Source organism: Homo sapiens, chromosome 2 (assembly GCF_000001405.40).
Source record: "Homo sapiens chromosome 2, GRCh38.p14 Primary Assembly".
Classification (NCBI taxonomy): Eukaryota; Metazoa; Chordata; class Mammalia; order Primates; family Hominidae; genus Homo; species Homo sapiens.
The window spans coordinates 233,246,751-233,474,712 of NC_000002.12; the positions used below are offsets into that span (position 1 = coordinate 233,246,751).

Below are 227,962 nucleotides of genomic sequence, written 5' to 3' on the forward strand. Positions count from 1 at the left end.
GTAATCCCGGCTACTCGGGAGGCTGAGGCATGAGAATTGCTTGAACCCAGGAGACGAAGGTTGCAGTGAGCCAAGATGATGCCACTGCACTCCAGCCTGGGTGACAGAGTGAGACCTTATCTCAAAAAATAAAAATAAATAAATAAATAAATAAATAAGGTTTGGAAGGCTCAGTGGTGTGTCTGGAAACCTGTGTTAGTTGGTTTCTTGACTATCCTTTGGTTTACTCTAGCAGCTATCGGGTTTATACAGCAGTTAACACAGTAACACAGTTAACTTAGTTTATTTTCACTTTGAGTAATATAATTTTGGGAAGAGCTGAAAAGGAGTGGAAATAAAGAAAGACTAAGATAATTTTTTAAAAGAATAATAGGAAATGAGATTTTAAGAATAAAAGCTAGAGAAAAACCAACAGAAGATAATTGAATCCCTTTGGTACTGCCATCAGGCCGGCTCTTTGTACTTTATGTTCCTTGCACCCATAACTGATACGTGTTCCAATCTCCCTTCCTAGAGTGAATTCTTTGAAGTCAGGATGCCCATCCCTATGCCCAACCCACACTGGAATTGCACTGTTTTTTTAACCTGCTGAGTGGAAGGTAAAGGAAATCAGGAAGACCCAAAGGGCAGAGAAAAGAGTAAATAGGACAATAGTTTGAAGGTTGGCCCTTGAATTCCTCTGAATTGGAGCATAACTAGAGGATCTCACAGATGAGATGTGTAGGCATCAATGATGGAGGTGAGAATCTCTTGGAAGTTTTTAGCAGTGGAAATGCTGCCACAGAGGTGCTGTTATGTTAAAGCTGGTGGAACTTTGGTTCAGTGAAACTAGACTTTCCACAAAAAAAGTCCTTTGATAAGTGACGCCTTTTCTACTTCCTGTGAGCAAATTCGTGAGGCTTAACATATTGCTACAAGAATCTTGGGATATTTTACATTTATCTTACATCCATTATAGGCAGTCAGACTCCATTTCACAGATGCTGCTTCCCAGCAAAGCATGCTGAATCCTTTAGACAATCACTATTTACCAGAACAAATATAAAAACTCTCAAGATCTGTTATTTGTCACCAGAGTATTCAGACAACCTATTTCCTCCTCCTTCCTATTACTCATCCCCTGTATTACTCACCCTCCAGCCAGTCATTCCCCTCAGGGCCTGTGAACACACCTGAAGCCTCCCCATCACTGACTTTGCTCTTCACCAGGTTGCCCTCCCTATTGGCTAATTTAGGAGTGAGTCACATATTACTTAAAAATTATTCTGTTTCATGTATTCTAGTCCAGTCATACTGCAGTGACAGCCAGAACAGAGACTGGATGATGGAGTGCAGTGGTTAAAGGCACAGATGCTAGAATTAAATTGCCTGTATTTGAACCCAGGTCTTGCCACTTTACTAGCCAGGTATCCTCATGCAAGTTACTTAACCTCCCTGTGCCTCAGATTCCTCGTCTGTAAATAAGGATGAAGATGCTACTGAGCAGGATTATTGTGAGGAGGAAATGAGTTATAATATGTGAAATACTACTCAGAAGAATGCACAGCCCGTAGCACTGTAGAAGTGTTCCTGCTTATTTGTGATCTCCCAGAGTCTACCATGCTTTGACATAAGTGGTTTCATCAATAAATATGTGTTTATTTCTATAACTTTTTTTTTTTTTTGAGACAGAGTCTCACTCTGTCGCCCAGGCTGGAGTACAATGGCACAATCTCGGCTCACTGCAACCTCCACCTCCCGGGTTCAAGCGATTCTCCTGCCTCAGCCTCCCAAGTAGCTGAGATTACAGGCGCCTGACACCACGTCCAGCTAATTTTTTGTATTTTTAGTAGAGATGGGGTTTTGCCATGTTAGACAGGCCGGTCATGAACTCCTGACCTCAGGTGATCCACCTGCCTCAGCCTCCCAAAGTGCTGGGATTACAGGTGTGAGCCACCGCGCCCGGCCCAACTTTTTCATGCATATGTAGTATATATATATATAATGTCTACCTATTAGAAAATGCATATAAAATACACATATAAGAAAAAAACCCAGCAACACCACTGCCTACAGATAATACTATTATCAGTATTTTCACATATTCCATTCATTAATTAAATAACATTTACTGAGCACCTAATACATAAAGGGCTTCATGCTCTTGCTGGAGATATAATGATGTGCAAAAACAGACACAGCTCTTGTCTCATGGAGTTTACAGTCTACTGGGGGAGACAGACCTTTATCAAGTAATGATACAAATACATGTGAACCTATAACTGGGATCAATGCTATAAAGGAGAGGTACACGCGTAACAGGGAGATAAGATCTGTAACAGGTTGTGAAGGTCTCTCATCCTACTGTTGCGAGGAAGTGACTACTGAAATGAGAACGAACACACAGAAATTAATTTGGAGAAGTCAGAAGGGAAGATGTGCCCAACACAGTAAATCCAAAGGCCCTGCAACGAGAGGGAGCACGGTAAGCAGAAGGAAGTAAGAGGCTTCAGCGTGGCTGTGGTTGTGTGCTAGATAAAGCTGGTGAGTTAGGAGGAGGGCAGGACTAGCAGAGCTTCATATTCTTTCTTTAGAAATTATTCTTCATGTGTTCAACAAATATTTGTCTATGATGAGCTAGGGACATACTCATTTTACATAAATTATGACATATACTGCTGTTACTATCAACAATTTCCAGCAATAAATGTACAGTAATTTAACCAATCTCTTATTGTTGGAAATGTAGATTTTTTTCTCCAACTTCTCATCATTATTATAAACCGCAATTACTTTTACACCAACCTAAAAACAATTCTGCAACAAAGATTTTTGTATGTGGACATGTGTCCAAATATTTCTTGGCATAAATTCCTGCAAGTGGAATTGCTGGTTAGGCAAACTGCAAATTTGTAAACATATTTTTATATATATAGAGAGAGAGTCAGGGTCTTGCTCTGTTGACCAGGCTGCTGGAACACAGTGGTGCTATCACAGCTCACTGCAGCCTTGACCTCCTAGGCTCGAGCGATGCTCCCACCTCAGCCCCATCCCAGTAGCTAGGATTACAGGCACACGCCACCACACTCAACTAATTTTTTGTATTGTTGTAGAGACAGGTTGTGTCATGTTGCCCAGGCTGGTTGGTCTCAAATTCCTGAGCTCAAGTGATCCTCTCACCTTGGCCTCCCAAAGTGTTGGGATTACAGGTGTGAGCCACCATGCCCAACCTTGGAAACATATTTTAATCATAAATGTGGGAAATTAACATGCTCAACTGTCAAGATTTGGTGTAATGGTCTTTTAAGGGTGGTGCCACTGCTGCATTTGAAGGCATTCTCGGTCACTTTCAGAACTTTTTCATTTTCTTCAGCGTGTGAGGAAGTCACTTCTATTTCTGATCCCATTGGATCCTTCCAACGACTTCAGGTCCACTCAATACTGACTACCAGTGAACCATCTTCAACTACAGTGCTAGAAGCCTGACTGTCCTCCTCTCCTCAGCCTAAGTTCTTCTTATCTGTCTCTGAAGGACCTTCCTCTGGACTTGAGACACACTGGAAGAGAAGGTAGTTTCTGATATTCCTTTCCTCTTTTGGCCAACTACTTTGTCTGGCTCCATTTTCATGCAGTAAATTCACTAATTGTTAAAGGCAGATGGAGCTCCAGCAACTCTATTACAGAACTGGGTTTTCCATTCTACTGAGCTTGTTCACAGACACAACTTTCTCAGGAGCCAGTGTGTCTTCATCTCCCCCTTTCAACATCTACAGCCTCAGATTACCTTCTAAGGCTCCATTTATTGTCAGGCCACAATTTCTAGGATTCTAACAATGAAGACAAACTCTGATACACAATTCACATCTTTCTTAGCTCCCGTTTCCAGTTCTCTTCTCCATTGCAAACAAAAACAAAAACCCCAAACAAACCACAAAACCTGTTTCCAAGTTCAGTGGGACACTCTTCCCAACGCACCCTGACTTCAGGTATGTAAGAGTTAAGAAACAAGAAAGAAACACGAAAAGCAGCTTAACAATCAAAGACAGGTTTATTTTGGAGAATAAACCTGAGAGGGGCTTCTTGTCGATTTTGGTCAGGAGCGTTTTCTCTTACACACTAAGGGTGTTTAAGGGTTTACGAAGCGGTGAGCTTATTGCAGGTTCGTAATGTTTCTGTATGAGGGAAAGTTTATTGCAGGGTTGGAAAGTCTCTGGCCGGAGGGGAGGCTATCTCTGGGTTGGCATGTTTCTGGTTGGAAGTGGGTTTATCTTAGGGTTGGAATGTTTCTGGTTATGCTGACATTAGCCATTAGGCTGATGTTTTTGGGTTGGATTTAGGCAGTTTCTTAATCAAGGGGAACTTAAAATGGTGGCAGTTGTCCAAGATGGCAATGCTCCTGCTGTCAGGGTAGGCCTTGGGAAGACACCAGGTGTCTTTGTAAACTTAGGTTTCCCCTGTACCAAGCACAGTGCTGACTGCATTACATGGGTTTTTCTTTTTACTATTCGTGACAACCTTCTGAGGTAGGTATCATTACTGTCCCCATTTACAGATGAGACAACTGAGGCTTAGGTAGGCTGTCACTCATCCACAGCCACAGAGCTACTATGGAGGGAACCCCATTTGTTCCTAAACTGCGATTAAAAATAAAAGTGGGGGGAGACAGGCCAAGAAAAAAAACACGAAAAGGGTTGAAAAGCAGCAAAAGAAAAGTAAGCAGTCAGGCGGAAACGGCCCCTTTCCTGCCTCCTTCCCGCCCGGCGCTGGGCCTTGCGCAGGGCCCGGACGCCCCCAAGCGGCCACCTCTCTGCAGCTGACGCTTCCGGCTACAGGCTGGCGTCACTAGCGAGCGCCCTGCGTAGGCACCGGCTCCTGAGCCCGTGCTTCGGGTGAGGGGGCGGGTCTTCCGGCCCTCTCGAAAATCATTTCCGGCATGAGCCGGAAGACCGTCCCGGATGGCCTCGGGGACTGCCAGTGTGTGGAGGTGAGCTCCGGGATTGCCGGCATTCCCGCTTCTGCTGGTTGCTTCATGCTGCAGGCTGCGGCCGTCAGCCCTCGCTCGCATTGGTGGCGCTGAGGTGCCGGGGCAGCAAGTGACATGTCGTCGGGCCTCCGCGCCGCTGACTTCCCCCGCTGGAAGCGCCACATCTCGGAGCAACTGAGGCGCCGGGACCGGCTGCAGAGACAGGCGTTCGAGGAGATCATCCTGCAGTGTGAGCGGCGCCGGTGCGGGCTGGGAGTGGGGCGGGCGGGCCCCGCGGAGGCATGCGGGGCGTCAGCGGGAACCTGAGGCCGAGTCCCTGGCGCCGCCCGCACGCATGGCGGCCGCCCCGGGTAACCCGCGCTTGGGACGCCGCACGCCTTTTAAATGTTTTTTCTAACCTGCGTTTTATCTTTGGAGGATTTTCCCTATTAAATTGTACGATCTTTGTGGGGAGGCACAGTTCGTGTTTGTATTTGTAAATCCCAGTAGCTCATACAATGCTTATGCACTTAAATAGGTCCCAGAAACATCCCATCTATGGGGTCATGTTAATGAAACGGTCGTTGACTTTCAGTCGCAGAATTAACATTGCCTTCTCAATGCACTGGAACGGGTGGCCTTTGATTCCTCAAACTTACTTCCCTTACTCCACCTTGGTGGTTTTTTTTGCGGGGAAACGGGATAGGGGATCAGGGTCTTGCTGTGTCGCCGAGCCTGGAGTGCAGTGGCGGAGATCACGGCTCACTGCAGTCTCAAACTCCCAGGATCAAGTGATCCTCCCACCTAAGCCTCCCGAGTAGCTGGGATTACAGACGCGCTTCACCACGGTCGGCTAATTTTTTTAAAAAAAAATTTTTTGGAACGAGGTCTCACTGTGTTTCCCAGGCTGGTCTCCAACTCCTGCGCTCAAACGATCTTCCCACCTCGGCCTCCCAAAGTGCTGGGATTATAGGCGTGAGCCACCGAGCCCGGCCCCACCTTGGTGTTAATATCGTAATATCTTTTAGGCGGGACAGAACCTTTACTGTTACTGAAATCTTCAGTATGAAAGAGGTGGTTTTCTTTCCCCTTACTGCTTGCAGCTTAAGGGTACAAAAATGTTTGTACCTTTACCTAAATTATAATGGTCCTAAGGTGGTTCCATCTGCGTCTGAAAGTAAACCTGACGACTTTCTCAAGTTATGCTGTTGATGATATTCAGAATAATAATTGCTACCTTATATTGCATTCTGATTGTGCAAAATCAGTAGTTCTCAAACTTAGCTCCACATTAGAATCACCTATGGATCTTTAAAAAATTACAAATCCCAAGCCACACCCCAGACCAACTAAATCACAAGTATCACAGTACACAAGTATCAGTGTGTGTGTGTTTGTGTTTGTGTGAGATTAAGCCTAGAACTGCATGCCAAGTTATCAGTGTTTTTTGATGCTTCCCAAATGACTACTGTGCAGACAAATTTTAGTACTGTGGTAAGTATTTGCATGTGTTATTTTATCTTTCCCAAAATTCTGTGTATGAAGCAGGAACTGTTATTGCCATTTTCACACATGGAACTGAGGCCAAGAGAGATTAGGTAACTTCTGAGGTTGCACAGCAGGTTAATGGTGAGACTGGGTTTTTTTGTTTTTTTTTTTTTTTTTTTTTGGAGACAGAGTCTTGCTCTGTCACCTAGGCTGGAGTGCAAGTGGCGTGATCTCAGCTCACTGCAACCTCCACCTCCCAGGTTCAAGAGATCCTCCTGCCTCAGCCTCCCTAGTAGCTGGAACTATAGGCAAGCACCGCCACGCCCAGCTAATTTTTGTATTTTTAGTAGAGACAGGGTTTCACCATGTTGGCCAGGCGGATCTTGAACTTCTGACCTCAGGTGATGTACCTGCCTCAGCCACCCAAAGTGCTAGGATTACAGGCATGAGCCACAGTGACCAGCCGGGACTGGAATTTGAACTTAGGCTTGATGACTAACTTTTGCATTTGCTTTTCTCACTGGCTCCCCCAGCAAATGGTTCTTTGCTTTCACTGCACCCATTGTTTTAACAAAACTAAGAAGAAAGAGGATGCTTTGCTGTTCTAGGAGGCCCTGAAGAACAGTGCTGTTTCAGAAAGCCAGAAGCACAAGAAGTCCCTCTTCCTCAAAACATGATTCCCTGACAGATGACATAAATCAGTTCATTAGGTGCTTATTAGGTGCTTATGCTTTAAAAGCTAATATCCTTTGAAAGTCAAATTGGGTGGGAGGCTTGACTCACCCCTCACTGAACATTTTCACTTACTTTCTGAGTCTGTTTTGCCTCATCTATAAAATGGGGATGAAGCTTGCCCTGCCCACTTCATAAAAACAGTGCTGTGCATATAAGTGCTTTCAAAGCCATCTGTATAATAGCTTGTAATTGTAAAGCGTTATCTCTTTGACACAAATGGAATGTTTTCCTGCACTTTGAAAATGGCATCTTGATGGGGCAGGAGCATGTAGAACAGTCAGAATAAGAGGTCACTTGTGGAGAGCAGATAGCTTTAAAGGGTGCTAGAGTAGCGAGTAATACCTGCCTGAGGGACCAGGACAGGAGACCGGGATGAGAAGCTAACAAGAGGCAGGAGAGTGAGACAGGCTTTGCATGTTAAGATCTTCTGTTTAGGCAGAGGGATTGACATTTAGGGAGATCATTTCTATTATAGTTTGTGAAACACCTTCATTCCACTCATTCCAGCCTTCCCAGGCCAGTCAAGCTCTGACCCTCCATCAGCCTGGAGTCTATTCTCTGTTCAGTCCGTGCCTTTGAGTCTGAAGAGAAAGGTGGAAAGAAGCCGTAGGGGGAGGGAAAGGCTTCCCTCCATCTCCAGCCTTCTCTTCAGGGAGGAACCTTTGGGAAGGACTCCTTTTGAACGCCTGTGTTTTTTGAAAGAACCTAAAATTATCACAGGGCACTAAGCTTTGGTTTAACATCTGAAGGTCTTACTAGAGCCCTTTGACACTGGTGGATTTTAAACCATAATTTCCCAGGTTGAAACCAATGTCCAGTTTGGCTAATTCGTTTGACCAATAGATGAGAGTGTTTCTACCCAGGAGTTCTCTTTTCAGGTATCAAAAAGTGGGACTCAAAACTCTTTAAAAGGAGAAACAAGCTCTTTTAACAGGAATAGTCACTAGCATAAACCCTGTCTTGTTCTGCTTGGTACCTGCAGAACAGGTACCCACATCTGATCTTACTGGTGCCTGTGTACCTATTACTCTTATTTTTTATTTCATTTCATTTGTTTATTTATTTATTTATTTATTTAGAGACAGTCTCACTCTGTCGCCCAGGCTGGAGTGCAGTGGCGCGATCTCAGCTCACTGCAACCTCTGCCTCCCGAGTTCAAGCGATTCTTGTGCCTCAGTCTCCCTAGTAGCTGGGACTGTGGGCAAGTGCCACCGTGCCTGGCTAATTTTTGTATTTTTAGTAGTTTCGCCGTGTTGGCCAGGCTGTTCTCGAACTCCTGACCTCAGGTAGTTTGCCTTCCTTGGCCTTCCAAAGTGCTGCGATTACAGGCGTGAGCCACAGTAATAGGCCTGTGTGCCTATTACACTTAACTACGTGTTCTTTCTAATCTTGTGTTTTGAATTTCTGTACTCTGTCTCCTGTCAAATTTATTATGTTTGGAAAGAGAACTCATTTCCTCTCTAAGCTCTCCCCTCTTGTGTTCTCTCACACGTTAGCATCCTCCGCCCAGTTGCTTGAGCGAGGAGCCTCAGAATAATCCTTGACTTTTTACCAATACAGATCTGTTAGCGTAACGGCCTGCTTTTATAATCTTTTATTTAATCATTGCCAGTAAGAAGTCTAAATTTCTGATCCTGCTTTTTCCTGTGTTGGCTCCAACCTTTATTTCCAGCCACTTACCAAAAGACTCTGTTATTCCTTCTGCATGGCCCATCATCTTCTTTTAAGACTTAACTCATATATCACCTCCTGTGACACCATTCATAAAAATGAGTACAGAGTGTATTCTCTGTACCTTTTTATACTTGACTGAATTAAATGTTAACTCCATGTTGGAGACTGTCATTTGTATTTCTAGTTCCCTGACCTAAAAAGTAATTAGATATGTCAACTTATGGTAAAGTTCTCCTGTCTTACTTAAAGGTACATAGCATTTCACTTTGCCATTGTGTTTAGTGTGTTTTTCTTTTTTCCTCCCAAGGTAGAAACAAATAACTTCTGGGGTAGAAAGCATTTTCAGCTCCCTTTAATAGGGAAGACATTCTTGCAGGTGATTCTGTAGGTTACTGTGGCTGAGGAATGTATGTTCCTGTATTGCATCCTTCAATACATGACAAGGTAGGTACCTAGCAAGTGTACATACGTTGTAATAAATAACTTAGTTTCTGACTTTTTTATTTTAATAGATAACAAATTGCTGGAAAAGTCAGATCTTCATTCAGTGTTGGCCCAGAAACTACAGGCTGAAAAGCATGACGTACCAAACAGGCACGAGATAAGGTATTTTGAAACTAACTTGTATTATTTATGTCTCCTCTAAGGAAATTTATCTCAGTTCAGTTGTCACTTCTCTAATTTAAAAGCAAATCAAGTACTATTTCTGTGTTCCAGTTTTTGTCAGCTCCTTTCAAATAAGAACTAAAACCATGTAATTACAATTGTTTTTTAGAAGGTATGTCATACCTAGAAAGGTTATTATCAGTACAGTGCTCTGAGCTTGAGAAATTTCTTAAGGCAGGTTCACGTGGTAACCCTAGGTCAGTTTCTCATCTAACCTGCCAGGATTCATGTTTTTTTGTTTCTTTGTTTTTAAATAATCACAGACAAGTATTTCTGAGCGGGTTTGTGTAGATCCTGTTAATGTAGGATTGATTGGCACATACGTAAAAATTGCTTTCCTGCAGTATGGGTCTATTTGATCCTTTTTAGGTTGGTGTTTTTTTCAACATACAAATGGTCCCCAACTTGCAGTGGTTCGACTTATAATTTTTCTTTTTCTTTTTTTTTTTTTTCTTTTTTGAGACAGTCTCACTCTGTCACCCAGGCCGGAGTACAGTGGCACGATCTCAGCTCACTGCAACCTGCAACCTCTACCTCCTGGGTTCAAGCAATTCTCCTGCCTCAGCCTCCCAAATAGCTGGGTCTACAGGAACCCACCACCACACCTGGCTAGTTTTTGTATTTTTAGTAGAGGCAGGGTTTCACCATGTTGGCCAGGCTGGTCTCGAACTCTTGACCTCAAATGATCCACCTACCTCAGCTTCCGAAAGTGTTGGGATTACAGGCGTGAGCCACCGCACTGGCCAGCTTACAATTTTTTTTGTTTTGTTTTGTTTTGTTTTGTTTTGTTTTGAGATGGGGTCTCGCTCTGTCGCCCAGGCTAGAGTGCAGTGGCGCGTTCTGGGCTCAGTGCAAGCTCCGCCTCCTGGGTTCAAGCCATTCTCCTGCCTCAGCCTCCCGAGTAGCTGGGACCACAGGCACCCGCCACCACGCTTGGCTAATTTTTTGTATTTCTGGTAGAGACGGGGTTTCACCGTGTTAGCCAGGATGGTCTTGATATCCTGACCTCGTGATCCGCCCGCCTCGGCCTCCCAGAGAGGTGGGATTACAGGCTTGAGCCACCGCGCCCAGCCCAGCTTACAATTTTTAACCTTTATAATGGTGCAGAAGCGATACACTTTCAGTAGGACTGTGCTTTGAGTATCCATCCAACCAGTCTGTTTTTCCCCTTCAGTTTAGTATTCAATAAATTGCATGAGATATTCAACAACTTATTATAAAATAGGCTTTGTGTTAGATGATTTTGCCCAACTGTAGGCTAATGTAAGTGTAACCTATGATACTCAGTAGGTGAGATGTATTGAATGTATTTTCAACCTACTATATATTTTCAACTTCTGATGGGTTTAAAGAGACATAGCCTCAGTAAGTAGAGGAACATCAGTATTAGTAGATTGTGAAATCAAATTAGCAGATTGCAGTAAGCTCTTATTTTTCTTTAAGAACTAGATTAGAAAAATATCAGTGTGTGCTGGGCTTGGTGGCTCACACCTGTAATCCCAGCACTTTGGGAGGCCAAGGCGGGTGGATCACAGGGTCAGGAGTTCAAGACCAGCCTGGCCCTGATGGTGAAACCCCATCTCTACTAAAAATACAAAAATTAGCCGGGCATGGTGGCGGGCGCCTGTAATCCCAGCTACCCGGGAGGTTGAGACAGAATTGCTTGAACCTGGGAGGCGGAAGTTGCAGTGAGCCAAGATTACACCACTGCACTCCAGCCTGGGTGACAGAGCGAGACTCCGTCTCAAAAAAAAAAAAAAAATATCTATATATCTATATATCTATATATCTATATCTATCTCTTGGTGTGTATTGATAGAATATTTCATGAAATACATATTTGTTCATGGCGGGGTATTTGTGTTTACTGGGTCACTGGTGTGCATTTATGTATATTTGAAGTCTTATTATCCTCTTCTGTAATATTCATTGTGTTTGCATGTTAAATTTGGTATGGGGACAGTAGCCATTATTGCTCTGAAATCTCCACACATTTAGCAATTGTAAAAACAAGGTTGGTGATTTATGGTGTCTAGAAATGGTAGCTGTAGCCTGATGTATTTACTCCTAGAGCTGTAGCTGCTCTCATGTCTCCTCATCTGGCACGATGGTCTCCTGATAGAGGACAGAGTGGGAAAGATACCAGAGAACAGATGGCTTGGCAGGGCCTAGCTTCCATCCTTGCTTTGTAACAGTTCAGGAGATCCTGCCTGGCTGTGGCCCTGGGAGGCCTTCTGTAGTACTTAAGATATTAGTTTTAGTATTTTGGTTAATTTTAGGTGTAGATAATGCTGTTTCACCATTTTCGTCTAAATTCATCCAATTGAAAACTAAAAACATTTCTATCTGATTAAACCCTTGATGACTATATTCTTGTATTCTTTATCTGTTAGCCAAACTCATGTGCTTGGAATATGCAGCCGTTCTTTTGGCTAAATTTCACTGGGATAGACTTTTTTGAGGCAGGGTCTCTCTCTGTTGCCCAGGCTGGAGTGCAGTGGCATGATCATGGCTTACTGCGGCCTCAACTTCCAGGGCTCAAGCAATCCTCCTGCCTTAGCCTTCTGAGTAGCTGGGAGACTATAGGTGTGCACCACCATGCCAGTCTAATTTTTTAATTTTTTGTAGAGATAGGGGTCTCACTGTGTTACCCAGGCTGGTCTTTACTCCTGGGCTTAAGTGATCCTCCCTCCTCAACCTTCCATTAGTGTTGGGTTTACAGGCATGAGCCACCACACCCAGGGGGATGGTCATTTAGTTGGAGGTCTTGTTATAAACCAGGTTCATTCAGCCCACACACAGCAAGTTAATCACTGAGATGATGGGTTTTGTGAGAGTTTATTCATAACGTGGCCAAGCAAGGAGGCAGGAGAACAGGTCTCAAATCCACCTCCTTGAAAACAGGGATTGGGGGTACTTAGGCAGTAGAAAGCAGGGTGGTCTAAAGTGTGGGAAGAGGTGATTGGTGGGTAGGAAAGATGAGGTAATTGGGGCTTCCACGCAAGCATAATCTAGCTTTGTGGTTCCTCATAGGACACATGCAGAAAATGGTGGCGTCAGCACCATCTGAGGGAGGAGTGTTTTGGCCCTCTGATGTCAAAAGATCACCTCTTGGGCATTCACACAGGCCCAGTTGAAGGGTTGGGGGTCTCAACCAGCTTTAATGAGCAAGAGCTGCCTCCTAGTTCCTGGAGAAAAACTTTAAGCACCAGTTATTGTAGTGAGCCACAGTCAGTTATTATTTATAAGGAAGCTATTGGGAGTTTAGTTATGTGTTGTTTGGCAACTCGACTTGCTAGTGGGAGTTTGGAACTAGAAAAAAGTGATGAAAAGCAGGCAAGGCAGGTTGAACGGTGGGCTTCATCAGGTTACCCCTTGTTCAGTCTTTCCATTTCCACAAACATTATCCATAATAAGCCTGCCCTCCTGACTTCTTTGTTTCCATTCACAGTATCGTTGTTTTCCACTAGTCATCTATGGTTCCTTCTTCCCTCTAGATCTTCCCATCTCCATATTCCTTTATTCCTCATATTCCCCATATTCACCAAGCCCATTGGTTCTCCACCCCCTAGCCTCTTGCATCCTTTGGTTTGCATTTATTTTGCCACCTCCTTTGTTTATTTATCTTCTTATTCCCAGACTGTGGTGAGAGCCTCATTCACTCAAAAGACTCCTGTGACCGTAGTGTGGGCTGGGCATTAGGGCTGTAGAGATGAGTAAGCCAGAGTCCCTGCTCTGAGGAGGAATAGAGTCTAGTGGGGGAGACCAACTCAAAGGGACATTTGCTAGAGAATGTAAGGGTGTTCACAGAAGCTGGGCACTTTGTTGGTTTCCTTTCCCCTCCTTCCTGTCTCTCCAAAGTTCCTGCCTGTCTCATCCTAATTAACCGTAAAACACTGCACACTGTGCTTAAATAGTGATCTGCATCAGTTATCAGACTTTCTCTTAAGTATTTTCATCACTTTGCCTACAGTTTAAAATCAAACTCTTCAGCCTCGAAATTGTTTATTCTAAGCACGGTTCCTGGACTAGTGACATCTTCTGGGAAACTGTTAGAAACGAAGATTCTTGGGCCCCACCTCAGACCTACTCTATTAGAAACTCTGGGGGTGGGGCCTGGTAATCTGTGTTTTCAGAAATGCTTTAGCTGATTGTAGTGACCTCTGAAGTTTGAGCACTACCACCTTTACTGCTACTCAGACTTCCTGGAACCAGCAACATTCCCATCACCAGAGCGCAGAAAGTCAGAAATGCAGATGGCTGGGCCTTGCCAGGAAAGCAGGTCACCTGTTAGTGGGCTCCAGGAATCTGTGCTTGAAACATGCCCTCGGAGTGATTGTTTTTTCTACTTGCCGAAGCACTTTAGGGGGCTGATATTCATTGTAAGTAAAATAAGAAGTCCTTGGAGGCTTTGGGTCATGGAAAGAGCTGTATCCTGCTTGCCTTAGTCTCTCCTAGCATTTCTGTTGTGTTCTGTGTCTTGGTAGACTTTGAAGTTTAAGCATCTAATCCTGAGGCTCCTCTGCCTGATGATCTTGCCTCCATTTTGCCCTTCCTAGGAGATTCCTACTTTAGTTCCTCTTTGGAAACCCCTCCCAAAATGAAACCATCCTTGTCTGGGGAAATCTTTGCCTCTGAACATGATTAACACTTTCCATCGTCACTCTTTGATACACTTTTGTTTTTCTTTGTGTTGTTAGTTTTTGTTTTGTTTTGCTTTGTTTTTTTGTTGCTCTGTCGCCCAGGCTGGAGGGCAGTGGCGCAGTCTCAGCTCACTGCAACCTCCGCCTTCCGGGTTCATGCCATTCTCCTGCCTCAGCCTCCCGAATAGCTGGGACTACAGGTGCCCGCCACCACGCCCAGCTAATTTTTTGTATTTTTAGTAGAGACGGGATTTCACCGTGTTAGCCAGGATGATCTCGATCTCCTGACCTCGTGATCCGCCCGCCTCGGCCTCCCAAAGTGCTGGGGTTACAGGCTTGAGCCACCGCTCCCGGCCTGTTGTTAGTTTTTATTTCATGAATCTGTTCTATAGCTAGCCAGCTCCTTGGAAGGTGGGTCCACATCTTACATGCTTGAGTCCAGGAGTTCGAGGCCAGCCAGGGCAACATAGTGAGATACCATCTCAATAATTTTTTAAAAGGTGGGGGAGATTTGATAATTATTCTGCCTGATTTAGGATGGTTTCATGTAAAGTGTGTTCCACTGTCTAATCTCTTGGCATTACTTCTTGGGTTAAGATTGGGGAAGTGCCAGGTTGCCTCAAGATAAGGTATTAGTTTGTGCTTAGCTATGTAATAACAATACATATAGAGATGGAAGGACTGCTATACTACCACCTTTATCCCCCTCTTTTTATTTTATTCTGGGTCATATGGAGGGGGCAGTTCTTTCCGCTCTCATCGGATGTTGGATGAGAGGAACAAGTGTCCAGCCTTGTTCCTTTTCTCCATCTACAAGCTTTCCCTAGACAGTGGTTTCAGCTGCTCACTATAGTCTGATAATTCTCACCTGTGACACCAGCTTTCTCTCGAACTATAAATCCACAGTTCTAGTTGTCTTCTGCTGTATCTGAGATATTATGCAAACACTTGGCAAAGATTCCAAAACTGCATTGACTCTGGAGGTGATCTGAACTCACTCCTGTGGCTTTAGGCACATCTGTTTGCTGACAGTGTCTACATGTTAGCCTCCAGCTTGGACTTCTTCTTGAGGTTCAGACTCTTAATACTCAGTTTCCATTTGACAGTACTCAGTTTTCACTTGAATGGCCACAAACGAACTCTTTAGGTCTCCTCCAAAACCTGCTCCTCCCACAGTCTTGCCCATTTCAGTGGGTGACACCTACCTTCTACCAGTTGCTCAGGCCAAAAGCCTTGATTCATCCTTGACTCCTATCTGTCTTCATGCCCCATAGCCAATTCAAAGTCAAGTCCTGTTAGCGCTGTCTTTGGAATGGATCTAGAATCAGACCGTATCTCACCTCACTGCTCCCACCCTGGTCTGAGCCGCACTGTCCCATGTTTGCACTTCACAGTAGCCTGCTGGCTGGTCTTCCTGTTTCGGCCCTTACCCCACTGCAATCTGCTCTCCTTTTAAAACCTAAGTCATTCAGCTGCTCAGAGCCCTCCAGCAGCTTCCCTTCACGCCTAGTAAACCTCACAGCCCTCGGAGGTGCCCACAAGGCTCTGCATCATTTCCCCACCTCGTCCTTGACCGCACCTCCTCTGTCCCCCTGTGCCTGGGCTTCAGTCACCCTTCCTCCAAATACACCACCTGCTGTACACCTCTCCAGGCTCTGCTGCTGCTGCTCCTTCTGCCCAGAGGGCCCTTCCCTCAAGGGTCCACATGGCTTATTCCTCACTTCCTTACAGTCTCTAGTCATGTGTCACGTAGGAGAAACCCTCCTCAATTACGTTAAAATAGGACCCCCTCCCTCTGTTCCCCTTCTTGTGCTTGAGTTTTCTGCAAGCACATGTGACTGCTGACCTCACACGTGCTCTCAGTTGACTGTCAGCTGTGTGGAAGCAGAGCCCTGCACTCACTGCTGCGTCATCGGCACTCAGGTCCTTGCTGAGCCAGTGGGCCCTGTTGGTGCCTGTTACTGGGACTTCATTCAGGAACTTTCCACCCTTTATTCCTGATGTGCCTGATGGTCACAGTTGCTTTGCTTTTTTCCATGTGTTTCATGTCTCCTCCTTTCCACTCATAGTGCCTGTAACCGCAGCTGCTGGAGACACCCGAATGGTTTATTGGCTTTGTGAACATGTTTCTGGAGTTATGGTTTCATTGCCTAATTGGAAAGGTTTGGAGTCTCATTTTTCCCCCTCCGTTTTTTGCACATTCTCTTCATCTGCCTGGTTTGCCAATTTAGTCCCGGACATGATGGCACATGGAATGACAATCAGCTACAAGAAATGGCCCAACTGAGGATTAAGCACCAAGAGGAACTGACTGAATTACACAAGAAACGTGGGGAGGTAAAGCTAGCCCTTTTCCTCATCTGTCTTCTGCCCTCTATGAGAGTCCTGTGGGGAGCGGGGGAGCTCAGTCACTTCTCACCAGAATTGGCAGCAGCCTTAGCCATATGTGGCATCAAAAGTCCCCTCCATAGGAATAAAAGGGTGAGGAAAACAGAATGAAAAGACCAGGCAGATTGAGGCCCATCACCAGAAGGGCAATCCTGTGAGAGCGCTGCCAGTTACCATGCTCCAAAATCAGCATGAGAGGCAAGAGTGGAGAGGCTTTAAAGAACAAAAAAGCCTGCTACCTGGTGCGCTGAAGGCCTCACTGATGGTTTCATAAAGCTTTTCAGTACAAACCCTGAAATTTCAGAGACATTCGTGAGAAAGAATCAAGTCCTAGGCTGTGTTCGCCTGGATGGTGGTCTTACGGCAAAGCTCCAGTTGGGAAAATACAGTTCACCATCAGTACAGCTGAATTGATTATCTTTTCAGCAGAAATGAGTCTCCAAAAAGGTAGCTGAAGTTGAGGAGTAGACAGCTGTCCTCAGCAAGCCCCTGGCAGTCACCTGGAACACTTCTCATTCCAGCCAAGCTGTCCTTCAACAGGGAGTGGCAGGGATAGTTCCCCTTTGTGTCCCCATAGGCGCCTCGGCTCCTTGCTGTCACCCAGCTCATTTATTCTTTCTTAAAAATAAATCGCCACCCACTGTGTAGTTTCCAAATGAGGTCCTAAAATTTTTATTTATGAAAGTATTCTTCTTTATCTCCCAGTTAGCTCAACTGGTGATTGACCTGAATAACCAAATGCAGCGGAAGGACAGGGAGATGCAGATGAATGAAGCAAAGTGAGTAGAGACCCCGCCTCCTTGGAGCCTGGTCATTGGGTCCCATGTCCTTTGTTCTGCTGACCTCTTGTGAGCAGGGCCAGTGGCAGTGAGTGGCCACAGTGCACTTAGCGAGAGTTTGATTTTCAGTGCATACACACTCTGGGATCCTTTTCTACCAGCTCTGAGAAGGAAAAAGCAAGGACAGTGCCCACAGGCTTCTAGCATCCTCCTAGGGATGTCACCTTGGCTCTTGCAAGTGGCCCAGAGACACTAGCAGCTCTCCTGTGGCCGCTGTGTGTGGGAGCTGGTATGTTCCTGTGGTGGAGGTGGTAGGGCCAGGATAGCTGAGCGCATGGCCCTTGGGAAAAGGGAAATGAGTTTGTGAGCAAAACTGTTGCTGACCAGGGAGAAGCCTGGCAGACAAGATAAATGGGGACTCTGAATCCTGAGACCTTGGAGCTGGGGTAGCGTGTGCTTGGGTTTCCTTAATATGTGGAAAGGGGTCTAGAGGCTTGGAAAGGCAGGGCGCTTGCTCAGGCTTTTGCTCAGGAAATGTCAGAGCTGGTGAAATATATACGGTTTCCAGCCTCCTTTTAAATCCCCTTTACCAATCTAAGCATCGAAAGTTTCTCTTCCTTCACATCGTGTTTTTCCTAGTCATTAATAGGATGAATTTCACCTTAGGTGTTTCCTCTCCTAATGGATTATCCTGTAAACCATGGGGATGGGCCTGGCTAAAAGATGTTGTAACAGACACAAAGTGTTAAGCACTCAGCCAGGTCCGTCTGGCTCTGGCACAGGGCTCTGGCGAGGTACTATTCGTCCTCTGATGTCATGCTTCCAGAATTGCAGAATGTTTGCAGACTATCTCTGACCTGGAGACGGAGTGCCTAGACCTGCGCACTAAGCTTTGTGACCTTGAAAGAGCCAACCAGACCCTGAAGGATGAATATGATGCCCTGCAGATCACTTTTACTGCCTTGGAGGGAAAACTGAGGAAAACTACGGAAGAGAACCAGGAGCTGGTCACCAGATGGATGGCTGAGAAAGCCCAGGAAGCCAATCGGCTTAATGCAGAGAATGAAAAAGACTCCAGGTGGGCTATCAATCCACAGTTAGTGGTTTCCATCCTTAGTAGAGTAGAACCTAGGTCTTTGAAAAGAAAGAGATAAACCTGGCAGTTACTACAGGAGGTTTACCAGGGAATTCTTTCAGTGTTTCAAGGAGAAAAGCTAATTCTGAACAATATAAATTAAACCAGAGTTAGAAAAAGGAAATACACCACAATTAGAATTCTTCCCCATAATTTTGTGAAGCTTTTTGTATCCATATAAAAATTCTGATCTTGCTAATGCACAAGAAGACTATAATCCAACCTTATATGAATATAGATGTGAAATTCCTAAATCAGACTCATTGATAGATTTTTATTTATTTTTTGAGACAGAGTCTCGCTCTGTTGCCCAGGCTGGAGTGCAGTGGCATGATGTTGGCTCACTGCAACCTCCACCTCCCGGGGTCAAGTGATTCTCCTGCCTCAGCCTCCTAAGTAGCTGGGATTACAGGCATACACCACCACGCCTGGCTAATTTTTGTATTTTTAGTAGAGGTGGAGTTTCACCATGTTGGCCAGGCTGATCTCAAACTCCTGACCTCAGGATCCACCCGCCTCGGCCTCCCAAAGTGCTGGGATTAGAGGTGTGAGCCCCACCGCCTGGCCATTGATAGATTTTTTAAGAATTCCCTGCAATCCTGCTAAGTCTATTTATTTAAGATAAATCTGAAACCTACTGAGACATGGGAATTAAAAGATGGATTATCAAGAAATCAATTACGTTAGGAATTTGAATCTCTGTTGTGGAAAATGTGCGTGTTTAAAAGCTGCCCCAGAGAGCCCAGTCATCCCCTGGTCAAGGTCCACTGATCAACCGTCTATATACACTCTTACTAAAACCTGCAAGAGAACAAGGAGAGGTTCACTCTCACAACTCACAGAGAACACCGATCTGGATGTTCTGGCCAACCAACCATTGAAAAGAAGGAGTGATCACCCACCTAGAAACCTAAGAAAATGAGCTGAAAAGCTGTTAACACAAGTTCAGCAGATGCCAGGTGCAGTAAGTAGCTCATGCCTGTAATCCCAGCACTTTGGGAGGCGGAGGCGGAGGCGGAGGCGGAGGCGGGAGGATCGCTTGAAACCAGGAGTTTCAAGAGCAGCCTGAGCAACATAGTGAGACTCCATCTGTACAAAAAACAAAAACAAAAGCTGAGCATGGTGGTATGTGCTTGTGGCCTCAGCTACTCAGGAGGCTGCTGCGGGAGAGTTGCTTGAGCCCAGTAGGTTAAAGCAACAGTGAGCCAAAGTTGTGCCACTGCATTCCAGCCTGAGTGACAGAGCGAGACCCCATCCAGAAACAAACAAAAAAGCTCTACAGATTAGAACATACATATTTTTAAATCCCCATATCAGTAGTTTCGAGTTTGAAGAGATTATTCCAGTTAATTTAAAAGTGAATAAATGACAATAGGAAAGAGTCTTTTAAAGGGAATAAATGACGATAGGAAAGAGTCTTTTAAAGGGTGATGATGGAAAAACAAGTTAGCATATCAAAGAGATAATCTGCACTACCATCATGTTTGTGGCAGCACCATTCACAATAGCCAAGATACGGATCAATCTACATATTCATCATTGGCTTAATGGATAAAGAAAATGTGCTGTACACACACACAATGGAATATTATTCGCTATAAAAATGAATTAAATCATGTTATTTACAACCACTTGGATGGAACTGGAGGACAGTATATTAAGTGAAATAAGCCAGGCACAGGAAGGCAGATACTGCGTGCTTCTACATGTGGGGCTAAAAGAAAAATGTTCTCCTAGAGATACAGAGTATAACTGTGGTTACTAGAGCATGGGAAGAGTAGTGGGGAAGGAGGTTAAAGAGAGATTACTTAATGGATACAAAAATACTGTAAATGGATATAAAAATACTGTTAGAAGGTGTAAGATTGGCCTGGTGTGGTGGCGCACACTGTAATCCTAGCACTTTGGGAGGCCAAGGAAGGTGAATCACTTGAGGTTAGGAATTCGAGACCAGCCTGGCCAACATGGTGAAACCCCGTCTCTAATAAAAATACGAAAATTAGCCGGGTGTGGTAGCGGATGCCTGTAATCCCAGCTACTCAGGAGGCTGAGGCAGGAGAATCGCTTGAACCCGGGAGGTGGAAGTTGCAGTGAGCCAATATCATGCCACTAGGCTCTAGCCTGGGCAGCAGAGCAAGACTCTGCCTCAAAAGCAAAACGAAAAGAATACTTAGTGCTGTGGAAAATGCCTAAAATTAATATAACCGAAAATAGGACACAAAATGTTTTCATACAGATGATCCCAATTTTGTATACTTTTTTAAAAAAATGACTGGAAGGAATTATATGTACTGTTACTGGTGTTTATTTTTGGGGGTGGTGAGATTATGGTTTTTGATTTCTCATTTTATACTTACCTGTATTTTCTAATTTTCCGGTTTCTATTAAGAAAAAATAAGCTGTCCTTTTTGTATTGTTTCTGTCTCACATTTACTTTAAGCAGAATTGTTTGGCTTATGCCATGGAGCTTGACAGCAGTGTGAGGGTGTTGGGGGCCCCAGGTGAGCTGGATGCTGCTAGGTTGCATGTTCACGTCAGCTGAGAGGCTGCTGGAGGGAGAAGTTGGGGAGATGTGTGGTGATGCCAAGGAAGAGCCCCTGAGCAGTGCAGTGGACGGGGGGTAATGCACATTTCCTAGTGAAAATGCTGTCCTCATTCCCTAGCCCACCCTTTGAAGCATCTTCCTAGGGCTGTGCACTTGGAGGTATCATGTGATTGCAGATGTGGGACCTGAGGAGTCTTCATTACTTTGCTTAGGTAGCCTCTCCTCCTAGAAGCCTTCCTGCGTCATTACCCACTTCCTGCCTCCCCAGCTTAGATGTCCCTCATCTTCCTGCTTCAGGCAGCTGTGGTTTACCTGGGCCATATGTAGCACACTGTTTTGAGATAGCTCTTCACACTCTGCCTCCTTCCCTTATGCTGCCACGTGTCCCTGTGGTCAGGCACAGTGGCTGCTTCATAAGATGCACTCAGGGCTGGGCACGGTGGCTGCTGCCTGTAATCCCAGCACTTTGGGAGGCCAAGGCAGGTGGATCACCTGAGGTCAGGAGTTCAAGATCAGCCTGGCCAACATGGCAAAACCCTGTCTCTACTACTAAAAACACAAAAATTAGCTGGATGTAGTGGCAGGTGGCTGTAATCCCGGCTACTCAGGAGGCTGAGACAGGAGAATCGCTTGAACACAGGAAGCGGAGATTGCAGTGAGCCGAGATGATGTCACTGCCCTCCAGCCTGGGTGACAGAGAGAGACTCTGTTTGAGCTATTAAAGACCTTTCCTTTCAGCTATAGTGATGAATCCCTGATAACAGGTGGTGTTTTCCTCTCCCTGTGACCCTAAGTCAAGTTTTTATCTCCACCTTGCAGAACTGGGACCTGAAGTTATAGAAAGTAGATTTCAGACAGTCAACAAGTGCTTTAATCATAGAGTAGTGGTACTCACACACCTTATACCGAGATTCTGGTTTTTCCTCAAAGAGAGTTAGTTCACAGTTGTCTCTACCAGCTAAGACAATTTGGATAAATTGTATTTTTGGTAATTTGCCCTGTAAAACTTATTTTTCATCTTCCAGGTATAAAATCAAGAGTGTAATGCACTTTTTAAGCTATACCCACATCCCTTCCCAAGATTCTGCTATACTGCCTAGAGGACTTTCCTTCATTTTGAGAATTACCACCGTGGTAAAAACTTACGAGAAATTTCAGCAGAATTCTTGATTGCAGCTCAGTAGCATTGCTAGAGTTCTACATTAGGGGTCCTCCACCTAGCAGGCATAGCCATAGTTAGAAGTGAAATTTATCAAAGAAGAGAGAGTAAGGTCAGGGTTAGGAGTTAGGGAGTTTCTGAATTTAGGACTTGAATGAGAGACAAAAATGATTCTGAGAAGGGGAGTTAGTGGATGAGACTTTGACCATGTTAAAAATTTGTCACAGCCAAGACTTCTATGTCAAGCTTTAGTAAATTAAAGTTACTAATGTTATGTAAACTTTGACATTTCAAGAATCTCACTATACCTCAGTTTCCTCATTTATAAATGGCAATAATGATATTTACCTCAAAAGGTTGTTATAAGGCTTAAATGAGTTAAAGTCTGTAAAGTAATTAACAATGTCAGGTAAGGGGAAGTCCTAAGTAAATCTTCACTGTTAGTAATCAGGCTGTGGGTGTGTTAATGCAGGTTGAGCATCCCATATCCCAAACTCCACAATGCTCCAGAATCTGAAACTTCTTGAGTGCCAACATGACACTCAAAGGAAGTACTCATTGGAGCACTTCAGATTTCCGATTTACCATTAATTTCAACTGAATTTCATATTTAGACCTGGATCCTGTCCTCAAGATTTATATCATGTTTATGCAAAACTTCAAAATCTGAGAAAATTCGAAATCTGAAACACTGGTAGTCCCAAACATTTCGAGTAATGGATGCTCAACCCGTGTAAGACTATTTGCTGCAGAAAACTTAAGTCACAACCATGACTAACCCTCAGTGAGCCTGAGGCATGTGTCTATCCTAAGATACCCTTGGTCCCAGAAGGCAGGCCTCCTCCTTTGCCAGTTCACTGCTTTCTCTAATAATGTGGCCTATCTCTCTTCTAGGCTTTACTCTGAAACCCTTTAAAAGGGGAGCCTTACTGATGTTATGAGTTTGGGCTTGTGACTTTTGAGTATTTTGCTCAGGGTAGTTGTTATTTTACATGCACTGAATGTGTTATTAGAACTGGTGGCTTCTAGAGAGCCCAAACCCCGTGCTTTCTTAAGCAGACATAAATGGTGGGCTTTTTTTTTTTTTTTCCCAACAGGAGGCGGCAAGCCCGGCTGCAGAAAGAGCTTGCAGAAGCAGCAAAGGAACCTCTACCAGTCGAACAGTAAGTAAAGATAAATGAATCAAAACTGTGTTTCTGAAAATTTGGCTCTCTTAAAAGTTTTGTTTTTATTTTTTTTTTTGTTTGGTTTTTTTTGAGACAGGGTCTTGCTCTGTTGCCCAGGCTGGAGTGCAGTGGTGTGATCATAGCTTCTAATGTTTTTATTTCTGTAAAATCATCTTACAGATTTTAGAAAGAAAAATGTTAAAGGAAGAAAATGAAAACATACAGTTCTTCCACCACTCAGAACTAACATCCATATATCATTTTAATTGTATTTTGCTGGCTTCTAATTTCTCACAAATCATGTACTGATACGGCCTTTGACCCTATTTCTGATTACTTACTTGAGATAGATTATTGAAAATAAAATTTGATGGGTCAAAGCTTTTGGAACATCACCAAATAACCTTCCAAAAAGTTTGTGTTCATCAGCTGTGAATGTGAATTCTAACTTCCTGCACTCAGTACCCGTTACTGCCTCACTGTTTCCTGTTGACACTTTGAACGATCAGTTTTCTGCCTCTTAATTGTGCCTGCCATGTAATGCGGTGGGGTTTTTGTTGTTGTTGTTTTGTTTGTTTTTTCCCTCCTTGCTCCCTTTGGTTTGTAACTTAAAGTGGAAACTTAAGCGAAAACTAAGATCTCTTGGAACAAAAGGAATCAAACTAGTTCTGGAGCTTTTCCTAATCTGCCTACAAGTTAAGGTGGGGTATCTTCTCTGAGATTTGAAGCTTTCATAGTGGTAGAAAAGAGTTTCCTTCGCTCTAGGATGTTTCTTTTCTATTGAAATGTGTTTTGGAATATAGTTTTAGAGTTTTGATCCACTATTTTTTAAAATGTTGGTTGCTTCCCTGTAAGTGGAGGGGTTTAAATTCAACTAGGAGTCATTCACCAACTAACGTCTTAATTTACAAAGAAACAAAGGTTCCCATATCATGCCTTTGCTTTAGATATGTAGGGTACGTGTGTGTCTGCACTCTCAGATGTGGAAGATTAATCTCAGTTGTATTTTCCCAAGCCACAAAGTAAATAAATAGTTGACCTGGAAATGAGATTTGGTTTCTTCAGAATAACAGCTTATAAAAGTGTCATTTGCATAACCGGGTTGACTGGGATAATTTAGACAGGTTGAGCATCCTGCCCAAGATCATACAGGAAGGGGCCGAGGTAGGATGCAAACACAGGGCTGTAAAAGCCTGTTATTTTATTTTGTATTTTATTTTATTTTGAGATGGAGTTTCACTCTTGTGGCCCAGGCTGGAGTGCAATGGTGCAATCTCAGCTCACTGCAACCTCCGCCTCCCAGGTTTAAGCGACTCTCCTGCCTCAGCCTCCCAAGTAGCTGGGATTACAGGCATGCGCCACCACGCCCAGCTAATTTTGTATTTTTAGTAGAGATGGGGTTTCTCCATGTTGGTCAGGCTGGTCTCGAACTCCTGACTTCAGGTGATCTGCCCGCCTTGGCCTCCCAAAGTGCTGAAATTACAGGCATGAGCCACCGAGCCCGGCCTAAGGCCTCTCCTTAATCTCTATGCTTCCCTAAGGAGTTTCTGGGTCAGAGGACATACATCTTTGAAAGGTTTTGATAACTTAGCAAATGCTAGTGTTTTCTTGTGGTCCCGGGCCTAAGCACAGTTGCAAGTACTTAAAACCATAAAATTCTATTTTCAACAGGACATTGTCAAAGGCTCAGCTCATATTTGCAGTTCCTGTCTTTGCAGTTCTCCTCTCTTCCTTGTATGGGCACAGGTGACTCTCGCAAACCTAGATCCCTGGGAAAGCCAATCAAGAAAATAAAGCACAGCCTTGTCCTTTTTCTTTCGACCTGCCTTTTATTCCCTTCTACATCCTGGCCAAGAATGTGGTGCAATAATTACACATAGTCCTGGAATAAATAGCTAAGGAAAATAAATTTACTTTGACCAGGTTTAACTTGCTTAGTAACAGGTTCTTAAGTATATATTTACCTAATCCAGATAATTATTTATTGAAAAGGAAAAATCTTTCTGTCAAGTTCTTATGAATCCAAACAGTAGGTGATGAAATCTTGGGTTATTACATTTAATTATCTTCTCCATGAAGGTTGCATCTCAGTAGGAGGTCATTAAGACCAAAATAATTACTTGCCCTCCTCCAAGTAGGAAAGACGTGGCCCAGAAAAATGAGGAAGGGGGATTCCAGAGGTACTTTGCATCCGCTGGGATAAACAGCAACAAAGGGAGCATGTCCTATGACTTGATTATGTCATTTGAAGTGTGATGGGCTCTCCTAATGTCAGAGACACTATGTATTTAAGCATAAAATGCGCAGAGTCAAAAATGCATAGTGTTTAAATTTTGCTTTTCTATTTTTTAAAGTAATATTTGAAACTGGGTTAAGTTGGCTGTTGATTTCATGGCCCATTTAGCCATCCCTTCTTTCCCTGAATTCTCCCTACACTGTTGTTTTATATTCCATAGCTGCTGCCCCTAACTACCCTAGGTACCCCTCAGCCCTTGTGTCATGGGAACTGTGCTTGGTGAGTACTGCAGCCCTTCAACAGTGATGCTGACTGTTGATGGAATGCCCTACTTTGGCACTGGTTATGTGGTTATAGACTCAACAGATCATATTTTATTGCTTCAAGTGGGAACTGTGTTTATACCTAAAAGGATCAAAAGCTCACTTTTAAATTTATTCTCAGTTGAAATTCTGGATTTGATTTGAACAGGTTAAATGTTTATTGTAGTGTTGTTCAGAACATGGCAGCTCTTCCTTTTTCTCCAAAGAATCTTTAACGCATTGCTGTCATAGCCAAGTGGTTTAGGATCTAACTAGAAAATGACATTAGCATTTGCGGAACCGATTAATCACAGAACTGTTCAGGAGAATCAAAGAATGTCTTGCCTTTCTTTCCAGGGATGATGACATTGAGGTCATTGTGGATGAAACTTCTGATCACACAGAAGAGACCTCTCCTGTGCGAGCCATCAGCAGAGCAGCCACGTAAGTAGGCAGGTTTGGGCCAGGGAAAAGACAGCTTGAGGAGCAATATGAAGGCACATCTGTGGACATGACAAAGAATGCAGTCAGATGCACCCAACCCCTTACCCCTTTTCTGGGACACCCAGCGTCGAACACACCACAGAGGTGTCCAGTCTTTCTCAGTTCACCTCTGCTTAATGGGAGGGAAGCAGAACACGGGTGGCTTCAAATGCTTCTAAATACAAAAAAATGTAGTGGCTTACTCAAATATGGACAGTGAAACCTTATTAAGCAGAATGATTGTTTAGGTTTGATCATCCTGTTTCATTCTTACTAGGGCTTCCCCCCGCCCGCACCGCCCTTCAAGAGTGGGGATTGGTTACTAACAGTCAGAAATTGTGAAGTTAGTTAGCCAGGAATTGTGAGGTTAGTTGTCTAATGCTTTATTTCCAGGGAAATTAATTTAATACTAGGGAACCTTGTTTCTTTTGAAACTTCTAGGCTGGGTTTTCCCTTTCCCTTCCCACTGTTTTCTGGCAGTTTGGTACTGTGTTGGGTTTCTCTTGGCTGGGGTTTGGGAACTAAGTGGGAAACATATTCCCAGTTACCTGTTTTTGTGGGCTGTTTATTGATTGATTATTTGGGCAAAATGTTTCTAAGGTTTAAACCTATCCTCCCCTCCTCTTTAGTAAGCGACTCTCGCAGCCTGCTGGAGGCCTTCTGGATTCTATCACTAATATCTTTGGGTAGGTTAGAAGACCTTTCCTTTTTAAATGTGTATAAGTATACCTAAGTATATGTACATGACTTATTTTTATTCTTTAAATGTACACCAGGTGTCAGTGATGCAGAGTATACATATGCCTTAATATCAGCTTTTCATTTAGCTTCTTCCTTTTTTCCTCAACTTCCTTTCCTCTTAATCTCGCTGCGTGCTGATCTCTGGCCTTTCCCTTTAGTCTGTCCGAGTCTCCCCTTTTGGGACATCATTCTTCTTCTGATGCTGCCAGGTGAAACTATTATCCTCTCTTAGTCCAGCATGTGAGTGTGGGTCCTTAACAATTATGCCAATCACCGCTTCACTGCCCTCAGTCATCAGATGTTCACGTGCTAACGAGGATGCTTTGCATGTTCCTAGGAATGCCGGGAGCCCTCAGAGCAGGGCTGCCAGGTTGAACACTTTGTACAGTACTCATGCTCTTGTTGCTTTCTTTTGGCATGCGTTAGACTCCACATTGATCACAAGTGATGAGGTTGATTCTAACTAGGCATAGAAATAAAATAGTTTTGCAAAAAAGACCAAAGAGCTACCTCTGAGCTAGCTGTTACATTAAGTTGAGAAAGTTTCCCAGCAGCTTATTGACTGGGTAAGCAGTTGTTCAGGATTGCTTTTCATTGTTGGGTTTTGGAGTCCACAGGTTAGTGTGCAGGAGAGTAAGGCATGTGCTGGCTCTCTTTCTCATTTGAGTGAGGGTGCTTTTGATTTTTTTGTGAATTGTTCTGTAGTTTGAAGAATCTAGAAGGACAGGCTATCAACAGAGGCAGTCTGCTTAAGCAAGGTCGTCTTGGAGTCCTTTCTAACAATTTGATGAGCAGTAAACCTCTGCAATCCTGTCTAATATTTGTCTTTATGTTATTTCTTAGGAGACGCTCTGTCTCTTCCTTCCCAGTCCCCCAGGACAATGTGGATACTCATCCTGGTTCTGGTAAAGAAGTGAGGGTACCAGCTACTGCCTTGTGTGTCTTCGTAAGTATGCTTCAGCCCCGAACCCTACCACGCTTGATATGGTGACAGAGCCTGGCAATTAAAGGGTCCTTTCTAGGCCTGCAGCTAAGCATTCCATTGTTTTACTTATATCAAGCCTTTCCACCTTTTGGCTCTGTCAGCTGTGAGAAATTGATATATTTTGCTTAGTTTCAGAGGACAAAATTTGTTACAACCATCCTCTGTAATGGCAGAGCTGACTGAGAAAGGATTGCTAGCATGAGGGATGGGGCAAAGGAAAAGTAATTAGGGATTGTGAAAAATGGGAGAGGGATTTATATAATTATTGTCACCAATTGGCTCCAGTTTAGAGTGAGTTGCCAGTCAGTGGTGTATTATGGAAGTTCAGTAGGACAGCTGTTGGTTTCATGAATTATATCCCTATCTGTATGACTCCCAGCCATTAGGGGTCTATGACTGGAAGCAGTCCTGGGCAGAAGCCACGGTGATGGATACCAGGGCTGTCACCCGGAGTTCAGAGCTGGGTCCTAGTACTAGCAGGTAGTTTGCATCCCAGCTGGGGTAGTTGAGCAGAAATTGAACCAGCCTGGGGAAACATTCAGTACCTGGCTCAGAACTGTCAAAGCATGAGGAGGGTAGGAAACAGAGCACAAAGAACAGAACCTGGAGAGTTGGACTGACTCCAGTACTGGCCTAATAACTGGCAGCGGGTAAGTGAAAGGAGCCAGCTTTCAAAGCAGGGAAGATTTTGCCGTAAAAATGGGATGGAATTTATATGGTGGGAGCTTTGGGTTCCAGGTATAAGGAGGGACTTAGCTAGTTACACAGTGGACTGGCTGAGTGATGAACTGCCTTGACTGTTGTAAAGAGAGTTCCGCTTTGGAGGAGGAGTTGGGATGGGGCGCATCAACGCCCCTTCCCAGTCCCACTCCACTCCTGTGATTCCATGATGCACCGGGCACCTGCAGAGGTCGATGATGATTGGTAAAAGGTCTGATTGCACTGAATGTCACGGTCCCTTTGTTGCCCTCAACTCCCAGCAGCCCATTTTTTCCCTCCCGTCACATTTAAGTCATGTGTATGGGATCATGGAGCAGCTGATAATTTGGGATTCTGTCAGTGTGTGTTTCTGAGAGTGATCGGCTCACAGCTGACGAGTATCCAACAAAACCAGTTACACAGGAGACTGACGAGTGGCAGTCATGGGTGTGATGGTGCATGATCTCAAGTTTTCAATCTGAGACCTCCTAAGGAGAAAGAAACCATAAAAAAGAAAAGGAAATTTCATGGGGGTAAAAGGTTTGGTCACCTGTCATACTTTTCAGCAGTGGGTCACAAGAGGGAGGCAAAGTGGAAAATGAAGTTACCAAAGTGATGCCTGTTGCCCAGCCTGTTAATAGTCACTCCCTCCGTGATACTTCAAGCATTTTATTTTTTTTTAGTCCCAAGCAAATGTAAATATCACATATTCTCTTCCCCAAGTGACCTTTTAGACAAGTGATTATCTACTTAACAATCTCATATTGATAGTCTATGTTTTCTAGTCTTTCTTTTCCTTCTCTATTATAGAAATTTCCAAACATACGCAGTATCTCTTCCCCCCCACACTTATGCTGGAGCAATTTGAAGCCAATTCTAGGCATTATATTTCATCCAAAAATATTTTACTGCCCATAATCTTCTTAAGAGAGTATAGTGAATTTTTCGATTATTCCCTTTTCCCATTCTAGAATGGGATGCTGAGTCTCACTCTGTTATCCAGGCGGGAGTACAGTAGCACAATCTCAGCTCAGTGCAGTCTCAACCTTGGGCTGAAGCAATCCTCCCACCTCAGCCTCTTGAGTAGCTGGAACAATAGGTATGCGCTACCACACCTGGCTAATTTTTGTTTTTTAGTTTTTAAGAGACGAGGTTTCGCCACGTTGCCCAGGCTGGTCTTGAACTCCTGAGCTCATGCGATCTGCCCACCTCGGTCTCCCGAAGTGCTGGGATCACAGATGTGTGCCACTGCACCCAGCCAGGATGCTTTTTTACTTGGTTTTCTTTCTTATCCTGAACATAAGTACCATCTTTTGCCAGTGTTTATGCCAGTATTAGAAATTTCCCTGTGAAGAATATAAATTCTCTTAAAATAACGACTGTCATTTTTATCTAAGGCTTATGCATTAACAGGCACCATTCTGGGTTGCAAAAACCTTTCTGGAGCTGAGCAAACTGAGATTTCAGAAACTTGGCAGAGGTCACACTGCCAGTACACACTAGTCCCATAATGTTTCCAGAAAGAACTACATAGAATTCCATTATAACACAGATTGATGTTTTTGCCATCTACTTATATTAGGACTCATTGCGAAAGCTGTATTATGAGAGGCCATGTGCTATACATTATTTAAATATGTAGTATTTAATATTATTAGTAAATTAGTAATTACTAGTAGATCAATAAGTAGTATTAACTCAGTCTGGACCAAAATTAATTCTAGGTTTACTTTTAAACTATTAAGATAAATATAGGCCATTATTGTTAGAACAGATGAAATTAATGCAAGGACCAACTTTAAGCAGTCTACACAGATTTTGAGTACTTTTTGAGAAGGTTGCACTGCACTCTAATGCAACTGTAACTAGAAGAATAAAATGATAATAGAATCTTAGTTGACCTGGGCTAGGAGTCCAGTTTAGTTTATGATTGGCTCCACCTGTCTTTAAGGATGAGTGTTTCCCCATGAATTAGGCATTTGGAGTGTTCGCGCATCTTGAGCTCTTGGGATGAGAATGACTGGGTTTGACACAGGGTGCTTGTCTTGCAGGATGCACATGATGGGGAAGTCAACGCTGTGCAGTTCAGTCCAGGTTCCCGGTTACTGGCCACTGGAGGCATGGACCGCAGGGTTAAGCTTTGGGAAGTATTTGGAGGTGAGAGCCTGCTGCATGTTCTCAGACTGAAAACTTGAGATGATGCACCCTTGCACTGCAGAAAGAAGCTGTGTTGCTGGCATCTGGTTGACCTTGCTTTCAGGCACTGTGAATTGTTCATTTTCTCAAAACATACATTTTATGTAAGGGATCGTTTGACCAAAGCATCATACATCTCAGTTATTCTTTACTTCCGAGTGGATGTTTGCTCTCATTTTCTAAGTAGTGATCAGAAAATACTGTTAAGTTATGGATATGTTTATGTTAGTAAGGTTTCTGTAGTTTTTCTCAAGTATATACCAATCAGAGCATCTTGCAAAATAGTACCGTTTTTATGAGGAAAATAAGTCTTATGATCATGGATTCTACAATTAAACTATACATTAAGCTGTGGTTGATGCATTTAATGACAATTGCAATAGCCTAGGGAAAAAATGACTGGAGTCATGTCTAAGCTTGAGGAAACAGAGGCGTACTACCTAGAAAAGATGTATTTAACAGTGTATCAGACGAGGGCCCTTAGATCAAGACTCAGTCTCTTTGGACTTTTAGGATGCTCAGAGATGGATGGCATTAAAACAGAAAATGGAAGTTAATGAAACCATCTCTTAGAAGTCTGAAGCCGGGCATTTCCCAGTTTTGACGTTTTCGAGATTCAGTTAAATATGCGTGTATTTTTACTAAAGTAAGGCCGAAGAATAAGGCTTAAGGTTTTTAACGGGAACCACTTTGCCAAGTGTCTGTAGCTGCGACACACACATTATCCCTGTCGAGCAATAAATAGCTCCAAAGTGATTTTGTCTGTTAATTCCCCTGATCATCACAACAGCCCTGTGTGGTTAGAATGGTAGAGATTGCGCCATTTCACAGATAAAGGGAATAAAACTCAGATACTACGTGATTTACATGGCTAGTGAATGATTTCTGTGGTGAGGGAGTGGTGGAACTAGGACTAATGCAGGCCAGAAGACCTGAAATTCCATGCTCTTACTGTAGCCTTCTCTAGCAACTGAAAAATCTTAGGGGTACTGCTTTTAAGGTTTATCAGAGCAGGAGCAACTTATTAGAATAGGTTATTAGTAAAGCACCCCTCCTATCTGCCCCGGCCTTTGATTTTCAGGAAAGGGACTCAGCAGTTAGAGCCCATTGAAGCATACTAAAATTTACTATTTTGCCCAGAAACATTTAGCTTATGAATGATAATGGCTGAAGCAATTAGAAAACAATAATAAAAACAAATCATAAGAAATTTTCACTTTGTGAGGCTGGGGCAAGAGGATTGCTTGAGGCCAGGAGTTCAAGACCAGCCTGGGCAACAAAATGAGACCCTGCCTCTACAAAAAAAATATTAAAAAGTAGCTGGGTGTGTTGGCATGCACTTGCAGTCCCAGCTTCCTGGGAAGCTGAAGTGGGAAGATCAATTGAGCCCAGGAGTGAGAGGCTGCTGTGAGCTCTGATCGCATCACTGCACTCCAGCATGGGCAGCAGAGCAAGACCCTGTGTCTTTTAAAAAAGGAAATTTTAGGGAATTTGATTTGCAAAATCAAAGTAAACAGTCTGTTTTGAGTATGCCATTGAGATTTAAATAAAAATAACACTAGAAATATTTTCGTTTTACTCCTTGGTCAGTAAAAACACCTATAAGAAAATTAGAGGTACCAACCTTTAATTCTAGTAACCTTTTTGCGGCTGAAAAGAAACGAACATCAGTTGAAGTTAATACTGACATAATCTGTGCCAGCACATAATTTGTGTTAATAAAATCAAGTTTCTACCTAATCTACAGAAATAGCAGAATGTGTGGCGGCATTTCTTACAGTTTTGTGTAGGGCCTTTCTTCTACAAACAGCTGTTTCAGTCTACAAGATTTTTCGTCTTGGCAAATATTTATTTACTGAATCTTGGAAGAGGCCAAGTTCAAGAGACCTTTTCTGAAATAGTTTGGGGGTCCTGTTTTTTCATCCTTTTAGATTATCAGAAGAATCACACTTTCTACCCAGTGGGAACATCTGTTTTTGCTCATTTTCTCCAAAGCAGAAGTTCCACTGGGAATTATACAAATGCTGTTGACATAGCACCCCCCGCCCCCAACCCCGTATCTTGTAGATAATTAAGAGTTTTAATACGGTCTTTGTTCTTTTGAGATCAATCTCTCATATTGAATAGCATTAATTTTTTGGTCACTTCCTACATTTCGGCACTGTGTTAAGTGCCAAGCAAATAGACCAGTATTTTAAGCATAAGCCAAAGAGATATTTCTTAGAATTTGCAGTAATATTTTTATCTGTGAAGATTTCATCTAAAGGAAAATCTTAGCGAATATTAGCCTTTTTCAACCCTTTTGAAAATCTTAAGAAAGCTAGGATCCAGAAAAAGCCATTAAATATGCTGTATTTTGCAAGTGAGTTCAGAGGAGAGGTTCATCAACCAGGTTAACAGTCTGTGGCCTGAATGTACATGACAGCTTCAAACCAGTATTCGTGTCACCTTGATATCTGGCTCCAATCATTATTTTTACTACTTAGAAGTACTGAATAAGATAAAAATGTGTTGAAATGTTTTCTGTTCTGTGTTCCTCTTTTACAAATATGATTACAATGGTTCCTTAATTTCTAGCTTATCTGTGTGGATCATCCTTAAGTTACCCTTTTAAAAGGAATTTAATCAAATCATTGAGATTTTTGCTCTTCTCAGTTTGGGATTGCCCGTTACTGAAATTTCCGTGTGGGTGGCCAGGCTGTCTGGAAGCAGAGTAGATAAAGTGGACAGTGGCTCTGTTGGTGAGGGAGAGCTGTGTAGAGGGATGGGAGGTGCTGGCACTTAGTTCGCTTGCCAGGATCTTAGATTCATGGAGATAAAGTATGAGGGCAAATTCCAGAAACTCCAAACTAGCTTGACTGGTATTCTATATGAGTAGTCATTTAAATGTAACTAACACAATTTCTTTTCACACCTTAATGAAAATTACCACACCATGGGTCCAGAAATTGACTGCCAGTTTCTACAAAAGTGGTAGTTAAGTTGGCACAAATGCTGATCAACCCAAATATTTATGTATGTAAGTTTTTAAAATGTACTGAGAAATAGTGGAACTGAATAAACCCAGTCTCTAGTTTGATTGACATGGTTTATAAATTCCTACACTTTGTTTTTCTAAAGAGAATGAATAACTACATTTCTTAAAGAACAGAACACACATCCAAGATGCTGGGGTCAGTGTCCACTTAGACTTGCATTCCTCTTAGAAACTAGCAGTATCTTTTATCTCTCATGTTCTCTTTGTCCTGCTATTTTGTTTGATTCTGTAAAGGTACAGGATAGCTATTGTTTTAGCAGTGTAATTGGCTTCCATTGTATTTCAGTGCCCTGTTTTAATGTATTTATTGGCTTTATTTAACTTCCCATCATCCTAATTTTTTCTTTTTATACAGAAAAATGTGAGTTCAAGGGTTCCCTATCTGGCAGTAATGCAGGAATTACAAGCATTGAATTTGATAGTGCTGTAAGTATTGAATAGCTATGATTTTAAAGGTTTTTAGAAATAATTTAAGACATTAGGTTCTTGAAATTATAACATAACTTACCCGATTTCTCTGCCATTCTCTGTATCTTAAGCCAAATCCATGTTAAAGAAAGATGGAAATAGATTATAGGGTTAATTGCTGTATCAACTCTGATAAACCCTTGGGTTCTGCTTCATGCATTAGGCTTGTGATGTTACTCAGTACTTTGTATAATTTCACTTAATAGTTGTATTTTGAGTGTATAGATGCTGTACTCCAGGGGCCAGCGTGGTCTCTACCCTCCGAGATTCGCCATCTAAATGAGAGTGATGGGAAAGCATTAAACTGCAAAGCGTTGTGCTGAGTTATGGCTGAGATGTGTGTGGAGTAGAAAGGAAATACTGATGAGAGAGTAGCTCATTCTGGGGCAAGGGTTAGGGGCCATAGTAAGGCATTTAAAGCAGATCTAAAGATAATCAAAGGTCAGAGGCAAAAAGCCAGGGACGGACACCACAGGCAGAGGGAGCAGAGGAGGTTGGGCTGGGCGAGTGCAGGAGCTTGGGTGGAGGTGATGACTGGGTGAGGCCAAGGTAGCGTCCTCATCTACCAAGAGTCCTTATCTTGATTGTCATCTCTGGGGAGCCTTGTTCACATTCCTGGGTGGGCTGAGTGTCTATGTTCCCAGCATCTTGTGCAAACCTATTCTATGGCACGGTGGTGGTCTATATCTGTTTCTTTTACTAAGCTGAGAGCTGACTACCTGAGGACAAGTGTCTGGGCGTTAATCATCTTTGTACCCCCAGCACCTGGCACAGTGCCTATTAGGTTCTAAATAACCACTCCTTGAATTTAATTGGGGAATGATAAGGAAATAAGGTTGGAAAATGAGGGTATGTTGTATTGAAAGGTTTAGACTTTTGTAAAGCCATGTGGAGACTTGAGAGATTTTTAGAAATGGGTATGGTGTTAAGTTGTGGTGGAACTGTGACAGTGCTGAAGACTGGCTTGGAGGAAGCAGGTCTGCAGTGGCCCGTGCGTTCAGTGCTTCTGCAGAGATGCAGAAGGCCCAGGTGGGGGCTGAGGAAATAGGGGAGAAAGGAGAGGACCAGGCTCGACACATTGAAGATGAACAGTTCTCAGAGTGAGAGTTGGGAGATTAGGCAAGGAGAGAGTCAAGGGTGCCTCTGAGGTTTCTGACTTGTTAATATTTGCTGCTAGTGAAGGTTGCCAAGGGAAAAGTGAGTAGGGAAGGCTGGGTTCCATTTGGAGCTTGAGGTGTCTGCAATATTCTGATGAAATTGAGCAAGCTCAGAAAAAAAAAGGTCTGAACTCGAAGGAGACTGGCGAGTTGAAGCACACTCACGACAGTAGCTGGTATTCAGGCTGGTTGTATAGGGTGAAGCATCTAAACCTTCTTGTACTTGATTATTGGGGAATTTATATCGTGTGAACTGAATTCCTCTGATTTGGCTAAAAATTGGTTTTCCTCTTCTTTATTCCCACAGGGATCTTACCTCTTAGCAGCTTCAAATGATTTTGCAAGCCGAATCTGGACTGTGGATGATTATCGATTACGGGTAAGACCCAGTTAAGAAAGTTAGTGCAATCTCCAAACTTCATGTGGTGTTATCAAGGCACAAACTGGCAGGTGCTTAATTAGGGGACTTTGTTTTCCCAAAAATCATGCTTGATTCACCCTGCCCTTCCTTTCCTCCTTGGGGAAATCTGTGTTTCCACTTTATACTCTTTGTCCAAAACTCAGTTTCAAAATATTTGCAATGGGACCCTCACATTTGCATGAAAACCTTGGAATACTCTTCATAAGGACTAAATACTTTGGTAGATAGCAATTTTGGCTTAATGGCACAGAACTTAGCAACAGCATGTGAATTGTGATTCCTGTGGGCTCTAAAACCTAATTACCTAAAGTGGGATATAGAAGTACAAATGGATGTATCATAGGGATAAGACAATTCTGAAACAAAAACTCCAAGCTGAGAAAGAGGGGACAGGTGTCAGAGCAGGGAGAAATGATTGGATGTTGAGGAAAGCTGCATTTGAACCAAAACTTGCCAAGAATTCTCTTGGCATCTGACAGAGAGACCAAAACTTGGTTGTATCATTTTTGATTGGGGCAGGGGGCGGAGGGCGAAGCATGTAACTTAATTTGCAGACATTTTTTTTCCCCATAAGCCTGAAGGAATCATCACATAAGCTTATTAAATACAAGCTATTGAAAGATATAATGGAGGATGAATTTGGCATTAGTAGGCATTTTACTAAAAAAAAAAAAAATTTTTTTTTAAAAAGTTAACACAAGCCGTTTGTGTGTGTCAACCCACACCAAAAACAGAGGAAGTAATGTTAAGATGAATTTTTTTTCTTTTTTTTTTTCTTTTGAGATGGAGTTTTGCTCTTGTGTGGGGTACAGTAGTGTGATCTCAGCTCACTGCAACCTCCGCCTTCTGGGTTCAAGCAATTCTCCTGCCTCAGCCTCCTGAGTAGCTAGGATTACAGGCATGGCTAATTTTTATATTTTTAGTAGAGATGGGGTTTCACCATGTTGGCCAGGCTGGTCTTGAACTTCTGACCTCAAGGGATCTGCCCACCTTGGCCTCCCAAAGTGCTGGGATTACAGGCGTGAGCCACTGTGCCCAGCAAGATACATTTCTTTTTTTGTTTTTTGAAGGCAGAGTCTTGCTCTGTCATCCAGGCTAGAGTGCAATGGCGCAATCTTGGCTCACTGCAAACTCTGCCTCCTGGGTTCAAGCAATTCTCCTGCCTCAGCCTCCCGAGTAGCTGGGATTACAGGCGCCCGCCACCACGCCCAGCTAATTTTTGTATTTTTTTTTAGTAGAGATGGGGTTTCACCATCTTGGACAGGCTGGTCTTGAACTGACCTCATGATCCACCCACCTCGGCCTCCCAAAGTGCTGGGATTACAGGCGTGAGCCACCGTGCCCAGCCTAAATTTCTTTTTTCTTTTTTTTTTTTCTGAGATGGAGCCTGTTGCCCAGGCTGGAGTGCAATGACGTGATCTCGGCTCACTGCAACCTCTGCCTCCCAGGTTCAAGTGATCTCCTTCCTCAGCCTCCCAAGCAGCTGGGATTACATGCATCCTCCACCACGCCCGGCTAATTTTTGTTTCGTTTTTTAAATTTATTTATTATTTTGAGATGGAGTCTTGCTCTGTCGCCCAGGCTAGAGTGCAGTGGCATGATCTCGGTTCACTGCAAGCTCCACCTGCCAGGTTCACGCCAGTCTCCTGCCTCAGCCTCCTGAGTAGGTGGGACTACAGGCACGTGCCACCACACCTGGCTAATTTTTTTGTATTTTTAATGGAGATGGGGTTTCACCATGTTAACCAGGACGTTCTCGATCTCCTGACCTCGTGATCCACCTGCCTCAGCCTCCCAAAGTGTTGGGATTACAGGCCTGAGCCACTGCGCCTAGCCCAATTTTTGTATTTTTTTAGTAGAGACGGGGTTTCCCCATGTTGGCTAGGCTGGTCTCGAACTCCTGACCTCAAGTGATCCGTCTGCCTCGGCCTCCCAAAGTGCTGGGATTACAGGCATGCACCACCACGCCTGGCCCAGATGAATTTCTTAAATCTACAAGGGAGGTGGAGGAGCTGTAGTAGAATGGTATATTAGGTGGGTTTCTGGTGATTTTCTTGAGAGGGTTGTATAGATTATTAGTATTAGATGCTAGCCAATACCTCAGGGGTGGTCATTCTTAATTCACAATTTAAAGAAGATCCAGGTCCGAACATGCAAAATAACGAGCCCTGACGATGACAAGGACATGTTGTGAGAGCTGAGGAGCCTATGTTCTTGTCTTAATGACGGACTAGGGAAGTGCACTGCTAGAGAGCCTGCCATGGGGCACACCAATTCAGATGCTTGAATAGGGTCATTTGAAGCCCTGTAGTTCTGTACTGTACACATGGAAAAGATGGCCTAGCCGGTACTCATGGCTACGTTCTAATCCATCCTGTGGTATACTGTGATTTATCTATCCATTGATCTTTTATTCTAGACTGAGATACAGTAAAACTGACCAATTATTGAAGAGGGGCCTACAGCCTTTTTTTTATGATAGTCCCTTAGAGGAGAAGAGGAAGAAGTTGAGTCAACCAGTAGTGCAGGATATTTTTTAATTGGTAATAGAGGAGTCCTATACAGGTGGGCATCAGCCTTTGGGTCAGAAATAACAAGAAGGGGACCTAGAGCAGGGAGCTAGACTGACAGATGAAGGTCATAACATTGAGCTGGCACACAGGTCTCACTGGGGAAATGTTCTCAGTATGCTGGAGCAGGGCGCAGGCTGCTGGGCTGCTGCTTCTGATGATGCCGTGCTGGGGCAGGAGCCTCCTGTGCTGGACTAGTTGGCTTTTGAGTTTCTGGCCTGCTCATAACCTTGTCCTGTTACTTGGTAAATGTGTGAAGATTGGGAGGCCTGTTTCAGCAGATTCCCTGCACCCAGAGAAGTCTCCCGAAAACCTTACCAGGTTCCAGAAAGTAAAATAGGCTCCTTATTCTAGGGAGTGCTGGCTTTTTTTTAGACCCCAGTTAACAGATGGTACTGGAGGACAGGAATCCATTCATCTATGTTGTGAAACTCACAGACATCCATGCCCTGTTCGGTGTCTCCTTTGCTCTTACGACAAGGGAATGGTGTTGGGAGAGACTGGCAAACAAGAAGCAGCTGGTTGAGTGCTTGCTTTAACATCCTTTTTGTAAATGCACCCTAGAAACAACCTGGCATTGAAAGGAGTCCTCTGTGATGCCTCCGTTAAAAATCTAAAGTCAGTACAAAACTGCCTGGCTGCTTGGTAAGATTTGACTTGAGAAACTTGCTTGAGAACCCCCCTGCCCACTTCTCTCGTGGTGTGGTGAAGTGGCCACAGTGAGGATTGGCTATGGCTGCTAGGTGATGGTTTCTGTTTGGAATGTTCCTCTTTGAGTTCTGCATTCTTCTGGAATCGGCTGTCTTTGGTTGGTGTTATGTTAGCTGCATGATTAAGTTGTTACCTGAATGAGCAATTTTGTGTTTAGAAATAGGGGTCGGCACTCGTTATCTGCCATGAGGCACAGAGATAGTCTGTGCAGAGCCCAGTGGAGCAGAGAAATCTTGAAGCCTCCCCACTTTGAGGCCCCGGCCTTGATGACATCTAAACCCGCTGCCCCGCTATTGTTAATCCCTGTTTAAAAGTAGAAGATGAAACCTAAAAGTGTTGTTAATCATAAAAATGAATTTCAGAAACACCTAACAGATAGAAGAATTTTAAATCTGATCCATTTCAAAGGACTCTATAAATGATAGAGGTGAATGAATGCCTGTAGGAGGCCCAGCTCTATACCATTGGAAGCACCGAGACAGTGAGTCAGCCTCAGGCAGCTCCAGCTTATTCTCACTGAGAATAAGGTGAGCAGAAGCCCAAACTTTTTTTTTTTTTTTTTTTTTTGAGACAGTGTCTCGCTCAGTCACCCAGGCTGGAGTGCAGTGGCGTGATCTCTGCTCGCTGCAAGCTCTGCCTCCTGGGTTCACACCATTCTCCTGCCTCAGCCTCCCGAGTAGCTGGGACTACAGGCGCCCGCCACCACGTCCAGCTAAGTTTTTGTATTTTTAGTAGAGACGAGATTTCACCGTGTTAGCCAGGATGGTCTCGATCTCCTGACCTTGTGATCCGCTCACCTCGGCCTCCCAAAGTGCTGGGATTACAGGCATGAGCCACCGCGCCTGGCCAAGCCCAAACATTGTAAAGAGCAAGGTGACAATACGTACGAGGAGCCAAGAAACAAAACGTCCCTTTCCCTTATTCCATTAGTTCAGCAGTTTCATTCCTGGAAATAAGTCAAGAGAAGAAAGCTGTGTGCTCATAGATGTTCACTGCAACAGCATCTGTGACAGACTCTTAAAGAAAGGGAGGTGCAACAAGGAAGAGATTTGATCCCATTCATCTTGCTGAGTCCGTACTAAGATAGCACAAGGATGTTTCCTGTTCACAGATGTTACAGAGACCCAGGGTGTTCAAATCAGTGGAACCCCAAAGCCCATGAATTTTCAGCTATCACATGAAAAAATGCTTACGCTATAAGCTTAAAAGAGTAATGGATAAATTTTTAGGAAGAGTATAATTGTGTAAAGATTAACATGTTCCTGTGAAGTATGTAAAAATGAATATACAGATGGTCCCCAATGTAGGGTATTTTCATCTTACAATGTGTTTGTCAAGACTGGCCCCATCATAAGTTGAGGATCATCTGTACTTGCCATATCCCACTTATGAACAATGTCTTTTTCTACCCTGTGTTTGTGAAATGTGATTTTACTCTTAACATTAAGAAAGAAACAGATAGTGAATATAAATACAAATTTGAAATTTTGATAAAATAGTTATTCAGAATTTAATGTAAGGCCGGGCACAGTGGTTCATGCCTGTAATCTTAGCACTTTGGGAAGCCGAGGCAGGCGGATCACTTGAAGTCAGGAATTCAAGACTAGCCTGGCCAACATGGTAAAACCCCGTCTCTACTAAAAATACAAAAATTAGCTGGATGTGGTGGCACACGCCTATAGTCCCAGCTACTCAGGAGGCTGAGGCAGGAGAATCACTTAAACCTGGGAGGCGGAGGTTGCAGTGAGCTGAGATCACGCCACTGCACTCCAGCTTGGGTGACAAGAGTGAAACTCTGTCTCAAAAAAGAAAAAAAGATAGAATTTAAGAAGTAGCCTACCCAAGTTTTGTCTCTGCCCATGATTTGTGCAGAGTGGATGTTTTATATTGAATGGAATCATTATTCATGGACTGTATCTAGTGTAGGCTTTGTTACTGGAGCTTTCTTGATCTTACGGAAGGATCAGTGGGAGGTTTTCACACAACCGCAGCACAGCCGGCACCCGACTGGCAGCAGTTGTAAGATGCTGTCCCAGTTTCAGAGGTTTGAATGTGGGATAAGGCAGTCTGAGAACTCATACAAGCTTCCCTCATTGAAGCTGAGAGGGGAGTATATGTGGTCCGAAGTTTTCGCTTCTGTGCTAAAGTGGAGTTAACCCCACTGAAAATAGAGGAAGGATTGGTTTCAAAAATGTTAACACAAAAAAAATCTAACCCTGAACCATGAGGTCTCATCTTTGGGAACTAAGGTTTGGAGTGCAGTGGCATGATCTGGGCTCCTTGCAGCCTCGACCTTCTGGGCTCAAGCAGTCCTCTCACCTCAGCCTCCCCTGTAACAGCTGAGACTATAAGTACCCACCACACCCAGCTAATTCGAATTTTTTTGTAGAGATGAGGGTCTCACTAATTTCCCCAGGCTGGTCTCAAACTCCTGGGCTCAAGCAATCCTCCCACCTTGGCTTCCCAAAGTGCTAGGATTACCAGTGTGAGCCACTTTGCCAACCCTTGCATTTTCTAATTAGAAAGAAAACATCAGTGAATACCTTCTGAACCTCTGGTGTTTTACACATAGAAAAATGTTGATCATGCACTGCATAGAGGTCAATGATGAATGGTAAAAGGTCTGAGTCCTCAGATCCCCTCCCGGCATCCCAGTTATCCCCAGCTGCCTCTCCTCCATCGCACTTCAGAAGTGCTGCGATGGGCAGAAGGGCAGCTGACACTCCGTGATGTCCCTCATTCTGTGTTCCTCCGTGAGCTCAGGGAAGACACTGGTTGGCATCCAACAGCTTAGTCACAAAGGGATTTGATTGTTGGGAGTGCTGGTATCTGTGGCTATGATCTGCCTTGTTCAAGCTGAGACCTCTGATTGAAAATCCCCCAGGGGTTTTAATTGTTTACATAAGGAGTCCTGATGTTTCCTTTTGTAAATTATGCCTGTGGTGACCTTGTCTAGTCTGACTTTAAATATGGAACTGACTTTCAGCAGCATGGCGCAACATCGAGGCTTTAAAAATTCTTTAATTTGATATAATTCAGACATAGAAAAATTACAAAAACAGTACAGCAGGTATCTGTGGTAGAGCTGATTTCAAATTCAAGATTGAGGATGGGGAGCACGTGAAGCTTGGTGCTAGTGATGTTGAATTTTTGTTTTTAATGTTATTTTTAGTGGGAGTTTTATCCTTTTGGTCTTGATACCTCACCTTTGGCCAACACTCAAAGATAGGCTTCCTATGAGATACATGGCCCCTGGATAAGACTCAGTGAATGAAATTGTTGCTTCTTGTCCTGTTTGGGATGTGTGTGTGTGTGTGTGTGTGTGTGTGTGTGACAGGATCTTGCTATCACTCAGGTGGAGTACAATGGCACTATCATAGTTCACTGCAACCTCAACCTCCCAGGCTCAAGCAATCCTCTTGCCTCAGCTTCCCAAGTAGCTGGGACCCCAGGCGCATGCCACCACTCCCTGCAAATTTTTAAAAAAATTTTTTTGTAGAGATGGGGGTTTCACTGTGTTGCCCAAGCTGTTCTTGAACTCCTGGGCTCAAGCAGTCCTCACACCTTGGCCTCCCAGTGTGCTGGGATTGCAGGCGTGAGTCACTGTGCCTGACCTGTTTCTTTTTCCTTTGCTGTCTTATCGCTTTGAGTGTTCCTGGCCGGATCTCAGGGTGGTCTGACACTCTGACTCTGGAGGTAAGGATGCTGTGGATACTTTGCCAGCATAGGCAGGGCCTGGCGCCCTGAGGCTCACCCTGGCTGTGTTCTCTCTCCTAGCACACACTCACGGGACACAGTGGGAAAGTGCTGTCTGCTAAGTTCCTGCTGGACAATGCGCGGATTGTCTCAGGAAGTCACGACCGGACTCTCAAACTCTGGGATCTACGCAGCAAAGTCTGTGAGGAAATTCAGTCTCTCTGTCTGTGTATATGCTTAGATGTTAGCGTGGAGGTGTGTGTTTGCACGTCAGAGCCTGCATTTATGTAATATAGTTTGAATTTCAGATCTGGCTTCATGTTTAGAGGGGCACTGAGGATAGTGATAGTTTTTCTTGTTTAAAGCTTCATTTAAGTGAGTAACTCTGACAAGTCAGTGGTTAGAGGGTGGCAGCATTATGTAAACAGCCACGTTGGTGCCTCTGCTTGATTAATGATGTTTGCATTTCTTTCAGGCATAAAGACAGTGTTTGCAGGATCCAGTTGCAATGATATTGTCTGCACAGAGCAATGTGTAATGAGTGGACATTTTGACAAGAAAATTCGTTTCTGGGACATTCGGTATGATACCCAAGCTCCTGACTGGAGGCACATAAGAGTCTCCACAGTAATGGTTCTGTACATGGGTTGTGCTTTTAAGATCTCAGGACATGGCAGAAATGAGTTTCGGTACACGTATAGTGTTAGCTTATTAACACTTGGCTGTTCTTTCCCATGAAGTAGACTGTGGAGCTTAGCAATCATTTATTGAGCATGCAGTGAGTGCTAGGCCCTTCACCAGCTGGCAGGTAAGAAAAGGCAAACAGGATACTCTTTCTACCTTTAGGTAATTTAAACTGTAGTAGGGAAGGCAGAACGCAAAAGTCAGTGACTAGTGTGTTGAAGTGGAGGCAGCTACGTTTGTTCCAGTGTGTTAAAGAATGCCTCTCCAGATTTCTCCGGAGACGTGAGTAGGATTCACACGGCAGGAAAGCCACTCAAACTTTTGAGTGTGTGTCTGGTGGCTGATACATGGCAAGTGAGCAGGAAACAGGGCAGAAGCCAGTGAGGGGGCTATGAGGGGTTGAAATCAGGTTGCCACAGGCTTGATAAGCCATTGTCAAATCACTCGATCTTGTAAGTCGTTGGGTGTTTAGCAAGGAAATGGTTGCTTTGCAGGAGTCTAGTAGACGACTTTGGTGGCATTTTGAGAGGGCATATTAGGGAATAGGAAACCAATAGAGTTGATAAGGACCTAAGTTCAAGTCAGTAGAGGAACATGTGGAGGAGAGAATCTATTTGAAGGAGAATTTGGACAGGGCTTATTGACAGGTTGGAGGAAGGGGAAGACAGGATGGAGAGTAAATGAGGACAGCCTCCCAGCAGGGTTGTAGAGAGGGTGGGGGTACAGGGCCTGTGGTGATAGATGATGCTTTGAAACACAGCATGGCACCAGAAAGTCCTGACAATGCTCATGGTTCCTGGACACCACTTCACATTTTATTCATAATCTTTAGTTTGCTTTTAAAACCTGAAATTGGAACTTGAAAGATGGAATTTGAGAGTTAAGTTGGATGTTCGAAGTCTCTTAGTCCATCCCATAATTTGACAGGTGAAGACCCTGAGTCCCAAGGAAGTGGAGTAGCTTGCTTCAAGCTGCATATTTAGCAACAATAAGATAAATTCTTGCTTAGTTAAGGTGGGAGGTAGGAAAAGGTTTCATTGAAAGCCTACAACAAAATCATCACAGAACAGGTCAGCACCCCCTTTGGCTATGAATGTCACCAACAGGGCCCTGCCCAGGGTGGCTGTTAGCCACCCTGGACATGGGCCACAGCACAGAGAAGAAGAGGGAGGTGCGTAGGGCCGTGGCTCTGCCCTGGCTTTCCTGGCCCCATATCTGGAGGTGGAGGGCCACAGAGCCACAGTGAATAGGGCAGAAAACCTGCAAGAGGCTAGAGTTACACTTACAAGGCAGCCCAGGCCCACTAATGCAGGTTTCTTTGCCAACTTTATCCAAAAGTTGAAATCACATCACTGAAAATAATACGAATTGGGTAGTAGCCCTAGTTAGCTCATGCTGATCAGAAACCGATGGGCGATTGTTGTCATTCCAAAAATGGATGAGGAAATTCTTACCAACTTCAGAGTTCTAGTCTGGGAATGACTGTCTTAGGGTCTGTTGATGGGAAAGTAAGAAAAGCAGTCACAGGTTATTAGAAGACTGGGAACACATTGACTGCGCTGGCAGAGCGTTGCATGCTAGTTGAATTGCAGTGCCTTTTTTTTCCTCCACGGCATGATGTGAAGTAGTTCTGGCCTACGTTACATTTCTCAGATCTGTTCTCCCTCTTAGATCAGAGAGCATAGTTCGAGAGATGGAGCTGTTGGGAAAGATTACTGCCCTGGACTTAAACCCAGAAAGGACTGAGCTCCTGAGCTGCTCCCGTGATGACTTGCTAAAAGTTATTGATCTCCGAACAAATGCTATCAAGCAGACATTCAGGTAACTGAAGATGTGCTGGTTGCATGAAGACCAGAGGCCCAGCCCTGCTCTCTTAACGTGCTGCGTGGCCTGAGCTCCCTCAGTGACAGTGCCCTGTTGTTTGTTTCAGTGCACCTGGGTTCAAGTGCGGCTCTGACTGGACCAGAGTTGTCTTCAGGTTAGTAGTGACCCACCCCCCGCCAATTTGGTTCATCACAAAGAGTCCTGCATGGGCATTTTCCCACTGGGGATATAGAGCTAAATTTTGTTCAGTGCCCAACCTATGTTTCCAGGAGTGTGCCTGTAAGTTCATAATTGCAGGCCACCATTATTGTCTCTTCCTTTCCAGTGTTCCTTTTGTGATTACATGAACCTAACGTGTTGTACCAAAAAATAACAGTTGGCTGGTTGCTTTGTTGTGGGTGAGCCCATTAGGTTCACTTCTCATCACTCATTCACGCAAGAGCTGTTGGAGAGCCTTTAGAAAAGGGCAGGAGTGGCCGTGGGCCTGGGGCGGGACTGAAAAGGCTTTTTGGAGAAGGGTGTGCAGGTGGTCTGCAGTTTTCTGCTCCTTGTTCCCTTCTTCCATGTATCCTGCTTCTTCCAAATACCTTTCCAGGCTCAGTTGCTAAGATGTTTCTTTTCTTCCCTCCTCTCTTTGAGGCATGTAACAAGGCAGTCCATGGGCTGAAACCCTTAGCTATGTGGAGGTTGGCTTTGATCTCCCTATATGTTGTTTTGTTGAAGTCTGTAGATGGTTAAGGACTTGGAGCCCCAAGAAGCAATGTGATGCCACTGTTCATTAGCCGGACGGGGCTGAAATACTGGGGAAAAGCAGATTTGGCTGGAAGGGCCATGACTAGCACACATTCTGAGGTCTGGGTACACAGGAGTGGTCATCAGTGAAGAACAAACATTCCTTCTTGGGAAAAAGGCCACAGAGATGCTGAATTGGGGGTGGGGAATTGACAACCTTTCTTTTCTTACTGTCTTCTGTAGCCCTGATGGCAGTTACGTGGCGGCAGGCTCTGCTGAGGGCTCTCTGTATATCTGGAGTGTGCTCACAGGGAAAGTGGAAAAGGTTCTTTCAAAGCAGCACAGGTAAGATGAACCCTGTCTCAGCCCCCCGTTGCGTTGTGAGCAAGGCCTTTGACTTCATCTCAGGGGTCATCCGGTTTAGACCTCAGTCGGCGCTGTGAGGGCACTGTCCGCCCACCTGCTCGGCTGGCTGAGCTAGGTCAGTGGAGAGAAGCTGGGGCCACTCACACAGCACAGCAGGCCACAGTCTACAGAGTACGCCAGGTAGAGCGGTTAGAGTGGCAGCCGCTGGAGAAAGGGTTATAGAAACACATCCCTGACTCTTTGGTTATGTCCACGTCCTCTGTGTCTCCTTCCCCTTCCCTACTCTCCTTCCTTTCCGCCTCCCTGTCTCCCTTGGAAGTCCCTGTTGTCAGTGCATTTCAGTGCATTGACGTGTCCTAAACACTGATCTCCACACACCTTCTTTTATCTTCCACCTGATAGGCAGGCCCCAGACCCCCTTTTTTCCTAGCTTTGTTCTGCCCACACAAGCCCACCTGCTAGTTGGAACCCAGATACCATTTTCCTTCAGAACCTCTCTCCCTGTCCTTGGGCAGCAGCAACTGCTCCCAGACCTAACCAGTGCTGACCACCACTGCCCGGCTCTTCAGAGGCATGTGTACTGTCTTTCCAGCTCACTCAGAGCTCCTCTCTTAGGGAGAGTGTGATAAGGCCTGACTGCCAGAGGGGCCAAACTCCCTTCATCCCAGCATGACTTAATTAAGTACACCACTGGATTTTTTCTGAGGTCTTTTGCATGTTAGTGAGCTCCTGCCTTGTCGCGGGCACAGTGCCAGAGAGTAAAATGGAAGTTGGAAAAATTAGGACTCCCTGAATGCACAAGCTTCTGGTGTTTGGTTTACCAAGATCTCATCCCAAATGTTCTGAAACTTGGTGCTTTTCTGATCTCTCCTTTGAAGCTCATCCATCAATGCGGTGGCGTGGTCGCCCTCTGGCTCGCACGTTGTCAGTGTGGACAAAGGATGCAAAGCTGTGCTGTGGGCACAGTACTGACGGGGCTCTCAGGGCTGGGAGGACCCCAGTGCCCTCCTCAGAAGAAGCACATGGGCTCCTGCAGCCCTGTCCTGGCAGGTGATGTGCTGGGTATAGCATGGACCTCCCAGAGAAGCTCAAGCTATGTGGCACTGTAGCTTTGCCGTGAATGGGATTTCTGAAGATTTGACTGAGGTCTCTCTTGGCCTGGAAGAATAACACTGAAAAAACCTGACGCTGCGGTCACTTAGCAGAGGCTCAGGTTCTTGCCTTGGGAAACACTACTAGCTCTGACCTTCCATACCTCACTTGGGGGAGCACAGGGCCCCGCTGGGCCTCCTCACCAACGGCAGTGCCAAAATCAGCCCCCACATCAAGGTGGTGTTCTCTGTGCTTTCTCTCGTCCTTCCAAAGTCGGTTCTGGCCTAACGCATGTCCCAACACCTTGGGTTCATTTGCCCGGTGAACTCACTTTAAGCATTGGATTAACGGAAACTCCCGAACTACAGACCCCTCCCTGGTGGGTTGCATGAATGTGTCTCATTACTGCTGAAATGTCCTCACATCTCTTTCACTGTTCTTCAGAGCTTTCTGGCTCTCTTTCCCCCACAAAATTCGACATATTTAAAAATCTCCGTGTGGCTTTAAAAAATGGTTTTTTGTTTTTTTGTTTTTTTGAGGTGGGAGAGGATGTGTGAAAATCTTTTCCAGGGAAATGGGTTCGCTGCAGAGGTAAGGATGTGTTCCTGTATCGATCTGCAGACACCCAGAAGGTGGGTGCACACTGCATGCTTGGGGGTGCCAAGGGATTCGAGACCTCCAACATACTTGTCTGAAGGTGGTGATTCTGGCCATGGCCCCTCTGCCAAGCCTGTGTGCGATGCCCTTGGTGCTTTAGTGCAAGAAGCCTAGGCTCAGAAGCACAGCAGCGCCATCTTTCCGTTTCAGGGGTTGTGATGAAGGCCAAGGAAAAACATTTATCTTTACTATTTTACCTACGTATAAAGTTTTAGTTCATTGGGTGTGCGAAACACCCTTTTTATCACTTTTAAATTTGCACTTTATTTTTTTTCTTCCATGCTTGTTCTCTGGACATTTGGGGATGTGAGTGTTAGAGCTGGTGAGAGAGGAGTCAGGTGGCCTTCCCACCGATGGTCCTGGCCTCCACCTGCCCTCTCTTCCCTGCCTGATCACCGCTTTCCAATTTGCCCTTCAGAGAACTTAAGTCAAGGAGAGTTGAAATTCACAGGCCAGGGCACATCTTTTATTTATTTCATTATGTTGGCCAACAGAACTTGATTGTAAATAATAATAAAGAAATCTGTTATATACTTTTCAAACTCCATGCCTCTTGGTGATTATTTTATTCTCCCTTATCCTTAGAAAGGGGAAAGAAAGTGATTTCTTTGTTTACCTGGTAGTTATTTGTAAACAACGGCTAGTACTTTTTAACGGTCTTTTTTCATTCATCATGTAAGCTCCATTCCACAAAGTATCTCTCTCTGTAAACACCAGTGTTCCAGTTTCATGTCGCGCAAATCTTAACGGACATTGGAAAGATGTTTCTTCAGAACATTACCAGCTGCAGTAGAAGAGCCCAGCACGGATTGCTCTTCAGCCCTCTGCACGGAGCCTCTCTCCAGTGAACTGCCGCAGCAGAGAGGCATTCACTTGTGGTGGCTCAGATTCCTGACACACAGCCTGAGCTGTAGCAAATGATGACCACCCTTATCAGGAAACTCAGCCAGTCGTCCACTTAGCCTAGCACCTGGAGTCAAGCTGCCATCAGAGTCTGAAGTCTGAGGCAGCCAATGCTTGCACAAAGCTGGATGAAAGCGAGATGTGTTGGCTCACACCTGTAATCCCAACACTTTGGGAGGCTGAGGCAGAAGGATCACTGGAGGCCAGGAGTTGGAGGCTACAGTGAGCTATGATTGCACTCCAGCCTGGGTGATACAGTAAGACCCTGTCTCAAAAAAAAAAAAAGTTAGACGAGCCCTTTGCAATCACCTTCAAAAAGGTGATTCTCCAAATAGTCCCCAAATAAGTGTTCGAGTAGTCTCAGATCATCCTGTTTTTGCATTTGGAGGGAAGCATGGCTGTTCTCTGTGCTCAGCCTGAGCTCCATTCCAGTCCCTTAACTGCCAATGCTGAGCTAAAGGTAAGGGGGTCTCACAGCACCGGGGAATGTGACTTCCGTTTAACTCCCTGCCTAGCGCATGGACTAGGGCCTTTCCAGCTGCTAGTTTTGTTGGTCAGAGCAGGAGGCATGCATAGGGGTGTGTGTGTGTGTGTGTGTGTGTGTGTGTGTGTGTGTGTATGTATGTATGTATGTATGTATATGTATGTATGTATGTATGTATTTGAGACAGGGTCTTACTCTGCTGCCCAGGCTGGAGTACAGTGGTGTGATCACTGCTCACTGCAGCCTCGACCTCCCAGGCCCAAGTGATCTACTCCCTAAACCGGAGCACACCACCATGCCTGGTTAATTTTATTTTTAATAGAGATGGGGTCTCAATATGTTACAGGCTGGTCTCCAACGGCAGTGCCAAAAGCAGTCCTCCTGCCTCAGCCTCTCAAAGTGCCAGGAGTACAGGAGTGGAGCCACTTTTGTTTGGCCCTATTTTTTTTATTTATTTTTATTTTTTGAGACAAGGTCTCTGTCACCCAGGCTGGAGTGGAGTGGCGCAATCTTGGCTCACTGCAGCTTTCGCCTCCCAGGCACAAGTGATCCCCCCACCTCTGTCTCCCGAGTAGCTGGGACAATAGGTTCGTGCCACCACACCCAGCTAATTTTTTATATTTTGTAGAGACGGTTTCACCATGTTGCCCAAAGCCTTATTGTTCAAGCACATACTGTTCATATGCTGCCTCTTATAGATGTCCCAAAGCCCCACCTGCTTTCACAGCATGGCACAGGACGTTTTGTGTGGACACGGGTGAATGGATGAAGAAGGTGCTCTTAGGCTCCAGGAGCAAGTTGGCTGGGAAGTCCCAGGTTGCTGAGTGTACCAAATCCTGCAGAACTACCTGAGTGTCTGTAGCAGAACAGCAATTTTAATTGATTAGACCTTTTTCTTTTTCTTTTTTTTTTTTTTTTTTTTTGAGGCAGGGTCTCATTCCGGTTGCCCAAGTCGAGTGCAGTGACAGAATCTCAGTTCACTGCCACTTTGACCTGGGCTCAGGTGATCCTCCCGCCTCAGCCTCCCGAGTAGCTGGGACTGCAGCCACGTGCCACCACGCTTGGCACATTTCTTTGTATTTTTAGTAGAGATGGGGTTTTGCCATATTGGCCAGGGTTGTCTCGAACTCTGGACTCAATCCACCCACCTGCCTTCTCAAAGTGCTGGGATCATAGGCATGAGCCGCTGCACCTGGCCTGAGTAGATGTTGTAAAATGTGGACTTTCCACTCATACCTGTTTCCAGCACCAGGAGACAAGAATGACAGTGATAATACTGTCTTGTACCAAGTCTGGTTACTTTGATACAGAAACCACAAGCATTTTTGTTTTTATAAGATGGCTTGGGTAGTAATAAAATAAGTCTGTGGCTCTCAAATTCTGTAATCTGGATTGTACCCCATTTCGCAAATGGGGAAATGTTTAACAGCTCAGCAAGAAGTTATCCTCGTCCTAGAGTCCTGGGCCCATCTGCTTCAGCACTGCCTGCCACACCAGGCCCACAGGGACAGGCGTGACACTAAGGTGTGCCTTCAAAAGTGAATGGGCTGTACTCCTCCGCATGGCTTTTTCTCTCGTGTCCTGCTTTAATAAGTCCTGCTTACGTTAGAAATTCCTATTTTTCATCTAAAAAACTTTGGAAATCCCGGCACTTTGGGAGGCTGAGGCAGGCGGATCACGAGGTCAGGAGATTGAGACCATCCTGGCTAACACGGTGTAACCCCATCTCTACTAAAAATACAAACAATTAGCTGGGCATGGTGTGTGCCTGTAGTCCCAGCTAGTCAGGAGGTTGAGGCAGGAGAATCACTTGAACCTGGGAGGTGGAGGTTGCAGTGAGCCGAGATCGCGCCATTGCAGTCCAGCCTGGGCGACAGAGCAACACTCTGTCTCAAAAAAAAAAAAAAAAAAAAAAAACAACCTTTGGCAATCTTGAGTAAAATGAGGTATGCCTGTATCTGCATAGATTCTGTAAAAGTGCATGAGGTATGTGATGCCTGCCAGTGAAAGATAGGACTAATCACAAAATGATTCTTAGCTGCCTCACTTAAGCAAAATTTGACTTCTCTGGCCTCCAGGAACTCTGGCTTTCCTAACAGGTCTCAACCCTTCCTGGCCTGTTTGTTCCAGATCCTCCCTCTCTGTGCATGCTCCAACTGTTCCTGTCCTCTTAACCTTCCCCGCTCCTTAGTGAAGCTTCCCCGGCACCATGTTGCCTTCATATTCTAACCTGCAATTGGCGAGCACAGTGAGAACATCCAAACCAGGACAAATGCAGAACCCAAGAGAGTAGACAGTATTGTCTCTAATGAGTCCAGTGTTCCCACCACTTAACAGCCCTGTCAGTCTCAGTCAGCCCTCTTTGATGCTTCCCCCCAGGGTATTTTAACGCAAATTTCAAGCATGTTGTCTTACCCATAAATTACCATGCATCCCAACCCAAACCGGCAAAGGTACCTGGCTGTGATTAACCTACTGGAATTAACAGTGACAGTATCACGCACCCTCCAGTCCAATGTTCCTAATTGTTGCAGCACTGTTTCTTATGATGGGTTTGAAACAAAATCCAGTTAGCTTTTGCTGCGTAACACACTACCTCAAACTTCATGGCTTAAGACTGATTATTTACTAAGATTCTGTGAGGCAGCTGGCCTGGCCTAGTGGGAACGGATGGTGGAGGTGGCTTTGTTCACATGTCTGCTGGGGGGACTGCTGGCACAGCAAGCAAGCAAGCAAGCATCTGTGTGTAAGCAAGCCCTTGTCACTCTGCTTGGGTCACTTTTTTTTTTTGAGATAGAGTCTTGCTCTGTTGCCCAGGCTGGAGTGCAGTGGCACGATCTTGGCTCACTGCAAGTTCTGCCTCCTGGGTTCACGCCATTCTCCTGCCTCAGCCTCCCGAGCAGCAGGAACTACAGGCGCCCGCCACCACACCCGGCTAATTTTTTTGTATTTTTAGTAGAGACGGGGTTTCACCGTGTTAGCCAGGATGGTCTCGATCTCCTGACCTCATGATTCGCCCGCCTCAGCCTCCCAAAGTGCTGGGGTTACAGGCGTGAGCCACTGTGCCCGGCGTTGGGTCACCTTTTTAACGTTCCATCGTCTAACGTGGATGGCACAGGCAGCGCCACTGCAGTGAGAGCACAGCAAGGGGAACGGGGCGGCCATCTCGGCGGCTGGCTGCAGCAGGGTCTACATGCTGTTCCCCCATCACCTGAGTATTTATTCTAGAACAGTAATTCTTGCGGACCTTTTTTTGAATGCCCTACACTGGATGTGGTTGACTTCTCTGTAAGCATACACTTACGTCTCAAGTGGGGACATTAGTCTTGCACATGACTGTGGGCCCAGCCCCCACTGTGGATTGCTCTGACCCCAGGCACAGGAAGATGACGGCAGGCAAATTCTGACTTTGGGCTTCATTTTTGTCAGAGAACTAGTGAGGAGAGGATAGGTAGGCATGCTTGTGAGCCAGGCAGTAAGAGGATCAACTGTAAACAGCCTGGCTTCTAGTTAGGAAGCCATAAGTCCTGTTGCCCCCAGAAGTACACCCGGATGGTCATAAGAGACTAAAGAGATCTCAGGGCCATCATATGCTTTACATCCGATAGAGTGCTTAGCACATGGTGGGTCTATAGTAGTAGAATTAGTGGAAAACAAACCAAAACAGCCCCAAGATTGTCCCAAGATATAACTAGCTGAAAGGAAGAGAAAATCGTTTAAAAATGTAATAGTAGGCCAGGCGTGGTGGCTCTCGCCTGTAATCCCAACACTTTGGGAGGCTGAGGTGGGCGGATCACTTGAGACCAGGAGTTCGAGACATGCCTGGGCAACATCATGAAACCCTGTCTCTACTAAAAATGCAAAAATTAGCCGGGTGTGGTGGCACATCCCTGTAATCCCAGCTACTCAAGAGGCTGAGGCAGGAGGATCACCTGAGCCCCAAAGGTCAAGGCTGCAGTGAGCCGTGATGATGCCACTGCACTCCAACCTGGGCAACAGAGCAAGACCGTGTCTCAAAAGAAAAAAAAAATTTGAGATTCACATAACATAAACCATTTTAAAGTAAACAATTCAGCGGCATTTAATAAATCCACAGTGTTGTGCAACCACCCCTTCTAATTCCAACAAGAAAGAGGATCAGTGCTTTTCAGACTTTTCTGATCAGTAGCAGTGGATCTGTCTGAAGAAAACTTGCAAGCCCTCTCCCCAGAAAAAGGCATATGTACATAATTCTGCATGCAACTTAGGTTCACAGATCCCGAAGCCCATCCAGGGATCCCAGGGTAAGCCCTCGGTTTGTGGTTGGCTCTCAACTCTTCTGTAGAAGCAACCTCATCGTCATCAGAACCCCCTTTAGTGTTGGGGCCCAGGTGGCATGACCAGAGGGTGAAGAAGCACACAAGATAGACATCAGCCTCACCGCTGGAGAGGACGAGAAAATCTTGATCAGGATCCTCCTGCACAAGACTTGACCTTCTGAAGGCCATCTGCACATTCCATAAATCTTTCCACCTTGCAAGACAAGGCAGGCTGGGGGGTCCCCTCAGACAGACGGATAAAGGAAATAGGCCAGGCTACTCCCTCAAGGTCACAATGGATTCAGCAGTAGGCCAAGAACCCAGGACTCCATCTGGGGCTGTTTGTACATCATGCTCCTATTACATGGGAACCTGCAACATTAAGTACCATTTTTAGCACGATGCCTCCAGACAGACATTGGAAATCTGTCTGGGGTGGGACCTCCAGGGTGGTGAGAGGGTTTCAGTGCCTACAAGGCTAATCATGGAAGGATTCACGTGTGGAAGAGAGATTAACTTCGAGCAATGGAGAGAAGCAGAAGGGAAGCCAATTCCATCCTAACATAATTTTTCACTCTTTATACTAATAATTTGGTATTAGTAAATCATAATTTACTAATTCTAATAGTAAATAATACTAGTAAATACTAATAATAGTAAATACTAATAATTAGTAAATAATAGTTTTGTCACTCTTTATGCTATTTGAAAAAAAGATGGATATACAACAAAGTAGTGATTTCCCCATCCTTGGAAGCATTCAGTAACTTATTGGGGATGTTAACAGAGGAGATCAAAGTAAGGGATGGAATGGGAACAAAGTGATTTTTTTTAAAGGTCTCTCATTACCTTGTGCACCCACAGGATTGCGTTTATGATTTCAGATATTATTAGCCAGCCCAACCCAAAACAGCCCTCTATTGTTTAAACTGATTGACTAAGTCTAGGAGATACATGTTGGAAATAAGGTGACTTTTAAAAGCTCCGATTCCCTGGCACTCTTTATAGATACCTCAAACCTCCCAGGTGTTCTCTGCTTCAGTAAAATCAAGGCAATGAGGACACAAGATTTTCATTTTGTAGCTGATGTTTAGCAGAGTGTACCCATTTTCCTCGTGCATGTGCCCCAGTAAACCCTTAAGACGACAACCCCACCCCAAAGCCCATAAGCCTCTTAGCTGGATGTCTCCACCCCGCCCCCACCTCCCCTGCCCCGCAAGCCGGCTGCTGTGTTTAGTGTTTGGAGATGAAACACAGGGTTCATAGCATTGTCTCACTGGAAGCCAACCCCAGAGAAACAAGCATGCTATAGCCACTGGTTCCCAGACTTTGAGAATTCATAGACCAGTAATTCGCAAAAATAAATCTAGGGGAAGATTGCCAGCTTTTAATGTTTGCCAAGTAAGGACTTTTTTCTAAACTACCATATACTCTTGGTTATTATTTCATAAAAAGAAAGGACATTTTTCTCCTTATGCTTAGGAGCTGCATTTTGAAATACGGGTAAAATGTCGTGATGTCTGCATGTACGTTCAAATAGTTAAAAAGGAAAAAAACAGAGATAGACACAGAGGATTGCAGGCAGCAAAGTGTTAAGTGTCAAGTCTTGAAGTTGACTGTGTGGGTGTCTATTGTATTGTTCTTCTAACTTTTCTGTGCTTTAAAATTTCATAATAAAATTGTAGAAAATGCAGAGCTAATGACAGAAGGCAGATCTGTGATTGCCTGGGGCAGGAGCGTGAATGGAGGAGTTGATGGAAATGGGTACAGGGAACTTTGGGGAGTGGTGGAATTGATCACAGTGATGGTTACACAATGTATATGATGACCAAAACTCATCAAGCTGTACACTCAAAATGGGTGAATTTTGTTGGTTATTAAATAGATATATTTTACCTCTCTATATGTATCTGCCTGCACTCATCTATGTCTGTCACTATTTCAAAATTCACCCGTTTCATATATATATATCTCAATAAAGATAGAGGGCAAGAAGAAGAACAATGCCTTTTTTTTTTTTTTTTTTTTTGAGATAGAGTATAACTCTGTTACCCAGGCTGGAATGCAGTCTCGGCTCACCGCAACCTCCACCTCCCAGGTTCAAGTGATTCTTTGCCTCAGCCTCCCAAGTAGCTGGGATTATAGGCGCCTACCACCACACCCAGCTGATTTTTGTATTTTTCGTAGAGAAGGGGTTTCACCATGTTGGCCAGGCTGCTCTCGAACTACTTACCTCAAGTGATCTGCCCGCCTCGGCCTCCCAAAGTGCTGGGATTACAGGCGTGAGCCACCATGCCTGGCTGAAGAAGGATATTTTAATACCAAAAAATTAAAAAGCTCATAATCTCAAAAGGACAGTCCTTTATATTGAATAAGTTTGGCTCCCAGAAAAACTACAAGAGTGTCCTTATTTTTCTCATTTCTCCACCAAGAAGAGAAAAAATCATCACAGACCAAGAGTTGGGAATAACATTTCCAAAAAGAGTGAGATCTGTCATCCAGTCCACCCAAATTTCCCCACCTGCACGGCATTGGCAGAGCAGTGACTAAGATCTGCAGATCTGTGCCTTCCAGCAGCCGGGAACGATGAAGCAGCAGGAGAATGGGGGAATCTGGAAGCACTCACAGCTGCAAACTGGGCCTGGGTCCTGCAGCCTCAGCTCAGGGCAGCCCTCTGATGGGGACACTGAAAGAAGCACCCTAGTCATTTTTTCCCCTTTGTTTTTTTTTTTTTGAGTTGGAGTCTGGTTCTGTTGCCTAGGCTGGAGTGCAGTGGCACAATCTTGGCTCACTTCAACCTCCATCTCCTGGGTTCAAGTGATTCTTCTGCCTCAACCTTCCAAGTAGCTGGGATTACACACATCACCATGCCCAGCTTTTTTTTTTTTTTTTTTTTGTATTTTTAGTAGAGACAGGGTTTCACCATGTTGGCCTGGCCTCAAGCTCCTGACCTTCAGGTGATCCGCCCACCTCGGCCTCCCAGAGTGCTGGGATTACAGGTGTAAGCCACCGTGCCCGGCCACAGCAATTTTTTTTTTGCCCACGCTGGAATACAGTGACATGCTCACGGTTCACTATAACCTCAACATCCCAGGCCCAAACAATCCTCTGGCATAAGCCAAGTAGCTGGGACCACAGGCACACACCACCAGGCCTGGCTAATTTTGTTTACTTTTTATAGAGATAGGGTCTCACTATGTTGCCCAGGCTGTTCTCAAACTCCTGTGCTCAAGTGATCCACCTGCCTCTGCCTCTCAGAGTGCTCAGATTACAGGTGTGTGCCACTGTGCCTGGCCCTATTTATTGTTTTTTGTTTGTTTGTTTTTTTGTTGTTTGTTTTTGAGACAAGGACTCGCTCTGTTGCCCAGGCTGGAATACAGTGGTGTGATCATGGCTCACTCCAGCCTCAACCTCCCAGGCTCAAGCCGTCCTCCAGCCTCAGCCTTCCAGAGTGCTGGGATTACAGGCGTGAGCCACCACACCTCACTTATATAACACAGTTTTGTATTTTAACCTTTCTATTATAGGAGCAGTAAATGGTCATAGGAGAAAATGTGAAAAATTATAGACAAGAAAATTGAAACAAAGCCTACCATTTCATTACAAGGTAATGAGAGACCTTTAACTACCAATGTTAGCTTAAGGTGTATTCTTGCAAAGTATGCATAGGTATAGCATGCATATGAACCTGCATGTATGTGTGTAAATATGCTTGTGTGTATATGCATGTGTGTGTAAATGTACATATATGTATGTATACACAAATACATAGTCTCTGTGTGTTTGCAAAACGTGGACATGCTAAGCACACCATTCTGCAGTCTTGTTGGTTCTGTCACAATCTCTCACCTTTCTACTCCAGGCATTTTACCATAGTCAGATTTTCCCAATGAACCCAAAATGTCCTACACATCCTTTTTGACCAGTTGTGTATTCAGTCTGGGGCTGCACATGACATCTGGGTCTCGAGTGTCTTAGCGTCTTTTAATCTAGTAAACCCCATGTCTTTTTTCTTTTTTTTTTTTTTTTGAGACAGAGTCTCGCTCTGTCACCCAGGCTGGAGTGCAGTGGCACGATCTTGACTCACTGCAACCTCCCCTCCCGGGTTCAAGCAGTTCTTCTGCCTCAGCCTCCCGAGTAGCTGGAACTACAGGCGCCCACCACCACGCCTGGCTAATTTTTGTATTTTTAGTAGAGACGGAGTTTCACTATGTTGGCCAGGCTGGTCTCGAACTCCTGACCTTGTGATCCGTCCGCTTCGGCCTCCCAAAGTGCTGGGATTACAGGCGTGAGCCACTGCACCTGGCCTACCCATTTCTATGGCATTGTTTGTTGGATTTGTCTGGCTGCTCACTTGCGTCACGTAGCTCGTTCCTTGTATTTCCGATAAACTAGAAATGATGTCTGAAGGCTCATGGATTCAAGTTAACCCAAGGGGACACATCCCATGTGGCTGACACCACCAGCAATGCTAAGATTGACCATGGCATCTGCCGTGCACCTTGTGATGACACCATGATCCGTGTGGCATCACTTCACTCCTACAGTCATTTTCCCAGCAACTCTTCACCTAATGGTTTTAGCACCAATGAATAATCTTTGTGTTTTAAAATAGGGGGTTTGCAGTTCAGGTATGGTGAGGCCAACCATAGAGTATGCTAAGGATAGGGTGACATTGAAGTAAAGACTCAAAGCCATTGAAGGAGTGAGCCATGTGGCTGGCTGTGGGAAGACTGTTCCAGGAGAGGAAATAGCAAGTGGAAAGGCCTAGACGGAGGTTTAAAGAAAAGCAGGCCAGTGGTGGTGGCTCACGTCTGTAACCCCAACACTTTAGAAGGTTGAGGTGAGAGGATCAGTTGAGGTTGGGAGTTCGAGACCAGCCTGAGCAACATAGCAAGACCCCATCTCTACAAAAAGGTTAAAGAATTAGCTGGGTGTGGTGGCATGTGCCTGTAGTCCTAGCTACTCGGGAGGCTTAAGTGGGAGGAGCGCTTGAGCCCAGGAGTTCAAAGCTGCAGTGAGCTATGATTGCACCACTGCACTCCAGCCTGGGTGACAGAGCGAGACCCTGTCTCTAAAAGAAAAGAAAACAGGCTCAGTACTCTGGAGTGAAGTGGGCAAGGGAGAGGGTGGTGAGAAATAAAGTCAGAGGTAAAGGGGGGCCAGAGCATGCCGGACCTGGCAAGCATTGTCCAGACTTAAATGGGAAGCCATTGGAATGTTTGGGTGGATGCTGATACCCCAAACGTCAGAACAGGCTTTCTGCATATACTTGTTTCATTCCCAAGTCAGTCCCCCATGTAAGTGTGTTAGTGGTCGCAGAGTCCCCTCCATCCATTCCCTGAGTGTTCTTGGGAGCAGGCATTGTTCTGGGCACTGTGAAGACAAAAGTGAAGGAAACAAAATGGCCTAGGCCCTGCCCTCATGGAGCCTGGACTCCAGTGAGGGAAGAGAGACTGTAGAATAATTCCCAAGCAAGAGTGAAATGTGGCCAGGCACGGTAGCTCATGCCTATAATCCCAGCACTTCAGGAGGCCAGGAGTTTGACACCAACCTGGCCAACATGACGAAACCCCATCTCTATTAAAAATACAAAAATTAGCTGGGCATGCTGGTGCACAACTGTAATCCCAGCTACTCGGGAGGCTGAGACAGGAGAATCGCTTGCACCCAGGAGGTGGAGGCTGCAGTGAGCCGAGATCGCGCCACTGCACTCCAGCCCAGGCAACAGAGTGAGACTCTATCTCGAAAGCAAAAAAAAAAAAGAGTGAAATGCAAGCGTGCCTCCAATCTGGTCCTGGAGGTTGGGGATAGCTCCCCTGAGGAAGTGACTCCTGGTCAAAAATCTGAAAGGCCAAGAAGAGTCAACAAAGTGGAGAGAGGAGAGGCTTGTTCCAGGCAGAAATAATAGTGGGAAGGAGGAAGCGTGGCAGACGGCGTGGAAGGAAAGGCAGGCAGAGGTTCCAGAGGCTGCAAGCTTTTTGCCTGCATTCTAAGAGCAATGGGTGATTGTAAGCGAGGGATGACAGGGCTCAGAAGGTCTCTCTGCCTCTGTGTGGAAAAGGGCTTGGAGGGTAGAAATAAATGTGGTCGGCTGGGTGCGGTGACTCATTCCTGGAATCCCAGCACTTTGGGAGGCCGAGGCAGGTGGATCACCTGAGGTCAGGAGTTCGAGACCAGCCTGGCCAACATAGTAAAACCCTGTCTCTACTAAAAATACAAAATTAGCTCAGTGTGGTGGTAGGCGCCTGTAGTCCCAGCTACTCTGGAGGCTGAGGCAAGAGAATCACTTGAACCTGGGAGGCAGAAGTTTCAGCAAGCTGAGACTGCACCACTGCACTTCAGCCTGGGAGGCAGAAGTTTCAGCAAGCTGAGACTGCACCACTGCACTTCAGCCTGGGAGACAGAGCAAGACTCCATCTCAAAACAAAAAACAAAACAAAAAAAAGAAAAGAAATAGATGTAGTCAGACAGTGGGGAATCACTCCGGTCCTGAGAAGCAAAGGCGGTGCTGGGGATGGGAGGATGCAGACAGGTTCCAGAGACACTGAGGGGATCAACAGGACTCCTGAAGCCATCAATCAGTAGGACCGGGTGGAGGAGAGGGACAGATCCAGCTTGGCTTGCATAACACCAGGTTCATCTTGAGGTTGACATTTCTCCTTGACCTTTTTGTTTAGTCCCCACCCGCAAGGTCGCATTAGCTGCCTGCTGAGTTTAATCAAATCTCTTCCTGTCCTGGCAATGCCCGGGAATGAAGAGATAATCAGTCTATTTCCAGAATCCAAAGAGGTTTAGAAGAAAAAGTAGCTTTCATTTAGCTGTTGGCCCTCCCACCAACCTTCCCCAAGTCAGCTGGGTGACTCATACATCTGTGAGACCCTCCGTATGGAGACCGGGGCGGGGGGTGTTGCTTAATGCTTAGAACTGCTGAAACTACCAGTTCACTGTCTCAGCACTAATCCAACTCTGCTCCTTAAGTGGGATTTGGCTTTTAGACATTGAGACCTGGATGCTGGGCATCCTCGCTAGATCCCCTACAAATTCCCCACATACGTAGGCCAGGAGCCTCAGCGGTGCCCCTTCAGGCTCATCTGGCAAGACGGTACCAGCTTGCTCAGAACAGGGGCTGGCTATTCATCATCTCAGAGCATAGAGACCCTCTCCTTGCCACCCGGCCCTTCCCACCTGGTTGGTGACAAATCACAAGGTATGTGACCACCACAGGCCAAAACCTTATCAGAAACCTGGGGCAGGTGTGGGGAAGAGCAAGGATGGGCGTTTTCCTGCAGACAGTATGTCCCGCCTTCACCTTTTCTGTGTGGTTTCCATAAGACTTGGTTGCTATTTAAGGAGACTTGGAGTGAGCGGGTGCAATGGCTCATGCCTATAGTCCCAGTGACTCAGGAGGCTGAGGCTGGAGGATCACTTGAAGCCAGGAATTCGAGACCAACTTGAGCAATACAGTCAGACCCAGTCTCTACAAAAAAACAAAAATAAAAATAAATTAGCTAGGCATGGTGTCACACACCTGTAGTCCTGGCTACTCAGCTGGCTGAGGCAGGAGGATCACGAGCCCAGGAGTTCGAGGCTGCGGTGAGCTATGATTGTGGCACTGCCCTCCAGCCTGGGCAACAGAACGAGCTCCTATATCTTAAAAAAAAAAAAAACCTCAGAGTATGCTTAATTCTAGACCGCTAAGATGGCCTCTTAATTGTAAAACAGAGTGGCTATCTCTTAGTAGGAATTGCCAAATAGAACTTTTGGGATTTTAATATATTCTTTTTTTTTAAAAAAAGTGATAGGATCTTGCTATGTTGCCCAGGCCAGTCTCCAACTCCTGGTTTCAAATGATCCTCTCGCTTCAGCCTCCCAGAATGTTGAGATGACAGGTGTGAGCCACAGTGCCCGGCCATTAATATCTTCTTGAAAACAGTCTTTGCGAAGTGGTTATGTTGTGGTTTTCAGGAACTTTTCTGATTTATTCGCCATTAGACACAGTCACGATAGAACTTTAAATTCAACCTGGCTAAGTGTGATAACACCAAAGGTTAGTCAGAAAGTAAAACCTCATTGGAATCTAGCTAGACTCCCTGGCAAGGTGTACTGAGAAATGTTTGAAGCTTACCAAGAAAAATAAAATATTGAAAACACCCCAAAGCATGCTGCAGTAAAATACAAACTAAGCAAAGACTCACCGATGAAACTCGGATGTTGAAGCCGGTACAAGGGCATGGTGAGGACGCACAGGATCTCGTGAGTAGGTTTCATAACTAGGATGTTCTTGACTTGATATTTAGGATTGTCTTACCTTTCTCCAACCCTCTAACACCTGACCAACACCCCAAGGTGGTAGAAGTTGCCAGGGACAGATAACATGGCAGCCAGCGGGAAGACCAGCAAGTCCGAACCGAACCATGTTATCTTCAAGAAGATCTCCCGGGACAAATCGGTGAGTGGTGCACAAGTGAGTGATTTGATAGAAATTATTGTTTAAAAAAAATGGAGCTTTTTCAAGTACAGTGTAGTCATGATCAACATCAAAACTCTTTGAGGGCCAGGGCGCGGTGGCTCATGCCTGTAATCCCAGCACTTTGGGAGGCGGAGGCGGGATAACTTGAGGCCAGGAGTTCGAGACCAGCCTGGCCAACATGGCAAAACCCATCTCTACTAAAAATACAAAAATTAGCTGGGTATGGTGGCAGGCACCTGTAATCCCAGACTTGGGAGGCTGAGGCACAAGAATCACTTGAACCCAGGAGGTACAGGTTGCAGTGAGCCCAGATGGTGCCACTGCACTCTAGCCTGGGTAGCAGAGGGAGACTCTGTCTCAAATAAAAAACAAACAAACACTGTGAGGGCCAGGGAAGCTTTGTGTCTATTTTTGTCTCTGTCTAAGATGGATGATCACTGAGCTATAAATGAGTGAATGAACTGCAGAAATAGAGCTTCTCTTCAGTCTCATCAAGACTTTAGTCCTGTGTCCCTCAGTTTTCTCCGAATCCCTCAATCCCCACACTGTCACCCCCACCTCTGCATCTTTTCCTAGCCAGCCTTGAACCCTTGACTTACTATTTAAACACAGTTTTGTCAGTACCTGTGATGCCCTTGGCCTTTTGTCTATCTATTGTGTCACCTGCCTGGGTAAAACCCAGACAGTGATCAATGTGACTCCTTCTTCTCCGTGCACCTACCCCACCCGGGGGGTCTCAAGCCTCAGCTGGGCCCGCAGGGCCATTGGATAAGGGAAAATGCCCCAGTCTGCCCCCTTTCCACCACTCTCCAGGGGCACGTTAGATGCTCCAGGTGTGCCCATGAACTTCCTCGCATGGGAGAGGGTCCACCGTCCAGCCTCTGTGGATAGCTCCACTCGAAAGCTTCTTGTGGGCCAAAAATCTAGCTCAGCAACATCTAGTGCAAGCCACATATGTAATTTTAAATTTTCTAGTAGCCACATTTAAAAAGTAAGAAGAAACAGGTGAAATTCATTTTGATGTTATATTTTATTTCAGCCCACTATATCCAAAAAACTATCAGTTCAACTTGTAAATAATAATATAAGAATTATTGAAATCTGATGTGTATTTTATGTTTACAGAACATGTCAATTTGGAATGGCCATATTTCAGGTGTCCGGGAGCCACCTTAAGCAGTGGCTACCCTACTGGACAGGGTAGCTCGCCATCATTCTGGCTTTTTTTTTTTTTTTTTTTTTGAGACAGAGTCTCACTCTGTCACCGAGGCTGGAGTGCAGTGGCGTGATCTCAGCTCACTGCAACCTCTGCCTCCCAGGTTCAAGCAATTCTGCCTCGGCCTCCCTAGTAGCTGGGACTACAGGCATGTGCCACCGCGCCCAGCTAATTTTTGTATTTTTAGTAGAGACAGGGTTTCACCATGTTGGCCAAGCTGGTCTCGAACTCCTGACCTCAGGTGATCCGCCCATCTTGGCCTCCCCAAGTGCTGAGATTACAGGTGTGAGCCACCGCACCTGGCCCATTGTGGCTGACTTCTGAACCCGGTATGGGGTCCAAAGAACCTCCCCATCCTTACCGTGCCACCCAGGAGATCCGGCTTTGCCTGTGTGCTTTCTGCCTTCTCCTCTCCTAGTTAAGGAACTCGGTCATTTTAATCAAGTACTCTGATTCTTTCGTTCTCCAAGCCCTTTCCCAAGTTGTATCTTTCCAGTCCATTTTATCTCAACTTCTGGCTGAAGAGGAAACCACTCGTGTTGGTTTCCCACGTTGTTTTCCCCTTGCTCCTAGATTTTCCACCAAGAAATGTAGATGGTTTTTGTAGATAAGTCCTCACAGGTGGGAAAAGAGAATTCAATTCCTGTCTCATGTATTCAGATCATTTTGCCAGCGATGTCTGTGTGGCCCCAGGCATGGTGTGCCAGGGCTCTGAGCCCATTTCTCTGTGATTCTCCCGACGCTGCCCTCTTCTTTGACCTTCATCCTCCAGCAGGTGGCTAAATGACTGCCCCTGCTCCTGGCGTCTCACCCACACTTGACAACATCCAGAAGGAAGAGGCTGTGGTTTCCTGGGGTCTCTTGTAAGGGTCAGGAAATCTTTCCCAAGACTCTTCTCTCATATCTCATTGGCCAAAACTGGGTCACATGTCCACTGTAAACCAATCCCAAGCCAGAAGAATTAGATGATCGTAGTGAATCAGGCCAATCAAGAATCGTACCCTGGAGCCGGCCTCCTCTGAGCATACCGCCTGGTGGAAGATGGTGGTCCCTGAACAATAGTTGGCGGCTTTTATCCAGGAAGAAGGGGTGTGTGGCTGTTGGATGGGCCCCCGAAGGCTGGCTACAGTCTCACATCACCCACTTCTCTACCTGCCCCCATCCTGCCCCTGTCCTTCCTGTTGCAGTGGAAGGGGTAGTTTGCTCCCATCTGAGGTTCACCACCTCTTACACCCTGGGTTTCATGGTTGGCCACCTTCTCAGGGGCCTCAGTCATTGGTCTGGCTGTGTGTGCAGCCTCTCCTCTCTGCTAGTACTTTGTCTGAGCATAAAAATAAGTACCAGCCAGGCGCGGTGGTTTATGCCTGTAATCCCAGCACTTTGGGAGGCCAAGGCAGGTGGATCACCTGAGGTCAGGAGTTCGAGACCAGCCTGGCCAACATGGAGAAACCCTGTCTCTACTAAAAATACAAAAATTAGCCGGGCGTGGTGGTGCATGCCTGTAATCCCAGCTACTCGGGAGGCTGAGGCAGGAGAATCGCTTGAACCTGGGAGGTGGAGTTTGCAGTGAGCCGAGATCGCGCCATTGCACTCCAGCCTGGGCAACAAGAGCGAAACTCTGTCTCAAATAAATAAACAAATAAGTACCGACCTCATGCACCTTAAGAACAACCACCAACTACCCTCGACCCTATATCCTTTCTAGTTCTTCTTCCCTTGCAGCCAAACCTTTTGAAAGAGAAGAAACATGCCCTCTCTTCACCTGCCCTTGTCTCTCCCGTCCACTCTGCAGTCCCCCTCATCAGCTCCACAGTCAGGCTGCCTAACTGGTTCTCCCCTTGCCGATCCATTCTCCAGTTTGCTGCTGGCATGAGCTAAATCTCAGTGCTCCCTTCTATAAAATGGGCTGCATTCCTGTCTCATTGAGTTGCTGTGAGGATTAAGTGAAACCATGTGGTCAAAGTGCTTAGCTTGGCCCCTGATACATGATAAGCACTCGAAATGCTATTTAATTCTTCCAAAAGCTATTTCTCTATTTAGCTTTCCTAAATACTGTTTAATTCAAGTCTTTCATCCTGCTTAAAACGCTTCAACGTCTTCTGAGGTTCTTTAGGGCCACGTCCTATGAGACCATTTCAGCAGCAGCAGCCTGCATCCCCATTCAGTGGCATGGTGAAGCCATTGGCAGTTCCAGAAGCATTCTCGGGGCCCCGGGCTTCGTATACATTTTGCTCAGAGAGCATGCCCTCAACCGTCCCCTGTCCTCTGGCTATGCCATTTGTCCACCAGGTAGAGCCTCCTCTGAAAGCAAGAGCCTTCCCTCTCTCCTTCCCTCCTCAGTGCCCTCCCCTCAGGCTTCCTCCCCACCAGCCTTTGCCCTGGCATTTATTCCAGGGGCACAATTGCCAGTTCACTTGCTGGGCTCCCAACCAAAGAGCAGGGACCTTGGGGACCAAGGGGATGTCTTCTTCGGTTTTTATTTTCAGTAGCCAGCAGCTGCTGGGGCCTCTGTAACCGTGTGTGGGATAGATGAAAGCAGTATTTGCCTAATTGACAGGCGAAGTCTAGCAAAGGAGACAGGCTCCTGCAAGAGCACCCAGAACACAGTGTGCTGCACACTGAGGTGTGGTCGCAGGCCACATGCTCCCGGGGCACCAAAAGCCAGGGGGTGCTGGGCAAAGGGAGAGATGGGGACCGTGAGGTGTCCCCTGAAGCGTGGGTAGGATTTCCCCCAGGTGAAAGTGCAGCAGAAGGGCCTTCCTTACCGTGGAAACAATAGGAACAGAGGCACAAATCTGTGGTGTTTGGGGGAGCTGTGGCAGAGCCGCTGTGGCCAGAGCCCAGGGAAGAGTGGAGCTGTTAGAGAGGATGCTCTCAGGGTGGCCACGCACAAGGCGCTGGGGTTTATTCCACAGAGAAGGAGTGAGCAGCCAGTAGACACTGAGCAGCAGAATAGCGAGGTCATAGTTACCATTCCTGCAAGGCAGCCTCCAAATTGGTTGATTTGGGGAGAATTTTTTTTTTTTTGAGACAGGGTCTTACTCTGGAGACCAGTGAAGATCTCTTTACCCCCTTTGTGGGAGAGCAGGGTTGGAGTACAATGGTACGATCGTAGCTCACTGCAGCCTCAACCTCCTAGGCTCAAGTGATCCTCCTTCCTCAGCTTCCCAAGTAGTTGAGACTACAAGCAGGCACCACCTTGCCCGGGCTAATCTTTTTTTTTTTTTTTTTTTTTTTGAGAGATGGCAGGGGACAGAGGAGGGGGTATCACTTTGTTGCCCTGGCTTGAACTCCTGACTTCAGGTGATCCTTCCCACCTTGGTCTCTCAGTGTTGGGATTACAGGCATGAGCCACTGTACCTGGCCAGAGGAGAGTTTTTAAAAGGGGCTGTTTGCTAGGGTGTAGGCAGGTGTGAAAGAAATCACAAGAAATAGCCAGGTACAGTGGTGGCTCATGCCTGTAATCCCAGCACTCTGGAAGGCCGAGGTGGGTGGATTGCTTGAGCCCAGGAGTTTGAGACCAGCCTGGGCAACATGGCGAGACCCTGTCTCTACAAAAAAATATAAAAAATTAGCTGGGCATGGTGGCGTGCATCTGTAGTCCCAGCTACCTGGGAGGCTGAGGTGAGAGGATCACTTGATCCTGGGAAGCAGGGGTTGCAGTGAGCTGAGATAGTGCCACTGCACTCCAGCCTGGGCGACAGAATGAGACCTTGTCTCAAAAAAAAAAAAAAATTACAAGAAAGAGCTCCATGCGCCACACGGCAGTGACGAGCAGCTGGGTGCTGGCACCTCCCTGGGGTTAAGGGATGAGGGATCGCACAATTCTCAGAACCCCGAGGCCCTCAGGGCTACCTCCCAGGAACTGTGATCCCCACTAGAGGGCTGTGCCAGCCGCAGGCCCAGCCACCATGCAGGCAAGGTGGGGACAAACATCTGGCCCACCTTGCCCAGAAGCCAGAAGACCAGGGAATCTACTAGGGCAACACGCCCTGGTCAGCCCCGCAGGGTGGATCTTGAGGGCAAGGCCAAGACACCCACAGTGTTTAGGAAGCTGGGACTCGCTGCAGCAACCAGCAGGTAGCAGTGTGTGTCCCGGTCAGCCCGCTGCTCACAGGTGCCAGGCTTCCACACCACCCAGGCTAGTGAGGCCTCCCAAACATGCTTAGCGCTGGGAGTATAAGGTTTCCTACGGAATCTTCTCTGTAAACCAGGGTTCTAGTGGTATTTGCTGGAAGTCACTTCAGCATCATTCATGCGAGTAACCTAGAGGGCACAGGGCTACGCTTCGGGACATCTGATATGGGTGAAAGGGGAGCGTATAGGAGAGGACTTAATGCCAACAAAAATGATTTAGGCCGTTCCTGGAATTCAAAATATTCATTCGAAGAAGGGGGCCAGCCAAGGGGGCCACACTCAATGAAAGAGTGTACTCTCATTCATTGGTGCACTTGGCAAACACTGAATCCCTGTGTGTCCTAGACTCTGCAGTAGATGCTTAAAGATGTGCAGAGACTCCAGATTACTACCACCAAGCCACAGTCCTATGGATTAAAGTGCTGAGGGCTGGGAAACCCAACCCTGCTCTCCCATAAGTGGGTAGAGACCTTCGTTGCCAGGGGCAGGACAGGGCCAGGGCCTGTGGGCCCAGATGATGGCCATCCCCTTCCCACCCAGCTCCCTCAGTGCGTGGCTTTAGGTCTACCTGTGCAGTAGTTCACCTGGTGGGATTTCAGGGGCTTCTCCAGAACTCACACCTCTTTGCGTTGTCCAGAAGTTCTTTTTTTTTTTTTTTTTTTTTTTTTTTTTGAGACAGAGTCTTGCTCTGTCACCCAGGCTGGAGTGCAGTGGAACGATCTCTGCTCACTGCAACCTCCACCTCCTAGGCTCAAGCAACTCTCCTGCCTCAATCTCTCGAGTAGCTGGAATTACAGGCGTATACCATCATGCCCAGCTAATTTTTGTGTTTTTAGTAGAGACAGGGTTTCGTCATGTTGGCCAGGCTGGTCTCAAACTCCCGACCTCAGGTGATCCGCCCGCCTCAGCCTCCCAAAGTGCTGGGATTACAGGGGTGAGCCACCACACCCAGCCTGTCCAGAAGTTCTTGTGACAAAGAGGGGCTACCTTTCATTCCACAGCTGGAAATAAAAGATTTAACATGCAAATGGATGGCAAAAGTCTCATTTACATAATTTTCTTTCTTTCTTTTTTTTTTTTTTGAGACGGAGTCTCACTCTGTTGCCCAGGCTGGAGTGCAGTGGCGTGCTCTTGGCTCACTGCAACCTCCGCCTCCCAGGTTTAACTGATTCTCCTGCCTCAGCCTCTTGAGTAGCTGGGACTACAGGCGCGTGCCACCACGCCCAGCTAATTTTTATATTTTTTTTTAGTAGAGACAGGGTTTCACCATATTGGCCAGGCTCAAACTCCTGACCTCGTGATCCGCCCGCCTTGGCCTCCCAAAGTGCTAAGATTACAGGTGTGAGCCACCGCGCCCGGGCTGCTGCTGGTTTTTATCATGGATGCCTTAGCTTAGCATTCTTTGGCCCTTAGACCCACACCTGTTCTTCTTGCAGGTGACCATCTACCTGGGGAACAGAGACTACATAGACCATGTCAGCCAAGTCCAGCCTGTGGGTAAGTTGCTTGGAGAAAACTGTAATGCTGGTTTTCCTTTAAGTCACAGATAACCGCTCACTTTGTGTTTTTAAAAACTGGCCTTGCTAATAATCTAAATAAAGACATGCAAATTAAAACATCAGTGAGGCGCCACTGGCTGATTGGAAACAATTTTATTTATTTTTATTTTTATTTTTATTTTTATTTTTTTGAGATGGAGTTTCATTCTTGTTGGCCGGGCTGGAGTGCAGTGGCATGATCTTGGCTCACTGCAACCTCTGCCTCCTGGGTTCAAGTGATTCTTCTGCCTCAGCCTCCCAAATAGCTGGGATTACAGGAATGCATCACCACGCCCAGCTAATTTTGTATTTTTAGTAGAGATGGGGTTTCACCATGTTGGCCAGGCTGGTCTCAAACTCCTGACCTCAGGTGATCCGCCCGCCTCGGCCTCCCAAAGTGCTGGGATTACAGGCATGAGCCACTGTGTCCGGCTGGAAAGAATTTTAAAGAGTGTGAAGAGACAAAGGACTCATGTCTGGAATGTATGAAGAACGCTCAGAACTCAGCAGTACAAAAAGCAAGATCCTATGAGAAAATGGGGGAAAGACAGGAAGATACATTTCATCAAAGAAGATACATGAAGACAAGCAAGCACATGAAAACATCTTTGGTATCATTAGCCACTAGGGAAATACAGATTAAAGCTACAGTGAGAGCATATTATACACCTACCAAAATGGCTAAAATATTTTAGGTTGGTGCAAAAGTAATTGCAGTTTTTTGCCATTACTTTCAATGTAGTGGCGAGATCTTGGCTCACTGCAACCTCCACCTCCTGGGCCCAAGCGATCCTCCGACCTCAGCCTCCCAAGTAGCTGAGACTACAGGCATGTGCCACCACGCCTGGCTAATTTTTGTATTTTTTGCAGAGATGGAGTTTTGCCATGTTACCCAGGCTGGTCTTGAACTCCTGAGCTCAAGTGATCTGCCTGCCTTAGCCTCCCAAAGTGCTGAGATTACAGGCGTGAGCCACTGCACCCAGCAGCAGCTTCTTAAAACATGAAACACATACTTACCATATGACCCAACAGTTGCATCCCGGGCACTTATCTCAGAGAAATGAAAACTTGTGTCCTCACAAAAACCTATACATGATTGTTCACAGCAGCTTTATTTGTGGTAGCTCCAAACCGGAAAGAACCAAAATGTTTCTCAGAATGTCCCACGTCAGCTTCCTAGTTTTGATATTGTACTGTAATTATGGCAGATGGAACCATTGGGAGAAACTGGATGAAGGATACTAGGGACGTCTCTGTACTATCTTTGCAACTTCCTGTGAATCTATAATCATTTCAACACAAAACGTCTTTTAAAGAGTGTAGAAAAACTGGCAGTTTCAGACACTGGATATGCAAATGTGCCTTGGCAAAACACTTTCTGGAAGGTTATTTGGCAGCATGTTATCAAAAGCCAAATCCAATTCTATAATTTATTTTTAAAAAGTCATGGAGAGATATAAAGACATATGTATAAGGATGTTCATCACAATATTAATTACAATGGGAAAAATTGGAAACAACCTAGATGCCCTAACAATAGGAAGTGATTAAATAATTTATGGTACATCCATTCAATGGAGTAATACATAGCTATTAAAATGATTAGCACGTTTTCTCTATATGTGTGTGTGTGTATATATATACGTGTGTGTATAGATGTATGTATGTGAGTATGAATAGATGTTTGCAATGTATAATTGAGTGAGGAAAGCAGTTAGCTGAACAGTATGTACAATAGGATCTTTTTCTTTACTTAGTAAAAGCATTCGTATAATTAAGTTATATATGTCTGGAAAAAAATTTTTTTTGTCGGGGGTGTGGGACAGTGTCTCTATCACCCAGGCTGGAGTGCAGTGGCACAGTCACAGCTCACTGCAGCCTCAACCTCCCAGGTTTAGGAATTCCCCCTACCTCAGCCTCTCACATAGCTGGGACCACAGGCATGCACCACCGCACCTGGCCCATGCCCTGCTAACTTTTTTTCTTTTTTCTTTTTTGTATGTTTTGAGAAAAGGTCTGGCTCTATTACCCAGGCTGGAGTGCAGTGGCATGATCATGGCTCACTGCAGCCTTGACTTCCCGGGCTCAAGGGATCCTCCTGCCTCAGCCTCCTGAGTAGTTGGGACTACAGGCATGTACCACCACACCCAGCTAATTTTTTTTTTTTGTTTTTTTATAGAGACAGGCTCTCATTTTGTTACCCAGGCTGCTGGCTAATTTTTTTTAAAAACTTTTTGTAGAGACAAGGATCTCACTATGTTGCTCAGGCTGCTCTCGAACTCCTAGGCTCGAGCAGTCCTCCTGCCTTGGCCTCCCAAAGTACTGGGATTACAGGCATGGGCCACCACACCTGACCTGGAAAAATAAAATAAAAATCTGCACCAAGATCTTCACAATAGGTATTTTCAGGCAGTAGGAATTTGGATGACTTTTTTCCCTTTGCCTGACTTTTCTTTCTTTCTTATAATGAACATGGATTACATGTGTAATTAAAAACATGCGCAGTTTTTAAAGTAGGTGTCTGGTTTCTTTCATCTTCTCCACCCTCACTGCTCTCTCCCTCTTTTGCCTTAGATGGTGTCGTGTTGGTTGATCCTGATCTTGTGAAGGGAAAGAAAGGTGAGATGAAGCCCCTTGTCTCAGGCTGGTTTCTGGGCGGAGTGGACTGCTCTCTGGGCGGCTCTGGGAAGGGGCATTTACATGGAAGGAGAGACAGGAAGGCAGAGGCAGCGCTCTTGCACATGGAACCAGTGCCAGGCCCACTGACCCACACTCCTGTACCTAATTCACGTGACATAGGTCCTGTTGACACCAGAGCTCACTCGCTCAGCAAAGTCATTGTCCAGGGTGGCAGATAAGTAGATGGTAGACGGAGCCCAGGTCTGTGGCCCCCATTCCTGTTTGCTCGCCCCTGTTTCATGTACTTCTGTGCTAGGGGCAAACTCAGGAGGGTGCCTGGGGTGCCTAGGACTCAGGAGGACACAAGACCTTGAATGAATGAGGGGCGAGTGAGTGGGCAGTGTTTCTTCTGAGTCAGTGGCGAGGGGCAGTTACCGTTGGGGCTGACAGGCAAAATTCTCAACCAACACCAAAAAGGGGGAAATGATGCCTGCTGGGGGCAGGGGGAGTAAGACCCAGAATTTATTATGGTGCTTACTTCGATGGTTCTGAACCAGTGTCACGGCGCCCTTGAAGATTTCTGGCAGTTTTGATGTGTGTGGTAAGTAATTTGTTACTAATAACAGTTGCATAAACCAAATTAGAACAGATTCCAGCTATCCTTGTGATAATGTCACTGACTCAGTTCCATTCTAAATATGCCTTTTTGAGTGTTGCTACTGGCAACATCAAGGAATTGTTCAGAACCCTGGATGTGCCACTGGAATACGTCAGCTATGGGGCCATCAGCATTGAGGGGGCATGGCTGAAATGGGGCCCCAAACGGCCCCCTCTGTCCTCTCCACCTTCCTCCTGGGTGCCCTGCTCCTCTCTGGACCAGGAGGCATCTGGTTTGAGCCCCGAAAGCCCAAGTCCTTGACCAGAGAAGGGCGCCTGTTCTCAGGGAAAGCCACTGCACAGGACAGCTGTCAAACCACGTGGTCTCTGGGCACCTTCTTAGTCCTGAGCTTGAATGAGGGGCGAGTGAGTGGCCACTGTTTCTTCTGAGTCAGCAGCGAAGGGCAGTTACCTTTGGGGCTTGCAGGCAAAATTCTCAACCAACAGCTACCACGCACTTGGCGGGGCCGCCTCTCGTGCTTTATATTTGAGAAATATGTGCTTCGTGTCTTTTTTAGAAGGTGTAGTGAACTTCATACAATTCTTCTGGTCTACTGGGCGCACACTTCAGGTCTGTTCAACAAGTAGAATTTTCAGAAGTGGGGGTTTAGAGAATGCTCAGTATGTTTCAGAGCAGCGTGAAAAGGAGGCTGGAACTTGAGCCTTCTCAAGTTGGATTTCACCTCCCCATGTGGCCTGTGAGCCTTCAGGCTCCTCACTCAGCCCACGATTGACCCTGGCCCACATCTGCTTTGCTGCCCAGCGCTGTTTCCCTCTGCATCTTACCTTCTTCCTTCATTCGTCCAGACATCCTGCCCTCTAGAACCTGAGCAGCCAGCACTGTCTCAAAGCCTCTGAGGCCACAGAGCTAGGGAATGAAGGGGGCGGGCAGGATGGAGGGGACTGGGTCCTCTGTCTTCAGATTTCTACCATTCTGGCAACATGATACAATTGGGAGGAAGATGCCAGGATCTCCCTTTAGAGCGGTGAACCCTCATGAAGGGGCTGATTCTCCAGAGTGGTGTGGAGTAGCTGGGTGGCAGGGTTCTCTCCAATCCCAGCCCCTATCCCCTCCAGATGCTAAAGGTTGAAAACCCGTGTTCGCTGCCCATTCCGTCAGTGGTGGTGGGTGCCAGGCCGAGGGCCAAGTCCGACCCTGCCTTCATCTCCCTTGCAGTGTATGTCACTCTGACCTGCGCCTTCCGCTATGGCCAAGAGGACATTGACGTGATCGGCTTGACCTTCCGCAGGGACCTGTACTTCTCCCGGGTCCAGGTGTATCCTCCTGTGGGGGCCGCGAGCACCCCCACAAAACTGCAAGAGAGCCTGCTTAAAAAGCTGGGGAGCAACACGTACCCCTTTCTCCTGACGGTGGGTGACTCCTCCGGCCAGCCCTGCTTCCTTCACCCGCAGCACCTTATCATGTGGATGGGGGCAAAGGAAAGGGGATAGAGGAAGAACTTCACATCTGCAGGCCTGGAAATTGCACCCTTGAAAGAAATTCTAGATTGCATGGTCTGTGATTGTCTTTTTTTAAGTCCTTGAAAATAGCCTCTTAGCCTTTGAAGACACCCTTTCAACCTACCGTTTACATATTTCCCTTGACCCGACCCCCTAATTACATGAGCACGTGTTATTCCTTTGCTTGCTAAGCTCGAAAAAGAAAGCTCACAGAAATGCCCCTCGGCCCTGGGGAGTTCTAAGTAGGAAAGGGTTCCCTACAGGACAGGAGAGCTTAGCGAAGTAAGATGTCATCTTTTTCCTTGCCCACAGCTTGGGGGATCACAGGAGATATTTTCATCTCTCTGGGGGCCCGTCTGTCATCCATTGAGACCTGGCTACCAACGGTGCCAGCGTGCAAACTCTCTGAAGTCTTGGGCGTGAGCTCAATTGGGGGAAGCTACCATCTGCTTTACGAGCATGTTTATTTGTCTTAAGAGAATATACACTTCCAAAGTTACATGGTTCAGCCTTAAAAAGGAATGAAATTCTGTTCTGTGCTACACCATGGATGAATCCTGAATACATTATACTAAATGAAAGGACCCAGACACAAAAAGACAAATACTCTATGGTTTCACTTACAGGAGATACCTGGAGTAATCAGATTCATACAGACAGAGACAGAATAGAGCTTCCCACAGGCTGGGGGGTTGGAGGATGGGGAGTTGGGGTTTAATGGGAACAGAGCTTCAGATTGGGAAGATGAAAAATGTTCTGGTGATAGATAGTGGTGATTACTGCAGAATGGTGTGAATGTACTTCATGCCAATGAACCGTACAGTTAAAAGAGCTTAAATGGTAAATTTGATGTTATTCTATGTTTATCACAACTGTTTTACAAAATCACATTTACAAAAAAGTTATAAGGTCCTGGGTGCTCCCATGTACCTGTGCTGGGAGTTTGAAGTGACATAACCTTTTAGAGACAATATGTCAACACGTATTGAAAGCCTTAAAACGTGTGCTTCTCCGAGGTCAGGAGATTGAGACCATCTTGGCTAACATGGTGAAACCCCGTCTCTACTAAAAATACACACACACACACACACACACACACACACACACACACACACACACACACATTAGTCAGGCGTGGTGGCGGGTGCCTATAGTTCCAGCTACTTGAGAGGCTGAGGCAGGAGAATGGTGTGAACCCGGAAGGCAGAGCTTGCAGTGAGCTAGATCGCGCCACTGCACTCCAGCCTGGGTGACAGAGCGAGACTCTGTCTCAAAAAAAAAAAAAAAAAAAAAAAAGTGCTTCTCTTTCTAGCAGTTCAGCTTATGGAATTAATTGTCTAAAACTGATTTATTACAGCATTGTTTGTAATGGCAAAAAAGTAAAGACCACTTCAGTAGCCAGCAAAGGGGACTGGCTACGTTAAGTGTACATTATAGAGCCCTAAAAAGGATGATTCAGAACTGTATTTTATGATGTGGGAAAATGGTCACAATGCTTTCTGAAAAGGGCTAGAATTAATGAAGTGAGTAAACAGACTACAGAACGTGATCATCACTTTGTCCCATTTCTGTAAAACGTCTTCTCACATATACATATTTGGGCGTGGCCAGTTGCAGTGGCTCACACCTATAATCCCAGCACTTTGAGAGGCCAAGGTGGGTGGATTACTTAAGATCAGAAGTTTGACACCAGCCTGGGCAACATGGTGAAACCCCATCTCTAGCAAAAATACAAAAATTAGCTGGGCATGGTGGTGTGTGCCTGTAATCCCAGCTACTCCACTGCACTCCAGCCTGGGCGACAGAGCAAGACTCCATCTCAAAACAAAACATACATATTTATGTGTACAGGCAGGAAATTTTGGGAAGGTTATGTTAGCAATATGTATTTGGGTGTCAGGAGTATAGGTGAATGTGATTTTTCTTTTTTCTTGCTTATCATCTTTATTTTCTAATTTTTACATGATTATATATTACTTAATGGAACAGCCCCTTCTGAAATAAATGATTTTTTATTTGTTTCTTTCCACAGTTTCCTGACTACTTGCCCTGTTCAGTGATGTTGCAGCCAGCTCCACAAGATTCAGGGAAGGTTAGTTCAAGAAGAAATGCCATGGTTTTATGGATTTGTTCATTCCTTCAATAGACTTTTTTATTGTTTTTGAAACAGGGTTTTACTCTGTCACCAATGCTGGGGTGCAGTGGCGTGATCTTGGCTCACTGCAACCTGTGGTTTCTGGGCTCAAGTGATTCTCTAGCCTCAGCATCCTGAGTAGCTGGGACTACAGGTGTGTGCCACCATGCCCAGCTAATTTTTGTATTTTGTGTGGAGGCGGGGTTTCACCACACTGACCAGGCTGGTCTCAAACTCCTGACCACAGGTGATCTGCCTGCCTTGGCCTCCCAAAGTGCTGGGATTACAGGTGTGAGCCACTGCACTGGCTCCTTCAATAGACTTTTTTTTTTTTAGATGGAGTTTCACTCTTGTTGCCCAGGCTGGAGTGCAATGGCATGATCTCGGCTCACCACAACCTCTGCCTGACAGGTTCAAGCGATTCTTCTGCCTCAGCCTCCCGAGTAGCTGGGATTACAGGCGTGGGTCACCATGCCTGGCTAATTTTGTAATTTTAATAGAGATGGGTTTTCTCCACATTGGTCAGGCTGGTCTCGAACTCCCGACCTCAGGTGATCTGCCTGCTTTGGCCTCCCAAAGTCCTGGGATTACAGGCGTGAGCCACCGCGCTCGGCCCATTAGACTTTTAAAGATAGCTTTTTTTCATGGAAAATTTCAAACGTACCCAAAAGTAGAGAGACCAGTATAAAGATCCTCTATGAACCCATCACTCATCTTCAGCAGTTATTAACCATGAACATCCTTGTGAACAAAATCACAGAGTCCCAACCCCCATGAGTCTCACACATTAACCGAGAGCACCAGGTAAACCCAAATAACAAGGAACTACACGGCATGCCAGGTGGCCACAGATGCTGTGGAGAACAAGAGGCTTGTGAGAGACAAGGGGAGTATCTGGTGGGATGTGTGTTGAGGATGTTTAAAGCCAGTCTCTAATGAGGCAAAGGAGAAAGCCACACTCTCCCAGGGGAGAGCCTTCCAGGTAGAGGGCGCACCTCGCCTGGTGTGTTCCGGGGGCAGTGAGGAGGTTGCCTGCTGAGTGAGAGGAGCAAGGGATGAAAGGGGGAGGCCAAGTGCAGTGGCTCAGGCCTGTCATCCCAGCACTTTGGGAGGCTGAGGTGGGCGGATCAACCCAGGAGTTCAAGACTAGCCCGGGCAACGTGGCGAGACCCCATCTCTACAAAAAATACAAATATTAGCCAGGATTGGTGGCACATGCCTGTAGTACCAGCTACTTGGGAGGCTGAGGTAGGAGGATCACTTAAGCCCTGGAAGCAGAGGCTGCAGTGAGCTGTGATCATGCCACTGCACTGCGCTCTAGCCTGAGCGATAGAGTGAGACCCTGTCTCAAAAACAAACAACAAACAAAAAAAGTGGGAAGCTGAGGTTAGAGTGGAAGGGGAGGTGTGGCCAGATCATGAAGGGCCTTGTCGATGTTGTAGAGACTTGAGTTTTTGCCTGAATGAGATGGGAGCCATTGGCAGGCTGTGAATGACAGGCGCTGACTTTCCAAATGGTCACTATGGCCACAGAGTTGAGAACAGAGTTGAGATGGCCAAGCATGTGCTGTGGGGACTGAGGGTGTGTGAGAGAGGAGTGAGTCAGGTGGACGGGGCTCCAGCATGGAAGGAGGCGGTGGGGACAGGAGGAGAAGGAGGTGCCAGGACCCGTGGGTTCAGGCCCTCTAAGCCACTGGGTCTGGGATTCATGAGGAAGGGAGCTACACAGAGAGGCAGTTTCTGTAACTGGATTATGGGATGGGCAGTGATAGGTGATGACAAGGGCAGTGTTTTTGTCGCAGGGCATCTGCGACATCTGACCCGTTAGTGGTTCGTGAAATCAATGTAGTGGATCCAAAATGGAAGGGAACAGAATGGAATGGAATAGAATAGAACAGACAGGGTGCGGTGGCTCATGCCTGTAATCCCAGCACTTTGGGAGGCCGAGGCGGGCAGATCACCTGTGGTCACGAGTTTGAGACCAGCCTGGCCAACATGGCAAAACCCCGTCTCTACTAAAAATAGAAAAATTAGCCAGGCATGGTGGCGCGTGCCTGTAATCCCAGCCAATTGCTTGAACCTGGGAGGCGGAGATTGCAGTGAGCCGAGATTGTGCCACTGCATTCCAGCCTGGGCATTAGAGCAAGGCTCCATCTCAAAAAAAAAAAAAAAAAATTAGCTGGGCATGGTAGTGTGCTACTTGGGAGGCTGAGGTAGGAGAATCACTCAAACTTGGGAGGCGGAGGTTGCAGTGAACTGAAATTGTGCCACTACACTCCAGCCTGAGCAACAGAGCAAGACTCCATCTAAAAAAAAAAAAAAATAGAACAGAACAAAATGGAATGGATTGGAAAATCTCAGAGTATGTCACACATGGTGAAGCTGAATATGGTGTCAGGAGAGTTGTTGCACGTTTGTGTCTGTTTACTGGGCTGTGTTACAAATCCAACTTTCAGAACATCTCGAAGCTAGTGGTCCAGGACAATGGGGTGGGGTGTGCGCAGCCAAGATGGGGGAAGATGAGGTGATTACAGAAGAAGGGGGCACAGAACAATGGGGAATGGAATTGGTTGTGTTAGATCTTATAGTGCTCTATAAGAGAGACCCCAAATTCAGATTTTTAGGTGACCTTTCTTGATTTTTACAACACTGTATAGGCCCAACAAAGCACCACCTATTTTCTGTTCTAGGAGAGGAGCAGGTCTTAGCACAGCTGCAGGGCTTCAGGAAAGTGGGTGCGCCCTGAGCCCAGGGAGCTTGAGAGAAGTGCCTGAATGCCTGGGGGCCTGGGGGCTTGACAGCTGAGAAGCCCAGGTGGGCGAGCAGAACAGGCGTTGGTGTGGCTCAACAACGGCCGGCTGATGGCAGGGAAGGATGCATATTTATTTTCCACTTAGAGTTTAGGACTGCTATGATTCCCTGGTTGCAGAACCAATAAATCCGTGCCTCATATGTCACCATGGACAGAGCTGGCTTCCTGTAATTTTTGCCAGCTCTACTTTCCCCTCCAGGCAGTGGTGGAGGGCAGGCCGGTGCCCTCCTCTGGCTCCCCAACGCATGTGAACGTGCAGAGATGAGGGAGGTTACAAAGGGCTTGCACTGGGGGCCAGGGGCTTCACACACTGGGAATCGGGGGAAGGTCACTGGCAGATCCGTTCATTCAGCCCACACAATGCTTAAAAGTCTTTTTATTTAATTTAAAAACTAGGAGATTTCACTCCAAATTCCACGTGAAGTTTCTTTTTTAAAAATCAAGCTGGCTGGGCGCGATGGCTCACACCTATAATCCCAGCACTTTGGGAGGCCAAGGCAGGCGGATCATGAGGTCAAGAGTTTAAGACCAGCCTGGCCAACCTAGTGAAACCCCAACTCTACTAAAAATACAAAAATCAGCCGGGCATGGTGGTGCACACCTGTAATCCCAGCTACTCAGGAGGCTGAGGCAAGAGAATTGCTTGAACTCGGGAGGCGGAGGTTGTGGTGAGCCGAGATCATGCCACTTGCACTCCAGCCTGGGCAACAGAGCAAGACTCCATCTCCAAAAAAAAAAAAAAAAAATCGTGCTGCCCGCACTGGGTGCCTTGCTGCCTGGCCACATGAGGCTGCCGCTGAACAGCAGGTGACCATGGGGGTCAGGGTTTCCATACCCTATCAGGGCATTCCTGGACCCCAGCGCTGGCCCTGTGAGTGCCTGTACCTCTGGCCCCTGCTGTAGGCAGTGGAAGTCAGTAAGATGCATGGGATCACAGTTGGGGACACCTAAGTGTGCAAGGTGGCAGGAGGCAAGGATAGCCAGGATGTGAATGACTCTCCACGGCAGCAGGAGGGCTCATGGGGCAGGTGGATCCCCTCCCTCTGGGGGCTTTGGGCCCATGGCACACTCCTTGCGCTACTGTAATTGTTTCACTGTCAGTATGCTTCCAAATCCCTAAATGGTGCAACCCCGAATAGGACATGGCCAAGACAAAAAGAGATAGTGCCACATCATGTGCCCTGTGTGAGGTGTGGCCCTCTGGCCCGGCACCCAGGGAGGGAGTCGCTGATCGCTGCCTGTCTGCTCTCTCTCCCCAACAGTCCTGTGGGGTTGACTTTGAGGTCAAAGCATTCGCCACAGACAGCACCGATGCCGAAGAGGACAAAATCCCCAAGAAGTAAGAGTATGGTTGCGGAATAGGTGAGGGGTCTGCGGTGGGGGTGGAGAGAAGAGACGACCTCCACCTTGTCTCTGTGGGACAGACCTCTTCCCATAGGGCTGGCACGGCTGGGGTACCATCTGCATGTGGGATGGAGGTCAAAGGTTGATCATTTTTGGGGAAAAAAAAGAAAACAAGAAAATGACAGGGAAGTTAGCAACCTCCAGGGCTCACGTAAGCCCCGAAAAGCTCCCGGGTTTCCCCTTTGTTGAAGTTTTGTTGTTGTTGTTTGTTTGTTTGTTTGTTTGTTTTTTGTGGTAAAATGTACACAACATGAAGTTTGCCATTTTAACCACTTTTTTTTCTTTTTTTCTTTTATTTTTTGAAATGGAGCCTCGCTCTGTCCCCCAGGCTGGAGTGCAATGTGACCTCGGCTCACTGCAACCTCCGCCTCCCAGGTTCAAGCGATTCTCCTGCCTCAATCTCCCGAGTAGCTGGGATTACAGGCGTGCGCCACCACGCCTGGCTAATTTTTTTTTTTTTGTATTTTTAGTAGAGATGGGTTTCACCATGTTGGCCAGGCTGGTCTTGAACTCCTGACCTCAAGTGATCCGCCCGCCTTGGCCTCCCAAAGTGCTGGGATTACAGGCGTGAGCCACTGTGCCCGGCCCATTTTAACCACTTTTAAATGTACCATTCAGTGGCTTAAGTACATTCCGAATGTTGTGTAGCCTTCACCGCTGTCTATACCCAAAACTTTCCCATTGCCTGAGCAGGAACTCTACAACCATTGAGCCTACCGCTCCATCCTTCCCATTCTCCCACCCCCTGTGCTGTTTTTTTTTTACCTAAACAAGATTTCCGCCTGGCCCTTCGCACTGTCTCCTTGTGCCCCATGTACACATCTCTGGAGGCGCAGGATAGTGAGCTGCAGTAATGGAGCTCGCATGTATATGGCAGCTATTCCATGAGGCCCTTGACGCCCTCACACCTTAGCCTTGCTGACAGGAGGCAGAGCTGGGAATCCACGGAGCCTAAGGGGCTAAGCTTGGCCCTCGGGATGTTGCCTGGCCCCACAGCTTCCCCCACAGGGAAGGGACCAGGACCCAGACCCCCAGGCTCTTCCACCGTCAGGGCTGCCTCAGGCTCTGACCAGTGTCGTTGCCCTCTTCCCGTCCACCCTGTCTCCATGGGGAGCATTCCTGGAGAATCTCCATGTGACAGTGGGGAGAGAACAGAAGCCTCCCTAAAGCGGCCTGGGTGCCAATCCCTGGCTTGTCTGTGGCTGTTTCCCACAGGAGCTCCGTGCGATTACTGATCCGCAAAGTACAGCATGCCCCACTTGAGATGGGTCCCCAGCCCCGAGCTGAGGCGGCCTGGCAGTTCTTCATGTCTGACAAGCCCCTGCACCTTGCGGTCTCTCTCAACAAAGAGGTAACCACCTACCATCGCTACTACCCGCAGGGCAGCAGGCCTAGGGGCAGGCCCCACACCCCTCTCTTCACCAGCCCCAGCCCTTAACTACATGGGTGCCTTGCAAGGAAGCTTGTTTCTAGGATAAAGCACCAACATGCGTAAGTGACTGGCCTGTTTTCACAGCCTGGAGCTGGTCAGCATGGTCCTTAGAGGAGGACGGAACTGGCTTGCGTTCCACCCACTGGCTGTCCCGAGGGACTGGGGAAGGAAGGGGCGCTGCTTTTCACATACCTGCCCCCCAGCTGTCCTTGTCCTGTCCACCTCCATGGGCCTTGTTCACTCATGGAGCATCAATAGCTGTGGTATCCCAAATTCTTCACTTCCTGGGAAATTTAAGTTTTGCAGAAACCATGTGGGATGGCAGTGTCACCTGTGATGTCATCTCTTAGGGGTGTCATGGTGGGAAAAGGTGAGAGCTGCTGGCCAAGGCTGGCTCTGGTTCCTCTGGTCAGCAGTCAGCCATTTGTGCACTGTGTGTATACACGTGTGTGGGTGTGCCAGGGGCTGTGTTACACGGGCTCTGCTGGGTGGGATGCCAGCACTTGGCTTTCCCAGTGGTTTCCTTTCACTTCACTCATCCTGCCCCCATAACCTCCTGACCCCTGGCCTCCTCCGATGTGATGATCGGAACTCTGTTCCCCTCCCCAGCTTCCCACAGATGGGTGGAATGTGTTTCAGGCCCTTCCTTAGAAGAAATGTATTGCTATCACTTCATCTTCCTTAAATTCTGCCGCTTTTATTCCAGTGAAAGGGATTGAGATGAATCTAGAAAGCAGTAAGATTAAAGACACCGCCACATCTGTTCTCTTCTTCTGACCTATCTGCTGACTTTTCTAGATCTATTTCCATGGGGAGCCCATCCCTGTGACCGTGACTGTCACCAATAACACAGAGAAGACCGTGAAGAAGATTAAAGCATTCGGTAGGACCTTCTTCTCAGAAGTAGAGGGCATAGTCTTCTAGAATTTCTGATCCTGTTTCCTGAGAGGTCACTTCTCTGGTCTGATAAGGCCCTTCTGGGTCCTTGGAACTGGCTACTTGTCTCTGCTGTCATAGGCAGCAGGACTGCGGAGGGAGAAAGGCCTTACAAGTTATCTCATTCAACTTCCTGCCCACTTACGGCTGGTTTTTGTCTTGGAACAAAATTCCTGGCAAGTGATCTCTTTCCATGGTTATGCCTTCCTGGAGGGCCCCACAGTGCTCATTGTGGTTGACAGATGCAGCACATTGTTGTGGGTGAGGCCTAATTTGTGGACTCATGCTGTGGGCTCTGTGATCCCAGCTGGCATCCACAGCAGGGGCTCCTTGTCTACCTTCCCAGGCTTTGTGTGGCTTGAAGGAGGTCCCACATGGAAGCGCTTTGTAAATGGTGAAGTGTGACTGTCTCGGCTCAAATGGCCATCATGTCATGGCTGACCTTCCCATATCCTACAGGGGAGGTGCCTTCTGCCTGTTGTTCCCACACATTAACTAAGCTCAAAAAGCATCAAAGCACAGGGGGTCTTATATAATGGTCTTATTTGGCTCTTTCATGAGGAAGACATGATGGAATGACCTGTGAGGGTAACCTCTAAGTTCACTTTTTAACTCAAACATTCAATGACCAAGACAAAGTTAGACTTATGCATCTTGGGGTGACTGTCCCAGGGCCCAGGACTGAGGATGTGGAACTTCCAGTCCTAAAATGGGCTCTCCCGGGCAAGCCAGGGTGAGCAGTGGCCCTAGGTGTCATATACCACTTTTCCCTGTGAGTCATCACAGATGAGGGTCAGAAATCCTGATGCGTGCAGACTAAGGAATTCTAGACTTTTCCCTCCCTCCCTTCCTTCCTTCCTTCCTTCCTTCCTTCCTTCCTTCCTTCCTTCCTTCCTTCCTTCCTTCCTTCCTCCCTTTCTTTCACAGTCTCCCTCTGTCACCCAGGCTGGAGTGCAGTGGTGTGATCTCGGCTCACTGCAACCTCCAGCTCCTGGGTTCAAGCCATTCTCCTGCCTCAGCCTCCCAAGTAGCTGGGATTACAGGCGTGCACCAATTTTGCCTGGCTAATTTTGTATTTTCAGTAGAGATGGGGATTTCGCCATGTTGGCCAGGCTGGTTTCAAACCCCTGACCTCAGGTGATCCATCCGCCTCAGCCTCCCAAAGTGCTGGGATTACCGGTGTGAGCCACTGCACCCGGATAGCTGTTAACTTTTTAAAAACAAAATATTAATTGCTTTCTATAGGCTGGGCACTGTACTGCATGCCTTGCACAAATTGTTTCTTTATCCTCAAACTTTGGCTGAGTGCAGTGGTTCACGCCTGTAATCCCAGTACTTTGGGAGGCCAAGGTGGGAGGATCCCTTGAGCCCAGGAGTTCAAGACCAGCCTGGGCAATATAGGGAGACCCTGCCTTTATTTTTTAAAAAAATCCTCAAGCTTAATTTTAAAGGTGATTAAAAGTCATCTTTTTAATCATCACAACGTCCCTATGAGTTAGATGCAATTATTACCCCCATTTTACTGATGGGGAAACTGAGGCTTAGAATAGATAAATAATTCACCCCACAGTTAGTGGCTAAGCCAAGATTGGCACCCAAACAGCCTGGCTCCAGGCCCACCTTCCTATCCACCACGTTCCACCCACCAACCAGTCCTGTACTGCCTCTAGCTAGTCTCTTGGAGGACAGGAAGGACAATGTTCATGAAGTAAGATGGAGGATGTTAGAAAGGGCTGAGCAGGGGAAAGGAGGGGTCTCCCAGGAGCTGCAGCCTTAGGGGACATGGGTGGGAGTTGATACAGAGCAGGTTATGGGTGACCAGAAATGGCCTGGAGACAGGACTTCAAAACCCCAGCCTTGAAGCTGAGGGCTGAGAAAGCCTAGCCTTGGAAGTGGAGGGAAACCATCATCAGAGAGGAGAGACCAGCGTGTACCCTGGGAGGCCGCAGGGAAAGTGCACGTGTTGGGGGACCAGTGCTGACCACCGGACTCCCGTCTTCCCCTTGCAGTGGAACAGGTGGCCAATGTGGTTCTCTACTCGAGTGATTATTACGTCAAGCCCGTGGCTATGGAGGAAGCGCAGTGAGTAGCTGTTGGGGTTTCCGTTTCCTGGGCGTCTCAGCCTTCTGTGTCAAGTTTCTCGCCGTTTATTGCTGAAGAAGGAACTAGAATGTTCAGCTAGCTCGCCAGCCTTCCACTTCCTTCCTCTTTCTCCCTTCGAGGGCTGCACAGAAAGTTAGCATCTTAGCTCTGCATCTACCACACCCCTCTGTGCCCATCTTACAGGAGTTCTGAGGATTAATGCAAGCCAAAGAATGACGCAGAGGAGAGAAATAAAGACAGAAATGTCACCATGGGATCAGCTGGCTTTTTCTATTTATCCTTGGAATGAATTGTTAGGAATTTGGTACTATTTCCACCTCCCAGAAGATGGTCAAATGAACTGTCAGCCCAGGCTAGGATTCCCTATCTTTTGATCTCAAATTGAAATCTTATACCAGTGACAACTGGATTAGAATATATCTGTTCTTAGCCTGTTGTTGTGAATGACTTTTCCCCTTTGTTAGAATCAAAAACAAATGAGAATCCTGCCATGGTTCCTTTATGCTGGCCTGAGAGACCTGCCCAGCTTTGCTGTGTGCCACAAAGTCAAATAGATTCATTTAATACATGGCTTGGAGTGGGGGGCGATGATCTCCCACCTCCAGCCCCCCGAGAGGATAGCTCGACCAGGTCTTAACTCTTTGCCTTGCTGGCATGTTCTAAGCACCGTTGTATGTAAAAAATATTATCAGGGTTAGAGGAAGGTTAGGGTAGGGGAATGATGAAAGACAACTGATTCCTTAAGATAATATAAGGTAATAGATAGATTTTTTTGAGATGGAGTCTCACTCTGTTGCCCAGGCTGGAGTGCAGTGGTGAGATCTCAGCTCACTGCAACCTCCACCACCCAGGTTCGAGCCATTCTCCTGACTCAGTCTCCCAAGTAGCTGGAATTACAGGAGCCCGCCACCAAGCCCAGCTAATTTTGTATTTTTTTTTTTTTTTGAGACGGAGTTTTGCTCTTGTTGCCCAAGCAGGAGTGCAATGGCGCGATCTTGACTCACTGCAACCTTTGCCTCCTGGGTTCAAGTGATTCTCCTGCCTCAGCCTCCTGAGTAGCTGGGATTACAGGCACACGCCACCACCCCTGGCTAATTTTTTGTATTTTTATTAGAAATGGGGTTTCACCATGTTAGCCAGGCTGGTCTCGAACTCCTGACCTCAGGTGATCTGCCCACCTCGGCCTCCCAAAGTGCTGGGATTACAGGAGTGAGCCACCGTGCCTGGCTGATTTTGTATTTTTAGTAGAGACAGGGTTTCACCTGTTGGCCAGGCTGGTCTCAAACTCCTGACCTCAGGTGATCTGCTTGCCTCAGCCTCCCAAAGTGCTGAAATTACAGGCGTGAGCCACCGCACCTGGCCTATATGGGAATATTTAAAAGGCAACTTTAGGAGAAACTATTACTGTTATTCAAAACAGATTCAAACTGTAGGTCTACAAGGGAGGGAGACAGGAAAGAACCACCACTCACTGCCTCCTTTCTGCCAAGATTGGGCTCTGTTCTGCCTTTAGGGGATCCTCGCACATCCCTGTGCCCTGGAGGGGTCTTGGCCCTGGTTCACCTTTCCTCATGTGCTCAGCAACATGGGAGCAAAGGATCCTGGCTGAGTTTTCCCCTAATATGTATTCCATCACCTGGTCCTCTTTCAAAGTGTTGGGTGCATTTTGGGTCAAAGATTCCCAGGAAACTGGAAAGCATTCCAAAGTCCCCCAAAGGCTGGAGGAGCCTGGGAGCTGGACTGGACCATGCTGACAAGTCTGAAGCTAGAGGCCACTCAGAAAGCTGCAGAGCAGGAGCCATCGTCCCAGAGCCCTGTGGCTTCTGGGGCTTTAGTGGGCAGGCTTCCACGGAACCAGGACAGACCTGACTCCCAAGCTGCTCCCCACCATCCAAACCCACATCCTGAAGCTCTGGGGAGTGGCCCCAGAGCCTTGGCATAGTCCTTTGGCAAGCTCTGCACAAACACAAAAAGTCCATCCTCTGAGCCCAACCCCAAGGGCCCTCTTCCTATTCCAGCCATCTTTACAATGCTGTTTCTGCTTTTTTCAATGCTCAAATTACGCTCATTAAGAGAGGTTCCACCAGGACCCAGATGGTAGGATGTGGGCCACCTTGGGCTCTGGCAGATTTCTGTAAAGAGCTTCCTGTAGACACTGGAGGCAGGATAGGGGACAGCTGCTTTTACCTATCCAGGGAAACTTGATTAGGGAAAGGAAGTCCTTTCCCAGAGAGGCAGTTCAGACTTCCAGCTGTCTCAGGACAGCCTTAGAATGGTCCTGATGCTGGCCACACCCCACCTTGTTCTGGCTAGGCACAGGATGGAGGGTGTGCTTCCGGCACGAATGGGCTCTGCTGTCAGAGAGTGTGCAGCCACGTGACTGTGGGCACACTTCCCGTCTGGAAAATGGGGATCTTGGAGCACCTGCTTGGTATGGGGTTGATGAGGGTAAGGTGAGAGTTTTGAGGACAGGCCTTAGCACTTGGCCTGGCACACAGCATGCACGTGAGTGGAGGAGCCAACTCTCCAGCCGCAGAGGCTGCTTCATGATCCTGGCCATGCTGCCGTGTGTCTGCCTGGAGAAACACACATTGCTGTGTCCCCAGCTGGATCCCAGACCCGCCTGTTGGCACAGGGTCTCCGCCATCTGTCAGATGTTGAGAAATCTATACCCCGACTGATGATGAAGAAGATCCAGTAGAGAAAGAGCATGTGCTGCTTTGGACCCAAGCTATTCGGTCTGTGTGATCCACAAATTGTGGGTCCCTGCGTTGCCCCTCTAGACAACTTACCACACAGTCACACTGTGACCCCCTTATAGTGACAGTTTTTGGTGACAAGAGGCTTTCTGGCCTGGACTCGTTGCTGACACCAACCAGAAGGTTCTGCAGGCCACCGTGTGGTTCACAAAGTCTCAGGAGGAGGCTGTGGTCTCTGACTCTTGAGCCAGTTTGTCTCATTAACTCCATAGAACATTCTAGAAATTCAGCAATTCAGAATAGGCTGAGTTGCTTGAAGAAATATCCTCCTGTTGCTGCCAGCCCACCCTGAGATTTCACAAGCACTGTTCTGCTTCTCGTAAGTCAAGTTCCCAGGCTCTTGAACCCACCTTCCCAGGAGGTCCATCAGGGGATGTGGATCCTGGAAAATGCCTAATGTCAAATAGGGGCTCATGGGGTCCATGGCAGCTTTGATGGTTATAAATCTCCTCTGTTCTTCTTCCTCTAGAGAAAAAGTGCCACCAAACAGCACTTTGACCAAGACGCTGACGCTGCTGCCCTTGCTGGCTAACAATCGAGAAAGGAGAGGCATTGCCCTGGATGGGAAAATCAAGCACGAGGACACAAACCTTGCCTCCAGCACCATGTGAGTCCTCGAGGCTCAGGGAATAAGCCCTGGCAGGGCGGGCTGGTGCTGGTCTGCTTCCCTTCACATCACCCTGCTGGGCTCGCAGGCACGCACGTGCAGCATGGTGGTCTGGCGTGTGTAGTGTGGAGTGCATATCTACGGGCCCACACAAGGATCCCACTCTCACCCCTGGTGTGATGTGGGGGTTACACCCATGGGCCTTGGAGACAGCTGTGCGCTAACCCCAGCTCTGCTGCTGACCCTGGGAAAACACCTTGAGTTCTCTGAGAACCTCAGTTTTCCTGTTTGTAAAGTGGGGGCGGTAATAGTTCAAGTCTCATAGAGTGATTATAAGGATTCAGTGAGACAATCCATGTGAAGCGTGGGGCCTGACACACAGAGAGTGCTCCAGGAATGTCAGCTACTGTTTTTAGAAGTATCACTAGCTAGTGTGGTGCCCTAAGCATGTAAACTGAGTAATGCTCTTGGCTGTGTTCATTCATTCATTCATTCATTCGTCCATTTCCATCAGGAATTGTAAAGAACAGGAGGTCCTAATGACTTTAGATGTCCATTAAATTTAAATGAAACTAAGTACTGATCTGCTGACCCTGACTCAAAGGACGACTGGCTGAATTTGGGCAGCAGATCTAGCGAAGACTATACAGTGAAGTTCCCAAGTCAGCGTCCACTGTCCTTCCAAGCCACGCTTTTGCGCTTCCCTTCCCGGGAGCATGTCTGTGGGCTCAAGGCCCACTCACTGCCACCTCCCCATGTGATATGCTGGGGGTTCCCTCTGTGGCCCCAGTAGACCACCTCCGAGGTGATGCCAATGGCTGGGAGACTGGATTGTTTGACCCCATGACTCCGATGCTCAGTAGCTCACACTCTCTGAGACCAAGAGTGGGGAACAGTGAACAATTGGCAGAAAGCAGGTGGAAGTCAAAGGATTTTCTGAGGATAATTGGCCAAGTTACTGTGTTAGATTCTAAAGCACATTCGTGAAGCTCCGGGAGAGAGAATATCAGGGAAACTGAGAGCCTAGATCAATGTATTCAAGGGCGTAGGGATCGTAAGATGAACAATGATGGCTCACCACACTGTGGGAATGTTTCATGGTGTGTGGACTAGTTTCTAAACATGTACGACTCGGCCGGCCATGATGGCTCACACCTGTAATCCCAGTACTTTAGGAGGCTGAGGCGGGTGGATCACCTAAGGTCAGGAGTTGGAGGCCATCCTGGCCAACATGGTGAAACCCTGTCTCTACTGAAAATACAAAAATTAGCCAGGTGTGGTGGTGGGTGCCTGTAATCTCAGCTACTCGAGAGGCTGAGACAGGAGAATCGCTTGAACCCGGGAGGCGGAGGTTGTGGTGAGTCGAGATCGTGCCATTGCACTCCAGCCTGGTGACAGAGCAAGACTCCATCTCAGAAAAAAAAAAAAACCAACCAACAAAACAAAAAAATCATTTATGACTCTCCACACCTCCATGAGGAAGGTATATTTATATGCATTTTATGGGTAAGGAAATTGAGGTTGAGCCAGAATGAAAGACTTATCCAAGGTCACTGAATCAGTTAATAGCAGAGCAAAGTCCACTCCACAGCAAATCTCCCAGCCCAGGAAGATGCCAGGGGTTCTGACTTGCAGGGTGTTCTCAGGCACGTGGCAGAGCATGTTCAGTTCAGCAGCTGCTTGGCCCCATTCAGCGCAAGGTAGAGTTAATCTCAGCTGGGAGGAGTAGCTCACACCTGTAATCCCAGCACTTTAGAAGGCCAGAGTGGGCGAATCGCTTGAGCCCAGGAGTTTGAGACCAGCCTGGGCAACATGGCGAAAACCCATATCCACAAAAAATTAAAACATTAGCTGGGCATGGTGGCACGTGCCTGTAGTCCCAGCTATTTGAGAGGCTGAGATGACAGGATAGCTTGAGCCCAGGAGGTCGAGGCTACAGTGACCTATGATCATGCCATTGCATTCCAGCCTAGGTGATAAAATGAGACCCTGTCTCAAAAAAAAAAAAAAGTCAATCCCAGCAAAGAGGGGGATCTCAAGCTTGTACCCCTTTTTTCCCTTTGGAGGTATCCTCTCTTCACCAGGTACTTGGCCATACTCCGCAAGTCCAGATAAAGATATTCTGTCCTCTTTTAAAAATTATTTTTATTTTTTTTTGAGATAAGGTCTCAGTCTGTCACCCAGGCTGGAGTGCAGTAGCGCGTTCTTGGCTCACTGCAACCTCCACCTCCCAAGTTCAAGGGATTCTCCTGGCTCAGCCTCCTGAGTAGCTGGGATTAGAGGCTCCCACCACCACGCCTGGCTAATTTTGTACTTTCAATAGAGATGGGGTTTCGCCATGTTGTCCAGGCTGGTCTTGAATTTCCTGAACTCAAGCGATCTGCCCGCCTCCGTCTCCCAAAGTGCTGGGATTAAAGGTGTGAGCCACGACGTCTGGCTATTCTGTCCTCTTTTAAATGAGCTCCAGACGCCAGTGAGCTGAAGGAGCTCTCTGGGGAGCACTGTGGTCCTGGAAACACGTGCTTGAGACACCTCCCCTCAGAGGTTCCCGAGCTGACGTCTTCTTCCAGGCCCAGCACCTGCTGGCCGCCGCCCCAACTCTTTTTCCAGAGCTGTTCCATCCTTCCCTGCCTTCTGCCTGTAGCCTTCAGGTTTCTTGGGCTTTTTTTCTATCATTATTTACATGATTTTTGTTAGCATTTCATGATTTTTTTCATATCTTAATTCCTGTTATTGGACATCCTGGAGTACTCATGTCCTCCGCGTTGGATCCCACGCGATAAGCATCTGTGATGAAATGCCCGGCACAGTGCCTGCCAGATAGTAGAACTTCAGTACGTATTAGTGGGATCTGGAATGACATTTCTGTCAAGGAACGTCACATTGCACTGTCTTTGGGGCACATCTGAGGGTCTCGCACATCCTGCTCATTCACTTAAACATTGACAGCTCTCACTTGGTGCCAGGTCTGATGCTGGGTGCTGGGGACACACAGCTGGATATCTTGGAAGGCAGGAGAGAAGGAGGGGGCATTCTGGTGCAGGGTTGTGTTGGCAAGACTGGCGCGGGGGGCGCTGGGACACAGCTGGGGGTGAAGTAGCAAAGGCAGGCCAGGGCAGCTCACAGGCTGCTTCTGAGGCTGAACCTGCAGATGGCCACAGAGCTCAGAGAAGGGGCCTGGCACGTGGGAGATGAGTTACTGAGATAATCCAGGCAGGCAAAGCCTGCTGGAGGACTTGGGGACTTGCAGTTTTGGCAAGTGGTAGGAGGGAGTTGCTGAGGAGGATGACCGGGGGATGTGCATCTATAGAGGTCAAGCACAGAGAAGGGGGTTGCATGCTCTGCCCTCTGGGAACTTCTAGAGGAGAAGACACAGGAATTCCTCCAGTGCGTGCAAGGAGTCCCCATACCCACTCCCCAAGTACATGAACTTCTAGGACTTTGGAAGCTCAGTGAGTTCACCAGTCCCTGGAGAACCTCCATGACGGCATGCCTGCCTCGAATGGAAAGGCTGCCCATCTGCTCTTCACCCTCCTCTGCTCTCCATCATTCTCCTTTTCCCTTCTGTTTGGGCAGCATTAAGGAGGGCATAGACCGGACCGTCCTGGGAATCCTGGTGTCTTACCAGATCAAGGTGAAGCTCACAGTGTCAGGGTAAGTGTCCCGGCACCAACCCTCGGGCTGCTCTGTCCTGGTCTTAGATGGTCTGAACTTTTCCTTTCCTGAATGACTGGGAGACAGAAAGCAAGGAAAGGCCCATAGCTTCTACCAAGGATTACCAAGTAGAGCTTGGGAGAGATTCTGTTTGTCTAGTACCATGCTTCTGTCTGATAAAATGTCAGGTGGGAAAGGGTGGAGAAGCAGACTCTGAAATGTGTGCATTCTTAGCGCCACTTTGCAAAAATACGTGTGCATATGTGCATGTGGTAGAAGCTGATGTGCAAGAATGAGGATTAGTCAAATGTTATCCTTCAGAAAAGAATAACTGCTGTGAAAGAACTCTCAGTAAATCTTCATGTTTTTGCATCTTAGAAGGTATCCATCCATAAAGTGGGGACTTTCCCCTCCCCTCTCACACATGTAATCACAGGGCACAGGAGTCTTCTTTTCATACAAGAGTGCCAATATCTCAGAGTTTTAAGGGAACAGGTTTCCACTTTCATTTTCATGTGAAGCCAGTTTCTTCCATTTGTTTAATCTTACCAAAAGGGAAAAACTTGAATTCTCATTTTCGTTTCAAATTCCATTGCCAAAGGCTCTGGCCTTTTACCTGGATGAGCCTTGGGTAGTTCTGCCATCAAAGGCAAGTCTGTGCCTAGGTTTCATACTTCTAAGTAGTAAAGAATTCCCTTGAGGAAAATAAGCGTTTAAAAAGAGTTTCCCAAATTTCTAACAAAGTAGAACATGGGTCTATTTTGCATTTTTCGTTAGCATAGTGTTTTTTTTTTTTTTTTTTTCACTGTGGATAGTGCATAAAAGGATCTAAAAACAGGGTGGAGTTTCTTTTAGCAGTCAAGGAAAGCAACCAGCAGGTATTTCACAATGACCTCTTGTGACTTATCTTGAATGTTAGGGCTTGACTTTTTTTTTTTGAGATGTAATCTCTCACTCTGGAGTGCAGTGGCATGACCTCGGCTCACTGTAACCTCCACCTCCCAGGTTCAAGTGATTCTCCTGCCTCAGCTTCTGAGTAGCTGGGATTACAGGTGCCCACCACCATGCCTGGCTAATTTTTGTATTTTTAGTAGAGACGGGGTTTCACCATGTTAGCCAGGCTGGTCTCGAACTTCTGACCTCAAGTGATCTGCCCACCTCAGCCTCCCAAAGTGCTGGATTACAGGTGTGAGCCACCGTGCCCAGCCAACTTTTTTTTTTGAGACGGAGTCTTATTCTGTCACCCAGGCTGGAGTACAGTGGCATGATCTCAGCTCACTGCAACCTCCACCTCCCAGGTTCAAGCAATTCCCCTGCCTCAGCCTCCCGAGTAGCTAAGATTACAGGCGCCTGCCACCATGCCCGGCTAATTTTTGTATTTTTAGTAGAGATGGGGTTTTACCACGTTGGTCAGGCTGGTCTGGAACTCATGACCTCAAGTGATCCGCCCACCTCGGCCTCCCAAAGTGCTGGGATTACAGGCATGATCCCCCATGCCCGGCCTTTTTAAACTAATCATCTTGAGAAAGAGATGAAGTCACAGGTAATGAAGTTGAACATTAAGGGATGGGAAGACCCTGGATGTTGTGAGTTCGGGTGCAAGGGCCATGAGAGCTGGGCTGTGTCCTGCCTCTGAATCATGGGAAAGGGTCGTGTTACCACTGTGACAGTTAACGACAGGCGTTTGTTTGTGTTTTCTAGCTTTCTGGGAGAGCTCACCTCCAGGTAAGCCTGTTCACCTTCCTTGTTTGATTGTTTCTCAAGATATCAAAGGCAGCAAACTTGGGGCTCCAAAACGGTTTCTGATGAAAGCTGCTTTCTGGACAGTTGTGCTCAGAGGTGTTAGGAATGATGCTTTGCCTTCGGATGCATCACAGAACCGTGGCTCATAGGCGTTTCTTTGGGACCAGATTTCTTTGGGACCACAGCTAGACCTATGCCTGGGTAAGGACACACACATACACACCCAGAAAACTGGCACACTCCATGCAGCCAGCTTGTGTGTGTGTGTGTGTGTTTGTGTGCGGTAAAATACACATAACATAAATTTTACCATTATATTATTTATTTTATTTTTTGAGATGTAGTCTCACTCTGTGGCCCAGCCTGGAGTGCAGTGACGTGATCTCGGCTCACCGTGACCTCCACTTCCTGGGTTCAGGCAATCCTCCCGCCTCAGCCTCCTGAGTAGCTGAGATTACAAGCGTGTGCCACAACACCTGGCTAATTTTTGTATTTTTAGTAGAGACGGGGTTTCCCCATGTTGGCCAGGCTGGTCTCGAACTCCTGACCTCCAGTGATGATCCTGCCTTGGCCTCCCAAAGTGCTGGGATTATAGATATGAGCCACCACACCTGGCAAATTTTACCATTTTAACCGTTTTGTTTTATTTTATTTTATTTTATTTTGAGACAGAGTCTTGCTCTGTTGCCCAGGCTCGAGTGCAGTGGCATGATCTTGGCTCAGTGCAACCTCTGCCTCCTTGGTTCAAGCAATTCTCCTGCCTCAGCATCCTGAGTAGCTGGGATTACAGGTGCACGCCACTATGCCCGACTAAGAGCTGAGATGATGCAGTACATAACCTCAATGCCTGTCTCAAATGTTTCTTAACTTGCTGCTGCTTCGTGCATAATTTAAAAGGCAGCTGTCACTATTTGCAATACCAAAAGGTAGAAACAACCCAAATGTCCACCAACAGATGAATGGGATAAACAAAATGTGGTATATCCATGCAATGGAATATTACTGAGCCATAAAAAGGAATGGAGTACTAGTACATGCTACAACATGGATAAACCTTATACTAATAACACTACGCTAAGTGAAAGAAACCAATAACAAAAGGCCACATATTGTATGAATCCATTTACACACAATATCCAGAACAGGCAAATCTATAGAGATAGAGAACAGATTAGTGGTTATGCCAGGGACTATAGGGAGGGAAAATGAGAGTGACTGGTTAAGGGGGATGAGATTTTCTTTTTGGGTAATAAAGATGTTCTAGAACTAGATAGTGGTGATGGTTGCATAACAGCGTAAATGTATTTAATGCCACCGAATTGTGCACTTTAAAATGATGAAGCTGGGCAGGGTGGCTCATGCCTATAATCCTAGCACTTTGAGAGGCTGAGGCAGGTGGATCACTTGAGATCAGGAGTTCAAGACCAGCCTGGGCAACATGGTGAAACCCCATCTCTACTTTTTAAAAATACAAAAATTAGCCAGGCCATGGTGGCATGCATTTGTAGTCCCAGCTACTCGGGAGGCTGAGATAGGAGAATTGCATGAACCCAGGAGGTGGAGGTTGCAGTGAGCCGAGATTGCGCCACTGCACTCCAGCCTGGGCGACAGAGCGAGACTCCATCTCAAAAAAAAAAAAAAAAAGTTCCCACTGCATTGTCTTTCAGCTTGGGCCTGGGGATCTTTTGTGACTCTCCGCAGCCATAGGTCTTTGCTGTGTTACTTACAATTGTGTGTATGGGTGTTCACACCAATCTTCATTCTTTTTTTCTAGTGAAGTCGCCACTGAGGTCCCATTCCGCCTCATGCACCCTCAGCCTGAGGACCCAGGTCAGTTATGTCCTTTTTTAGCTTTCTTTAATTATTTGCTACTTGCAGATTTATTGTTGATGTATTTCTAGTCTTTCTTGACCGCATCTCAGAGCATGGGAGTGGCCAGGTGTAAGAGATTCCATGTGATCTACAAGGTGAATAGTCTGGGGGGAAGGGAGGGCCCATCTGTTCAGCGCTGAGCCGGGTAGATTATCCACCTTCAGCTGGAGTCTGCAAGATGTAGCATCCTTGCTCTTGGACAGGGACAATCTCGTGAGGTTTTATCATGAATGATTTAAGAGCAGAAGCTCTGCTGTCAACAGACCTGGATTTAGAATTAAAGATGATTTAGGTAAAAACTTAATTTTAGAGCACGAGGATTTTGCATTTCATTTGGAAACAAAAGGCCTCATGTTTCATTTGAAAGCATTAACAGACATTTAAAAGAAGATAATTTTTTTTTTTTTTTGAGACGGAGTCTCACTCTGTCACCCAGTCTGGAGTGCAGTGGTGTGATCAAGCTTACTACAGCCTCAACCTCCTGGGCTCAACCCACCCTCCTACCTCAGCTTCTGAAGTAGCTGGAACTACAGGCATACCACCACCCTTAGCTAATGTTTTTGATTTTTAGTAGAGATGAGGTCTTGCCATGTTGCTCAGGCTAGTCTTGAACTCCTGAGCTCAAGTGATCTTTCTGCCTCATCCTCCCAAAGTGCTGGGGTTACAGGCATGAGCCACTGCACCTGGCTGAAGATAACTGTTTTTTTTTGGGGTTTTTTTTTTTTTTTTTTTTTTCTGAGATGGAGTCTCTGTCACCCAGCTGGAGTGCAGTGGCACAACCTCGGCTCACTGCAACCTCTGCCTCCCGGGTTCAAGTGATTCTCGTGCCTCAGCCTCCTGAATAGCTGGGATTACAGGCGCCTGCCACCCCACCTGGCTAATTTTTGTATTTGTAGTAGAGACGGGGTTTCGCCATGTCGGCCAGGCTAGTTTTGAACTCCTGACCTCAGGTGATCCACCCGCCTCAGCGTCCCAAAGTGCTGGGATTACAGGCGTGAGTCACGGCGCCCGGCCTGAAGATAACTATTTTTGACAGTGGCAGTTATGGTAAGAATACAGAAAATACTAGAAAAGAGGGTCAGGCTGGGTTCCTGACACCTCAGCTCATTTGAATTATAAATCTACTGGCTCTTGTATGGATGCGAAATGATGCAATAGTTGTATGACTCTGAAAACATATAAAAACCACTAGACTGTCGACTGTGAAAAGGTAAATTGTATGATATATGAATTTGATCTCAATCATTCTCTTTCTAAAAAGGTAAATGAAGCAGCAAAAATAATATAGGTGAAATCTCAGAAATTCTGAAGAAACATTCTCTGCATCGAGGCAGCTTAGTTGACGGGAAAGAAAAACAGATCTGTCTAAATGAGAACTCTCCGTAGGTATAGGAATAAGGGATATTTTAAGTAAAAGTGGTATAAACAAGCAGGGTTTATTTTTCTCATACTTTACAAATAGCTTTTCTATATTGGTAGTGAAATGCCGTTTAAACATTAGAATGAGCCCCCACTATTCATTTTAGGTTTTGTCTCAACAGTACTTTGTTTCAAAATAGCTCTTCCAAATACTTTGGATTCAGATCCTCAATGAACTTTTCCAAAACTGTCCCTTGGAGAAAAATGTAGTCCAGCTATATGTTTTCAGTTCATTTATGCTTGTGTCATTAAAATGTTACTTTTTCATGGTGTGGGATTAAGATGCTTTCTGGTTCCTTTCAAGGACATTAAAAAGATAGTCACTTGAGGAGATGTCATAGTTTATGTTGGGTTGTTTTCTGGAACTTTGAGTAGACTTTATGCCTTAATTTTTTTTTTTTGAGACATAGTCTTATTCTGTCACCCAGGCTGGAGTGCAGTGGCATGATCTCGGTTCACTGCAACCTCCGCCTCCCGAGTTCAAGTGATTCTCCTGTCTCAACCTCCCAAGTAGCTGGGATTACTGGCACGCGCCAGCACGCCTGGCTAATTTTTGTATTTTTAGTAGAGATGGGTTTTCACCATGTTGGCCAGGCTGGTCTCAAACTCCTGGCCTCAGGTGATCTGCCCGCCTCAGCCCTCCAAAGTGCTGGGATTACAGGCGTGAGCCACCGTGCCCGGCCTGACTTAATTTTTTTAAATTCTTTTCCATATACAACTTTCACGTTCCAGTCATTATGGCCTTAACAGTGAACATATCACAATGTCAGGATGAAACAATGATCTTTTGTACTGTGAGATTTCTGGGAGCAAAGGTTAAGACAAATCACCCCATGGTTACAAAATTCTGATTTCTAGAGATATGAGATAGATATGAGATAGATGAGATTTCTAGAGATAAATGTCATCTCTCCTGTCTTCTCTGCCTAGTTCTCGGCTCCCTGAGTCTAGGCTGGTAGGATTCTAAGCAGAGAAAGCATAAGCTATATGTAGTTAAGCCCTGCTGGAGCCTGGGGACCAAGTAATTTGTGTGTAATAAGTGCTGTGACATGCTACCAAGTTTTTATTGTCCCCTGTCAAGGGCATCTTTACTGAATCCGAAGATGCTGATTTGATTCTTCCTTGTTGTCTACCTCTGCAAGGCTGATGGTCCCGCTTAGTGTAATTTCTTCGCTGAGCACTGTGGGCCGCAGGGTATTTCTTGCTCAGGGGATGTTTTGACAAGCTAGCCTCTCTAGGGCCCCTGTACGTAGCGACCCTCATAGACACTCCCTCCCAGTGCTGGCTTCCAGGTGGGCACCAGAGGCGAGAGTAGGGGCTCACCATCAAATCGCCGCTGTGCTCCCCAAAACTAGGTGGGCAGAAAGCTAAAAAAGTACAAAAACCATTCAAATTAATAGCAGTTAGTCTGGGGATACAACACATGTGAAAACATAACTCAACAACAACAAAATCAATATGTTAACAGAAATTGAAAACTTTGCGGCTGGGGGTTGGTCCTCAAGCTTTAATGCACACTCTAACCCTGGGGTGCTGGTGAACGTCAAGTCCCAGGTCTCAGGCCTCTGAAGCCTGACAGATGGAGGTGCCAGGGTGCACATGCTCACGGCACCCTGGCGACCCTGACCTCAATGGGGTCCCGAGGACATGGAAGGAGAAATACTTTGAAAGGCGAAGCAACTGGCTGGGCAGGGAGGCCAAGGCGGGCGGAACACTTGAGGTCAGGAGTTCGAGACCAGCCTGGCCAACACGGTGACACCCCGTCTCTACTAAAAATACAAAAATTAGCCAGGCATGGTGGTGGGTGCCTGTAATCCCAGCTACTTGGGAGGTTAAGCCAGGAGAATCACTTGAACCTGGGAGACGGAGGTTGCAGTGAGCCGAGATTGTGCCACTTCACTCCAGCCTGGGCAACAGAGCAAGATGCCATCTCAAATAAATAAATAAGAAAGGAGAAGCGACATCAGAGGGGGCAAGGCTGATCAGGGAAAGCATCCTAGAGTTGAGACTGGGGGGGTTTCATGTGAGGAGGTGAAGGCTGTGGCACATTGTAAAGGAAGCAGTGATTTAAAATGCAAGGAGAGGCCGGGCGCAGTGGCTCACGCCTGTAATCCCAGCACTTGGGAGGCTGAGGCTGGCAGATCACTTGAGGTCAGGAGTTTGAGACCAGCCTGGCCAACATAGTTGAAACCCCTTCTCTACTACAGATACAAAAATTAGCCAGGCATAATGGCGCATGCCTGTAATCCCAGCTACTTGGGAGCCTGAGACACGAGAAACTCTTGAAACCAGGAGGCAAAGGTTGCAGTGAGCAGAGATTGTGGCACTGCATTCCAGCCTGGGTGACAGAGAGAGACAGTCTCAAATAAAATAAAATAATAAAATAAAATATAAAATAAATAAAATGCAAGGAGAAAAGCTGTTCCAGTGGGAAAGGCAGGGAGGCAGGAATTACACGCAGTGATCATGAACTGCATGTATCTAGGCCTTATCTCTCAAATTGTAAAGTCACCTAAAAGGTAGACATTTTCTAGGTACAGCTATGATATAGAATTTAGACTAACAAATGTCTCTCTCTCCCTCTTCCCTGCCTCCCTTTTATTCCATGCTTACAGCTAAGGAAAGGTGAGTGAGCCTCTTGAATGTGGCCCTGATTTGTCCTATGCTCTGGGACCTTCTCCTCCAGCACAAAACCCTCTTTGAGTCTTTGCACATATCCCAAGCTCTCCTGCCGGCTCAGGAGGCACATCCGCTACTTCCCGTCTGCTCCCTAGTGCTTACGGCACGCACGCACCATTACACTGGGTGTGCTTGCTCACTCTGCGCGTGCCTTTGTTTTCTCCCATTGGTGCTAGTTAAAGGAATTTTAAACGAAGCCTTGAGGAAAATGGCGTGCCCCCATGTTCTATCATGGGGAAAACCTTGATCAGTTCCTTCGTTGCAAAAAGATCAAGGATCTTGTTTCAGTTTCAGCTTCAAAGGGCGTGCAATGATCAAAATGTTGTTTGTTTTATTTTAGTTATCAGGATGCAAATTTAGTTTTTGAGGAGTTTGCTCGCCATAATCTGAAAGATGCAGGAGAAGCTGAGGAGGGGAAGAGAGACAAGAATGACGTTGATGAGTGAAGATGTCGGCTCAGGATGCCGGAAAATGACCTGTAGTTACCAGTGCAACGAGCAAAGCCCCACAGTTTAGTCCTTTGGAGTTATGCTGCGTATGAAAGGATGAGTCTTCTTCCGAGAAATAAAGCTTGTTTGTTCTCCCCTGGGTCATGAGTTGGTTGATTTGTTGGGGAGGCTGAGTTGATGACATGACACAAGCTGCCACCATTAGGGTCCCTGGAGTGGGAGGGTTGGGGAGAGGGAGGCCAGCCTCCCACGGAAGGGCTCACCACTCCCATGAGGGAGAGAAGGCGTCTGGAAATCAATGTGCTCACCAGGTGGGGCCCTCGGTGTGTCCAGGGGCTTTCCTAGGAGTCCCAGTCTGAGCTGTTTCTCTGGAAACAGTGCCTTCCCGTCTGTCCGTCTGTCCTTCCTTCCTTCCTTCCTTTATTCCTCCCTCCCTCCCTTCCTTCCTTCGTTTCGCTCTTGTTGCCCAGGCTGGAGTGCTGTGGCGTGATCTCAGCTCACTGCAAGCTCCGCCTCCCGGGTTCACGCCATTCTCCTGCCTCGGCCTCCTGAGTAGCTGGGATTACAGGCGTGTGCCACCATGCCCGCCTAATTTTTTGTATTTTTATTAGAGACAGGGTTTCACCATGTTAGCCAGGCTGGTCTCAAACTGCTGACCTCAGGTGATCCACCCACCTTAGCCTCCCAAAGTGCTGGGATTACAGGCGTGAGCCACTGCGCCTGGCCACCAGTGTATGTTTCTAATTACCTGACCAGTCCCAACTTCCAGGCCCCTAAAGAGCCTCCTAAGTTAAATAGGGCAGAGAACATCTGTGGACAAAAATACTCTTGGTTAATGATTCAACTTTTGGGTCCAGGTGTCTGTTTGAGCTTTGGGTTGTTGGTAAAGTTCTATTCAATGCAAGAAGCAAAATCAGATTTGGTTAAATTAAGGTGGGGAGAAGGAATGTAGTGGGAGGACCCCGGTGTGATCAGAGAACTGAAGGACAAACCTGAGCTGCCACACCTGGGGTAAGCAGGAATCAGAGAAGCTTCAGGGGTCAGGGACCCACTCTCCAGGGCGGCTCTTCATGCAGCTCAGCACCATACGTTCCCAGCTCTGCGTCTCTTGGTCCCAGTGGGCAGTTATTGGGAAGGAGAATCCAACTGGCTCAGCTTTGGCTGGGAGGATCAACACCCCGTGGTCAGCGATGGCAGAGCCCAGCCCTGGAGATGGAGAGTCCCAGAAAAGGGGGTTGATTGTGAGTCACATGGGCTTACTTAGAGCGTGCTTCACTGAGACTGGGCGTGAGAGGCATAGGGGAGAGCACTCTGAGTGTCAGGGAGGAAGGTGAACTGCAGGTGGAGGAGGGATAATAGAGGTGATACCAGGGCCTTTCCTTTGTGGGGTCCCTTCCTGCCCTGAGGTACCCACCGGGCCTGCTGCTGATGGCACAGATACTGAACAGGCTCATGGCGGCCAAGGAGAGGATGGAGATGCATAGGCTCTGGTCCATCTCTGGTCCATGCTTTAAGGGAGCAGGGTAAAGGGGGGTTGGAGATTCCTCCACAGTTCAACCCACTCACAGAAGGCAGAGGGTGAGTGGGAGGGGTTCTAGATGGGGAGTACACGTGGATCAGGCTTCTGGGATGGAACATGGCGACAGAGGGCTGGCCAGGGTATGGGTTCCATACACATGAAGGTTCCCAGCATCTGGGGTTGTTCAGAAGGATTCCAGCTGTTCGGGTCCTGGAGATTGGGATTTAGATGAGGAGGCTCCACTTGGGAAGCTTGGATGGGATCCCAGACAAAGCGAGGTGTGGACCCGTGTGCTGGCTCACGCATCCTGGCATTGGGAGGAGGATTTATAATACACTAGACTACAGGTGGAAGATTGGTCCTTCAGGCTGCGAGTTAGCAGGATCAGACACAGTCCCTCGTTCTTTTTCTCTCTATGCTAAGGTAATGGTGCACGACCATTTCAACCCATGCTCCCCTCAGGGCACGCAGACAAGGGATGGCCAGGGTGGCACACTCCTCTGAGGATTCCCAAAGCTGTTCCCCATTGCACTGAGCCCTTCCCCTGTCCTCTGCCACAGCACACAGGCTGCTGTGTTTAGCTCCTGCTAGAGCTCTTGGGCTAGCCCAGGGCCTGGGATTCTGCCCTGTGGTGCCTGGTGAGAGGACCAGCCCGTTGGTTCCTGCATTGCTTGACCCCAGGACATCCTAAGTCAGGGTGGACGTTAATAAGCCCGACCTTTGGAACTACGTGGGTGAGAGAGCTGGAGGGAAGGGCTGGAAGACCAATCCCTGGAGAGCAGAGGTCAGCACAGCCCTTACCCTCCTAGTTATTTTGGTGCCAAAATGTCTCGATACGCCCTCCAGGTGCTGGCTTGTTTATGGCCTGCAGCTGGCCACGCTGGGGAGGGAGTTGGGGGAGGAAGCGAGCAGCCAGCTGCCCTGAGCAGAAAGTGGAAGCTTGGCTCAGCTCAGCCTGCACATGTGTGGGGCTGTCTACTGGCATGTAGTGTCCCTTGGTATCAGGAGGCAGGAAGTCTACGTGCAGGTTGAATGTGTGGCCCAGAGTTTTTGGGACAGATGCAGTGCAAGAAACGGGGTACAGAGCAGTTGAAGGTGCTGCATGGAGAAAGTTCTGCAACCAGCAATGAAGGGCTGGAGAAGGGGGATGGATCCCTGCTATTGATGGAGTGCCTACCTTGTGCCAAGTACTTCACATCTGACATGTAACCATTTCAGTAGTACTTATAAATCAGTAGCATCATTCATATTTCTTAGATGAGGAAATTGCGGTTCAGAAAGGTTATGTACCTTACACATAGGTCACACAGCTAGTGAGAGTCAAGGCTTGAATGCTGGTGTCCCTGAGTCTATAACTAGACCTTTGCCCACTGTATGGTGCTGAATGGAAGTAGGAGAGTTTGGTGGAGTGGGGGGAGGGAGATTAGCATTTAGGATTCAACAACAACTGCCCTTGGCCCTTGCTATTTTTTTTTTCCATTGAAATTTTCAGGCTGGGCGAGGTGGCTCATGCCTGTAATCCCAGGACTTTGGGAGGCCGAGGCGGGCGGATCATGAGGTCAGGAGTTCAAGACCAGCCTGGCCAACATGGAGAAACCCCGTTTCTACTAAAAATACAAAAAATTAGCTGGGCATAGTGACAGGTGCCTGTAATCGCAGCTACTCAGGAGGCTGAGGCAGGAGAATCGCTGGAACCCAAGAGGTGGAGGTTGTAGTGAGCCCAGACTGTGCCATTGCATTCCAGCCTGGGCAACAGAGCGAGACTCCATCTCAAAAAGAAAAAAAAAAAGAAATTTTCATTGAGAGACTTGCACATTCACATGCAGTTGTAAGGGGTAATACGGAGAGACCCCAGGAACGCTTTACCCAACTTCCTCCAGTGGCAACATCATGTAAAGCTACAGTACAATATCCCAGCGGGGTATCGACGTGGGTCCAGTCTGCTCATCTGACTGAGATCTCCACAACTGGATTTGTACTAGTGTGTGTATTCAGTTCTCTGCAATTTTGTCACATGTGTGGTTAATTCCTTTTTAGGGTGTCTGTTTTCCTACTCCTTTAACATTTAAAAAACCTTTCTTCCTTCCAGTTTCATTTCACAGGACTGAGTCGCATTTACTGATCTTTGAGGAGTAGGGCAGGTGCGGGGTGGGAGTTGGGGACATTTGGAAATGTGTATGGTGGTTTTTGGTTTTCACATGCTTGGGGACCAGAAGCTCTATGTCACATGCAGTGGAGAAATGTGCTGCTCCAAATGACAATCATGACCCTAGTTCAGGGTAAAAATTGGATGATTCCCATGTTTTCAAGTTTCCCTTTTATATTCTCCAATGTGAAGTGGTTCTTTCTGACAGGAGTTGCGCCTCTTCACTGACGTGTCACAAAGAAGAATTAGGTTGGACGTGAAGTGTGTTATTACTGCCATCTTGATATGCCCTCAAGGTGGGGTAGACTCAGGGAGCAGGCTGTCGTTAGAGATGATTCATAGTGTGACTCATTCAATAAAGAGGCACCGGAGGGAATGTGCTCTTCCAGGCCACCGCTTTGGGGGAGTTGATGTCTCAGCCCTTCCTGAGATCTCCAGGGGAACAGCGCTGTGCGCTCACCAGGAGAACAAAAAAGCTGCTTCATCATCAAAGAACATTTATGCCAGTTTTCTTTGCTTTAAGAATATAATTCTTACCAAGCCTAATCCTCTTTTTTTAAAATACACTTTTTATTTTGAGTAGTTTTAGATCTACAGAAAAGTTGCAAAGATGTTATACTGAGGTCCCCCACACCCAAAACCCCCTATTATTAACCCTTACATGAGTAGGGTACATTTGCCACACTGAGTGACTCAAATGTTGTTTCCAGTAAAATATACTTATTTCTTTCCAACTTTTATTTTAGGTCCAGGGGGTACATGTGCAGGTTTTTTACATGGGTAAATTGCATGTCATGGCGGTTTGGTGTACAGATAGATACTTTTGTCACCCAAGTAATCAGCACAATAATCCCCGATAGGTAGTTCTTCAATCCTCACCCTCCTCCTACCCGGGAATCAATATTGATGCATTATTATTAAACTAAAGCCCCATACTTAATTCTGATGTCCTCAGCTTTTACCTAATGTCCTTTTTCTGTTCTGGGATCCCATCTAGGAACCCACGTGACGTTTAGTCATCATGTCTCCTTGGCTCCTCTTGTCTGTGACAATCTCAGTACTTTCTGGTAATTGCAGATTTCCTCCTCTCCAGCCACGGTTTCTGCTTCTTAACCGTCACGTTCATGCCCTTGCCTCCTTGACTCTAAAATGATGAGTTCTGGGGCCTGGATGTCCCCTGAGCTCCTAACAGGTGTAGGCAACAGCATTTATTATTATTATTATTATTATTATTATTTTTGAGACGGAGTCTCGCTCTGTTGCCCAGGCTGGAGTGCAGTGACACAATCTCGGCTCACTGCAACCTCTGTCTCCGGGGTTCAAGTGATTCTCCTGCCTCAGCCTCCCGAGTAGCTGGAACTACAAGCGCCCGCCACCACGCCAGGCTAATTTTTTGTATTTTTAGTAGAGACGTGGTTTCACCGTGTTAGCCAGGATGGTCTCGATCTCCTGACCTCGTGATCCGCCTGCCTCAGCCTCCCAAAGTGCTGGGATTACAGGCGTGAGCCACCGCGCCCGGCCGGCAACAGCATTTTAATGGCCTCCCTATTTCTAGTCTTCTCTCCTATGGATCATTCTCTGCCCAGACACATGAGTTCCTCTGCTTTCCCAAACCCCCTTGCCAGCTCCAGTGCCCACGGGACTGAAGTCCTTGCCTCAGAGCAGGGCCGGGAGGCTACTCTGCATCCTGGCGCCGCTGCTCACCTCCCTGCCTCCCGCACCCGCCTTGCTACCGGCTTCACCAAAATCCCTCGTCACCCGCTCTGCTCACCTGGTAGGGGTAGTCTCCCCGTTTTTGCGTTTTCCTGGGAAACTCCCTTCATATCTGACCTCTCCATTCCAATCCCAAACCCTGCTCAGGTCACCCGGCTCCCCCGCGGAATGAAGGAATGAACTGTTTCTTCCCCTGTGCGTCCCCGCCCCTCCTCCGCCTTGCACACTCCTCCAGGGTTTTGCCTCTGTGTATCACTCCACATGTAGTTAATTGATAGAAAAGTCCCAACCCTGTGGGGAGGCTGGAGCCCTTTGTGCCTGCATGAGTTCCCTAGGGCTGCCAGAGCACTGCACCATAGGCCGGGCGGCTTCCACCACAGGAATTGACGCTCTCGGTTCTGGTGGCTGGAAGTGCGAGATCACGGTGTCGGCAGGGGGAGTTCCATCGGAGGCCTTTCTCCTTGGCTTGTAGATGCCATCTTCTCCCTGTGTCTTCACATGGGCTGCCCTCTGTGTGTGTCTGTGTCCTCATCTCCTCTTTTTATGAGGACGCCAGTCATACCGGATTAGGGATCACCCCTGTGACCTCATTTTAACTTCATTACCTTTTTAAAAACCTTAACTCCAAATGCAGTCACATGCTGAGGTACTGGGGGTTAGGACTTCAACATATGAATTACGGGAGGACACAGTTCAGCATGCGACTGTGCTGCAGAACTTTCTGGGGGGACGGGGGAAGTGTTTTATATTTGTGCTATCCAGCGTGGCAGCTGCTAAGCCACATGCGGCTACTGAGTCCCTGAAATGTGGCTCCTGTGGCTGAGGAACGGAATGCTGAATTCTAACTAATTGAAATTTAAGTAGCCACATGTGGCTAGTGGCTATAGTACCCTGGGGCACCATGGGGCCTTCGGCCTGTCCCGGACTGTTCCTGCCTTAGGCCTTGTCCTCCTCTGTCCTGGCCGTGAGCCCATGCCCCTGGCCGTGTCCCCATGCCAGATGCCACTCTGCAGCCCCAGGTCACTGCCCAGGGCGGCGCGGCCAGCGAATGCCTATTGGCAGGCGAGGTCTCTAGCGGCAGCCCTTTGACAGGGAGAGGGCACACCTGGGCAGTCCCTTACTGATTTGCCCCTCAGAGCAGGGCAGACAGATGGACAGCATTTCCTCTGGGTGGCACCAAGCCCTGCTCCACCTGGATGGCACCAAAAACTTAGCTGATCTCATCTCCAGCTTCGCTTCCTCCTCTTCTGCCCAGAGCAGCGCTGGACCCCACCCGCCCACCATCCAGCAGCCCCCCTGGGAAACATGGGACTCGTTCTGGTCACCTCTGTCTCCCTCCAGTCGCTGGTCACTCCCCACCTGGATCTCAGTCCACGTCTCTATCTCTCAGCCCCTCGGTAATCCAGGGCGTCCACCTGCCCTGATAACTTCAAAGCCCGGATCACAGGCCCCAGCGTGGTGACCCAGCCCCGCCCAGGGTTAAATCCCTCAAGGGCTTCCTGCTGCCTTCCATCCCCTTATCTGGTTTCCAAAGCCCGCTTCGACCTGCCCGCCCCGAGGCTCATATCTTAATGCCATTTTCCTTGCTCTAAGCACCAGCTTCCCTTTCTTCCCCCGTCTTCGCCCAACACTCGTTCTTTCTTGCCTCCAGGCCTTTGCACAAATCTGGTCTCTGCCTAGAACATGGTTCCCTCTCTAGTCACAACTCCTGCTCACATTTTCCATCTCTCCTTAAGAACCGTTTTCTCCAGGAAGCCTTCCCAGATGGAGCGGTGCATCCCAGCTCTGGCGTCCCGAGGCCCGTCCCAGTACCGGGGTCTCTTTCCAGCACGCGCGCGCGCATTCGAGCTCGCCCCAAACTCGGCCACACAAGGCTGGGCAGGACAGACACAGCCCCAGCCTGCCTGAGGTTACCTACATTCTGATGCGGAAGAGTAGAGATGTTTTAAGAAGTGAATATAGAAACAAGAACACAAACGGCGTTCCAGAAATAACACACAGAAGCCACGGCCCGGAGAGGTGGGCGGGGGGCCCGGGACGCTTCAGGTGGGGGCGGGGAGGGGCCGCGCGGCGCCGTCTGCAGCTGCGCGCATGGCCGGCAGGGGGCGCGGCGGGGAGAGGCGGGAGGCCGCCCCCACCGCCCCCGGCCCGGCCCGCCCTCGGCCCCGCCCCTCCCGCCGGCCCCGCCCCGCCCCCGCCCGCGGTGCGCGCGCTGGCCCGGCAGCATGGCGGCGGCGGCGGGCGCCCCTCCGCCGGGTCCCCCGCAACCGCCTCCGCCGCCGCCGCCCGAGGAGTCGTCCGACAGCGAGCCCGAGGCGGAGCCCGGCTCCCCACAGAAGCTCATCCGCAAGGTGTCCACGTCGGGTCAGATCCGACAGAAGGTGAGCCCGCGGCGCGGCGGCCCGGGCGCGCGCCCCTCACGCCGCGGCAGCCCCGGCCGAGGCCCGTGGCCCTGCCCGAGCGGCCGCCCAGGCCCGGCTCGGCCCGGCCCGGGGTCCCGCGGGCGTCACCGCCCCTGTCGAGCGTGCCCCGCCGCTGTAACGGGCCGGCGCCCCGGGCGGAGCGCGCGGCCCCCGACGGACGGCGGGCGGCTGTGGGGCCGGGCGGGGGGCGCGCAGGTGGGCGCCCCGGGCGCCGCGCGCTGGGCGGGGGGCGCGCGCCGAGTTGGGCCGCGAGGACCCGGAGGAAACTGAGGCCTAGATGCAGGGGACTGCGCTCGTGCCACCGAGCGGGTCCCACGCGGGGGCTCCCGGCTGCGCCCCGCGGGCGTCCGCGGTCCCCAAACCCCGGTTCTGCACGTTTCTCAGGAGCGGTCGGGTGGTGTCCCGCGAGTGCCCTGCAGACTTCCCTGTGGTGCCCTCAGAAGTCCGCTCGGACCCGGGTGCGAGGGATCACCCCTTCACCCCTTCATCCCAAAAGGGAAGGAAGGGATGCGCGTTCAGTGACCGTCTCTCTCAGCAAAGCCGGGACCGCGCACCCGCTTGGCACCCAACTCTCCACGGAGAACTCCTGACGCTAAATGTTAGATAAAGACGCACGTCCTTTTTGCAGGAGGAAAGTTGCACCGTTTGTTTTCCCATTGTGCTTCCTATTGAAAACAGCTTACGGTTTTTGCTCCAGGTGAGCCCGCCCGGTTAGAACACTGCTTCCTCAGGCAGGTGGCTGGACAGGTGGCTGCGAGCAGGCTGGGTCCCTGGGGCAGCTCTGGCAGATCCGGTTGGCACGGACTTTCTCCTCCTGCTGCAGTGCGCTTTTCCTCCGGGGCGGATTAGGTTCAGCCGTTCCCTTCACCGTGGGAGCCTTCTCTTCTGTCAGCCTTTGATACCTGCGATGGGGGAACCTGAGGTCCTAACATGTTACAAACAGGTTTGTTGTGAAGTGCTCCAGTTATTCAGCAAATAGGTACCGAACACCTGCTTTGTTCCGGGTATAACAGTAGCAGTAGTGATGATAATGATAGCAATAGCAAATAACAATTCTTTAATAAGCCTTCTATGTGCCAGGCACTTTCTTGGGTTAGCTTTACAGCACTTGACATGGTTAGTTTATTAGTACTGGTGAGAACCCAATAAGTTGGATGCTATCATCTCCGTCTTTTGGAATTGGAATAGAAATAGAATCAAGGTTAAATGACTTGCCCAGGGTGTCACAGGTCGTAAATGTGGATGTGTGTTGGAACCATGGTCAGGACCGTAAGATGGAAGGCAGTTTCTACACCTAGGGATTCTCAGTCTAGTTGGGAGATGGACGCCTGTGCACCTGACATGACAACATTGTAAGTGCCGCGGAAACTCGGGGCAGAGACCTGCCCTGGGGAGGCAGGAGTGGTTTCCTTTAAGGTGAGATCTTGAGGGATAAAGAATTCACCAGGCTAAGTGGGTAAGAAATGGCCTTCTACATATTTGAACCTTGCGTCTAGAGCTTTAGGCACAACTGCGAAATGATCAGAAGTTGGGCCAGAGGTGGATCACGTTGATTAGACTTATTAGTTGGAAGGGTTGGTTAGGGCTGAATTTCGAAGGGGTGGTCCTTTGAGGGGTTTGCTTTTTGGCCTTGGGCAAGAGGTGGCCACAGAGGATTGTTCAAAGTATGGGGGTGATGGATCAGATGTGCTTTTGGGAAGATCTCCACATAGCCCTAAATGATACTGATAGGAGTTGCTTTCTCCTGTTGCCCAGGCAAGGTACTGACCAGTGTGGGGTAGATCATGTGATTTACAAGGTTGATTAAGATCAAGATTGTGTTGAGAGAGATTTGATTCCTGGGAGATTCCAGTGTTTAGAATTTTGTTGGTTAGGAGGTGTTTTTGCTTTCCTTCTTTTTTCTCCTAAAACAATAGCTGCTATACCAGCTGTTCTGGTTGAGGAGGAGTGATGGGTAGACTGTTAAAAATACACCCCGAGGACTTAGAGTTTCTGAATACAGTCACATCTGCTGTACAGATAGCTTAAGGCTGATTTTTCTTCTGAGTTGTTAAGAGATTGTCAGAATGTGGGAATGCGAGGTTGACTGTATGTAATAGCTCCATTTTTTTTTTTTCCAGCAGATAAGCCATTCACAAAATTCCTCTGGTATCTATGGTACATAATAGAAACATCAAAAATGGTATGGGGTAGCAGTCTGAGTCTAAAAAGAAAAACAGAACTCACCTTAAGTATTTGGAACAGAAGGAATGTAATCTAGGGGAGTGGTCACACAGGTGATGTGAGAACTGAGAATGCAGGCTGCAATGAGGCAAGCCGGAGATGAGGCAACAAGCAGGAAACTGCTGCCACCCCTAAGTTGGAGGGTGAAGGAAGGAGATGGCATTTCAGACTCCAGGGACAGCTGTCACCCACCAAAAACTGGGGTCACAAGGGGTCCATCTGGCAGTGGCTGGAGCCTTGCAAGGGCACAGCTGCTGCTGCGGATGTACTGTTCCCCTCCTGCCTGGGAACCCTGGCCTTGCTGGGGTCACCTCCTCCACAACTTGGACTGGAGCAGAAGGACAAAGAATGGATCTGAGGACAAGCTGGCCCAGGACCAGAACTGTATGTATGTCAGGCTTTTAAAATATTAGTCTAGTGCAAGTCAGAGCTGTCTTAATGAAGAGAAAAACAAAAGAGAATGTCTTAGGGCAGTGCTCCTCAAATTTTAATGTGCAGACACATCTCCTAGGGATCCTGTTAAAATGATGATTATGGTTGAGTAGGTCTAGGGTGGGTGGGGCCTTAGAATGTGCATTTCTTTTTCTTTCTTTCTTTCTTTTTTTTTTTTTTTTTTGAGACAAGGTCTCACTTTGTCACCCAGGCTGGAGTGCAGTGGTGCGATCTCAGCTACGGCAACCTTTGCCTCCTGGGCTTAAGTGATTTTCCTGCCTCAGCCTCCCAAGTAGCTGGGACTACAGGCAAATGCCACCATGCTGGCTAATTTTTGTATTTTGTTGTAGAGATGGAGTTTCCCCATGTTCCCCAGGCTGGTCTCAAACTCCTGAGCTCAAGTAATACACCCACCTCAGCCTCCCAAAGTGCTGGGATTATAAGCTTGAGCCAATGCACCTGGCAGAATATGCATTTCTAACAAGCTCCCAGAAGATGCTGATGCTGCTGGTCCATGGACCAGACTTTGAAAAACAAGACCTTATGGCACACATGTAAAGAGAAGCCTCTCCAAACTTCAAATAATTCTTCAGGTTATAGATCTTTAGCATATTGAAAATTTGATGTGTGCAGATTTGTGATGGCCATTTATCAGTTTAGCATTTCATGCATGTCTGATTTTTTAATATGTTCGAGCTCTTTAGAGTTGAAGCTGTCCACAGCAAAGACATTACTTCATTTGTATTTCCTGACTACAGTACACAGTAATGACTCTGTAGAACTGCATAGCTAGAATGGAAAGAAAGAAAATGGAGCTAACACTCCGACCAGCACATTCACCAGCACATTATAAGGTATTTTGAAATTTCAGTGAAGAACCGTGTAATTCTGCAAAGCTATCAGTTAAAAGAGTTTAATTTATTTAAAAGTTTCTAGAAAGTTAACATTTTTTGGATATGAGCATGAAAGTGCTTGGATTCCTGATTTTAAATTTAAACAAAGCATTTTTTCCATTGTGAAATGAAGACTAGTAAAAATTAGGTAAAGGGTTTAAGTTGTAAAAAACTTAAAAAAATGCACCGCAGTTTTATGAGATATAATTCACATGGGATACAGTTCAGTGGTTGTTAGTATATTCGCTGTTTTGCAACCATCACCACAGTCAATTTTAGAACATTTTCATCACCCCGTTTCCTCTCAACTCCCTCAACCATAGGCAACAAGAATCTACTTTCTGTCTCTGTGTTTGCTGATTCTGGTCATTTTACATAAATGGAATCATACAATATGTGGTCTGGCTTCTTTAACTTAGCATAATATTTTTAAGGTTCATCCATGTCATGGCATGTATCGGTACTTCATTTCTTTCTGTTGCTGGGTAATATTCCATTCTACAGGCACACTGTATTTTATTTATCCATTTATCAGTTGATGGACATTTGGGTTATTTCTACTTTTTGGCTATTCTGGATAATGCTGCTGTGAACATTCATGCACATGTTTTTGTGTGGACATAGGTTTTCATTTATCTTGGCTATACACCTAGGAGTGGAAGTGCTGGGCCATATGGTAATACTACCGGACTATTTTCCAGCTAAAAAGCTGCCGTAACATTTTACATTCCCACCAGCTGTGTATGAGGAGGGTTCCAATTTTTCCACATCCTTGTCAGTAACTGTTATTATCTCTCTTTTGATACTAGCCATCCTAGTAGGGATGAAGTAATGTAAAAGGTTTTTAATGCCATTTTATTGTCGGATTTCAAAGTCTAAACTTTGGTGTCAGATGAAGTCACTTCAGACCCTGCGCTTCTAGTTATGAAGCATGCGATTGTGGACAGGGTGTCTAAACCTCCCTTAAGACGTGGTTTCCTCATCTGTAAACATGGAAAATATTAGTTCTTGGGTTGGTTGTAGTGAAAGTAAATGTTAACTCTGTGTTCCTGAGTCTCAGTTTCCATGTCTGTAAAATAGAAATAACAGTTGTTATATCCATAAAATAGGAATGGGGATGTTAACTCATAGAATTAAATGGGATAATTTGTGTAGAACACCTAACATAGTGGCTGATGTATAGTAAATGATCACTAAATGGTTGCTTTTGGTTATTTTTTGTCTTTCTGATTTTTTTTTTTTTTTATCCCAGATAGGAATCATTTCCCTGATTCCATTTTTCTCCAGCTCAGGCTGGTCTGAGTCTCCATCTCTCGGCTCCAGAAGAGCAAATACAAACAAATCTGGCTGAAAATTAACAAAGACCATTTTTTAAAGAAATCGTTAATTTATTGAGTACTAGTGGGAATACCATGGGCTAGGTATTACATTTTGTATTTCACTGGTTCAGTTTAACAGCAAATATTTGAGATCTTAACATTGTTAACTGTTGTGCGAGGCACCAGGGGTATCTTATTGAGTAACAACAAAAATTTTTAGAGATGATAGTCTAGAAGACATTAATAAAACAATCACACAGTTAATATGAAGTTGTGATGGGGACGGGTGCTGATGAGGAGAGGGCCAGAATACTTTGAGAGGACATCATAGGTGAATTTGACCTGATATCAGGGAGGTCTAGGAGGGCTTCTTGAGGCAGTGACTGGCTGGGTCTGGAAGGTGAGTAGGGAGCAGTGCCTTCTGCTTCTGGCAGTGGTGAGCTGAGTGACTGCAGCGCCACTCTTCCAAGCACAGTCTGCTAATAAGATGATGCTGAATTTCTGGACTAGGATCTGGGGTGGCTGAAGATCTGTGGAAGTGAGTGTGGTATTTGGGGCTGCTTTTGACCTTGGAATCTGTAGTGGCGTCTGTAGTGGATTTGGCATCTCTACCAAATTTGGTCCACCTAGAACTTCAGGATGCCCACATAATAAGATATTAGTTAAATATCTTTAAAAAAATTTTTTTTCTTTTTTTCTGAGACAGGGTCTTGCTCGGTCGTCCAGGCTGGAGTGCAGTGGCATACTGCAGTCTCTGGCTGGGCTCAGGCAATCCTCCTGCCTCAGCCACCTGAGTAGCTGGGACTCCAGATGCATTCCATGATGCCTGGCTAATTTAAAAACACATTTTTATGGAGACGAGGGTCTCACTATGTTGCCCATGCTTGGGGTCTCAAACTCCTGGGCTCAAGCGATCCTCCCCCTTTGGCTTCCCAAAGTGCTAGAATTACAGACATGAGCTACTGTGCCTGGCCAAAATTTTTTATTTTGAGATAGGGTCTTGCTATATTCCCCAGGCTGGTCTCAAACTCCTGGGCTCAAGTGATCCTCCTGCTTCAGGCTTCTGAGTAGCTGGGAGCGTAGGCTCAAGCCACTGTGCCTGGCTAATTAAAGATTTTGAGAGTAAATCATCGTGAACTTAGGAGAAACTCTAAATCCAGTGTTGGTTTCTTTATAAGAGGAAGGGGAGGGAGATTTGGACAGAAAGACATGTTGGGAAAAAGGTTATGGGAAAATAGAGCCGGAGATTAGAGTTCGTTGATGCAAACCAAGGAATGCCTGGGGCCACCAGAAGCTGGAAGAGATAACAGATGGAATCTCCCCTAGAGCCTTTAGAGGGAGTGCGGCCTTCTGATCCCTTGATCTCCGACTTCCAGCCCCCAGAGCAGTGAGACAGTCAAGTTTTTTTTTTTTTTTTTTTTTTCCAAGTTTTGTTTTAAGCCTTGAAGTTTTATGGCAGCCCTAGGGCAGCCCTGGGGAAAGAACACTGGGCCCTGAACAAAACATGGGAGCCAAGAGGCTGAGCCCTGTGAGACTGTCTGAGTGCCTTAGCAGGGCTGAGGTGCCAGGTTCTGCCAAAGGGCAACAGTCCTGGGTGACACCCTCCCCTCACAATTTGGATTGGGATCCAAAGAAGCCACTTCCAAGGAATGCGCAGGAGCCAGAAGTATTGGAAGGACTGCAGCCCTGCTTCAAATCACCTCAGTCCTCTGAAATTAAAGTAATCCCAGTGTACTAGTGTCTCTAGATTCCCAACAGAAGCAAACTTTAATCCTCTCTAGAGGGAGATATCTCCCTCTAATCCTCCCAGTTATCAATGGAGGCCTCTAATGACTTTCACGAGTCTGTTTGTACGTTCATGATTGTGCATACAGTAAAAAAATAGACATCAAGGGAGGCGAGGCACTTGAGCTAAAACCAGTCGAAACTACAGGCTGTAGACAGACCCACAGGGCTTCCAGACTCCAGACCCAGACTTTATAACAACTGTGCTCGTTGTGTTGGAGGAGACACGAGATCAGATGGAGAGTTTTGGCAGAGAACTAGAAACTATGGAAAAGAACCAGATGAAAATTCTAGTCCACACTGGCCAGATGGCTCACGCCTATAATCTCAGCACTTTTGGACTGAGGCAGGTGGATCATTGGAGGTCACGAGTTTGAGACCAGCCTGGCCAACATGGCAAGATCCCGCCTCTACTAAAGATACTAGACATTTTTTTTTTCTTTTAAGACGGAGTCTCACTCTTGTCACCCAGGCTGTAGTGCAGTGGCATGATCTCAGCTCACTACAACCTTTGCCTCCTGGGTTCAAGCAATTCTCCTGCCTCAGCCCCCCGAGTAGCTAGGATTACAGGTGCCCATCACCACGCCCAGCTAATTTTTTGGTATTTTTAATAGAGACGGAGTCTTACCATGTTAGCTAAGCTGGTCTCGAACTCCCAATCTCAGGTGATCTGCCCGCCTCGGCCTCCCAAAGTGCTGGGATTACATGCGTGAGCCACCTCACCCAGCCAATAAAAGAAAATTATAAAATTGAAAAAGCATAGTGATCAAAATTAACTAACCAAAAAAAGAGCAGATTAGACCCAGGCTGAAAAAATTGTGTGAACCAGAAGATAGCTCAGAAGAAAATACCCACAAGGAAGCCTGGAGACATAAAAAATGGAAAAATTTGGAGAGGGTGGGAGACAGATATAGTAAGAAGGTCTTACTTGTGTTTAATTGTCACAAGAGAGGAGAAGTGAGAGAAAATTGAGGAGACACAATATTTGAAAAGATAATGTGGCCAGGTGCAGTGACTCACGACTGTAATCCCAGCAGTTTTGGATGCTGAGGTGGGCGGATCACCTGAGGTTAGGAGTTCAAGACCAGCTTGGCCAACATGGTGAAACCCTGTGTCTACTAAAAGTACAAAAATTAGCTGGGTGTGGTGGCAGATGCCTGTAATCCCAGCTACTCGGGAGGCTGAGGCAGGAGCATCGCTTGAACCTGGGAAGTGGAAGTTGCAGTGAGCTGAGACCACACCATTACACTACAGCCTGGGCGACAAGAGCGAAACTCTGTATTAAATAGAAAAAAAAGAAAGAAAAGTAATACCTGAGAATTTTCTACAACAAATAACAGGTACCATGAACAGATTCGATAGCCGTATGAACTGAAAGAACCATATCTAATCAATTCCTGGTACACCCTTGTGCTCTGCATAATGATGTTTCCGGATGATGATCCACATGGACAAAGGTGGTCCCATAAGATTATAATGAAGCTGAAAAATTCCAATTGTCTAGTGACGTGGTAGCTGTTATAATGTTGTAGGGCAATGAATTACCTATGTGTTTGTGGTGATGCTGGTGTAAACAGACCTACTGCACTGCAAGTGGTAGAAAAGTATAGCACATACAAGTATATACAGTACATAATAGTTGATGATGATAATAAACAACTATGTTACTGGTTTATGTATTTACTATCTATACTTTTTATTATTTTAGAGTATATTCTTCCTACTTATAGAAAAAAGAAAAACAAATTGTAAAACAGCCTCAAGCAGGTCCTTCAGGAGGTATCCAGAAGAAGGCATTGTTATCATAGGAGGTGACAGCTCCATGCACGTCATTGTCCCTGAAGACCTTCCAGTGGGATAGGATGTGGAGGCGGAAGATAATGATACTGATGATCCTGACTCTGTGTAGGTCTAGGCTAATGTGTGTGTTTGTTTCTTAGTTTTTAACAAAAATATTTAAGAAGTAAAATAATTAAAAAAATTAAAAATAGAAAAAAGGTTATAGAATAAGGATATAAAGAAAATACTTTTGTACAAGTGTACAGTGTGTGTTTCAAGCTAAATGTTACTACAAAAGAGTAAAAAATTAAATTAAAAGTTTATAAAGTAAAAATATTACAGTAAGCTAAGGTTAATTTGTTATTGAAGAAAGAAAGTCTTTCAAAAAATAAATGTAGTATAGCCTAAGTGTACAGTGTTTACAAAGCATAGAGTACTGGTCAGTAGTGTCCTAGGCCATCACATTCACTCACCAGTCATTCACTCACTCATCCAGAGCAACTTCCAGCCCTGCAAGCTCCAGTTACGGTAAGTACCCTATACAGGTGTACCATTTTAAAAATCTTTTATGACATATTTTTACTGTACTGTTTCTATGTTTAGTTATATTTAGATACGCAAATACTTGCCGTTGAGTTATAGTTGCCTACAGTGTCAGCACAGTGATGTGCTCTATGGGTTTGTAGTCCAAGAGCAATAGGTCATGCCATACAGATGAGGTGTGTGCCATCTAGATTTGTGAAAGTACACTCTGTGATGTTCACATAGGATGAAATCACCTCATAACACATTTCTCAGAATATATGCTCATTGTTAAGCAACTGATAACTGTAGCACCGTTGAAAACCATAGATGAAGAGAAAGAGAGAAAGGCGGAGGTTGCAGTGAGTCGAGATCACACCACTGCACTCCAGCCTGGGCAACAGAGCGAGACTTTGCTTCTAAAAACAAAAACCAAACAAAAAAAGAATGACAGCTGTGTTCTTAACAGAAATAATGGAAACCAAAAGTCTATTGAAATTTAAGTCCTCAAAGAAAGTTACTGTGAACCCAGAATTCTGTATGCAGCAAAAATGTCCTTCAGAAAATACAGTTGAAATAAAGATACTTTCATATAAACAAAAACAATGTTTTTGCCAGCAGACCCACACTAAAGGAAACATTAAGTGTTTTTTGTTTGTTTTGGCTAAAGGAAAATGCTCAAGTTAAGCGTTAGAGTTACAGGAAGGAATAGAGACTTAAGGGTTTCTACGTGGGAAAGACCAAATGATTATTAACTATAAAAATTATGCCTTTGGGTTTAAATTATATAGAATTAAAATACATGACAACAATGTCCTGTAGGTTAGAAAGGAGGCAAATAGAGTAGAACTTTTCTAAAGTCTTTCCATTTCCAGGAAGAAGAACAAAGATCCAATTATATTAGACAAGTCAGGGATGCATGTTGTGTGTAATCTGTGTGGTGGCCACCAAAATTGTGATAGTGTGTGATAGCTAAGCTAAACAAGAAAAATAGAATCAGAGATTCTAAATCTGAAAGAAGGCAAGAAAGGAGAGAAAACACTGAACAATTGGGACAAAGAGAAAGCAAACAGTAAGTTAGTAGACTGAAATCCCAGTATGTCAGTAATCACATTAAATCTAGGTGGACTTAAATGCTCCAGTTAAAATACAGAGATTGTGAGATGGGATACAAAAGCAAATCCTGACTAGGCTATTTGAAAGAGATACGTTTAAAACATAAGGATATTAAAAGATTGAAAGTAAAAGAATAGGAAAAGATACTATGCAAACACTAACCAAAAGAAACTTGGTGTAGCTATTTTAGTATCAAAGTAGATTTTAAGGGCAAAATTATTAATAAAGATATGCTGATAAATGAGAAAAAGTTCATTTTGGATATAATAATTTAAAATTTGGAAGTAATGACTTCAAAATATATAGAAGAAAAATTAACACAATTGTAAGGGAAACAAATTCATAATCATAGTGAGATGTTTTAACACACCTGTCTTACATGCTGTATACATCAAGTAGACAAAGAAATTTGTAAAAGTGTAGAATTGAACAACACAAGAACGGAACTTTTTTTTTTTTTTGGGAGACGGAGTTTCGCTCTGTTGCCCAGACTGGAGTGTAATGGTGCAATCTCTGCTCACTGCAACCTCCACCTCCCAGGTTCAAGTGATTCTCCTGCCTCAGCCTCCAGAGTAGCTGCGACTACAGGTGTCCATCACCATGCCACCATGCTTGGCTAATTTTTGTATTTTTAATAGAGATGGAGGGGGGGTCTCACCGTCTTGGTTAGGCTGGTCTTGAACTCCTGACCTCAGGTGATCCACCTGCCTCGGCCTCCTGAAGTGCTGGGATTACAGGCGTGAGCCACTGCACCTGCCACAAGTACTAAACTTGACCTAATGGAAATGTATGGAACACTGTACCTAACAATTGTAGAATCTAAGTTTTTTTCCAATGCACAGGCACATTTGTCGAAATTCACTATATGCTGGCCATAACACAAGTCTCAACAGCTTTCAAAAGAGTTGAAATTATAGAGTATGTTCTGACAACAGAATTAAGCCAGGATCAATAAAAAGAAAATCTCAATGTATTTGGAAATTTTAGATGTCTATTTCTAAGTAATTTATGAGTCACAGAAAGCTTAAATATTTTGAGTTGAACAATAGCAAATATGTATATATAAAATGGGGTACAGCTGAAGTCATGTTTAGAGGGAAATTTATAGCTTAAAATACGTATATTAGAAAAGAAGACATGCTGAAAATCAGGTAGTTAGAAGAATAGCAACACATTAAACTCAAAGGAAATAGAGTATTTTTTTAAAGGATTTATAGAAGAATGAGGAGGAGGAGGTTGCTGATCAAAGAGGTATGCAAAGGCCCTGTGGCAAGAGGGAGCTTGGGGAAATCTTGGGGCTGAAAGAAGGCTGTGGTGGTTAGGGCTGGTAAGCATCGGGAGCCTTTGGTTGGGATCTGACACTGGAGAGGGTTGGAGGCTGTGTTAGGGAGCTCTGCCTATTTTCCCCCAGATTAGTGGGATACTATTGCTTTAAGATTTTAGGAAGGACCATGACCTAATTGGATCGTGGTTGAAAAGATGGCTCTAGCTGCGCTGCGGTTGCCTGAGTGGATGCTGGCTGACCCAATGCAGTGAAAGATGCTGGCAGCCTGGGCCTGTGCTGTGGCTGTGGCGATGGGGGAAGTAGCTGGATTTGAGAGATGCTGAGGAGGTGACATTGTGAGAACTCAGTGATGGTTTGGTGTGGGTGTTGGGGGAGAGGAGGTTTGTGATTCCTGTGATGAGCTGGATAATGGAACTCTTCTCTGATATAAGGAGCTGTGGTTGAGGACAGCTTTGGGGATTTTGCTGTTACCTGGCTCTGCTGCATGCTATCCTGGAACCTCTTATTCTCCACTACCCCAGTTTTGCCAATGAACGACATAGATTCAGCAGTTAGGTGGCTTGCTAGTGTGCCATGAAGCCATGTAGGTCTCACTGAACCCAGATAGGGCCTCCTTTGTCCCTTCCTCCCCAGCCCCCAGTCATGCAGCAGCAGTGAGGATGGTTCATCTGAGCCCGAGAGTGAGGACAGTGTGACGGGGTCAGGGCCCGATTGGATGCTGGGGCCGTTGGCTTTTAGGAGGTGGGCAGAAGAGGAAGAGGAGGACTAGTCAAAGAAGGAAGGACTGGCAGGGGAGGAGAAAGAAAGGGGGCTGCAGAGAAGCCCCAGAACCAGCACAGTTTACCTCTAAATACCTCAGTGTATGTCTCCACAACATGAGGATATTTTCTTATATAACAATACCATTATACCTGAAAAAACTTTTTAACATTTAATATCCAGATCATTTTCAAATTTCCCCAGTTGAACCAGAAATGCCATTTATGACCTTCCTTTTGGGAACCAGGTACCCATCAAGTTTTACGCATCATCTTTGGTTGTTGTTATCTCTTTAGTTTGTTAAATTAGAACAGCTTCCACTGTTCTCTCTTCCCGTTCCCTACCTGCCTATAACATCAACTTTTTCAAGAGACAAGGGCAGTTGTCTGGTATTAATGACTTTTTTTTTTTTTTGTTCAGACAGAATCTCACTCTGTCGCCCAGACTGGAGTGCAGTGGTGCGATCTCGGCTCACTGCAACCTCCGCCTCCCAGGTTCAAATGATTCTCCTGCCTCAGCTTCCCAAGCAGCTGGGACTACAGGCGCCCGCCACCATGCCCGGCTGATTTTTTTATTTTTAGTAGAGACGGGGTTTCACCATGTTGGCCAGGCTGGTCTCGAACCCATGACCTCAAGTGATCCGCCCACCTCGGCCTCCCAAAGTGTTGGGATGACAGGCATGAGCCACCGCACCCAGCTGTATTAATGACTTTTAATGGCAAAAACCTCCATTACTTTTGTACCAACCTAATAATCTTTCTGGATTTTTCTGATTGTTTTCCCATCATTCTTTTACATTGTTGTTTTATCTCCTATATTTCCTATAAAGTAGAAGTAAGCAGTTTCAAAGACTCTCACTTCTATATTTTGGTTGACATTTTGGGCATATCCCTAAATATGGAATGCTCTGTGCTCTACCGCATCCCACTTGGAGGTGGGTGTGTCCTGTCAGGCTGTCCCCCTCTGCTGTGTCATCGCTTGGTTTACAGATTTCTAGGTCTTTTCTTCCTCTTTTTTTTTTCTTTTTTTTTTTTTTTTTTTAATAGAAGTGGGATCTCCCTACGTTAAGCCAGTCTGGTCTTGAACTCCTGACCTAAAGTGATCCTCCTGCCTTGGCCTCCCAAAGTTCTGGGATTACAGGCATGAGCCACCTTGCCTGACCAGATCTTTTCATTGGAGATGTGATTTCCCCTTTACAGTTAGGAAGTAATAGGTGATTCCTGGGCACTGTGCAAATATCCTTTACCCCAAATGGTTTCCATATTCATACACAATACAGGACTTGCCTGAAGCAATTTTATTATAAGAGTTTTTAAAATGGAGATTCCTGCCACCCCCATTGTGTCATTTATTCCACATTTATCTGTTGGTGTTATTCTGTAAAGATATTTTCTTGGGGCCAGGCGCGGTGGCTCATGCCTGTAATCTCAGCACTTTGGGAGGCCAAGGCTCAGGCGATCACTTGAGGTCAGGAGTTCGAGACCAGCCTGGCCGATATGGTAAAACCCCATCTCTACTAAAAATACAAAAAAATTAGCTGGGCATCGTGGTGGACACCTGTAATCCCAGCTACTCCAGAGGCCGAGGCAGGAGAATCGCATGAACCCAGGAGGAGGAGGTTGCAGTGAGCCAAGATCACACCACTGCACTCCAGGCTGGGCGACAGAGCGAGACTCCATCAAAAAAGTGAAAATAAAAGGATATTTGCTCACTTCAACCGAGTTAAGGACCACAGTTCCTCCTAAAAAGGCAGGTCAATTGCTGGATTCTTTGTTTAATTACCAATGTTCGAGGTAAGGATTTGGTAAATAGTCATCCCCAGTAGAGGCAAATGTTTCTCTCCCCCCAACCCTAAACCCCCACACCCACCCTGAGTATCACTATATGGATTCATGGCAATTTTTATTCAGTGTTTTACAATCAGTTACAGTCATTCTTTTTGATGCTAAAATTATCCTGATTTTCCTGGAAACACACCTTCATCTGGCTCTTTGGTCTTTAAAGGCTTGCTTGCTATGTTGCGATCTGTTTTCATCTTCTGGATAGAGTCCTGGAGCTGGAGTTTCAGGTAGAAGGGACAGTGTGCGTCCTGTGGCCGAGGCTGCCAGCCCACAGCGTGCATTGCTGCCCATTTCCTGCCAGTCCTGGGACGAGAGTGCCTAGGAGTTTCAAGATTTCAGGCTGGCAGGTCTTTGTTTTCCTTTTTTGGATTGGCTTAGGTTTAGGGTTGTCTCAGCCTCATAAAGTGAGTTGGGTAGCTTTCTGTGAGGAAGGCTTTTGTCTCTGCCTCTCATATTGCATCTCCATTTATTTTATTTTTTGGGGGGAGGTTCTCATCTGTAGGTTAGACCATCTGTCTCCTTACCACTCTGTCCATCTCAGTATTTTTCCCTGTCCACTGTATCCATCAGCATTCTGGGGGCCTCAGTTTTGTCTTTTTGCCACCAGTGACATTTTCTGTAATGTACATTTTTCCCTTTGACTCCTTCCAGTTGGATTTTAATTTTTCCGTAGTGTGATTGTTTTTGTTTTCTAATCTTGGTCAGCATCTTAGCTTGTTGTCTTTTAATTTCAACCTATTCTCATTTTGGTGCTCCCTGTCTTTTAAAAACATTTTAATTTTAACTTTTTAAATAAAGGCCACGTCTTCCTGCATCTTAGGACAAGAATCACATCTTTTCTAAAATGGTCTTCCATTTTCTGCAATCATTCATTTCAGGTTTGTGCATGTACTTTATGGCATGTTTTTCCATCAGCCTCTCCCCTCCCCCTTTCTGTTCTGATGTGATGTTCCTTGAATGGCGTTTGCCAGGCTGCGGGTTTGAATTGCTGTTTCCTGGGGACTTGGCTGGGCACAATCTGGGGCTGGCCGTGGGGTGATCGGCCACGGGCCCAGGCTGTGTCTCTGCTGCTCTGGGCGGGCTCTCCCCTCACCTTGAATTCATGTGCAATGGCCCCATTTTCCGTGTCCATGTGTGTTCCTGAGTAGTGGGTGTTTGCTGATCACCTGCTGCCCACTCTGCTGGCTCTGCTCTTCTGTGTCTGAGGGTAAAGGGTGTCTGCCTCCCTTTCCCCTGCAGGAAGGGCTGGACTCTCATCCCCTGATGAATGGTGCTTTGTCCTTATAGAATGATGGAAGAGGGACACTCTTTTTCTTTTAAACCTGCTATTTTAACCATTTTAAAGTGCACAGTTAAGTGCCATTAAGTACATTAATGGTATTGTGTAACCATCACCTCTATCTAGTTTGGGAACTTCTGTATCCCCTACATGGAAATCCCTTCCCCATCGTGAGTCACTCCTCATTTCCCCCTCCTCCCAGCTGCTGACAACCACTAATCTGCTTTCCATCTCTATGGATTTGCCTATTCTGGATATTTCATTTATTATTTATTTATTTTTTAGATACAGTCTTGCTCTTTCTCTCAGGGTGGAGTGCAGTGGCTCAATCTCAGCTCACTGCAATCTCTGCCTCCCAGGTTCAAGCGATCCTCTCACCTCAGCCCCCCCAGTAGCTGGCATTACAGGTGCACTCCACCATGCCTGGCTAATTTTTGTATTTTTAGTACAGAGGGGGTTTCACCATGTTGTGGCCAGGCTGGTCTCCCAATTCCTGACCTCAAGTGATCTGACCGCCCTGGCCTCCCAAAGTCCTGGGATTACATGCGTGAGCCACCGCACCCGGCCACTGAGCACTGTGTTTTCAAGGCTTATTTACGTTGTACGTTTCAGAACTTCTTCTTTTTTTTTTTTTTTTTTTGTTTGAGTGAATAATACTCTGTTCTGTCAATGTACCACATTTTGTTTGCTCATTCATCGGTTGACAGATATTTGGGTTGCTTCTACCTTTTGACTATTGTGAATAGAACTGCTGTGAACATTCATGTACAAATTATTATTTAAATACCTATTTTCATTTATTTTGTATTTTTTTTTAAATTTTTGAGACAGGGTCTCTGTCACCCAGGCTGGAGTGCAGTGGTGCAGTCATGGCTCACTGCAGCCTCCACATCTTGGGCTCAAGCAGTCCTCCCACCTCAGCTTCCCAAGCAGCTGTGACTACAGATGTGTGCCACCATGCCTGGCTAATTTTTTAATTTTTTGTAGAGATGAGGTCTTGCTGTGTTATCCAGGTTGGTCTCGAACACTCGGGCTCAAGTGATCTTCTTGCCTTGGCCTCCCAGAGTGCTGGGATTACAGGTGTGAGCCACTGTGCCCAGCTGACCTGTTTTCATTTCTTTTGGGTACGTACATGTGAGTTAAATTGCTGGATAATTCTGTGTTTATCTTATTGAGGAGCTGCTAAACCACAAAGGCTGCACCATTGTATGTTCCCTCCAGCAGTGCATGAGAGTTCTGATGTTTCCACACTTGCCAACTCTTGTTACTTTCCACTTATTATAATATAAATGTTATAATATTTAATAATTTAAGAATATTATATTATTCAGTTCCTCAATGACTAACAATGTTGAGCATCATTTCATATGTTTATTGACCATTTGTATATATTTTTTGAAGAAATACCTATTCAGGTCCATTGCCCATTTTCCAATCGGGTTGTCTTCTTGTTGTTGAATTGTAAGAGTTTTTTATATATTTTGGGTACTAGAACTTTATCAGATACATGATTTGCAAATATTTCCTCTCATTCTGTGAGTTGTGTTTTCACTCTCTTGATAGTGTCCTTTGAGGCACAAAAGTTTTGAATTTTGATGAAGTCCAATTTTTTTCTTTTGTTGCTCGTGCTTTTGGTGTTATGCTTAAGAAACCATTGCCTAATCCAAAGACAAGATTTATACCTATGTTCTTCCACGAGTTTTGTAGTTTCAGCTATTATTAATATATTTAGTCTTTGATCCATTTTGAGTTATTTTTTGTATGTGGTGTGAGGTCAGGTTCCAACTTCATTCTTCCTGTGTGGATGTGCAGTTGCTCCAGCACCAGCTGTTGAAGAGGAGCGCTCTCCAGTTGGAGTCTGCCTCCCCAGCTGTGCAGACAGCCCTGCAGTATTGAAAAACAGCCACAGAGCTCCTCAGGAGTGCTTGGAAATCTCAATGGAGTTCATAAAGTGATTCTTAATAGAATCATTCTTATGTATGGTTATGAGACATTTACATATTTAAAGAGTTTAAAAGGAAGTATCTGCATTTCAGAATTTTTACTGCCATGGAACTCATCTACATTTTATTTTGTTTTATTTTATTTTTTTCAGACAGGATCTCACTGTCACCCAGGCTGGAGTGCAGTGGTATGATCTCCGTTCACTGCAGCCTCTACCTCCCGAGCTCAAGTGATCCTCCCAGTCAGCCTCCTGAGTAGCTGGGACCACAAGCATGCACCACCACACCTGGGTAATTTTTGTATTTTTTGTAGAGACGGGTTCTTGCTATGTTGCCTAGGCTGTCCTCGAATTCCTGGGCTCAAGCAATCCGCCCGCCTCAGTCTCCCAAAGTGGCTAGGATTACAGGCGTGAGCTACTGAGCCCAGCCTCTTCTACATTTTATGTTTGAGAATATGGACTTGATTCAGTTCTTTTTATAGTTTGGTAAACTTGAAATAACACTCATCTCATTAAATCCAGTCTCATTTGACATTCTCAGTATTTGAACTCTGATAAAAATGGACTAGTACTCAGAAGCTGGGCAGAAGGGAAGTCTGAGAAGTTGTTCTCTATCTCCTTTCTCTCTGTGGTTGCTGAACATTTTTGTGTGCTTCAAGAGGGCAAGTAGAACCAGGTTTGTCAAGAATTAAGACATAAGTCTTTTTTTTTTAATTTTTATTTTTTTTCTTACATTTAAGGGAGATCTGGCCAATGTGTATTTTTATTGTCCATTAGTCACAATTGTCTGTGTTTTTATATCTAACTAGTGTTTTGTATTATTTGCTGTTTGTAGAAACTCCTTGGTAGTTAACTGCAGCTTCTTTGTCCTCTGGCAGCAGAAATGGGTATAACCATTTGGGAAAGTGACTTAGTGAGTGTCTGAATAACTCCAAGAGACTCTTGGTCCAGAATTCTAACACTGGGACTCTATCCTGAGAAAATAATCTTAAATATAAAGCTCATGAACAACATGTTTATTGTACCATTAAATATAAAAAGTTGCAAGCCACCCCAGTGTCCAAGTCCAGCTTAGGACAAACCCCACCAGAACACTCCAGTGTAATGACTCAGTGAGTTAATGATAATAGCTGATAAAATGGGTACTGCGGGCGGGTCCCGTGCTGTGCTCTGTGCGCGTGCTGTCCCACTTCACCTTCACAACTTCATGGTGGCTGCACCAGGTCACAAAGCTGGAAAGTGGCAATGTGCATGGCTCTCAATGCCTGAAGCTGCCAGCCAGGTAATTGAGGAGGTCAGCAACAGGGACGGTACTATGTGATGTTGGAGAAATAAAGAGGCGAAGCTGTGTTTACAGAATGCGTTTCAGCAGTGTGTAAAACACTGGAAATAAGATGGAATAGGAAATAACACGGAGGAAGTTTCTTATGATATTGTGGGTCGGGTTAGGTGGTGAGATTTGTATTATTTTTATGTTTACATCTGCTTGCCTGCATTTTCTAAAATGAGCATGTATTATTTTATACCAAAGGAAACAAAAAGGCATAACATGCTTCCCGTCAATGGAAGACTCCTAATGGTAAGAGGGGCTGTGTTGTGACGTGGAGATGATTCAGATTGGAGAAGCAGCTGCCCTCAGCCTTATCTGGAATGTCCTAAAACAGCTGAAACGATACTGTTGGATCAAAACAGATTGAATTTCAGGAGTCAAATATACAAAAGGGCATGCTTGTGAAAATACAGGATTTAAGTTTCATAATATCCTAATAAATGGGTACATTATATGGAACGACTTAATTATGTTCCCCCTTGTTTGAACTTTCAACTCCTGTGTTGAAATTAAATCTACACTTACCTAAGAAGTGAGCTCAAGGTCTTGATATGAATAGGATGTATTTTAGCTTGAGATGTAAACTGTTTGATGCGTGCAATGTTATCAGTTCTTTAGATAATGTTCATAATGACATTAGCATCCCTAAACATTTGAATAAATGAAAAAGAAATAACATATAGAATAATAATACACAAAGTAAAAGCAGATCTAGTTGCAGTATATTGTTGTTTGGAAAAGCAAGTTATTGAATAATTTGTACATCATGTAACTCCCCTTTATGTCTTTTAGTTTAATTTTTTTTTTTTACACAGGGTTTTTTTTGTTTTTGTTTGTTTGTTTGTTTTTGAGATGAAGTCTCGCTCTCACCCAGGCTGGAGTGCAGTGGTGTGATCTCGGCTCACTGCAACCTCCACCTCCCGGGTTCAAGTGATTCTCCTGCCTCAGCCTCCTGAGTAGCTGGGATTACAGGTGCCTGCTACGATGCCTGGCTAGTTTTTGTATTTTCAGCAGAGACAGGGTTTCACCATGTTGGCCAGGCTGATTACGAACTCCTGACCTCAAGTGTGCCTTCTGCCTCAGACTCCCAAAGTGCTGGGATTACAGGCGTGAGCCACTGCGCCTGGCCTTGACACGGGGTCTCGCCCTGTCACCCAGGCTGGAGTGCAGTGGTGCCATCATCACTCACTGCAGCCTTGGACTCTTGGGCTCAGGTGATTTTCCTGTCTTGGCCTCCCCAGAGGCTAGGACTACAGGTATGGGCCACCATGCCCAGCTAATTTTTAGATTTTTTGTAGAGATGGCATCTCACCGTGTTGCCCAGGCTGGTCTTGAACTCCTGGGCACAAGTGATTTGCCCACCTCTTTCTCCCAAAGTGCTGAGATTACAGGTGTGAGCCATAGCACCTGACAATTTTATTTTTACATTTTTCTTTTTAGAGGCACGGTCTTGTTCTGTCATCCAGGCTGCAGTGCAGTGGTTCAGTCATAGCTCACTGGAGCCTAAATTCCTGGGTTCAAGCAACTTTTCTGCCCCAGTTTCCTTAGTAGCTAGGACTGCAGGCGTATGCCACCATACCCAGCCAATTTTAAAAGTTTTTATAGAGATAGAGTCTCTATAAAAGCAGAGGGATACTTTACTATGCTATGTTGCCCAGGCTGGTCTTGAATTCCTGGGCTCAAGTGATCTGCCTGCCTCGTCCTCCCAAAGTGCTGAGATTACAGGTGTGACATACCATGCCCAGCCCCACTTTTCTGTTTTATTTACACACTTGAAAACAGATGGAGCCGGGCGTGGTGGCTCATGCCTGTAATCCCAGCACTTTGGGCGCCCAAGTCCGGTGGATCACCCGATGTCAGGAGTTCGAGACCAGCCTGGCCAACATGGTAAAATCCTGTCTCTACTAAAAATAACAAAAATTGGCCAGGCGTGATGGCACACGCCCGTAGTCCCAGCCACTTGGGAGGCTGAGGCAGGAGAATCGTTTGAACCTGGGAGGTGGAGGTTGCAGTGAGCCGAGATCGTGCCACCGCGCTCCAGCCTGGGCGACAGAATGAGACTCTGTCTCAAAAAAGGAAAAAAAAGAAAAAAAAGAAAGAAAACAGATGGGAAGGATGTTATCTCGGCATGTGAATAGTAGGTGTTAGCGTGGCTGGGCTCTTGGTGGTCTTAAGTAAATAAAAAGTAACCTCCAGCAAACAAGTCTGCCATGAGTTGGGCCATTTAACACAGGACTTTATTCTCCAAATGTCAGAAAACAGGTGAGGAAGCAGCTGGTTGAGCACATGCCAGGGGAGAGGAGGTTGAATGCTGATAGTGGCAGCACTGCCGCATTGTTCTCAGGTGCTTTTCTGTTTGGTGCCTTGCCCTCTGAGGTGGGATCCATAGGTCAGGAAGCTGGGGAGGCTGCCTCTAGTCCAGGCAGCACCAGCTTCAGGCCTCTGGTGTGTTTCACTGACTTCCAAGTTTCCAAAGCGCCCTGTCTGCACCCCTCTTATGACACTTGAAAACAATTTATGGAAATTTCCAAGCAGACACGGAAGTAGAGACCGTTGAATTAATCACATCAGCCTGTGTCTTTCTTGTTTCATCTGTCTCCACCCCCTACCCACACCCCTACTTTTCTCCTGAGCATTTTAAAGCAAATACTTCTGGTTCTTCCTACTGTCAAGTATCCCTCTGATGGAGCAGTTTCCTGAAAGGTCAAGGGTCGAGTCCCTTTCACTGTAGTATTGCAAGCCACACTCAGCACTCAAGTGTTCAATAAACATTTATTGAAACAGAGTGATTTCATTCCACAGCTCGATAGGGAGATGGATTTTGTTCTGTAGGTTTCGCAGAAGCTGAATCTTTCCTACCTTAATGAACCACAGAGCGCATGTGTGTATTTTGGGATGTCGCACCTGCTGCTGGGGGTTAAGGTTTGTTTCGCCTTTGGTGTGTAGTGGAGATGGGTTTGTGCATAAATTCACTTTCAGAAAAAGTAGGGTGACTGGTTATGGCTATAATTTAGTCTGAACTTGTACAGACAAAAATAATGAAAAGTAAATCTTCCCCAGACATAAAAAATGTTTTTCATTTGCTGTCTAAGCATGGAGAGAGTTGAAATCAGACAGATCTGGGTCTGAAGTCCACATCTGTCACTTCACTGTAGATGTCTATGTCCTCTCTGGACCCCAATTTCTTCATTAGTAAAATGGGGCTATAACTATTGTATGGGGCAGATTAAATACAGATTCTACATAAGCTCCTGGCACATAGTAGGCACTCCATAAATACTGATTATTTCTTCTCCTTGCCCATGGTTCTGTGAAATGGGAATGTTTCCTGGGCCTCCCTTAGGAGGTCATTGTATGGATTTTTTTTTAATATATATGTTTTTTATTATACTTTAAGTTCTAGGGTCCTTTGTAGGGACATGGATGAAGCTGGAAACCATCATTCTCAGCAAACTATCACAAGGACAGAAAAACCAAACACCGCATGTTCTCACTCATAGGTGGGAATTGAACAATGAGAACACTTGGACACAGGAAGGGGAACGTTGTATGGATTAAATGAGTAATCTTTGGAAAGTGCTTACACCTGAGCCTGGAGCAAGTCAGAGCTCAGCCTCCTGGGTGCTGCTGCGGGTGCTGCCCCTGTCCTGGGAGTCCTTTTAAAATCATGTGTGTGCCTTCCCTGTCTCATCTACCCTGTTCCCTTTCCCTAGAGGTAACCACTTAACCATTTTTATTATTATTTTGGTTAATCCTTCCATTGTTTCTTTTTGGAAAAAAAAAACTAAGTTTATCTTCTTCACACACAAACAATGTCCTCCTTTTTACAAAAAGATATTAATAGCGTAGCATGTTCCTTTTTTTTTTTTTTTTTTTTGGAGACGGAGTTTCACTCTTGTCACCCAGGCAGGAGAGCAATGGCACGATCTCGGCTCACTTCAACCTCCACCTCCTGGGTTCAAACGATTCTCTTGCTTCAGCCTCCCGAGTAGCTGTGATTACAGGTGTGTGCCACCACTCCCAGCTAATTTTTTGTATTTTTAGTAGAGACGGAGTTTCACCATGTTGGCCAGGCTGGTCTTGAACTCCTAACCTCAGGTGATCCACCCGCTTCGGCCTCCCAAAGTGCTGGGATTACAGGCGTGAGCCACTGCGCCTGGCCCCTTAATAGCATGTTCTATGCATGTTCTGCACAGTTATCTTTTTACTTGCTCTGATTTGGAGAGGTTCCGTAGTGTATAAAAATATCTTCCACAATCCTTGTATAGTTATATGGTACTCCATATTTTGAATGTACCGTAATTTATTCGACCACTAGCCTGTTGGTGGGTATTTGGGTTATTTTCAGTGTTCTGCTATAATAGTTTGTAGCACATAGCCTTGTACAAACTTTTTTTTCTATTTTGCCAAAGTGTCTTTTGGGATAGATTCCTAGGAGTGGGCTTGCTAGATCAGAAGAGTAAATGCATGAATAACTGCTCTGGATTTTGCCAAATGTTTGTCTTCAGGGCCATCCCGTTTTGCAGTCGTGTTGAGTGCCTGTCTCCCCGTTGCCATAGAAGCAGAATGTGTTGCCTCTTTGGTTTTTTTGTTTGTTTGTTTGTTTTGAGATAGAGTCTTGCTCTGTCACCCAAGTTGGAGTACAGTGGTGCGATCACAGCTCACCGCAGCAGCCTCGACCTCTTGGGCTCAGGTGATCCTCCCACCTCAGCCTCTCAAGTAGCTGGAGCTATAGGTGCACTAATTTTTAAATAATTATTATTATTTTTTGTAGAGACAGGGTCTGTGTTGCTCAGGCTGGCCTTGAACTACTGGTCTCAAGTGATCCTCTCACCTCAGCCTCCCAAGTAGCTTGGACCACAGGTGTGCACCACCACGCCCAGCTATTTTTTTTTTTTTTCTAAATTTGAGGCCGGGTGTGGTGGCTCACGCCTGTAATCCTAGCACTTTGGGAGGCCAAGGCGGGTGGATTGCCTGAGCTCAGGAGGTCGAGACTAGCCTGGGCAACATGGTGAAACCCGTCTTTACTAAAATACAAAAATTAGCTGGATGTGGTGGCGGGCGCCTGTAGTCCCAGCTACTCAGGAGGCTGAGACGGGAGAATTGCTTGAACTGGGGAGGCAGAGGTTGCAGTGAGCCGAGATTGTGCCACTGCACTCCAGCCTGGGCGATAGAGTGAGACTCCATCTCAAAAAAAAAAAAAAAACTTGTAGAGATGGGGCCTCACTGTGTTGCCTAGGCTGGTCTCAAACTCCTGGGCTCAAGCTATCCTCCCGCCTCAGCCTCCCGAAGTTCTGGGATTACAGGCGTGATCCACTGTGCTCAGCCTTGTTTGTTTTTTGTCAGTCTGATGGTGCAAATAGTATTTTCACTTAGTTTTGTTTTTCTCTTCTGAGCTAGGTTGAGCATCTTTTCCTTTGTTTAAGCGCCTTTTGCATTTTTTTCTGTCAAATGTTTTCATATTTTTTGCCCCTTTTTCTACCAGATTTTTAGTCTGTTCTCAATTTTTATAATTTCTTTAAAGATTAGGGATATTAGCCCTTTGTAGTATTTTGTAAAACTTCCTGGCGAGGTGTAGTGGCTTATGCCTGCAATAAGGGAGGCCAAGGCCTGAGGATTGCCTGAGCAACATAGTGAGACCCCGCCTCTACAAAGCAAAGCAAAACAAAACAAAACAAGCGCACCTGTAGTCCTAGCTACTTGGGAGGCTGAGATGGGAGGATCTCTTGAGCCCAAGAGGTCAAGGCTGCGGTGAGCTGTGATTGAGCCACTGTAGCCCAGCCTGGTTGGCAGTGTGAGAACCTGTTTCAAAACAAAAACAAAACTTCCTGAGGCACTGGCGTGATTAAGATAAATAAACCCACTGAACCTGAGGGACTGTTGGTCTGGGGAGGGAGACAGCCTCATAATGGATGTTCATGTACTTGCAAAGCGGTGATAGCTAGTTCTGCCTGGGGGGAGGTGATAGCTAGTTCTGCCTTGGGGGAGTCTGGGAAGACTTCCCGAAGGTGGTGGTATTTGACTTGGGTCTCAAAGCTTAGTCATTTCCCAGCCAAGAGAAGAGGAGCTGAGGATTTCCAGGCGGAGGAAAGAGTATATTCAAAAAAGTGGGGAAATAAAAGGAGTTGGTTGTGTTTGGGTCAGGTGGTTCTGGGAGGGGTGAGAGAGGAGCCTCTCAGATTGGGAGGAGCCCGGTGGGCCACGTGAAGCCTTCCTAGATGACAAGGAAAGCAAGGAGAGGTTTGGGAGTGGGCCCTGGCTCTGAGACTGTATGCTTCTTCCAGTCACCTGGGAGTTTTTAACACTGTGGCTCCCTGCCCCCTCCCACACTGATGCTCATCACTGGTGGGGTGGGGCCAGTGGTCACTGTTTCTCAAAGCTTGTCAGGTAATTGTAGTGGCAGTTGGGATGAAATCCTCCCGTTGAGAGAATTGTGGCAGCAGGTTGGAGGAAGGATGGACAGAGAACAAACTTGGTGTGCTTAGGAACCACCTGGGCTCTTGGCAAAAATTCATATTTCCAAGGCTCAGGAGGTTGGGAGTGGAGCAGTAACTTGCTTTTTCTTTACTTTTTTATTTTATTTTATTTCTATATTATTATTTTAATAACCTGTATTTTGTTTTTAGAGTAGTCCAGTGAAGTAGTGAGAATGGGGTAGAGAATAGAGCAAGGAGTTCAGTCTGTAACTGATTGTGAACCATCGTTTGAGATAGCTCACTGCCTTCAGGCCAGCGGTAACCTGCATTTTTAACAAACGTTCCAGGGGTTCTGATGTGGTGGTCTGGGTCACACGTTGAGAGGCACTGAGGCAGAGACAAGAGGCAGAACAACTTAAGCCTGAGGTAGGCGGAGCTGAAGAGGAGGGGCAGAATCTTCCATTATTTTAACAAATACAATCAATGATCCTAGGTAGGCAATTAGAAATGGGGAGTGAAGGAGGAAAAGAGTTGAGCACCTGCTACTTCTTTTAGATTTGATGATGCTATTAATATTAACTAAAGAGGAAACGTGGGGGTCAGTGAACAGTGAGATGAGGTACATTTCAGTGTGGAGGCCTGGCCCCTGGGGACGCCAGCCTGCAAGACTAGGTTGGATTAGCAGTGATGCTGACAGAGCGGGAGTGAACTCAGCCAACCCATCGTTATCAGACAGGAATGCATTTGGCTGTAGGTTGATGTCATCAGGACCCACACTGGCTACCTTGTGGCCTCAGCATGGCTGCTGCAGCACTAAATGTTGTATGTTCATTTAAAGCAAAGGTGGCACTGAGACTACACGTGTTCCCATATACCAGCCAAGCACTTGCCTACCTCCCCACCCCCAACAGAACTGCTTAGGTCTCCTTGACCAGTACTGGGGCAGTGGGGATTAGCCCTATGATGAAAGGTCCCCCGCGACCACCACCCCCAGTTCAGAAACAAGGTCCTGTGAGCAGTGAGGATGTGTGTGTGTGTGTGTGGGGGGGTGTTAACACCACATACCGCAGCATACCGCAGTAAGAGAAGCGTCCTGGCTTTAGGAAAGTGGGTGTGAACTCCAAATGAGGGGCAGACCTGGAGCCGCTCTCCTGGGGGTTTGGGCATACACATCGTTGCCACTTTTTGGCTTTTTTGGGTTTGGTCCTTCCTCACATTAGTGGGGGCAGGAATGAGGTGTCTCTCCTCCTGTCGGTGGAGGCTTTGGCATAGGAGCTTTGGGACATGGTCGTTTTTAATAATCCTGGTGGCAGTGCATTGAAAACCAGGGTAGTGGCAATGGGGAAATTGGATTCTCTTGATGGGTAAGGGAAGGATGACTGTCCTTTTTCCATGAGTTGGTGTTTTGGAGTCTTCAGAAAACCTATGTTGGGTTCCTTTCTGTCAGAGTTAGCACCAGACTCAGGGCCTGGCTCTGCAGAGCTGAGCGGGATTCTGCAGTGCGGCAGTTGCCCGGTGCGCTCTCTCCTGCTGGCCGTTGGTGTCATGAAGACGCTGATGTGGCACACACTCCGTTGCCACCTTGGGCGTGCACACTCCCTCAGCTTCTGCCAGGATGCGGTAAGATCAGCTTATAGGTAGACAGGTGGTGGGTAAGTTGCAGGTAGTTCCTGAATGAGGATGAATCTGTGGGTAGTGTTTTGAGTAGATACAGGAATTTACCTTTGCTTAATTGATTTAAATCCGTTATCAGCAGACTTTTATGCTGAAGTTTTATTTTGCCAACAAGTATTATTGTCTGGGCTCTGGTGTGTCATTCATTAGCCAAGTGGCCTTGGGTGAATTACTTAATCCTCTGGCCCTCAGTTTCGTAATGTGTAAAGTGGGAATATTACCACCACTTTCAAAATTGGTGTGAAGATTAAAAGATGAAAATGGCTCCTACTTGGGTAGTGGCTGTGGTATGTGTGAAGAAGTGTTGGAGATAACCTGGAGGTCTTTGAATATGTTTTGCATGCCTTACGTTTTGTGAACAAATTATTTTCTGATTGCTTCCTATATGTGAATCATGGTGCTTGTAAACTGCAAACCACAGATGAAGCTTTAGAGATAGAATTGGAGAGGCCTGGGATTTCTTTTGTGACCTGTCATTAGTTGTTCAACCGGGCAAGTTACTCAGTCTCTCTGTTTACCAGTTTTCTTATTTGTTAACTGGAATACTAGTTTCTGTCTCATAGACCAGAAGTGTTTGTTCTGTTAAGAAGACAAGTAAATATAAAAATACTCATGAAAATTTAAAGTGATATGCAAATTGGGCCAGGTGCGGTGGCTCACGCCTGTGATCCCAGCACTTTGGGAGGCCGAGGTGGGTGGATCACCCAAAGTCAGGAGTTCGAGACCAGCCTGGCCAACATAGTGAAACCCTGTCTCTACTAAAAATACAAAAAATTAACCAGGCATGTAGTGCGCGCCTGTAATCCCAGCTACTCGGGAGGGTGAGGCAGGAGAATTGCTTGAACCTGGGAGGCGGAGGTTGCAGTGAGCCAAGATTGTGGCACTGCACTCCAGCCTGGGCGACAGAGCAAGACTCTGTCTCAGAAAACAAACAAACAAAGAGATATGCAAATTGATAGAAATAAGTTTACCAGCTTCTTTCCACTGAAACATTTGTATGTTAATTTTTTATTCCAGTATTTCCACTTTTGGGGGGCTTTGTGAATTTGGGTGATGTTGCTTAATTAACCATAGTCAGGTTTCTGTTTTACCTGCTTTTTTGTTGTTGTTGAAGGACCGGGGAAGTCTAAAGGACAGATAGGTGGCTGAAGTGGACATTTGGCTAATTTTCTTTCCTTTCTGCTACTTTTTTTTTGTTTCCCTCCCCAGTTTCCCAGCTGTCTGCCTGCAGCCCCTCTGTCCAGGTCACCTTGGGCAGGCTGTGGCTTGCTGCCCTCAGCCTCTGGACACGACTCTTGGTCAGTCCCCTCCATTTTCTTCACCCCCACGTGGCAGCTGTTTTTCATTTGTTTGTCTTTTACTGCGTAAATGTGGAAATCCTCACTCCTTACATGCTCAAGACATTAACACTAATAGTCTGAGATTTTACTTCTATCCTTATATTGATTAACTATATTTTTCCCTTTACCATTTTACATGCAGAATAATACATGGAGTATACACATAAGTTGTGAAGCACAGTCACGGACTGTGCACACGTGGACCCACCTGCGCGGCTGAGTGCCAGGGTGCTCTTCTGTGGCATCCTCCAGGGTTAAGCATCCTTTGGGGCTTAGTCTCCATTTGACTTACTCTTCTGGTAAATGCCGGTTCACACTTTTTACCTATTTTCTCTTTGGTGGTTTTTCTTTTTTATCATTCCGTGGGAGTTTCTTTTTTTCTTTCTTTCTTTCTTTTTTTTTTTTTGAGAGGGAGTTTCACTCTTGTCACCCAGGCGGGAGTGCAGTGGCATGATCTCGGCCCACTGCAACCTCCGTCTGCTGGGTTCAAGCGATTCTTATGTCCCAGCCACCGAAGTAGCTGGGATTACAGGTATCCGCCACCATGCCCAGCTAATTTTTGTATTTTTAGTAGAGACAGGGTTTCGCTGTGTTGCCCAGGCTGGTCTCGAACTCCTGACCTCAGGTGATCCACCTGCTTCGGCCTTCCAAAGTGCTGGAATTACAGGCATGAGCCACCGCGCCCAGCCCGTTCCATGGGAGTTTCTGCTATATTCTGGTTACTGGTTACTGACTGGCTGTCAGCAGTAGTGTACCTTTTTTTCCCACCTTGGCTTTTCTTTTATCTCTTTCTGAGGTGTCTTTGATGAGCAGAAATTCTCAATTGCAATATAGTTGAGTTTAGCAGTCATAGCTTATATCTAATATTTTTTTCTATTACATTTAAGAAACTCTTCCCAATTCCAAAGTCATTGGAAATTCTCTGTCGTCTGCTGGACGTTTTGAAGTTCTTCTGCCTTTTGCTGTAGCGCACCCAGAGTCTGCCAGGAGCTCACGCGTGTGGTGTCCTTGGCTAACCTGCCATCTCAGCCCCTTTGCTGAAGTCCCCCTCCCTCCCAAACCCTGGTTTGCAGTGCTGCCTGTTACACATCAAGCTTCCAAATCTGCAAGGGTCTGTTTCTGGGCTATCTTTGGTCCCCAAATTCCGCTTCTCTTAATTTGCTTTAAGGATAGTTGAGGACATAAGCAGATATTTACTTACGGGAATATCCACTGAAGTTCTGATGATAGCATTGAGGGAACGGGAAGCATTCTAAATGTTCCGGCAGTGGGAAGCAGGTGAATGATGGAGGGGAGGGTGTGTAGGTGCCGTGAGATACTCTGTAGCCGGTAAAAATGCATTTGCTGATGTGGCTATATGGTGATAATATACATGACAAAAAAATAGCAAGGTCACATAACAGTATGTACAGTATGGATTCCACGTTCATAAAAAGAAAGTTGTAAGTTGAAAAAAACCTGTTATCTTGCTTTCTCCTGTCCTGGTCACACTCAGGGTGATTTGATCTGGCTTCGACCCCATCAGGCCACCATGTCCGCTCTGGCAGGTCCTCGGTGACCCCCTGGTGGCTGCTTCCTTTATCCTCAGCTCAGTTCTCATTTATGACCTCGCTGCTGCATTGGACATCACTGATGCGATCTTCTCGACGTGCTCTCTGCTCTCCTCCGCTTCTGCCCACTTTCTTCTTGTTCTCCTTTCTGGCTTTCCTTCCTTGGTATTGGTGTCCCTGGGTTCCCATTTCCCTGGGCCTCCGTGTACTCCATGCTTTCTCCTTTGGGGCCCTTGGCAAGGCATCTCCTGTGTTAAAACTTCTACATCACAGACCTGCAGAGCTGGCCGTCGCCTTACACTGAACTCCCCTGACGTCCTCGAGGCCCGCAGAGTCAGCACATCCAGAATGAAACCCACATCCCCCCACTGAGCCACACTCTTTGGAGGCATCCAGGATTTCTGTCCTGTCTCCTCCCCTTCGCCTCGGTCGATTCTCACATCTTTCTGAACATTCCCATGCCTGTGTCCATCTCTCCCCTGCCACCCCAGACTCTTGTCATCAGCTCCCCCCTTATGCGAGTTTCTGGAGTGTTCTGCCAGCCTCCACATTTCACCCCTCTTCTTTCCCACACTGTGGCCACAGTCAGCTTTCCAGAGTGTATTTCTGAGCCACCACCGGGCTCTGTCTGTAGCCCCAGGGAGCAGCTGCCGGCCTCTGCTTGCCCAGCCCCTCCTCCCTGGCCTGCTCAGGTACCTGTTGTCTCAGGCAGCTCCCTTATGGGGCATTGCTCACTGCCCTGTGCCCCACATCCCAGAGCACTCTGGTGTGTACACATCCGCCTTCCTCTGGTCTGAGCTCCTGGCCATGCAGCCCTCAGAGCCCAGTGTAGTGACCAGCATCTGGTGATGCAGCCACGTGTCAGAGAGGGGGCAACCTCACCCTGTGCTTGGGCCTGCTAGTGCCTTTCAGACAGAGTCCATTCTGGACTTTCCCTGCCTCCTGGTTTGAAGCCCTTTTCAAGGACATTCTCAGAGCTGTCTTACTGTTAAGCAAGGACCACTGGAGACTTGCGCTTCCCCCCAAGCAGCTGCACGTGGTAGTCTTGGACCTGTGGGCTGGGCATATGTCTGTCGGGTCAGTGGGTGGCCGTGGACCACACTCCAGCTCAGGCCCAGTGCTCTCGCCAACTTCCTCTGGGGAGCCCAGCACTGGGATTGGTGTCTTGCCTGTGTTTGCTGGTGGGCGCGTGTTCACTTTCCACCTGCTGCTCTCTGACTGGAGCTTAAGAGTTTTCTCGGTGCTGTGTGTGTTGCAAATTTGTCTCTGATTGGAATAAGGGTATCTTAGATGGCTTGAACGACAGTTGGCCCTTTTGTTTGTGCATAGAACCCAACAAAGTGACTCTAAGAGCCCGGTGGCCCGGCATGGCCCGAGCGAACTGTGCAGGGGCCTGGCCCTTTCACTCCTGACTCTGCTCTAGGGGGCAAGGAGAGGCCTCGTCAGCCTAGCAGCATTTCCTGTGGGTGCCTTTCACAGCTGCCACGTGCAAAATACAGCACATTATTTTGGGGTGTTATTTTCTTGACCACTTTTGGTTCATTGCTTTTGACTAAATGTTTAAAAATATTCTGCAGCATATCTATAGTACTCACAAGCAGCGAATCAGGAGAAGAAATGCAGTTTCTGAGAAGGCTTCAAAGAAATAATGGTCTTTATCTTTTCCCCAGCCTTTTCCGCTGAAACCCACCAGTCTTTTTCTGAGCACTCTTGTTATAAATAAAGCAGCAGCTCTCCTTGGGCAGCCCAAGATCGCAGACTCTCATCCGCCCTCAGAAAGATTGTGCGTGTGCGTGTGTGTGCGTGTGTGTAAGTATGTGGTGCAGTGAGTTGTGTTTTAATTTTGCTTTTCTTTTATGTATGAGATGTGTAGCAGGAGATGCAAGAAAAAATACTCCAGCATCTGTCCTTTAAAGATAACTTATAACTTTTCTGGGTTTTGGGTTGTTGGTTTTGTCTTTTTTTTTTTTCCCATTTAGGGAAGAGATGGAAGTGATTGCTTTCCCCACAAAGGTAAGGAAGATGAATGGGGGGCCAGGAGAGACGTCTTCACAGTGAGGCCTTTGAGGTCAACAGAGAAAGGGTCTCGTGGTATATGTTTCAGGCTTCCATGGATGGCATTGTTCTGTGCAGATGTATTTGAAATGAGTTTCATCCATGTGTACTTGGATGTGAAAAGGATGTTTGGAAACAAATACCATTTCCCAGTCCTTCACACTGAAGACTGGTTTATATCCTCGCTACCAGAATCGGGGTGGGACTTTCTGTCTGCCTTGGATCACCCTTGGTCTGTTTTGGACGGGACCTCAGATGCTAACTGTATGCTGGGGATCCCCGCTGTCTCTAGGGGAGGGGGTGGGGGTGGGGAGGTCACTTCTGGCAAACAAGCGTCATCAGAATGCTTGATCGTTGGATAATGTTGGGCTCCTCTCTTTTTCCTTCCTGGCACTCTTTAATTACTGGGGAGAGGGTGGGTGCCTTCTTCAGAAGTGTGAGGTGAATGTATAAGCCAAGAATGAGTCAGTAGATTCTTCAGCAGCTCTGCCCTGCGCTGATCCTCTAGAGTTGGAAAGGGCTGCTGTTGTGCCACTGGGTCAGTGCCAAAAGCAGAGTTCACCATGATTGGCACATGCTGGTGAGCAAGAAGCTCTTGGAAGTGGTCGTGAGTGCAGCCAGTTCCCCCCAACCCAGGAAGGGCACAGTGAGGATGGCTGGTTGCGGGATAAGGAGAAGAGACCCCTAGGCAGTTTGCATTGGCCTGTGCTGTCCGGGTGTGGTCCTGGTGTCCGTCCACATGTTGATGGCGTGTCGGGCTGGGGGCTTTCTGCAGCCTTCCCTGTTCCACTGTCTCTCCTGTTGTGAATGCCGGTGGATGGAACAGGCAGCGCAGTGTTCTGCGCTTGCATTCTGGCATAGGTGGGGGACATGAGCCTCCTGTGTCTTGCTTTTGCTGGTTTTATCTTAGGGAGTTTTAAGTGTTTGTGGATACTTAAGAACTTTGTACATGCACTGTTTGAAACATTTACGTAAAGTGCAGAGCTATATGAGATTAGGTAGTTAAGCAAAAGCTTCTCTGAACCAATGTGCTTGTCTTTGAACAGAATTTTTAGGAAGCCTCCCTCCATTTCCATGCTGAGGCTCCTTGTGGACTGGGCATTTCCGTGAGGTGGGATGTAACATAGTGTGCGAACGCCGAGAGCCAGGTTCTTGTCTTCATGCTTGTCGTTTATTCTTTTTGATTGTGTTAATGGCTCCGAGTACGTCAAAACATCTCATGACCAAGTAGTTAGTTACGCATTTGATGTTTTGGTGGCATGGGCTGCGTAAGGCGGGAGAGCAGCTCCGGGAGAAGTAGAGCCCCCTTCATTCTTGGCTTTAATTGAGCCAAGATGAGTGGACCGTATAATCCATTTCTGGATTCTCGTAAGAGAACGTCTTGTGTTGGGGTGAACTCATCAGCTTTTCGGGTTGAGAGGAGTTTTAGTGTCTGTGGCCGAGGCACTTTCCTCTCATGGTGTGTGCAGATGCACACGCCAGGCCTGTGAGTGGTGGGTTGGGCTGAGGGCGCGGGCCTGGAGCTTCTGAGCCCCAGAGCCGCTGACGTAGACAGCTTTGGCAGCAGCATCCTGAGAAATGGCAGGGGGCCAGAGAACACAGAGACAGGGCCAAGAATAGCTGAAAAATACCAAATGCTGAAGTTGGAGAATGCACTGGCCCCGCGTCCCAGTGTCCTCCCAGCTGCTGTGTACTGTGGCCCTGTGAGCCTCAGTGTCCCTTCTTCATGTCTGCCAGTGCGTCCAGGGCACACCCTGGGCCTCTTGACACCCCCACCCACACAGGCACACATTGCCCCTTAGAGGACAGGATTGGTGCAACCCCCCATGCCCCCGGCAGCGTGCTGGGCCTGTGCATAGGTCAAGGTCTGTTGAGAGTGTGAGAAATATTTTCTGTTAGAGACACGAATATGTTTCAGCCGCAACAGGCTGCGTTTCAGCCGGAAGAGTGAAAGGGCACCTTGAAAACGCAAGTTTATGAATATGTTTCTGTACTTTCAGACCATCATCAAAGAGGGGATGCTGACCAAACAGAACAATTCATTCCAGCGATCAAAAAGGAGATACTTTAAGCTTCGAGGGCGAACGCTTTACTATGCCAAAACGGCAAAGGTGAGGCCCCATGCAGGAAAGCACACGCGAGGACATCACAGGAGCCGTCCCAGGGGAGGAACTGGGGGTGCTGAGTCCTTGTGTGGGAAAAGCTTCAATTCTCAGATCTGTTATTGCCAGTGAGTTTTGTAACACTCCACGCTGTCAGGTTTTACTTGTCTCAAGGCATGTTTTATTTCTTATCAAAATTAATTTCTGTTCATTTTCCTTTTCTTTAATGTCATCGGTAATGGGGAAAAGGAAAAAAGGGTCACAGAGACAGCCGCGTTACAGCTGGATATCTCTCTCTCAGAAAGGCGGAGGGAATCACGGGGCTATGAATTTCATCTTCTTATTATTAAATAATTTTTATTCTTTAAGTATATTGAAGTTCTTTTTTTTTTTTTTTTTTTTTTTGAGAGGGAGTCTTGCTTTGTCGTCCAGGCTGGAGTGCAGTGGCGAGATCTCGGCTCATTACAACCTCCGCCTCCTGGGTTCAAGCAATTCTCCTGCCTCAGCCTCCCAAGTAGCTGGGATTACAGGTGCCTGCAACCACGCCTGGCTAAAATTTTTATATTTGAGTAGAGATGGGGTTTCACTATGTAGGTCAAGCTGGTCTCGAACTCCTGACCTCAAATGATCTGCCTGCCTCTGCCTCCCAAAGTGCTGGGATTACAGGCATGAGCCACCGTGCCCGGCCTAGAGATGGGGTTTCACCACATTGCCCAGGCTGGTCTTGAACTCCTGACCTCAAGTAATCTGCCCGCCTTGGCCTCCCAAGGTGCTGGGATTACAGGCATGAGCCACTGTGCCCAGCCAAAGTAGAAGGAGCTGAGCTTCTTGATGTGTGAACAGAAATGGGAAATTCTTTATTTTTAGGCTTTCTAGCAATTAACCTTGTTTCTGTGTGCCCTATTGTAGGTAGATTTAAAGCTAGAAGCACCAGGTGGGTGCTGCTGGAGGAGGAGCAGCCAGTGAAAGTCACAGATTACTGCCATGTTTAAGCGGATGTGGTGTTAGACATTCAGACACCAGTGTGTTGGCTGGGATTCTGAATACCTGTGTTTTTTATCAGGATTGGTGTCAGTACTAATATTTTGGTATTTAAGAAATCTGGAGTCTGAATAATTTACATTTTGAGACATATCCCTAGAAAGTTACTGCATTAAAATTTGAAATGGAACAAAGCAGCTTGTTTAGAAAGGGTTCTGACCACTTCCCTCAATTAAAAAAAAAAAAAAACACGACAAAATAACCTTTTACAGTTAGTTCTGGTGGTGCGGGGAGGGGAAAGGTTACTTAAAAGATTGAGTTTCTTTTCTGAGTTATTAGTTTGATTTTCTCCAGGGTTCCTCATAGAGCCATCGTAGAATAGAGGGGATGGTATAAGGGAAACAGGAGGCAGGGGCTGTGCCGGGGGACCCTGTAGGGAGTGGAGAGGGAGACGGGGGAGGTCCCCAGGCCTGACTCCCAGCCCTGCCCTGGAGCATCTTTCTCTCCAGGACCAGGATCCTTCTGCTCTACTCCCTTGTTTCCTTTCACGGCCAGACCCTTTCCATTTGGACCTGTCTCTCTTCTCCAGAAGAATTTGTTTTAGCCAGGACCTTCCCCCTCCATGTGCTCGCTGGAGGAACAAGCCAGGAGGACACGGAATCCTCAGTCCAGACCCCGGCCTTCCCTCAGCTAAAACACTGTGTGAGAACATACTTCACATGTAAAAGTGAATACTGGTATTGACAGTAGTAAATACAGAAATACCAGCATTGGGTTGTTTGCTTTGGTTCTCTCTCTTTCTTCCTTCACTAATGCAATGACAATGTTTGTAGATTTTTTTAAAAAAATCATGGCACTATACCTGTGAGCCCGAGCTTTTGGTTAGAAGCAGGTGGGTGGGTTAATTTGGATTGGCTTATTGATTGGATGCTACAGTTTCAAGGTACTGGGGCTTCTGTGGGTGCTTGTTAGGGATCATTGGGGTGTGGTGGGCAGCGCTGGCTAGTGCTTAGGGATGTACCTGTCTTTATGTGCCTTAGTCCCTGTGTTTGTCTCTTTCTAGTCAATCATATTTGATGAGGTGGATCTGACAGATGCCAGCGTAGCTGAATCCAGTACCAAAAACGTCAACAACAGTTTTACGGTAAGATTCCTCAGTCATGCCTTTCTTGATTCTTCACTGAAGTTGGCTTTCCTTTTTGATCTGAACATGTGTCCAAGCAGTTCAAACGTTTTCATTCTTTTCTTACTGATTGGAATGATTGCTGGTAAAATTTGAATTTAATGCTGAAAGTAATACTGTGGTTGGAGAATAACCAAGAATTTGGCATGCATAAGCACAAAAGGACAATAGGGACCAAATGAAAAATTTTTATATGTGTTTTGGTTCACGTCTGTTTTGTTTTTTTTGAGACGGAGTTTGGCTCTTGTTGCCCAGGCTGGAGTGCAATGGCGTGATCTCCAGCTCACAGCAACTTCCGCCTCCCGAGTTCAAGCGATTCTCCTGCCTCAGCCTCCCGAGTAGCTGGGATTACAGGCATGTGCCACCACACCTGGCTAATTTTGTATTTTTAGTAGAGACAGGGTTTCTCCGTGTTGGTCAGGGTGGTCTCGAACTCCCAACCTCAGGTGATCCACCCTCCTTGGCCTCCCAAAATCCTGGGATTACAGGTGTGAGCCACCACGCTTTGCTGGTTCACATCTTACTACCTCTGTACAGAGTTTTGTTTTTTGTGATTAATGTAGAAAATTTGGAAAATGCAGACAAGTATGTTAAAGCAATTAAAAAGCAGCCATAACAGCCACCTCAAAAAACATTGAATGTTAATATTTTGGTGTATTTCTTTTTTTTTTCCTTTTTTATGTTTAAACTTTCTTCCTTCCAAATTTATAAAAGTTATGTAGGACTTTCTGCAAAAGTTCTAAATGCACAGAATCATGTGATCTCACCACTTGGAAGTGGCCAGCTGCTTACTCTACAGTGTTTATCTTTATTTCTGTATATTTATGTCTTTACCTACATGTACCCATGAGATCATGCTGAACCTTTTGGTTTACACCTGTGTTTTTTTCCCCCCCCAGGACAATTTATAGTAGAGAGTTGCTCATGTCAGCTGATCTAAATGTTCATGATATTATTTAATGGCTATAGTAGCATTTTCTTGTAGGATTTTATAATTTAGGCTTTACGGGCTGACTTTAGCGCCTGCCTGTGTAAGGTTTGACTCTAATAACAGCACTAGAACTTTTAAAGCTGTTTTTCTTTATGTTATTAGGCCATCCCATGTAGACAAAAAGTGTGTACCCTAATTAAAAAAATTATTCTTTTATAATTCAGTCAAGGTGAGTAATTTTCCTCAAGTTTAGGATCTGATATTTTGGGTTAGTGCTAGTTTCAGGTGCTTTCAAGTTTTGTTTTATTTTATTTATTGATGGATTCATTGTTGATGTTGCCAATACAAATGGGATTTTCCTTTCTCTGTCTAAACCTCTGCTTATTTTGTGTTGATTAACTGCTCTTATTTTACTTGGAGTATTTGTAGTTTTCTCTATTAATTTATTTTTACCAGCTGGGAAGAGACATTTTTAACCACATAAATAGATTTTTCTTTGATTCGTGGTTTTTAGAGTCTTTAATAGGAGTAGGTGTTGAATTTCTTTGGAGTGTTCTGAGCATCAGTTGATTAATTAATGAATTTTTTTGAGATGTTGTCTCCCTTTGTCACCCAGGCTGAAGTGCGGTGGTGTGATCTCGGCTCACTGCAACCTCCGTCTCCCAGGTTCAAGGGATCCTCATGCCTCAGCCTCCCTAGTAGCTGGGATTATAGTCGTGCACCGTTATGCCCAGATAATCTTCGTAATTTTAGTAGAGATGGGGTTTCACCATATTGGCCAGGCTGGTCTCAAACTCCTGGCCTGGAGTGATCTACCCGCCTGAACCTTCCAAAGTACTGGGATTACAGGCATGAGCCACTGTGCCTGGCCCTGGGCATTAATTTAGATGTTCATTTTGGTTTCAGTTATTTGCATATTTCCTAATAAAAAAATTATTCTTGGTAATGTTGAATTTTACTCCTTTATCTTGCAATTTAGAATTTTCCCACTGGTATGTATGCATTTGTTTTGGGTGAGAATGTAGCCTTATTGCAGTTTTAAACAATTGTTTTTTCTGTTTTTAATTTTAATGGATACATAATAGTTGGACATACTGTGTTTTGATTTCAGAGTTAAACCAACCCCATAAAATTCATTTAGTAACTTTCTATGAGTTTATGTTTTCTGCAACATTTTATGTAGCTTTGGGATTGGTTGTTTCTTAAGTTCGAGAGAATTTATTTTAAATTATTTGTCAAGAAGACTTTTTAGGGAGATAAGGCTGTAATAGAAATAAATCCTAAAATATTTATTTCTTGCATTTTGATCATTTTTTGAACCTTTTCACTTTTTGAGTCCACATCTGTAATTTACTTTCCCACAAATTTCACACCTTCAAAGTTAGTAGCGTGTACTGTTGTGTAGTTTAAACACCTGTGTCTCTGGTTGAATCTCCTTTGCATTTCTAATTTTATTAGTTTAGTTTGCTTTTCTTGTCAGATTTCGTAAACTCTAGCATTTTTGTTTTCTTTGTTTTTAAAGAGAACTAGTTCTTAGATTATTGAACAATTCTCCTTTTCTGTTTCCTTTTTTATTTTTTTGAGACGGAATCTTGCTCTGTTGCCCAGGCTGGAAGGCTGGAGTGCAATGACGTGATCTTGGCTCACTGCAACCTCCACCTCCTGTGTTCAAGCGATTCTTCTGCCTCAGCCTCCTGAGTAGCTGGGATTGCAGGCACCTGCCACCACGCCCAGCTAATGTTTTTATATTTTCAGTTAGAGACGGGGTTTCGCCATGTTGGCCAGGCTGTTCTCAAACTCCTGACCTTGAGTGATCTGCCTGCCTCAGCTTCCCAAAGTGCTGGGATTACAGGTGTGAGCCACCACGCCTGGCCTGTTTCCTTTTTTTTTTTTTTTTTTTTGAGACAGGGTCTTGCTCTGTTGCCCAGGCTGCAGTATAGTGCTGTGATCTCGGCTCATGGCAACCTCTTCTTCCTGGGTTAAAGTGATTCTCCTGCTTCAGCCTCCTGAGTAGCTGGGATTACAGGTGTGTCCCACCACGCCTGGCTGATTTTTGTATTTTTAGTTAGAGATGGGTTTTCGCCATGTTGTCTAGGCTGGTCTTGACCTCCTGACCTCAAGTGATCCTCCTGCCTCAGCCTTCCAAAGTGCTGGGATTACAGGTGTAAGGCACCATGCTGGGCCCTACTTTCCTGTTTTCTAATTCAGTGTCTGTATTTATGTGTATTGGTTTTTTTTTTTTTTTTTTTAGATGGAGTCTTGCTCCGTTGCCCAGGGGGGAGTGTAGTGGTGTGGTCTCGGCTCTCTGCAGCCTCCGCCTCCTGGGTTCCAGTGATTCTCCTGCCTCAGCCTTGGGTAGCTGGGATTACAGACACATGCCACCATGCCCAGCTAATTTTTTTATTTTTAGTGGAGACAGGGTTTCACCGTGTTGGCTAGGCTGGTCTCGAACTCCTGACCTCAGTGCCCACCTTGGCCACCCAAAATGCTGGGATTACAGGTGTGAGCCACCTTGCCCGGCTGTGTATTAGTTTTTATCTGTTGTAACTTACGAAATATGTTGTTCAAGTCCTCTTATGATCTTGTTTTTTATCGCTTGAGCTTCCATAGGCTGTTAATGAGGAGTTAGAATCTCTTTCAGGCCAGTTACGTTTAACACTTTGTTCATGTATTTCTAACAGTTTTCACCTTCTCCATTTTGAAGCTTTGTTAAGCGTGTAAATATTTAAAAAGATAATACCTTCAATATTGAGTAATCATTTGTTAATAAAGATTAATAAAGTAGTAGCTTTTTTTTTCTTCTTTCCTAGACAAGGTCTTGCTCTATCACCTGGGTTGGAGTGAAGTGGCACAATTATGACTCACTGCAGCCTTAAACTCCTGGGCTCCAGTGATCCTCCTGCCTCAGCCTCCCAGTTAGCTGGGACTACAGGTGCTTGATACCATGCCTGGCTAATTTTTACATTTTTTTGTAGAAGCAAGGTCTCGCTATGTTGCTCAGGCTGGTCTCAAACTCCTGGCATCAAGTGATCCTCCTGCCTTGGCCTCCCAAAGTGCTGGGATTAAAGAAGATCTTTTTCGCAATGAGTAGTTTGTGTCATTAACTGTTCTCTCATGTATATTAGTATTTCTAAGTCTTCTTTTCTTTGTTCAGAATTTACTTGATATACATACCCCCCACCCTTTTCCATCCTAACTTTTATCTTTAGTTTTCCTTATTATTTTGAATTTAATTCCCTTTTTTTTTTTTTTTTTTTTTTTTTTTTTTTTTAGAGATAGGCTCTTGCTGTGTTGCTCAGGCTGGAATGCGGTGGTACAGTGTTAGCTCACTGCAGCCTCAAACTCCTGGTCTCAAGAGATCTTCCTGCCTCACCCTCCCCAGTAGCTGGAACCACAGGCATTGTCACCACACCCAGCTAATTTTTTATTTTTTGTAGAGATGGGGTCTAACTATGTTGCCTTGGCTGGTCTCTAACTTCTGGCCCCAAGTGATCTGTCTTGGTGTCCTAAAGTGTTGGTATTACAGGCATGAGCCGATGTGCCTTGCCTAGATTTAATTCTTGTAAACAGTATGTTGTTAGAATCTGTCTTATTTTAGTCAGAAACCCTTTGCCTTGTAAATATTGTGCTTCAGCCATTTTCTGCTGTCAGGATTCTTGCATATCTGATGCCTGTGTTTTGTGGCTGAATGTATTGTGCTTTCTTGTTTGTTTGTTTGTTTATTTATTTATTTTTGAGACAAGGTCTTGCTCTGTCACCCAGGCTGGAGTACAGTGGTGCAGTCATGGCTCACTGCAGCTTCGACCTCCTAGGCTCAAGTAATCTTCCCACTTCAGCCTTCTGGGTAGCTGGGACTCCAGGCACATGTGACCATACCCAGATAATTTTTGTTTTTTTGTAGAGAAGGAGTTTCACCATGTCACCTAGGCTATTCTTGAACTTTGGGGTGCAAGTAGTCCACCCACCTTGGCCTTCTGAAGTGCTGAGGTTACAGGCATGAGCCACCACACCCAGCCATGCTTTCTTATTTTAATGGTCTCTTGGTACCTCTCTTCTACTTCCCTTCTGTGTTGTCTCTTAAACATTTATAGTTCACAGATTTTCTTTTTCCTTTCTTTTCTTTTCTTTTTTCTCCTCCCCTCCCCTCCTCTCCTTTCCCCTCCCCTCCCCGCTTCTCTCTTTTTCTATCTTCCTTTCTTTCCTTTTTCCTTTTTTTTTTTTAATTTAAATTTAAGAGACAGGTCTTACTCTGTCGCCCGGGCTGGAGTGCAGTGGCATGATCACCATTTACCGCAGCCTTGAAATATCAGGCTCAAGCGATCCACCGGCCTCAGCCTCCCAAAATGTTCAGATTACAGGCATGAGCCACCATGCCTGGCCAAGTTCACAAATTTTATTATGCTAGACCTGTTTGTAGCCAGCCCATATGGTGACATCCTTTTTTTGGTCAAGCTTTGTGTATTACTGAGGGTTTAGTCACAGAGAACATGCTACTCAATGCTTTGTTTCACTAGCTCTTATTCGATTCATACCAAACCATGAAAATGAAAAAGGACTGAAGAACATGGAAGAAAAATAATGCAAAATGGTCTGTTTTCCAGAAAGGAATCAAATACGATATTTTATTAGTGAGCTCCGAGAACATAGTATTTCCCAATGTTGGTGTTGCAGGGGGTTGTCGAGAGCAGGCTCGATGCTGTTGCTGTCTTTGAAGGCATTTCTGCTCGGAGACTCAGAGTTGCCTTCTCTCTTGTGCAATGCGGGTTTGCTAACTGGTTGGTCTGGGATAGAGCAAGCCTGATTTCTTCCTCACTCCAGTTTGGGCTTTCCAGCTTTGAAAAACTGTTTTTTCCTTCTTTTCTCTTACACTTGAAAAAACGAATTCTGGTTCATGTGCTTTGTCTTGTTCTTTGGGAATTTGGCTCGTTTATTTAGTCATTGTTTTGGCAAGCATTTTTTTTGGGGTCTACCGTGGGCCACACACCATGCTGAGTGCGGTGGGTAGAAATGGAGAGGAGCCACTCTGCATCAAGCTTATATTCTCGTGGGAGATCAGATAAGCACATACATAGAACCTTAGTTACAGGCTGAGACAAGCTCCGATGGAAGAGCAGTACATGGTGCCTGATATGTGGAAGACCCCACCTGGCCTTGGGGAGGGGCTGGGCAGTCTTCTCAGAGGAAGTGAGGTCTCATAGCTGAGACATGAAGAATGATAGTGGTAAATCCACTGAGGGAAGCATGAGCCTGAGAGGGTATGTGTGTCTGTGTGTTGGTGTGTGTCTGTGTGTTTCTTTGTGTGTGTCTGTGTGTTTCTTGTGCAAATAGGCACCTCGGGGATGGGGCAGGTGGAGGGACCAGCAGTGCGAAGACCTTGGGATGGGGACACCACGTGGAGTGTGCAAAGTGGTGGAAGGGCCAGGGTGGCTGATGGAGGCCAGAGCAAGAGGACACCAGAGGGGACCAGCGTGGCTGGGGGGGGCCAGAGCGAGAGGACACCAGAGGGGACCAGGGTGGCTGGGGGGGGCAGAGCGAGAGGACTCCAGAGGGGACCAGGGTGGCTGGGGGGGGGGGCGCCAGAGTGAGAGGACTCCAGAGGGGACCAGGGTGGCTGGCAGAGGCCAGAGTGAGAGGACACCAGAGGGGAGCAGGGTGGCTGGCAGAGGCCAGAGTGAGAGGACACCAGAGGGGACCAGGGTGGCTGCGGGGGGGGCCAGAGTGAGAGGACTCCAGAGGGGACCAGGGTGGCTGGGGGGGGGGGGGTGCCAGAGTGAGAGGACTCCAGAGGGGACCAGGGTGGCTGGCAGAGGCCAGAGTGAGAGGACTCCAGAGGGGACCAGGGTGGCTGGGGGGGGGGCCAGAGCGAGAGGACACCAGAGGGGACCAGGGTGGCTGAGGGGGGCAGCAGAGTGAGAGGACTCCAGAGGGGACCAGGGTGGCTGGCAGAGGCCAGAGTGAGAGGACTCCAGAGGGGACCAGGGTGGCTGGCAGAGGCCAGAGTGAGAGGACACCAGAGGGGAGCAGGGTGGCTGGCGGGGGGCCAGAGCGAGGCGAGAGGACACCAGAGGGGACCAGGGTGGCTGGGGGGGGGGGGCAGAGTGAGAGGACACCAGAGGGGACCAGAGTGGCTGGCAGAGGCCAGAGTGAGAGGACTCCAGAGGGGACCAGGGCAGAGCTTGGGACTTACTCCTCAGGACTTGGGCTGCTGTTGAATAGTTTTATTTGGTGAAATTCTCAGATTTGCAGGTGTCAGAAAGTTCTACTCTGGCTGTAGGGTGGAGGGTGAACTGGAAGGGGAGGGAGGTTTGTAGGATTGTTAGGAGAGAGTGGAGTGGAGAGTGCGGAGGTGTCTAGGGGGCAGTGGGCAGGCTAGTGATCAGGTCAGAAGGGGGTGGAGTAGATGAAGGTGTCAGGGCTTCTGCTGAGTACAGCAGCAGGCTGGTTAAGTGAGCTCAGGAGTCCAGAAGAGGGGCTGTGGGGTGGTGGGGGAGGCTTCTTTATCTTCCATGTCTGTCACATTCTTTAGCCTTATTTTATTTAATTTGTTGGTTTTTTTCCTAGTTCTAGTTATCAAAGTTTTTATATTGTTTGTTACTACATTTACTTGCAACCTCCCCTCCCAGCTCCCACCCCCCACCCCCGATTTTGGCATACTTTGTATTTATCCTGGCTTATTCTTGTTTGAAAGGTAAAATTTTTTTTTTTTTGAGATGGAGTCTCGCTCTGTTGCCCAGGCTGGAGTGCAGTGGTGCGATCTTGGCTTACTGCAAGCTCCGCCTCCCGGGTTCACGCCATTCTCCTGCCTCAGCCTCCTGAGTGGCTGGGAGTACAGGTGCCGCCACCACGCCCGACTAATTTTTTTTTTGTATTTTTAGTAGAGACGGGGTTTCACAGCGTTAGCCAGGATGGTCTCGATCTCCTGACCTCGTGATCCGCCGGCCTCAGCCTCCCAAAGTGCTGGGATTAAAGGTGTGAGCCACCGCGCCCGGCCAATAGGTAAAATATTTTTTAAAAGTTTTCTGTTTAACAAAGTCATTCCCTCCAGGGAAAGATTTTCCTTTGATCTTCTCCATTTTCTCTTGGGTTTTCACATGTTTTCATTGACTTAGGATTTCTCCCCTGATTTATTAAACTTTGTGTTATAGTAATTTTAGTTGTTGTCTTCAAGTCCTACGCTTGTTTGCTTTTTTTGAGACAGTCTCACTGTGTCGCCCAGGCTGGAGTGCAGTGATGCGATCTCAGCTCACTGCAACTTCCACCTTCTGGGTTCAAGTGATTCTTGTGCCTCAGCCTTCCGAGTAGCTGGGATTACAGGCTCCCGCCACCACACCCGGCTAATTTTTGTATTTTTAGTAGAGATGGGTTTCACCATGTTGGCCAGGCTGGTCTTGAACTCCTGAGCTCAAGTGATCTGCCCGCTTCAGCCTCCCAAAGTGCTAGGATTACAGGTGTGAGCCACCATGCCCAGTTTTATCATCTTCCCTTAGCAGCCTAGAGCTGTGGAACACTACAAGACTGTAGGGTCCATTCGAGTTTTATGCTTTTATTTACTTATTTCTCCAAGTCAGTGTTTTTCATCATTTTTAAACCCATGTTCTCTTTTGATGAAGGATTAATTTTTATTGCCTCATTTAGTTTTTGAAATTTCAAAATGCAGCAAAAAGGAATGAAAGCAGTGGGCTTTATTCTCACCCTCCCTGACCCTCCTGGAGAGTCATTCCTACCTGTATTCCATTTGGTCTTATTTATTTATAATATATGCTACATGAGAGCAAGGATTTTTGTCTGTTTTGTTCATGGCTTTACACCAAGTTCCCAGCACACAGTAGGTGCACATAACTCTTTGTTGAAGAGTGGCTTGGTCACCTCCAGTTCCAGAATGATTTGGGCCCTGCCCCTCATTGTTCGGCTCTGCAGGAAGCTTCCTGGGACCAGATGCTGGGCCTGGCTGCAAGATCAGGTCTTCCTTCCTGCAGGGCACAGTCCATGTGCATCCCAGCAGCCACGGCAGGGCTGGGGAGGAACTGATGTGGGTTGCTTCTCTGGGCAGGGCATGGGGGTTCCCTGCCTGTGGTGGGGGAAGGGGGTACGTGGCTGTGGGGTGGAAGGGATGTTTCTTGCCAGAGGGAGTGGGCGTGGGAGGTGCGCTGGGTGAGCAGCCTCTGAGGCAGGAAGTGCTTTCCAGGCTGGGGTGGGTTTGGGCTTTTTTGTCAGAGCTGTGGGAAGCCATTAAGATTTTAAAGCAGGGTGGTAAAGTTGGGTTTTTGTTAGAAGAGTCTGTCTGCTGCTGGAGGCGAGATCTGCAGGGAAGAGTTGGCTAGGTGGATGAGAAGGGGTGCAGAGGGGCCTTTCCCCCAACATGAGGATGTGGACAGCCTGGATGTGCTTATGGAGGTGAGAGATGGGGCCTGAGGAGAGCCATGCACTGCAGGCGGGCAGGGTCCATGCTTCTGCTGTTGTTGGTACTTTTATTTGTTTTGGGTGACTCTGAGAATTAAATATTAATAACAGTGTTGAAGGAACATACTGTATCATTGGCCATGATGCATGCCTCCTAGAAAGCAGCGCTGTACACAGTGACATGATCACAGCACCCCTGCAGGACTCCAGATGCACAGTTTCTTCTCCTCACTGAGAGTGTTTTGGTATTGCTGGCCTTTCCAGTTCTAGAAATGTCCCCTTTGAGACTGACTTCATGGTGGCTGGTGTCAGAGTCTGTGTCCCTTGTGAAGGAGGCAGAATCAGAGCTAAATTCAATTTAGCAAAGATTTTCTAGACTAAGTAGGAAGAGGGCTCATCACCCGAAGTGGGCGTGGGTGCTCCCCATAGCCAGGCTTTGTCTACAGGACAGCGGGAGGCAGTCAAGGCCTGAGCCCTGGCCAGGTCCCTCGGAGGGCAGGGAGCCTGGAGCTAGGAGAGAGTGGTGATGCAGGGTGGCCATTTCCACTCCCACAGGGCCCTTTGCCCTTCACACCCAGTGCCCACTGCCCTGTCTGAGACGCCTCATGCTGTCCTGGCCTGGGCCTCCCTGGCCACCTGCTGGCATGGCCTCTCCCATTTGTGGGGGTGCCACTTCCTAACTGCCTCTCCTCTCACGGCTCTCCTTCCGTGCCCCCTACCTTGGGCAGGATGTGGGTGGGATATAGTTTGAGTCCATCTCGGGTGCTGGTTTTATGAAGCACACATTTGACTCCCTCAGTGGGTGGTGGAGTGTGCAGACCTGAGCTCCCTGAGCTCTCTCGGGTAGCCCTGGTCACCTCTCATGGGCAGGGCTGCTTGCACAGCTGGAGGGCAAGGCCTGAGCTGCTGTTCCCGGAGAGCTAGAGCTCGACAGGCCTGGACTGCCCAGGAGGCCCGTGGAAAGGCTGATCCTTCCTCAGTTGTTGCAGCTGAGTGTGTGTGGCCTCCTGATGCTACATGTTCAGTTGCCTTTTACTTCCTTTATGAGGGAAGTTTTATGCTACGCGGTATTTCCAAAGTGTGAGCTCCCCAGAGGAATCAGGGACTCTGTCTTTGAATGTCCAGGGTCTGTGTATCCTCTACCAGATAGAAGACCCAAGGCAGCAGGACTGGGCTCCTTCTCTTCTTTTGATCTCTGAAAGTACGGGACTCTGCAAGGTAACTTCATTCTTTAAGGCAAGCCAGAGTGTGAATCCTAGCTCAGCTTCTTCCAAGCAGATGACTGGGGGCGAGTCACAGGACAGCTCGAAGCCTCCATTTTCTCATCTGAGAAATGGGGCTAGTAACCTGCCTTGTGGGGTGGTTTGGTTGTAAGGACTAAATGAGTTAATGAATGTAGGCATGATATATGTGTTTGTGCCTATTAACACTGTGATTATAGGCACTTACTGATTATTCAGTGAATGAACTGAAAGCAATAAACCAAATTCATTTATTATATCATTTGGTATGTGGAAAATTTTCTTCTAGTTTGGTGTACTTAACGTTTCATACTTTCTCTGTTTACTGAATAATAACTTTAATTGAACAAAATCACTACTAATTAGTCCAGATTTCACTGGGCTTCAGTTAGTCTGGCTGTATTATTACTACTCCCTGGGTCATGGCAACTGTAGCTGAGGTGAACCTTAGAGAGGAAAGACAAGTTTTACTGGAATATGCCTGAAATACAGAGCCATTTAGAAGGGTCATATTCTGCCCATTGTTAAAAGCGCTGTGAACTAAGGCTGGGCATGGTGGCTAACACCTGTAATCCCAGTGCTTTGGGAAGCTGAGGCGGTGGTTCAACTGAGGACAGGAATTCAAGACCAGCCTGACCAACATGATGAAACCCCGTCTCTACTAAAAATATAAAAATTAGACAGACATGGTGGCGGGCGCCTGTAATCCCAGCTACTCAGGAGGCTGAGGCACAAGAATCACTTGAACCCGGGAGGCAGAGGTTGCAGTGAGCTGAGATCGCATCATTTCATTCCAGCCTGGGCGACAGAGTGAGACTCTGTCTCAAAAAAAAAAAAAAAAAAAAAAAAAAAAGCAAGCACTATAAACCATCGAGGGGCCCCTCGTTTCTTACCTAATGAAGTTCAGGGTCTGGTCCTCATGTGCCCTCCCAGCCTGGCCTCTCCCCAGCCAAGCCCAGTGCTTCTTAGGGAGCTCCCTGTGTGTACGGGTCACCTGCTGGCCCTGGTCTCTGGGGGTCTGTTTCCCCAAATTCTCCCCACCGACCCTGTCCGTTTCCTCCTCAGGGAAGCCTTCCTGTTTACATGGTGCTCAGGAAACTGCCATATGCTTCTGTGGGACTGTGGTTCTCAAACTTGGCCATGCCCGAGCACCTTTTGGAACTTTCCCCAGAAGTTTGCAAGTGGGTGCTTTTTCAAAGCTTTCCAAAATCTTAGGGTACAACCACTTTGGGACCCCCTTCTTGAGGGTACTTTGTGTCACTCATGTGATGCTACATTAGCACAAGCTCCCTAGTAATGTGTACTTGGCCACACCTTGAGCTCAAGGCCATGGAGTGTCTTGGCAGCTTAGGGTCCCCAGTGCTCTGCCCTTTGGGGTGACTATGTGTATGAATATGAGCTGGAAGAAGCAGGTTCTGTTGCTTCTTTTTGTTAGCACAACAGAGAGAATGTTGACTCACCCCTTCCTTGGCAAGCCCCGCTGAAGAGGTGCTCACTATTGTGGACCCCTCTGTGGGCCAGGCTCCCCCTTTTACAATTTCCCAGCTCATGTCCGGCCGGCAGCTTGGGGACAAGGTTAGCCCCTGTGCTCTGTGTGTGCGCTTTTAGCGAGTTTGCCAGCTGGAAAACTTGTTTATCCCAGAGAATGGAGGAGTCATTTGACAAGTAAGGCATTACCCTGGCCACCTAATTTCAAATCAGTTGGAAAAGATGCAAGTTTTAGAACTTGTTATTCCTTATTTGAACTATCCTGTATCACGGCAAACTGTCTACTGAGTGCCTGAGGGTGTACGGGGTAGGTAAGTGTGTTCCCTACTCTGGGAGACTTCTAACAGTATATAAAGAAGTAGTTCTAGTGCCCTGTCATAAGTAGAGTGGAAGAAGGTACAAAGTACAGTTAGAGTGGTGGTGGTTAGCCTTGGGAGGGGAGGTAAGCTTCTCTGAGGAGCGGCATGAGAGCTGGATGTGGGGACGGGTCCCTTTTGCAGAGAGGACTGGGGAAGAGTCAGGGAGTCGGGGACATCCAGGAAATAGGTGGTAGGAGTGTCTGTTCATGTGACACACTAGCAGTGCCTGCTTTCCAGGTACAAGTCCTCCTGTATGGATTCATTTGTTAACTTAGTTCTTAAAGTGTTTGAATCTTAGTAATGATTTTAAAGGAAATTTAAAATAGGGAGAAAATGGGCTGGGTGTGATGGCTCACACCCGTAATCCCAGCACTTTGGGAGGCCGAGGCAGGCGGATCACCTGAGGTCAGGAGTTCAAGACCAGCCTAGCCAACATGGTGAAACCCTGTCTCTACTAAAAATACAAAAATTAGCTGGATGTGGTGGTGGGCGCCTGTAATCCCAGCTACTCAGGAGGCTGAGGCAGGGAGAATTGCTTCAACCCAGGAGGTGGAGGTTGCAGTGAGCCAAGATCGCACCGTTGCACTCCAGCCTGGGCGACAGAACAAGACTCCATCTCAAAAATAAAAATAAAAGTAAAATAGGGAGAAAATGTTCCCACAGTAGCTCTGCAGTTGTTTTCTTTTTTCATGTTTCTCTTCAGACTTTTTTTTTTTTAGATGGAGTCTCGCTCTGTTGCCCAGGCCGGAGTGTAGTGGCGCGATTTAGGCTCATTGCAACCTCTGCCTCCCGGGTTCAAGCAATTCTCCTGCCTCAGCCTCCTGAGTAGCTGGGATTATAGGCGTGTGCCACCACACCCAGCTAATTTTTTTGTATTTTTAGTAGAGACGGGGTTTCACCATGCTGGCCAGGCCGGTCTCGAACTCCTGACCTCGTGATCCGCCCACCTTGGATTCCCAAAGTGCTGGGATTACAGGCGTGAGCCACTGCGCCCTTCCTCCCTTCAGACTTTTTAATAGGCACACATTAAATTTTACATGTGTTATATACATGTATAATTTTGTGTTTTGTGTTACAAAGTTAAATTTTGTGTTTTGTGTTACAAAATTACATTTTACATGTGTTATATACATGTATAATTTTGTGTTTACATGTGTTATATACATGTATAATTTACATGTGTTATATACATGTATAATTTTGTATTTTGGCTTTATTTGCTGTTTTATCATAAGATTCCCCATATCATGAGTCTCTGTAATGATCGTTTTTTATGGTGGCAGATATTTCATTGTGTAGATGTGTCATCACTGATCAGTTAAACTTTATTTGCTCACTCTTGCAGCATTAGGAACTGAGAATGTTTCAGTTTTTCCTGTTGGAGATAATGCTAGAATGTGCATTTCAGATCACAGGAGGGACATTTAGGGAGGTGAGTTTGTTCTCCCCTGCAGAGCAGCTTCCATGCTGAGCCCTGTTTGCCCAGGAGAGGGTGCAGTTTGCCCTTCAGGAGCTGCTTTGGTTTGGTCTTGGGTTCCTTTTTGTTACCTGCCCTGAGAGTTGAGAAGACAAAACTTCCTCCTGCTTTGGGTGATTCTAGTTTGGTTCTGGTTTACAGCTTTATTTTTGAGTATTTCTGTATTTCAGCTTCTATTTACTTTACACCATTTTAGATAGATCATCATTTGAACTTTCAGATATCCTAAGCCTCCAGAATCTCTAGAGGATTGGCATGTCACATAACTTTAAAAAAGCAATATCAAGAAGAAGTTGGGTTTGTTGAAGGGAAGTGGACAGATCAGGGGACTCTGGCTTATATGGCTAAGCTGGTGGAGGAAGACATGTGAGCAGACATTGGGTGAACGTCTGCTGTTCCAGTGGCACATCCTGGAATGAGGTTGGGTGGAGGGTAGGTAGAGAGCTGCCCCAGGTATGGAAGGTGGTAGAAGAAGAGTTGAGTACACACTTGCATGAGGGATGGGGCTGGTTTACAGGAATGGAACCAGCTTGGAAAGAAGACAGAAGGTGAGAAGTGAATACTTGTTGGTATCATGTAAGAACAGAGTGAAGAAAAAGGACAGGCCGGCCCTTGGTTTATTTTTAAATTTCAGGAAAATGGATTGGCCAAATAATGGGGATCAAAAATAAAGGGTGTTTTTATTATGAGCCAAGTGAAAATTAAATTTAAGATATGTATGTTGTTATGGTTTGATTGTGTCCTCCAAAGTTCATGTGTTGGAAACTGAAGCGCCAGTGCAACAGTATTGAGAGGTAGAAACTTTAAGAGGTGATCAGTGCTGGGTGCAGTGGCTCACGCCTGTAATCCCAGCACTTTGGGAGGCCAAGGCGGGCAGATCACCTGAGGTCGGGAGTTTGAGATCAGCCTGATCAACATGGAGAAACCCTGTCTCTACTAAAAATACAAAATTAGCTGGGTGTGTTGGCACATGCCTGTAATCCCAGCTACTCAGGAGGCTGAGGCAGGAGAATCACTTGAACCCAGGAGGCGGAGGTTGCAGTGAGCCGAGATTGTGCCATTGCACTCCAGCCTGGGCAACAAGAGTGAAACTCTGTCTAAAAAAAAAAAAAAGAAAGAAAAAAAAAGAGGTGATCAGGCCAGGAGGGCTCTGCTCTGGGGATGGATTAATGCTGTTATTGTAGGGGTCAGTTCCTAATAAAGGGATGAGTTCATCTCCTCCCCCTTGTTCTCACTGTCACCTTTGACGCAGCATGAAGCCCCTCACCAGATGCCGCACCATGCTCTTAGACTTTCGAACTATGAGGCAAATAAACTTCTGTTCATTTAAAATTATCTAGTCTGTGGTATTCTGTTACAGCAGCGCAAAACAGACTAAGACACATGTCTAGAGGGCTGCTTATGTGTAATAGCTATATAATACTGCATATATAAAGGGCAGTTTATATTTAATGCTGGTAGAATATCATGAAGGTAGTGTATGTTAGAGTTAGGTTTAGCTACTGTATTAGTTTCTCATGGCTTCCATAGCAAATTATCAGATAACATGAAACAGAAGAAATGTAATTCTATCACATTCCTGGAGGCCAGACATCTGAAATCATGGTGTTGGCAGGGCTGGGGTCCTAGGAGAGACTCTGTGACTTGCTTTTCCCAGCTCCTGGTAATTCCAGGCATTCCCTGGCTTGTGGCTGCATCGCTTCAAGATCTGCCTCTGTCTCCACATGGCCTTTTCTTCCTTCTTCTGTGTCTTCTCCTCTGTTTTCTTAAACAGACACCTGTCCTTGGATTTAGGGCCCACTCAGATAATCCAGGATGATCTCATCTCAAGATCCTTAACTTGATTACATCTGCAAAGACTGTTTTTCTAAATAAGGTCACATTCACAGGTTCCAGAGATTAGAACATGGACATACCTTTTGGAGGCCATCATTCGATGCCCTATAGCTACAAATAAGAATGGTGTGAACAGGCAAGGTTTTATTCTTTCACACCAAAGAAAGTAGTCCTTGGTGAGTATGGTCATTCTGCAAGGTCGACCGAGCCCTTCCAGAATGTGAGTCTTCTAGTCTAAGAGGCTATGAGGTGCTAGTCACCACTGTGTCTCCTGTTGTTGGACGGGGAGACGAGGAGAGGAGAAAGTGTGTTGCCTGGTAGGAGTTCATAACCAGGATTCATGGCCCCCTCAAAGCGGTCTGTGGATATGACTATATTGTATTAAAATTGGTTTCCACTGTAATCATAAGTATTTTATTTTTGGCACTTAGAGAAATTCTGAGAAGGAGTTCATAGGCCTCACCAGACTGCCAGAAGGGGTCCATGGCACAGAACAGACGAGGAGCTCTTGTATGACTTCTCCAAAGTGTGACATGGCACTTCTGCGGACATCCTCCCGGTTGATCTTTAGTTATGTGCTCATACCGTATAGCTCTCAGGATGCTTGCCCTGAAATAATCATATCAGAATAACCATGTTATGCAGAGAGAAGGGTGATTTTTCATGTCTGTATTTATGACTTCCTTTTCCCCAAGTAATATTTTTGAATAGTTTATGGTATCAAGAAGTTTGATGAAGTATATCATAAAGAAGGTCTTCCTTGTTAGCTGTGTGACCTAGGGCAGATACTTCATCTTTCTGAGACTCAATTTTCTCATCTGTGAAATGGGATAATACTGGACTGTATCTCAAAGGTCATTGGATTGGCACAGAAGTGCGTTCTGAATGTTTCCTAGTTTCTAATCTCCACCACCAGTCATCTCTACTAGTAGGAAAGTAATAGGGTTTAACTTGCTAACATGTAACAGTTATTCTGATTTATAGGAGTTTCAAAGGATTTCAAACGAGGCCAACTTTACAGATATATTAAAAATAGCTTTTGTAGCAGAAGAGTAGATATCCGGAAAAAGTTATCCTTAAAAGTTTTCAAGGTATAATCAATACAAACAGGAAAAATAAAAGTTAAGGGAAAACCAAGTATAATTTAACATATAAGATGCCTTTAATTGGTAGCTAAATAAAAAGGAAGCTATGTAATGGATCAGAGTATTGCGTTTAAATCTTGTCATGGCAGAGCACGGTGGCTCATGCCTGTAATCCCAGCATTTTGGGAGACCAAGGCAGGAGAATCACTTGAGGCTAGGAGTTTAAGACCAGCCTGGGCAGCATAACAAGATCCTGTCTCTACAAAAAATAAAAAAAATTATCCAGGTACGGAGGCATGCACCTGTAGTCCCAGCTACTTGGGAGGCTGAGGCGGGAGGATCACTTGAGCCCAGGAGTTCTAGGTTGCAGTGAGCTGTGATTGCACCACTGCACTCCAGCCTGGGCAACAGAGAGAGATCGTGTCTCAAAACATAAAATAAATCTTGTCCATGTGGCATTCATATTTGTTGGGTGAATGAAAGTTCCCTAGTAGGCCTACCTAGCGTGAAACTGTGGCTGAGTTTCTCAGCTGTTTCTAACAGACATCAGCCCAGAGGATGGTTAGGACTGCTTCTTGGGTGAGGAACCGTGATCTTTATCCAGATTTCATCATCAGTTTTCCTTTTTAGCATGTTTGGATTTCAGATATTTTCTGGGCAAAATTCCTAAGCCAGTTAACTTTGGCTCGGAGAGAGGAAAAACTGTTTTTTTTTTTTTTTTTCAGATGAGTCTCACTCTGTTGCCCAGGCTGGAGTGCCGTGCTGCGCTCTCAGCTCACTGCAACCTCCGCCTCCCGGGTTCACGCAGTTCTCCTGCCTCAGCCTCCCAAGTAGCTGGGACTACAGGCATGTACCACTACACCTGGCAAACTTTGTATTTTTAGTAGAGACAGGGTTTCACCATGTTGGCCAGGCTGGTCTCGAACTCCTGACCTCAGGTGATCCACCCATCTCGGCCTCATGGGATTACAGGCGTGAGCCACTGCGCCCATCCAGAGAAACTGTATATAATTGGCAAATGTCTCTGCATAAAAGACTCTTCCTAATTGCTGCAACTGCTGGCCCAGGTCTGGGACAGGGAGAATTGTATTTGTGGGTCCCAAAAGTCCTCTTGAGTGTGAAGTGTCTTTGCTCTTCCTGTTGGGAAGCCCCACGTTCGTTAGCAGCTCCTGCCCCCTGGGCTCACTTCTGCAAAGCAAGCCTGCCTCTATTTCTGCTCAAGTGCAGTGTTCCAGGAGAACCTGACTGCATGTCCCAGCTCTGCCAGCTCTCAGTGGTGGGTTCTTGGCCACCTGTAGCTTCATTCTCCCATCTGCCAATGAGGGTGGTCCTACCTAGCACAGCAATGGTGGGGCAGTCGAGCACCGGGCAGAGTAGGTGCTCAGTGAATGAAATACTGTAATTATTAACACATGCCATGGACAGCAGTGCAGGCCTGCGGGATCAGGTGCAGAAGGAAGTTAACCCAGTGAATTCCACACCTGGTAATCCACACTGTGTTCTCAGGTTAAAGAAGCAGGAGGAAGCAGGCATTGAGTCAAATTGGTGGCTGTTTGCTAAGTGTGGGGTTTTACTGAAGGCAGCACCTGCTTCTGCAGCACAGCTGGTCTGAAAAGCCAGGTTGCTCCTTGTGAGGGCTTAGGGGTCGGTTTTAACAGTCACTCCAAGCAGGCACAGGGAGAAGATGCTGTCCTCTTCTGGCAGCCTGGCTGGTGAGCAGTGGAACCAATTGTGGTGTCTCTTCTTTAGAGTTTGGGGTGGGAGAAGACGCAGTTACTCGTCTGGGCTGTTTGTTTAGATTATCAGTGGGGTTTGCATTTGTGAAATCTAAGCCATTTTCACCTTATGATTGTATGTGTTTGAAAAAGTATTTGTGTTGTTAACACTTGTTATACTTGTTAATTTTTATGAACAAGTGTAGCGTACTTGTTAATTGTCTTTATTTACAAATGGCAGAGAAAACAAAGTGGATAGTTGAGAGACTGTCATTGGATTATAGTAATTTAGTAAGGGAAAGAGTTCTTTGAGAAAAGACCTGGGGGGAAGATACATGGATTTGATTGAATTTTTTCCTAGGGTGCCTAGGCAGTGAATACTTTTTAGCCATCTTTACTCAGTATGCTTTTAAATGTGTCACGGTGTGATTGAGCCAAGTTCCGTCTGTCTGGTTTTTTTTTTTCCTTGAAAGTTACAAAAATGGTATCATTCTCTAGGAAATCATGTTAAAAAAAAATCCCACGTTCCCGTCCCAGAATAACCTGGTGTTTCACAGTACATAGTGGTAGGATCTTTTTATTTCCTTGAAACAACTTGTTATCAAATTAAGATAATTTCCTGCTCTGTGGTAGGGAGACTGCTGTTTATTGACCCAGTCCTTCCTCCTCACCACACAATTGAAGAACCTGGTTTGAAGTGTAAACCTAAAAAACATGTGATCCCCCCATACCGTTTTTTTTTTTTTTTTTTTTTTTTTTTTTAAGACAGGAGGAGGACTGTGGGAGTGGTTATCAGTAGATCTGTGCAGAAGGGTTGGCCCTGCAGACTGGGTCTGGTGTAGAATGTGCCCTGTGGGAGCTGCCTCCAGGCCTGTGGCTGGGTGTGTTAATCAGTGCTGGACTTCATACAGAAAAGTCGATGCTGTTTTCTTTTCTTTTTCTTTTTTTTAAATTTGGTAGAGATATGATCTCACCATGTTGTCCAGGCTGGTCAACATGATCCAATCCTCCTGCCTTGGCCTCCCAAAGTGCTGGGATTACAGGTGTGAGCCACTGTGCCTGGCCAATGCTGTTTTCTTTGTAGCTGAATTGTTCATTGGCTGCAAAGCTATAGAGGGTGGGTCAAGATAATTAGATGTTTGGAAAATAGTTAAGAGGGGGATTGGCTTCCACCCCATTCTTTGATTTTTTTTCTCTTTGAAGAAAGAGGGGGGGCTCAAGGGACACTGACCTTGGAGGCAGGAGCCTTGGGGTTTGTCCTGTGCCCGTCATTGACCGGGATCGCTTCCTTTTCTGTAAATCAAGGTCATGGGCGCAGCTGACTTGCCAAGGCTGTTGCCAGCTCTGCGCTGCCTTCTGAGGAACTTGATGGTTTGCTTCCTGTGAAAACTTGATGGTTTGCTTTAAGGTATCACTAGATACCTTGGGGTGATATCTAATCACACCAATGAAGAGATTGGGTATTTGTTTTTCCCAAATCCCTAAGTGCTGATTTCTCCAGGGCAGTACACAACCTCTTATCTTTAGCACTCACTTTGACTTGCATAAGTTTCCTGGCTTGGATGATAAGCTATATGGTCACCCTGCTTATTCAGAGAAAGGTTCATAGTGTTCTTTAATGACTATTCTAATACATGAAAACCATTTTTTGTGACTTGAGACATAATTGATGTACAATAAACTGCAGTATTTAAGGTGTACAGTTTGATAGTTTTTATACACACACACTTTCTCTCTCTCTCTCTCATAATTACACTGAAGCTGTCACCATAGTCAGGATAACATTTCCATCACCCTGAGAATTTCCTTGTAATCCTTCCTTCTCTGCCTCTTCACAGGCAAACATGGATGGATTTGTTTTCTGTCATTGTAGATTACTCTGCATTTTAAAAAGAATGCTATATAAATTGAGTAATGCAGCATGTACTACTTTTTTTTTTAATGTCTGGCTTCTTTCACTCAGCATAATGGTTTTGAGATTTTTCATGTTACGAATATCAGTAGTCCATTGTATGCATATTCCAGCATTTGTCTATTCTATTGGTGGGCATTTAGGTAGTTTCTAGTTTTGGGTTATTACTAATAAAACTATGAACATTTGTATACAAGTCTTTTGTGTGGACATATTTTCATTTCTCTTGGGTAAACACCTTGAAGTGGAATCGCTGGATCATATAGTAGGTATATGTTTAACTTCTTAAGAGGCTGCTAAACTGTTTTCTGAAGTGGTGATCCAATTTTATATTCCCACCAGCAGTGTATAGAGAGTTCCAGTTGCTCCACATCCTCACCAACACTTGGTGTGATCAGTCTTTTTAATTTTATGTGTCCTAATAGTTATGTAGTGTTACCCCATTGTGGCTTTAATTTCCATTTCCCTGATGACTAATGATGTCAACATCTTTTCATGTGTTTGTTGGTCATTTGTATGTCTTTTGTGAAATGTGTGCTAGGACATTTATCCATTTTTTTAATTGGGTTCTTATTGAGTTGTAAGACTTCTTTATGTATTTTGGATGTAAGTCCTTTGTCTGATACATGTGTTGTGAATGTTTTTCTCAGTCTGTGGCTTGTGTTTTCTTTAATGACACTTTTAGAACAGAAGTCTTTCTTTTTGGTGAAATTCAACTTATCAGTTTTTTAAATGGCTCATTCTTCTAGTATTCTATCCAGAAAACCCTTGTCTACCTCGGCTTGCAAAGATTTTCTTCTATAAGTTTTGTAGTTTTAGGTTTTACAGTTGGGATTATTATTGATGTTCTTCCCCCGACCCCCATATGGATATTCAGTTTTTGAGGCAGCGTTTATTGAAGATACATTCCATTCCTCATTTAATTACCTTTGCTGCCTTTTTTCAAAAGTCAATTAACCTTTTATTTTTGAGTCTCTTTCCAGATTTTCTATTTTGTTTTATTGAACTATATTATGTCTGCCTTTACTGAAATAATTCTACACTTTGTTGATTACTGTAGTTTTATAGGAAGTGTTGAAATTAGAGTCATCTTTGTTCTTTTCTAACATAGCTTTATTCTAAGTACTTAGCATTTTCATATAAATTTTAATATTAGTTTGTCAATTTCTATAAGTGAGGCCTGCTAGAATTTTGTTTGAGATTGTGTTAAATCTGTAGATCAATTTGGGGAGAATTGCTATCTTAATAACATTGAATCTTTAATGATGTTGAGTTTTCCAGTACATTAACACGATCTCTCTCTCTTTATTTAGGTGCTTTAAATTTATCTCAGCAGTGCTTTGTAGTTTTCAGTGTAGATGTCTTTAACGTCTTTTGTTAGATTCATTTCAATGTAATTTATGTTTTTATTTTTATTAACTAAATGGAATTTATAAACATTTTATATCTGTTTGCTGCTAATATATAAGAATACAGTGGATTTTGTGACCTTGCAAAATACTGCTTGTTTAATTCTAGTAGTCATTGTGTAGATTCCCTAGAAAGTTCTATATAAAGTTGTATCATTTGCAAATAGGGACAGCTTTACTTCTTCCTTTCTGACTCACATGCCTTTTATTTATTTTTCTTGCTTCATTGCAAAGGCTAAGATTCCAGTACAGTGTTGAATAGGAGTAGCGAAGGCAGGAATCCTTCCACCTTTTCCAGTCTTAACATGAAACAGTTCGGTTTTCATCATTAAATGTGATGTTAGCTGTAGGCTTTTTGTAGGTATCCTTTATCAGTTTGAGGATGTTCTTTACTTGATCGCTGACAGTTTTAATTATTAATGGGTGTTGAATTTTGTCAAATGCTTTTCTGCATTTATTGAAGTGAACACATGGTTTTTTTCTCCTTTATATTATTAAAAGGGCAAATTAAATTGGTTGATTTTCAAATTTAAGACAACTTTTCATTCTTGGGTTAAACCCTATTTGCTCATAATATGTTTTTTATTTATTGTTGGATTCAATTTGCCATTATTTTGTTAAGGATTGTTGCACCAATATTCATGAAGGTATTGATCTGTAATTTATTTCTCTCCCTTTCTTCCCTCATTTCTTCCTTTCTGCCTTTGTCAGGTTTTGGTACTTTAAAAAATAGAGAGTCAGGCCAGATGTGGTGGCTCACGTCCGTAATCCCTGCATTTTGGGAGGCCGAAGCAGGTGGATCACTTGAGGCTAGGAGTTCAAGACTGGCCTGGCCAACATGGTGAAACCTCATCCCTACTAAAAATACATATATATGTAGTGAGTCAGTGTTACCCCGCCTCTGTTTTCTGATAAAGTTTGTGTAAGCTTGGTGTTCTTTCTGAAATATTTGCTAGAGTTTACCAGTGAAATGATGTAGGTATGCAGTTTTTTTGGGGTAAAGTTTTTGATAATACCCTGTGATTTTTTTTTTTTAATGTTCAGATTTTTTGTTTCTTGTGTCTGCAGTGACATTTTCTGCATTCTCTTCCTTTTCCCTCTGATTTATGTCTGTTGGATGGAGAAGTAGAAACTTTATGAGAGAAGGGATATCATGGGGCTTGTTGATCTGTTTTCATCCCAGCGCCCCCGAACCATGCCTGGCACCAAATAGCCACACTGTAAATGCCTGTGGGGTTAATTGATTTGTTGTTGCTGTATCTCTATTCCTTGGCACCTCTGGGAAGCATTTTTGTCTCCCCCCGTCCACATGGGACCGTGTCGTCACTGTGCTGTGACGGGAGCTGGCTGAGTCAGGCTGGCAGGCTGTGGCTGCCCTGCATGCCGTGCCCTCCCACGGTGGCTCTTCAAATTCTTGGCTATGTGCCCAGCACTGGTACACAGACCCTCTGAGTCAGGGCTTGCCAATGGAAAAAATATTTTCAACCTTTTTTGGTCTTTTAAAATATTAAAACCTATAGTTGGAATTACTTCTTTTCATTTTTACAATGTACTTGAAGTATCAGAGGAATAAGGAAAGCCATTGTAAGCTTGGTTAGTGGAAAGGGATAAACCACCTCTGAGCATCCAAATAAAATTAGGAAGCGGGGGTTCTAGATGAGGGAGGACAATTCCAGGAGGCTCTTGACCTTGTATATGATTCCCTGACTGGGAATGTGGTCTGAGATGCCCTTTCCTGGACAGATTACAAATGACAGCCCCTGGAGCAAACACATGAATCAGCCAGGGAGTTAAAAAAGAACAGGGTAGTTTGGACTGGGCCTCTCTCTTTCAGGACATGACTGCTGTGGCTACAGACTGCATTCAGGTCCCCAGCATCTGGAAGGAGTCTGTGCCCACTTATCCTTTGCATCCTAAGGGGACTGGGTCTTTGTGCACCAGCAGCAGCCGTAGAGGTTGGGCTTGGGAATCAGGGGCTCCCTTATCAAAGCTGGGAAACTTAGAACAACAGCTGTGCCGCTCATGGACCTGTAGTCTCTCCTGTTAAGCAGAGTGCTGAGTTCATGTGATAGCAAACACAGCTCTGCCAGACCACAGGGTCACCAGGCAGGCACTCCATCCCTCCCTCCAGGGGGAGACCACGGCATGCCTTGGATGAGGTGACTTGGCCAACTGTCTTGTGGCCCCAGCTCCTGACATTACAATGTGATGACTGTGACACTTGGAAGAGAAATGTCTCAGGTATCGTGGTCCTGGGTCCTGTGGTACAGGACCTTGTCTCTGCGGTCCTGTACTTTTGCTTCACAATTAGAAGAATTGAAAGCTTCAGGTTGTTTCAGGTATGTTTTTTCAAGAAGTGCAATAGTAGTGTGTTTATAGATGTTTTCCTTAGAGTTAGTTTTGGGGGAGAGAAGATGACTGCCCTTCCATCCTGCAGGTGGATTGGCTGGGGAATGAGGCCATCTCTTTTCAGAGTGAGCAGTGAACCATTTTTGTCTGTACACTGACCTGGGGCTGATTTGGCATCCTGACCTTCCAGTCTGAGGGAGTTGGTAAGGGGCTGGAAGGGCCCATTCTTTGTGTGTGTGGGTATTTTTTAGAGACGGGGTCTTGCTGTGTTGCCTGGGCCGGTCTGGAGATCCTGAGTTCAAGCAATCCTCTTGCCTTGGCCTTCCGAGTAGCTGAGACTACAGGTACATGCTGGACCCACACTTTGGACTCTGTCCCTGCTGGCCTAGTTCTTTGCCAAGAGCAAAACTTGAGAGCACCCTCACACAGGTAACAGTTAGACCTTGTCAGGAGACATGGCTGTTTTCCCAGACAGCTGAGCTTTCAGACTAAAGCACAGAAAAGTTGGAGGACATGGGACTCCTTAGCCCACAAAAGAAACTCTATTTTAATTTTCCATGTGAAATAGGAGTAGGGTACGTTAGGGTAGGGCATCTTGGTTATGAGATGCCTGCAGCAAGTGCCATCAGGGTGGCTGCCAGCTGAGTCATCTCCCTCAAAGAGCTTTCCTGGAACCACTCTCCCCGGTGATGTCAGCTCCTTCACCTCCATTGCTGTCTCTAGCTGCAGGGGTGGTTGGAGACCCAGTATTTTAGCTAGGCCCTGCCAGAGGCCATTGGGATAGCAGGTCAATGGATGAAGGAGGTTGTATAGGCAAATGGGAGTAATTATCTCTGATCTTGATTTTTGTAGGAAATAGGCGTAGATTAAGGCATAGATAAATTTGAAAAGGCATAGATACATTAATTAATTAATTAGAGATGAGGTTTCACTCTGTCGCCCTGTCTGAAGTGCAATGGCGTGATCAAGGTTCATTGCAGCTTTGACCTCCTGGGCTCAAGTGATTCCCGCACCTTAGCCTACTGAGTAGCTGGGACCACAGGCAGGCACCACCATTCCCAGCTAATTTATAAATTTTTTTTGTAGAAACAGGGTCTCACTGTGTTGCCCAGGCTGGTCTTGAACACCTGGGCTCAAGGGATCCTCCTGCTTTGGCCTCCCAAAGCACTGATTGGCAGGCATGAGCTGCTGCGCCCAACCAGGCATAGATAAATTTAAAGACACCTTTTACTGTAGACAATTTGGAAAATAGAGAAAACCAGAGGGAAAAGAAAAAAAAGAATCTCTCAGTCCTACCACTTGATGTGTGAACCTCCAGTTTTCCCGGCTGCTTGTGTCCTGCCTTTTTTAAACACAATACGATGACATCAGTATGTCCCCCTTTCCCTCATTTATGTTTTATTGTGGTAGAATACTGTTTTATTGTGGTAGAATACACATAACATAAAATTTAGCATCTTAACCATTTTTAAGAGTACAGTATAAATATGCCCTTTTATAAATTACTTGTTTTTCCCTCCTCGTGTGGCTTTGTTTTCTGTGTGGTAGCCATTCTGTGGTTTACTTAACCACTCTAAGTATTGAACACACAAACAGGCTTGAATCAATTCATTTGAAAAGGTGTGGACAAGACTTTGTCCTAAGGGTGACACCTGGCCCAGCCAGCAGATGTGATTGTTCTGCCTTGGCCACCTTGCTCTGGGAAATTGTATTGCTTAGTCAGGTTGACCTTCAGTGACCAAAAAAGTGGATGGTAGTGTCAAGGGCTTCGGGTAGCTTATGAAACTCTTTTTCCTTCTCATCTTGTTACTTTCCTCTTGATACTTACTTGTTAACTACAGTGTTACTATAGACGCCTTTGGGTATATGCAGATTTACCATTAGTTAATCCCAGAGAAAAATGGATAAATTATGACAGCGTGGTGGCTGTCAGACTTAAGAATGCCAAAGCATTCCCGTTTCTCTCCCTCCACCCCATCCCTTCCAGACTTACTACCAGGGACCTTTGGTTTGCCTTTCCTTGTCACCAGGACTCCGAGGTCTTTCAGCTCCTTGTTTCTTCTGTTCAGTAGCTGAAGGATGCAGGTACTCTGCCCTCCTGCTGTGGTTTGTTTCTCTAGCGAGAAGTCCAGCAGCCCAGCTACTGAAAGCCAAGGTCACTAACGCAGGATGCAGTCAGCCCAGGAGGAGCACAGCCCTGGACATGAAGCTTCTGGTCTTACTTCTCCCACCTTCCTGCTACGGTGTGCATTGCAGCCGCAAGCTCTGCCTTGGAATTGCTTACTGTGTCTTAGTTCCTGTGTGCATTTTTTTATTTTTTATTTTTTTGAGACAGTCTTGCTCTGTCATCCAGGCTGGAGTGCAGTTGTGCGATCACAGCTCATTGCAACCTCTGCCTCCTGGGTTCAACTGATTCTCCCTCCTCAGCCTCCTGAGTAGCTGGGACTAGAGGCACCCGCCACCACGCCTGGCTAATTTTTGTATTTTTAGTAGAGATGGGATTTCACCATGTTGGCCAGACTGGTCTTGAACTCCTGATCTCAGGTGATTTGCCCACCTCAGCCTCCCAGAGGGCTGGGATTACAGTCATGAGCCCCTGCGCCTAGCCCCCCTTGTGCATTTTTTAAAAGGTGCAGTTCTGTATTTACTGTAGTGTTTATGTGGTAAAATTTGTTCATTTAAAAACATTTAATATTGCTGTTGTTCCCTTGATGCTTGGTTACAAATTTGCATAAGTTCTCAGTGGCCTGCCCCAGCTTACCTATTCCCATGGGACTTCTTTTTACTTTTATTGTGCCCTTTTGTAGAGTATGAGGGTTTTTAGGAACTCAAAAATTGCATTATGGCAAAAATACCTGGAAGGTTTTCCTGATGCTAAGATTCTTTTTAATTCCCCTTTTAATACAAATAACATGTATCATTATAGATAATTAAGTGCAGATAACCCAAACAAACAAAAACCACTCAAAAGTCTTATCACTGAGATTCTAGATTAAACACTATTATATAGACCTGCGATTCTCAAACATGGGTAGGGATAAGGCAGTGGGGGAGGTGAGATTGGCCTGAAGAGGACATTTGGGGACTCCACACTGGTTTGTCACAGTTGTGGGTATGGAGAGCAGGGGTACGTGCTGCTGACACCTAGTTGGTAAAGTCCAGGGAAGCTGCTCAGTGTCCCCAGAGGCACAACAGTGTTGTGCGACAGCCTCACAACAAAGAATTATTTGGCTCAAAATGTCAATAGTGCTGAGGTTGAGAAACCCTGATATGGACAGATAGTTATGGGGCCTTTTTCTGTGAATATTATTAAATACACTTTAGTTTTACAAAAATTTGGATTATTTATACAGACTAGTTTATGACCTGCTTTTAAAACTTATTACTTCATGAACATCTTTCTGTGTCCATGACTATGGGCCTGTGACATACCATTGTGTGAGCATGTTGGAGCTTACTTCACCAGCCCCCTGTCTGGAGACTGAGGTGCTGCCAGCGTTTTGCTATTGAAACCACATTTGTTTGTATTTTGCCTTCTGCATGCTGGTTGACTATGGCCAGCCCATGTTGGGGCACCAGCTCTACATCTGGGGTGCCTTTCATGGGTAATAATATTCCCTTCCTGCCAGAGGCCCCCCCGCCAACCATGGCAGTCCCCAATCTCTAGTTTTCTCACAGTTGAACATAACTCAAGCTTAATGAAGTACTGTTGAAATAGTGAATAGGTAAGTAACACAATATTTCTGTCACGTTTCATTTTTAAGTAGAACTTTCACTTTTTGCTTCATTTTACTTTATGGGTTTCTAAAAAAATAAATAAATTAAAACAACCTATCTTCTGGTAGGTTACATGTGACTTTAACTTCTTGCCAAGTTGGCTTTGCTCCATACCTGGGCTTCCTGAGTTCCTGGGGAGGCAGGAGTGGGTCAGATGGAGGATGCCTTGCTCTGACTGTGCTGTGGGTGGCACCTGTCAGTTGTCATGCTGGGGACCCCCTCCTTCCCCCCAAAGCTGCTCTGAGGCTGCAGGTGAGATGCAGCCCAGGAGAGGAAGTGCATGACAGCTGTTTGGGCCCACGTTCCCTTTTAGGTTGCAGACAGGGCAGCGTGCAGAGCTGGTGGGCTGGGCGGGGTCTGACACAGTGCTGTGCGGAGCTCACCCGGACCTGGGCACTCAGGCTCTTTCTATATGGGGAACTCCAAGAGCTTGTTTGTGTGGTGGTGTCTATTTTTGTGTTTTGTGTGGTGCTCTGTGAGGAAGTCTGTTGTCTACGCACATCCCAGCTGCTTTGAATGGTCTGTCTCTGGGGGCTTCCAGGTAGGGAATTGTGTACGGGGAATCCAGGATTCGGGCAGCATCGGAACAGCAGGATGTGAGTAACAGGAAGTGACAGAAATGACCCAGGGCGCCAGATGCTTATTCTCGGCCACCTTTCCAAGCGCTGCAGCCCAGGAGCTATATTTAGCAGAGTGTTTCCGAGTGCCTCATCCTGCCCCCAGCACCGTCCCTTTGCCCCTCTTTTGGTTGGTGGCTGATTGCACGGTACTGATTTGCTGCTCCAGCGTTCCTGCTCTACTTCGTAATCTGTAGGCTCTTGCCCATTGACTTTAACACCCAGTTTTTGTTTGTGCTGGGTCACTTCAATTTTGATACACGTGGAGCAGCTGGAAACTGTTCTGAGCAGGAAGGGCAGCAGGTAAGAGCCCCAGGGGACAGTGTGCCATCATACTGGGAGGCTGTTGGGTGGTGAGTTCAAGGTCAGGGTTTGGAATTAAGCGGAAGGAATTGAGCTTCCTTGTAAGATGCTCCAGAGGGTTGCTTCTTGGCTTGTATGTCTTAGAAATGGAAGGCTGGAATTTTTAAGGTATAGGCTTTGTGGTGTGACTTTACTCATGTGCTAGAAACATTCTGTGGTTCTCACCTGGCCAGACAGAAAGCTGCAGGTGGAAGAGGCTTGTGTGTGGTGAATTCCTACAGTCTGAGCTTTGTCACGGGAAAATTTCCCTCCAGTCCCCCAAAGCAAGCACTACAGAGCCCAGATTTGTTCTGCTTTGGGTGTGGGTGGATTTTCACCTTGTCTGTCGACGGTGCAGGACCTGTCCCTGTGTGCTTTGAGGTTTCTAGGGTGTGATGTTGGTTTGTGGTTTGTGGAGGGGTGTGTGTTGGGAGGGAAGGTGTTTTTGCTGTTCTCCTCTAAAAGCTCCCTTCTGAGTGGTCCCGCCAGGACCTCCCTTTCCTCCCTTCATGAAGCATCCACCTTGTTTTCAGACACTCGAGCTATTTGGGATTCAGGAATTGACTCTGGGATGAGAAATTTGAGAGACAAATTAGGAACAGTTGTGTCTGCCATGAGACGCGTGGCAGTCGGCAGGGGCCTGGTGGGGTGTATAAAAGCCCTGGGAACCCTGCATAAAGGGGTTGGGATGGTAAAGGAGTGAATTCCAGGCTCAGGCGCTCAGGAGATTCCCCTCCCCCAGTTCCCTCAGCAGAGTCTGGCTACTGGCATGGTTTCAGGCTGACCTGTTAACCTTCCGTATGGCTAAACTACAAATATAGGGCATGGCTATATTGTGTGTGTCTCTAGTTCTGGCTTGGGCATGTTAGCATATTTTTGTGCCAAAACATTTAAAACATTCAAAAAGTAACACATGAACCCAGCTATGACTGCTTCCAGCCTGAGAAATAAACATAATAGATATAACAGAGGCACTTGGAATTCTCTTTCCTATCCTCGTTTCTTCCTGCTCCCCCTTCCCTGGGGGCATCCTAACTTTGGTGTTTGTCATTTGTTTTCATGTTTATATACTTTTTTGATAAGTGTGTGTAGGCATAAACAGTATATAGCATTGTTGAACTGGTTCTGAAATGTCGAATAAATGTTATCAGACTGGACAGCCACAGCATTACGCTTCCTGGATTTATCCCTGTGGCTACATCTAGCTTTAGTTAAATGGTTCAAGGTTTAATACAACTGATTCCTGATTCCTGGAGTTAAATCAGAATTTCTGGGGAACGAGGCATGAACCGCAGAGCTCCTGACAGGCGCGGCCTGAGTTGAGGCCCACGATGCTGGTTTTCGTGGCCTCTGTAGTGTTCCAGTACCTAAGACGTCCTGTTGTGGACGTACACTTTCCCAGATTCCCTGTGATCAGTAGTGCTGCTGTGAATATGCTTATCTTCGTCTTCTTGGCACATGGGCAAGAGTTTCTCTAGAATGTGTTTCTAAGGATAGAATTGCCAGGTGTGTGCATCTTCAGCTTGACTGGTGATCGTCAAATTACCTCCAGAACTATCAGCAGCAGTGGTCACGTATGAGTGATCTCATTTCTATAGTGTCTTTAAGTTTTTCTTTTTTAACATACCAAACTGAGGGCAAGATGAAGACCTCATGAGTGAGATAAGACATTGGACATTGCTGAGACTTTAATCGACACCGTGCCCTCAGCATGTCCACACGGACCTGCTGGCCCTGCCGCCACCCCAGCTGTAAAGCTTGCTTCCACCCACAGTGTCCCCTTCCTGGGATGGGAGCAGCACCCAGCCAGCTGCTCGGAGGTCACTGTGGACTCCTCTCTGTCTCACCCTGTCCCGTCTGCTGTCCTCAGAGCACATCCAGAGCCTGCCCACTCTCCTCACCATCATCTCGTGATGGGGTTACTGAGGAGCCTCCCAAAAGGTTTCCTGCCTTCTTTCCTGCATCTTACTGTCAGCTTTCAATAAAGCAACCAGAATGATGCTTTCAAAACTTGAGCTTGCATGGCTTCTTATTTTACGTGGAGTAAAAGCCAAAGTTCTTACACCTGCATGGCCCTCTGTGGTCCTGATGCTTGCAGGTTGGCCCCTGGCCCCCTTCCTGATGCCAGCCCCAGCCACGCACCACGCGCCTGCTTCTGCTCAGCCCTTCCCACCTCCTTCCTTGCTTCCTTCCAGTCTCTGGCTCCTTCCTCGCCTCCTCCCCGTTTTTGCTGTGGAGTCCCCTGGCCCCCAGACCTCTCTTTTCTGGTCTCCCGTTTTTCCATAGGGCTTGTCACCAGCTACTACTCTCCATGCTGTGTAATTCACTTCTTTAATAAGTCTTTAATTTACTGCCTGCATTCAAATGTAACTTCCGCAGGAGCAGGAATCTTTTCTGTTTGCTCAAGTGAAAGACTGCCTGAATTTATTTCTGAGGAAGAAAGAAAGAATTTGGAGCCCAATGATGAAGATAGCACAGGAGAGAGGAGGTGAAGTTGAGGGAGCAGTTTCTGACTTGGGAGGTTGGGGGGATGGGACAATTACTGGTCTCTGGGAGGCAGTGGCAGAAGGACCTTGAGGCCCCCTAAGTGTGTAGTAGGACCCCCGAGGGGCATGGCCAGTGGGCTGTGGGGCTGCAGAGGCAGCTTCTTTTGGGGCCTTGTCTTGGCACCATCTCGGCCACTCCCAGAGCATACATTGGTATTGCCGTAGTGGGTGCTGGGCTGGCCCGCCCCACCCAGGAAGTGCACTACTGTTTGAGGGCAGGAGCCTGCGATTCTGACATCCTCTCTTCATGGCTGAGCTCCTCAGGTTACATAGCTCCACTGATTCCTCAAGCACTGTTGTGTTTAGAAATGAAACCTTCCATTTCCAGGGCCCTGCCTTGTGCAGGCTCAAGTACCCAGGCCACGTGTCAGAGCCCATAGCAAAATGAGCAGCTCAACCGGAGGGCGTGGTCCATGACACTCCTGCGTGTGCTTGGACTCAGGCGCAGGGACAGGCGGGGCAGCTGGCATTTCTACCCACCCCTCCTGACATAGAGGACCTGGTCCTTTTCTTTGAGAATGTGTACCAAAGGTGTGTCGGCTGTGTCCACATAATATTTTCTTGGCGTCAGATGTTTCATGGGTTGCACTAACTACAAATACAGGACTTTAGATAAGATTACACTTTTAACTTGCGCTGCCCACATACGCCCTTGTCCTTAAGAAACACAGCATTGTTCTGGAGTTACTCCTTGGTTTTCCCAGTTTAAACTTAAATATTGTTGATGGTGGTTACTTATTTTTAATTAAAGCTTTTATTTTGAGATTCTTTGTACCCTTTACCCAGTTGCATGCAGTGGTAACCTCTTGCACAACTCCAGTACAATGTCACACCCAGGATACTAACCTCGTTACAGTGGAGATGGGTAGCCTCCAAGCCGCAGAGATTTTCCTTGTGCCCTTTTACAGCCTCACACATGTCCCTCTGTAACCCCTGGCAAACACTCATCTGGTCTCCATTTCTATAATTTGGTCTTTTCAAGATGTGATATAAATGGAATCTTATAGTATGTAACCTTTGGGGTTGGATTTTTCACTCAGCGTAATTCCCTGGAGCCTCATTGAGGTTGATGAGTCTTATCAGTGGTTGTTCCTTTTTATTACTGAGTAGTATTCCACGGGTGTACCACAGTTTGTTAATCATTTACCCCCTGAAGGGCATCCGAATAGTTTCCAGCTTTTGGTGATCATGAATAAAGCTGCTGTAAACATTCCTGGGTAGGTTTCGGTGCAAACATGAATCTCCATTTCTCTGGGATAAATGCTGAAGAGTGTAATTGCTGGGTCATATGCTAGTCACATGCTTGGTTTTTTAAGAAACTGCCAAACCGTTTTGCAGAGTGGCCGTAATGTTTTACATCCCACCCAACAGTAAGATCCACTTTCTCCATATTCTCTCCAGCAGGTGGTGTTGGCACTAGTTTCTGTTGTAGCCATCGTGATAGGTGCGTAGGGCTCTCTGGTTGTGGTTTCAGTGTGTTTCTCTGATGGCTAAGGATGTTGAGTATCTTCTGTGTGCTTATTTGCCGCTTGCATATCCTCTTGTGCTGTCGGGGGTGAGGACTCATTTCCAGGTGGTATAGGAGACATCCCGGCTCTCAGCTTGGCCTCCTCTGGATACTCTGTTAGGTGAGTGCTGGAGTGCCTAGCTGCGGCCTGGGAGTGGGGTGGGCATGGTTTTTTCTTGTGGCGCTGGCTGGAGTAAGGTGGGTGTTACTGCCGTTGTCAGTTTCTGTCTTGTCTGACTGCCCCCTTCCTGGATCCTTGGCCTGGAAGAGCAGGCTTTTGTTGGGGCTTTCCACCCACCCCCCCAGTATCCATCACTGTTTTCGGCTGCTGCTTCTTTAGCTCCAAGTCTAGGGTATACCAGGTAAAAAGAAAACCCAGAGGGCCACCACAGTGTCATCCCTTTGGACAAGACCCTTGTCAGGCTGCCATCTTCTCTCTACCTTTCAGGGTCTTTTTGTGTTGATTTTCTGATGCCCATGGTTTTCAGTTCTCAGTGAGAGGAGTGGGGAAAAGTACCTCCCTGTCATCTGAATTTGGACCCGTGAAAAGTGAAGAGGGGGTCCATTCAGAATGTTGTGCCTCTACCCATCCCTGCTCGCTCGTCATGACCGTTGGACCGTTGTGGTCCCCGGGCCTCACATTAATTACTCTTAGGCCCTTTTGGTTTGGCCTGTGGTTTCAGCGTGACACAGTTTGCTGGACTTTGATCTTTTTTGTCATTTAAAGTGTCATTTATGAATGAGATCCACGTCCAGATCCCTGCATGTCCAAATTCATGGTTAGAAATGGTTGGACAGGACATAGCCATTTGGGTGCTGTGATTCAGCCTGATGTCAATCAGTGAACTGCCTTTGTCATTATCCTCCAGATCTTATTTCTCCACCTTCTATTTTGAACTCTTGGGAAACCTGGTCAGAGTGGGAGGGACAACTAGTCAGATGACTTAATGAGATGTTGGTATCGTCCTTGTGCTGATCCTCCAAGCCAGTCACCCTGCCAAAACGGAAATGAAATGTGCCAGACACCGCTTGTACTGAGTGAGCTTGGGAGAGCTCGTGGTGAGTGCCAGTTGCTTCCCTGCCTCCGGCCCACTGGCCCTGGTGTGAGGCACCACCCAGATGAGGAGAGGCTGCGGGATGGAGGTCCAGGGCTCCGCCTGGAGCCCCCCTGCCTGGTGTCCTGGCCACATCAGCTCATTTGCTGTGGGACTGTGAGCAGGCCCCTCAGCCGGGTTCGTCAGGTTGTGGAGAAGCTGAATGGAGCAGATAACCTGGAAAACACGCGGTGGATTGCCGAGACCTTCTTTGTGCCTCGCCCATATTAGCCAAACTGTCCCTTGTTCTATCAGCTGCCATGTGTGTGTAAGCCAGAGTCCACCCTCTTTTCCATTTGAGAAATCACGTCTGCATGTCTCCAGTATGTCTCCTTTTTCACCATGATTTCTCAGAGATCACTCCCTGCGGTTTAATAACCCCCTGGGCTAATTCTTCCCAGGACATGGGAGGACATTTTGTCTGGCTTGGCAACTCATTTAGAGTAGCAAGGTATTTTCTCATTTCTCTTGGAAAATCATGTACTTGAATCAAGAATAGAAGCCAAAATTGTTCTTTCAAATAGAATTTTAAAGCTTTTTTTTTTAATCCTTAACATATAAACGTAAGACTTTATTTTTATTTATTTATTTATTTTTAAGATGGAGTCACACCCTGTCGCCCAGGCTGGAGTGCAGTGGCGTAATCTTGGCTCACTGCAAATTCCACCTGCCGGGTTCACGCCATTCTCCTGCCTCAGCCTCCTGAGTAGCTGGGACCACAGGCGCCCGCCACCACGCCTGGCTAATTTTTTTGTATTTTTAATAGAGACAGGGTTTCACTGTGTTAGCCAGGATGGTCTCGATCTCCTGACCTCGTGATTTGCCCGCCTCAGCCTCCCAAAGTGCTGGGATTACAGGTGTGAGCCACTGTGCCCGGCCGACTTTATTCTTTTTTAATAGCTCATTTTTGGATTGGCAACACATGCAAGTGGTACAGAAATCTTAAGGCTAAAAAGATATAAAGTGTTTCCCAGCCACTCAGAGGTCCTCTCAGTTAGAGGTGACTAATATTAGTGTTTTCTCTGTACCCATACTCTTCCTGCAATTGGCTTTTATCTATTAACAGTGTGTCTTAGAGGTTGTTCCATATAAGAACATGTAGAGTAGCTTCAGGGGTTTTAGTGGCTGCATAGTTTTCTGTTATATGAATGTACTGTCATTACTGTAGCCAGTCTCTACCAGCCTTATATTGATCACTATTTGTTTGGTTTCAAATATTTTGTCTTTATAGTGAATGCCGCCACAAATAACCTTGTATATACAGTATGTGATTTCTCATGAAGATACAGGAGAGGATAAATTTATAGAAGCATGGTTGTTGAGACACAGGTGTATATTTTCAAGTCTGACAGATTTTACCAAATGGTTTCCATAGAGGTTGTATTAATTTTTGCCCCAGTGTATGAGAATCAGTAGACCATATTATAAAACATTTGATCTCTGTGAATCTGGTAGGTTAAAAAATGGGATCTCCTAATTTTAACTTGCATTTGCCTTATAAGACAGCGTTTTTTCATAAACGTTGAAAATCCATTTCTAACACTGTTTTAACATAGTGCTGCCAGACTCTCATATTCATGCTTCATATTTCATATTCATATTCATGTTTCCACCTTTCTCTCCCTGTCTCTTGTACAGTTATTTTCTAACCAGATTTTATGCAGGAGTCTGGGCAGCTCTGCACACTTTTCTTTTGAGTTATGTGGTTATGTGTTTTTGAGAAATCCCAAGTTCTGTATCCTTTTTGACTGAGGTGCAGCATTCACATGGAGGAGTGTACTCATTACAGACGCACAGCTTGATGCATGTTCCCGACCACGGAGAACACTGCAGCCCCCGGAATCCCTCCTGTGTGCCCCTCCTGTCAAAGCAGCTGCTAGGAGAAGCTAGCATCTAATACCATAGATTAGTTATGTCTGTTTTTTTAACTTTATGTAATGCATAAGGAAATTACACAGAGTATATGTCGTCTTGTGTCAGGCTTATTTCTTTCGCTGTTGTAAGATTCATTACATTATTGCTTGTCTCCCAATGTATGAGTATACTACAGTGTATTCACTGTAGGCCTGTTTAGAGTAGTGATGCTATGAACATTCTCGTATGCTTTGATGAGGAAGGTATGCGTTTGCATTTCTGTGGGATGCGTGGGTGGAATTGCTGAGTCACAGGGTATATACAAGTTCAGCTGTTTTCTGAAGTAGTTGCACCAAATTGCACTGTCACCAGCACTTGATACTGTCTGTTACAGCTCAGCCATTGTGAGAGATGCATCACCCTGTAGCTTTAATTTGTACTTCCCTGATGACTAATCAAATTGAGCACCGGGTCATGTGCTTTATTGGCCATTTGTGAAATAGCTATTCAAGTCTTTCGTCCATTTTACTATTAGTTTGTCTGCTCTTACTGATTTTTAAGTTCTGTTACCCTCAAGAGAATTCCAGCAGGTGTGTAAAAATTCACATCTGTCTATGGCTGTTCTAGCCTGCCTCAGGATTCTGTGAGAAATGCATCCACCATTTTATCCACTCCTCCTCTGTGACATCACGTTTCTTTCTCCAGTCATCAAGCATCAAGATCTGAGGATATTTTCTCTCTCCAGTGTGTAGGTTTCCATGCAGTCACCTCTGATGCAGTTCTGCTCCTTCTCTTGGTGGGACGTCCTGCAGCCTGGCCTTTTGAATCCCTGGGATGTCATTCATTTGTCCTGTTGAGTTCAGTTTATTGCCCTGCTTTTTTTTTTTTTTTTTTTTTGAGACAGGGTCTCACTCTGTCACCCAGGCTGGAGTGCAGTGGTGCAATCTTGGCTCACTGCAACCTCCGCCTCCCAGGTTCAAGTGATCCTCCCAACTCAGCCTCCCAAGTAGCTGGGATTACAGGTACATGCCACCACGTCCAGCTATTTTTTGTATTTTTAGTTAGAGATGGAGTTTTACCATGTTGGCCAGGCTGGTCTCGAACTCCTAACCTCAAGTGATCTACCTGCCTCGGCCTCCCAAAGTGCTGAGATTATAGGCGTAAGCCACTGCGCCCAGCCTTATTGCCCTGCTTCTGATTTGCAATTATCTTTTAAGTTGATTCAGGGGTGTGAACTGTTTCTTATTTAATACATTTGCTTGAAAAATATGAGCCATCTTTTAGTCTCCAAAGACTTTTCTTTGTGAAGGCTGGATTTTGGAGATAGTTTCAGCTTTTTTACACCATTCCTTGGTTGCCAGTAGTTATGATACTGGCTGCAGTCCAGACATAGGGATGCTCTTAGTATTCCTTAGAGCATCTCCCTGCACCCTGCCACCTGCCCTGGTGGGCAGGGTGAGCAGCCAGGAAGGCATAGCCTGAGGGCCTGTATCTAGCCCCTGCTTTCTCGCCTGGGTCCTTCCTACCCATGCTGTCTCCCAAATCAAGGGATTGAATAGGAAGTGCTGCTCAGAACATCCCCCAGAATCAGCCTCCCGAAGAGACTCACCCTCCCCTACCAGAGGTTGGGCTGTGGCTGGTGTTAGGGGAACAGGAGTAGGAGGGGAGCCAGAGGAGGAGGAGGTGGGCCCTTGCCTAAGGGGTGCCTGCTGGTTGGTGTGGGGGCTGGAGCTCGCCAGGAGGGGTGTGCTGAGAAGATGGAGGCATGGCATGGAAGTGTGAGTCATGGCAAATCTCCTGTGTGCAGCTGGGGACCGACATAGAGAAGGCAGGCCCAGTTGTGTCCCCTCTGTGGGCAGCTAAGAAGGATGGATTCTGACTTATTTGGTGGGACTCTCCTGTGACATTTCTTGTGGTTTGGGAGAGTGGACCACTGATACCAGAGCAGTCTTAAGAAAGATGCTCACATGGGAAAGGGGTCTCAGCAGTGTCAAATGATGACATCAAAGCTGAGGGCTTCGACCCCAAGGTAGCACCGATAGTGACAGTGCCCAGAACATTATCAGGTTGCACCAACTGGCACCTCACAACAACAAGGCTAGGATGCGACACTGCTCTTAATAGCTCCGGTTTTCAGATGGGGCAGTGGAGGCACAGGGCGGAGAAGCACCTGCTCTAAGTTACACAGCTAGCAAGGGCTTCAGACTCAGGGAATGTGCCAGGCCCTGTGCACATTTGGTCCTGTTCAGTCCCACCACAGCCCTGCAGGTTGCTTCTAGCATCACTTTTCTTGACGAGAAGCAAAGAGGGTCTGCCCCCATTTCGCAAATTTATCAGTGGCCAGGTAGGATTCAGATCTGGGTCTCTCTCAGGCTTCTTCACAACAGAACAGGCACAAATAAGAGGTTTTTTTTTGTTGTTGTTGTTGTTGTTCTGTTTTTTCCTTAGAAGCCAAAACCCAGGTTCTCTGACATTTATCTGTTGCTCAGTGTTTATTGTCTGCAAACAACAGCACAGGTGAAGGCAATGATGCCATTGGTCACTTGTATCTTAACTCACTGTCTTTAAACCTAATGCTTTTGTCTATAATTTGCTGTCTAGTAGTGCCCAATACCCACAAAGCAATTCTAGTACACCCTCTCCTTCAGTGTGTGGGTCAGGTGGGCCCAAAGATCCATCTTCTCAAACGCTGAGGCTGAGTTCTGGAGCAAAGTTGGCACTTCAGCTCGTAAAGGCTGCCGTGGGAGTAGTAGACTCAGGACCTAAAACATCTCCTTGTTGTCTTCTATAAATATCCTGTTGCATGACTCCTAATATAATCCCCGAGTTATGCACAGTAAGGTATATTATCTTTCTCTTACTATATTTACTATGCTGACAAAAGTGTTCAAATATTAAAACTCACCCAGGGTGAACAGTTCGGGACGTGTGCTCAGACTTGATAGGTAGACAGGGACGGTGCCGATGACATGCACCCACTCGGCCTTGGCAGCTCCCAGTCTCCCATGACCGTCCCTCAGTGGCTGTCCAGAGACTCCCTGAGTCCCACTCTCAGGGCCCACTTTGTCGTCTTCATGGCTGAGTCAGTGTGGGAAATAGTTATCTGCCTGCCTCTCCACGCTGTGAGTTCTGTGAGGGGAGGAACTTTGCTCACCATGTTGTTAGAATCCCCAGTCTAGAGGAGACACCTAGCCAGCATCTGCTGAGCCGGGGGGTGTCCTCTGGAGGGAGAGGGGCTGTTTGTGGTGCTCTCAAGCTTGAACAGCAGCAGGGCAGAAGGCAGACGGCCCCTCCGGGCCTGCCTTTGCCGTCTCTCCTTCGCCCTCACTCTCTCCCAGCTCTGCTGCTTCCCACGCCCAGCCCGGCCCCAGGTGTTCTTCTCCCACCAACCCAGGATATGTGGAAGAAGAAGCGAACCATGCAGTGGCGACCCAGTTCCATTTATCCCCTCTGCGGTGAAACTTAGTCACTGGAGAATCTCCCTGTAAAGCACTTTCTATGGTTTCTGAGCCAGAAACATGGTCATTTAATAATTTAAATTGGGTATTCCTAAATTGGGTCTTCTTAATGTAAATTAAAGCTATGAGATGTGCCGAAATCTAAAAGTTAAATAACATATTTTGTTTTTGAATCCATGGGGAAGCAAGCATTTTCCTAACACTGTTGGTGAGAATGCAAAATGGTACAACCCCTGTGGGAATAATTTGGCAATAGCTAGCAAAATTACATGTGCATTTACTCTTTGTCAGGGCAATTCTACTTCTAGGAATTTACCCCAGAGATACACTGGTAAAAACAGGAAAAGATGCTTGTAAAGATAATTCACGGCAACACTATGAGAAATCGCAGAAGAATTTTAAACAGCACAAAATTCCCATCCATAGGGCGCTGGCTGAGTCCTATACAGTGGAGTACTGTGCCACTGTTGAAAGAATGAGGAAGCCCTGGATATTGCTAAGGAGTGATGGCCGGGATATGTAATTAAATGGAAAGGCAAAGGTGGAGAAAAGTGTCCATGCTACTGTTGACAAAAGGGACAATGTGATATACATGTTTGCATGTATCTTAAAAATGGAAGGAGAAACCTTACTTTCTCTCTCTCTTTTTTGGTAAAGCAGCCTATGGGAACCAAGATAGGGGAGAGATATAAAAGCTAGATTTCTAAATCTACCTTGTTTGTAGATTTGACTTTGGAACTCCATCGCTATATTATAATCATTATAAAACAAAATTAAGTAAAAGGTTATGACCCTTGAAAATTTTGATATACACTATCAATTTTTTCTCTAAAAAGTTTATACCCTGTTTACCTCCTGTCAGTACTTGAGGAGAACTCTTTTTCCCCCACATGTTTGTCAGTACTGGATAGTCATCTTTTAAAACTTTGCCAATCCCATGGGCAAAAAATAGATTGCTATTTTCATTTGCATTCTCTGATGACTAGAGTGATTAAGCAGCTTTTTACTTGCTTATTATCCATTTTGTATTTCTTCTGTGAGGAAGTCCAAGCTAGAGCAATCAAACAACAACAAAAAAAGAAATAAAGGGTATCCAAATTGGAAAGGAAGAAGTCAGATTATCCTTGTTTGCAGATGATGTGATCTTATATTTGGAAAAGCCTAAAGACCCCACCAAAAAAACTATTAAAACTGATAAATTCAGTAGAGTTGCAGGATCCAAAATCAACATGCAAAACTCAGTAGCATTTCTGTATGTACCAACAGTGCACAATCTGCAAAAGAAATCAAGAAAGTAATCCCATTTACAGTAGTTGCAAATAAAATAAAATACCTAAGAATTAACTGAAGAAGTGAGAGATTTCTACAATGAATACTACAAAACATTGATGCAAGAAATGGAAGAGAACACACAAAAAATGGAAAGATACTCCACGTTCATGGACTGGAAGAATCAACATTGTGAAAATGTTCGTATTACCCAAAGCAGTCTACAGATTCAATGCAATTCCTATTAAAATACCAATGACATTCTTCACAGAAATGGAAAAAATAATTCTAAAATTTATATGGATCCAGAATAGCCAAAAGACCCAGAATAGCCAAAATTCTCCTGATGAAAAATTGGAGGAATCACATTTTCTGACTTCACATTATACTACAGAGCTATACTAACCCAAACGGCGTGGTACTGGCATAAAAACAGACACAGAACAATGGAACAGAATAGAGAGCCCAGAAATAAATTCATACATCCACAGTGAACACATTTTTGACAAACGTACCAAGAACATATACTGAGGAAAGGACAGTCTCTTCAATAAATGGTGCTGGGAAAACTGGTTATCCATATGCAGAAGAATGAAACTAGACTCCCATTTATTGCCATATGCAAATATCAAATCAAAATGGATTAAAGACTTTAAGACCTCAAACTATGAAACTGTGAAAACACTGGGGAAACTTTCTAGGACGTTGGACTGGGCAAAGGTTTCTTGAGTAATTCCCACAAGCACAGGCAACCAAAGCAAAAAGTGGACAAATGGTTAAAGCTCCTGCATTAGCAATGCAGGAAAAAAGCAGTGAAAAAAAGCTCCTGTTTTTAACAAGTTAAAAAGTTCCTGCACAGCAAAGGAAACAGTCAACAAAGTGAGGAGACAGCCTACAGAATGGGAGAAAATATTTGCAAACTGCCAGGCGTGGTGGCTCATGCCTGTAATCCCAGCACTTTGGGAGGCCAAGGTGGGCGGATCACGAGGTCAGGAGATCGTGACCATCCTGGCTAACACGGTGAAACCTCGTCTCTATTAAAAATACAAAAAATTAGCCAGGCGTGGTTGCTCACGCCTGTAATCCCAGCACTTTGGGAGGCCAAGGTGGGCGGATCATGAGGTCAGGAGATTGTGACCCTCCTGGCTAACATGGTGAAACCTCGTCTCTACTAAAAATACAAAAAATTAGCCGGGCGTGGTTGCTCACGCCTGTAATCCCAGCACTTTGGAAGGCCAAGGTGGGCAGATCATGAGGTCAGGAGATCGTGACCATCCTGGCTAACACAGTGAAACCTCGTCTCTACTAAAAATACAAAAAATTAGCTGGGTGTGGTGGCGGGCGCCTGTAGTCCCAGCTACTCGGGAGGCTGAGGCAGGAGAATGGCATGAACCCAAGAGGCGGAGTTTGCAGTGAGCGGAGATTGCGCCACTGCACACCAGCCTGGGGGACAGAGTGAGGCTCCGTCTCAAAAAAACAAAACAAAACAAAACAAAAATTGAAAACTATTCCTCTGACAAGGGATTATAACCAGAATAAATCGAGAGCTCAAATAATTCAAAAGGGGAAAAATCTAATCATCCAGTTAAAAAATAGGAAAAGTAGACATTTCTCAAAAGAAGACATACATATGGCAAGTAGGTATATGAAAAAGTGCTCAATATCATTGATCATCAGAGAAATGCAAATAAAAATTACAATGAGATAATGTCTTACCCCAGTTACAATGACTTTTATCCAAAAGACAGGCAATAACAAATGCTGGCGAGGATGTGGAGAAAAGGGAACCGTACACTGCTGGTAGGATTGTAAATTAGCACAGCCACCATGGAGAACAGTTTGGAGGTTCCTCAAAAAAGTCAAAATACAATTACCGTGTGATCCAGCAATCCCACTGCTAGGTATATACCAAAGAGAAAGGAAATCAGTGTATCGAAGAGATGTCTGCACTCATGTGATTATAGCAGCACTATTCACAATAGCCAAGATTTGGAAGCAACCTAAGTGTTCATCAACAGACACATGGATAAAGAAAATGTACATATACACATGGAGTACTATTTAGCCATGAAAAAGAATGAGATCCTGTCATTTGCCACAACATGGATGGAACAGGAGGACCCTTAATGTTAAGTGAAGTAAGCCAAGCACAGAAAGACAAACTTCACATGTTCTTATTTGTGGGAGCTAATAAAAAAAAAAAGAAAACAGTTGAACTAATGGAGATAGGCAGTAGATTGATGGTTACCAGAGGCTGGGAAGGGTAGTGGGGCTGGGGGGATGGTTAATAGGTACAAAAATGTAGTTAGAATAAACGAGATCTAGTATTTGATAGCACAACGGGGTGACAACAGTTAATAATTTGCTGTACATTTAAAAATAACTCAGAGTATACTTGGATTGTTTATAACACAGAGAAAGGATAAATCCTTGAGGCAATGGATACCCCATTTACTCTGTGATTATTCTGTGCCTGTATTAGAGTGTCTCATATGCCCCATAAATACATATACCTACCATGTACCCACAAAAAAAATTAAAAAGAACGTTGATGTATTTCTTTTGTGAAATGCAAGTTCATAGCCTTTTTTATATCAGGAAGATTTTTTTTCTACTGATTGATAAGAACCCTTTATATATTATGGATATCATTTTCATTTGTTGATTATTACCAGGTCACAGCTTTATTTCCAGTCAAGTTGTTCAGGTCCTGCATAGTCTGATATTGAGGTTTTCTACAAGAACATTTATATGTGATACATGCTCATGGTATTCCAGACTTACAGCTGAGCAGACTTCCCTCAACTGTTCAAATGCTGGCCATCACTGTGGGCTCCCTGAAGCAGTAGCAACTGTGTCTTCCACTGTTCGGAAAACAACAGTTGTTACTTCTTTTTTTATTTCCTTAGGGTTTACTACTGTGTCTAAGTAGCAAGCAATTATAAATGTCCACTTAAATTGATTGCTGATGAATATATAAAAACTAAATTTCACTGTCTTTTTGGTTTGAGATCATTCTTATTTTTAATTTTTAGTGATCCTTGATAACCATTTTTGTTTTCGGTTCAGTGTGAATACCTGAATGAAATAGTAATTTTTATGTCTGTGTGAGGTCGGTTTTAAGAAAGCGTTCATAGCTATCAGCACTTGCCTTTTGTTCATGGATCTGTTGAACCTGTTTCTTTCTCTAGGTCATAACTCCATGCAGGAAGCTCATCTTGTGTGCTGATAACAGAAAAGAAATGGAAGATTGGATTGCAGCATTAAAGACTGTGCAGAACAGGGAGCACTTTGAGGTTAAAAAAGAAAATACCCTTCTCCAAATGCCTCCTGTTGCCTCCCTCACCCCAGTGTCTGCTGTCTGAGTGTCTCCCACGTGCGGACCCACAGTCTGGAGCTCACGTTCTTAGCATGTTCTTTATACAATTAAAGCTTATTGCTTGTCCTCTCAGCAGACCTGTCCTTTATAAACCTTCCTCCTCTCCTCTCTTGGATACTTTGTTTAATCTTGTCCAAGTTACTGCATTTAACAATTTAAAAGAGAAGTCTTATCTTTGCCCTCTTGGTTTCGTTCTTCCAGCCCACCCAGTACAGCATGGACCACTTCTCAGGGATGCACAATTGGTACGCCTGTTCCCACGCGAGGCCGACCTACTGCAATGTGTGCCGTGAGGCTCTGTCTGGGGTCACGTCGCACGGGCTGTCCTGCGAGGGTACGGATGTGCGTTTGTTATTCTGTCAGGAAAGGTGGCCTGGCATTTTACTTGATAAAGCCTTGGAAATCCAAACCCAGTCACCATAAATAAGCCGTTGTCACCCATGTGGTCAGTCAAGGGCACAGCGATTTCTGTGATGCCATTCTTGTTTATTTTACCTGCCGAAGAGTCCTTGATAAATCATTTTTTATAGTGCTCAGAGTGAAAAGGGAAGTGGTGGGTGGCAAAAGGAGAAATGGGAAATCTAGAGCACACAGAGGGAAAGGCACTGAAGGAACAGTGGTCGGCCCCTGTGTCTCACACTCTGCAGCCGGGGAAACGGGGCTGTGCATATATGGACTGAAAGTGTGTTACAGACTTAGAGGTCAGGGCTGCAGGGTTTGGGCAAGGGCATTCAGTCTGGTGGCAAAGCAGTGGGCTAGAGCAGGGCTTGTTAGCTATAGCCTGGACCACACCCTGCCTCTGCCTGTTTTTGTACAGCTCCCACGCTTCAGACTGGCTTTTAAATTTTTAAATGATTGGAAAAAATCAAAAGAAGAATCATATTTTGTGACACATGAAAATTACATGAAATTCAAATTTGTGCCCGTAAAAAAACATTGTCTCTGGCTGCTTTTGTGCTACATGACAGAGTTGATTAGTGGTGACGGAAGCTGGTTGCGACCTGCAGAGTCTCCACTGCTCACTCTCTGGCCTGTTACAGAAAGCTTACTGATCCCCAGCTTTCCCTGCCGCTGCCGGTCCCACCGCCATCAGCCTCTAAGCGTATCACAGTAGTTCACTTATAAAATGGGAGTGCCATTGGTTCCTTCCTTGACTTTTCTGGAGCTGGACGGTTCTCACAACACTGCTCAGCATGGGAAGCTCTTGGCACAGACACAGCTTGTAGGCTCATGTGCCCCTTCTCTCACAGTGTGCAAATTTAAGGCCCACAAGCGCTGTGCTGTGCGTGCAACCAATAACTGCAAGTGGACCACACTGGCCTCGATCGGGAAGGACATCATTGAAGATGCAGATGGGGTATGTTAAGAAATACCACCTGTGGGGCCCTGAGCCAGGGTCCCCCACCTGCACGGCCCCATGCAAGCCTCCTCCCTGCCCTCCCTGCCACTGTTTCATTTGAGATGGTCACACTGGCATTGGGTGGCACAGTGGAAATTATATGCGGTCTCCGTGTGGTTGTCGCACCCCCGAGCTCCATCCTGTCCCTGTGAGTCTTGTTTGCACCTCCGACAGGTGCTATGGGTAGATGGTACTTCACAGGCCCTGCCATCCCTTCCCTCACTGGCCATCAGGGAAGGAGCTTGTTCTGGGAAGAATGCCTTGGCTGAGTTCACAACGAGCATTTCCTGGCTGCCCTGGACGTGGAACCTTGGGAGCGTCCCTAGTGCGTGCCTCTGTTTGGTTGCAGATTGCAATGCCCCACCAGTGGTTGGAAGGAAACCTACCTGTGAGCGCCAAGTGCACTGTGTGCGACAAGACCTGTGGCAGTGTGCTGCGCCTGCAGGACTGGCGCTGCCTCTGGTGCAAGGCCATGGTGAGTGTGGGCCCTGCGCCCGGGCTGGAGGGGAGGGCTTGCTCCCTACCGTGCCCATGCGGGCCTTGCGGCTCCGCATGATCTGCTGGATCCTGGTAAATTAATCCCAGAGGCCCCTCCGGCTGAGAGTGGGTTTTTGAACTGTTGGGTCATTCTCCTTCTTAGCTATGTTTTGGGGTATTTCTTCCTTTTGCATTTATTCCTGTCTTTAGACATATGCAGATGTGTATTGTTATGACAGATGTCACCCTGCATCATGCGGCACTGTAGCCGGGTTGTGAGGGGTCACCTGGGACAATTGAGCTGGCCGCCTCTGTGGTGTGGAAGCAGGAAAGCTGTAGAGGCCATTTGGAGCGGCGTTGGCTCTGGGCAGTGTTGACAGTGAGCACAGCCATGTGGAAGGGGTGCAGCCCAGTGGCCTCCTGCCAGGTCCTGGGTCTCATCGTTGCTCTGGGTGGTGAGATGTGCTTCCAGGGAGAGACTCAGGGAGCCTCCATGTACTTGCTTCTGGGTTGGTCATTGTGAAGTGGCTGCTGCAGTCACTTGCCTAGCACATCTGGCTGCCAGGAGGAAGCCAAGACACAGGGGACACATAGAGGCACATGGCCCCAGGAGCCCTCACCCTCGTCCTGAAAGTTTGAGGTAGCTGTGGTCGAAGGGCCAGAAGGTTGGGTACAGGACTGTAGCTCACACGGTGTGAAGCATGACTGGCTCCTGCCGGGTATTTCCGTGTTATGCCTTCTCAAGTGCAAAGCCAGGGCCCAGGGCCCCCGATGATAGCAGGCCGGCCCAGGGCCCCTGATGGTAGCAGGCCAGCCCAGCTCTGAAATCACCTGCCTCCCCCGAGGCCAGCTCATCAGCTACAGGGCAGGAGGATTTCTGGTGTGTGTGAAGGATGCCAGTGACCCTTGGTGACGCGGGGACTCTTGTTTCAGGTTCACACATCGTGTAAAGAATCCTTGCTGACCAAGTGCCCACTTGGCCTGTGCAAAGTGTCAGTCATCCCACCCACGGCTCTCAACAGCATCGACTCCGATGGTGGGTACCACACATGCTTATCCTTCTCATGCACGCCCACACGCTTCCTTCTCCACGCACTTTCTCTTCTCCAGCTCTGGAGTTGGTTATCTTGGTGAGATGTCAGCAAGAGGTCAGGCACAGCTGTTGGGGGTGCTGGAGGAGTTGCACAGAGCGGCACACGGCGCCCTGATGCTGCGGCATTGCCCTTAGATGGGCCAGAGACCCAAGCCTGGCACTTGACGTGGAGGTGATGCTGTTGAGTGGCACCCAGGCTTAGACAGGCCTGAGACCCGAGCCTGGCACTTGACGTGGAGGTGATGCTGTTGAGTGCAACCCAGGTCTGGGGCCTTCTCCGTCATGAGCCATTGAAGCTGTGCCCCATCTCTGCCTAGCACATGCTGGCACACTGGCTTGCAGCTGCTCTCATGTCTGGCTGGGACATGGTGGCACCTGTTGACAAGTACTGGTGGAAAGGGGGATGTGGGGTACATGGCTCAGAGGAGATCAAGAAGAGAAGACAGCAGAAAGGTGGCATTTGGACAGCTTGTGAATGTGGAGGTCAGATGGATGGGGCTCCCGGCCTCACACATGGAGACCGGCTGTGGGGAACTGTTCACTGACCTCCTCCTGACTTACAGGTGTGCATGTGTCAGGTGTGTGTCCTTTGGGGGGGTCTGCTGCTGCTGATTCCATCAGTGGTGCCCTCAGCGTCTTCCGTGGCCTATATATTTTCTTCTGTTCGTTCTTGCGTCCAGGGTTCTGGAAGGCCAGCTGTCCTCCTTCTTGCACAAGCCCACTGTTGGTCTTCGTCAATTCAAAAAGTGGGGACAACCAGGGTGTGAAGTTCCTCAGAAGATTCAAACAGCTACTAAACCCCGCCCAGGTCTTCGACCTCATGAACGGAGGCCCACACCTCGGGTAGGAAGCTTGTAAAATATATCTTTCTTGGAGTTTTAAAAATTGTGTAGATAGTGTGTGCTTGTTAAAAAAAAAAAGTTCAAAGACACAAAGCTTTAAATAGGAAAGAAAAGTTGAACTGCTTCCTTCCCAAATTGCACTTGCAGAGGTGCCCACTCTTAATAGAGGTGCATGGCCTTCCAACTTTGAACACAGTGCGCGTGTGCACACACGTACATACATCCATGTACACACACCCATGCACGTGCATCTTTTGAGCCAATCAGGATTCTTCTTTACCTGCCGTTGCACAAATGCCTTCTGTATGTGTCTGCATACAACGTTGTGGGTGTATTTTCTTTCATTTTATAATTTTTTATTTATCTGTCTATCTATCATCTATCTATCTATCTATCTATCTATCTATCTATCTATCTATCTATCTATCTATCTATCTGTGGGTGTATTTTCCTGGCGTGCCTCGTTCTTTGTAACAGCTGCCTAACATTGAGGAAGAAGCTGTCCTGCAGCGAGGCCAGGAGGAGTGTTTGCTGAGAGGCACAGGAGGCCGCTCGGTGTGCAGGTGCTGCAAGGCAGGAACACGTAAGGGCGGCGTTGGGCCAGAGCGATTTCCACTGTGCATCAGCAGCACAGAGATTAGACTGTTCCTCTGCTTGCTGGAGAGCCATGTGTGTTCTTTGTAGTTTTTTACTTTTCATAAGTTTGTAGAAAACATTTGCCTTTGTGAATTTTGCCATTTGAATGAATTTCTTCCTCTGGAAGCATCAGTTCCAGGTCGGAGCTCTAAGAGGACTTGCTGGCACTGCCGGAGATGTCCAGGATACCCGTAGTGGGAAGTGCCTGCAGAGCCTGTGGTCTGGCCTGTATTTCTCTGGGAGGAGTCAGTGGGGTCTGTGTATTAGGAGCCAGGGGCTACTCTGATGTGAACCTCGGCCAGCTCCCTGCGTGTCCTTGGCGTACATGCCAGGGTAAGAGGAACATGCTGCTCGTCGTTGGTCCTGTGGGTGTCTTCTGTGTTGCTCATCCCCACTCACAGCCAGGCGCAGTCGGAGAGCAGTCACAGATGGCAGCATTCCAGCCTGCTTCCGCAAAGGCAGTACTCCCACATTTTCTGTAGAAAGACTTCTTATCTGAATGGTGGAGGATTGCATTCACTAGTAGGCTGATCAAGATATTTTAATTTTAATTTTACTGTTTTTTGAGACAAGAGTCTTGCTAGGTTACCCAGGCTGAGTACACTGGTGCAATCCTGGCTCACAGCAGCCTCAACCTCCTGGGCTCAAACCACCCTCCTGCCTTAGCCTCCTGAGTAGCTGGGACTACAGGTGTGTACCACTATGCCCAGCTAATTTTTTTTTTTTATGTTTTGTTGAGCCTCACAAAACTTTTAAAATGTTTTGTAGAGTGGTCTCACTGTGTTGTCCAGGTTGGTTTCAAACTCCTGGAGCCAAATGATCCTCTTGCCTCAGCCTCTCAAGAGTGTTGGATTACACTGCCTGGCAAAGAAATAATTTTAGTTAAAAAGTGGGGAAAGTGGAGATATAATACGTCTGTTATCACAATGCACCAAGCAGGCTGAGGTTGTTATTAAACATGGTACCAGGGGTGTTGGAGGAATGCTGTGAAATGGCTGTGGGCAGGGCAGGTTACACAGCTGAACTCGAGAATAACGAAATATTCATTTTGGTGTGCAAGCAAAACCCCATGTTTCGTAGTGGGAGTTAAGTATGAGATGGGATGATTTAGGAAGCCCCCACAGCGGCGTAAGGGGAGTTGAGTCGTCATTTACCATTTCTGGAAGCAGCTCATCTCACACAGCTCACAGCAGAATCTGGAGCTACTGCTTCATGTTCCAGTTCCTGGCCTTGACCTGTCACCTCTTCTCCCGAGAGCAGGGGGCCTTACAGGTGTCAGTGTTCTGTGTGGAGCCTGGGCTTGGTGCCGCATCACCTATGCCTGTCTGTCTTCTGAGCACTCATTCTGGGTCAGACACTGAGCTCGAGGCAGGGTGCGCAGGTGAGCCAGGCGGGGAGTGCAGATGCAGGGAATGGGTAGGAGCACACGCAGGGTCCCCCGGCACTTCAGTGGGGGTGACACAGCTTCTCTGGGAACCCGGTGGGGGCAGGGTCGCAAGTCAAACTGGGCGTCCTTCCACGTCTCCCCGAGCTGGCATCCGAGGAGCTCTAGTGTTCTGAAGGCTGCAGGGAGGCGGGAGGCTTCTGGGCTGAGGGCACCGCTTGTGCAGAGGCGAGGCAAGAGGGAATGCAGTGGGGCCAGGCCAGGCAGCAGCAGAAAGGTGGCACCTGCCGTCAGGGAGGGCTGCGGGTGCTGGCCAAGAGGTTCGACTCCTTCCTGCAAATGAGGGGCAGCCTCATAAAGCAAGGCCCGTGGCCAGGCTCGTGTTTTAGAAAGGTCTTCCTGGAACTCATGGGGAGCTTTCAGGAAGGGTGTCAAGGTGACTGAGGCTCCTGTGGGACTCTGCGAGAGCACGGTGGTGACCTGAGCGGGTGGCTGGGTTGGGTGTGGAGGAGAGGCTGCCAGGAGGGGCTGGGTCGGCTGCAGGCTGAGAGGAGGTGGGTCTGGCCTCTGGACTGGGTTGGTGGTCGAGCTACCATTCTCCGAGTAGGGATGTGTCCTGTTGGATGTGCCCTGGGATACCAGAGTGGTGTGTTCTGGAGGACAGGTGCAAGTGTTGGCTTTCAGGAGTGGCCTGGGGGCTGTTGATCCAGAGTCACCTGTGTGGTCCTTGAAACTGGATGTGGTCACACAGGAAGAGGATGAGGAGTGAGCAGAAGCGGCACTGGTCTCCTGAGTGGGGACGCTGCTGGGCAGGGGCAGGGGGAGCCCAGGAAGGAAGGAAACCGAGGAGTTAGGAGGGTAGGAGGCGTGGGTCACATCACCGGAGGACTGAGTGGGCCCAGGCATATGTGCTGCAGTGGGGACACGCAGCCCGCAGCAGGTCAGGCAGCCTGGGGCTCCAGGGTGACCAGAACAAGGGCCAGGGCGGAAGCCAGACTGTGGCCCAGGGCCGGGGAGTGCCAAGACTGAGGGTGCAGGGTGATGCAGGCAGCCCAGAGGGCATGCTGGGAAGGCTGGCAGGGGCCACATGTGGATGGGGCAGGGACAGTGACGCAGGGTGGGCTCACATGGTTAGGGGCCACGGCAGGCTGTGCCCGTGAGCCTGGCAGGGGATGCAGTTTTGGCCCACCACTTTGCCTGTGATGTCTGCAGAGCGTGCAGTGGCTCACCAAGCTGAGTGGTCTTGTCGCTGGGTGGGGCGTGGCTGGTGGGAGCAGTTGGCTGGACCCCAGTGCTGCTGTCGTCCCTTTGACAAAGTGGACCCTGAGTGGAGGCGGCTGGTGTCACGTGGCAGGGCCTGTGCGTGCTCTGCCTCTGGTGCAGGTCAGCCATGAGGAGCACAGGTGGCCCCTCAGCCCCGTACTGACAAGCCTGTCATTTGTCCTGTGGAATGGATGTCATTTCACGGCCTTTCTCTTTTCTCTGCAGCTTACGGTTATTCCAGAAGTTTGACACATTCCGGATTCTGGTTTGTGGCGGGGATGGAAGTGTTGGCTGGGTCCTCTCCGAAATCGACAGCCTCAACCTTCATAAACAGGTACCAGGACAGGAGGGAGCCCAGCCAGGAGCAGAGAGGGTGCGGAGGTTAGAGGGAAATCATGCAGTCTCAGCTCCTGTTCATCTCGGAGCACCTGTTCTCAGGCCAGAAACCATTGGTGGTTTTGGGGAGTGTGCAGTTTGGTGGCCAGGGCAGAGAGGGGAGAGCCTGGGCCACCCCCTGGCATTGTGGAGGCCCGGGGGCTCTGGCCATGATGTATGAGGGGGACCTGAAGGGAGCTACGAAAAGAATTGCCCACAAAGGACCCACATGGGGAGCAGGGCTGGGTGGGGCTGTTGCTTTACTGGGTAATTTTTGTCTTGAGGCCTCTTGCTTGTGAGAAGGGGACGGCAGTATACTTGAGTTTCTCAAGTCAGAGTCATGGTTCATTGGACTTAGTTTTTTGTATTAAAATAAAAATAGATTTTCCTGATTGTGTATAAAAATGTTCATATAGTCATTTAATTTCCACACCAAGCCACGGCCTCCCCAGGTGATCAGCCAGTGCCAACATTTTGCTGTCTCTGACCTCTCTTGATCACAGTACATACAATGCACAGTGCACTTGTAATTTAAACGGGCTATTCTGTTACTGCTTTTGTTGTTGTTGTTTTTGTTTTTGTTTTTTTGAGGTGGAGTCTTGCTCTGTTGCTGGGCTGGAGTGCAGTGGTGCGATCTCGGCTCACTACAACCTCTGCCTCCCCGGTTCAAGTGATTCTCCTGCCTCAGCCTCCTAAATAGCTGGGATTACAGGCGCACGCTACCACGCCCAGCTAATTTTTGTATTTTTAGTAGAGACAGGGTTTCTCCATGTTGGCCAGGATGGTCTCGATCTCTTGACCTCATGATCCGCCCACCTTGGCCTCCCAAAGTGCTGGGATTACAGGCATGAGCCACCGCGCCCGGCCTGTTACTGCTTTTAAAAAACCACTAATTAAGATGTTGCAGACACCTTGTGCCTGTGTCTGTAAGTAGGCATCTGTGTGTCGTTTTCCACTGGACACACCCGGGAGCCCAGGGCCAGCTCACCTCCATGTGTGAGCACGGAGATCACTTCCCAGTGGTCTCCTCTCTGAGCGCACCCAAGCTTAAGTATTGAAATGTGCTGACAAACTGCCTTTCCTCAGGGCTGTGCCAGCTTCCATGCCTGATGCCTTTAAAGCTGTCTTTCCCCGTGCACCATCCAAGCTGTTCATCTCTTTAGTTTTTGTCCAGCTAAGTAGACCAAAAAATGTCTGACCTTTACTTCTTTAATTCCTGGTGAAGTTGAACGCCTCCTCAGTTGGTTATGAAGTTTTAAATAAATCACCTGTTCATATTTTTTTTTGCCTCATTTTCTCTTTGAGTATTCACCTTTTTTTCCTTTAAAAATGGGTGTGTGAGGATTATTGTTACATTAACTTCTTATCTGTCACTGCAGATATTTTTTTCCCGGTTTGTCGTTTGTCAGTTCAACATCCTTTTTGGGGGGTGGTCTTTTCTTTCATGATTTTTGTCAACGTCTGTCATATTTGCAGCTGCCTACACCCCAAGATTAAGATTTGCATCTGTATTTTCTTATGTTTATTATGGCCCCATTTTTAAAAAATTCAGTCTTCTGTGTGACGTGGATGTATTTTTCAGTGATTCTGTGGTGCCTACCCAGCTCTGCTCACTTGGTAGTATTTCCAGGTGGGTGGATTTGACAGCTCGGGCCGTGAGGCCAGTGGCTCAGGAGGAGAAGTGGTGCCGCCTGCTGGTGGATTAGCATAGACTACTCTAATTTTTGATTTTGTGTATTACTTGCAAGTTCACTGTCACTAGTTAGGAAGACAGTGGAACCTTGTGGCTGATTTTCATACGTTCAGCCAAGGTCAGCACACATTTCTCTCCCCTGCGTCTCTTTGACACCTGATGTGGTGGCCATGCCTTCGCTGGGCCCCTGCCGCCTCGGGGTTTCTTGTCTTCCTGGCTGCTACTGCTCCATGGTGGCCTCTCCCTCCTTACCCTTCCCTTAACGCTGTGTCCTCAGAGCCTTGCTGGGGCCTCTCCTCCTTCGCTTTTGAACGCTCAGCGACTTGCAGGGCTTCTGCTGTCGTCTCTCTCCTGGGGGCGCCTCAATTGATAGCTGAGCCTTGGGCCTCTCTGGATGTCTCCTAGTGCCTCGAGTTTCCAACACTACACCACGTTCAGCCCCCACCCTGCGTTCCTTTCCTTCGAGTCTGAAAACATCATCCATCTAGATGTCTGAGCCAGGAAATCGGACAGTTGTTCTTGGTTCGTCCGTCTCTTCCTCCTGCCTGTTTCTCACTAATTGTGTCCTCAGTCCTGCCACCCACAGTACCCTGGCCTCTGTCCATCTGCAGCTCACCCAGGCGACCTTTCCCGGGGCATTTCTGCCTGTGCACCCCCCAAGCACGATGCTTCTGGGAAAAGTCCAGACCTTTAAGAGTCCCAGCTTTGCCTCCTGCTTGCTTCTCTGCCTGTCTGCCTCCTGTTTCCTCGCTGTCCTCCTCTTCACTGAGCTCTGCCTTGCCCCCTCCCAGTGGTGTCTCCCTGCCTGGAGCACCATCCATGCCTGCTGTGCGCTGCTCTCCTTTTCCTTTAAGGCTCCAGGAAGCCCTCGCGGAGTCCTCAGACCCTCTGGGCACCCTTCAGCACTGGGTTCTCTCCATCTAGTGTGTCGGCTCCGGTGTCCTGGCCTGCTCGCTCCTGCCTCCCCTACTGCCAAATGTCCCCTTGGTGAGGCAGGACCTTCCCTGGTGTTTGCTGTCCCCACAGGCGGCAGGGCCTCAAGCATGGTCACCTCCACCTGGTGGGCAGAGGGCTGTACGGTGCTGTAGGCTGGACCACGGCAGGTTTCCTGCCTCAAGGACAGTAACGCCTCCCCACACACTCCACCGCAGCCTTCATGGCCCTGGTCACTCTGTTGTCAGAGTCAAAGGCTGGTGAGCTCTGGGCAGTGGGCATTTTAAGAGGCCTCCTAAGCAATGGAATGGTGTAGTGGGATCTCATTGGAGCTCTGAAATGGGAATCCAGGTGGAGGGTGAGGCCTGAGTAATGCATGAGGTCTCTTCCTGGAACAGCAGGCAGGCGGGCAGAGGCTGAGCTCTGGCAAGGCTCCAGGGTAGCCTCCAGACTGAGGATGGTCCTGGCACCTTTTTTGGATAGGATTTAGAGGAGAGAAGTGATACTAGTGATGTTTTTGGAAGAAGAATTTGGCATTAGTGAGTGAGATGCTGTAGTGGATGGAGGGACGGGTGGCGAGGCATCAGAGTGATTCCTTGGGGCTGTGGTCACGGTGGTGAAAATGGGAAGCAGAGGGATTTGGGAGACAGATCAGAGAGGGTGTGAGGGGCTGACCATCAAGATGTGATGACAGCTGAGAGATGGACCTGTGGCTCATCCATTTCTCCCAGAAGCAGCATCTTATCTCAAGGGCAGTCATGTTTCTGTCTCATTGCCAAGGAAAATGCCATCTGTCCCCTCCAGTGGGCTCTGCCTGTAATGTGTAAGCTGCGTGGTTTTAGGTCACGTCCCCACATTGCTAACGTAACCCTCACGGTGGGGGACAAGGAGGGCTGCGGGCTGGGAAGTGGCCCCTGCCCCCAGGTGTTTGCCTGCGCATCGTCCCCCATGTTTCCTTAGTGTCAGCTGGGAGTGCTGCCGCTCGGCACAGGGAACGACTTGGCCCGAGTACTGGGCTGGGGCTCAGCCTGCGATGACGACACCCAGCTCCCCCAGATCTTGGAGAAGTTGGAGAGAGCCAGCACCAAGATGCTGGACAGGTGAGTGGGGATGTGCTCCGGTGCCGTATGAGGAGACTTTGAGAGACAGGTCCCTTTGACCAGGTGTTCTTAACCTGGGGTCTGTGGAAAACATGGGCCCTCTGAAATTATTTGTAAAGATTTGACCTGAGTATATATTCGGATAGTCTTTGATATTTGGTCAGATTATGACAAGGATAAAAACAAAACAGGTTAAGAACCAGCCATGCCCTAGGATGATCCAGTCTTCCCAGAAGGCCAAGCCTGAGTGTGTCAGGGCCGTGGAGAAGGCAGCTGTGCCATCTTTGGCTGCTTCAGCCCGAGATCTAATACCCATCGGAAGAATGCTCCTTGTCGTTTACTTGAACAGTTTCATTTTCTCATATTCTGTTCCCAGAAGAAGTTTTGGGAAATTATCCTCTAGTGCCTAAAGCCACTGTGACACCTTCCCTGAGTAAGGTACTGTTGTCCCGAGTGACACACTTGGCACTCACTGACCACATGCCTGTGGCACATGGGGTGCTGATGAGATGCCTCCTAGCCTTCCTAGTTGCTCCCAGAAGCCTGGAGTTCTGAGCACAGTTGTGGTTTTGCAATGCCCCCACCATTTCAGGCCTCCTCTGTGTGCCTTGGGGCCTGTGAAATGCTCATCTCACTGGGCCAGCTGGCTGAGCCATTTGCAGCTCTCTTGAGGAGGGTAAATCCATTTCTCCCAGAAGCAGCATCTTATCTCAAGGTAGCCATTTATGGGAGACCTTCCTCTCTTTATGGAGCTGTACTGCCGTTAGTTGTGGAGTGCAGACATTTGTTCTCAGCCAAGTTATGGGACAGAGTCAAGACCAAGGGCCTAAAAATGAAGTCAGAAACGGTGTAAAGATCAAGGCTGCCAGCCGTGAAAGCGGACGGCGCAGGGTTCACCCTTGTGGGCCTGCACGTCTTGCCGCCTGTGCAGCTGACCTTGTGTGTGCAGGTGGAGCGTCATGGCATACGAGGCCAAGCTCCCCCGGCAGGCCTCCTCCTCTACCGTCACCGAAGACTTCAGCGAGGATTCCGAGGTATTGCTGGCCTGTTCTTCACACCCTGCTCGCATGCTGATGTGATCAGAACTGTCCTGTCAGCGGTTTGCATCACCTCCCTTGCAGAGACGCCTCCCCTTTGGTGTTGGGGTGTCACAGTCAGGCCTGCGGAGGCGCAGGGTGAACCCATGGCTGAGAGGATTCTCACTCCCCTTGGCAGGGGCCTTTTGGGCTTTGTGACCCTCTAGGGGCTTCCTGGGGTTGTCATAGGCCCTGCCGGGTGGTGGGGTGGTCCTCCTAATGGCCTTTCCACCCTGTCCGTGCATCTCCTCAGCTGCGCAGTGAGCCCCAAACGGTGCGCGCCCGTTCCCTCCCCCGCCGCGGTGCCCACGTGCCTGGAATGCTCTAGCCGGCTCTGCCGCGGCTCTCCCCTAGCCCCCCGGCTCCTGCCCCGTCCCACCTCTCTGTGGCGTCTGCAGCTGCCCTTCGCTCAGGCTCCTCTAGTCCAGCTGGTGGTTCTTTTCATTTGGTGATTGTTACTGTTGTGTTTAACGCTCCTACAGTTTCCCTCAGAGAACAGACTTTGTCTTTAGTTTCTATTTTGTGCTGGTGCAGTGCTGGGTGGGGTAGTACAAAGAGGTGAGCTTTTGTCAGGGGCTAGGGCAACGGTCAGCAAACAAGGCCTGCAGGCCAGATGTGCCTGGGCCCACGGCCTTGCAAGCGAAGACTGGTTTGTACATTTTTTATTTTTCCTTTTTTTAAAAAAAAATTTTTTTTTTGAGAGGAAGAGTGTGTGGGGGAAGCCCAGAATATTCGCTGTCTGGCCAGTAGTGAAGTTTGCGACCCTGGGGCTGGGTCCTAAGGACAGCAGGGATCCCACAGGGATAGGGCTGCCCTTCTGACAGCCAGAACAGATGGTGGGGGCAGGAGTGTGTGTCCAGATGGGGCTCACAGCCAGGTGGAAACAGCCTCTGCTGCAAACGGACCCAAACCTGGAGCCGACCCGCCAGCATGCCGCTGTCAGGATGAGTAGGGGTCAGGACGGAAGCTCCTAGCACAGGCCGTGCTGGGATCGCAGACTGAAGGAGATTCATTTGCAGTTTGCCTGCAGCTTGACGAAGCTTTTAAAATCTCTCACCTAGCACTAGGTGAGTCCCAGATTAGCGTTAGAAGTGAGTTGAGGCTTGGCTGGGTCAGACAGTGTCTGTTAGGAGAGACTCATCTTTCCCAGCTTGTGCTGGCAAGGAAGTGGCTGACAGAGTCACTGGGACTGTCATGGAGCTTGCTGTCACAGAGACCAACAGTCCTGGCCATTTGGGGTGATTGCAGGTACAGCAGATTCTCTTCTATGAAGACTCGGTTGCAGCCCACCTTTCTAAAATCCTCACCTCGGACCAGCACTCGGTGGTCATCTCCTCGGCCAAGTGAGTGCCTGGTGGCCCTGGGGAGGGCATGGTGCCCTGGCCCCCAGCCTGGAGCTGCCTCTCTAGAAGGGTCTTTCTGTTTTTCTCCCCACAGAGTGCTCTGTGAGACGGTGAAGGACTTCGTGGCACGGGTGGGGAAGGCCTATGAGAAGACGACCGAGAGCTCGGAGGAGTCAGAGGTCATGGCCAAGAAGGTCTGTTCCCGTGCCCTGGGTGGGAGGGGCATTGAGGCAGCGAGAAGCTTGCTCTGTCACCAGCAGAGGGCCGTGACTGCAGGTTGTCCAGGTTCTTGGTGATTTGAACAAAGAATTAGACAAAACGCACAGTAAAGGAAGACAAGAATGAAGCAACAAAGAACGAAGGCAGGGATTTATTGAAAATGAAAGTACACTCCACACTGTGGGAGCTGCCCGAGCAGCGGCTCAAGGGTCCAGACACAGAATCTTCTTGGGTCCAAATACCCCCTAGAAGTATCCCATTGGCCACTTCATGCTCACCTCATGTAAATGAAGTGGTAGCTTGCATTCAGTCTGATTGGTGGCAGAAAGCAGCCAACCAGAGGCTGAAGTGGTTACAAAGGTCACACTCCTGTGCAAACATCTGATTGGTTGCAAAAAGCAACCAATCAGAGGCTAAGGTGAAGTTACAAAGTTGCATTTCTATGCAGACTAAGACTCAGCTCGCAATCAGTATGGTTGGTTGTGGACAGCCAATTTCCCCAATTTCCCACCTGCCAGGGCGGGAAAGGTGGGGATTTGCAAAGGGAGTAGCCTCTGGTCTTTTTGTTACTTAGGCGTGGAGAGTTAGGATTTTCCTTTTGATCGAGTTCTAGGAAGTCTGGGTGAAATGGCCTGAGGTTCCCTGCCTGCAGACCCTGTTCTCCTGCCTCAGCTCTGCATGCCATTTCCTTTCCTTGTTCAGTGCTCTGTCCTGAAAGAGAAGCTGGATTCCCTTCTCAAGACCTTGGACGATGAGTCCCAGGCCTCGTCCTCTCTGCCCAACCCGCCCCCCACCATTGCCGAGGAGGCTGAAGATGGAGATGGGTCGGGCAGCATCTGCGGTTCCACCGGAGACCGCTTGGTGGCATCAGCTTGCCCGGCCCGGCCGCAGATATTCCGGCCTCGAGAACAGCTCATGCTGAGAGCCAACAGCCTGAAGAAAGCAATTCGTCAGATCATAGAACACACAGAAAAAGGTAACTGGCCTTGTGATGAGGAGGGGCTTTCCTCAGGCCAGCACTGGGCATGCCCAGCGTCCCCTGAACACGGAGATGACAGAAGGGTGCATGTTGAGAAAACCTCCACTGCGGCCCTCTCCACCCATGTCCAGGCACCAGACCCCCAACGAGTTCGCTTGCCCTCCTTCCACCCCTCCTCTCACACCCTCAGACCCCTTCATGCTGCCTCCCCTCGACCTCTTTCCTGGCCCTCATTGACTTCACTATAAGCGTCTCACTCCCGTGAGAGCCTTGAGGTCACGGCCTCACACCCGCACACCTGCGTGTCCATGCAGCCGCTCCTCCCGCTTGCAGCCCTCCAGCCTGCGCCAGGCTCCTCTGCATCCCTTGCCTTCCCCTGCAAGGGTTCCAGACCTCCCAGCCTGTTAGCAGGGACGCCCTGCCCCAGTGCCAGGACCAGGGGGAAGATGGGTGGGGGTGGGGTTTCGGAGTCCAAGCCTTTAGCCAGAGGTTGTTTGAGGAAGATCAGGCCGTGGGGTGAGGATGAGGGGCCCTCCACCCAGCCTGACAGCGCCCTTGGCTTTGCACCCGCGTGCTCAGCCGCACACACTCTCCTTGCACAGCTGTCGATGAGCAGAATGCCCAGACCCAGGAGCAGGAGGGCTTCGTCCTGGGCCTCTCTGAGTCAGAGGAGAAGATGGACCACAGAGTGTGCCCACCACTGTCCCACAGCGAGAGCTTCGGGGTCCCCAAGGGGAGGAGCCAGCGCAAAGGTACTTGTGCCTCCACCTCCCTCTGCGCACCGTCGTGTGCTTGGTTTTGGTGAGACGTAGCGGGCTTGCCAGGGGAGGTTTTAGGGCACTTTCTCATAGTTGCTTTGGCCACTTGGTTACATAAAAATTGAGCGCCCAAGGCCTGTTTCTGTGCATCTCCTGTGCGCGCCCTTGAGGTGGGTGTGTGCGGTCTGTCTTGGTGGACAGCAGTAGAACCCGCGAGACCCCCTCCATCAGGGCGAGGACTGCCTCCCTGAGGAGCACTTGCGTCCTGCCCTCACTGCTTCCTTGGAACCACACTGGGCCCCAGAACTGCTCAGAAGGGGCTGTGTCTGGCAGAGGGAAGGCGGGTGGGTGAGCGTGGGCCTTCTTTGTCCTTGCCCCTCCTGGAACAGCCCACAGCGCAGGCCCTGGTGGAGGGCACCCCCAGCCTGTGCAGGCTGCTGGGAGGCCCATGCTCAGAACTGACCCATGGCCACTGCATGGCCACCACTGAGAGCTCTGCTGTGTGTGTGCTCCGCCTCCCACAGCCCGGACTGACTGGGCTCACCCCTCCCTCCAGCGCTGCCACCTGTGGCCTGTGTTAACCTCTCCATGAGCCCAGCCCCCCAAACATGTGCACCCACTCGGTCCTCCGCCCCCTTCTTTGTCCCACACACTTCACGCAACTGCCTGTGGTTTGCAGCCCTCCCTCCTCAGCCCTCCCACCTGCTCGTGTCGCTAAGGACCCCCCAGGATTTCACAGTCTCTATTCCACACAGCTGTAAGGTTTTCTGCTGTGTTGTTACAGTGTCGAAATCTCCGTGTGAAAAGCTGATCAGCAAAGGGAGTCTGTCCCTAGGCAGTTCTGCTTCCCTTCCGCCCCAGCCGGGAAGCCGGGACGGCCTGCCTGCGCTCAACACCAAGATCCTGTACCCAAGTGAGTGGCGGCCAGCAGGAGGGACTGGTGGGGGCCCTAGCACAACACTGGTCCCGTCAAACTGAAAGAGATGGGCTCGCTGCCCTCGGAGAGTTTACAGGCCCCTGAGAAAGATAGGTGGAATTGAAAAATTTACACGACTGTATGAAAAGTGCTTTTTTTTTTTTTTTAAAAACAAAAAACAAAAAACAAAAGCCAGATAGTACCCAAATAACCACCCAAGGAGCCCAGGAGGCGCCATTGAGGAGGTGATGCTCGAGTCGGGGTTGGAAGAATTAAGGAATTATCTGAGTGGAAAAGGGAGGTGGCCGGCCTGATGAGGGAACCCGAGGGACCATCCCGTGCTTCTAGCGTGGTCGCAGGAGGCGCAGGGAGGGTGAGGTCCTGGCCGCCTGGAGCATTCCTTGATATTCATTCCTTAGGAAGGCAGCCTTATAAAGCCTTAAGCCTCAACTCTCAGAGATCATTTTGGTGGAGTGGCTTACATTTAATGAGAACATGAAAACTGACTCTATAAGCCTTTTTTTTTTTTTTTAAAAGAGGGTCTCTCTCTATTGCCCAGGCTGGAGTGCAGTGATGTGGTCATGGCACACTGCAGCTTGACCTCCTGGACTCAAGTGATCCTCCCCACTCAGCCTCCCAAATATCTGGGACCACAGGCACACACCTTAGAAGCCATTTTTTTGTGTGTTTTGTAGGTGTTGGTTTCTGCCACCCAGTATGGTTTCTTTGTTCCAGTGATTTTTGACCTAAGACTATTGGCAAAATTTGGACATGGTTATACATAATTTTAGAAACATTTAATTATAATAACGTTCTGCAGAATACCGGTCCACCAGCTTCAGAGACACGAGCTTCTCCTAAGGCTGTAGCTCCTGACCAGCACCACCTCTTTCTTGTATCTCCTTTACAGATGTCCGGGCTGGAATGTCTGGTTCCTTACCCGGTGGCTCAGTCATCAGTCGCCTGTTAATTAATGCTGATCCCTTCAACTCTGAACCAGAAACCCTGTGAGTATGAGGGATAAACCGAGTGGGCATATTGTTACATGGCTGCTAGTGCATAGAAAACAGATCTCAGGATTAACTAGAGAAATTAGTGAGCAGTTGCCCAGCTGGTGGTAGCTGATAAGGAAGGCTGAGAAGTCGTGGAGATTCCACTTAAGGAGTGGAGCTGGAAACCACTACTGCACATCTGCTGCAGAGGCAAAGCGCACGCCTCCCATCTCCTTCCCAAGGTCCCACGGTGCTTGCTTGACGTCCCCTGAGCCTGCATGCCCTTCTGAGGCTTTTCACAGGCTCAGCTACTCCTGCCAGGAGCTGCCCTTGTGCTGCTCTTCGTGGTCACTCTCCCATGATCTTGGCTGGACCTCACTGACTTCTGCTTACAGCCTGCCATCTTCCTCTTGCCATCCCTTCCCTCTGCTTTCCTCTAACACCTGCTCTCCTTGTTGGTGATGCAGAACCACAGACTCTGAGCTGGAGGGTCCTCTGTGTGTCTCCCTTGTGTCTCCGAGCACCTTAGGGAGACACTAGCCTGTGCTGAGGCTTATAAGGGCTGCTGCGTGCCTGCGTGCTGATACTGCTACTCCTTGGGGGACAAGGCCTTCTTCCTCTGCTGGCCTGTAAGGCAGTGAGGACATGTATATAGCAGTTTAATGCAGTCTTCCTAGGTATTGGAGTCCATTTTGGAGACAAGTGGTGTTTTGAAAACCTGTTTTTCTGCACTCATCTTTATGCTGGCTGATTGCAGGTTCTGGGCAGCTGGTGGCAGTTGGTTAAATGTGGCCAGCCATTTTTCTGGAGTGGTGACGGACAGTGACAGGAAGAAATGTGCGGTTCACAGAGGCTCTGGGTTTGGGAAAGTGGACCCCTAGATTCCAGGTGCTGGCCTGGTACAGCACTTCAGTGTCCCTGTTCCTGGCCTGGTCTACTCCTCCCCTGGGGCTGCGTGGGGCTCCAGTTCTCAGCCCTCCTGAGGCTTTTTTCCTTGGGGAGGCCAGAGCTGTAGTCCTATAGTGAGCACTGTCCCTAGAGGCCCCTGAACTGGATATCTCCTTTGTCTCCTTCATCTGAGACTGGAACTTCCACTTCTGTTGCTCAGCTGGGTGGTCTCATCTCTTCTTTTCACCTGGGGAGACAAAGCTGTGCTTTGCTGCCTTCCTGCTGTGGTGTGTGCCTGGGCCGTATTGTGTGGGCCCCATTGTAGCTGGGCCTGAGCAGCCCCTGGTACCCTGTCCTCTCCCACTGCCCCAGCCACTGCCGCCCCTCCTGCTCCAGGCCCCTGAGCCCAGTCTCTGCTGCCTTCCCTCATCTCTTTGTCCTGTTTCTCTCCGTTGGATCTCTCTCTTTTCCCAGGACCTATACATGCTGGCCAGGCACTTGGTCTTCCCCCTGGTAAACAGTTTTGTCCCAGAGCTTTGCTCTGGCTCAGCTGTCGGGCACTTGAATTAGATGGATCATAAATACACTGACACATGCTGGTTGTTCTCAGATCTGGCGGCACTGGCTCAGTAAGCTAAAGTGTGTCAGAATTCTGGCCCGAGCAATGTTCCCAAGCCCATCCACCCATTGAGTTTCTTTGGGAACTTCCAGAACATCCTCTTCTCCTGGCTGCAGCCTCTGGGTGGAGGAACAGGGGTTCCTCCCTTCATCCACTTGCCCTCGGGGGGAAACCCCAGTGTGACCCTGGGGTTGGGGAGGGTGAAGGCCAGGCTGGGCTTTCCCAGCAGCTGGGGGAGCTGCAGGAGCAGGACTTCCAGCTGGGTGGGGAGAAGAAACTTGAATGAGTCTCTTCTCGTCTGTCGCACACGGGGAAAAGGAAGCCTTGTGCTGTGGGGCTGGGATGGATGTTTTCAAGTCATTTTCCTTTTTAATTTGGCAACAGCTTTGCTTGTAACTAGGGATGTTTGAGAAATGTTTTGAGATCCAGAGTTGAAATGTGTGAGTTTCTGTGCCATAAACATATCTTCAGGTTTGGTGCTGCTGGTGGAGTGTAAGATGGGCAGCTGCTGTGGGGAATAGTCCAGCAGCTCTGCCGGAGGTTCAGCCCAGAGCTGCTGTGTGACCAGCAGGCGCAGAACTGCCGGGCCATGTGGGATTGAACTGAAAACATGTCCACGCTAGAAGCTGTATGCAAATGTTCCTAAATGATAACCAAAACGTGGAACATCCCAGTGTCCGTCTGCTGATGAGCAGGTCAATAGATGCAGGTTAGCCACGCAGTGGAGTATTATTTGGTAATAAAAATGAAGCGCTAACACATGTTATAACATGGATGAACTTTGAAAACATCGTCCTGAGGAAGAGAAAGGAGCCAGACACAGAGCCCACGACCGCATGATCCCATTCCTGTGAACTGCCTAGAAGAGGCGCCTCCGTGGAGGTGGAAAGTAGACGAGAGGCGCCAGGGATGGTGAGGATGGAGAGTTAGTTGCTGATGGCAGGAGTACAGGCTTTCTCTTTAGGGGGATGAAATGCTCTAAAATCGATTATCTAGTGATGGTTAAATGACTCTGAATATACTAAAAATAATTGAATTGTACATTTTAAATTGGTAAATTATCTAGTGTATATCTTAATAAATCTCTTAGCAGACAAAAAAGAAAAAGTTACCAGTTTTCCCCAAGGAAGAGAAATGCTGAGAGGTTGGGAGTCTGAAATAAGACTGCTCAGCAGGGCTGTTGTAATTGATTTAAAACTCACCTTTGCAGAGAGTATTACACGGAGAAATGTGTCATGAACAACTATTTTGGCATTGGCCTGGATGCGAAGATATCCCTGGACTTTAACAACAAGCGCGATGAGCACCCAGAGAAGTGCAGGTAGGTAACAGGCTCAGGAGCACGTCTGTCTTTTGCGTCTTTGTGGCTTCTCCTTCCAGACAGTAGCAGATTTCTGGAGTCAGCAGGTTAAAGAACGTGCAGAATGCTAAGGCGGGGGGCAGAAATGGAGCCCAGATCGCCTTGTCAGAAGCACGGGTGCTTTCAGAGATGGAAGGGAAGCACCTCTCGGGCTGGCCAGGTCAAGGGAAATTCAACATCGGAAAACCAGTGATGGTGGTCATTGGAATGGCGGCATCTCTTAATGAGAGCCCCAAGTCCGTGATACTACAGAAAAGCGGCAGGTGTGCCAAGAAGCTATTGCACCTATTGCGTAAGTGCCCAGCATTGTTTGTGGGAGGGTCTGTGTGTTCATCACCACCCTAGCTGGCCCTCCCCCATCACACCCGAGCCTGCCCACAAGGCCCTTGAGTCCAACCTCTGCAGGAAGACGGGAGCGTGGGAGCCCCAAGGGGCATCACTGGGGGTTTCAGTTTTTTTCCTCTAAAATTACTGGATACTCAGTCCTGGCCTGAAGAGAGGATGGAGAAAAATGAGAAGGGTCCCTCTTCTCAAGCTTTTCTTCCTGGGCTGATGTAGAATTCTCTCTTGTCTGTGAAACACAAGAAGTGAGGGAGAAATGTCTCCCTCCCCACCCCACAGTAATAATCAGAGAGGCCATTCAGCTTTGACATGATTAGAACTACAGAGAGGGAGAAATGAGTGTGGGGGTTGACGGTGTTTGTGCAGAGAACAGCCCTTGACCCAGAAGCTGGGAGACCCTTGCTGGAGTCTTCGTCCGCTGAGTCAGGATGGGCTTGAATGAACCAAGCCACGTGGCCCCCTGTGGCCTCGCCCTCCTCATGGCGTCACTGCCACCTTGCGGGGAGCCATGCTGACACCTGAGGGTCCAGCTTTAGTCATTGCTCAGGTTACATGTAGTTGAAAATTTCTAGGAAAACAAAAGCATCAGAACTGAAAGAACTTTTGACTCTGAGGCTCTTCCATGCAGGAGAAAATGGCTCAGGGGCCCCAGGGACATATCCCTGTACAGCACAGGATGGTAACGTCAGATCATTTAAAAATCCCTGTTAGTCCAAAAATCACTGGGAAAAGTATTAAAATACACATACTTTAGCAGGGTAAAATAAGTAGTTGAGGAACAGGGGCATGCATAATACATTTCTAGAGCTTTGGAACCCTGGTCAAACCTCTCTTGAGTTTGTATTGAGAGCTTTGAAAAGTTCTCCTGAGAAAAATTCCACTTGTACAAATGTCATTGGAAATTTCTGCAGAAGTCATTGGAAATGTTGGTTGACGTAGGTACGAAGGGACTCCTAGCGTGTCATTTCCAGAGCTCAGGCATGGGGCGGAGGAGTGTAATCAAGGGGATTGGTTCGATAAGCTGTGGTAGAGCAGTGCCCGGCTGAGGATGGCCACATCTGCAGAGAGCGTGTGGCCACAGAAGGAAGCATTGCCGGCGCAGGGTAAAGTGGACCAAGTAGGTCGTGAAACTGTAAACAAGTTACTGCAACTGGAAATTAATATGCAAAGAAGACTGAGGAAATACATAGCAGCACTTGGCATTTGTCATTAGCACGTGTGGAGGGTGCCTACAGGTGCTGGATTATGCATGGAGGATTATGAGGAGTGTCTTCTCCTTGGTGCTTTTCTATATTTTCCAGTTTTTCTATGGTAAGCATAATTTTTTAGCCAGAAAAAATCAGGATGTGTAGAAGTTTTTTTATAGGGTTCTATAATGTTTTAACTTTATGTATTTACCTTTCAGGGTATGATTACTTTCTTGGCAAAATGTTACTATTGAGCAAAATTTCCTATTGGTAAACGTATCTTTTTATGCATATCTGCAAAAACAAAAATGTGTCCTTCAGATGTTACTGCTGTAAATAATTGCTAAATGTAGCTGATTTGTGGGTCAGATGCTGTTCCCAGCTTTCACAGAAATGACTCTGGTTAACTATACGAAGAAAGCCCAGACCTATGGCAAGTCTTTGCTTCTGTTTCTAGGAGCCGAACCAAGAACATGATGTGGTATGGAGTTCTTGGAACCAAAGAGTTGCTGCACAGAACCTACAAGAACCTGGAGCAAAAGGTCTTGCTGGAGGTGAGTGGGAGGGTCCTTGTCACCTGCAGGCTGGCCTCCATCCATCAGCAGACTGCCAGGCCTATTGCTTCTCCTGTTGACCATTTCCTCCATGCACAGGGACTTGCCTGGGGATGCCCTGGCCACGGCTGTGCTCCTGAGCCCCTGGCGGTGGGAAGCTGGTAGAGAAGGAGGGGCTGACTCATACCTTTCTCTTTTCTTTTGTTCTGTGTCTCTGCTGCTCAGTGTGACGGGCGACCCATCCCACTCCCCAGTCTTCAGGGAATTGCTGTCCTTAACATTCCCAGCTATGCCGGAGGAACCAACTTCTGGGGGGGTACCAAGGAAGATGATGTATGTATGGGGTGTGAGCGGGTGGGCCTGAGCTCAGTGGGGAAGAGCTGTCTGAGAGCAGGGGGGTGTTCTGCTGTGGCTGGGGTGGATCCAGCTCTTCTGTTGTGCCAGCAGTGGGGTTGCCGTGGAGAACAAGATAGACAGGGTCCCCCACCCAGCTCATCGTCTAGAGGGCTGAGCAGAGCAGTTGTGTCAGTGAAGGTGGTCAGTGAGGGTCTGTGGTCAGCAGATGTGGTCAGCGGGTGTGACGTGGAAGGAGGGTCAGGGAAGGTGTCTGGGAGGCCAAGACCTGAAGGATGAGTTGGAGTTGGCTAAGTTAGGTGGGCAGAGGAGAGGGGGAGGCTGTTCCAGGCAGAGAGAATTGCACAGATGAAGGCTCAGAGTCAAGACAGGGCAGGCACATGGAGGATGGGAGAGAGGTGCCCCGACTGCAGTGGGCAGCAGGGGCGTGGAGAGACAGGAGAGGGCTGCAGGGCCTGGGTCACACTGGGCTGTGTGAGCTGGGGAAGAAGTTTGGAATTTGTGTTAAGAACTGTGGGAAGGTGTTGATAGGTTTAAACCTGGTTTAAACCTTCCTTTGTACGTAATAGCGAATAGAAGTATTCAGCGCTTCCTGCACACGTGGTGTGTGCTGGCCCCAGTCCTGGCACTCTGCAGCGTTAACTCACTTGGCCCTACTGATGGCCCTGGAGGAGCGTGCCGTTAGTTTCCCCATTTTACGCATGAGGAAATGGGGGAGAGAGAGATTCAGTAACTTTGCCGAGATGAGAGCTGGGATTTGGTCCCAGGCAGCTGGTTTCAGGGCCTGCAACATGAAGCCCGTCAGGAGTGCAGTTACCTGGTAACTTCTCGCCAGCTAGGAGGGGCTGACCCCCAGAGGGAGGGAGTGAGGGTAGGGGCGGCCTGTGCTCGGGGATGTGTGGAGTGGTGGTCAGCTCTAACGTGTCCCTTGCAGACTTTCGCAGCTCCATCATTCGATGACAAGATTCTGGAGGTGGTCGCCGTGTTCGGCAGCATGCAGATGGCCGTCTCTCGAGTCATCAGGCTACAGCATCATCGGATCGCCCAGGTAGTGGCCATGGTCCTGGGGTGTCTGGCCGAGTCCCCAGCCCGGAGTGTGCTAAATTCTGGGGCAGTGCATGGAGCCTGGGAGGGTGGGCGCTTTCCAGGGCCATGTGGCTGCCTCATGTCCTGTCCTGGACAGCTCGTGGCCCCACTTCCTGGGCCAGAGCCCTTTCCTTGTGCTATGCTTGACAGTTAAATTCTCAAGATAACTCTTTTTAATTTTTTTTTTTTTTTTTGAGACAGAGTCTTGCTCTGTTGCCCAGGCTGGAGTGCAGTGGTGCAATCTCGGCTTGCTGCAACCTCCACCTCCCTGGTTCAAGTGATTCTCCCGCCTCAGCCTTCCGAGTAGCTGGGACTACAAGTGCCCACCACCATTCCCAGCTAATTTTTGTACTTCACCATGTTGGCCAGGCTGGTCTCGAACTCCTGACCTCAAATGATCCACCCACCTTGGCCTCCCAAAGTGTTGGGATTACAGGTGTGAGCCACTGCACCCGGCCAAGATAACTCTTTCAAAATGTGTATCCTGCTTGAACCACAGCCTTGCCTGTCCCCTCTGAGGTGGGATGAGATAGAGCAGACCCAGGCTGGACTCTGCCCGTGTCTGCAGCTGTCAAAGCCGCAGTGGGGACGGAGCCCATGGCTCTGATGTGGGGTGTGGGAGGATTTCCAGCTGGGGCCCTCGATCATGGTTCTGAGGCCGAGTGGTGAAGGGCTGGGGGTGCCCCCATGGCTTATTTCTGACAGCAGCGATGGGCTGAGGGCAGTCTTTCTGTGAGGATGGGGCAGGACTCTGTACCCAGGCACAGGCACTGGGGCGGGGGAGGGTGCTGATGACACCCACTGGCTGAACCCCACCCTGCGACTGTCTGGTGTCTTCCAGCACTCTGTCTACCCTTAGCTGTAGGCTGCTTGAAGTTCACAATTTTCACTCTTTGGCAATGTTTGTTGTTGAAAAGGAGGAACGGGATGATGATGGATGGCTCATCGTCATCCACTGTGCCATCTGCTCTTTTCTAGGGGTGTTTTCACGTGGCAGGGGCCCAGTGGCTTCTGGGAGCTACAACACCCCTGCCCCTGGGTTCTGACACCTGTTGTCTCAGCACCAAGGTCTCCTGCACTGACTGCTCAGTGAGGGGATGGGGCGGGATGGGGCGGGACAGTGGGAGAACAGACCCTCGGTTGAGTGACACAACAGCAGAAGGCTAGCTGCAGGCGGAGCGCCATCCCAGAGGCAGAGGTGGGGTGTCCTGCAAGGCAGGGACGGGTGTGTGGAGCAGGAAGGTCATGGTGGTGCTGATAGCACTTTTAAACCCCTGGGGGTTTTGGCTCAGCATGAGTAATGGCTATGATGTCTGCTCAGTGTCGCACGGTGAAGATCTCCATCCTTGGGGATGAGGGCGTGCCTGTGCAGGTGGACGGAGAGGCCTGGGTCCAGCCGCCAGGGTACATTCGGATTGTCCACAAGAACCGGGCACAGACACTGACCAGAGACAGGGTAAGAGCGGCTGCCCGCGGTACCTGGGTGGGGTACAGGGCTCACCTGTGGGCTCTTGTGTGCACTGTTAAGAGCTGGAGCTTTTTGTGTTTTGTTCTAGGATTTTTTTTTTTTTTAAGACACAATGATTAAGCTAATAGGGCAGTAATTTCTAGGACCATCTCCTTCCCCTAATGTTAAAAAAAAAAAAAAGTCCTATTTGTCTCTTTCTAGTTGTGATCTCGTTGGCATCCCCATAGTGTCTGTCGCAGTCAGATGCATGCTTCAGAGCAGCAGGTGTAATTGGGCTTTCGGGTCCATAGGCATTTGAGAGCACCCTGAAGTCCTGGGAAGACAAGCAGAAGTGCGAGCTGCCCCGCCCTCCATCCTGTTCCCTGCACCCGGAGATGCTGTCCGAGGAGGAGGCCACCCAGATGGACCAGTTTGGGCAGGCAGCAGGGGTCCTCATTCACAGGTGGGCTCCTACCCCTCTGCGTTGCGCATGAGCCTCCCCCAGGGTCCCTGGGACTGCACTCTTCCAAGGCCCCTGGGGCGTGGAGCTGCTGCTCCTGACTTTTGTGGGGTCTGCATTACCCATGAGGGCCGAGCCTGTTTATGTGCCCTCAGCTCTGGCTCATTTCCCCAGTGGTCTTTCAGAACTCGCCTGGAGTTTACATGGCTGGAACCTAAAGCCCACTGTGATTTTCAGGACCACTCGTTTAAAACCTGCCCGGGCTCAGCCGGGCGCGGTGGCTCACGCCTGTAATCCCAGCACTTTGGGAGGCCAAGGTGGGCAGATCACAAGGTCAAGAGATTGAGACCATTCTGGCTAACATGGTGAAACCCCGTCTCTACTAAAAATACAAAAAAATTTAGCTGGGTGTGGTGGCGGGCGCCTGTAGTCCCAGCTACTCTGGAGGCTGAAGCAGCAGAATCAGTCGAACCCCAGAGGCGGAGGTTGCAGTGAGCCGAGATAGCGCCACTGCACTCCAACCTGGGCGACAGAGCAAGACTCTGCCTCAAAAACAAACAAAACAAAACAAAAAAACCCTGCCCTGGCTCCCGAGGGCAGCCCGCTGACAGCCGCCTTCACTTTGCCCTCGTTTTACCCTGAGAACAGGCTTGCTCTTTGTTCTCAAGTTTACTTTAAAAAAAAAAAAAAAAAAGACAACTGCTGGGGCATTTCCTCTCACCTGCCTTCTAGAAACACCCCTGGAGCCACTGTGTCCCTCGTGGCTGGTGGTCAGCATTGTCTGCCATTCCTGCTCCTCGCCCGCCAGGTGCGGGTTCCGCCTGTGAGTCCCTCCCAGCCGGCAGCTGTGCTGCTCCGCCGGTGCGGGGCCTGCCTGCATTCTCCCCCCGTGGCCGCACGCTGGCTGGTGCCCTGGTGTCCCTTTCTTGTTTCCCCTGGGCTCCTTCTTCTCCTGGCTGTGGACAGGTGCACCCGTCGGTTTTGTGCCCGGCATGCCGTGTGCCCTTCCAGGCAGCCTGCCCAGCCCTGGCGTGCAGATGGATCGTCTGTGCCAGCCTTCGGCTCTTGTCGAGCAGGTGGTCGCTGTCCCAGTCATCACCGGCGTTCCTCGCTCTGCACTTCCATACCGGCTGCAGTCCTTCCTGGCGCTGCATTCTCTGCCCCAGGAGTTGGTGCCACTGCGGCCCCTGTCCTCGTCTCTCCCCCACCCCACCCAGATCAGTGATGGGGCTGGAGGACTTCAGTTCAGCTAATTCCTTGCCGTGCAGTGGGCTTCTGGTGGCCTCCCCTGGAAAGCCATTACCCTGTCCCCTCAAAGCCCATGGTGGCCCCTCTGGCCTGCCTGGAAGGTGCACTTGCACAGCACTGCAGGAAGCTGCTGGCAGCGGCCTGTTTCCACAGGGTCAGGACAGGCTGGCCCCGCTGCCTTTGCTTGCACTGCTCCTATAGTCTCTGTCCCCCGATCTCACCTGCCTGAGCCACATCTCAGCCTCCCTGGGACCTGGTGTGACTTGTGCTCTCACCGTCTTCCCTATGAGGGCTGCTATCTGGGGTCTGGCTCAGAGCCCATCACTGCACCAGGATTGTCCTGTTCAGATGAGGGTCCTTTTGTCCCCAGGGACAGACCGGCCAGTTACAGGTTCCAGCAAGGCTGTGGGGATTGTGCCTTACTGCAGCAGTCTCTGCAGTGGGCCTGTGCACACTGTCACTTGCCCACTGGCCGTTTTACAGGTTGTAAGCCTCATTTTGTACATTTCTCTCCCTGGAAAATCTTGGATTTTGACGTCAGATTTCTCGTGGAAGCCCTCCCATTTGCTGTGGGTCATCCTGTGCCCAAGCTTGTGACTGAACGGTCGCTGGGCTGAGCCACGATCCCTGTCGTCCTGCTGGGCCTGCCCTCCACATCAGCCCTCCAGGTGGTACCTGGGCCGTGTTCAGATGCGTATTGTGAAAGGCTGCCCTTCCATTTGGCCTGACATCTGCCCGTGCTTCTCTTCCTCTCTAGTATCCGAGAAATAGCTCAGTCTCACCGGGACATGGAGCAGGAACTGGCCCACGCCGTCAATGCCAGCTCCAAGTCCATGGACCGTGTGTATGGCAAGCCCAGAACCACAGAGGTAGCTATTCTGGCCTTTTCAGTCCTGGCTTCTTCTCAGTGTCTGCCGCCCTCGGCCCTCCCCGTGCGTGTTCATTCCCCCGCCTCCCCGGTGCATGTTCGGCCCTCCCAGTGCTTGTTCCCTGCCCCTAACCGTGCATGTTCGGCCCCCCGCCCCCATGCATATTTGCCTGGTTTCTTCTAGGGGCTCAACTGCAGCTTCGTCCTGGAAATGGTGAATAACTTCAGAGCTCTGCGCAGTGAGACGGAGCTGCTGCTGTCTGGGAAGATGGCCCTGGTAAGCTGGTGCCCCAGGGACAGCAGGGCTCGGGCTGTGTGTGAAACGACTGCTGTCGCCAGGTTGCTGGGCACACAGGGCAGCACACTTTAGTCCAGAGTTCCCGGTCTTAAGGAATGGGCCGCAGAGGTCATTTGGTTTGTTGTGCGGCTGGTGCCCACCCCTGCTGGCAACCCCTCAGTCAGGTTGTCTCAAGCATGCGAGAAGCGCTTGCAGCGGAAACACCCTTGTCGTCGTGGACAGAAGATGCTTTTCTGCCTTAGAAGCCTGTAGTGCAGAGTCCTGCTCCTGCCGAGAGCTGGCCACACTCTCAGGCACCTTCCATGCTCAGCCCTGCAAAACCGGCTGATATGGCAGCTGTGGGGCTGTTACTGAATCACAGGGGCTAGAACAGGGAGAGGCCTGAGAGACTGACTGGCCAGCCTTCTGGTTTTAAAGATGAGGAGGAAGGGGCTTGATAAAGATTGGGCAACTGGAGAACCGCCCCAGGTGTGGTTTCCCAGCCCTCCACTCCGCACGCCACTCACCTCCTCACTGCACGCGTCTCCTCACTGCACGCATCACCTCACTCCACACATCACCTCACTCCACACATCTCCTCACTGCACGCATCTCACTCCACACATCACCTCACTCCACACATCTCCTCACTCCACACATCTCCTCACTCCACGCATCTCCTCACTCCACGCATCTCCTCACTCCACGCATCTCCTCACTCCACGCATGTCCTCACTGCACGCATGTCCTCACTGCACGCATGTCCTCACTGCACGCATGTCCTCACTCCACGCATCTCCTCACTCCACGCATCTCCTCACTCCACGCATCTCCTCACTCCACGCATCTCCTCACTCCACGCATCTCCTCACTCCACGCATCTCCTCACTCCACGCATCTCCTCACTCCACGCATGTCCTCACTGCACGCATCTCCTCACTCCACGCATCACCTCACTCCACGCATCACCTCACTCCACAGAAATCCTCACTCTACGCATCTCCTTATCCCATGCCTCCCCTCGTCCCACGTCCCGTGGTCACACGCGTGTCCTCACTGCACACCTCCTGCTGCCTCCTGCAAGGTTCGACTGCTGACTTTGCTTCCCACAGCATTTCCACTGCTTGACACAGGTGAATGGCTCCGACCCCATTTCTGACAGAGGGACACAAGCAGGTCAGTTGTCAGCCTTGCTCTATGTGAATTCATCGTTGACTGATGGACAGTTTTATTCTCTCACCAGCACTACTTAGAAAGTGAGGTTCTGGGTTTGGTTCCTTTTCTGGTGCTCTGGGACTTCGTTTCTGGAAAGTGAGCTCCCTGATCAGAGCAGAGCAGAGCCCTGGAGCGGACCTCACCCCCCTGGGCCTCGCGCTGATCAGCAGTGCACACTCTCCATTTCTCTCTCCCTCCCTCCGCCTGGAGCAGCAGCTGGATCCGCCTCAGAAGGAGCAGCTGGGGAGTGCTCTTGCCGAGATGGACCGACAGCTCAGGAGGCTGGCAGACACCCCGTGGCTCTGCCAGTCCGCAGAGCCCGGCGACGAAGAGGTATGTGGCTCATAGGGCTGTGCCTGGGTCTCCCGGACATGGTGGCTCTCGCCTGAAGTGCCTGTGTTCCTTGTGACCCGTGTGGCTCTGGGATCAAGATCGTGTCGCTCCGGCAGCCCCTGAGGGGCCTTCTCCAGACTTCGCTATTAAAATGCTCTTTAAGGCAGGGAGGGACAGCAGGTAGGAAGGAGTTCTGGGCTGGGATTAAGAGTGCCCCTTGAGGACCAGGGACCTGTTGTCCTCTGAAACAGAACTGCAGGGCTTCCTGGACAGTGGGTAGAAGGAAGGCTGAGCCCAGCCCCACAGCCTCCCCCGAGGGTGGAGATGTATCATGGGATAAATGGCAGCCTTTTGGGATCCCGCTGTGGACAGGGCGCAGTTGGTGTGCGCCACTCCCCACTCACACTCTCTTCCTGTGTGAACAGAAAGACTCCAGCTCGTCGCAGGTCTGGGAGGGACCCGAGGACGCAGGGCATAGCGGACCCTGGGGTGGAGTCACATTCTTCTGCAGGGAGTGCTGGCTGAAGGAGCCCTGGAGAGGGCCGTGTCTGGACAAGGACAAACCCCAGCCTGTCTCTTGGCTTCCCTGCTTCAGAGATAGAACACAGAGGGGCCCTGAGGAAAGCTCATCTTGGGCAGTACAGTTGCAGAAGGCAAATAACTGCAAGACGCCAAACCTGGGCACCCCTGCCCAGTGGGGTTTGTGAGACCTGTGGGCAGCAGTAAGGCGAGGGGACAGAGGTGGGCAGCTGCACAACAGCACCCTCTTTCCGGGGCCCTGGGGCGTTTTTTGACGCATGCAATCCTTTCATGGGAAACTGACTCAGGCACTCCAGCCGATGGATGAAACTCAGCAGCTTCTCAGTGAGGGCACTTGGGTATAAAAGGACAGGGCAAGCTCCTCAAAATCCATTAAATAATTCATTGTAAAGGTGATTAAGAAATTTTACCCAAAATTACAAAAATAATAATATACAATGATTCAACAGATGTCACAGTGACATAGCCCTATAATACCAGATTAAATTAAGGCCAGTAAAGTGGGCAGTGAGGTGAGAGGCTGGGAAGAGGACATGGACGGGGGGAGGAAAGCATGTTAAATTCCTCCTCTTACAGTGGAAGAACGTTACAAACAACATTCTTGACTTTCATACTTGGAGAAATACAGAGTCAATAATGTTTTTAGGGTCAAGAGTGGTGGCTCGCACCTGTAATCCCAGCACTTTGGAAGGCCAAGGTGGGAGGATCACGTTAGCCGAGGAGTTCAAGACCAGGCTCGGCAACATAGTGAGACCCTGTCTCTATTAAAAAAAAATTTTTTTTTAAACTTAAAGGTAATTTCTAATAGAGCTGAAAAGATTTATATCTTCCAAATTGCCACCAAGGACAAAAATAAAATACAATTTATATTGTAAAAGAAAGTAAAGGACCAGCAAGGGTATCGCTAACAGCATGAAAATAAGATAACAGAAAAATGACATGGCTTTCTCTTAAAAGTAAATTCTTAGGTTGTGTTTTAAAAGAAACCTAACCATATATTGCTCACAAGAGCCCTGTTTTTTTTTCTCATACTCCTAATAAAAATTTATGATACAGAAAGATTAATAATAATTAAAACACCATAAAAAATCCAAAGTAACAATATAAAAATAAAATTGCATATGTAAGACAATAAATGATAAAAAGAGGATCACTTTACATTGGTAAAATACAATAATTGTTATGTATAGTCATCAACTTATGACAGTTATAATAGTCACGAAACTGTGCCAAATAATAAGCATCTAAATTAGCTGTTCAAGACTATGTTTTTTATTCCCTAACTTCATTTTACTGTGCTCCAAGCAATGGTCTGTATGTTACTAGTCCTTTGAAATGTACTGAGGTGAGACTTGCCCAATAGGTGGTTTTTGTAAATGTATCTTGTATGCAGTTGTGTTTACATCATTAAGTTCCTACTGAAATTTTTTTTGTCTTCTTGATAGATCAGTTAACTCTAATACCATAATTGTAGATGTCTCAGTTTATCTTTGTGGTTATGTGTATTTTTGCTTCATGTATTTTGAGGCTATGTTATTGGGTACCCATAGGTTTTATCATTATATAATGATCCTTTTATCTTTAGTAATTCTTTTTATCTTCAAGTCTACTTGCTTGCTATATTTTTTCATAGTTTTACTTTCAAGCTTTATTTGGAGTGTCTCTTATAAAGAGTGCATCACAGAGTGAGGCAGTGTTACCTCCGTGCATCTCAGGGAGTGCTGTGTGGAGAGGCTGCCGCCGCCGATGGCTGTCAAGAGCAGAGGCCGAGCCTCTGTGTGGCTCCGCTCTTCACCCTTCCTCTGCTCTTCTGCCTCAGGGAGTGGATCGCAAGGAAAGAATGCAAAGTGCAGGAGAGTTTTCATTAGACAGATACTCGTAATACTAAGAATCAAAGCCCAGCAATCCAACACTAGAAGATTGGCTAAAGAGGTTATTTTAATAATTTTTGTTTAGATACTGATATTTATGATATTTTCAAAAAGTTTTTAAATCTCATGAGAAACGCACATGTAAAGTGAAGGAAGTAGAATATGATAAAAATAGACACTATGATCACTTTGAAACCACTTTAACACTCACTAAAATCAACACTAAATACAAGAATCAATAAGGGAGAGAAGCCCTTTCAGGCACAAGAGGTCTTTCCCAGCTCCCGCTCATCTCAGCCCTGCCTGCCCTCCCAGCCTCTCTGGTGGAGATGGGCATGAGGCCGTGATCAGTTGCAGCCTGATTCTCAGTATTCCTCATTCTCCCCAACAGAGTGTGATGCTGGATCTTGCCAAGCGCAGTCGCAGTGGTAAATTCCGCCTCGTGACCAAGTTTAAAAAGGAGAAAAACAACAAGAACAAAGAAGCTCACAGTAGCCTGGGAGCCCCGGGTACCTGCCTCTCTCCCGCGTGTGTTTCTGGCCGTCCACGCCTGCTGGATCGGCCCCGTTCCCCTGGTCTCTGCTTTCTCCCTTGGCCTTGCAGCTCCTCCCTCTTGGTCCCTGTGCTGTAACCCCCGGTCCTGCGACCACACTTGTCTGTTGGTAGCTGCAGCCCTCCACCCTGCCTGCTTCCCCTCTGACCGTTGTCACACCCGGCCCTGACGTGCTCTCTGGCTTTCTGCCTGCCCTGAGTTGGGGGATTCGAGGTGGGGAGGAAGACAGCAGTAGAGTGGTGACAAGACAAACTTGGAGACACAAAGCTCTGGACTCAGGCCGTGCTGGGGCATGCCCTGCCTGCTCCCTCCTGGGCTGCTGGTTCCTGATAAATTGATGCATTGGTCGAGGTTCCTGTGCTGGGAAGCCCAGGCCACCAGAGATTGTGGGTGATGAAATCAATCGAATATGGTCCTGAAGGACATTGTTCCTTTGGGTCAGTAAATTGGAGCTAAACTCTCTGTCTGAAGGATCAGCCCTGAATACCCAGGCCATATCCAGTGCTGTCAGGGGCTGGAGAGGCCTCCAAGCCTGGATATTGGGACTGGTGTTTGCCGCCAGTCAGGGCAGCTCCTGTGGGTTTTTCTTCTTTGCATGTTTGTCCAGAAATGGGGTTTCTGTTAATAATGGTGGCTCTGACTATGTGAATTGAAATCTCTGCTCGTTTCCTTTCCTGCTATGGTCCAGAAGTGAAATTTAACCCTTCTAGAAGCTGGAGGAAAAGCTGGCTTTGGCCACAATCATGAGGACATTTCCCTCATATTTGGTGGTGGTAAATCCCTCCTGGGACACGGGGAAATGACCAGAGGCTGGCGGCCCACCTGGCAGGAACAGATGCCAGCTCTGCTGCAGCCATCGCCCCTTGAGCGGGTGGCTCTGTGCCTCTTTCTGCACTGCTGGTGGGTGGTGCTGTTGGCTGGGTGATGGATACCGGCTGCCAGAGATGGCTCAGGTGCCAGCTGCTGGGCTATCTCAGGCACTGGCTGCTGGGCTATCTCGGGTGCCGGCTGCTGGGCTATCTCAGGCGCTGGCTGCTGCTGGGCTGTCTCGGGTGCTGGCTGTTGGGACGTCTCCTGTCCTGGCACTGGGCTCTCGGGTGCTGGGTGCCAGCTGCTGCCTACCTTGCACTGGGCTCTGGGCACTCACTGCACTCGTGCTTTTCCATCTCCGACAGTTCACCTCTGGGGGACAGAGGAGGTTGCTGCCTGGCTGGAGCACCTCAGTCTCTGTGAGTATAAGGACATCTTCACACGGCACGACATCCGGGGCTCTGAGCTCCTGCACCTGGAGCGGAGGGACCTCAAGGTACTTCCATAGGCGTCTCCCTGGAACCTGCACTTGGGCTTGCACGCAGCTCCCTTCTCTTCCATCCTCTCCCCCGACCTGGCCATGTCCCAGCATCACGATTCTTCTCAGGCTTTCGTGTATACCTCAGGTGGGGGCGGCTGTGGCCCTCATCTAGGCAGTGATGGCTCCACCCACCACAACCAGAGGAAGCCAGGAGCAGACATAATGGGGGGCAGAGCCTTGGTTATCTTAGGCTACTCAGACAAGGACTGTCTTCGTGTTAAAAACACTATGAGGGGACACAGACCCTGAAGCACAGTCACACACGACTGTCCCCATGCTGCTCCTGGGCGGGTGCTGCCACTCGTCTGCAGGGAGCATTGGGAGGGGTGGTTGGGTGCCAGGCCTCGGTCTATGCCAGGCCTCACGCCACATCTTGCAGGCCCATGCCCCTGCCCAGGTTGGCCTCAACGGGCCAACCCCTGGGTGTTGAATCACTGGCTGAGTCCCGAGAGGGCAAAAGGCCACTGTGGGTGTCCTGGACAGTGGCTCTCATGAGGTCACTTGTCATCCACTTGCTTTTAGGCCTGTGTTTTGTCTTTGTCTTGGATTTGTCCTTGCTGATGGTAGTGACTAGAATGCAGGAACAATGGGCCAGGCATCTGTATGGTTGTTACTTTTAAGCTGTTTCCATCTTGTTTTACCGTTTTTGTCATTTTGGCTCTCATTTGTGTTCACAAGCCGAATGGGAAGGGCCGTTGTGGCAGGCCTGCTGTGGAGCCCTCTGGCCCTGGCTGTCTTCTCGGCATCCATGGCGGTGTCTTCTCTGTTGCAGGACCTGGGCGTGACCAAGGTGGGCCACATGAAGAGGATCCTGTGTGGCATCAAGGAGCTGAGCCGCAGCGCCCCCGCCGTCGAGGCCTAGCCTCTGTCCTCTCAGCCTGTGGCCTCCACATCCCCGCCGCCGAGGCCTAGCCTCCGCCCTCTCAGCCTGTGGCCTCTGCGCCTCCTGCCACTGAGGCCCTGGGCAGATGCTGCAGCCCGCCCCCTTCTCATGGTGCTACTTCCTCTGTCAGCTACAGAAAGCCTCCGTGACACCGTCCACCAGAGCTCTGGGGTCTCGAACATAACAACACAGCTACCTTTGAAACAACACTTTCTCCAGCTCAGAGTCACCTGGGGCACATGTGTCACGGCCACTCAGCTCTCGCCCGCCTGTGCTGTGGGCCAGGGAATCCAGCGGCGTCTGGCCTCCTGGGCACTGCTTGCCTGGCCTCGTGCTTGGATTGTCCCGGGGGCTCCTCTCCGTGTGTCCTTCTGTGGCCGCACCGTGTGGCTCCGCCTCCTGGCCCCCAGCCAGTTCTCAGAAACGTGGCTGGGGCCCAGCACAGCAGCCTGCAAGGGCCCCTGTTTGTTGATGCAGCTTTTGTTGAACAAAAATCGTGCTCTTTCCTGGTTTGAAAGTAGCATGGATGTTTCCAGTCTTGTTGATTGTAATTTGACGTGAAGAGAAAAAAAAATTCCTCCTGCGTGAGCCAAGGCAGCGGGTGCTGTTTCCCAGGCGGGGAGCCCCTCCCTGGGTGTCACAGGGCCTGTGCTCCTCCCTCCTCCATCCTCTCTCCTCCCGCTCCTCCCTCCCCCCACTGTGGGCTGGGGACGCCTGCCCTTCTGTCTCCGGACGCTCTAGGCGAGTTCAGCTTGGGGTGTGAGTGAGACAGCTTGCCAGCTGCATCCCTGCAGACAGAGGATGTGTGTCCACATGAGTGTTTCTGTGTGGGAAATGCTTCCTGGCTCTGGGAAACTTTTTCTGCCCATTCTGTGGTTCCCAGGGAGCGTGGCCCTGGTGGGCCAGGGGTGGTTTGACCTCTTCAGCCCGTCCGGTGGCCTGGAGGCCGGAGGCTCTCCTGAGTGTCTGCCCCTGCAGTGGCTTCTTGTCGCCTGCTGCTGGGCGTGATGTCGCTGGAGGTGCTGGCAGGGACTCTGATTTGGTGGTCCGCGCTGCCCCTGCCCTGCCTCTGTCCTGGCTCTGAACTAGTAGATGATGGTGCCAGAGGGCAGGGAGCTCGCCTGGGGAGAGGGCTGTGCCCCGTAGGGACAGTGCCCAGGTGAAGGATGCCCCTGGTCCTCCAGGGCACTGACTTTGCCCTTTTTTCCCGTTGATAGTCATGGCTCAGAGGTGCTTGTAAATGTCTTGGGAAGAGGTTTCTGTAACCCCTGCCCTGGTGTGAGGAGGAAATGGCTCTGGCCTGGCTGCCTGGCCGTGGCTTCTCTTTGGCTCCCAAAGAGAAGGACAGTGTTGGGAGTATCTGCCGTGGCTTCTCTTTGGCTCCCAAAGAGAAGGACAGTGTTGGGAGTATCTGCCGGCGCTGTCCAGGTCCTTTAGTCAGCGTCACTCCATCTGATGTGCAGAAGCTGGGCTGCACCTGCGGGGGTGGGCATAGACCGGGCTGGGTCTGCAGCAGCCCCTGGTCCTGAGCAGGCGGCAGTGAACAGCACTGGCCCACCTCCCACTCACAGCCCCTCTGTCCCCTCTGCAGTGCACCCAGGTGGGCCCCTCTGCGTGCCTTTGGGTGCTCCCCTCTCGTGGTCGTTCTGGCCCGAGGCCCTTAGAGTATGGAGGCTGAGCCAGGCCTTGGGTTTCCCCAGCACAGCCTCCTGTCGCTGCATGCGACGTGTTGGGATTTTTGGATGAAAGACTCTCCCACGCTCTGTTGGTGGACTTAGCTGCCTCACTGGAAGTGATGTGGGTGGAAGGTGGTTGTATGTTACCTTTTCCACCTCTCATTGTTTTCCCCAGAACATTGTAGATGGGGGTTGGCAGAGGGAGAAATAAGCCAGCCACGGCAGTCGCTTGGTTTCCCAGGTGGAATGGGCTAACACAGGAGATGATGGGAACCTGTCCCGCAGTCCCTGCATGACCATTGGCCCTGCTGGCCTGGCGATGTGGGCATCCTGGGGTTCTTAGGGTCCCAGAACAAGCCCCAGGCAAGCTGGAACTTGGGTGGGGAGGGGACATGAGGAGGATAAACAGCTGACTGTGGCTTCAAGGACATCAGGGCCACCCCAAGTCCTCAGTGTCCTACTCCTGGCAAGGAGTTGGGTTTGGATCAAAAGTGTTTAAAATTAATATGTTGTCAGTGATTAGAACAACACTGTTTACATAAAAACCATTTTTCTAATTCTAACAAGTTAGAATGTGAGGAAGGAATGAACATGAGTGTTTAGGAACCTGCCCTTTGGTGCTGGGCTGGCGTCCCGCACTGGGGTGTCCTCGCTGTCTGGGGGCTGCTCTGCTGCCCCGGCCCAGGTCCCCTTGTGGTGTTGCCAGACGGGCCTCATGGTCTGCTGTGCAGAGAGAGGCAGGAAGGATCCCTGAAGAGTCTTGGAGAAAAGGTTCTGTGCCCTCAGGTGGGGCTTACCCCCTCGTATTTATAATCTTAATTTATATAGTGACCACCGTGGAAACAAACGCCTCTTGTATTGTCATGTACATAGTCCATACCTGAGTGCTGTACATAAGTTGTTCTGTGTATAAATAAAACAAGCCTGTTTTTGATCTTCCATCGCCAGAGTCTTTGTCATCATTCCTTGTGCTTTGACATAAAGTGTTGGTTGCCGGAATCTTTCCAAACTGGATTCAGAATTGTTTTTCACCTGCTCTGAAAATAGGTTGAGTTGTTGGTGGCTAAAAAGCAAAACAGAATGCCATTAGCATGCCATCAGAATGCCGTTAGAATGCCATTAGAATGCTGTTGTATTTTTTAGGGTGTGGGTTCTGTGATCAGTTGGACTAAAAATTCCGCAAGGAGAGAGAGGGTACTGGGCAGTGCTGAGGCTCTCAGGTGTGACCACACAGCCTTGGCCCGGGAGAATGAGGGCCATTTTAACGAATATTTTAACCCTCTTAAATCTTTTCTATAAAACTGCAAACCTGAAGCTCTCCGACTTCTCTGCTTTGTCTTGGTACTTTTATTTCCAAGGGAACTGTCTACGATCAAGGCCACTTGAATTGTCTTCCCCAGTTTCCTGGAGTGAGGGATGGGGACTGCATTCATGGAAGACACCATCAGGCTGGTCGGGTACAGAAGGGCTGCATGTGCTCCGGGAGTGTTGGCTGCCTCCCTAGCAGCTCTTCCTCACTCCTTCCATGGTAACAAACCCCCCCGTTTTTTTTTTTCTGGTGTATATTCTCCTCTCTGGCCATTCAGGACTTCAGGCCTCATGGTTGCAAGATGGCCACCACAGCTCCAGGCATCACACCAGTGTAAGGTGTTTGGGGACAAATGGCTGCCTCTTTTATGTGTCACCTGCTCTTTTTGTTGTTGTTGTTGAAGATGAGGTCTTGCTCTGTCTTCTGGTCTGGAGTACTGTGGCATAATCGTAGATCACTGCAGCCTCCAAATCCTGGACTCAAGTGATCCTCCCACCTCAGCCTCCCTTGTAGCGGAGAGTACAGGTGCATGACAACATACCCAGCTAGTTTGTAAAATTTTTTGTAGAGACTGGGTCTCGCTTGCTTCCTAGGCTGGTTTTGAACTCCTGGCGTTAAGCGATCCTATGTGTGTCTCTTTTTAAGATAAAGGGAGCCCTTTCCGAAGCTCTGGCTTCAGCCGACCTCCTCTAATGTCTTGGCTAGAACTGCCTCACGCACTCATGACTAAACCAATCAGTGCGAAGGGTACGAGCTATTACGGTGATCGGGATGCTGACGGCTGACACTTTATAATTTGTGCCAGGTGTTGGTCTAAGTACCTTGAATGTACGAACTCCTCTAATTCCCCTCACAGCCTTACATGGTGGGTTATCTGCATTTTACAGGCGAGGGACAGGCTCAGAGAGGCGACACAACTTGCCCCATGAGGCACAGCCAGCGCGTGGCTGACATGGGAGGCAGAGGGCATATCTTTTCGACAGCCGTGCTCTCCCGTGTCCCAAGCCTCATAGCAAGCCCAGCCCACAAGACAGGTGAGGAAATTGGGCCCAAGTGACAGGCATGCTTTCCAGCACAGCAGCCGGGGCGCCTCACGTGCTGGGGGCACCAGATGCCCGGGCAGGGGCAGACCTGGGGGGAGGCTGGTGTGCGCTTTGCCAGCCTCACTCCTGTGCCCGCGTGGCTCATCTCACACGGGGCATGGCTCCATTGTGTGGGAAAGCAGTGAGGAGGGGGCTTCTCACAGAGACAGCATCTGACAGCGTGGGGAGGCCGGGCAGCGATCTAGAGTGGACGGGGCTGCAAGTGTAGCATGATCGCGAGACGGGACAGTAGAGTTGAGTGGAGAAAATGCAGCAGGGTCTATACTGTTTTTAAACTGATCCTCTTCAGAATTCCCCAACCACTTAGAAAAACAAACTGGGTGCTTGGTCCAGTAATGTTAACTGAACCCTGGATTTGTGGCCTCTGTTGTTTGCCAGAAGAGTTTTGCTGTGGTCCCCCCACCCCTTTGTGCCCTGGCTCCAGGTGGGCTCACGCGCGTTCCTTGGCTGTAGGTTACTGGACCCCACCCAGAGCTCTTAGACCTGGGCTAGGAGTGGGTGCAACTCGGAGTCGCCCCTCTGGGGTGGGGGCGGTGTGGCTGGGAGGGAGGTGCAACAGCCACACCAACACGAGGGTGCTGCCATCTTTGAAGCACATGCGTGTGAAGGACATGGGCACCTGGAAGCTCTGGGCAATGCACCTTCCCCTCTCCCCCGACTGTCATTCCATGGAGCCCACGGACATCACCCACTTAGGGCCCAGGGCTTTCACTGGTTTGTAGAAAGAGGCACTTGGTGGCTGCCTCGTGTGATGGAGCTGCTGGTGGCGTCTCGGCACCTGGGGAGGTGCCTGCGGAGACAGAACCACCTCAGAGCAGCACACTGGGGCGTGGCAGAGGCACCACTGTCCCCTGAGCACTCGTCTGGCCCCGCCCCAGCCTGGTGTGAGCTCATTGGTGGTCTCTTGTTTCCTGAGCCGGGAGATTGCCGTGTCTGCTCCTGCCACCCCAAGTCGGGGCAAGGACCTGCAGATGAAGGGCCCTGTCTGCCACACTCTGCAGCCATTGCCACAGGGACCTGGACGCATGGCAGCACGTGGGCGTGTGTGGTGGGAGTGGGGGAGGGCAGCGGCCAGAGGGAGCTGGAAGCAGTCTCTCTTTACTTGGATACTGAGGTCACCGCTTCACCCAGAATGCGTTTGTT

General features: G+C 47.4%; 3 protein-coding genes and 2 non-coding genes across 40 annotated transcripts, besides 32 other annotated features; all 5 read left to right on the forward strand.

Moving 5' to 3' along the window:
• Positions 531–1,730: an enhancer, noted in NCBI's record as "P300/CBP strongly-dependent group 1 enhancer chr2:234155927-234157126 (GRCh37/hg19 assembly coordinates)". NCBI's record gives its function as "activates an origin of replication core promoter dependent on BRD2, BRD4, P300/CBP, MED14 and CDK7 cofactors, with strong dependence on P300/CBP, by STARR-seq in HCT116 cells {active_cell/tissue: HCT116}" and the evidence as "EXISTENCE:reporter gene assay evidence [ECO:0000049][PMID:35650434]".
• Positions 4,511–5,210: an enhancer, noted in NCBI's record as "active region_17335". NCBI's record gives its function as "activates an Ori minimal core promoter by ATAC-STARR-seq in GM12878 lymphoblastoid cells {active_cell/tissue: GM12878}" and the evidence as "EXISTENCE:reporter gene assay evidence [ECO:0000049][PMID:35858748]".
• On the forward strand, positions 4,923–48,919 carry ATG16L1 (autophagy related 16 like 1). Of its 12 annotated transcripts, NM_001363742.2 has the most exons (19): positions 4,923–5,192; positions 9,352–9,445; positions 16,380–16,485; positions 17,242–17,315; positions 18,142–18,393; positions 23,252–23,317; positions 26,216–26,302; positions 26,971–27,027; positions 27,241–27,291; positions 27,926–28,028; positions 30,818–30,923; positions 34,355–34,425; positions 35,932–36,003; positions 43,104–43,224; positions 43,498–43,603; positions 45,378–45,527; positions 45,637–45,684; positions 46,506–46,607; positions 47,507–48,919. In NM_001363742.2, the coding sequence occupies exons 1-19, from the start codon at positions 5,078–5,080 to the stop codon at positions 47,598–47,600; spliced, it is 1,875 nt and encodes a 624-aa protein (NP_001350671.1). In that variant the 5' UTR covers positions 4,923–5,077; the 3' UTR covers positions 47,601–48,919. The 12 variants fall into 12 exon arrangements, with proteins under 12 accessions (NP_001350671.1, NP_110430.5, XP_006712671.1 ...); NM_030803.7 differs by lacking the exon at positions 27,241–27,291; XM_006712608.4 differs by lacking the exon at positions 18,142–18,393.
• Positions 14,975–15,064: an enhancer, noted in NCBI's record as "active region_17336". NCBI's record gives its function as "activates an Ori minimal core promoter by ATAC-STARR-seq in GM12878 lymphoblastoid cells {active_cell/tissue: GM12878}" and the evidence as "EXISTENCE:reporter gene assay evidence [ECO:0000049][PMID:35858748]".
• Positions 15,365–15,434: an enhancer, noted in NCBI's record as "active region_17337". NCBI's record gives its function as "activates an Ori minimal core promoter by ATAC-STARR-seq in GM12878 lymphoblastoid cells {active_cell/tissue: GM12878}" and the evidence as "EXISTENCE:reporter gene assay evidence [ECO:0000049][PMID:35858748]".
• Positions 19,230–19,299: a silencer, noted in NCBI's record as "silent region_12469". NCBI's record gives its function as "represses an Ori minimal core promoter by ATAC-STARR-seq in GM12878 lymphoblastoid cells {active_cell/tissue: GM12878}" and the evidence as "EXISTENCE:reporter gene assay evidence [ECO:0000049][PMID:35858748]".
• SCARNA5 (small Cajal body-specific RNA 5) lies at positions 28,976–29,253 on the forward strand. Its single transcript, NR_003008.2, has one exon.
• Positions 41,926–42,191, forward strand: SCARNA6 (small Cajal body-specific RNA 6). The gene has a single exon (NR_003006.1).
• Positions 41,934–42,435: an enhancer, noted in NCBI's record as "NANOG hESC enhancer chr2:234197330-234197831 (GRCh37/hg19 assembly coordinates)". NCBI's record gives its function as "activates a minimal SCP1, AML or CMV promoter by ChIP-STARR-seq in naive H9 embryonic stem cells {active_cell/tissue: H9 hESC(naive)}" and the evidence as "EXISTENCE:reporter gene assay evidence [ECO:0000049][PMID:30033119]".
• On the forward strand, positions 61,066–100,305 carry SAG (S-antigen visual arrestin). 8 transcript variants are annotated; one of them, NM_000541.5, is made up of 16 exons: positions 61,066–61,272; positions 62,412–62,514; positions 69,325–69,385; positions 72,001–72,045; positions 73,880–74,073; positions 76,196–76,255; positions 80,371–80,447; positions 81,728–81,863; positions 82,743–82,827; positions 84,890–84,962; positions 88,212–88,349; positions 91,926–92,003; positions 93,705–93,728; positions 95,521–95,576; positions 99,653–99,662; positions 100,057–100,305. In NM_000541.5, the coding sequence occupies exons 2-16, from the start codon at positions 62,440–62,442 to the stop codon at positions 100,160–100,162; spliced, it is 1,218 nt and encodes a 405-aa protein (NP_000532.2). In that variant the 5' UTR covers positions 61,066–61,272; positions 62,412–62,439; the 3' UTR covers positions 100,163–100,305. The 8 variants fall into 8 exon arrangements, 7 of the variants coding, with proteins under 7 accessions (NP_000532.2, XP_016860130.1, XP_016860131.1 ...); XR_001738882.2 differs by lacking the exon at positions 61,066–61,272 and adding an exon at positions 96,880–97,000; XM_017004641.2 differs by lacking the exons at positions 61,066–61,272; positions 99,653–99,662.
• Positions 72,465–73,432: an enhancer, noted in NCBI's record as "H3K4me1 hESC enhancer chr2:234227861-234228828 (GRCh37/hg19 assembly coordinates)". NCBI's record gives its function as "activates a minimal SCP1, AML or CMV promoter by ChIP-STARR-seq in naive H9 embryonic stem cells {active_cell/tissue: H9 hESC(naive)}" and the evidence as "EXISTENCE:reporter gene assay evidence [ECO:0000049][PMID:30033119]".
• Positions 73,433–74,399: an enhancer, noted in NCBI's record as "H3K4me1 hESC enhancer chr2:234228829-234229795 (GRCh37/hg19 assembly coordinates)". NCBI's record gives its function as "activates a minimal SCP1, AML or CMV promoter by ChIP-STARR-seq in naive and primed H9 embryonic stem cells {active_cell/tissue: H9 hESC(naive and primed)}" and the evidence as "EXISTENCE:reporter gene assay evidence [ECO:0000049][PMID:30033119]".
• Positions 75,482–75,531: an enhancer, noted in NCBI's record as "active region_17338". NCBI's record gives its function as "activates an Ori minimal core promoter by ATAC-STARR-seq in GM12878 lymphoblastoid cells {active_cell/tissue: GM12878}" and the evidence as "EXISTENCE:reporter gene assay evidence [ECO:0000049][PMID:35858748]".
• Positions 79,591–80,568: an enhancer, noted in NCBI's record as "H3K4me1 hESC enhancer chr2:234234987-234235964 (GRCh37/hg19 assembly coordinates)". NCBI's record gives its function as "activates a minimal SCP1, AML or CMV promoter by ChIP-STARR-seq in primed H9 embryonic stem cells {active_cell/tissue: H9 hESC(primed)}" and the evidence as "EXISTENCE:reporter gene assay evidence [ECO:0000049][PMID:30033119]".
• Positions 81,866–82,697: an enhancer, noted in NCBI's record as "H3K4me1 hESC enhancer chr2:234237262-234238093 (GRCh37/hg19 assembly coordinates)". NCBI's record gives its function as "activates a minimal SCP1, AML or CMV promoter by ChIP-STARR-seq in primed H9 embryonic stem cells {active_cell/tissue: H9 hESC(primed)}" and the evidence as "EXISTENCE:reporter gene assay evidence [ECO:0000049][PMID:30033119]".
• Positions 82,728–83,509: an enhancer, noted in NCBI's record as "OCT4-NANOG hESC enhancer chr2:234238124-234238905 (GRCh37/hg19 assembly coordinates)". NCBI's record gives its function as "activates a minimal SCP1, AML or CMV promoter by ChIP-STARR-seq in naive H9 embryonic stem cells {active_cell/tissue: H9 hESC(naive)}" and the evidence as "EXISTENCE:reporter gene assay evidence [ECO:0000049][PMID:30033119]".
• Positions 102,751–102,850: an enhancer, noted in NCBI's record as "active region_17339". NCBI's record gives its function as "activates an Ori minimal core promoter by ATAC-STARR-seq in GM12878 lymphoblastoid cells {active_cell/tissue: GM12878}" and the evidence as "EXISTENCE:reporter gene assay evidence [ECO:0000049][PMID:35858748]".
• Positions 107,194–107,253: an enhancer, noted in NCBI's record as "active region_17340". NCBI's record gives its function as "activates an Ori minimal core promoter by ATAC-STARR-seq in GM12878 lymphoblastoid cells {active_cell/tissue: GM12878}" and the evidence as "EXISTENCE:reporter gene assay evidence [ECO:0000049][PMID:35858748]".
• Positions 107,394–107,443: an enhancer, noted in NCBI's record as "active region_17341". NCBI's record gives its function as "activates an Ori minimal core promoter by ATAC-STARR-seq in GM12878 lymphoblastoid cells {active_cell/tissue: GM12878}" and the evidence as "EXISTENCE:reporter gene assay evidence [ECO:0000049][PMID:35858748]".
• Positions 107,694–107,933: a silencer, noted in NCBI's record as "silent region_12470". NCBI's record gives its function as "represses an Ori minimal core promoter by ATAC-STARR-seq in GM12878 lymphoblastoid cells {active_cell/tissue: GM12878}" and the evidence as "EXISTENCE:reporter gene assay evidence [ECO:0000049][PMID:35858748]".
• Positions 107,744–225,348, forward strand: DGKD (diacylglycerol kinase delta). Of its 18 annotated transcripts, none has more exons than NM_152879.3 (30): positions 107,744–107,924; positions 141,507–141,617; positions 143,653–143,733; positions 187,630–187,734; positions 188,019–188,151; positions 189,068–189,174; positions 189,566–189,691; positions 190,627–190,729; positions 191,467–191,629; positions 195,137–195,245; positions 198,873–199,012; positions 199,962–200,046; positions 201,337–201,431; positions 201,526–201,625; positions 202,353–202,626; positions 203,232–203,381; positions 204,172–204,300; positions 205,214–205,310; positions 208,013–208,123; positions 210,149–210,245; positions 210,471–210,578; positions 211,534–211,647; positions 213,007–213,141; positions 213,444–213,595; positions 215,598–215,709; positions 215,893–215,985; positions 217,414–217,533; positions 220,336–220,453; positions 221,673–221,803; positions 222,621–225,348. In NM_152879.3, exons 1-30 carry the CDS (start codon positions 107,769–107,771, stop codon positions 222,708–222,710), a joined length of 3,645 nt encoding a protein of 1,214 aa, NP_690618.2. In that variant the 5' UTR covers positions 107,744–107,768; the 3' UTR covers positions 222,711–225,348. The 18 variants fall into 18 exon arrangements, with proteins under 18 accessions (NP_690618.2, XP_047302053.1, XP_016860627.1 ...); XM_017005138.3 differs by lacking the exon at positions 107,744–107,924 and adding an exon at positions 108,380–108,909; XM_011512028.4 differs by lacking the exon at positions 107,744–107,924 and adding an exon at positions 110,351–110,573.
• Positions 117,326–117,425: an enhancer, noted in NCBI's record as "active region_17342". NCBI's record gives its function as "activates an Ori minimal core promoter by ATAC-STARR-seq in GM12878 lymphoblastoid cells {active_cell/tissue: GM12878}" and the evidence as "EXISTENCE:reporter gene assay evidence [ECO:0000049][PMID:35858748]".
• Positions 120,980–121,180: a silencer, noted in NCBI's record as "peak4087 fragment used in MPRA reporter construct". NCBI's record gives its function as "represses an SCP1 promoter by STARR-seq MPRAs in K562 erythroleukemia cells {active_cell/tissue: K562}" and the evidence as "EXISTENCE:reporter gene assay evidence [ECO:0000049][PMID:32103011]".
• Positions 133,683–133,732: an enhancer, noted in NCBI's record as "active region_17343". NCBI's record gives its function as "activates an Ori minimal core promoter by ATAC-STARR-seq in GM12878 lymphoblastoid cells {active_cell/tissue: GM12878}" and the evidence as "EXISTENCE:reporter gene assay evidence [ECO:0000049][PMID:35858748]".
• Positions 133,863–133,932: an enhancer, noted in NCBI's record as "active region_17344". NCBI's record gives its function as "activates an Ori minimal core promoter by ATAC-STARR-seq in GM12878 lymphoblastoid cells {active_cell/tissue: GM12878}" and the evidence as "EXISTENCE:reporter gene assay evidence [ECO:0000049][PMID:35858748]".
• Positions 137,530–137,599: an enhancer, noted in NCBI's record as "active region_17345". NCBI's record gives its function as "activates an Ori minimal core promoter by ATAC-STARR-seq in GM12878 lymphoblastoid cells {active_cell/tissue: GM12878}" and the evidence as "EXISTENCE:reporter gene assay evidence [ECO:0000049][PMID:35858748]".
• Positions 152,250–152,755: an enhancer, noted in NCBI's record as "H3K27ac-H3K4me1 hESC enhancer chr2:234307646-234308151 (GRCh37/hg19 assembly coordinates)". NCBI's record gives its function as "activates a minimal SCP1, AML or CMV promoter by ChIP-STARR-seq in primed H9 embryonic stem cells {active_cell/tissue: H9 hESC(primed)}" and the evidence as "EXISTENCE:reporter gene assay evidence [ECO:0000049][PMID:30033119]".
• Positions 172,148–172,347: an enhancer, noted in NCBI's record as "active region_17346". NCBI's record gives its function as "activates an Ori minimal core promoter by ATAC-STARR-seq in GM12878 lymphoblastoid cells {active_cell/tissue: GM12878}" and the evidence as "EXISTENCE:reporter gene assay evidence [ECO:0000049][PMID:35858748]".
• Positions 172,538–172,647: a silencer, noted in NCBI's record as "silent region_12471". NCBI's record gives its function as "represses an Ori minimal core promoter by ATAC-STARR-seq in GM12878 lymphoblastoid cells {active_cell/tissue: GM12878}" and the evidence as "EXISTENCE:reporter gene assay evidence [ECO:0000049][PMID:35858748]".
• Positions 175,438–175,587: an enhancer, noted in NCBI's record as "active region_17347". NCBI's record gives its function as "activates an Ori minimal core promoter by ATAC-STARR-seq in GM12878 lymphoblastoid cells {active_cell/tissue: GM12878}" and the evidence as "EXISTENCE:reporter gene assay evidence [ECO:0000049][PMID:35858748]".
• Positions 179,485–180,684: an enhancer, noted in NCBI's record as "MED14-independent group 3 enhancer chr2:234334881-234336080 (GRCh37/hg19 assembly coordinates)". NCBI's record gives its function as "activates an origin of replication core promoter dependent on BRD2, BRD4, P300/CBP and CDK7 cofactors, and independent of MED14, by STARR-seq in HCT116 cells {active_cell/tissue: HCT116}" and the evidence as "EXISTENCE:reporter gene assay evidence [ECO:0000049][PMID:35650434]".
• Positions 179,953–180,247: an enhancer, noted in NCBI's record as "tiled region #11245; K562 Activating DNase unmatched - State 5:Enh". NCBI's record gives its function as "activates a minimal TATA promoter and a strong SV40 promoter by Sharpr-MPRA in K562 cells {active_cell/tissue: K562}" and the evidence as "EXISTENCE:reporter gene assay evidence [ECO:0000049][PMID:27701403]".
• Positions 196,829–196,938: an enhancer, noted in NCBI's record as "active region_17348". NCBI's record gives its function as "activates an Ori minimal core promoter by ATAC-STARR-seq in GM12878 lymphoblastoid cells {active_cell/tissue: GM12878}" and the evidence as "EXISTENCE:reporter gene assay evidence [ECO:0000049][PMID:35858748]".
• Positions 196,959–197,008: an enhancer, noted in NCBI's record as "active region_17349". NCBI's record gives its function as "activates an Ori minimal core promoter by ATAC-STARR-seq in GM12878 lymphoblastoid cells {active_cell/tissue: GM12878}" and the evidence as "EXISTENCE:reporter gene assay evidence [ECO:0000049][PMID:35858748]".
• Positions 203,945–204,508: an enhancer, noted in NCBI's record as "H3K4me1 hESC enhancer chr2:234359341-234359904 (GRCh37/hg19 assembly coordinates)". NCBI's record gives its function as "activates a minimal SCP1, AML or CMV promoter by ChIP-STARR-seq in primed H9 embryonic stem cells {active_cell/tissue: H9 hESC(primed)}" and the evidence as "EXISTENCE:reporter gene assay evidence [ECO:0000049][PMID:30033119]".
• Positions 221,169–221,384: a silencer, noted in NCBI's record as "fragment chr2:234376565-234376780 (GRCh37/hg19 assembly coordinates)". NCBI's record gives its function as "represses an EF-1alpha promoter that drives an FKBP-Casp9 reporter gene in an ReSE screen in HepG2 liver carcinoma cells {active_cell/tissue: HepG2}" and the evidence as "EXISTENCE:reporter gene assay evidence [ECO:0000049][PMID:32094911]".
• Positions 227,107–227,706: an enhancer, noted in NCBI's record as "H3K27ac-H3K4me1 hESC enhancer chr2:234382503-234383102 (GRCh37/hg19 assembly coordinates)". NCBI's record gives its function as "activates a minimal SCP1, AML or CMV promoter by ChIP-STARR-seq in primed H9 embryonic stem cells {active_cell/tissue: H9 hESC(primed)}" and the evidence as "EXISTENCE:reporter gene assay evidence [ECO:0000049][PMID:30033119]".

Bases quoted from the DNA above. Each gene is read 5' to 3' on its own strand.
- ATG16L1 (NM_001363742.2), top strand. From the start codon at position 5,078: ATGTCGTCGGGCCTCCGCGCCGCTGACTTCCCCCGCTGGAAGCGCCAC. The intron at 36,004-43,103 runs GTAAGACCCAGT...TCTCTCTCCTAG, and splicing joins TGGATGATTATCGATTACGG to CACACACTCACGGGACACAG. The intron at 43,225-43,497 runs GTGAGGAAATTC...CATTTCTTTCAG, and splicing joins GGATCTACGCAGCAAAGTCT to GCATAAAGACAGTGTTTGCA.
- SAG (NM_000541.5), top strand. From the start codon at position 62,440: ATGGCAGCCAGCGGGAAGACCAGCAAGTCCGAACCGAACCATGTTATC. The intron at 69,386-72,000 runs GTAAGTTGCTTG...CTTTTGCCTTAG, and splicing joins CAGCCAAGTCCAGCCTGTGG to ATGGTGTCGTGTTGGTTGAT. The intron at 74,074-76,195 runs GTGGGTGACTCC...TTCTTTCCACAG, and splicing joins CGTACCCCTTTCTCCTGACG to TTTCCTGACTACTTGCCCTG.
- DGKD (NM_152879.3), top strand. From the start codon at position 107,769: ATGGCGGCGGCGGCGGGCGCCCCTCCGCCGGGTCCCCCGCAACCGCCT. The intron at 141,618-143,652 runs GTGAGGCCCCAT...GTCTCTTTCTAG, and splicing joins ACTATGCCAAAACGGCAAAG to TCAATCATATTTGATGAGGT. The intron at 210,246-210,470 runs GTGAGTGGGAGG...TCTGCTGCTCAG, and splicing joins AGCAAAAGGTCTTGCTGGAG to TGTGACGGGCGACCCATCCC.